This window comes from Manacus vitellinus, unplaced genomic scaffold (genome assembly GCF_001715985.3).
Source record: "Manacus vitellinus isolate BGI_N305 unplaced genomic scaffold, ASM171598v3 scaffold_0_pilon, whole genome shotgun sequence".
Taxonomy (NCBI): domain Eukaryota; kingdom Metazoa; phylum Chordata; class Aves; order Passeriformes; family Pipridae; genus Manacus; species Manacus vitellinus.
In genome coordinates this window covers 35,912,168-36,187,185 of record NW_021938789.1, presented here as the reverse complement: position 1 = coordinate 36,187,185, position 275,018 = coordinate 35,912,168, and the positions used below count along the sequence as shown (strand labels likewise).

Genomic DNA, 275,018 nt, shown 5'->3' with positions numbered 1-275,018 from the left:
CTGGCTCTTATCCTGCCTTTCTCTCCCCTATGCATTTTTCTCCTCCCCAGAAAGGTTATGACAGCACCCAAAAGTGTTAGTTTACCTATTGATTATGACAGCACCCAAAAATGTTAACCTATCTGTTGATATGAAACTATTAAAATAAATCTTATTAACTTACCTGTTGATACAAAACTGTTAAAATAAATCTTATATATTTTCATACACCGATTATTTAGTGTCGCTTCGCTTTAATCCACCCCAAAGGAATTTTTGATAAAACCTGGGTTACCCCCCCCCTCTCTTTTCCTGGGGCGGGTCGTAACAACAACACACTACTGTAATAACCAAAATAAGCTGATAATGACTTCCTACTCCCAGCACATGAGGAAGCATACCCGTGCCATAGTTTAGAGAGCGATTATAGCTTTTGAAGACCAGCTGGCCCATCTGTTCCTGGTATGCTGCTACTACTGGCAAGGTGGAGTTCAGCTTGGAGGAGCTGCTTAGGCTTTTTCATGGGTCTGTCTGTTGCACCCAGTTGAACCCCTGACACCTGTGGCACCAGTGCTGCTGCTTCAGGGTGTACAAACAGGCAACGGGGGAAAAAGGAACTTCTTAATATGCTGTGAGAGCTTCTTGTACTATGGATCACTGTGAAGGGAAGCAGTGTCCTGAGGGCAGCAGCTCCTGTTCACAGCATTCAGAAGTGAGAACAAAGGGGAGGGAGGAAGAGGCTGAGCAGAGCTGTGTCTGTGTGTCTGTGTGCACGGCCTTGCCCTCTGCCACAGCACATCTGAGGCAATGCAGAGATGTGGTTACATCTGCGGAGCAAGAACAGGACAGCTTTCCACAGTCTTGGGAGCAGGCAGGCATGTTTGGATACCTGCTGTGATGATGGAGGCACTTCAGTCATCACCTGCTGCTTCCCAGGCAAGTTCTAGGGATTTTGGGCATTTCTCATTTTTCACTGGGGGTCACTACCTTGCATACATTAATATACTGTATTTCCCAGTGGTTATTTTTGGAGAAAGGTGAGAAGATACAATGAAACTCCTTGGGCAGTCCTTCTCCGTAAATGCCCTTAGTTCTTTTCACAGCTCTTTGTTTTACCTAGATTAGGAATGCCTTAGCAGTCAGAGCTCCTGATTGTGGTGAACCTTGTATATTCTGGCATGGTGTAAGTTCTTTTCACATGCATGGTTTGGTGGGAGAGCTCTGCCAGTCTCATAAGGCCTTTTTCTAATGTCACACTCCAATTTCCGTAATGCATTCCTAGCTGCAGATGATTATTGCTTTATAAACCTGAGATTTCTTTCAAGATGATTAATAAAAATAACTCAAAAAATTAATTCTAACTAAAAAAAAGGAAATGGGTTCTGTGAAACAGGGCTCTCTCTTCAAAAGGGATTAAATATTCCCTAGAGAGCTCTTTTAGCTGCTTGAAATGTATTGTAGTTTAGGTCTGGAACACTCCTATGCATTTATGACAAAATATTAGCTAAATACTCTATTCTCAATGGTTTTCTGCGGCAGTGGGTACCAGGCTTTCATTAGATCTGTTGAACTTCAAAGTCAAGTATGCCAATAATATGCCTATTCCAGGAATTCTCAGAGAAATTCCTCATAGGGCACTGATTAGACCAAATTTTAAAAAAATAGTAAGTGGTTACCATGAACTTTGGCACCAGCATGTGCCAACCTGGAAGATTTAGGTGGAGATATGACAATGAAACTAGAGAACGTGAAAAATAACCATGACTACTTGCTTCCACATTGTACAAGGGTTGCAGAGACAGCGGGCTTGCTTGACTTGCTTGATTGACTCATTTAAAATTTTGAAAAAAGCCAATGAAGAGTCACTTAGAGAAGAATTTTTAAGGAGAGGAAGAGTAGTTGAAAAGGTAAGGGATTATTTAAAATGCATCTAAAGGTCACAAGTGGAAAACAGAAAAGGGATAAGACCCAAAGTCCATGACAGACTGTATCTCTGAGATCATGGGACACAAATACAGCCAGGATAGCAAATATCATTGCAAATAAGTCAAGGTTCAATCTTCAGTAATAAGCTTTTTTCAAACTTAACTCACTTGAGTGAGATAACCATGTGTATTACTTTTGTCTTGGAGAGAGAAGCAGCAGCACCCCAAGTAGTCTTTATTTGAATTCCTGTCATGCTTATCTACAGGCAGGACTTGAGCCACATGTTGGTAAAAGAACTGGTACAAATAGCTGAATCAGAGCTCCTTTGAGGCTCCTTTGAGGCTCAACAGAACAGAGTGGCTTAATTGTCCTCCCTGAGTTCTCTGCTTCTTCATCTTACTTGCTCAGTGTAATTGTTCAGGTCCTGTGCAATCAAACATCATATCAGATATAGATTAAGCAGTGACAATTGCTTAGGCAATTTCTTTTTACTGTGCCCACAGAACTCAAGTAGCTCATGAGTTCTACTTAGACCAGTAGCTGGACAAAGGCTTTGAACTAGCCCATGTTTATCTCCCAGTTTATCTCCCCATTCACAGCTGTCCTTCCCTTCATTCCTGCTACTCTGTTCTCCTCTTTTTCTACATTTTCCTTAGGACTGTACTAAAACAATCGTGTATGTCTGGTGGAGTCTTTCTGCTGTGCCTTTTGCAATCGGACATGCCTGTCTCATATTGGCCTTTTTAGCCACCAGTGCGCTTGTGACAAACGTGAGTAGAGCCTTTCCCAAATCTTCATTTGTGAAGCCCAGCCATGATGTCTGGTGGGCTGTTTCAACAGCAGAATAATTTAGACATGCACTTGAAAAACTAAGCAACCCTGTTCCCAGGTAAAGTCTAAAACAGGATCCCACTTCACATGTGGATCAGTGCAGTACTAGCAAGTCTAAGCATTGGGGAAAAACTGCTTTGAGGGAAAATTGAATTTCCCTCTTGCAGGTGTCATAGCCCAGTTAGAAACATTATGAGTAGACAACTGGCAGACATTGATGCTTGGATTCAGGCACACAGATGGAGACGCTCACTCAGATGGAGAGGGACTTGCCAGCACTCCTGTGGCTCTCACAGCACCCCACAGCACAGAAGGGGACACAGACCTTTCTTCCTGCCCTGGATGCTGAAGGCTGAGTCCTCCACAGCAGCCTCCTGAGCTGCCTGGCTAACGTCCTTAGGGACAGTAAGGCAGCTGGCACTTGGACATCAATCACAGCAGTCAGTAGGAGTTACATTTTGGTTTAGTTTGGTTTGATTTTGTTTGTTTGTTTGTTTTGTTTTGTTGGGTTTTTTTTCCCCCTGATAAGGCATCTTGAGAGATAAGAAGACCATAGAGCAGCTCTGTTTCTCAGATATGTCAGAGAAAATAAGTTTTTCTGTGGTTTTCTCTGGTAGATATGAGCAATTCACTATAAAAATGCTAGTAAAAGGAACAACAGCAAATTACTCTTAAAAATTTAATTAGGTTTGATTCCACTATGCCATCTGCACAAAAGGGAGATGATTCCTGATTTGGGGAGGTTTAAGCTCCTACATTAATTCTGCCTATTCAGCTAAAAGTACAGCTCCAGTGATCTTATCTACCCCCTTTGTACCAGCTGTGTATGTTCAGGCTCAAGTTCACACAATCAAGTGCCTCAAATCAGTTGAATCCGTATTGCCTTCAGGGTCAGAAGCTCAGGTCCCTAATACCACCTATTCTGTGCTTGCTTTTCCTTGTCTGGACAGGCAGACTATTTCTAGGAAGTGCAAACAACACCAAGGACTGGGGCATTTGGGCCAAGCATGAGGTCAAAGCTGACATGATGGAGCAATTAGATAATCAGCTTCTGAAATCAGTGGCTATTAAGCATATGCAGCCCAGACAGCATGGTGATTGGCATGTAGCAGTGTTGATGCTGAGGGTCTATTAGCTGAACCAGCAGCTCCTTGCTCCAAATACAGGCAGTATTTGGGAAGGGCAGATGATCTGCTTTCAGCCCCTCTGCCCCTGCCATGGCCATTAGGTGTGGCAGGGCAGGTGAAGTGGTCCTCTGGGTTGGATTCAGACCATGGGTCACAGTGCAGAGCTTTCTGTGTCAGGACAGGGCTTATCAGCATGTTTAGATTGTTATCATTTGATAAAAGCTTAATCAAATCGGTATTTTAAAGAGTTTTGTTTGTTTGGCCCTAGCTGTCATGGAAACTAGCTCAATTAAAAAAGAATAAACTAGAATAAAAGCCAAAAAAAAAAAAAAGAAGAGGCAAAACAACTGTTTTGATCAGTAACTTAGGGAACACTGCTTCTTGGGTCTAATGCAGAGTTTGTCAGGACTAGGGGTGGGGAAGACAACTGGGGAAGACACAGCAAATAAACTCCATACACATTGCTGACCAGCAGACCTTGTAAGACCCACACTGCACAGCCTGTGCAGGCTTAAATACACTCAGGCAAGAGATACAAACTTTGTGTTAAAGTCCGTTCTTGTATTAAAATTAGATCAAAATATGACTTCTGCTACCATCTATAATTTTCCTCGCTCTCAATAAGCACTTAGGCAGACCTACAAACATGCATGGCACTTCACTGACCAGGGAAATTGCTTCCCTGCAGCATTTGCTCAACATGGGGAGGGGGGTGAGGGCAAGGGCTTCTTGTAGTAAGACTGCATAGCATGAAAGGCAGTTTGCTTTGGTGGTGGGAGTGCATAGCCCTTCTGCACTGCATTGATTTTCACTCTCCAGCTATTTTGGAATAGGGCTGAGTGGTTATTTTTGTATTTATTTTAAACAGCTCATGCTATTTATGAATTCGAGTTCAATTTTGCAAAACTTTCAAATAACAGGTTCTTTCATCCTTGTTTGTGCAGACAAAGAGACTGTCCTCTCTGGCTCTCCTTTTAACCAAGGAATTTTCTTTGCATTTATTCAAACTGATTATAGCCTGAAAAGGTACTGTAGTCTTTATTGTGAAAAATTCACTGCACTACAAAATAATATTTATGTCTCAACAAAGACATTATTTAAAGCATCATCTAGAGAAATGATCCTTAAGAAACAAAAAGCATTTGTCTATAAAGAGAGCGCGTTTGTTTGGTGCAATCAAGGAGACATAAATAAGGGTTGCAAAGTGTCATCTCTATGGTGACAGCATTAAGGCCCTTCTTCAGCATGCAATGTGCTTTCACTTTCAAAAATTTGAGAGTATTAACACTGGCAGAAGCCTTGTGAGTTAAGAATTACCACTTAGTACAATATGCTTGAAAGCATTATAAGTCTGGGTATCTTAAACATGCTTGGTTAGAATATCTCAACATTGTATCTGTGGTGCAAAGGAGAGTAAATATAAGCACTGTGTTTTATACTGAAATTTGTTAAAAATCATATGATAAATCATGAGCTAAAAGCTTTATTTTTCTAATAAATTGTTCTAAAAGCTATTTAATTTCACTAAGCAACTTAAATTGTTTTTATTTTAATCTCTGTTGAGAGCAGTATCTGCAGATCAAAAATGAGAGTAGTCAAATTGTTGATGCTTAGATATTTGGGAGAAGAACATGGAATCTATGTCTGCTATTGATTTTACATGAAGAAAATGGTTCAGATCCATTTTAGTACTAGAAAATACCCACTTAGAAGTACAAAGTAGACTATAAAATCTATAGATTGTAAAAAAAAACCCCCATTGAACCGATAGTTCATTCTCTATTGGAGAGTTCATTTATGAATACATAGCCGATAATGGAAAAAACCCTGTAGTCGTAGGCTGAGTTTAACTGCCCTTTGCTGCAGTCCTTTGGGACGAGGGGCCAAGGCAGGAGGACCTCTAGTCAGCTATGCATTGCTCAGCCTTTGCTGGCTTCTCTCATGGCCAGGGCTGCAGAATGTGTCAGGCAGAATGGTAACATGCTTAATGCAGCAGTTTCTCCTATGATTGAGAAAGACCTTACATCTCCCTTCTCTAGTCCTGAAATCTGGACTGTCGGCAGTGTCCCTGGGTTGTACTTACATTGGACAAGTCTTTCCCAAATGACTACTGCTTCCTAAGCAAGTACACACAGCTATGCACAGGGATACCAAATTGCCACTTACTACATTCTATGTTGGCAATTTTTTGGTAAGAACAAAAAGAGTTCAGGTGCACATTGTTAAATTCAGAGAAGCAATATCACAAATCTATTAAACACATACACCTATACATGGAGGTTATTCGTATGTGCAATATATACATGCAAACCCTTATTTGTGTTTTCATAAGTTTGGACTCACACCAAATTCATTACAGCAGGAAATGTTTTTGGATTCATTGCAGGAGATAGTATTCAATAAAGCTTGGACCATACCTCTATTCAGACTTTGCAGGGAAATTATCAATGAAGATTCAGAATTTTACCTAGAAAGGTCATTCATGGCTGGGCTTCGCAAACGAAGATTTGGGAAGGGCTCTACCCACGTTTGTTGCAAGTGTGTTGGTGGCTAAACAGGCCAATACGAGACAGGCATGTCCGGTTGCAAAAGGCACAACAGAAAGACTCCTTAGATGGTAAATTCTGCAAGGCACGATTCTTTCTGCGTTGCCTTTTCTCCTCAAGGGCGATCCTGTGTGCTTTCTCAAAAGCATCAGCAGCGTTATAGATGGTGTGTCTCCAGGTCTCCCGATTGGAGGCCAGAGTAAACCAGTTATGCTGATCAATATGACCAGGACTGAGATGTTGTTTCAGGGAGTCCTTGTATCTTTTCTTCGGGGCTCCTCTCTTGCGGCATCCAGAGGCAAGTTCACCATAAAGCAAGATCTTAGGGAGGCGGTGGTCCTTCATCCTTGAGATGTGCCCTGCCCGACGCAGCTGTGTTCTCAGCAACATGGCCTCAATACTTTATTGCTGCTTGTTCTAGAACAGATGTATTGGTCACATAATCTGACCAGTGGATGTTTAGGACTGTACAAAGGCAGCATTGATGGAAGCGTTCTAGGAGCTGCAGGTGGTGGCGGTAGATGACCCATGATTCAGATCCATATAAGAGAGTAGACAGCACTATGGCTCTGTAAACACTGATCTTTGTACTTTTCTTCAGGTGTTTGTTTCGCCAAACTCTTTTATGAAGCTTTCCAAAAGCACTATATGCCTTTGCTAACCTGTTGTCTATCTCCCCGTCAATCTTACCATCCGAGGAGATGAGGCTACCTAGGTAATTAAACTGCTGGACTGATTTGAGTTCTGATTGGCCAATGGTGATATGGGGATGATGGAAGACTTCCTGAGGTGCAGGTTGATGGAGAACTTCTGTTTTCTTTAAACTGACTTCCAGCCCAAAGAGCTCAGCAGCATCTGCAAAGCAGGATGTTAAACGCTGCAGAGCTGCTTCTGTGTGGGCAACAAGGGCAGCGTCACCAGCATAAAGCAGCTCCCGGACAAGATGGTTTAAGGTCTTGGTGTGGGCCTTCAGTCACCTTAGGTTGAATAGACTTCCATCAGTACGATATCAAATGTAGATACTGTCCTGATCATTGAGGTCTGCTGTGGCCCTTTGGAGCATCATGCTGAAAAAGACTATGAATAGGGTAGGAGCGAGAACGCAACCTTGTTTCACACCATTCTTTATTAGAAAGGGCTCAGAAGTGTGTTGCCATATCTGACTTGGCCGTGCTGATCCTCGTGGAGTGAGATGATCATTTTAAAGAACTTGGGGGGACAACCTAAACGTTCCAAAATCTGCCATAGACCTCTTCTGCTCACAGTATCGAAAGCCTTGGTGAGGTCGACAAAGGTTACATAGAGACTTTTGTTCTGTTCCCTACACTTCTCTTGCAGTTGTCTGAGAACAAATACCATGTCTGTGGTACTCCTGTTGGCTCTGAAACCACACTGACTTTCAGGTAGAATTTCTTCAGAATTTCACCTAGAAAGGTGGTATACAGTAAAAAAGGTGTGCTCAGGGAGCAAACAAGGCTTGCAGAGGGTCTGAATGCTGCTGACTTTTGTCTCCCTGCCATTACATTACATCACATCACAAATGATCAGCCCCTAGAAATTAAAGATTTATCAGTTTTGTACCAAAGACCGGTTCCTTTCAGAGAGGTCTGATACAGTTAGGCTTCATATTTTCAATGGCTAGTTAACTTAGTCAAGCAGCTCCATCAGCTTATTACGCCCACAGCTACTTTCTTACTGCCTACTGAATATATTCCTTTGGTTGTGAATAGTTGTGAGCAGGGGAAAACAAATACGGAGACTTTCTTCTCTTCCTCTCCTCTGCATCCAGGTGGAAAGATCAAATAGGAAAGTCTACCCTTCTGTCTTGCACATCCTCCCCCTGGGAAGGGTGGGGAAGAGTGAGTGTTTTTTGTGTGTTTGGGAAGAGACCACCAGATCACCAAGAGAACCAAAAAGGGCAGCTGTTTAGAGTTGATCACCCAGCAGCTGGTCTTTCTGTTTAAGGGGATTCCCAGTCAGCTACAAATTCAGTTTATCCCTACAACTTCCCTTCAAAGGTCCTCAAGAAGCATGAAAGACACCTTAAGCTCAAAAGCTGGTTTCATGTGAGCAAGGCAAATTTTATAACTGTAGAACTGAAACCAGGCTCTGAAAGGTTTGTACACACACCTAACCCTGCTCACTTTCTCCATGGGTCCTCACTTCCAAATTCCTCCTGGTTTTTCACCAACTTCCTGGGTTACACCAAATGCTACACACTGTCCTTTAGCTCCCTAAAATTATTTTTCTTTCCTTCATTTCAGGAACCTGTGCATCTCATGTTCCAAGCATTTTTCTAATCCCAACTGTACCACAGTTTTCCAAAATTTCTCATTTCTACTTGCTTTTCCTAGTGGTCTTGCTCTGTCCTTGGGAAGATTCCTCTCTCACAGGCAGGCTCATTTGCTCCCAGACAAAACCCATGAATAACTGTCCTAGTTAGGACAGCTGAGATCAGTTCATCATGGTGGGTGTAACCCAAAACTGTATTCTATAGCCTTCCATGTCATTTCCCAGAAACTAGACTATTGTTGTCAATAGACTATTCGCACCTTCTGCCCATAGAGCCTGACTCCTCAGGCTATAAACTAGGTGTTAAGAGGCCTGTGAGATAGGAGGATGTTTCTGTCCTCACACCCTTTGTGGAACTCCCCGCCCTGAGGGGAGCACTGAACATTCCTGCCTGAACTGGAGGATATATAATCTTGGAGTTTTGGAACATTTTTCAACCCACTCGTGGGATCCAGAGGACGGCTGCATCTCATCGCTCTCAACCAGACTGAGACCACCACTGGACTGCGATCACCAGTTCTGGCCAGACTGCAGCAGCTCTCCCACCAGCAGGTTCTTCCCCTCTCCCTTTACTTTGGACTCAAACAGGGCCCAAGGAACACCACTTTGTTCAGGCCCCAGGGTACTGGGTCATACATTTGGGTTTTTGTGGGTTGAGACCAGTTGTTTGTTTGTATTATTGTACTTACTGTATTATTTTAATAAATTGTTATTCTGACTTATAATCTCTCCTTTGAGTTGGGTTCATTCCCCCTGCTGGTTAACTTTTAAACCAGGACAATAACGTATATACTTCCTCTATGTTTGGTGTTTTAATAAGGGTTGGGGGGATACAGAGTGTTCAATGTAGACATGCTGCAGCGTGGTGCAAGAGCACCTTAAGTATTGAAAATCTTTTTTAGGAAAAAAAGTGGTATAAATTCATATGGCTCTAAATAAAACAAAACCCTAGCCTATTTTGGGCTTCTAAAACTACTATGCAATAAACATAATAATATAAAATATAGCCATAGCAATGTTAAATATAACCATGTCATCACATGTGAATTTGCATGCATATGTATAAGAACAAATCTGATGTATATCATATCTACATTTATAAATACAAATTGTTTCAGGAATCAAGCTGTAGGACTTTTTATTATAACCTATCACAAGCATGAATTCATCTGTAACTAGATGTGTAAGAGGTTCAAAATGACTAGAACAAGTGGAAAAAAATTGGATGTCTGAAGCATGTTATCTACTTCTGTACCCCATGCCCTGCATGAGGCTGAGTAACATGCAGGTTTGCAGAATTACCAGGGTTCTGTAAGCATCTGTGAGCATACAAACCCTGTGGGAGGCTGAAAACCTGATGCTTTAGGTGTCTCTGCAGTGTTTGGGAATCAGCCAGGACAGATCACTTGATGGCTCGTGTCACGTTAGACCTCGCTCCCTCAAACAGCTCCTCCCACATCTCTGTCTACTCCAGTCATGTGGGAAAATGCAGCCCACAGCCACTCAGCCCTTAAATGCAAACATTATATTGTGCTGGATAGGTTGCTTTAGTCAGGCAGCCTCATGAACCTGGGAACCTTACTTCAGGCAAAATGTTAGAAAAATATGTCTTGAAGCCTCTGTAAGCCTAGGTTGATGTTTTGCTCATACAGTTTTTATCGGTTGTACTCTCTCTTGTTCCTTCCTTAGTCCATTAATAATCTTGGCCCTAATGATAATTCAGAATGAAACTGCAAAGCAGAGCACAACCTTTTTCTGCCTTCTGCAACTCAAGTAATTTCATAGACAAAGTCTTTCTCCACTCTGGAGATGTTTCCTGGTGAAATGGCTGAGTTCCCTCACATGACACCCAATTTTGCCAGGGTAGTGATGTCTGTGAGGTGATACATATGAAAGATGGGGGAGCCAGGCACCACAAATGGTTGGCATTACTGGTGCTGTCTATCACTGCAGATGTAGGGAGTAAGTTCAGTAATCATGTATAGCATCTGGGCCTATAGACAGAAAAGTCAGAGAAACACACTATTTAAATTGTTTTTCCTACTAACCTATTTCAGTATACTTTATTGTCTTTTATCTTACTTATAAAGCAAGAACATTACACAGCTGTTCCACTTTGCAAGAACATTGTACTTGTTGTATCTTTTGTTAGAATGTCTCCAGCTGTGGGGGTCACATAATCCTTTTTCCTGCTCTAAAAATCTGGCTGTTGAAAAAGCAGCATGACGTGAAACAAAATCAGTCTCCTTCTACTAAAGAACAACTTTTTGTCATTTTGATTGGGTGCTTACCTTTTAAAATGGTGCTTTCAGTTTTATTTATATAAACATGTTCAGGAAATGAGTATGCATTGGCGAAAAATATGAATTTAAAGTGGCTTTGGTTTACTGAATTAGATTCTATGATTTTATTCTAATCCAGAATTAAGGTGGCTTTAATTCAATTCAATATATCTCAATGTCAATTTAAAATATTGACTACAAAGTTATTTTGAATAACAAACCCCAGTGATTTTAAGAGACTTTCTATGTCATCCAGAGATGTATCTGAAAGGAACTTTAGTGCAGAATTATGAAGGGTCTGAATTTATGGAAGGAGATGCTGTTCCAGCTGTTGAGGTGCATGACCAGAAGGCATGGTATAAGAAAAGCAAAATGAAGCCGTACTCTCCGTTGCTGATGAAACATCTGGCTGGAAAACCTCATAAGTCCCACCCAGTGTGAGGACCTGAGTTTTCTTTGGTAGCAACATAGGAGGCTGGAGAGTAAGGCACAGAGCTAACCTCAGAGTTTTACTCATGCTCAGGTTCACCAGTAGCTTCCACATCACTGCTTCATAGTCAATGGTGCAATGGTGCTCTTTTCAGGGAGCCCTGTGCTCTTATGGACTAGATACAAATAAGCAAATCAAATCTTTAGAAAGCTGCTTTAGTAATACAGAGAGGTAGAGATTTAACCTAAGGGCTGGTCATTGCAAGCTGTGTCTCTGCCCTCTGTGCAAACAGGGCAAGAGTGTTATGGGAACTCATAAATCACCAAAGTCTCTGTAGCATCAATTTGCAGCCTGAGATTAATATTGATATTTTTACTGTCAAAGCTGAGAGTTGTTAGAGCTTCATATGAAGGCAGATTTTTGCCTTAATGGTTATTACAAAGCACTTGGATAATAGCTTCAAAAGAGAAATTCCAAATTTAGTATGACTAAGTTGTTGAGATCGTGATTGTCTGAGAGGCACCATTGCCATCATCACCTCTATAACTGGGATGTTATAATGATTCAGCTTTCAAATATCATTTAGCCAGACAAACCCCACACAGATTTCCAGATGAGAAGGAAATATTTGTCATCCATGTTTTTGACAAAAATGTAAAGTCCTAGAAATATTGCATTATTACAGTGGAAGACAGGTCTTCCTTTGGGCAACAACCAGAGTTCCTTCTGTACCACTCAGAAGTTTTGTCACACAGAGATTGTAAAGCACAGTGTGGCTTTACCCTGAAAAAGCCCTGAAAAAGCCACAAGCCATGTTTTTAGTTAAAAGGATGAACCATTAGAAGCATGCTGACAAAGTCTTCTACTGGAGAAGCATCTGATGATGTTAGATGACTTCATTGCTGGTATAGATTTAAATCAATTCCCTGCTGGTCTGCTGATAGTTATGCAACTGCTTTAGGTAGTAGAGCTGTATTGATCCAGACTGAGGCTGAAAAAAACCACATCCTCCACACTACTGTAGTTATCACAAAATAAAACCAAAAATGCAAAAGAGCAGGGTGAGTTTTCACATGAAGCTGCTCTTGAAAATGGGTGAAGCAAAACAGGAACAGATAGGAACTTTTTTTTGTGAAACACTTTGGGAGTTACTCTGGAACAGTTTCTATACTTAAAGTTAATCATACTGAATTTTCAACTATAGATAATACTTGACTCCTGTTCCTAGGCAAGGGCTTAATTTCCAAACCATATGTTTTCTCAGGATGCATATTAAACTGAAAATAGATCACTATGTGCAGAGACAATTGAAACAAACGTCACTCCAGTACAGTTCAAAGTCAGATCAGCCTCTCAGTAAAGGTTGGCAATTTTGTTTTGACTGTGTTGCATTAACAGCGAAGGACACCTTTTAAAACCAGATTCAGTCCTATTCAGCATGGGGCTAACATTTAAGTATGAGTACTCCATGCAATGCTTCCTTTAACATCGTATCCAAATTTCCAGCATCCTCTAATAAGCAGTTGAGCTCTAAGGAGCAGATACTACCTGAGCTCACCTCTCTGAGTTAATAGCTGATGCACAGTATGGTTCCAAGGCCTCTGCATTAAGCAGTCCTGCTAATTTATAGCATTTTTCACTGTTATTTAGAGATTGTGGGGAAATCTTCCTAAGGTTGTTTCACTAATCCAGTTTACAGCACAGCCTCTGAACAGTTGCCATTAGCACAAGTGCAAAGGCAGTGAACTGTGCCATAGGTGAAATAATAAAAAGCAGGAACCTCTAAAACCAACTTTGCTCCCAGAGCTTGGATTTTTGTCCTGATTTTTCCATCAGGTTTCTCACTTTTTGACTCCACAGTCTGAACTGTCCTTTAAGTGTACATTTCCCTTTTCAAAGAATCCTCACTAATTACATGTATTATTGGTCTGTTTGGACTTCAGAATAATTGCTAGAAATTGAATTGTAATTTAATAGCAAACCAAGAGTCTCTCAATACTTCCCACTTTGTGATTAACATTCTGTAAGGAATGCCGTCATGTTTGTCGTACAGAAAGCAAAGTTTAGACTTTTGTTTCTCCTTGTAGAAGCAAGGGAAAGGTTAAACAAAGGAAATCAATTATAAATGTTCCATTAGTAAGGATGAAGATAGAATATATCTGTCGCTGGGAAAAACCCTGGCTTGATTCCCAAGGGACTGCCTCTCGACAGTTTTGGCTTAGCAAAGGCGTTTGAGCAGGCTATTCTTGGTCAGATAAAGAGAGGCAATGCTGGCAGCTCACACACTGTGCAGTCTTGAAATCTCTGCAGTATGCTCCCTAGCTTGTCCAGATGCACTGATTCTCTAGGCTCGGTGAAGGACATATTTATTTGATCAAGCTTTTGGAGAAGGCTGTGGGTATATTCCCAGAATGCTGAATGAGGGAAGAGATGATAGTAAGAATGACAGTTATTTCAATAACACTGAGACTGGTTTTCCTTTTGTTTCACTGTTACTCCACGTATATTAAATATAAGCTAGGGCAATAAATTTTATTTATACTAATGTAAATAAATAATCATATAAATCCTAGCAGTTTTATTCATCCCAGCAAACACATATGCTAGTGGGGCATATTTAAAAGCACAGAACTAAACCACTTCTGTATTTAAGCAATACAGAACCATTGCTTAAATTTACAACACCCTGTAAGGAACTAGTGTCCTCCCACTCCCTCAACAACAACAGAAACAGTTCATTCTACTGACCAAACAGTAACTTCCAGATGGCGTTAATCTGACCAGCTGAAGCTGGTAGTAGGGATTACTAGTCGTGGTGGATATGGTTATGCATATTTTGTGTAATTTTTCAGAGAATAAAGGGCAAAATTGCCCTTGTCACCCTGTGATGAACATCTTTAACCTGACTTAAACCATATAAACATATAGCAAATACCACAAGTTGAGCTTGGCATTCCTCTGATTAACTCTTTTCAAATTAATTCCATGTGTGGACTTCTCTTTTTCTGGAGTTCTGGAGTTCCTGGTTGCAGTTTAAGTGGAACATCCCAATTGCTTTCCAGTATAAAATGGCCACAGCTATCTAGCAATAGCTATTTCATGAAGGCTTAATGAAAAGTATAAGCAGGCCCTAGACTTGTGCTTACAACAGAACCTACTGATTTCTGTATGAGCTGAAGGTACTCTGCAGTCTTGCAGGAAAAGTGAGTTGCTCAGAAAACAGAGCCCCAGGGCTTGTGATTCTAAATCAGTGATGAGGTTTTCTATTCTGTTTTAAACTTCTAAGTCAAGCCAGACAAAGCACTAAACATTAATTTTTGAACAAAAAATTGAGAAAAAATGAAAAGCTCTTTCTCTGTTACAGACCATAATTTCAAACATTACTCCAAATACAAATACATCTCTCCAGCTTATTTTACTTCCATTATTTTCTTCAAAAGATGTAGGCAAAATTTCAGCATCATAAACTGCTTTTCATGTTTCATTTGTTAAATGTATCTCCTCTTGAAAAACACCAAATGACAATCAGTAAACAGAGGTAACCATTCATCAGAGACACCATAGACTTCAACATTTTCCTGCATCTCTCTGCTCTTTTTTTTGCATTTTTCTCTTCTGGCTATTTTTATAGAAAAAATATACCTAGGGTATCTCAGTGCCCTGAATATAGCCATGCAAATGTCAGTCACGACATTCAGCTGCTTGGTGTAGGAATCCACCCTTTGAGAACTACCTTGAGGTCATCATCTAATAAGAGGCACCAGCGCTGGATGGGATGCCATGTGCCATTTCTTTGCAACATTGCCAGTTTCAACCCCTCTACCTGCCTACCCAGGGATGCCCAGGGCAGCGAAACAACTGCTTCTCAACCACATGGTAAAATGCTTTGGGTTTTTTTTTTTTTTTTTGGTTTATTTTTAACACATTAGTTCACTGATCTCATTTTCTGTGTGGCCTCAGGGGGTGGCTTGGGAAGAAACAGTTGTGCCAAAACAAACAGTGTGAGATGGGAACAAGTGGTTGAAGGTCAGGACTGCTGAGCTGGCATAGTCCCGAGGAGTGCTGCAACAAGAGCAGTGTTCCCACCCTGGCATGCACAGAGATGTGAATGCCTTTCATCCCTGGGGGGACTGCATGCAAACCAGGGGCTACAGCAATCACCAGATGAAGGCTGGTACAGAAGGATGGTTTGAGTCTCAGAATATAGCCTCCTGGAGGCTCTGAAAACACAACCCATCACTTGTGGCACTTGCATAGAGCATGGTAGCTCAGACTCTTCCACAGTCACAGTATTTCTTTAGCACTTTCCTTTTTTACATATATGTTATGAAGACAGAGATAATGGGACCCTTAAACACAAGAAGTGTCCTTTTAATACCTCAGTTAGATATTTTCAGAAGGTAATATGTATCACCTGCACTGTATGGCAAGTAGTATTTAACTCTGCTTTTATTAGCTTATCTTTATTTTCCTAGATTTGATTAAGAGCCTGAGGCTGGAAAAGCGCAGAAGAAATAAAAGCAAGCTCTACCCTCCTGTTGCCTGCTAACAGTCTTTCAAGCAGATAATCAGGATCCTCCATGAGAATAACTGAAATGATATAGTGAAGAAGTCCTGCTTGGTCAGGTTTATTATTTAGTTAATAATTTTTGCTTCCTTGAGAAGATGGGTTCTGAAACTATATGAGAAGGTCAAGCCCCTTTTGACCTTAAGGATGCCAGTTGGAGCAGGATCTAGGACACATCTGCGGAGGTATGTGAGTGCATTACTTTTTAAAAATTGGATCATGACAAGAGAATCATATATTTTGTTGAAATCTGAACCAGGAAGCTTACAGATACTATTACATAAATAAATCCCATTTTATTTTTAAGGAATTATTTAAGGGATTAAAAAAATAATCTTCTTATCTTTAAACCACCAGAAACAGAACAGTAATCATAGGCCTATCTGAAATACTAGGAACTTTGAACATAGATACTTGGCTCTTTGTCTAAAGAGTCCTACAATGCATATGAATAATACACTAATTATGAACCCATCTGCTAACTTGTAAATCTGCAAAAACACACTTGCTCCATTATGTGCAATAAAACTCTATAAATAATCAGGTGAATTTTACTTTTCCCTTTACAAGATAACAGTGTCACTAATAGCAAGCTGTGCATTCTCAAATAGTGATTATGTTCCTGCGATTAAGTTACTTCTGCTGCTTTAAAAATAACCTTGACTATTCCTCTTGTCTCAGAATTGCCTGGCACAAATCTTTCACAGGAGCGATGCCTGTGTCACACAATACTGTAGTGACATTATTGGATTAATGACAGTCAGCAAGAAGAGCCAAAGCACTTTCCAAGATAAGTTTCTCAGGAAAAGTGCTTTCTCCAGAAAACCCATGCTCCTAAAAGAGTGTAATCCACCATCTACTGAGAGTAACAGCAGTCTTACCATGATATTAGATAGAAAGGAAAAAAGAGTAGAAAAACTTTTAGGTAGAAAAACTTCTTAGGACAGAATTGTAGCACAATAGTTGAATAGAAATACCTTTATCCAACTTGACATTTTTCTAAAACTTGCTCAATTTTTTTAATGATATTAACAATGCTTCAGAAGGGTTGAGTAGGTAAACTGACAGGCTGGTTTTGTCACTGGGTGCTATTTATACAACTTATACCATGCAATTTTACCACTGTGTGCTCTTTCTGACAAGAGTGGAGATGGTATCATGTTGGCTTTTAGTGAACAGGCAATTCAGCATGACCTCCAGATAATATGCCACTGAATATATTGGTGCTGCACCTATATCTTGAATACTGTGTGAAGTTCTGATTCCCCACTCTTACCAGTCTCATGAAATGACCTGTTAAAATGAGAAAAAGTATGGAAAGGTGTTGATGTGGATGTACTGTGCCATTCTGTTAATCTTAATAACTGAAAACTAGCAGTAATCTAGAATCAAAACCATTGACTTTGTTTCTTTTCAGGAAGTCAACAGAAATTTTATGTCATCTCTCTCTCTCGGAAATTACTGAAAAGGCTGTGGTAGAGAGCTGTTAAATAATGACCTTTCTGAAGAAGATGAATAAGGAGCAGTTGCAACATTTCATAAGCCAAAACCTAGAATTAAATTGCTAGAAACATATTTAAACATCAAAGGAAATTCTTTTTTCACTCAGTTCATGGCCAAATTGGCTCACCTTTTGTCGCAAAGAAGTTGCAAGGCAAAACTTTTGAATGAGATTTAAGAGCAATTCTGTCAAGGATATTAGATGATATGAATTCTTAATCTGACCCAAAACTGCAGGTTTTATGTTCCAGTGACTTGTACCTCAAGAGCAGAAGCTACTGCTGTGTATAACTTGAAGAGTAGGTACTCATATATGAACTGCTACTGGAGCACATATACTGTATTACAACTCAATTCATACTATCCAGATATTGTTTCTAGTAATTTGGCATTTAAGGAAAAAATGGAATATTGAAGTACAATTTGTACAATTCTTGCTTAATTACTACAAGATACAAGTGCATTGAAATGTATCAGTCTCTAAATAAAATCGTTATTAGTGTGAATCTATATGCAGATCATCACTATAATTTAAAAGCAGTCTCTGAAACGAATGCAAATTCTTTTCATAAAAGCCCATTATTTTTATTCTGGAGTATTTCCTTTTAAACTGGTACATTTGAAATTCAAATGGAACTGTAGCTAGAAACACTGAGAAATCCTTGCTGGTGCTCAGCAGGAGGTTTTCATTTAGTCCCTGGACCAGAACCTCATTCTCCCTTCAAACACTGCCAGGGCTTTTTCTTCAATATGGAGGTGCAGGTTGCACTTTTAAAGTAATGAATGAGAATTGCTGAGCAGGGCATAAAAGCTTCCACACTGAAAAAGCATCCAGTTCATTTTACTGTCTCTAGGTGTGCATGCCTTTTTAAGCCTAGCACACAATAAATAATCCCTTGAGGCTGAAAAATACCCAGATACTTACTTGATACAAAAAATGTAAACATCAAAAGGAAGGAGTTTTTCTGTTTAGGCATCAAACTCTCCAATGAAACAAAAACTATGGTACTATCTAACATCAATTTTTTGTCACTGCTTAATCCTTTTTAACCGTGCTGCTCGTGCTTTGATCACCAATCTATCATGTTTAACCGAGGTTCACCAGACAAATGCTGGCAGTGAAGATACACAGTAATGCTGCCCTTTCCCTGCCCACAAAGGACCTGCAGTCCTGTTCTAGGCTGAAGCAGTACCCCTGCTGTTTGAGGGGCTCCGAGACCCCAGCACCATCACATACTCCATGAGTGTCTCCCCACCAAAGCCCTGTGGTGGGAGGGTGGCATGGTGTGGTCTCTCCTTGCCTGGGAGTGGTCCAGCCCCTGCTGCACCAGGGCTCCTGTGCCCATCATCACAGTGGCTGCAGGCTTTTCCACCCAGGCAGGTGCTGAGGACTGGTGCACTATTACATATCATTCCCTTGCCTGCACAAGTGTTCCTGGTCTTGGCCTGGCCCAGTCCCCCCACTGGCAGGATGGCAGCCCTGGGGAAACAGCCGCTGCAGGTGTCCTTGGAGAGCTGACTCCAAGTGAGGCCCACATGTGTTTCACTGCATTCAGTAAGTCTGCTGGAGATTGCCCATTGACAAGTAAAATTATTTGTCTTCAGGAAACTGGAGTTTTAGAGACCCTGACTTCCTGGGTTTCAGCTGCTATTTGCTACTTTGGGGATCAAAAAGGTGAATCCTGGGCAGCTCCTGTGGGTCTTCAGAGTTTTCCACTCCATGAAAGTGATCTGAGTGAGGACATGCAGGTTTTTCTCAAGAGTTACTTTTTTTCTGGTTCATCCAGTAATTTCATTGAGCTTTGAGTTTTTTTGATGCTGGCAAAAGATATGGAATAAGAGAGCCCCAGACAAAAGTCTGGCTGATATGCCTGTCAGAGCTGCCTTGATTTCTGCCGATCCTCCAGCTGCTGGTTCCATCTGTTGTCTCCCACTTTCTTTATTCGCTTGTAAACACCTTAGGGCACAAGCCATTTCTAAGTGAGCAAATCCAAAGGACTGGTATGGTGCAATACGAATCCTTGGTGCTTCAACAATGCATACAATATTAAAAATGCTCAGCAAGGGGTTTCCAGTGTATTTCTAACCACATCTGAAACAAACTTCTAATTAATGAATAATCAAGGATATCATGGTGTTCCTTGCACTCTAGTTAAACATATGTGGCAGCTCTGATTTGTGTACTGAAGCATCTTTAGTGTCACTCTAATAGTTTTCCTTTTCCTAACCATGCCTAAAGGGCAGTATTGGAGCATTTGATTGACAATGCATATCTATGCACACCCATTGGCACGTGCTGATCTTCTGAATAAGAACTGAGCTGATGGACACTGGCTTTGAATCACTAAGTGTTACTTGTTCAACAACATTTTGCTGCTGTCTTCTCTTGGCCCTTCAGCTGCTCCTCTCAGTGTGACTTGTCTCAGTCTCTCCTATTTTTCCTGGTCTGGTTTCCATTGTTCACTCCTTCTCCTTTTACTTTCTCAATAGCCTCTTCCCCAAGCCAGATTGTTTTGTGCTCTGTCATGCCGGGGGAGAGTACACCCAGCCTCTGCCAGGCACCTCCAGGGCCTGGGTACATCTGTCATCTGCAATGGTCATCTGCAATGTTGTGCTATGCACAACAGGCAGGCTCAAAGGCTGGCATCATCCTCAAGCCCTCATCTCCATGGAAAAGTACAGTCATTGAAAAAAACAGTGCAGTTAAAGAGGTGTTATACTTACACAAGCAATGCCATGTTTGTTAAGCATGCTTATGCTGGTATTGATTTTCCTACAGGAGGGGGATAACCTTTATTTTTGTTGTCTGAATTTACGCTATCCAAACTTTTTCTGCAATTAATGGTGCATGTCTCATTCTGAAAGTAAAAGACCACCTTTCTAACTGGCATGCTTTTATTTAGTATAGAAAAGGTCTAATAAGTCACAGAAAGAGAGAAGATGGGAAAATATGACAGCTGTGTCATTGGACTGCAGATTAAATTGCATGATTTCAAAATTTTCAGCAGCAACGCCACCAGCAATGTCAGTAAAAAACTTTGCAAAGGTACATGCAGTTTTGAAGCAACCACATGATGGACATCAGGGCTTCCTCAGGCCTTACAAGTAAGCTGTCTTGCTGGACAGGTCTGTTTCAGAGATGGAGGGAGATATGAGGCGCTACTGCAGCTGTGGCACATAGTCTGCTTTTTCTACCAGCTTAGGCTTGGTAGTTTGTTTTATTTTAAAAGAGTTTCAAAATGTACAACATATATTCCTACCTACCTGAATATTATTTTTTTCAGTCTACTGTGTGGCATCTCAGTTTCAGGTGCAAAGACTTTGACTTAAGAAGCTAGGCCTTGGATTAGAAGAGCTGAGATATGGACATGTGCTCTTCTGGCATCCCTGCTGTGGAGAGGGGGAGGTCAGGAAATCAAATGCTGAGATTAGTAACACAATACACCACAAAAGGAAAATTCACCAAAAAGGGCTCATCTGTCGGATCCTGAACACTTCTGAGAGCATATTCAAAGTCTTTTGCTTTGGTGTGGGGTTTGGGGTTTTTTTTGGTTGGTTTAGTTGTTTGTTTGGGTTTTTTAACTTGTTTCAGTGGACTTAGCTCCTCTATGAATTTCACTCCAGGGAGCCATGGTAGAGCTGTCCTGTTCTCCCTGGGCTTATGGAGCAAACTGCGGGAAGAAATTAAGAGGACTGACAGAACTCTGAAGTAGATGATCTGCAGCCGCATTAATTATTGATCATGTTAGCAGTTGATGAGTTGTGCTAAATTGATCTGTGGCAAGATAACGTGAATTAAAAGCTGCTTAAATATTTAGTTTTGGGCTCTTTATATATGGCAGGAATTTGAATGAAAGGCTACGCGTGAGTCATGACTGGAATCAGCTTTTCAGTAAAGACAAGATATCAGAATAAAAGGTACTATCTAAATGTAAATCATGATTTATTAGAGAAGAAATCTCTTGCAGGTAAACATTTTAATGGAAGACTGGAAATCTTTCCTTACAAAATTTTCTCAATATAGGATGATAGATGAAGATTTTCTTATTATTAGTGTAATTCTTGCATATTTTACTTTAATTAAACCTTGCTGCATCTGAAATAGTGCACAAAATGCTGTGGGGAGAGAGAGACTAAAGTGCTGTAGGAAGTGAAGGAAGACTTGGCTGAAACTCCATATGTTTGCTGCAGCATTGCAATGCTGTACAGCTGGAGCACAGCTTGAGTGAAACGAATACGTAGATGACTGGTGAGAGGAAGTAAGGGGGCTAATTCTGACATTGGATATATGTGTGTGTGTGTGTATATATATATCAGGCAAAAGAATTTGCTGACGATTCTGCACAGGGGCTGGTAATAGAAGGGAGCCAGTGCATGTCAGCAGCACAAGCTAAAGTGCCTTTGCCAGCGAGATAAGTCCCATTGAATAAAAAGGTCGGCATCATTCCGTCTGAAGAAGAGCTTCTCGGATCTCCTCAGCAAGCTCGGATCCTACTGCATTGTCTCACAAACCTTTTTGAAAGACTTTGCGATATCATTAATAGAGTTTTGGAGGTTGACATGTATTCTTAGCTGATCTAGGTGCCGCAGTTCCAAATAAATCCTTCGCTGGCTTCTCCCAGCCTCTCTACAGAGAAACATCCTTAATGTAAAGCAGGCTTGGTCCTGAAGTAGAAATGTTGGCAGTTTAGTGCAAACAGGCTAGAGTCATCTTTAGTGAGAAGAGGAGGCTCCTGCCTACTGTAGTTTCTTCCTTACAGTTTGTCTCACCTCTTTCCTCCATGTATCAGAGAGCACTTTGGCATTTGAGGGTATTTGTCTTGCTTTTTCCCACCCTTCACAAAGGCTGTCCTCTGCTTAACATGCACATTCTTTCCTTCGGAGCCATTTTCCTCTGTGGGCTCTCTGGGCTGGCAAGCTGCCAAACAGTGAGCTGCATGAAAAAGCCTTGATCATTGACAGGCTGTCTTACAATTTCATTCTTGTATTCAAGATGCAGATGGATGTTATTAGAAAGGTTTTTACTTCGAATGTGCGCGGCTTGTCCACATGGCTGAGATTAGTGCTCAACAGTCATATAATGCTTTTCATCCTCAAAAGGTCTTTACAAGCCCCAGCTCTCAGAACGCCCTTGTGAGGTAGGTGCAGGCATTTTGTTATATGGTTTATAACAAGGAGTTACTAACACATGTTAGTAACTTGTTCAAAGATGTATTGCACAGCAAGCATTATAAAGGAAGGAATTATTTACACTTTCCTAATGGTCTTCTGTGATGTTTTCCTATAAAGAAAAAAAAGTAAGATTTCACCATGGCAACATATTTTCCCATATGAAAGAAGTGATTAGTGACATCAAGAATTAAAATGTATTTCAGGTTACAGTACTACCAGATAAATATGCACTTCTAAAATTTATGAGGCCGAATTTCCTACTGCACTCAGCTTCAATTAATACAGCGGAACCGGAGCCTACAGGGATCGTCAAAGAGACCCAAATTTGATAGAAGATTTGGAGCACTTGCCTCTAACCATACTTCAAAACAGAGGGAAATGATTTTAGGAGAAATGATGAAAAACGCCTGTCTTCTCGGTTGAAAGGATAGTGCAGGATTATTTTTTTTCCCTGCTTTAACTGCAGGATTATAATTAAAGCCCCAACAGTCCCAGTAGGAACTCCCTTCCACTGAAAGTTCTTGTAATATTGTATCTCATCTGAGTGAGGGGGCTGAAATAAGCTGTAGCTATAAATTACTTCTTTATAATTATATATTTGCACTGAGCTTTTACTGGCATGACCACATTGACATGCTTTACCTTGCACAGACAAGCCAGTGGAAGTTTCAAGTGTTGAGCAGCACACATGATCTGGCTAGGGCCAAGATCACTCTGTGAAATGTGGTTTCTAAACTAGGTTGGCAAGACCTTGAAAGCTGTGTAAAAATCAGTTTTAAAGGTCTTTGTAAACCTTGGTGACCCTTAGGGCCCACATAGGTAGCTGGAAAACTTGGCTTGGAAAACAGTAGCCAACTTGGCCCCATAAAGAATAGTTAATAGTGCTGTGAGATGGTGAGGCACTTCTGAATAAACCAGCAGGGGCTGACTGGTGGGAGACTACAGACATGAGGGTTTGCTTCATAGACATACACCTACTTTATGCTTTCTGGGTAAACAGATTGAGAATAGCCTGTCTAGCTCAAGTCGTGAGAAGGGTAAAGCTTGATAGGCTAAAGCAAGTGTATATTATAATTGCATTCCATCTTCCCTATTTTTGAGTTAGCTTTGCTTTCTTTCAGATTATTTTTTTCATTGAGTTAATAATTGGATAGTTATGTCCATTGAATGAAGGACTATGCAGCATCTCAGGAAAGAGGTTAAAAGTTAGTAACTGAACTCTCTGGTGCGTCAGAAAGAATCACACACTTGTGCTGCATAGAGGAGACTGAAAGAGTGGAATGGTATAAACTAGTCATGCTTTTTTAACCCCAGAAAGGGTTTCTTACTTGTTTTTCAGAATAATTCTACATGCGATATTATCTCTCTCTTGTTTTTCTGGTAAAGGTATCTGGCCCCACAAATTTCTTTGGAGGAAAGGGAAATGTGAGTTATTTTCTAGTTTTATGATCTCTATACAGTGTTTCAGGTAAATTCAGGGAAATGATGGGCAGATAAATTAATCAAAGTTATTTTATGGGGAATTACAACTGGAACAAGTTATCACAGCCTGCAGTGTCAGCTATCCTATTTCACTTTATAATTGTGCAAGTGACTATATCTAGACAAATTAAGCATTTTCAGTTGCGTACAAAAGAGTTGCAAATGTCTGCTAGAGGATGGAGATATGATATAATTTAACTTTAAACATTTGGGTTTAAGGTTAAGAGATGCTTTTGGAGGGCTATGACATACCTGCATGGTTTTGAAGATAAGACATACATACGCACATTGCAAAACCATGAGGTATTTAAGTTAATAGCTCAAACCTATGTCATGCTTTGAATATCTTCAGTACTTTTATTTCTCTTTAAAATTTACAAAAACAAAGATCTGCAAGCACTGCACAATGGTTTCAGGCCACTTGTGGTCCAGTTTTTGTCAAATGCCATCACATCTCCTTCCACCTACAAACCCCTTTTTATTTCCCACAAGATTACCCTTGGAACCATTGTGTTTGAGGCTCCCACAAAGCAAAGTGCAACTTGATTCCCATGTGCACAGATCTTTTAAAATCTAACCGCAGTAGGAAAATACTTTGCCTAAGCTTTAGTGTTGGTCTCCTACTTGAAATTAACTGAATATCTGTACCATTATTGATGGTTTCAAAAAAAATATGTGGTATTTTTGCTTGAAAGGCCCCTCTTTGCACTTTGAAAATATGCTGATGTGTGTTTTTAATCAATTGTACTTACATTGCCCAGGAGTATCAATCCAGTATCTCACTCAGAGATTTACGTATCAGGTGAGCAGGACCCTCACTGAAAGTGTATTCATGATGAGTATGGGTTAAAGAATACAGGTACTTCAAACAAAACTTTGGAAAATCTATTTGAAAATAAAAAATATCCATGCAAATACTTAACTTCTGGACCATTGGTAGTATTTTTGGAACACAAGGGACCCAGAAAAATTAATTAAAGATAAAATTTTCTCTTGTACTCTTCTGCTCGATAGCAAGAACAATCTAACTTCATACCCGAATGTAATAGTAATGTGAAGGCTTGAGGCAAAATTGTTAGCTACTCACATCAATGGAATGAAGTTATACAGCTCACTTCCACCTGAGAGAAGAACTATTTTAACAGTTTGTGCTTCACTAACAAGACACAGATGTCACCATCGGGCAAACAGGGGCAAGATTGTTTTGTGGTTCGTCATGCACCTCTTCCCAAGGGCACAGCTGAGTGCAAGTTAGAGCCGTCTCTCTTTCTGGGAGTTTCAAACAGTGCATCATTTTTTTTTGCTAGAGACCATCCTTTGCTGCAGCACTCTTAGAACTCCCTGCAAGCCCATCAAGGATCAGAGACAAGGAGAGGGTCTTTAGCAGTTTTAAACTAGCAGGACTTTTTTGGTTTCATTGAAATACAGGGACTTTAATCAGATGAGGACCTGGACTGTAAAATGAAGGTATGCTGAAGCAGGAGAAATGATCTACCCTAGATTTTCTCCCGCTGCAGAATCTGCTTCCTCATGTGAATACTACTCGTGCACAAACAAGAGCATGTGGATGCCAATCTCCACCCTCCAGTTTATTTGCAGGAGGGTACTTCTGAAGTATTTCAAGACTTCCTTATCGCAAGGACTAAATACACAGAGCTGTCTCCATGCCAGATAGCTTGAACTGAAGGAAGAAAAAATTAAGTATGGATAGCAGGAGTGTGTTTACTGTGGCAGTGCACAGGGCTCTCATCATGCCAGCCAGGTGCCAGCATATGTCAGCAGACCTCTAGGTGGCTAATAGCACACACACACAAAAATATTCCTGGCAAAGAGCTTCTCCTGACAAAATCCTTAAATGTTCATGTGTTTTTCGAAAGTTTACATCTTCCAGAGGGTCACTTGATTTGCCACAAATCATTAATCTCAACTACCTCTTTTTTACAATTACTTCCCACATTTCAGTTTCTCTTCCTGACCTAGAAAACACATTTACAAGATATACTTGGTTGGTTACAGATCTTCATCAGCCACTTCCCTCTGCTAGTTGCTCTGCTAAGCACAGCAACAACGACAAAGGCTTTTTCTTTTTCTTTTAAAAATATGTTTTAGAAAGGAAAAGTGAACCAGACATTGTGTTCTTATGTTTTTCCAGCAGTGATACAAGAAGGCAATGGTGGATGTTCTCAGCACGAATCAGTTGTTACAGGAGTAGGAAGATAATGTTTATCACAGCTAGCTGCTGAATGTTTGAAGAGTATTATGAGTATCTATTGCATAAATGAAACAAATAGCAAAATTAACACAAAAACCCTGAGGAAAAGTGATAATTTGTTGCTCTGTGTCTTAGATCCAGGTAATACAAGGAATATATTGTGTAAACTTCTACCTCAGACTGCTTATGAGCGCAGTAATGCTTATTTTTGTCTATTCCTTCATGTCTCTATTTTTGTATTACTGGAGGATTTCTTGCTCCAACTGAATTTAATGCTTTAATTTATCATTATGTATTTGTACAGAAGCTGAAGTTTATAGAGGAAATAGGGATCTCTTTGTATTAAGTTCATTACAAAAATAAAGAAATAGTCTTAATTTTCACTACTGACATTAACAGTGATTGTAGAGTCTATGTGAAAAAAAAATTGGTCATTACAGTGTTTTGAACCTGAACTATTTATTTTTTCCTATGATCTGTTTATTAAGAGTATTCTTTGACTACAGGTGCAGTGCAGAGCTCTGCACATACAAGGTCAGGCATATTGTTATTAAATTGTCCAGAATTATCAGGAAAATTCCATGATAAGCTTAGATCACCTTGGCAGCTTAACTCAGTGTCCATCTACATGGAATACGCTTTCTTTGGATAGGGTAAAATTAGATTTTAAAGCTCTTTTATTCCAGATACTGGATGATTTCTTCTTGGAAGAATAGATGGAACATAAATCAATGGAGTGTGGTATTAGTGATTTGTAAGTAAAAAACTATCAACTTTTATAGAATTCACTGAACTTAAAGCTGATCCTAACCATTTAAATTGGTACCTAGTACTTGTCACATTATGATATAGGTGTGAATATGCTTTGCCAGGATATGTATGTACAGCAGAGGAACATTCAGTTAAGCACACACCCACACATCCCCATATGCTTTGAACAGATCTAAACGGTGACTGAAAGATGAAGAAGGCTGAGCCACATAAACATTATACACAATGACTATTAATTTCAAAGCAAGGCAGTAATTTATGGAGGTTGTTAGGAAGCAATGTAAATACAAATGCTCTTCTAATAAGCATCAGTAGCATCATGTTGGAACATATTTGTGATTCATTATATTGTGTTAAAGCAAGCAGGGAAGAGTATGGATGATCTCCATGGAAGATGGTGACAAGACTAAAGAGGAGAAAGCTGACAGGAATGCAGCATTCAGGGACTCAGTCCAAGGAATAGTTCTAGCATGGGCTGACTTAGCAGTGCAGTAAGCAGTGCTTGGTAGTTGAGCGAGGACAGGCAATATCTGGAATAATTAATCAATAATTCATTATGGAAAAATGCTACCAGCTGTAAACTTAATTTGTAGAATAATGCCCTGCAGTAATGCCAAAAGTTATAAATATATTCATATTTTTTGAAACAGCTAGTATGAACTGAAGCCAAATGCTTTAATCATATATAATATATAATAAAGCTGACCTAAAAAAAAAAATAATAGCTTTCTGATGGCAGTCAGTGAAAACTAGGCAGTTAGTATAGAATCCTAATACTGAAAATAGCGCATTTGGAGTAAAAGGTCTTAATAACAATCTTAACAATTTTGTCTCTTATAAATATTTGATATCTTTGTGCAGGAATAAAATTCCTACCTCCTATGTGTTTCATTTTCCTTGCAGAGTTTTACATATTTTATTTATTATTCTGCATGATCTATTAGATAACTTTATCATCTAGTGTTTTATGAGAAGCATAATGATCATCTAGCTATATGTCGTTAATATGTATGAGTCAAATTCTTTTAAAGACTTGACCAGCTTTGAATAAATAGTAGTTCTGTATAGATTTGACTTTTAGACAACTTCTCCTTTTGATAGTTTGGCACAATCATGTAATGTTTGGGTTGAAGAAACTTCAAAAGATTATTTTAAACGAGTCAAGTGCAGCCATTTCAGGAAGAGTTAGTTTGTATTTTCTTTTAGGAAATATATTGGTTTAAAAGCAAAACACTGAAATGTAAGCTTTGGCTTTAATTTGTTTAGTAATGAAAATTTCAAAGACAATGAATAAGAATGAAATATTTTTTCCTTATTTGGGATGCTATTTACTGAAATATACTATATTGTGACATATATGTGACACCAAATATTTAGATCATGAAACTCTTATGATATACATTCAACAGCTGAAATTGTTCCTATGTATATCCTGCCTATACTAGGTCATGGATGACTATTTGGAAAGGAGTAGAGTGCATTTTTTAACCCATACATAATTCAGAAAGTGTCATCTATCTAATATGACACTGAGCTTAGTCTCTCTGATACCTTTGCCACTGTGTAGCAGCTGCAATTCGAGAACTCCCACAAGGCACCTTTCCATGCTGGCAGCCTGTTTCAGAGCACACCAGCACCTATGTGCCAACTTCCTGCTGTGTGCTTTGCATCTTCCCACTGAACCAGCCTCTCTCACCACACGTCCCGATAATGACAAAAGATGCTATTTGACTATTTCTGTGTCTGTAGTTAATTTTCTGTTTAAAAAAAAAAAAAATCAAAATGCTGCTACTGTTATTAGTAACAGCACTTTGCAGCGCTTTCTCTGTCTCAGAATACTTTACCTGAGAAGTTTAGTTGCTACTTTTGTGTCTCTTTTCACAGAAGGAGAAGCTGGAGATGTTGACATGAGGCCTGGAGCCTAGCTTCCCAGTGGAGGTACCAGCATAGAAGACTCACAACCATCTCCTATCATCACTTTCACTCCTGAGAGACGAGGGCCAGACCTGTAGCATGGTCGCAAACACAAATGAAGCTTGTGTAGATGTACCCGAGCTTCAGAAATACAGGCTCAACCTTCAGGAGTTCCTGTTAATTTGCTCAGTGTTCACACAGGGTGTAGCATAGGGGCTACCATCAATTGCTATGCCTCCTGGGTGCTGCTGCAATACAGATATCAGCCACCTTTCTTTTTCTCAGGGTACCTTTATCAGTACAGCTGAAGAGAACACTGTGTGGGCTGTGAATTCCTCTCCAAGATCATGTAAATACTTGGATGGTTCGTGCTGGTCCCTGAGCTGTTGATGCTAGTATTAAACTAACTAGCTAAAGCCGGTTTGCATACATTTGCAGCTACAGCAGAAGTTAAATGATAAATATTCCCAAATGTAGCTATGCAAATAGTGGCACATTCTGAATAAATACATGAAATGTATTATAGTAGTAAAAAAATCCTTCTCTTTTTCCTTTAAGAAAAAACAAAGGATGATTTTTCCTTTATGGCACAGGCCAAGTTCTCTTTTATAAACTTTAGAATTTCATACATCTTAAAGTACAAAAGGACTGTAAAACTATGTTAAACATTCAAGGATTATTTTAGTATGGACCGTGTTAAGCTACTGATATCTTTCTATTCTACCCTCTGATTCAGGGGCACATAATGGTAGTTGTAAATAGAGGATATTGTGTAAAAAATTAACAGACAAAACCACCCACCCAAACAAACAAAGCCACATGACCTTCATCATACTGTAAAAGATGCTAAAAACTGGAATTGCAAATGGTAACAATCCCATCCATGTATAAATCCCAAAAAGGAGAGAGAGAGCATTCTTGGAAATGGTGCCACCCCTAAAGACACAGCGTAGGAAATTGTCTCCTCTTGGTAGTGGCCTTACTTGTGCCTAAAATAATTCATCTCTGACTTAAAAGCCAATAAAATCAGCTTCAGCCCAGGCTGAAGGGAATGGCTGCTGTTCTGGTCAGCTCCAGAGGGGTTCACTGGGCTGATACCTCCATTCCTCTATAACAGTCTACCTCCATGAATGGTTATGGAAGTATTTTTTTATGGTTGCTGAGAACAGAGAGAGCTGGGAAGGAGACATGCAGCTCTGAGGGCTGGAGTTTGGTGGCATGAATCTGCTTCAGCTGCCATGCCATCTCAAGAAGATAGATGAAAATGAGTACTTATCCAAAGAAGGGGGAGAAAAGGACATCCTGGGGCTTATAACCATGCTGACTGTATATGATTTACTAAACTCTCTCAAAGAGGCAATGTTTTGTTTCCCTACCAGAGCAGACAGGCCTGTCCTGAGAAAACCAAGTATTTAATTGTGGGTGACTAATAACTGGTGTAATGAATTAAAACCTGTATGACTAAGTCAAGTGCAAGCCTTTCAAAGTGTGAGTATCTTCTTAAAAATGAGGTTTAGCAAATGAACAAAGAACTCCCAGAAATACTGAATTTGTTTCCTTGGCATTTCAGTAATTGTTTGACCTGACCATTTCAAATTACCACTTGAAAGAAACAGAGATATTCAGGAAGGCAGGTACTCTGTATTTCCAAGAAAAAATACTTTTCTAAAATAACATAGTGCTTAGTTATAGCTATCCAAAAGGATATTATGCTGAGCTGTCATATTTTGAGTTGCAGCCTTTTCATACTGCTGAAATATCAGTACTATATGTACTGCATGTATATATAGTTAACTCTTGGTTTCCTTGTGTGATATGGAGTCGAAAACCTGTATAATGTACTAACATGACCAGAAAAACACTGTCACATACCCCTACCCCTCGAAAAAAATTCATTGTTAATAAGGCTAGATATGTAGACTGAGGAATAACCAAAAAGAAAAATGAATGGTATGGCAGGTCATGGTATATATATGTATTTTAAAACATACTGATTTATTGTTAAAGTTGGAAAACAGGAGGACAGTGAGACTATGAGAATATTGAATTTGCAAAAACATTTGACACTGTAAATTATATTTTTTTGAGTATTTGCATGAAAAATAGGGTTTCCAGTGATAATTGGATATTTTCTCTAACATTTACTGTCCTTACTCTGTATCTTGATGATTATTTACTGATTTGTTTATTTTTTTTCTATTCTGAAAAAACTAGACTAATTTCAGCTAGGAAAAAAGTCAGCATAAAGGACAGACTAGTATTCACCATGGAGGATATGAATAATCAGAAGCATTTTCATTATACAAATTTGTTGCTTACAGACACTAAAAAGGTGCTAACGCAATGGATCTTTAAATATTATTAAGAAGTCGTTGAGTGTATTTGTACATAGTCCTCTAGCTTTCATTCATTTCCATTTATAACAATTCATGTACCATGTGATAAGCCTTTGACATACATCTATAACCATTGAGATTTGTCACACTGAGCTGAGTACTATCAGAACTCCCAGATCCCATTGGCTGAAGTTAAACATCCCTATGAATCACAGCTATTGTGTTACCAGACAGCACGGCAAAAAATTAACCAGAGCAAAACACTTCACTTGATGCTGTTACAGCTAATAGGTCTGAAATGAAAGATAATTGCATATTAAAATAGAGTGGGTAGCTCTGTTTTGATGTAGAGATATAAAGATGTCAGGCAAGCTAGTCTGTAGCAGGAGGGAATGGGTGCCCTGGAGTGATTGAGGATTGAAGCCCAGGAGAGCATTCCTCACATTCCTGTGGCACTCGCCCTATGCATATGCCCCACAAAAAAAGGGAACTTCAGCACTCCGTGTTGGTAAACTCAGCTTTGGAAAAGCTGACACTTTTCTATAGCTGCAGGCTTGATTAATTTGAAGAAATTATACCCTCTGAATGATGAACACGAGGCATATTTAAACTGTTATTTTTTAGGGCAAAGGACATTACATTATCAATCTGTTAGTTAGGAAAAAAATCCCCCCAAAGGACTACTAATAAACTCCAACAAGCAAGATGTAGAGAATGTGGAGCCCTCCTTAGTATTTTGCCATAATCTGCTCAGAATGATTGGTATTACTGCAAAAATATTTTGCTGACACATATGAGTGGGATTAGCCCGAAAAGCTATCTTTGTTAATGAGCCATATCTAGAAATTCAGTAGGTTTAGAAGATTAGTCTGAAGACAGAGCATTTTTGAGAGCCATGTATGTCTAAAAGTGTAAGATTTTGTCTCCTGAGACCAGCAGTGTATGTTTTATAAGGAAAAGATTGTTATCCCTGGGACTTTTCACAAATAAAAAAATCAAATAAAGATGACACTACCTTACTTGGGATTGAAATGTGACTGCTAGTGACTGGGAGTTAAACAGATTTATTAGTGTTGACATTATTTACATTGTGTGATCTGTATCAGTGAAGGGTACACATCGCTTGTGAAGGCAAATACATTAATAGTATTACCCTGCTGCTAATGGCACGTTAATAATACTTCCATGATTCGCGTTTGTCAAGCTGCTGCTGGGACGTGCTCAGTATCATGGTAAACAAAGAAAATCAGCCATGTTGCGAGACCCCTTATTCTTTAAAAACTTAAGTTCAAGTGAGAAGAATCCACTGCTAGATAATCCCCAGAAAATTGATAAAATAAAGATTTCACATCCCTTCCTCGTTTTTATCCCATATAACAATGACAGAGGGGACAGCCGGCTGGTATGGACTACTTTTGAGAAGTGTGATAACAGGTGGGCTCCCAAAAGTCACTAGATCCAGCAGATCGAGTCTTTATTTATAGTTTTTTTTCAGTGTCCAGCTTGCTCAGCACCAGGATCCATCTACAGGATGCACGGCCAAAGCTATGGTGATGCGCGTGTCTTAGGACGATGGCGGCAGCAGCCGGTCAGACCGTGTCTTATTTTTTTTTTTTTGTTTTTCCGGTTGTTAAAACCCAAGGAAAGGATGTTTCCAGGGGAGGATGCTGAACCACTGCCGCAGCAGGAGTACCCCGCCGGCCCGAACCCCCAGCACCCGCCCCACCGCTCCTGCCTCCCGTCCCGCCTCCACCCGCCCCCGCCGCTCCAGCTCCCCGAAGCCAGCCAATTCCCCGCCGCCCGAGGCGGCGCGGAGCCCCATCAGCCCGATGGGAGGAGGAGGAAGAGGAGGGAGCGGCGAGGACGGTGACCCAGGGGGATTGCGGCGGAGCGGGCCGGCGGAGGCGTAGAGCCGGGTCGAAGATGGGAGCGCGACCCTTGTCGCCGGCCGCTGCCCACCGTGCGTGGGCTCGCCGGCCGCCTCCAACTCCGGGCGGCGGCGCTGACTTGAGCCCCGCGGTGCCTCCGCGCCGCCTCCAGGCTCCTCGCCCAGCGCCCGGCCGCGCAGGCCAGCCCGGCCGCCCTCCCCCATCGCCTCCCGGGCGCGGCGGCGGACGGCGGGGCAGAAGGGGAGCGCGATGGCGTCTACGTGGGATAACAAGCGTTCCGCCCAGGACGGTGATGAACAAGACCCGGCCGAGCGCAGCCCGCCACCCGTATGGGGGCAGAGGGGGCGGGGGGCGCCCTTCCCCGCAGAACCCCGCGGAACAACCGCGCATCGGGGCGGTGGTGGCGCGCCGCACTCCGCCGCCCCGCGCAGCCCCGGCCCGGGCAGCACCGGGAGCGCCGCGGCGCCCCGCGCGCTCCCCCGGGAGCGCAGCTGCTCCCGAGAGGGGTGCCCCCCCGCCAGCCCCACTGAGCTCCCCAGCGCTGAATTCCCGGCCGGCAGCTCCCGGGAAGGGAAGACGCGCGTTAGCGCGACAACTTTCCTTCTACTCACTAATTTTGGGGGAAGAAGAGGGATAAACGCCAACTGGGTTTGTTTTGAAGGTTGCTTCCGGTAAAAAGAAAAATGCACTTAGAGTATAATTTTTCGTTTGGCTTTTTCTTTTCGTGCGTGTTTTGTTATTGCCCCGGAGTACGCTGTGGCTCCGGATTTGAATTCAATCCCTACTTTTACATAGCTGGCTAGAGCTGGCAGCGCTGTTTCATAATGTAAGGGCTGAGGTCAGTGGTATTCTTGGCAAGTCCTTGCTCTCCAAAGTAGGGTGAAATCCTTACACAATGGCACCAGGCAGGAATTTTTTAGATACCTGCGCCGGGCTCCTGGAGCCCTCTTTGTCAGAGGAGTGTGTGAGTTTAAGCTGTTTGTAAGCGTAGTTGCACTTAAAGAGGCTGAGAAAGGTTAAGCTGGGGACCGGCGTGCGTACAGAAACATTTTGACTTAACATGACCTGAAAAACAAGTAAACTGAATGAGTTCCTTCTGCTCCCGAACGCTTGCTGCAGTGGCTGTTGCTGCCAACTGTCTAAAGACTAATAAGCTTTACACTGATCCCCACATCAAGCTGCGGTTCAATAGCTAATGATACAAGGAGTTACTTTGCTTGGAGTTGTAATGCCATCTGTCCTATTTTCTAAAGGCTTGTCCTGCTGTCTGAGCAGTCCCTGTATTCGGGTTTTGGGGAAGAAATGTTACTGATTGTTTTGGCAGGCGTCTCACTGGCTGGGGATGATTTAAAATTGGGGTCAAAGAGAAAACCTTGACTTTCGGTCACCACCCATAAGTCATTCCTCCTACTATAGATACGTCATTGTGGTAATGTTATTTTTATCCTCATGCTCGTGGAATATGTGTGAGAAAATAAAACTTCTCATGGAAAAACATACTGACTGCATAGGCATTGTATGTAGCGTGTCTTTGGCAAATCTTTTTTTTTTAAATTCTATTTTACAGGAAAAAAGAAAGCTGCTTCTGGAACTTGCTTTTGTGGTGCTAAAGTTGTTTCTCTGTCCTTGTTTGACCTTTCCAAAAATGTCTGTTTGCCTTCTGTGCTGGACCCAGCCCTTCAGTGTGTTGTGAAAGCTGAAGGAGGCCAAGTGTGCTCTACTGGGGAAGACAGTCTCTGCAAACTTGTAGCGAGGTCACTTGTGTTGGTAGAGGTGTAAATTCCAGCTGGGGGAGCCTACCAGCAATGTCCATCCTCAGGAGATGGTTATCAAAGGATGATTGGGTGTTCAGGAGTAGTGAGGCTGGCAGATGCTCAGAAACTAGTTGATCAGGTTGTGGGGCCACCAGCCTGGGCTGGGGGGACAATGCTTTCCCTGTGGCGTGGTCTGTGCCATGTGAACTGTTAAACTTTCTCATTCCCTTACCAGTTGGCCTTGCTGTCTAGAAGGGATAATAAACAAACAAAAAAGGCAGAAAGTAAGAAATGACGCAGTGAAGAATCCAGCCTGAATGAAGGGATAAAGCCTATGTGAAGGGCACAGGGCAGAGAGCTAAATCGGGAACACCAGGGCTGCGTTAATGCTGTAAAACTTCCCGAATCAGCAGACTGGCAGCCTGCTGTGGCAATCACGGCAGGAAAAGAAGCCCACCCTTAAATCCATGAAACTGACACTGACCCAAAATAATCCACAAATAATACCAAATTTGTGGGAAACATGATGTGTTTTCAGCACTGGAAATACTTGAAACTGGTAGTCAGGCGTGCCTCCCTGTTGCTGCTGGGGAGAGCAAGGCTTGCAGCAGAAAACTTGGTTGATATTTTTATGAATAACTCATGTTGAATTGTGTATGTTGGTTCTCTGTTCTGGAAGTTTGATTTTATTTTACAGTAGTATTGGAATTTGAAAGAAATATGCTTATGTATATCATCTTTCATTGTTAAGTAAATGGAAAAAAAATACAGAAAGGTACCAAGACCTTGCTTCTCCTTCCTCCCTTAAAGTAACTTTTTATTGTCTCTTTACTTGTATTTTCCTGTCCTTGCAATGCTATCTCATAAAGATAGTTATTTAATTTTGGCTTTTGGGAAGTCATGAGGTCTCTTTAAAGTTGAGAGAGAGTTGGAAAGAAAAAATATATTTATCATATTCATGTCAGTACAGGAAATAGCAAGAGAAGTATGTTAGTAGCATATTTGCTGCTTACTTGCATTAACAAACTCTTTGGGGCTCAGCTTCTCCCAAATCACGATGAACTAAATATCTGTTTGACATTACTATTCACCCTGGATTGTCAGGGTGCAAATTTGGCACAATGCCTTCACTGCAGGCTCAGAGGAAAGGAGTGACAGTACGATAGCCACTGTGTATGGCTTTGAGAACTACTAAGTCTGATACACGTTGTTGGAGAAAGCAAACTTAACTTGGTATGAACTTCTGTAGTGCAAAAATCTCTTGGTAATTTTGGACTGGACTGATTTTTTTTTTTTTTTCAAATAGGTAAACAGTGTATTCTGCACTTGCTTTAGTAAATTCTTAACTTTGTATCTCTTTGGTGTATCCTCCTTTACAGAGTTTTCCTGAATTTTGTGAATTACAACTCAATATTCTGTTGGCTAAAGAAACTAATAAATGATTAAAAAAAAGAATGTGTATGACCTGCTCTTTAACATGCCTGTTGTGTAACAGAGCTCTCCTCTTTAATTGCTGTATTAAACTATTCATTTTCTCTTTGAAGACGTGAACTAGGAAGTTAATTTAACTACTTTGGGGAATCTAACTTTTAAATGTTCATAAATTACAAATGGTTTTCTGCCCTTAAGCTGTGAGTAATAGCAATCTATTTTTTTTTCTCCGAATGTTGTCTTACGTGGACTGTTATAGCTTTAAGTCTTTTCAAAACAAATTCTTATTGGCATCATAGGCCAATTTAGTAAGCATGCAGTTTTATACTGGTGTAACTTAATCTGAAAAAATAGGGCTGCTTTTGTTTTCAAACAAGAGAAACCGAGCCCTAATCTTTCTTTATGCTAACAACTCATTTGCATGGCATGGTATGTGAACAACTAGTTACTTCAGAAACTCTGCATACTAGTTCACTGTTTTTATGCCATGTAGTGACGTCTGCAGGAAGAAAATTTTTTAATGTGTGACTTCATATATGTTAGATGCCTAAGGTTTTCCTCAGGAAACTGCCAGTGTGGTACATTGAGGCAATTCAGTACAGCAGTAACGAGTAGCAGAGATATAACAGCATCAGACCACATCTTGAGGGCAGACGGGAGAACTGTACAGTAGCCCTTAGTTTGATACTAGTGCGTCATTTAATGTCAGAAGACATCTAAACAGGATGCTGTTGTTAAGCAGATACTCCCTTCTTGAACACTTGAGAGGAACAATGGTTTAATTATAGGATGTACCTATGCGTTTTCCAAATAAACTTTCAGCTTGTTCCCCAGTTGTGTTATTTTTATACTTGTAACCAGTCATAGCATGATTGTGTGCAATCTTCAGATAAGCCAGAAATGAACATTTCCTTCTTGCTATAGTGATCTCTTAGCAAATAAATACAAGGCTTTGTAGTTTAATGGGATCATAGAAACTAAGCGTTTTATGTATGAGTCTAGCAAAAGAATTTAGTCTTTAAATTCAGGCTGATCATGGTCTTTATACCAAATACACCAGAAGACTAAAATGATCTTTTTCAGAAGAGCTTGTTTGGGATTTCTTTCTTTTGGAAAACAAAAATATTTTGGAGCTTGAGCATTACTTTCAGATTTTCTTCACTGTCAGCATGCTAGCATGTTACCATCTTTTTGAGGCTAGCATTTGAAGAGGAGGGTAACCCCTGTTATCACACTGCTAACAGCAGTATAATGCTGAGAACTGATTCCGTTGCTAAATTCTCCTGCTGGTTCTTGGAAGCCCTGAAGAGCGAAGGACTGTGACAGCTGATGCCTGGTATTTGGCTGCATTGCATTGTTATAATGTCTTTCCATAATACATCTCAGAGCTTTGTAATGTGGTTTTTCAGGGGTAGCCTTAGCTTGCAAGGCTTGATATTCTGTTTCTTTGATGGGAGCCCATTTGACCAACAGAATTAGATTTCTGACTGCACTTCCTGTGGTAATGTTCAGGCTTTCTGCTGTCTGCAGTGACTAGTTCTGAAGTGGGGGCATGAGCCTGTTACGTTTTGTGTTAACGTTGGGAGCAATGTTAGTAATACAGCTTAATGAAGAAATGTTGCTAGTTCTTGGTCCAGGCTTCTCTCTTGCTTGGCAGTCAGCGGGCTTGAAGTAAAATTGCCGTTATAAAGTCATCTGTAAGGGTAGTTGACCTGACCAAAAAAACACACCAACCCTTTAGATGCTGCAGGGTTTTGGAAACTTGTTCAAAATAGCTAACATCCCCTGAATGTTCTGATGAACTTCAAGCTAAGTGATGTCTCTTGGGGTGTAAGTAGGGCAGGAGGATACTTGTGTCTGAAAAAGAAGTTATAACAGACACAAGTATCTAGAGACCTTTATCCATAGGGGTTTTTCTTGTTGTGTTTCAGCACTAAACTGGGAACATAAAACCCAAAGTAACTACTGGGAAAAAGTGATACCTTTCCCTGACAAAGCAAATAATGTATTTGTTTGGTACAGAAATAATATCACAGAATGTATTTTTGAAGTAAGTGTACTTTTTTTTCCTCTTAATGTTTTTTTTCTCAAGCTAGTATTGCTATGCAGCATAATTTCATATGCAACAAACTTAATTGTGTGAATATATCTTTTTGTGGCTGATAACGAAAACTGAAACCCTTTGCATAGCTCAGATTTTCTTGTGACCTCTCTAATCTCAGTCTGTTAAAACAGTCCTGGAATGTTTGATTCTGAACTTCCACTGTCAGTTTTCATGTCCTTCCCAAAAGTAAGGGTATGTGCTGCAATGGGCTGCTCAGTATCCTGTTTGTTTTGAAAGAAACTATGTTTATTTCCCAGTCTTTCTGATGGGAGGTGTGTGTGTGCATTTTCCCATAGCCATTCATATGTTTGTTGCCAAGAGCTTTGAGAAGGGCAAGAGTATTGAATTTTAATTTCTTTTGCAATAGTTCTTCCCTGTCATAGGGCTAGTACTTTCTGCATTTGTAGATTCTGTAGTGCTGTATCTTTTGCCAACACATGCAAAGACCTTGGTATGATCAGGAAGCCTTCACCTATAGCATAGAAATAGCCAATTTGAAGTCTTATCCTAAACACTTGTCTGCTTTCTCATTACATCATAAGATTGCAGCTCAGTTAGCTGTACGTATCTCAGCAGGTTTGAAACTTGGAAAGTGAGCGTTTAACTGGAGCACTGATAAGCTCTATGTAATTTCCTACTTGATAAATTATCTGCTTCATAGAGTTTGCTTATGATTTCTGCCCTGCTGTGGCTGCAGAAGTGTTTGCACTGGGTTTGGGCTGGGTATGTTCCTGTGAGCATGTTTTTGACAGCCTTTGGGGACAGAGTTACCTTCCTGCACTTAAAAATTGGGAGGCTCTCGTTTCCTAGGGAAGTTACTGAAGTGAGCAGTGCTGGGCCCAAAGCCCGGGGATCTTCTACTCAGCCCAGGCTTTTTTTTGTCCACTTGCCTCTTAACGTGCTGTTCAGACATAAGAGCACGTGTCTGTACCCTCTGTTATGCCAAAAGGCCAGTTCCCTCCCACCCATCCTCACCCACCCCTCTGGTGAGTCGGGCCCAGTGGTGCTGTTGGGGAGCCTACGGTGGAGGATGATTATTGTAAAGCGATATTGATTGGCATGGATAGGCTTGCCCTTCTGCCAAAACTAGTAATAAGCAAAATCATCTATTGAACTTCCAAAACCAAAAAGGCTAATATATCTTTCTTGGGTGTAAAAGTGTAGGTCAGCAAAGGTAAAGAACACACAAGCATTTTCCCCAAATCGTGTTTTTCTTTAGTAGGAGGATAGAGTATTCTGTGGGTTATCAGGTTATTCACAAAGAACCATTAGGAAAAAAAAAGGTAATTTAAATGTAATCTCCAAAGATGATTAATTTATTTTATACTTATTACAATAGAGCTTAGCTAAGGTTTTTTTAAGAAGTTATTGTTTCTTGAACTCCATTGTTTTAAAAAAATCTGTATGTTTAGAAGTTTTTAAAGGTCTATGCTTATGCAAATTACTAGTAGCTATTAATTAATTCTGTTGAATAACTGATGTGATTTTAATAATTTTTTTAATCGGAATGTTACTACTTAATCTGTTAGCATGTTTCAAGAATAACTATATGTACACTGAACAGTCATTGTAAGAACTTCGACTTCCTCGTTGAGGGTTTTTTTGTATCCTCATGAGAAAATGTATTTTGGCTTGTGTTTTGGGAACTTTCCCACAGTAGGAGATCTAATTTTTGTGAGGTATTGTTTGGGGATTCAAAAGGAGCGCTGGCAGAAAGATAGCTCCACAAAGATGCTTTGTGGAGGGCAGCTGAGCCTGCACGCCTTGTTTGCTGCAGCCAGTGTTGCAGATTTAATTTGCTGGATATATTTTGCGTGAAGGAGCATATTTGAATAAGTCTCAAAATGGAAGTGGTTCTCTGCTTCCCTTTTCCTGAAGCTGGTGAAGTTAACCACTCTTCTTGAAAAGGGAGAGAGAAGAGCCCTACTGCAGTGCTTTCCTTACAGCTTTGTTTTGCAGTTAAAATCAGCTATTTCTTCTCTCTGGGTATCTCTGTTACGCCCATATAGCTGTAGATGTGTTTCTCTGTGTGTCTCTGTCTTCTCTGACCTGAGTAAGAGTGATTCAATATTTGATTTAGAACAGTTCTAAAGAATTCTAGTCAACAATAATGAGCAGCATGTATATAATTACCTGAGCAAAACACTGAAGGCATAAGAAAAGGTTGAAATATTTAAATTGGGGGGAGGGAGAGTGGAGAGTGGGAGGCACAAGTTTACTTTTCAGGATTGATAAAGGTTGAAGGAATATTCTTATATTAATATTTCTGTGGAAAGCATAACTTACCTATTTTTCTCTTATTTGTATGTATTCTGATAAACACCAACACAATGAAAATGCATTTGGTATCAGTGTAAATTACCTGGGAATGGGTAGTAAGTTTCATGAAAGACGCATTTCTGGAGATGCCTGTTGTTGACTGTCTTTACCAGGCTGTTTGTTTGCTTGCTTTTTGTATGTCTTAAAATAAACTTGTCTTAATAAATAAAAACTTTTATTACATAGTTGTTTTTGTTTGTTTGTTTGTTTTTTTTCCAGTTTGCATTTGCAGTTCTGTATTTTTAAGGATACTCTTGTATCCCATCCTTATTTTACTTTTATGGTCATTGGGGAAAAACTAAAAATAACTGAAAACTTATAGGGTGAGATAAAAAGCTGCACAAATGTGGTTTGTAAGCTGTTGATGGGCTATACAAGGCTAAACCACCAATACAGGTGGAAGAAGCTTCTGCTTGAGATTTGGCTTGCTGAAACCAAAGGCTAAATCTTTCGTGGTACATCATACTTCTTTAGCAGAAAAGTTTGTTTAAGAGCTTTGTTTCCCATGCTGATGTTGTCAGCTGCCTCATTTGTGCCAATCCAACTGTTTCTGAGGCTACAATATACACCAAATCAGTGGTACAATCTTGTTAACTGAACAAAAGAGATGGTGTGTGAGAGTTTTTGCTTTCTAAAATCTACATGACTCAGTCTGGTTTAGATTATGGCTTCAAATGTTTCTGTTGGTGCAGCTGAAGGTGTGAAGACTTATGCTATAAGACTGAGAATAAATGCTTATGGCTGTGTGTAGGAACCTCTGAAATAGCTTAACCTTCTCCAGAGAGTATATGGTGCTCCATTTTCAAACGCTGTCTAGAAGTATAAAAAAAAATTAACCTGGATGGAATATTATGACATTATTTATTCTTGATGCATTTACTAAAATGAGAATGTTTTTTTAACTTATTAGGCATATGGGCAAGATGCTTCTTGAGAGAGGTTTTTCCCTTTTTGTTTGTTATGAGGATTAACGTAAAAGGAAACTTCTGTAAAATGTAAGGGCTTTTTCTCTATTAGAATGTAGCAATGGTAAGAAATCTGGGTAGTAATGCTACCCTTGCATGCACCGAATTGGGTGGATGAATTGCTAAGGTAAGGCCTGATATATTTTTTTTTTTGTATTGCTAATACTGAATCTTGGCTGTATTTACATTGCTTTGTTGTACGGTACCTGAAAATTGGATGCCGGTGGGCTCTCTTCCCATGCTGGGGGCAAAAAAAGTGACAATTTTATTGGCATGCAAGTTAAGAGACATACACATTTTTCCATTTGGTATGTGAAATCTTTTGGGACATACTTAAAATATGTACTCTCTATTGTTTTTGTTTTGACTTTGAGGTAAGTGCTTAATCTTGAGAGGAAACCATTCCCTCGCCTGCACAAAACAGTTTCTCAAAATACATAACCTTGCTGAAATCAGTTACATATTGCATGGGAGTAGCCAGTGCTCATTTGAATGGTTGTGTGGACTTTTGCTATTTGTCAAAAGACACATCAGAATACACAGCATATATGTATGTGGCAGTAAATATTTAGATACATTTTGAGCTGAGAGAAAGAGGCTTGTCTGTGCAATGTTACATCTTCTTTGTGTCCCTTGTCAGTGTTGCTGTGGGTGTTCCAAGTGTCTTCCTTCGTCAGTGCTGCAGGACAAGCAGGCTGGCACTGCCAGAACACAGGACCCCATTGCTTACTCATACAGTTTTTGAAGGTGCCATAGGTATAGTAACAAAAAAAATGGACTTTTATTTAAATAGTGATGTCAATATTTGTAAGTTGTGGCATTTTACTGTGTTTATGTGTGATGGTACTTAGTGTTGAAATAGCTTTGAACTTTATAAGCTACAACTGCAAAATGATAATGTAGTTGTTCTTATCTCAACCTGTGATCTTTACCTTTTGTGTCTCCAATTCCCCTTCCAGTCCTGCCACAGTGGAAGGGGCAGTGAGCGAGTAGCATGTGGTGGTTCGGAGTGTTTCACTGGGAACACTAAATGGGAAAATACTTTTGCTAAACCACGACAGGAGCTCTGCCTGCGGAATCATTCCTCAACTCTAGAGGAACCACAGTCTCCAAAAAGAGTCAAAAACTGGAAGAGAAAAGCAAGTGCTGGGTGCTGCTGAAGCAGAATGTGAGGCAAAGGTGTTTTACGTGGTTGGGGTTTTTATCCCAGTTGCTAAATTGATAACAAGATGCTGACAGCTGAAGTGATGTAGTTGATCTCGACACACATTGTGATTTCTAATGACCAGCAGCTTCTCCAATGGAGGCAGTAAGTGGCCCATCGATTGAAATGATATTATCTTAAGAAAGACAATAAATGGGGGTGTAGTTCATGGAGGATGCTCTGTCTGAGTGTGAAGCAAGAAATAAGATTTTGCACTGGTTAATGATGAGTGCTGTTCAGGTGGTGTCCCTCTCTAAACTCTATTAGTGCAGTAGCTAAGTAACTTGAATGTATTTGCTGCTAGGGAGGTAGTGAGCCGATGGTGAACACTCCCAGTGAGGCAGTTTTCACTCTGAGTTACGGGGAGGTGGTTGTGAGGGTTTCAGTCTGAGTTGCATTTCATGTTCTCCATTGATCCTATGGCACACATTGCTAGATAGTGCATCAAATTTGTTATGGGTCTTCAATGAATTTGTTATACAAAACACAAAAGATCAGACCCCATGTGAATAGCGCACAGTGGTCTGATTTGAAGACTGAAGTATTTCACATGTGCCATAGATACAGAAACACAAGTGGCTCTGCCATCTACATGCTTACCAGGAACAGGCGCCTGCTGGAATGAGGGTAATTGAGTTTCCGTCCTTGTCACAGCTTCTCCGTTACTGCTGAAAGCTGCTAATTAGCACCAATGACTTGTTTTAATTCCTGATGATTTAGTTGGAAAATGCCAACTCCTTGGTTGTAGGCCACTGAACAACTATCAGATGGCGACACAATTCCAGCTCAGCTGTTGAAAATGGTTTGAGGTAACAACGGCAGGGGAAGGATGATAGTTGTTGCAGTGTTGTGAGTATTTGTGGAGGTGGAAGAGAGGAGTATATTCCATTATTGCTGTATTTTAGACAGCCATCTATTTTAATGCTAGTAACTTATATTTTACCAGACTGAGTATTGATGGATAGCTGATCTCCACTGTTCCTAAATCCTCTTTAAGAAGCTTGTACGACTCTTTAATTTAAGATGACTTTTAGAGGAATATTGCTTTAGTAGTTGAAAACTTGTGGACTACTGAGTATTGCTGGAAAATATGATTGACATGATGCACAACATGATGGTATAGAAATGCTTTGTTAGCTCTGTAAAGTAGTTCTAAGGACCCAGAGCAAAGAAAATTGAGTTCTGGGGTAGGATACTTCTTTTTGATCTGTGCGAGAAGATGGTATGTTTCTATATGTCCAGGCAAATTAGAGATCCTTTTTTAATTTCTCCCTTCTTGTACTCATTCTTTGTACCTAGTCTTGTGCTATGATTTAACCTGTCTTATTAATTTGATGTCTTGTAGTTTTTCCCTTTCTAAACCCCCATTAGTAGTGCTTTGTTGAATTTTGTGCCTTAAAGTCATCACTTGGGGTACTTTTCTTCCAAGGAGAGCACTTAGGAAGAGCTGTGTGATTTTGGCTAACACTTTCTGTCACATGTATTTATTTCTGAGTGGGAAAGAAACTCCTTTTTATTTATGAATTGCAATACAGTGTACTTTATGCAAGTTATTTTTCACTTTTAAAACAAAACGTACAAATACTCCAAGTATGTCATCATCAGAATTGGCGTATGCCTAACTTCTACTTTTCTTAGGTTGATAAACTAGCATTGCTGTTTAAGGTCTAATATTCTTATGTAAATGAATATGCTGTGTGAATTCACAACTAAAGAGAAAATAATGGCACTTTCTTACGGTCTATCTTGGCTTGATATTAAATGAACATTTAGTCATGACGAAAGTAACACAGTTTATAGTGACACAACCTCTATAAATCCAGTTGGATTTGCTGTTGACATTGGCCCACGTTCCAGTATGTGAGTTACCTTACATTTCTTTTGAACAAAGGGGGTTTGTTCGAAACAGGTGCTCTAATGGTTACCCTGGCCTTTATAAATAGCTTTTAGGTGAAGTATTACTTCTGCTAACCATGGGTAACTTCACAAGGCATCTTGGTTTATTGTGTGAGGTTTCCATTTTATAAAAAAACCCTAAAACCCACAGCTACAGCTTTGTGATGTTTGCTGCCTCATATGTTGCTGTTTATTTTTAGAGCACGCTTATCACAATTTGTCAGCCAAATATTGGCCTGTCACCTCTGCAGTTAGATAGCTGCTGAAATGCCATTCTCAGGATGACTTTACCTACTCTGGTTGTTCCAGTGTAATCTTAGGTTCAGTAGGAAATAATGTATCTAGAACTTGACAACTTTGCAAAACACATAAAACAGTAGAAGACACGTTATGTTAAGTTTTGCAACCATACCATAATGTGTTAAACTCACTGTTATAAAATGGTTTGGAGAGTCTATAATAAGTTGCCTGAGTCTGTCAAAAGGTTTGAGTGTTATTTATGAACACTAGAGAAGAGTATTTCTAAATCGTTTGTAAAATGAGCCAGGAGATAACAAAGAAATAGCAGGGCCAGTATCTAGGCTGCTAAGACATAGCTACTTGCACACTGTGCATTGCTTTAGGAAAACTGTGTCACAATTTCTTTTAAGGAAAAAGGAAAGTTCTGCTTTATACAAGTGACATTTGATATCTTACTTGATTTCTTTTCCTGTTTCTTCTATTTATAGATGTCTTCAGTTTAGGATTTATCTGAAAGCTAAGGTCAGGAAGTGCCTTCCTCCAAAAATGCTACTTGTTGTGGTTTTCTGGCATGTCCTCTCTCCTCTCCTTCCCAAAAGGAACTGTACAGAAAGTATTCTTCCACAATGAAACACAGATCCTTAGCTCTGCAGTATCATGCTGTGACTGTGGCATATGCTGGTTCACCTCCAAAAATGAAACTATTTAAAATAATTTCTTGGTGTCCACATCAGTTATATGACTGATTAAAATGCAAAAGACAGTTTCAATTATTTCTTCTTTTAATAGAGTCTACACCTGGGTTGGAATGTGGAGGCAGAGGCACTTAGGCTGTATCCTATTTGGTAGGACTTACTTCCCACGTAGATTTTTTTTTTTTACATAAGGATACATATATACTTGGGGGAGATGCTTATCTGTTTCATGCTTCTACCAACCATGTAAGGTCATGGAGGATCTTAAATGTGAAAGGTCTCTCCCACCTTGGAGGTGATGAGAATAACAAGCAAATGGTCATTAAATGCATAATAATTTTTGCTAGTTCTAGTGTATGGAAGAGGTTCTCCCCAATTTACAAACAAAAGGCTGAACCACTTAAACTAGTCCTCAGGGAATACAACAATCCTGAGGGCAGCAAAGATGTGGGAATGCAATGAAGGCTTTTGACTAAATAACTGGTTTTGTCTTAGTCAGGGTTCAGTGGAAGGTCTTAAATCTAGGATTGATTTCTCACAAACAGCCCTGTTTAGTCATTAAAGTTCGTGCTGTTGTTTATGCAGCAGTACAACTGAACTTGTATGCTTGTGGTATGACCACTTAGCAAGCACGTACCGTACAGTATTTGAGGAATAACTATTGCTATAAAGAATTCAAAATGAAGTTTTATGTGAAGACATGGTTAAAATGTATAACTTAACGACTCTAAAACATCAGAATGGACATTTGTCTTTCAAGATGGATATGTGGGTTTGTATTTTTTTTTAAGAAGAAAATGACAAAATAGTGTCTGTAAGTGGTTAAAAGGGACAAAGTAGTGTCTGTAAAAGAAAGACCTTGTTGTTCTGTAGATGATCTATGATTGCCTGCAGTGACAGACCATCAAATGTGGTGATCTGCAGGCAGCACAGCGGTGTTCAGCAGTGGCTTCTTGATGTTGAGTCATTTCAGCCAATTCCAGCTCTAAGGATAGCGTGGCCCTGCAATACCTGCATTGCAGCTGCTCTGGAAGGATAACCTGCGCAGAGTATACTTACAAAACTTGGAGATGCTGCAATCATGAGTCATTTAGAAAATTTTAGTTAGGAGCCTGCTGCTTAGGGACAACCCTGCTGCTTAGGGACAACCCTGCTGCTTAGGGACAACCCTGCTGCTTAGGGACAAGCCTGCTGCTTAGGGACAAGCCTGCTGCTTAGGGACAAGCCTGCTGCTTAGCTTTTCAAATAGATTCCAACTTAATTAAGTTAAAAATTCTTGACTTTGATAATATTAAAAGGAAATTATTCTTAGGGAATTAATTCGCTGTTTCAGTTAATTTTCTCAGGAGAAGATAATCTTCTGTGAAGATCTTGTGTGTGTGTTTTTTTTGTTTGTTTGTTTTGTTTGGTTTGGTTTGGTTTTTTGTTTGTTTTTGGTTTATTCTTTTGGGGGGGGTTTGTAATTAAACTGAACCCAAACTAACAAACCAACAAACAAACAAAAAAGGAAAAAAAAAGAAAACCCACAAACCCACAAAAGGGATCTGTGTGTGTAAATAGGTGATGTGTGAAACAAGCTGGTAACCAGAAGATTGTCTTCAGATCTGAGACAGATAAAGAACATAATGAGAAGCTTCCAGGTATGTGTAAGATAGTGACCTGATAAAAAGCCAGATAGAGAAAAAATGTTGCACTAGTTAATACAGCATCCCCCACATAGCGGGTTGTCTTTTGTGTGTTTCAGCTTGCATATTATACTACCATCACCTGATTGTGTTTCTTGAATGAGCAGAAGGCTTTCTTTCCTTTCTCCAACTGAGAATCTCCCAGTTACTGTCAACTGTAAATTTTTAAATTTTTTCCCCCTTGGTTACTCTTCTCATTCTACTGTTTATTCACTCTGCTCTTCTCATTCTCTTCACAGTCGCAGGCTTTCTGTGTGCGGAACTTTGTTTCTGATTGGTTTGTGCTGCTAGGATTCAGCTTTCTAAAATTCCAAAATTATTCACTTTGGTGTTGAACAATGCAAGAAAAATGCTTTAAGGGGTAAAAGGAATTCAGTGTGTCATAATCACTAAAGCATACTTGCTGCTTGTGGACAGATTCCTTCTCCAGCCTAAAAAAACCACTTCTTTTATAAATCTCATGTAGCGACAAAATCTGAAGGATGAGTTAGCAATTGCAGTGACATCTCGTAGTATGGTGAAACTGAAAAAAACCCCTAGGATTAATTTTTTCTTGGCTTGTTACTTATGACATTTCTATTTAATCAATATGCTTTCTGTTTAATCAATGTGGTTTACATTTGCTTTTTATTAAAAAATAAAGTTCCTGGTAACAACAACATGATACTGAAATGACACACTTTAGAAATGTTTTCTGACTGTGTTTATGCTAAAAAATATTCTATTCAAACATCTGCTTACACTCGGATAAAATTAAGAAAATGACCTTTCTCTCCCATGGGGTGCATGTGGTTTGTTTGGTTTTGTCTTATTTTGTGTTATGAATAAATGCATTAAGGCAACTGAAACTAATATGGCTACACTGAAATGGTATCACTTGATAGCATGGAATGCTTGAAACAGCGGGAATATGCTTTATGTGTTCAGTTGTGGAGGGTCTTCTGTTATTTAGTTCTCACGATGCTGTCTTTAGTTAGTGTGAGTTATAGTTACTGTTAACATGGATCTAACATTTCATAGTCATTCTCAGTTTCAACAAATAAAGTATGGCTTTAAGAAAGGAAACAAAACTTCTCCACTTTGCGTAGGATAAATGACTGTAAGAATGAGGATGTACTTTCCAAATCAGTATTTCATATTTGGAGTTGTGGGTAGCAGTTTGTCAGTCTTTCCCCATGTTTGTTAAAGAGATAGTTTGGAAAATCAGTGGGCAAGTAAATTATTCAAATGCTATGCCAGCTTTAAAAATATAGATGGCATGCAGAATTAAGTATTAATTAATATCTTTTAATGGAACCCTGAAGATATTTAGTTGGATTTCTAAGTAGTTCTAAGAAATAAAGCTTTATCTTTGCATTTTCTGTGAGCTGCTGCTTGTTTGGCATTTGACAGAGTAGCAGTGGGAAAAATTGTGGATCTGGATACTAAGAAATGCTTTTATAGTCAATGTAAACATAGAATGTGAGTTAAAGATATATTTTTACACGAGTAAGCAAATATTCTAATGCCAGACTGCTTTGCTGTCTGCTGTCATTAGAACTGGGACAGCAAGCAGAAGACTTGAGTGCTTTTTTCCAGATAATTTGGCTTTTTATAAAAAAACTCTGGTGTGGATTTTTGTGTCCAGCTCCTTTGAGTATCTCTGGAAGTTACAGTACTTCCAGTAATAGCAGTGTTGAGAAAAAAACTTTTTTGATGTTTCTGCATTATGACTTCTGTAATTGCTATCCTGTGGACCGCTGAAAGATATTACCTGTTTCATAAGGAAGATCTTAAGGCTTTTTAGGTGATGGGACTGCAGGTAGGCTGCTGTTTGTAGGAACCTTAGAGCCATTTATATTAACTGAGTCATTAAAAAATTAATTTTAAAGTACTTCAGTAGCTTTATCTAACCCTGTCTCTCTGCCAGCTATGTGCACTTACTTTTAACACTCTGGAGAAAATTACTTTTGCAGATCTTATAGCTCCTTAAGGGTGACAAAAGATGTTTCCGATGCCCTGCAGTTTGACTTGGTAGGTGAATGTGTAAGGATCACAGTCTTCAGGAGCTAATTCAGTTACAATGTATGTTTACATAGGTTATTGGGTCTCCATGGTTAGCCTATAAAAATATACAAAATTGTGAGGATGAGATAAAAACTTTCACCAGTCAACCTTTATAGTAAAGAAAATGATTACTGGTGAAACTGTCTTTGCAATCTGGAAGACTTAAGCAGACTTTCATTAGAGAGTATACAGTTTCAGGTAATTTTGACCCTTTTTGCAGGTAGAGGAGGGGAGAGAGTGTTTTGTCATAGTTATGCTGGTTGTTATCAAGGTGTACATGTAGACATGGGTATTCCTAATGGAAGTGGATGTTTTTCTCTTGCCTAGATGATGTGCTCTGCACTGACCTGAGCACCACTGTGCTGCTGTCTATGGAAGGCTTTTATTGAAAGAACCATCTATAATTTCCCCCCCCCTTCAGAATGAAGAGAGCATCCTGTAACTCTGTAAAATGTATTTTGTATACAATTACTGTTTTTTCATGTTAACGTGACCTTTTCTTCCTCCATTATCCAAACCCAAGAAAGATAATTTGGTATCAATATTTTGTGCCGTTTCTCTTAAGAGGAGGTTAGTGTAGCTTATTTGGGGGGGAAAAGTCTTTGTATGCAAAATTAATATAATGTCCAGCTTGAAAGTGTGTGTTGGATTCTATAATATGAACAAGTGCTAATATTTAACAATAATATGGGCAGTAATTACTCTCTTGGATAACTTGGAAATATTAGCTGCAGGCATTTTAAAATGTTAATGACCTTCAGCCCACCAGTCCAGACAGTTTCTGAAGGCTGAGGAAGTTGTTGAATAATGAAGTGCAGTGATGTTCGCCAGAAGCAACCTAGCAGCCAACAGAGTAGGTACTACTTTATGTGACATTTTAACATGTAGTAGATGAATATTAACCACTTTACCAGAACAATGTCTTTTTAAGAGGTTAGTGGTTTTTAAAGGCTAAGCCCCAGGTGAGTAGTACAGGAAAAGGAATGAAATAGAAGAGGGTAGAAGGTCAGAGTATTTGGGTGCATGTTTCCAGGTAGCTTCTTTTTCTCCCTCTGTTAACTGTCCCCTCCAGCACTTGGCACTTGATCTGTGGTTCTTTAAAAAGTCATATTGTTTCATTTACCGTAGTGGCAGAAGAAACTAACTTTCAGAGGAAGGTTATGTAAGGAGAAGTAGTGGACTTGAGTTTATAGTGACTCAGCCCATATTTTTGCTTAAATACAACTGAGATAAGTTTTAAGGTAACTTCATTAATTTTAATTTACAGAAGCAAGTATGTGAATATCTTTTATTGAAAAAAAATATGTGAAGGGCTTCTTCAGTGTGACCAGGCTTTTAGCTTATTTCTATTTTGTTGTTTGGTTTTTTTTTTCTCCACTCTTCATTCAGATTGAGGTAGAAATGTGCCTTAACTCTAATCAGATTTGAGCATCTCCTTGATTTAAATGAACTGTATTGGCAAGGCTTTTCATACACTGATTTAATAGGCTCTAATGTCATATATAGATTGCATACTGTAGTTTGTGGGAGTTTTTCATATCTGGACTGGGATCTCAGAAGGAAGAGGAATGTCAGTGATGCTCTCCTGTACAGTGGTACCAGTCTAACTTATACTCTGATCAGTTTTTATACTAGCAAAAATGCTTTTGGTCGTGTCATGTCACCAAATACTCATTTTGTTCTGAGAAGTGACATAAACTGTACTGGCAAAGCAGCTTTTGTAGATGTCTCTGCTCGTGTCAACTAGGTTTGACTGCTTTGCAGGCTGTTATTTTTGTAGACCTGTCTGGAGACAGAGAGGGTGTAGGTGTGATAATAACAGCTTTCATTTTAATAAAATTTAGTAAATTTTTTGTAGTCTCCTTGCTCTCTTTCCGTACAAGTACTACTTCACCAATGAATTAAATAACTCTTAAGCTAACTGATCTGCAGGTGTTTCTAAATTTTTGGATGCTGTGATGTCAATAGATGTTTCATCTCGCTGCTGCTGCTCATAAGGGAAACGGACACAATTCTCTAACTTTTTCCAGTAGATTACAAACACACGGTGCGACTCACTACAAACACTGTACAGAGAGAAAAAAGTGTGAGAGAAGTGTGCTAAGATGACAAAAATTGCTGTATGAAACTACTAGGCAGGCTGACTTTAAAGTACAGGTTGGACTAATGACTCTTTCAGGAGTATGAGCAGGAACGTGGGTTGACTGGGTCTTCTGTAGTATTATTTCTGATTTTACTAACCTGGCATATCTTTTAAAAATAAGTGCTCCTGTTGTAAGGGGAGGGAGGGGAACCCATAGATCTGTGATTGTATGGTTGAGGAGGATAAAATTTTCCTATGGGGATACCAGATACACTTTTAGTAAACTAATAAGGTAAGCAACCTTTCTGTACTTTTATGCTTGGCTACCAAACAGTTCTTGCAGAGAGAAAATTGGGGGCTAGTTAACCTTTTTGTCCCTGTTTCATTGACAATATAGTATCTGTAAATACAGGTTTAAAGTATTTAAATACTTTAATTTTTTTGTTGTTTAAAACCTGGTTGTACTATTTTGAAATTAAAAACAACACTTGTAATGTTAAATTAAAGAAGCAAGAGCTTCCAATTTCAGTGAAGTGTCCTTACATGGATTGCCTACATTCTTTTTTTCTTGACTTAAAACTGGGCAAACCAAAAGAAAACTGAAGGAAATGATTGGTGCTGGCATTGGTGGATACACTGCTAGCACAGCTTCAAAACAGAGGCAACATTCAAAATTAATACATGAAATAAGACTTTTAAGTTCAAAGTAGGAAGAAAGTAAATAACACTTGAAGATCTCCATTATCTCCAGTTTGTTCTTTTACAGTAAAGCTTATAGCTCTCTTATTTCTGCACAGAAACATTCTAAAACCTGACAAAGACTCGACCTTTTGTTGCTATTGGAAATGAAATATATTTACTCCTTGGTATTTAAGACAGCCAAGCATTTATTTGACTTTAAATGATCCTGAAGTGTTAGAAGTAGCATCTGTATTTGTGTTTGGGGTGCTCTTGTTCTCTCAAAGGCTATATTGTATGCAAGAAACTGAAATAAAAATCATGGCACAATGTTGTTAAACACATAAATACCTTAAATAAACTTTTCTTTCTTAGTTCTTGGTTCGACACTGTACTGGAGAGAGAGGTTTTATTTTGGTAATCTGAAAACAGATCCGTTTCCATCATAGCTAAATGGTAATTTGAGAGACAATACTGCCTGTGTAAACTATGGAGGCAAAAAATAGACTTCCAGTAGTCGTAAGACTTGCTTGTTTTTCACAGCTGCGTTGTTGCTCATAGGAAGGTTTGCAGTTTGTTTAATTAAAGCTTGCTCCGTAAACAGTGGAAAAAAAAAAAACTTTTTTTAACCTGATGGTGCTTTTTATGTGCTTTGAAAACTGACATGCCAAATTTTACAGGAAAAACATTTGCCTGTTTTCTACACCTGCAGTTAAGAAGCAACTCCTTCAAGTAGTCATAATCTAGATTTACCAGATTTAAAAGTGAATCATTTTAGCACTTTTGACAGCATGCATTTAACAGCACGTGTTGTGCGTAGCAAAGAGAGCAGCAAGTAGATGGAGTGGCCCATCAGCAGCTGCCAAAACTGTACATTGGATTTAAGCCATAGCTATTAATCATTTCTTCTATGAAAAGGAAAAAAATGCATCAAAAGCCTTCAGGGCATTGGGAGGGGACATTCCTCCCCTCTGCTAAGCAGAGAAATATACTTTATTTAGTCATACAGCAGCTGCTTAAGTAGTCTGAGCTAGTGGAGTTGACTTTGTGTTTCACTTCTGTGAATTTCATTTTTTGCAAATGTGCTTATAAAATGTTTTTTGGAAAATGCAACCGAGACCATCAGGATTAATTTATTGTCTTTTAAACAAAGCTGCAAAGATATCATCTATTAAATTTTCTTTCTGTGTTTCCACAGAACAGAAAGGGAGGACATGAACCCACGAACCAAAATTGCTTCTACTGATTCTTTTTTTCTTTAGGACCCAAAAAAATCATAGGATTTGGAAGGGACCTTTAAAGGTCATCTAGTCCAGCCCCACTGCAGTGAGCAGGGACATCTTCAATTAGATCAGGTTGCTCAGAGCCCCGTCCAACCTGACCTGGAACGTTTCCAGGAATGGGGCATCCACTACTTCTCTGGGCAACCTGTGCAGTGATTCACCTACCTCATAATAAAAAAAATTCTTTTTGTATCCACAAGATAATGCTGTAGTATTTCTAAGTTATAAATTTTGCAACACTAGGACAACATCCTTTACTCATGTGCTGTTGCTAACAAAGCATAAGTTGTACTGGACTGAAAGTAGAAACTCTAGAAATGGGCACGTTGGTGGAATCTGAAGAAAATGTTTTTGTTCAGATTTATGTCAGCTACCCATACCGCCTGACTTGCTCAGATTTAAAGGGATGTATCTTGCAAAACCCCCGCAGTGAGTCACAAACATTTTTATCTTAGGAAACTTTGAATTTCCATTTCAGGAAGTGGAATATAAATAATCTTCCGTAAGAAGACCAAAAATTCTTTAGATAATATAGAATTTTAATAGTAGATATTAGATGGCTGATATTTTCAAGACCAAGACCAGGCCAGTCTGAGTCAATGGTATTTATGCAGTTTTCAAAATAATTTAAAAAAAAAAAATTAAATGTTTTTCTAGATCACTGATGCTAAAATAATTGCAAAGCCTGAAGATGGATATAGCTATAGACAGTCTTTGCTTCGATTTTCTTCTTTAAAATTTTGAATTAGGGATTTTGAAAAGGGGCTAACATTATTAAAAAAAATAATAAATGCCTTAATATGTACCAGTACTTCTCATTTATACTTGCATCGGTAGAAGCTGTACTTTCAGTCTGCATAGACTGAAAATTAAAGCTACTTTTGGGTCCAGTAAGGAATGGCTGCCTCTCAGTAGTCAAAAATGTCACATCTGTTGCATCATGATTTAAAGAATCTCTACATCTTCTGATACGGATCACAACTCCAGAAGAATTCCTGCTCTGCTGTAGTGTGTAGCTCTTAAATCACTTTTATGAACTTACATATTTGCTGGAGTGCTACAAGGGGTGGTATTTCACACGAGACAAGACACCTTAAAATTTTTCAAATAAATTTTACAGATAGAATACTGATTTGGCAGCAGCAAAATGAGTAGAGAGATGCCATTCCTTCAATGAGATGTAGTTTTGTTGGGCATCCACAGATGAAAACATGCACATATATTCAGACTGAGGGAGGGGAGCGTCGACCAGATAAGAAGCTGGAAAATGCAATCTTGGAGCTGGTGGCAGAGACAAACCTACTTCTGAGAGATCAGGCATCTGTTGGTAAATGATGCTACAGCTTGTTTTTGAAATGAGTAGGAGTGGTACAAACCCATTTTATTTGGCAGTGCTGGCTTTCAAGGCCTTTTCAGCCTTCTACAGATTCCTTGTTTTGCTTTAACAGTGGCTGGAGAGGAATCTTAATAAGGAAGAATCCTAAATTAGTACTAAAGTGTGCAAGGAGGAATGTTGCTGGTATCTCTTTTGGTCCCAACCCTCCTCATGTTTTTTGTGTTCTGAACTGTTCAGCAATTATGTTGTCAGGGATGCTAACAGATTGACAGCTATGCTTTGCATATTGGACAAGTGAATGACGGAAAAAACTGGTCTTTGTGGCTTCAGGAGAGGCCTGATTTGTGTTGGGTGGAATATATGCAATTTTATGCTGTTACTTAAAATGCAGAATTTAATTGAAAGAAATAATGTCAGCTCACTTGTGTAGCAAATAGGAAGGAAGTAAACACTGTAAAATAAGTATTCTTGTGTTCTAGGCTTATAAACTTCCTATAATATATTAATACTATTACCTCATAATAGCAATCTCACTGAGGTAGATTTTTTGTGATACTTCCATTGTCTCAACTCTTAAAGAAGCTAGAGTGTAATATTGTGGGAGAAAAATTTGTAAAACTTTAAGATTATACTATAATTGAACATCAAGTTAACACGTCTCCACAGAAGACAAAGTTCTTTTTGCCTGCTAGAGTGAAAGACTTAGCACTGTCCTTGTTGATACTGACCTGATGATAAAGCCTTTCTTATCGCACCTTCCTGATATTTGAGAATTTTAGAAGGTTTACCTGAAATTTCTGTAGTATTGAAATGGTTTTTTTGTATGTGTTTCATACTTCTGTCATTCTCCCAGATGCAAGAATTTCCAAGGGGAACCATCTGGGTAAACAGAGCTCTTGAAATGCCAGTGTCTCTTTGCACTGGAAAGTCTGTGCTACATCCTAAAAGTGCATTTTTGATGTGCACAACCTTGATACTCCATGTACATATGTTCAGAAATATTTTAAATACATTGAAGTACATAGACTCCCTTGCAATTTCTATGTATGTAAGCTTCAGGTTGACTAAAAACCTTTACTGGCTAATTAATTTGGAAGAATACTGAAGGATTTCTTCTAAGTACTTGTAAAAATGATTCTTAAGCTCTATGGTATAATTAGGCCACTGTGTTATAACAGTGTTGTTAGGAAAAAGGATTTGTATACGATTTTTGTGGGGTAATTAAATGAGGCATAAAAATATAGCCCTCTCCAGTCCTGACCTTGTGAATTCATTTAGCTTGCAGTCTTGTTATTTTAGTTGAGATGTTGTAATGCTTAAACTTGGTGATATGAACTATATACTTTGCTCAGATGCTTTCCACCAGTAAAATAGTGGTTCCTGAGTATATAAATTTTATATGTATTTGTTGGTATCTGCAATCTATCACCTTAATCTCTGAACTCCTTTTTCCTAAAAGCTGTCTTTTAAGGAGTGTGTTTTCCCTCTGCTTTTGTAGTCCATTGTGGATTTTGTGGGCAATGACCTACAGGGATTTATAATAAGGTGCCTTAAGTCTGTAGTTTGATTTCATGGCCTTGCTTTATACAAAATATTGTAAAAATAAATTCTTGATTTGAACTGAATGAGGAAGTAAGTTTTTTACCCCAGATAAAACATGTATGTAATGCATACTGTCCAAGGGAACTTAAGAGTTCATTAAAGGTCAGTAGTCAGATATCTTCACTTCTTGTCTTTCCTTGTCATGAAAAATATTTCCGTGTTTCTGTGGCATGTCTAAAAATAGTGACTACATCCCCATATTTTTGTGCAATTCCAAACAAAAATGCATCCTGTTGATGATATAAAAAATATCCAGTGGAGATGTTTGCAAATGGGAACTCTTCCGTCTTTTAGTGATAAAGACCTGTCTTTCAAGAAGGATGAATTCTTTTACTCTGTTCTTTCAGTTTAATTCTTTAAGCCTCAGAATGCTGTATAATCCAAATGCCAAATGAAGAATAATATAATGGAAGACATTTTTCTGAATTGCTTCCTGTGGGAAAACAAATAATAATGATGCATGAGGAAGACTGGGGTGGTATGAATGTTGGCGAAAGATGTAATCCTGAAACACTGGAAAGCTGACTGTAACATCAGGATGGGCACAAGTTTGTTATGAGGTATTAGGATTGCCCTGGAATCTTAGTGTTGCAAAACTGTTGATGTGTGTTGTAGTGTAGTAAGGAGGGTGAAACATCCTTCTAACAGCAACATTTCAGTATATCAGACCGTATCTGTTATAGATATATAGATCTAACACGTATCTGTTACAGTATACGTGTTTCCGGCATGCCTGTTGGAACAGCGTGGATGGAGAAAAATTAATTTTTATGGAGTAAACCGAAAATGATCACTGATTCCTGTTCTCACTGGAATGAGTTGCTGTCAAACACAGTTGTGCTAGTCTGTAACCCTTCCTGAAGGCAGCCTTCAACCCTAATGAGGGGAGTGGTGGAAGAAGGTGTTTAGAGAATTAATGAAAATGGGGAAGGAAGACAAATGGAATCAGAATATCCAGAAACCATATTTCTAATGAGATATTGCACAGAGAATGTTTCCTGCAGGAGGACATATTAAACCATGGTGACTCACTAGTGGCTTGGTTGCACAAGGTGGCCAAGGCTGTGCTTGTACATGTGCTTGTGGAGGATGTGCCAGTTGATGCAGTGGGTAATTTCTCTGATTCAGTTTTACAGCACAGCTGCTGTGTGGGACCAACTCCTGTGTGCAATTATTGCTATATTTTTGAAGTGCAAATGCATGGGATTCATCTTTGATTGTGGCAAGGAAGGTTAGAGATAATAAATGGTATTTGTTTGGTAATGAGAGAAGTGTTGTTTCCCAAATCAATTTAAGCTTTTCTTTTAAGCAATTGTAATCTTTTGTTTGTTACAGCAAATGACAACTTTTACATAACAGAAAAAGATAGTGTACAGAAATTATCCTAACACTAAATAAATATGTTCAAGTATGATCTCATTCAGTTTCCTAAATGCATTTTGTCCTTACCTAAAGGAGCAGCTGGTGGAGCTGGGGAGTGTGATACCACTGAGCATTAACCTCCCAGAAAGTGCAACAGGGCAGGTTTCTCCCTGCCTGCACCTCTTGAAGCTTTTTTGCCTGTAGCAGGAGTTACTGTTAAATGAAAAAAAAATTTGGGATTTTTCAGATCATAGTGAAACTTGGGGAAAAAGTGGCGGTAATATGTTTATTTTAGAAGCGCTAATTCCGGGTAATGGGACTCATCTTGCAGTAGCTATGCAAAGGATAAGCAATATGCTCTTAATGTCAATATTTTTAAAGCTGGATTCACTGTGCACATGATTTAATGCTGAAAAATGAGTTTAATACAGGAAATCTTGTTTGGGTGACACTGGAAGGATAGCAAAGGAATGTATGTTTGGCAGAGCTCTTTTTGAGCCTCCTTGTCAGATATGGATAGCTCTGACTGTCAGGATTTGCTTTTTTTTTTCTTGAAAGTGTTGTGACTGCTGTTTTCCCATTATGTTTTTTGTATTGACTTTCTTCTTTTTGAATACCATTTTTAATTGGTACTCCATGTCATAATTATGGAGTGCCCCTTTATATTCTAGATTCATAGATTCTTAGAATAATGTCATTGGAGAATTTTGAGTCAGCATTTTCCTTTCTGTACTCATACCAGGGTACAATTGTTTGGTGTATTAATTGGGCATATGAAGAAAACATATGGAGAAGGCTGAAGTTCTGTTGAAATGATGCTGGAGTATACTGCATGCCTGATATGTAGGTCTAACAATGACTACTCAGAAGGCATTCAGGGGTGCCACCTGAATGATTTGAACCCTGTTAGAGACTTGGATTTTGCTGTTTTTTTCCCCTAGCGCTTACTTTGAGGGGGAGATCCCTAATTAGCATAAAAACACATACAAAGTGTTCTTTGTAGCACTGAACATGGGAAGACCACAAGTTAAACTGGAGAAATTTGTAATCTGAATAACTAGGAAAATGTTAGTTGTCAGTAAGTGCTTGAGGCAGAGGATTGTTGGTGTTCGAGCAGATTCCCTTGCTTGAAATCATAGTTCTGTGCTATTCTAGTGGACGTAGAAGTTCTAAGTATGCTCCTGTACGTGGTGGTACGTGATCTGCTGCCTATGGGAGCCTGGGCTGGTGGTTCTGCATTTAAAACTGATGAATGGCACACTGCGAATGCTAGCTATTACTCTTTCTGGAATGTGTTGAGGTATTTGGCATGATTCAGTTGCAGTCCAGCATTTTGCCATTAAAACGTTTAATGAAGATGAGAAACTGTGCTTGGTGTAGGTTATCTTTATGTTCTCTGGTTAAAAAAAAAATCTCATAAACTAGGAAGGTCTCTATGCTTGCCTGGATAAGCTGGTGTCTGGACTTAGTGACTGACTCTGAGTTATATTTCTTCTGCATTTCTCACTTTGGATCAATAGACTCAGTGCTTTTAACAAATCAGGGCCTTTATTAGCAGCTTTATTTTAAATGTGACTTTATCTATACTAGGTTTTCTAAGTTTTAAATTATGTGTGTAGTCTCATTTGTAGGCCCAGAACTTTGAATTTACAGCTTCCTGTTCTCCCTTCTTTCAAAGGAGCCTGTTTATAATTCAACAAAGCAAACATCTCACCAATGTTTTTTGAGCTGTATAACTGCTGTAGAGCATGAGAACTAAAGAGCTGAGGAAATAAAGTTACTATTCTCCTAACTCTATTTCGTTTTTCCCTTCACTCGTTTCTTATGAATGAGAGAACTAAATTGAAGGTTTAATTGACAGCAAATATATTCAATAGGAAAAAAAAATTAAAGGATACATTGGAGAAGTAATATTTTCATCTTTAAAGAAAATACTGAGGATTTTCCTCTCTTGTTGGTTGCTGAATGCTGAATGGTGCCAAAGTTACTTGTAAGGCAACCCTGCTTCCCCCGTGATCTCAGGTGCTTATCAAAAAGGATGCAGCTGAGTATATAACTTGGTTTTGCTTTAGTTGTGTTTAACTAAATGTTTCTAAGTAATGATTTAACCCAAGTTTATGAACAAATTGATACCTCTGTGCCTCTGTTCAGAAAGCTAGTTGTTATGTGGGCAGCTTAATTTTTTCTCAGTAGTGGAGGCCTGTGCAATACTTTTCCTGATCCATTCCTCTCTTTTTCATCTTTTTAACATAGCTTGATGCAAGCTGGAGATGCTCAGCTAGGAAACAGGAGTTTAACACAACTTTGACCATTTTAAGTTGTTCTGAGTCACCTTGAATAGCCCAGAGCTGGTGGGAGGAGGAGGGAAAGTGGGAGAAATAATACTTTGTACCACCCAAATTGTGCAATGAGTTATCGCTGCATGTGGTTTCTGAGAAATTCAAAGTTGTTGGTCTCCAGAAGATGAAGCTTTAATTATACCCTCTGAAATGTTGCTTGCCCTTATTCTTTTCAGAATTCTGGTCAAGGTTTTCTGTCCAGTATTATTCCAACTTTAGAACTCTTTTCACAATTGCAAATGAACTTTTATATGAAATGTCTTACAAAGTTGGTGTCAGTTAGAATTGCAGGAGAAGGAGAATAATATGCTTGGCACATAGAGTGAATCTTGACTCTGGCAGCTGATGAATAATGGGGAAAAAAAGGGCATTTTAACCTTGAAATATGCTTGTCGGAAGAGTCTTGTAATAGGAATTATTAAGTGGAAGTGGAAAAAAACCACTTACAGGTAACAGATTCAGTCAAGATAGCTCTACTGCATGCAGTGAAGTTTTTGCTTCTCTTTCAACTGTTTTAATTCAGTAATCTGTGCAGTCTGTGTAACTCTTTTCTTGCTGACAAACATCAGGTAGGCATGTTTATTATAATGCGGCATTTTGAAAACTTTAATGGCAAGAAGAGTTCATTCACCTATTTGTAACTCATGGTATTCAGAATGTAGGTGAAGGCTGAAAAGGAACTCTGGCTCAGAGGTATGCAAGAACTACAATTTTTCTGGTTCAGCTCATGGAAGAAAATGATCTACGGTTAATCTTGTCACCTTCCTCCTCTTCCTCATTATGGTGCCAAAAGATAGGAAGGATAATAGGGAAAGGATGTGTGCCAGACCTGAGATGAGTATCAAAGATAGATTCAAGGGAACTCAACTTACTGGTTTGAGAGTCCTGAAACCAATTACCGTGCCTGGGCTGGTACTAAAGAATGAGGAACTGGAGATACCACTCTCCTTAGTAGTATGAACTTCATAAGTGTCAAATTGACACCTCAGTGTAATCCCAGGTGTCTGTCACTTATTCATCTGCATGCCTTGTTTCTTAAGGTGAAAACAAGTGGCTCATCTTGGGACAGATACTGGGCAGGGACTTGAGAGAAGTGAGTGATACCACTCACCAGTACCAGTATTACCCTTGGTGAGTTACACAAACTTCCTAGCTAATCTGTTGAGTTATGTTTACTATTCCAAACAGCAAAGTATGCAACTACAACTCCCCTGTGCAAGGCAGGGCACCAGTCTGCCTCCTAATAGTAGGAAATTAATGACTTAATTTCCCCCCCCTCCCCCAAATTGCTCTTCTAAAGCAGGCTGGGATACTGAGCTTGAATGAAAAAACCCTTGTTAGTATTTCAGTCATGGTGTTTTTTGTGGGTGGTTGGTTTTTTTTTTTAAGCTTTTAAATAACTCCCCATACTACAAATAGTTGAATAACACTTCTTGGTAACCATAAAAGTTGAACTCTTTGACTTGGTAAACTGGGCACATACTCTCTTTATTCCTTTTTATTTTATGGCAAGGATAATCATCATCTTAAAAGCCTAACATCCTAATTATCAAGGTAATAAATGGTTGAAGTAGCTGTAACCCAATGATGCAAGCCATTGTATTGTCTCCTACAGGTGTTTTCTCATAAAGGGCAGATGGCTGATATGTTATTGACTCCTCAGGGACAGCAAATTAGGAGAAGGCAAATACAGTTTACTGCTTCTAGAAAATAAATTTAACTCCATGTAATTTCGTTCTTTTCAAGATTTCTCCTTGTTTTTGTCCTTGACTTTTAAAAGGTTTGTGTAGCCTTCATTAAAGGCAAAATTAAAAAAGAATACAGAACTTTGGTCTTTCCTATTAAAATTATGGTTATTCTTAAAGAAATTGAATGTTCAAGTACTTCATGTTGAAGATAGTGAACCAATTTTCATTTAATAAAATGCATGTAATGTATCTGTAATTTTTAGGGTTTTAGGTTGAGTGCAAAACTTTGAATTAGTTGAGCAGTCAACTTTCCTTTTTATGGAGGACGTTGAACATCTTTTTCAAATCACCATTTCTTAGAGTATACTCCTACAAAATAAGGCTACGTAAACATTTGTGTAGTGAGTGTTTGGGGGTTGGAAGTCATGAAGAGGAGAGGTGGAAGGAAAGCTGTGGCTCCTTTAATTTACTGGTATTGTGATACCTTTGGGATATAAAAAGTCAGGAGAACAGTATAGTTCATGATCTTTGCTATCTTTGCTGTGGCGGAAATGCTCAGATGGGTTGTACCACTATAGCTATTCTCCTGAAGAGTTTGTTTTGCTGTCAGGAAGGTGATATTTCCTTATACAGTAAGGAAGATGCTTCCTTTTATCACCATTGATTTGTGTTTGTGCTGCAGCTGACTTGCTCCAATTATTCTCTCTGTTTTAAGTAGGTGTTTGTTTTTTGGTTTGGTTTGTTTTGTTTTGGTTTGTTTTTTTTTTTGTTATTATGATGATGCTTTCATCATCAGTAGCTTATACATAACAAGGCAACCTCAGTAGGTATGATAGATGATTTTGCTTATTTTATGGAGATAGTGTTGGAGTATGAAAAAAAATCAAAACTGGAGGAGGAGGAGTTGCTTTGTACTGGAACACAAGAAATACCTATATTAAAAACTATCCAGAAGTCACCTGGCAGCTATAGATTTGGACAGCTTGAAATATTTCTTTCTAATGAGAATGTTGTGCATGGCCTTGTTACAGAAAACAGTCTTACAGAAAGATTTCTAGATACTCAGTCCAGTCATGTTATGTATGCTACCTCATACAGATTATAAATGTAGTGTTGCTATGGCTTCTCTGGTATTCAGTTAAAATAGACTCAATATACTCTTGCCGTGCTTTGAGCATATGCTAAAGCAATAATGTTTTTTTCTTTAGTCTAATGCAACTTCTGTCAACTTGATCTGAAACTAGACAAATACCTCTTTGTTGTTTATGGTATATGAAGCTTCATAAACATTGTAGTGTTCTCTTTTTACTATGGCATCTTTTTTTAATTGGTGAAATTTGTGCAGTGGGCAATTGGGAAAACAAACTAAATTATGAAAGAATGCACTTTTGAAATTTTGTCCAGGATTTTTTCCAAAAATAATAATACAGTTTTTCAGGAAAAAGATAAGTGTCGAATAAATATTAAGATAACTTTCTAATATCAAGACTCTTAACACATTGCTGTAAAAGTTAATGTGTTTGACTACAAGCTATCTGATGAGCTTGTATAGCTACTGCATGCTTTTGATACGTCTGCAGCTATTTCATCATTGAAATCCTTTAATTGATTGATACTCCAATGTTATCTTTTTCAAGAAGAATTGGAAAAATACACTTATTGCTTAAAAATGGCTTGAACTTAAATAAACCTATGTTGTATCATGTACGTGTGTATAGCATGTCCTCTTGAAAGCCAGTAAGTGACTTAGCCTGGTTTCAAATGAGATTTTTTATTATAGTTTGAGATGTGTGTAGATTGTGATTCAACACAAAAATGATTTTTCCAAGGGTTTTGGCCACGACTAAAAGACCACTAGATCATCAGTAGTCTGGGGTTTTGTGAATTGCTGCAGAGTTTGATTTTGAATCTAGGCTTGTTCTTGTGTTTGAATTTTGTGGTAGGGATGAGTGTGTGTGGAGCCAGCACAATTTGCTGTTAACAGTCTCTAATGCTTTTCTTTAATAGAAATATGCAAGTTAGTTATCTGAAGAATAGTTTAAAGCGCTTGGTAAATACTGAGTTTCACTTTGTTACTGTTGATGGAACAGCAGTAAGTCACTAATTGATGATAGACAGAAAGAGTCTCTAATTGATGCTGGAAGCTTGTGGCACTATTGAGTGTAACAATAGGGGTTTCCTGATAGCAAGTACAAAAGAGAAAGTTTCCTCCAAAATAACTCATGGAAACTTTTGAGATTAAAAAACCAAACAGAGTTGTGTTCAGAGCTGTTGTTCCTTTATTTATAATGACTTCACTAAATTATAAGTACATTCAGGGTCTGTTGGATTGTGCTTTTACTCAGTCAGAACTCCTTACTGTTTTCATTCTGACTGCAACATGTTTCTTCCTCAAGTGGTTCTGACAATTCTTCTCCTTGCCCCTAGTTTTAGTTCCACAGTCCCCCCCACCCTGCCGCCCCCATGTTTCTGAGGGCTTAAGTGTCTTTCAAATCCATGAAGAAAACCCAAAACTTAATTCAAATTTGCCTCAGTGATATGAAGCTTAGTATAGAAAAACCACTAAAGACTGTATATGGCTCAAAGTACCTGCAGATTGGATTGGAGTGTGATATATGGTAAACCCGTCCTAAGCTCATGCTCCTAATAAAATGTACTCCCATCTTGGTTGACTGGTAACACAGGCTTTTACACTATGCTTCTTCTACATCCTCCTTGAAAATTTGAGGTATGACTAAAATACAAGTCAATATGTACACATAGGCCTTCCAGCTACAAGAATCTTAATGAAAACTCAGATTTACATCTTCCCGCAGATGTTTTTAAAGTATTGCTGGATGTACAGTATATGAAAGATCTGTAATCTGATAAATGAATGTTAAAACACTAAGCCAGTTCCACTGTTCAGTGGTTTCTGTCATTACATTTCGGGTTTGTCTTTTGTCAGTAAGCTGGAGTGTATGGGAGGTGACTTGTATAAACTATTGTGTTTCTTTTCTGTTCGTCTTTTTGGTCCTTTATTTTTTTTTAAGATAGTGGTCCTCTCAATTCAAAGAAAGGAAAAAAAATACACCTTGACCCTTGCTTCTAATCTTCTCATGTAACCGATGGACTGCTGAAACAATAGCAGTTACATCTGATACTACAACATCTTATTTATAGATGGAAGCAGCTGCATCCTCTGCCTTTGCATGCAAGAAGACCTATTGTTTTCAAGTCGCCAGGTTAATGAGACTGTGGGAAAATGGAGGCCTACCATAAAAGCATTATTAAAGATAATTAGATAACAAAAAAGGAAGGGAAGATGTGGCTGGTGCGACTTGCTCTTAAACTTGAGTTAGGTGTGATGTAAACACAGGAGTTGTCAGTGCTGACAACATAAGCTGTAGTATAGCCTTGAGTTTACTCATGATTCTTATATTGTACTTGGCTCATTAAAAATACCAATTTCCCCAGGCCTGAAATTTCTGGTGACTGACATTAAATAAGTTCAAATAAGTTCAGTTTGTAGGGAAAAGCCCATGCCCTGTTATACTTCTTTAGCACCACTGAAACCTTTCTACTTTCATGCTCCCCCTGGTGGCTTGTCTGCTTGGGAGTGCCCTGGTGCACCGTGTCATTTATCTGCAGGTACCTCTGTACAATCCTCGCTGGGTCACTGGGGCAGGGAATTGCTAAGGATGCAGCAGGGAGTGGGTGACACTGTCTGGTGGTACAGTTTTCATCTAGGAAATGTTCCTCTGAGATCTGTGACCAGCTGGCTGACCTCTGAATCTGGATTTTGGGAGCTCTAATAGGTTGTTAATCCCTCTGTTGTCATCCTTGTTTTTCCCCTCTGTTGGATGCCCTAAGTGGAAGGAATGACTTCCATCTTCATGGTAGAGCTCTCCCAGGCTGAGGAAAGCATCTGAGCTTCATTATAGGTCCCTGGAAGTCTGTGGATGAGCAGCCAAGGTCCTCTTTTTCTGTCATGTTTCTACCAGGTGTTCAGTGATGTCAGTTTAAAGGCTGCAACCTGTGAAGCACAGAATACAGCTCAGGGCAGTGCTTTCTCCCCTCGTGCAGAGCATGCTTTTAGAGGCTTTAAGGTGTTTCCCATCTAGTTCATGATGTGTGAATAATAAAAATATAAATTGCTAAATATAAAATATAGGATGATAGTAGCATTAGGGTTGAGCATTTTTCAGTGCAAACTAAAGAGTGTTAGGTTGGTTTAAAGTATTTAGTGTGAAATATTCTTTTTCTAAAGCACATACCTTTAAAATCTGTGCAAGTGGCAGTCTCTGACTAAATAATGAAGTATGTGTTAAGTCCAATCAACATCCAGGAACTCTGGTGTCTTCTGTAGTATACTTGTAATGTATAGCTTTCGTCTTTCGAAAGCTATCTGGTTCTGGTGTAAGTGATAAGAGTTGCTGAATTCTCTGGTAAGCAAACTGAATGTTTGTTTTTTTACCAATCTATAAGAAAACCAATAGCCCCTGAAATTTCCAGTTTGAATTGTCTTATTTCAGGTTCTGGGTTATTGAATTTCACTCTACCACCTTCTGTTGAACTGGGATTTGAAGACTGACATGTGATGCTTGCTTGCAGGCGATCATCCAGTCTGGGTACCTCAAAGCCTTCTCTCAGTTCAGCTAACTTGATCTCATCAGCTTTTTTTTTTTTTTTAGCTTAGTAAGTTTGTGTTCTAGAGTTGACACTAGTTGGTTTTCTTTTCCTATAAAGTGGTTATAAATTTTATTTATAATATCATTCAGTTTTGGCTTTAGTTTACTGATTGGTTATGCTGTGTACTGATATTATGCTGTTTATGTACTGATTAGTTATGCTGTTACAAGAGAGAGGATTTTTTGTGGGGAGGGGGTGGGAGTTGGGTAAGACTTCTTTTTCTTTTGTCATCCATTCTTGAACTTTAAAGGTAGTTAAAAGCAAAGGACTTGTTTTACTGGTCAGCTTGTTACTTGGCTTATATTGTAATGAGTTTATAGTAATTTTTGCTCTTGATTTAAATCATCTGGAGAGCTTAGTTTGTTAAATGAGAGTTTTATTTTAAAAGTCAGCAAGGTAATATCTCTTTCCTCTGGAACATATTTTTATAACAAATCATTATTAGGGAGATGTTTTGCAGTGTTTAGGTCTCTTGACCCTTCTTATCTTGTTGAAAATCTAGCTTCAGTAATCTTTTAGTATTAGACTGCTTTGTTGCACAGATTCTTTGGTAAATAGATTAATCTCTGGGTCTTGTGACTGTATTAATCTTGCTCTGCTGCTTAAGTTTGTTGAGGGATTTCTAGTAATTAGGACATCTTTGTGCTTGGTCTCAAAACAGTTACTGTTTTTTTTTCGGGGATTCTAATGGTGAAGTAGGAAACAGTGGAGACAACCAGATGTATTAGCAGTTAAGAGATTATTTGGTTACTTTTGCTTTTCATGTTGCATAAAAAGCTTATAAATATTTAAGTAGTTTTTGCAAGACACTGACCTGAAACAGAACCTTCTAAAACCGTATTAACTGTGGGATTCAGCGTTGGTATGTTCATGTAGGAGACATTAAAAGAATAAAATCACTTCTTTAAAGAAGTGCAGGCACTTTATTGCCTCTTCTGATACTTCATTATGGTTGCTTGTAAACTGTGAACTACAGCAAGGCTAAATCAAGAATATTAATGTCAAAATGCATTTCTACAGTAATGTAATTCTTGTCGAATAGCGCCTAGGACTTCAGACAATCACATGGTCCCTTCTTGCTGGAAGTTCGTGCTTATCAATAGAGCTTTTTTGATTTACTTCCTCATAGCTTTCATTAATAAAACATTCTGGAGAAAAATGTTGACACCGGGGCGGTGGAATACTTCTTGTGAAAAAATCTTGTGTATATTTTGTTGCAAGACTAATTTCAGTATATTGATTCCAGTTATTTAATTTTCAACATTTTACTGTTGATTCAGGCTATTTTGGGGTGCTTTTCAGTATTAAGTGAATAGAGAATACAGAAAAGTTGCGCATGATGTTGCTTATATGTTGTTCAGGATATTTGTGTTCTTTGTGTAAATGCTCTACCCATAACCCTTTTTCCATATGTGATGCCTGTTGTTTTCAGTAAAGCATGCACTCAGCAACAAAGCACTTTCCGGGAGTTAAGCTGGACATATGTGAGCCATCTCAGCGTTACAAGTGCATTCTGAGGCTTTCCTCTTCTGGCTTGAGGTCAGAAATAAAACTTACTCTTGGTAATAGTCATATTAAGGACTCAAACAGCAGGCTGTTAAAGTGAATGGAATGAAATGAACCAGAAGGGCAATAAGAGCTTTTTTGTTATTTTAATTTGCTTAAGAGAATGAGATTACAACCAGAAAATCGTCTTGTCAGACAGCCAGATATTACTTCTTGGTCTTCTGTTGCCAAATGCTCCAGCTTCCCCCTCCCTGAACCCTCTGCCAGCTCACCATGAGAGCCAACAGTGAAATCCTGGGCTAGTCCTTTTTGTTGTTTGTTGGGCAAAATGTCACCTAAGCATTAAAAACTAGCAAAGCTCCATTTTTCTTGAGGTCACCTTTTGCTTGTAGCATACGAGAGTATATTTATAACTTGAAAGTGAGGAGGATGCTCTGATTTGCTAACATAGAAGTCACTTTTAGTTACTGAACTAAGGGAAACCTGGTATTAAATATTAACTTTAATTTAGGAAGCCTGGAAAAGCTGATGTTTCAGGTCACTTGTGTTGGTATGAAGTACTTGACAGGTTTTTTTTTTTAATTACATTTTTAAAGAGTTATTCTGTGAGTGTAAGAATCTGTGTAAATATTTGTTTCCAAGTGTTTGTTTGTTCCCAACTTGTGCCTTCCTTGTGCTTCTCAGCCCTTAATCGTGTTGCTTCCAGTTAATTTGCATTTCTTTGTTATTTCTCTCTGTTGTAAACCTTTCCAGCTATCAAGTAAGTTTAAAACTAGCCAATGGGCTTGTAAGTGATGAAAATTGAGATATATACAGGTTGTGTACAAAGGCAGTATTTGTTTCTCTTACCCTGACCCTTGAGAATTCTAAATCACAGCAAAAATAAGACCAGTTGGCCTTAGATAAATTCCCATAGTTATGAAGTGAGGGCATACCAATGCCAAAAGCTATTGCCAAAGTCTCAAAAGGAGAAATGTTTAAGGATCTATTATACAACATTGCTACTCAGAAAATCCTTTATTCCAATGTTTAAAATATAAAAATGATGTAATTAATTCCCAAAGCACTTCAAAGTAACTCCAGAAAACCAGTTCCAGAAAGCACAGAGCAAAGTTAACCTGGCTTTCTTGCAGTAGCCTGAGTGTAGCATTGTCCTGTCACCTCCCTGCACCCTCACTGTTGTGACCATTCTCCCAAATGCCAAAGGAACACCTTGCCTGACACCCCCAGCATCCTCATGATACAGTTAAGGATATGTTGTTGACCCTAAACTGCCTGGAATTATCAGCTGGTTCACTGAAGGGCAAATGGTCTTTTCACATATTTTGTGGCTAACTGTGCTCCATGTGTCCTGTGTGTGACTGTAATCTTAACCTAGTAAATAGCTAATCTCAAGTAGCCACCCTCTTACTTCTTACTCAGCTTGTACCTTCTGTAAGTTCACAGTGCAAATTAATAATTTCAGAGAGTATGTGTTCTTGCATTAAATCTTGAGGTTAGAGTCTTTTCATGTGCCATTGGAAAGAAAATTAAGATATCCTTGGAAGGAAAGTGCTCTGTAATTTCAGGTTATTTGGGTAGAAATTTATGATTTTGCGATACTCTGAAATGAAAATGGAGTTTTAAATGCTTAAACCCTTGCCCTAAACCAAAAGCATCAAAACACAAACCAAGGAATTTGCTGTTCTTGACTTTTAAATTACCTTGTAAGTCTTAAAAAAAAGAAGGGGGAGGGCAGCACAAAGGGAAAAGGGAAGTGCAAGTCATTGGCACAAAAGTGCAGAACTTGACCCCTGGGTGAGACAACCGTTCAGAGCCAGCTAAATCATCACTGTAACATTGGGAAATCTCCTCTGGCAAAACTCGGTGTGGAAACTTGAGGAGCAACTGTCTTTGTCTGTCAGCGTGGTCTTTCATCTGTACAGTTACCCACCCGAGCAGAGCTGGCGGAAGGGAGCACACAGTACATGTGCTGCGTCAGTAAATAGCTTGCAATTGTAAAACAGTCTCTGGGAGCTTGCGAAAAGGTCTTCCCAATCCTCTGGGGCAGAATTTCAGTTTAGCAGGGCACTTGTGAGTGTAGGTTTCCCCAAGCTGCATGCAAGACAAGTTTAGTGCCAGTGCATGTAAGTGACCAATTAGTATTTGGCCATGGTGGAATCAAATTACAGATAGCTGAAATCTGTTGCTTGTGACAGTGACCCACAGCCAAATCTTGCCTTATTTTTAGTCTGTTCAATTGAGGGAGGATAAATATAAAACACAAGCAGTGCAGTCTTGGTGTTCTGCACTCAAAGAAGGAAAGGAAGTTGCAAGGTCCCCTATTTGAGAACAGACTTAAAGTATTTACAAAATTTTCAAGAAGATTATTGCGTTGCTGACTGTTTTCATGTATGCAGCCAGCTTATGCTCTTGTTCTAGAGTGCTTGGCTGCTTCTTGTAACTTCACAAGTGCCAAAAAGCTTTAGTTAAAAGTGCAGCTGGAAACTACGTAGAACTTTTACCAGATTTTGCAGGATTTGGCTCACCATTAAATGTGTGGGGTCTTGGAGCGGCTGCTGCATTCATTCAGACTTTTTCTAGTATCTGAGACTGCCAAGGGAGGTGACAAGTTCTTTCCTCCCCTGGTAGGTTCTTTTAGGGCTGTTTTTCCTCTAGCAACTGCTTCGAGACCTCTGATTCATTTCTCTGCTGACCAGCAATCCTGTGTCTCCCAGCCGGGGCTAAATGCTGGTATTAGTGAAACTGTAGAAGGGAATGCAGTAGAAATGTAATGAATTAATTTCTTTGAACTAAGAATGAAGAAAAAAGCATATGTATTTGCCAGTCTACAGCAATTGATAGGTTCACAAAGGAGCAAAAACCCTCAGATCTTTTTGAAAAAGTCAAACTTTTGAAATGGGTTAAAAATACTGCTGAGAGAGGTAAGATGGAGGGGTTAATGTGACAAGGTAGAACCTGATGTTGTCAGAAACCCTCAGCTGTAATGCATGGGTCTTGTATGTAGAAACAATGACTTTATAATCTGAAAACACTTTAGTTGTATTGTGTTGTGGATGAAAAGTTTACAGTCTGATTACTGTTTTTCGAACTGGACAATTTACTGAGACTACTGACCACTTGTAGATTAAATAGATAAAATCTGACACACAAGCCACTCTTTGTGTTGGACACTAGAAATAATAATCATGATCTGTGTTAAATGTAACTTAGAATGTTGTTTTAAAAGGAAAAAGTCTCAACCCTTACAGGCTTCCCTGTTGGTTGTTATCTGGATCACCCTCGCTGTGATGATCTTTCAAAGAGAGGTCAGGTCCTGCAGGCACACTCTGAGGAAACCTAGGGATGATGCAGGGATAGTGTAACTACTGGGCTTTATTTCTAGACCTGAGGGCAGTGAGCAGGATGCAGAGACACCTTGGATTTCCACAGAGCTAGTTTTGATCCAGTTCTGTTGCTCCTGAGACAATTTCCTGGGGATCTACCTTCTGCATCTCACTCTCCAGAGTTACTGTGGGTTATTTCACCAGCAGAGAAATGCCGTCTAAATGTAGTGGAGACTGTTGTGGGTATTGCCTGACTCCTGACTTAATGAGCCCTTCCCAGTGGCGTTGGAGAGCAGAAACAGTGATTAGCCCTATTGGTACCAGCAGACAGCCACTGGAGACCAGAGCTAATAGCAAGCCTGCCTGTTCCTTGTGCTGAACAGCACAGGTGTGGTGTCCTGGTGCCTCACCCTCCCAGCCCTCTGCAGCTCAGGAGCCAGTTGACCTCAGTCACCATTACCAGCTTTTCTAGGAGTCTTCTTGTTTTAGTCATACTGTCATTAATGATCCCTCTACCTCTTTGCGTAAAGCTTAGGAGCACTGATACGTGTAGTGTGCATCCACATGTCCCAACAGATGCTGCTGGAAGCTCCTGGCTACCACCTGGCTGGCTCCTGGAGGAGGTGGCAGTGCTTCTGCATGGGTCTCCCTTTTTTTTTTTTCATCAAACATCACTATAGGCCATTGTATCTTTAAGAAACATCCACTGCTGTTTAAAATCATGTTTGTTGCTCCTATATTCTTGTGTCATACTAGGAAAAAGAAGTGGAAAGGTGTTGTCTCTTCCATGTTCTAGGACATTTGAGGACTGTGCAAGCAACTGATTAACAGTGGTCATATTAGTACAATCTTAGGAATGCTTAGATACTGGTGTGGTGTTTAAACCTGCTTAGAGTTGGGTTTCTAATTGCAAGGGCTTCTGTGGGACACTGAAAGTGACACTCTGATGGCAGGGATTGCACCTATTGTCCACCTGGGTGCTTTTGTGAGGGATGTGATATTTCACTGCCATTCTTTACCTGAGTTCTTTTTGGAGTTGCTTTTAATGTTAAAAGTGAGTTGTCAGACTCAGCAGGAAGTTACTAACTCAGAAGATAAGCAGTAATCTCTGATGAGAAATGTGCATACTTTTCGTGTCTGAATTTGGAGACAACACATGATTTTAAGCTGCTGTGAAGGTATGCATTCAGTGTTTAAGAAAAAATGTTTGCTCATGAGTTGATAATCAGTATCTTGTTAAGGTTTGGTAAATTGATGGCTGTCATATGCTTAGTTTAAATTAGTTTGCACATCAACTGGTAGGTTTTCCCATATTAAGAATTGCTTTAAAAGTTTATCAACAGTGATGCTTAAGATCTAGGCAAAAATACTCTCTTATGAAACCAATGGTATGTATTTTATTATACATGAGGAATGCAATGTTATATCTCTAACTCTTTCTTAACTTGCACTGAGCAAAGCATGTGACATATGGTCCTACTCTGGAAAGACTATAGAAAAACCTGTTTCTCTTTAATACAGGTTGGATTAAGATTCTGAGAGACTGCCTGACATTGTCCTGTGGACGGGTTTTTCATGTGTTGATGTGTTTGGTTTCTCAATCTCCCAACACTTGCTGTTGGTCCTCTGGCAACTGTACCACCTGCTAACTTGTAAATGTCCGTCCTTGTTGGGGCTGGTAGCAGGGAGGAACCAGGATAACAAATGGAGGGACATTCTTGAATATCAGTAAAAAAAAAAGTAGAAGTCAGTTGTGACATGACAGCCAGATATCTCACTCCTAGTTATTAGAAATTAAACTCTAGTTCAGTAGACAGTTTGTAGGCCAGCTGTGAGCTGTCACTGCTATTGTGATGCCTTGTGTTCTTAACTAGCAAGCCCCTGGTCACAAAGAAATAACTGGCAGTATCTCTATCTCTTTATGGTTATTGGTAAAGTTACTGAACAAAAAATACAGAACCAGCCAAGTAGGAAATGGAGTCAGTGTCAGATCAGTTTTATTCACAGCTTCTAGCCTCAACTTCACATGCTCGTGTGTGTGATACTGAGTGAAAATCATGTCCGTATGACCAACTCTGTAACTTGTGATACAAATGCAGTGTTTTAAGGTATGCAGTTGGCAATTTGACAAACAATATAGGTGTTGGGTCTTGGTGTTGAGCTGTCTGATGCGTGGAACTGGAATTAGATCTGATGGATGGCTTCAGCAGGTGTGATGAGATAAAAAGGATTTCAGAGTGCTGAGAAGGAGCTATCCAGAGCTGCTAATGACAAATAGTAGAGAAGGGTGTTTCCAGATTTACTCCTATGGTTTAACAGTACAGCCAAACCAGTTGAATGGCTTGTTCCCTCCTGAAGGGATTTTCAGGGGCTGGCAGAGCATTCCAGCAAAGTTTCGCCGTGTGACTTCTCTTGTATTCTTTAAACTTGTGTGCTCTTCCTGGTGGTTTTCCTTTGTGGATGTACTGCCAGGTAAGACTGAATCAAGACACTCAAGTCCTTTCTTGTAAGGGCAGTGGTCTGTTACTTAAGTTGAAGCTGCTCTGTGTCACTTCACCTTAATAGGCAGAGCAGATGGGCTGAACCCAGCTCATCTGTCTGCTTTGCCACCCAGCCAGGGTGGTCCCACATGCCCTTCGTCATGTGGGCTGGCTGTGGGTGTGTACATGACTTCTGCTTGTTGGACTTGGACCATTAAAGAGTCAGAGCATTAGCCTGAGCCACAGAGGAGGCAGCTTTGGCAGGTGGGGTTTGCCCACTAAGGTGTCAGATGCTCCCCCAGTGCCCAAGAGAAAGGCCAACCCATTCAGTAATGGAAGGACTTGCTTGTTTTTTCCCTCCAGTTTTATGGTCCTCAGAGCTACATTTAGGTTGCAGGGTGGTAACCTGAGAAGGGCTGTGTTTTGCTACCACCATGATCCTACAGAAGCTTGAACTCTGGATGTTTGCCCATTTGATGTGCAAATTTCTTAGGTGGTTGCTGTTCTGCTTCTTAGAGTGCAAAAAACTGAAGTCAGATCAGAGCAGCGTCCCCAATAAGCCCATCTGAAATATGGAAATTGATTCATCCTCAAGTAGTATTTAAAAAAACAAATCCCAAACTTTTGTGTTGCCTTCAGAATCCTACCATTGCTCATAGCAAGTAAAAAAAAAACCCACTACAACAAAACCTAAACAAACAAAAAAACAAACTCAAAAGATATTAATTTGGAGTTATTAAATGCACTCTGTTTCAGGAAATACTGGAGCTAATAAATAAATTCAGGCTTGGAGATTTTTCTGTTTGACTCCTTTTTGAAAGAGAAGTAATCCCAGCACTAGGAGCATGTGACCACCAGCAGCGTTTGAGATGAATTTTTGGGTGAGGAATGATTTGACATGCAAATACGTTCTTCTGTATGATCATTTGCCTGATAGTCTGGGAATAATTTTCATGTGACCTACTGTTGTTGTTTCAAATAAAATTAATATCTGTTGGAAGAAATGCTCAGAAATATGCTAGAAATTCAGCTGCTCAAAAAAATCATCTTGTGTGTTTAACTGTTGGGAAAATTGTATCTACCTAAATGAATCTTAATGCTTTCTTTAAGCACATGAATATAAAATATATATATTGGGGTATTAACCTTTGGAATTAGTTATGGTATAATATTTTCTCTCCCTTCCTTATGGTTTTATTGTATCTACCTTTATTCATAAATATGAAGAAACTGAGCAACATTATTCCTCCTAACCCCCCCTCCAAAACTGTTGAAAGCAAAAAGAAGTGGTGCAGTTTTACTTCAGCAAATACGGGCTGTTGCCTTGGTGGTTGGAAAGATGAACTTTATTTTTTTGTTTTGTGTTTTTGCTTTGGTTGGTTATAAGCCAGCAGTATAAAATGATTGTAAGCCAGCCACAGAAAACAAGTCACTGTATTTTCTGTTGATTATAGTACTACTGAGATATTTCTGTAGTAAGATCTGGCAGAGCTCAGCTTCCAACGCGTGCTGGTTCCTTTTGTTTCTGGATGTGAGTTGTCATGGTAATAAGCCAGGAGCTGCAATGTGGAGCTCCTCATCTGCTCAACCCTGGCTCAGTGGTGACTGTTTGTGACAAGTAACCTCTGGAGGGATGGTCAGGGACTCCTCTGGCATCAGGGGCTTCTAGAAAATCCCAGTTTACAAAAGTGGAGACGTCTCTGATACCTCCACGTGGTTCTGTAAATCAGGGTATTGCTAGCTAGGTTGGGATTGAATTGTGTCTGGGAACTGATTTTTTTTTGACCAGAAAGTGGGGTCAAACATTCTGGGTAGTTTTGGGGTTTAGTTTTGGTTGACAAAGGGAAAAAGTGCATAAAGCAGAGGGTGGAGCATGATGACATTCAGCACTTGGGACAGTGCTGAAATGCCCAATTCATTGCTGGGCTGCACCCTCCCAACAGCACAAGGATGTCTGTTTCAAGGTCTTGCTTTAAAAGCAAGGTATAATACAATTATATCCGAGAAGTTAGATGAAATACAAGCAGTCAGAACTGTTAGAGCTTCAGATGCAGACAGATGATCACAGATGATTTGTGCAGAGGTGGCTTACTGGGTTACCCCTTCATTACCTCAGGAACATTGATGCCTTATCCTGTTACTGAATTTATGGTTTGTTTGCTTTGAAATCTGTAGACTAATTAAACATTCTAAAAAAAAACAAAAACAAAACAAAACAGGAAAACTATCTGAGAATTGTCATACCTTAATCTTGCCCTCACAGCTCTCGAGGAATCCTCTAGGCACAGCTAACTACTCACCCTATTTTTGGAAGGCAACCTTACCTGATATACTGTGGTCTCCTTTTCCTGGCCACCTTGTTTACTCTTTCTGATGTTACTCTCTAGGCTGAGGTCCTGTAAAATGCTTCTGCCATCACAACTTGGTACCGAGTAAGAATTTTTCGCTGTTTGCTCCAGGACATTTGTGTATCACTTTCATTTTCCCCTGTTTTATTCTTTGTTCCTTATTTTGTCTGCTACAAGTAGTTGTTTAAAAATAAGCACCACTGTATTAGTAGCTGATACATTTGTTAGTGCAAGATTGATTTTCTTTTAGTAGGATATTTGGTCTTATGTCATAAAGCTAATGAAAAATGTGGGAAAAATAACCCTGGCTCAAAAGAATTAGAGACTCTTCTTAGCATTAAAAAAAAAATAAAGGAAACCTCTGTAGGAACTGGCATAACTCTCCAACAAAAGATATGAATATTTGTACAATGAATGTGCAAATGAACAGATATGATACAAGCCTCCAGCTGTTGGCTGTAAATATTGAAAAGGTGCAAAAAGGCAATTACCTATATTTTTAATGGTAAATAACTGAAGTGCCTTTCATAATTGTGAAATGTGCAGCCAGTAGGAGATTTTTTTTGTAGTGAAACCATTTTGTTTGCATTTGGACATGCAGCCAGCATTTGGATTTTTGACTACAGAATATCAGTTTTTGTGTTAAGCATTCAATTGTCTGACTTCTGAGAGTCTGGAAAGCAGAAAAGAAAGGCATTGCACTACCTTGTAATTTCATATGCTCATTAGTTTGTTTGTGGACTTCTATGACATGGCAGGCTTTAATTTCCCATCTACCCTTTCCACGTTCATCCCCTTCTTATGGGATGATTATAATAATGAGTGTCTTAATTTTTTTTTGCTTTGTTCTGCTAAAAACTTATGAACAGCAGAATAGGTTGACTCAAGTGTACTACTCTTGAGACAGTGTTAAAAGTCAGGTAGTGTGGATGGGTCATTGCACCTTCCAACTCATTGTTGTTCACTTCCAATTAGGAAAAATTCTAAAATGCAAAAATGAATATATGTAATGAAATTATATTTTGAGGGAAGCTCTTTAAAAAGAAAATAATTCACAAAAGAATTTGAAAGTATATTTGAAAGACAGGAAGGCTGATTTCAAGACTCCATTGAAACAACTTATTTCTCTGCAACTATTTTACTATGATCCTATGGTGTTTCTCCAATCTCTGACATTGAAGCAGTAATGCAGTTAACTCTTTGGAGAAGCATATTTTTGTTCTGTACTTGGACAACTCCCAGTTGAGACAAACCAGGAAAATGGGATTTCTCCTTTTTCTCTATGAGGTTTTGGAGTTGCTCCTGATTAGCTTAATGTGTGGGTGCTGCAGTTTCAGATTAAAATTGCCTGTTCATCCTGTTTCTAGTTCAGTTTAAAATCCCACCCACAACCCATAACAAATGTCCCCACCCTCCCCATGGTGGAGCTAAAAATAGCAATTTTTGTGTGCCAGCGAGTCTTAACAAGATGACTACAATATTCCTTTCCTACTGCCTAGAGGAAGTGAAGACTTGGGTAGGCTTGATGGCCTGTAAGCTGCTCTTCTGATGAAGGCCAATTCTCAAGCTTAATCATGCCTGATTGCTGTGGAGTGATGTTCTGTCATGAATTTCCTGAAATATAATGCATGAGACAAATGCATACAGGTTCAACATGGTAACATTTTTCAGAACTTGATCGGCCACTAACGCGTTTGGCTGCGGTTCAGATAACTAATTTGGCATTTGATGACTCTAACAGACCTCTAAATTTCAAAGTTGTTTTGAAATCCCAGTCAGCTGTTTGGGGCATGAGTAAGAAGGTATTTGTTTTTAGACGCTCTTCAGTTTCAAATTGTCTAATAATTGTCTTGGAGAGCTGTGGTTTTGAGGTAAATCAGGCTGTTGCCTGAAATGGGCAGTTATGGAAAGGTGGACTAGGCTACCTGCGGTGGCTGACAAACTGGGGACAGCAGAGCTACTCTACTACAATAGGTTGTCTTCTTACCCGTGTACCTGGCTTTGCACCTGTGTACAATGCATCTCGTTTTTGCTTCTCATCCCTCCACTACATTTTTCATATGCCAAGCAAAAGAAAAGGAAGAAATTATAATGGCAGTGTGATGTGGTGGATGGTACTTGTCAGAGCAGTTCTGCTGAGCTGAGTGCCCTGTGTCTGTGTTGTGAACAATGAGTTTCCATTCTTGCAGCTGGTCTGGGAGCTAATGGTGCTGCTCCTTGGTAAGGGGAGGGCTGTACTATGCTGAATGGTGACTGGATAGGTCTGGTTTGCTCTTGGCAGGAAAACAGAAGCTCCACAGGTGTAGATAAGGACAAATAGGATTTGAAAGTGTGCTTAAAACTGGTTGATAAAAAGGGTAGGAACTTCTTCAACCCTACTGTGAGATCATTGAAAAGGTAGCATCACCCACTTCTGTAGGTTTTCTGTTTGAAGAATCAGCCTGCAGTATTAAAAATGTCAAGTTTGACAAAAGGGAGTGCTAATTGACTGTTATACGAAACTGATAGACCAAACTTTGCACTCTAGATTATGCTTAAACACTGAATGTATTAAGAAGGCACTCTTTTTTCCTACATTTGGGAGTTTCATTAGTCTTGATAGCTTGCAGTTTCAGAATAGGCTCCTATAAAGGAAAGTGGTTGTTTCAGGTAGATTTTTCAAAAGTAAAGTACATAACCTGTATTTATCCTTAAAATGTGGCCCATGGGATTTCATTCACGGAAGTACCGATTTGGGCCATTAAACATATATAATTTCACTTAAATATTTCTTTTCTTTCTGTGTAGCTGCCAAGTCAGTATCAAGTTAAAAAGTTGTTTCCAGTAACTTTGGCTTTAGCGTTTTTCTAAGCCACAGATCTCTATGTACAATAGTAAGAATGGCTTGCAGAGATATGTTGTTGTACCTTACAGTGAAATTAAAAAGAACAATTTATCTTAAATTGGTAGTGTAATAGGTTGTATCCTGGCAGGCTTCCTGTGTGGCAGCTCCCACTCCCACCTGTATTTGAAGGTCCTGATGTAAGAAAAAGAATGTAAAAAATTTGTAGCATGTGACAAACACTTCATTTTAATCTCTTCAGCAAATTTGTCTTGGTATGGCTCAGTGATAAGTGCATATGTACCTGGGCATGCTCCTGCACAGCAGTTAGGAATCTGTTCAGGTTTTTCCCACTGCTGGGACATTGGAGGTGAAGATGAAGTTTTCATCTTGATGTGTGTATGGCAATGATTTTGATATCATCCATACTGGACTTTTGTGTCACAGTGTAGGTCAGTTATTGTGGTTTTGTTCCTGTCTTTTGGCAGGTTAGTGTTTGCAAATGTGATCTCACCCTTAGGTAACCATTTAGTCACCCTTAGGTCTTGCCTTCAGAGAGGGTTTTGGCTGGGGTAACTGACATACTCCCCCAACACTGCCCTGCCTTGCCTGCAGGGCTTGCTGACTCTGGAGGCAGTAACTTGTGTCATCTTCTGAGCTGCTGTTAGTGAGAGCCTGGCATTTTAGTGTGAACCAGATGTGAACAAACATACTTGGGAGTGGCCATGTCTCTTCTGTGGACATGGAAATTTTTGTTTAAGCTAGATGGGGTTGATGCTGCTGTAGTCCAGTCTTATTTTGGTGATGCTGGCACTGCTTTGGCCTCAGTGAGCCAGTATAGGCAGGCAGACAGACCAGTGCTAAATCAATGCTAGAAGAAAAAAAGAAAATATAAGTGCTTGGTATAGCTACCTGAGTGGCTGAGAGTCAAATGGTTTCAGGTGCTGGGTGTGTGAAGAAAAGGGAAAAAGACAGGATCCTATCACTGCAAGGAAAGATAGACAGGACTTCAGCAACTTGGGTTTGGATTGTGGCTTCATTGCTCAAGAAGAAGGAAAAAACTTGGCATTGCTGCCTTGTTAGGACATCACAATTTGGGGAGTTCCCACTTTGAGCTAAAATAAGTGTTTAGTCAACCATATAGAAATGACAAATGCCTCTCTTTTTGTGAGCAGTTTCATGGTCTGTTTAAACCCATCGAAGACTTTGAGGTCCTACCTTTTCCCTGCTGCATGAGCGGTTGCCTTCAAGACAATGAATTAAGGAATTAGCTTGCGTTTTATTTTTGCCCTTTGATATAAAAAGAAACCAAACTATTAAAAGATGAAAGCTGCTGTCTTATTTGCCACTTCACAGAAATGAGTGGATTTCTTACTCACAGAGCAATGAATTTCTCAGCATTTTGCTTAACTGTGGCAAGGATGAATAATTGAGTTGGGCCTGTAGGTTCACACCTTCATGCAAACCAAGACTGAAGCCAGTGTAAGCTTACTATTTTTAGAGAGGTTTTAAGTTTTTCAGTCCAAAATAGAAATTTTTCACATCTCTATTATCTTACTAAAGTAAAAATTTCTTCCTTTAGCTAGTATGAATTTGGGCCTGGCATTCTGTTTTTTTTGCCAAATAGGTTTGAAGCACAAATCAAATGAATAGAAATGACTGGGCATAAACATATGCAGACTTTTATTAGAATGGAGAGGAGAGGTAAGGTTGCAGACCAATATGTTTCTACCGATCTAATTGAAGTTGAGCTGTGTTAAAACTTGAGTCTCTGTTTTGTTTCAAAGTACAGTCAGAACTTTAAAGTGAGCCATCTGACACCACGGAAACAAGCAAATTAAGAAATGACACTGAATTAAGCAAATTTTGTGCTACTCCACGCACAGCAACCAAAGCATGTGACTTTGGCTGCAGTACAGATTTAAGTGGAGGTTATATTTCATGAAGTCTTTTATCTTTCATTTAAATAAAACCTTGCTTTAAAAGCTGTACTAATTTGTGCTATTCGTTTTGGTTTTGGAGTTTGCATTGAGTTGTTTTTTCAAACTGTTGCCTCAATCTTTGTATAGAACTTGATTCTTGTAGCAAGATCAGCTGAACCCTTGCATGGCTTTTGCTGGTTTATTTTTTCCTTTCAATTCTGCTGGCTGGATAGAACTAGAAAGCAGAATGTTGGTAGATCCTGTGTGCTTTTGTGTAAGTAGTCTTTACTGTAGCAGAATATTCAGCCAGTTGTAGTGGAGATGATTATCTTTGCTCCTCTTGGCATTTTAAAACTCTTATAAAGTTATATTTTAAAAAAATGAGGGGAGAAACTGTAGAGAATGACTTTCTCTGAGGTTCGGTCTGCCACCTTGTGGTCATTTGAGTACGTGGCTTGTAAAAGCGGCATCCAAAACAGTATCAGCCTGCTGCTGTCACCTGCCTGTTTTTATATATCCTGCTAGAGGCAGGTTTCAGGGACACTGTGAGCTAGCAGGAATGTTTGTCTAAGTCACAGTGGGGCTGAATTTAGCTGCTGCTTTAAGGGTTTTGCTCAACTAGCCGGCATAAATCACATAGGCAGGTTACATCCTTGAAAGACAAAGTTCTTTGCCTGAGAGTTTTAGACGTTTAGCTTTTGTCAAGTGTCTAGGATATAAAAATCAAAAACTTTCATAGCTTACGTGCCGAATTTTATGTATGTGTGTTTTTTTGTGAAATGACCTTCAGGCATTTAGAATCTACTTAGGACATTACAACACTTGGCACAAATATTTTTGAAGGACTCTTGAATTCTGTCAGTTCACTTTTAATTAAGAAGTTAAAGCAGCTGTCTGTGTTTGATGTTGAGTATTTTTGCTAAGTAAACAAAGCATATTTTTTTCTGAGATAAATGGAAAACCGAGGTGTCCTAATGACAATAACTCGATATTCTGATTTTATTTTTTCTTAAATTGCTTTCCTGCTCTTTAATGCTGCAGACTGATTGGAAGCATGCAGTGCCTTCTGACGATATATGGATATATATTTGCTGTTTTGACTCTACTGCAGTTTTCCCTACCTTGCACTGTTATGGAGAAGTTGATTGAAAGGAGTGTTCCTGGTTATTTTTTACTTCAATTTCAATGCCAAACCTTTGGTGCTAGAGGGAGCTGTTACCTGACAGACACCCTCTGGAAAGATACAGCTTAATGAATGGGCAGCAGCTCGCTTTGCCATTTTTCGGAAACAGCCGGTGCATGTCAGCTGAGATGTTATAATGACTATTTACTTTGATACGACCCAACTGCTGAAGCTACTGGACTGTTTTCTTGCTACTTTTTTTGCAAATTGAAAAAAAAAGCCTCTCACCTTAGTTCTCTCAGTGATGAGATATCTCTAGCCAGCAACCAAGATTTTTTTAGTCGTGGTTTCCCCTGCCCCCCTTGCCCCTCCTATTTATTAAAGATCTTTAAATGTTTAGATCTTTAATGTCCCTTTCAACCCAAATCATTCTATGGTTCTCTGACTCCCTTCAATGATTTAATTAGTTCCCTCTGCATTGAGTCGCTTCAGCTGCATTTCTCTAGGAACATAACCTGCATTCATTAGTGCTTTATATATTTGTAGGGTCACTAGGTTTGTGTCATCCATCAGTTTTGGAAACCAAATGTCTTTTAGGTCTGTGGATCCCTGTAAGCTACATCTGTTCTAGGAATACTTTACAGCAGATAAAATTTCTGCCACTTCTGAGAAACCTCAGTGCAAGCTGGTGGCAGAAAGGTTACTCTCCTGTCTCATCTTGTTATTAGACAGACTCGCAGGAAATTAGTTAAAGTAGCACCTTCTGGCCAGACTCTTTTCCATCTAATGTGCTGCTACGAGCATCTAATCCTCAGTGCTCCACTCCCAACTTGCCATGGTAGCTGGTGCCTTGTGCTGCACAGTCTGGATGAGCAGCAGTGGTGCCATGGAGACTGTCTGGCTTGCATCTTGCCCTGCTGCCTGCACAGGGCTCCTGGGAGCTTCTACTCACCTTCAGCCTGTCTAGCAAGTGAGCAGGTCACTGACTACAGCACACATGTCTTTTCACACACTTTTATTAATGATAAAAAAAAAAAAAGGCAAGCAATGACTGTATTTTCTTTTCAAAGCCTTCTTTGTGCAAGGTCCCTCCATCCCAAACCATGCATAATTACTTGTGTCTTTTTTGTGCCCTTTGCTCCTCACAGGACCAAGGCCTCTAGAGAGCAAGGGAACAGAAGGACCAGAATAGAAGTGAAATTGCAGTATTTTGGCTTGTGTGTTTCTTCTTCTTTTTCAAACTGAACATTTGCCTTTTCATTGTGAGAAAAAATGTTTGATACCGAATGAGAGACATCTATTTAGCCTTAACCATTGAGTGTAACTCCTGGTATCCTTTCTGAAATGTTACCATGGTTTTAACAAGTACAGCAACATTTTTACACTTACTGTGTTTAAATGGATTTTATTTTTATTTTTCTTTCTTAAATTCAAGTTCTCTGTGTGACTTCAGTCCTAACATCTTGGCTCAAATACCACATCTAGCATTCTGTCATTGTATCTGAAAACAAGTATTTCTTGTACTTTGTGGTCAGTTTTAAATGCACAAATATTTCACAGTGATCAAATCTTTCATAAATTTCTAGCTTAGTTATATTCTATTACTTGAGAACATCTTCTTAGAGTAAATTATGAGAGTTGTATTGGTGTTAGTTTATTCTGAACTTCATCAACCTCAACTAGTGGTTGTGAACCATTACTCTTGATTTTCAGTGAGTAATGGATAATACTTTGTCTCTCAACTAGCAAATTTAAGAAAAGAAAAAGGATGATGAAACAGTATGAAATCCGTGATCTAAAGTTAAATCACCCTAGAGATTGTGGGCTGTACTGAAGTTTTCTCATAAGTCCTGTAGTCATTTTAAATATAAATTGAGCAAAGCCTCTAGCCTGACACTGGTGTTTCCCTTGTTGCATCTTAGGAAGTTTTAGTCTTCGATGCTCTTTTTATCTCTTTGTTAATGTTTTGTGAGCTGTGTATTGGAGGTCCACAACGGTGAAAGTAACATTTTACCATGTAACTAGGATTGCATTTTTTATTTTTTTTTTTTACTATTATCTCATGCCAATAATTTTCTGCTCATGCCAGTTTTTTTCATGTCTAAGATTATGACACATCTTCCATTTGAAGAAGATACAATTTTAAAATATCTCTGTACAATGGAGTATTTTGTTAGGCTGTTTTGTACTTTTTTCTTTTCCCCTGAACAGGAAAAGACCTATTTCTTATGACCTTGCTTTATGAAATAAATGAAGGGTTTTGGGTATATTGGCCTTGGAAAGCAGAACAGTGGTAGTTGCAAAGTAGCTCTCTTGTAATTCTGGATTAGGCTTGTTTTCTAGACAATGAATAATGACAGCAGAAGCAGAAAGGTTTCTGTATTTGATGTGAATGTGGTATGATTCTCCCCCATGTCAGGTTCCAACATGTAATCAAAGGTTTTCCTGCAATTTGCCTTTAGCCTCCTGAAAATGTTCCTACTACCCCAACAGGAGAGCTTTGGATGTTTTCAAAAAATTTTGAAGAGGTATTTTAATAGCTTGTACCGAACTGAGAATCCTAATAATGTTTTCCTTATGTTTGTAGGACTTGGAGATTGTTTATTCGTATTTACATGGAATGGAAGCTTTGTCGAATCTGAGAGAGCATCAGCTAAGGTATGATACTTTGTCATTAAAAAACACATATGTTAATGCACTAACAAAGCAAAGGAACAGTAATTTTGCTAACTGTATATTACCTCTTATACGCCCTACCTCAAACTGAAAAGCTGACTTTCACTGCATCCATTTCTTCCCCTCTTTATTGTCCTAACACTTTCCCCTTGTATGTGTGCATATACATCTCTATTTGTTCCTTCCTATTTATGTCTATTGTGGATGCATTTGTTTTCTTTTCAAATTTTCAGACTAGAAGTAAATGCTTTACGTACAGAGTATAAGGTCCAGTCCTGATTGAAAGCTTATATAGAGACGAAATCATTTATGTAATATAATAATCATGAGAGTGGAGTCTGTTATTCATCTTCTGTTTCAGTGTGTGCTTGCTTTTGCATGGAAGTTTTAGACAAATTGGGTACAGCGTGTGCTGTACCCAATGATACTTAGTAAAAATATCTAATAAAGGTCATGCACATTTTTTTTACTAAAATGCTTCATGAAGCAAATGACCTCAAGTAAAAACTTTCACAGGAACTCCTGTTTTTTTTTTTTTTTTTTTTTTTTGTAAAGACTTGAGTTTGTTTGATTTTTATGTAATTGTTTCAGTTGTCCTCGCATAAGCATCTTACAGCAGAGGTTTCTAAGAGTATTTAGGCATTGATGTGAAGCTGACAGAATGCAGAAGGAGGCCAGCACATCTTCTGTATGCTCTGTGGGGTGAGAGGGTGAATAACTGCTGTTTTGCATCCTGGTGTATGCCAACGTTTGCCACATCTGAAGATGCTGATGCAGCTTTGACTTGATTAATGCTGGTTTAGGTTCTAATTTCTGGCCTTTTGCTTTGTCATTCTGTGAGCCCACGTTCCCAAGCCAATATTCTGTAATTTGGAAAAAATAGAAGGCGGGGTTTTCTTTCTTCCAAAATGATCAAGACACATTTTGCAATATGAATGTTGACTTCAAAGAAGTCTCTGTAATTACTTTGCTTTGGAAGGAGTCCGTGGTCATATTCAGCTAAAGTATTTTGTGTTATGTTATTATGTGCAAGACTTTTAGCACATGAAGTTTAGCATAGCTGGAGTTGAACCGATGTTGTTTACAAAGATCAAAGTGTGCACATATGGTTGCGTGGTATGTTGGTATGTACTTCTTGGCTTCCTGTGCAGAATGAGGTTCCTGCTGAGGAATGTGTGGAACTCGCTCTCCCAGCATAGTGAATTCCTCAGAGAGAGCTTCTGTTTACAGTACCATACATGGAAAAGGCTGGGCTCCTGGCAGATGTTGAACTGAAAGCTTTTATAGTATCCTTTAGGATACAACTCTTCTTTTGGCAGTGGAATGCCATAAAAACCTCTGAGATTCTTTAAAACCTAGTGTGTTAAATGTGGCCTCTAGTAGTAAATAACTTACCACATGGCTTGCTGGTGATCTCATATTGAATTTATTATATTTGTTTAGGAAGCGGACAAAGATCACATTTGAGCGATTGAGCAAGAATTGGGCACCAGTATTGACCAGAACTAATTCAATTTTTCAAATAGTTGAGGAAGCAATCTAGTCTGTGCCACTTGGTGACTGTAATTTCTCGCTGTACCACTGTAACACAAGAATTGAAACGCTTGGCTACCTTCTGTAAGAGGCATTTTTTTCCTCTATTACTGTCCTAATAATGGGACTAAAATGCTGTAATACTCAGTGGCAGTGGTGAACTTGCGTGACTTTATCAAGAATGTGCTTCCTTCTATCCCAATTCAGAGGGGAACAAAACTTGCTTGTTAAAGTGATTGTTTCCTCTAACTCCTACTCTTAGATGGCCCATTGCCTTGCATCATTTCAGACCAGTAGGACACGGACTATCCTTGAGCAGTATTTTAATTTTTAAATCTGACTCCTAGCAATGACTCTTTTTTTGGTATCTTCTCACCAGTAACTTCATGTCCGTACTCCCCTTCCCTCTTAAAACAGAGGATCAGAGAGAAGATGAGGGCTCAGGAGGTAGAAGCAGACAGTAGCTTTTCAGTGTCTGTAAAAGATTTTGACAAGATCCAATTTTTTGGTGGAGAGCAGTGTCTGAAAAGAGGTGGTTCTGTGGTTCAAAAAGTTTTTTGCTGTACCAGGAAGCAGGAAGATTTTTCATTAGCTGAAATTGATACGCAATACATAATACTTAATTATATACAGTACAGACATTGCCTGGAAGAAAAGTTCTCAAAGATGGCCCAAAGAGTAGATCTAAAATAATGGGGTTGGAAGAAAGGCTGTGGTAATAAAACTTGATGCCTAATTTGTATCTATACCTATATAGATATTTTATTAGAAAACAGAATTACAATCTCAATTTTCTGTTAACAATTTATGAATAGTCAGGATACCACTATAAGCCTACCAGTTCTGGACAGAAAAAGCATTATTTCTTTGTGGGCTGAATTAATATATAAAAATCCTGCAAGAGGTAAGTGCTAAGGTGGCTTTTGTAGCAGTCTGCTGGCTATTGAAATAAATGATCTAGGAAGTGGCAAAGAAATGCCTTTTCTAAATGTTACATCAAGCCCAGACTAACTCTTCCAGGCCTCAAATCAACTTTTTTGAGAGTTTTTGCCTTAGCAGCAATTCTTGAGTGCTTTTGTCTGCTTACGACATCATTGCTGGCAGCTGGTCATTGGTACACTGAGATTCTGAGGATGAATTGTGTGAGGAAAGAAAATTTACTTCCAAAATTTAAATATAGTTACTCGTTTGAATGTTCACATGAGCCTCTTAGGCAAATCTCTGTCTGTCTGTCAAATAGCCTTGGGGTTTGCAGTCTGCTTCAGAGCCATAGAAAGACCAAGGGAGGCAGAGGGATTTGTTTCCTTCCCCTTCCCCCCCTATCTCCCAAGTAATTTGTAGGGCTGTTTCCTTAAGACGATAGACAGAAATGGCATATTGATTTATTTTTTTTTACACCAAATTAACATTAGATTTCCTAATATGTGGTAAGTTCTATTATAGTTTCCCTCTATTATGCCACATTTGTCAGGGAGACAGTGAATGCAAAAGTACTTTAATCCTCCCCTCTAGACAGAGGATTTCTCTGCAGGAAATTCTCTCTACTTTGAGCCCTCTGGGATTTCAGCATTAAAATCTCATGGTAATTTTCAAGTTGCTCAATTTTAGCAAAATGAGAAGCATTGATTTACCATGCAACATAATTTCTTGTTTTATCTATTGAACCTGTCTTGAAAATGGGAGCAGTTTTTATATTGTTTTATTTCTGATGAGTGTTGCATATAATATATTTCCATCCACTTCTAAAATTCAGAATTGTTTTTTATAAAACAACTTTATCACATCGCTTTATAAAATGAGATCAGTATAATTTTATCCATTTTTATAGAATTTTTTTTATAGAACAGTTACATCTAATGTCCTAAATCAAATCTGATCTTGGATGAACTAATAACTTTAATGCTTCTATTTAACAATTTGTTTTCTTAAATTATGAATCAGCTTAGCTTATAATTGATAGTTAGTTTCTGCTAGTGGTGGAGGCACATGGAAATGCTGAGTAACTTCAGAAAGTGAAGTCTTTGTGACATTGATATAAATTGTAACTACAAGTGACTTCTTCTCTTTCAGAATGATGTGCGAAACTGTTAGATATGAAAGGCATGAAGCGAATGAAGTTCTGTACTAGTAAGTATTTCTGCTTCCTTTTGTAGAATATTTAAAGAATTAATTAATTTTAAAGTGAGTTGAGGACAGCGATTGATGCCAAATCCCTTGCCCAGTGCACAGTGTGTAAATATAAATGATCCACTTCATTTTCATCATCAAACAGTGGAGAAATTTGCTGGTGCCAGGGAGAGAGCTAACAGTGGCTCTTGCTCAGTGGTGCATGTTGTATTAAATTTATATAAAATTAGAGGGTGTGGGATGTCTTCTCATTAGTTGTCATTTTGTTTTACTTCAGTTTTGTGAAAGTAGTAGTGATTGGCTTTTCGTGCTAGAGGTGCCAAATTGACACATATAATGTGGTTTATAATTAGCAGGGATGTGTTCTAATGTCAACTCAGATTTGCTGTAGAGATCTGAGAATTGCGATTGCTTCATTTATGCAAACAATTTATTGAAACAAAATGTTTATCGTATTTTTACTTACTGCCCTCTAAACCAGACTCTAAATGCATATTGTTTCTGGGTTATCTGGTGTTATTTGAATATTTAAGCATACAAAAAACCTGTATGGTTTCTTTAATATATGTGTAATTTTTCCTGTATTGACCATCATGAAGATGATGTGATTGAACAAACTCTAATGCTAAGCCTTGACAATTCAGCAAAGTTAAATTAAGGTCTAATGAAACCCAGTAATGTTATGTATGGGAAATGAACAAGGTAAAAATCCATAGGTGGATAGATAAAATCTATAGGTGGATAGATAAGTTTAATTAGACCAGTACAATCTTTATTCATTTTACAGACTAATTTGCTAGAGACCGTTGTGCTGGTGATTTGTCCTTTTCTAGGCAGTTGGTTTGTGTCTCTTAGTTTCTGTTTAGACCCAGTATATTTTGGCTCATTCTAACCACTGACTTAAATTTAAATTATATGCTGAATTAATCAATATTGCAAGTTAACCATATACTTAATACAAGCAAAAGTTACAGGAAATATGTGCCTGAAAAAAGAAAATTCACAAACAGAACTAACTGTGAAATCTAGGTTAACTCGAAGTGCTTTTTGCACTTCTTTTGGACTGATTTCCTTTGTCACTCCTTTCATGTGACTTCATCTTCACTTTGGTTGTTTGCCTGTCATTCATATTTACTTGCTTCTTGACATTTTTTCCCCATGACTTATTCAGTAGATTTAATAGGCAGTTTGGCAGTTTCTGGATAGAGATGCTAATGTAAAATGTGCTTACACTAGTGTTTTACATTTCTCATTTAATCTTTAATGGGCTAAACCTGAAAGTTAACACTGAATATTTTGTATTTAAAAAAAATTAAAAATTCAATATTTTGAAACCAGAAATATACAATTTTTTTTTAATAAACTATTTGAGATATACCTGGTAAGAAAATCCCATAGAACCTGCAGTCTTTTTTCAGTGTTCTATTTTTAGAATAATAAACTTGGAGGAATCCTTTTATTGTTTCTCAAACTCAGCCTATGTGTTGAAGATGTATTCTTCTAAAAAACAAAATTCCAATTTTTACAGTGTACATGTTTGGCAAAATTCTTTGAGTACTGTGGGAGATAAGCAAACTGATAGCCAGGCCAGAACCAACCCACTCTGTTATGAGCTATACGAAATGAGTTTGAAACATGGAACCTGGTCACTTTTTGTTGAACATACCAGAATTTATTACTTGAAGCTCTTATTTTGATCATGAAGGCTGAGGTTTTAAAAAAGCATTATATTTGGACTTTTTAGATTGTTTGTTAAATTACAGCCTTATTTTTCTTGCAGTGATGGTATGTTTGCAGTGAAATCTGAATTGGTTGCTACATCTATTAAAATAGCTGTGACTGTTGGAGTTGTTAATTGACCTGTGTGTGTGACCTCCCTGAGGCACAACTAAATGTCTCAATGCAGAAAAGCTAAATCTTTATCCCTAAGTGCTAACATGCAAACTAATACTGTTGCTTTGTTTATTTGATCAAAACTTTCTCATTGTGAAAATTGTTTTTGTCTGCATTGTTAGCTGTACGTATAAAGTGGTAAGTTTCTATTGCGTGTATGCAATGCTGAAAATAATTATCTGCATTCCTTACAAACAAAGTAATTATTTTATCCTACATTAAAAAAAAAGTAGTTAATTTTCATGGTATCTCTATAGATTTTTTTTTTTGACCAAAGGGGTAAAATAGGGTATGTTGTTTAAAATTGGCTCATCTCATCTGCATTTACTTTACTATCAGCGGGTATACATGGTAGTGACAAATTCTCAAACCCTACGGCCATCTCACTGTTTAAATGGAAACTGGGTTATTAGAAGTGGCAGTTCAGCTTGAGTTATTCTTCATTTGCCAGTCATCCTACTACTTGCATTTGATGGGAAGTTAATGATAAAAGGGCTCAAAAACCTGCAAAGCAAAATTTCAGAGTTGGGGTTTGCTTGACACGCATGTTTGTTCTGTTTTTTTTTTTTTTTTATCTACTTCTCATTAAAAAAATATTTATTCTGGTCATTTGATACATATTTTCTCAGTAGTTCAAAAGAAAAAAAGTTCTATTTTCATGTCTGCAGGATAGTAATTGTAGATGTCTCCAACAGTAAGTTTCCAATTAACTTTTTCTTTGGGAAGCAAAGTTTTAGCAGATTTGTAGAGGGTGTTTATACCTCTTGACAGTTGAACAAAATTTTTCAGATCAAAATTTAAATGTTTGCTATGATGGCAGAGAGCAATCTTTGGCAGTAGATGCTTTGCCCTTAAGGAATTGAATGGGTCTCTAATAAATGCAGTACCTCTTTTTCCTCCTCATTTTTCATGCAAGGGCTGTATGTGTTTTTCAGCCCTGCTCTTTGATATTTGTCTGTATGCATCAGTGGTGTTTGGCTTACTCTTTCCATAAGGAAGTAGTATATGTCTTTAGACTTTACTTATTTTCTTCCCTAAGGATATTGAATTAGCAGAAAATATTTCAAGGTTTGATGACCTGCAGTCCAAAGTCATTCAATAATAAAACCTCATGTGTTTCTGAATTTCCAGGCTGTAGTACATGTTTTTGTGCTCTCATTGCCTGTAATTTCTGAGCAATTGACCGTGGAACTAACTTAGGTACTGCTTGTATTGCTTTTAAAAATACAAAGGAAACTCCAACCCCAGGTTATTGTAAAGTTGTCCTAATTTAAGAAATCCTTCAAAGGAAAGCCTGATAGAATATATGCTCCTTCCTCCCGCATGTCCCCAGTGAGAAAATGTGTATTTTGGATTTAAGCTCTGATCAGTAAAAACTTTCTCAGTCTGCAGCATTTTAGTAGTAGGCTATTGGTTTTGATTGTGTTGATTCTTAGAAAAGGACAAGCGTTTAAAGAAGAGTAGTTATCTCTTGGATATCTTGAACTGAATTTCAGTGTTAATTTCTATGGCTGAAAAAAGCTCTTGTCTAATGCCAACATGTTTGTGTGCTTTTATGTCATTCAGTTGTGCAACCTTTAATGAAATTCAGTGTGGGGAATAAAAAAGTAGAAGTTGTACATGTAAACTGGAGATTGGAGAGAAAAAATCTTCTGTAAAACTGAGTTATTACTACAGAGAGTGTCCACAGCTGAAACGAGAAATAACAAGTTTGTTAATTTCTAAATTACTAACAATGGTAGGCAAGTGTGTGGCAAAAAGCTGTATTTGTATAATTCTGTTTTGTCTTGCTTTTTTCCCCATTCTTCACTTGTCACATGATCTGGGATGAAAAACATCCACTTCTGTTAAGGCTGTAGTGCATATATGGGAGGTGGAGTGCGGAGACAAAAGGGGATGAGAATTAGAGAATGCTCATCTTTTTTGGTATTTCCATGATTAGAACTAAATTCTCAGGCCCAGTAGCAGTAATATCACCATCCAGTCTTAGCCAAGTTTTCTGAATTACATCACCATGGCAAATCACAAGACCCAAACACATTGGGTTTGGGTTAGCCAAGCTTGACCCAGCTATCAAAACCTGAAACAAATGAAATATGGAAAGGAAATAAAAGAGCACAACTTTTTAGTAGCTGCTCAAATGCCTATTGTTTTTTTAGATGAAAATGTTAGTCTCTTTCATGAGGTAGAGCATGAAAATGCTGGAGGGCATTAACTTTGTGTAGCTTCGGGACAGGTTGTGTTAGATCATCTCCCCGAGGGCACGTGGGTGAGATGGACTCAGGGCAGTGACTGGCAGGGAACTTGCAGAGCTTGCTCAGGAGGATGCTCTTCCCAGGGAAGAGACATGCTGTCATCCATCCAGGTATCATGCATTACACAGAAAGTCGTGGGGATTTTGGACATATCTATAAAATATCTGTGTGTGCTTTAGCTAAGCAACTGTAGGTCTGTGTAATCAACGTAGAGTAGTTCTGTTCAAGGACAGCTGAGAAATAGATCTATGAGTAGTCTTTAAGAGTGTGAATCTAGGAGTCAGACTTTAAGTCCGACAATAAAAGTGACATTTATTGAATTCATAGTTCTTTCATAGTAGCATATTGTCCTGAAGACCCTCAAGAGGATAGAAACAGTGCATATAAACCAACAGAAAGTTATGCCAATGTTACTGTACATTTCTGCGTAGCCCGACTTAATTGTACAACGACATGTGACAAAAATGAGTTTAAAGCACCTTCTTTAGCTATTACTGCATGATTTTTAAACAGAACAACTTTACTGAGACCACCTTACTGAAATTGTATTGAGTGCTTTTATGTTCTGTAGGTGTTCAAGAAATTTTATGATCATAAAAACTAGTTATTCTATACAGATATAATGTATGTGGTCTATAGCTATATATATATATATCTTTTATATATATATATCTATATCTTACAGATATAAAGCTTAAGTCCTAAAAGACTGCAGAAAGTAATTGCTAGAGAAATGTATGAGGATTAATCTGGTGTTTCCACTAGTGGTATTCCAAATTGTCAGTAAAATTAATACCTTGTATTCCTTAATACTTTAACCAGAATTTCTGAGTTTTGGACAGAATGCACCTTTTTGTGGGGGCTTGTGTCATATTTCTGCAGTTGCTGTCCTTGTTTACTGAATATTCTTGACTTCAGAGAACCCCTATGAAAGATTTCTTCCTTGGTCTTATTTAAAATGCAATGAATATATGTAGTAAACTCAGAGTATGTCTTCTTCAGAGAAACAGAAATAAAACAGAGGTGAGCGTGTGGAGTCTGTTTGGTCATAGATTGGACTCAGTCTCAGAGGTCTTTTCCAGCCTGAATGATTTCTGTGATACAGGTGCCAAAGAAGGCACCAATGTCATCCTGGCTTGGATCAGCAATAGTGTGGCTGGAAGGACCAGGGCAGTGATGGCCCCCCTGTACTCAGCACTGGTTAGGCCACACCTTGAATCCTGTGTTCAGTTTTGGCCCCCTCACTGCAGGAAAGACACCGAGGTGCTGAAGCATGTCCAGAGAAGGGCAACGTTGGTGGTGAAGGGTCTGGAGTGCGAGTCTTATGAGGAGCAGCTGAGGAATCTGGGGTTGTTTAGCCTGGAGAAAAGGAGGGTCAAGTAGATCTTATTGTTCCCTACAGCTACCTGAAAGGATGTTGTAGCAGAGTGGAGATCGGTCTCTTCCATGTAAGAAGTGATAGGACAAGAGGAAATGGCCTCAATTTGTGCTGGAGAGGTTTACATTGGCTATCAGGAAAGATTTCTTTACAGAAATGGTTGTCAAGCACTCACGCAGTCTGCCCAGGGAAGTGGTTGGGTCACCATCTGTGAAGGCATTTAAAAGACATTGTAGATGTGGTGCTTGGTGACACGATTTAACGGTGAATATAACAGTACTGGGTTAATGGTTGGACTTCATCATTGTAAAGGTCTTTTCCAACCTAAATGATTCTAGGATTGCTGGGTCAGTATCTGAATTTTCAGGTATATATATGTATAAAATATATTCATATATTCATGCTGCTTGTACATCCATAGGTTTCTGTGAAAATCCTGCAGCACTATATTTAATAATACAAAGAACTGCTGCAGCAGGGCTGGTCTCTTCTTCCCTTTTTTTTTCCTTCTTTGTCCTGAAAGTAATCCTAAAGGTGTATTGCACCTTCTGCTAGTTGGACAGTTGCCAAAATAGCATTGGGATACTGCCAGTTCTGCACTGCAGTAAATCAGGAACCTGAATTCATATGTTGTATTGTGAATGCATTTTCTGTGGGAAATTTCTTAGGCAATGTGTATCATTAAAACAAACACATTCAAGGACCTGACAGTTGTCTCTGTATAAACAGACACTGAATCAAGGTTTCTTAGTAGTGTCAGTGATCAATGCTAATCTGTTGGCTTTGCATAGCCAGTTCCAAATTTCTGTTACTGTTTGACCTGATTTTGAGACTTCTTTGAATGACACCTGAAGTAATGTTTTTGCACCTTCTTCACTGTAAATGCTTCACTAAAACCTATTGTATTTTTGTTGTTGCTGCAATTCTGAGAATAAAAGCTTTGATTTTGGAGAAATACTAGGAGGCGGTTAGATATAAGAACAGATTTGTCTGTCTTGACCACAGAATATTTTAGATCCAAGATCATTTTATTTTACTACTTCCGTAATTTTTTTTTCTTATAATTTAGGAGACTATAATTTTGTTTTCAATTTCTCTTCTGCTATCAAGGGATAATTCACTGTACAAGTTTAGGATCAAGATTTCAGTGACAGTAGGTCAATTAGCTTGTGTGTGTTTGTTTGCATAATATATTTATTGATTGCCTGTTTAATCACCTGTCTTAGACTGACAGGCATTACTGACACTGCAATAATCTTTAATTTGACTGATTTTTCTGTTTTATTTTTATTGATTTTATAAGTGGAAAAGAATACAAATAAATTTAATATTCTAAAGAAAAATATACTTCTGATTATTTGTTTTCAGAATACTGAGTAATTACTTTCCGTGGTTCATTCTTTTTCATTTCCCATTCTTTCTACCAGGAGACGAGACACCAATTTTCATCTTGTGTCCATTAATAAAAGATAATCATGGACATCAGTTGAAATATACACTTTAAGATGCTTGTTTAGTGAAAATCAGAAGTTCTAAATTCTTAGTTAGCAGTTTTATTACTGAATATATTTTAACTTTGTCTTATATTTATTCTAGTAATATTGTCATCTTCACTCTAATTATGACTTCAATGTGTTCATATAACAAAAAAGTATTTGAAAATTGTGGCTGATGCATCAAGTACCAATCTCTTTTATTTCTGTGTTTGGGATATACCTGCTAATGTCATCAAGAGCATCTAAAATGCTCTGGCAGATGTCAGGTAACTGCTTAACTGGCTTAATAAGGAGGATTATAAGGATTACAGACAGTGCTGACAATGTTAATAAATGGTTCTCTGGCTATTATGAGTGTTAAAATACTACAGTGCTAGTGGGCAGGATCTTCAGGCAATGAGAAATCTACCTGAAAGAATTGCTCAACTTAGGCATGTTTGACGTTCCGAGGCACTTCAGGGCTAATGTTTAATTGTGGCAATGGTTATTCAATTAAAATGATAAACTACCTGTAGCTTTCAGCAGACAGAAGTTAACCAAAATGAGCTAAGAGAAACAGACAGATTAATCTGCTGGAATAATATCCTGTGGAACATAAGCTTGCAGAGCAATGTTCTTTGTGATTTCTTCTTGTGTTGTGCTTAAATACCTGAAAGAGGTCCCAGTTCTGACATGTCAAGTTTTCATTGTTTCTCCCTCTCACAGGTGGAGATCTGGGAGCATGACTAATGTCTTCGGAATTACTCTGTGCTTACTTTCTGAAATTTATTCAACTTTGAACAGCATTGAGTATGATTACATGACAATGTAATCTTCTTGGTACATCTTGGTTTGTAATATATGTTCTTTTGTCAGAACAGTACAAATGTTGTAGTTTGTAGCATGACGTTACTAAATCTTGAATGAATCCTTTAGTGGTTGGAATTTTAAAGAATTATTGTCTCCATAAATCAAACCAGCTCTTTCACAACCAAGAAATTGTTCTTGCTGATTTCATGACCTTTTTATGAAGTAGCTTGAAAAATAGCTCTGAATGGAAAGTAATTCTGGATGCTGATGTTCAACTTATGTTAGGGGTCCTTCCAGCATCTGGTGTTGCTGGACCATTCAGTCCAGCGTTGGAGGGAGAATGGCACCTCCATTGTTTAAGTCTCAGGATAGACACAACTCCTGTAAAAGGAATATTAAGCAGTAATTTTATGGAAGTAATTTCCATGCTTGTTTCCATTGAGACCTGCATGCTGCTTAGCTTTTTTCAAGTGCTGTTTTAAAGGAGTTGGCTGAAAAACCAATGAACAGAAGGTGGTCAGAGCAGCAAAGACTTCTGTTCAGCATATGCTTTTAAGTCCAGGTACTGAATTTTGCACTGAGGAGAGGTCTTATTTTACAGAATTAAAGCATGCCTGACAACAGTCATCACAAAGACCTGCAAATTCTTGCCACTGTGCTTACTTACGATGTTCATTATCTAGTTGAAGCAAAGGCACATGATAATCATGTGCTGAATGATTCATTATTCCAGAGGTTTTAGTAGTTCTGCGTCTCATTTTGGTGGAGAATGAGAATTAAATGGATTGCATTTGTTAAAATCTAACTACTTCTAAAGAAATTTTAAAGGAAAGCGATGCTTTAGGACTTGTTAGGGTAGAGTAAGACACTAGAGATGGTGTAGATATTTGAGATTTATTTGACCTTTCAACAGGTTGACTTAAATCTTTACTGTAGCTGACTATTTCGGAGGGTTTTTCCGCATCTTACGGGATCAGGAAATCTGGAAGCTAAAACTGGAACATCTGTCCTACTGTAGAGAGATGCCTTATAGAATCCATAGGTGTAAGGGACACGTGTTGAAACAAGTTATTTCATATGCATAATTTCTTTGATATGCTGTTAATATTTAATTCAGATACATAGTTTAAAATTTATAGTTACAAATGTGCAAGCGCTGCTGATTGCTTTATATTGAAATAAAATAATTAGAATTAGAAAATAAAGCTTTGGTTTTAAGTAGTATATATGTACCTAATTGGGGATCTGGGAATAAGAAGCTACCCCTTCTAGTGGAATGAATAGATCATAGCATAAAGAGTTTGATACAAGTGCTGAAGACTTTGAGAAAGCCTGCAAGCTTTGTGGGTCTTGGAAGTCTGGAGGTTTATAACTGCCTCCTGATTTTTGAACTTTGAGTGCCTCTGAGGTCTCACAGAACAGTCATGTGCTAGAAAATGTGAAGACCTAAGTCTAAAAAGACTGTCTAACCTTATCAGTGGTGACAACCTAGTGATGTCATCAGCTGTTGCATAATTATGTAATTGATGTTTCCAGACAGAACAGTTAGTGACAGCTATGAAATTACTTTGCTTAGTTCTGTCTTCAGGTTTTTGTGTCATTTTCAAAGCCCAGAGGTGTGCTGTCTGGCTGGAGGCTGTAGTTTCATTAAAGGACTACGTCAAGGAAGCTGGGGAGGGAAACACAATGGGAAGACATTGCAATCCGGTTTATGGGTTTCTGTTTCTAGCTCCTGAATTACTGTAAATCAAATTCTCTGACATTCTGGGAAATTATATATAGATTTCCCAGGAAATCCACTGCTCTCAAAAGTGCTATAATACAAGAGTCAAGATTTCAGGTCAAGCTTTATTCAGATTTCATACACCTGAAGTGCACATTATGAATAAAGCCTGCATATTGGTGAGTATTTTGGTATTGGCTTTCAGTTTTGCATCACTTTAAAGTTGCTACTAGAACCTGAGTATTCTGAAAACTTTATCAGTAGGTAGCTCTATCATATTACTTAGAAGAATATTCTTGGTACTCGAGTACTTTTTTTGTTGTCTTCACAGAGCACGGATCTTATTTTCAGGACAGAATGACTACATGTATTGATTTAATTCTTCTTACTGCCCCTTAATGTGTGACTTTTGGGTTAACTTCATTCTGATTCTCTGCAGGATAAATTACCTGTGTCATCTTACTTTCTTGGTAATAAATCTTGTTTTCTGTAACTTGGGAAAGTGGATAGCTTTGCTGCATTCAGTAGGGAACTTTTAACAATCCTAGGTTTCATCCCGATGAATATCCAGAACAGTAGTTGAGCTGAAACCCCCCCAGAACAAACAACAAAAACCAAACAACCCAATCCCCTCTGCCCCCCAAAGAGCAACCCCCCCACCCCCACAGTCTTAGGTACTTGAAGGAATGTATTCTGTCACTTAAGCCCAAGAGGTGAAGTAAAATCTTGCCTGCAAAGAAGAACTCTGATTGCCTGCTCGGAAATGTACATGTGTCAGTAATTCCTGATTTCAGTTATTTCCACTCCAACTGTACATGTAGCTCTACAAGACTGGAGGGAGGATGGGGAGACAAATTCAAAGCTAGGTAGAGGTGCTACTTATCTGGGTTGGATGAGCTTTGCTTTCAGCCTGATGTGAATCACAGAATCATTTAGATTGGAAAAGAACTCTTAGATCGTTGAGTCCAACCATTAACCCAACACTGCACGGTCTACCACTAAATTACATCCACATCTGTGTGTTTTTCAAATACCTCCAGGGGTGACAACTCAACTACTTCACTGGGAAGCTTGTTCCAGTGCTTGAGAACCCTTTCAATATCCAATCTAAACCTTTCCTAGCACAACTTAAAGCTGACTCTTGTCCTGTGGCTTGTTGCCTGGGAGAAGAGGTCAACCCACACCTTGCTACAGCCTCCCTTCAGATAGTTGTAGAGAGTGATAAGGTCCCAGGTAGTTGTAGAGAGTGATAAGGTCCCAGGTAGTTGTAGAGAGTGATAAGGTCCCAGGTAGTTGTAGAGAGTGATAAGGTCCCTTTTGAGCCTCCTTTTCTCCAGGCTGAACGACCCCAGCTCTCTCAACCACTCTTCATAAGACTTGTGTTCCAGACCCCTCACCAGCTTTGTTGCTTTGTGGAGCTTTGACTACTCTTCCAGGGACAGCTACTGCTTCAGTGGTTGCGGTGATGATGGACAGCAGTGGCGTCCTTACTAAACTAGTCATTGGAAAGATCTTACCTGATCACATGTCTTTCCTTTCTACCTCAGCCTGACTGATAGATGCTACTAGACCCTCCCCTCAACTGTACTAGGCTGAAAAAAACCCAGTGTCCCTATAAGGATGCCTTTGGGGGAAAGTCATCAGCATCTATCCTGCTTCAGCTAATTCTGGATCAAATGAAGTTAATACCATCTTGCAAATCCAGTCAGGGATGTGTCCTGTCCACAGTAAAAGCCTTTTAAGCGCAATTTGCTGTTTTCTCTATGACAGAAGAAGTATCTATAGGACAAAAATAGTTTCTAAATTCTTCTGTGGGCTGCCATGGGTAGGCACTATTCTGGCACTGGAAGAAAACTTGATAGTTGGGCTTATTCTCTAGAGTTTTGATGTTTAAAACAAAATGTGAAATGTGATTCCAAAGAAAACTTTTCAAATGTGAGTGTTCTCTGTTGGGTAAAATGATATTTGCATGAGTCCTCAGGTGGATTGAAGAAGTGCTTTTGTAATTCAGCATCCCCTTCTATAGTTTCTTCTGTCTTTCATTACAGGCACAAAAGTCTTGTAGAATGCAAATGCATTGTTAATGAACAAATGTCAAGCATAGTACAGAAAACATAGAAGCTTGATTGAAAGCTACACGATATTTGAATAAGATTGTAGAAAGCCCAGAATCCTTAAAATGAAAGAACTGCATGTGTTTCTTGTAACAGTACTGTCTAGCGAAAGCTGGCTGCCAAATGGCTTTTTTGAGGCTTAATTGTAATCAACTGCGAGTGTAGCAAGTGTTGAAAAGTGCAGGAGTTATATATTGTTTTCATATGAAAGGAATAGATCAGTGTTTAATTTGCCTTTTTTTTCTTTTTTTTTTTGAGGGAAGCATGTGTGTTCTGGAGGAAGGAAAGTGTTTGCTATACGTGTGCGATTTTTTCAGATGTTTTGCTCAAGACTATATAAAGACACTACTGGTTGTAAAAATGAAGGGAATTAAAACCCTCTCAGTGTTCTTTGCTCTTAAAGACTGTCTTGGAAATATTTATGATGTTTTGGCTGGCAGTGAAAGTTTTAAAAGAATACAGTGTATTTCAGGGAAGATACCTTGAATATAGACACTTTATGTACTAATCTTCCACAATTGTGACACAGCAATATTGAAGATTGCTTTTTCTGTTTAGATAATTAAAGGGTTGAGTTCAGGAGATATGCATGATGCAAATTCCTTAGAGCTTATAAGTTCTCAAATGTCACTGTAAAAATAAAAACATTTTTGAAGCACATATAAAACAAAGGGAAAATAAATTCCATCAGATGGTATTCCTAAAGTTTTATTTATTGTTTTAGTCAGTACTTTCAGCTGTCAAATGAGCAGATGCTTCTTTTGGTTCTGTATAAAGTAGATAAAGTATGATGCTTATGATAGATAAGTGAGAAGGAGCAAAAACTGTTGAAGAGCCAGCTTGCAGAGAAAGAAAATTAACCTGTGAACTGAGAAAAAAAAATAAAACTGAGTTGAATGATTAACTGAATGAAATGTCATGCTGTGTGTGATCAAATAAGAAAAAATTAAACCACTTCAGTTAAATGTATAATAATTTTGGCTGTTTGTTAAATGATTCAAAGGTAGGTTCAAAAGTAGCATTAAGAATTTGAATATTGAACATATTGCCTGGTGCTTGTGAAAGCCAGTAGCTTTGAAGTAAAAAGATTTCCTATGAGAAGAGATAACTAAAGCCCCTTACATGTAGGTGTTTATTATTACAAATAATAAAAAGTTAATCAACTCTTAAAAGGAGGGAAATAAAAGATTATATATTAGTAGATTTCTACAAAAGTGAAAATATTTTCTATTGGCTTAATTTTTTTTTTTCTGCTTCAGTTCTTTTATAATTGGAAATGGCTTTCTGGAAGTATAAACAAATCTTCTAGATGACTTTTGCTTTAGAGTTATAAAGCCTGTGACCCCAGGTTCTTATCTATCAGACTATGCTTTTATACTTGGTCCTACTGATAATTTTTAGAAAAAGGGAAAAAACTGCCACCCCAAAACACAAAACTTAGTGTGTGAAAATGTAATGTACTGTAATCCACATGGAAAAATTATTATTGACATTCTAATACAGTTACTTCCAAACTCTTTAGGAAATCACTCTCTACAGCCATTGCTGAAAATGTCTATTTCAACTGTGCTAATTAGTCCAGATTATTTGTATTTAGAATGACATCTATTGAAAAACATAACAAAAAACCCAACAGGCTTGCAGTTCAGCAGCAGTGTTGTTATATGCCTGTCAGCGTAGGACTTGTGAGGGAAGGAATGTTTAAAGACATGTAACTTAACTCAGGTTCATGTTTATCCTTTTGAGAATGATATTTTCAGTTGAAGTGCTGGTTTTCTTGAGTTTGTCTGCTTTAACCTGGTTCTCTGTACTTATGTACAATGCTCATTTTTCTAGACCAACAAGTTTGAGGATGATACAGGTCCATGTGAGAAGCAAGCATGTGGGGCATACTTCAGAAAAGGCAGCTTGGAGCACTTCAACTATATGGAACAAAATGTTATTTCAGCTGTGGGACTATGATATTGCTTGATTTTCTGTTGTCTGTCGGTATGAAGAAGTATTCCTGAAATCTTCATTTTAAAGATGTTAAGTTTTCACTGATCTGGTGTGTGTAGCTGACCAGTGTGGCTTCACTGGTCAGGTTATCGTCTGGTAGAAAAGAAATATGAGCTCCATCATCTTATTTAGCTCTTTTGTTCTTGGCCATAGATCGTGTCCTTAATTTCCTCTGTTAATTAATTCTATGTGTTTCTGATGTTTGTCCTTTCTCTCATGCTTTTATTATACAGTGCAAGATGAAAATGGAGCACATTTTTAGATTGGATGGTTTGCTGGTTTGCTGTCAGCTGTTTTAGGCTGACTTCCTCCCTCTCTTGTTTTGAGGACTGCTTTATATATGCTTCTTAAATTGAAGTTCTTCAACTGAAAAGCACGCTGCTAACATGTACCTTGCGTACTTAGATTTAAGATTAGGTTTAATACTAGGCTGTCATCATCATTACAAGATGTGGGCTGTTCTTTCTTGAAGTTAGGCCTAATTGTTTCTAAAGACTTGAGACATGTAATTTAAAAAAAATGAAGGTATTACAAATTAATTAAGTAATCTGCATCTCTTAGTGGCACTAGGGTGGTTTTCAGATAAGAATGCTCACGTAGTTCATAATGATGTACTTGAATTCAATTAATGAGTTTCTCTGGAAGAAGCAGGAGTGTTAAAAACTGAAGTAAAGTAGAGAGATTCTCAGTATTGACTATTAAAATGGACCAAGACTTCTACTGCAGCTATTTCTAGTAACCTTAATCTATTTTATTTTCCTGTCCAAACATTATTTGAACTTATGCAAGAAGAGTCTAAGCATATAAAAAGGGTTTTGTATTACTCAAGGAGCAAGATCTGAATCTACAGTAGAATGAACTGACCTGGATGATGAAGTTCTCGTCCAGTTCTTCTATGTCATGAAGAGAGGGGAAAAGAAATTTTTTGTCCCTTTAATTGGGAATTTAGTCTTGTGCCAGGAAGAGACATGAAAGGGACAGTGCATAGTAGTAGCAGATAATGATGACTAACAAATCTAATACAGGTTTATCATCTGTGAATGTTTCCAATGGTCTCTTATATTGTGGGAAGGTAAGCTGATGTCAAAAGGCAAATTTCTGTCTTGAAGAAAGGTTTTAGAGGAGATGGCTAGGATTGGGAAAGGAAGTCTTATTTACAGAGGGAAAGAGGCTACAGTTCTCTTCGGCAAGAGAAAAGTAATACATTCAACAGAATACAGTACAATATGTTTACTGTAGCTTGACTTAATTTTAAACACTTTGTTATATTTAATTGGATTTCTGCTGTTATCAAATGGATAGATATATGCTTTTAGAAAAGTGAAGTAAATGAAATGGGACGTTCTTATAATGTATATATTTGCAGATGGAAATTAGAATAATTTCACGGAATTGTTTTATAAATGATTGAACTGGGGCTTCCATAGTTTTGAGCATTTTTGCCTCTTAGTTCTTTGTAGTGCAAATTTGGTACTGCTTGCTGTGAGTAATTTAAATCAAGTGTTTTGAACTGTGTCCTTTTTTTTTCCTTTTTATTCCAGCCCTGATGATATTGGTAGCTGTTGGTATATCCTGCTGTCTGGTTCAGTCTTCATTAAAGAATCTATGTTTCTTCCAAGGAGCAGGTATGTCAACTATGAATATACTGCATTCTATATTTTAAACATAAATCATGAGATGTGGAAAATTTTTAGAATTAAAAGGCAGTATCTTATTCTTAATAACACACAGAAGAACACACATAAGCACATTTTTCCTGCCTTTACTGACTGTGGTAACTGTTTTTGCCCATATGCAAAATGTTGTACAGATGCTGTCAATTTAAAAAGTAAAACAACTGTTTTTAAAAAGTAAAAAAATAATAAAATGGAGAGAAGTACTGAGGAGTCTGTTCCTGTTAGTAGTCAAAGTAATCATAGGATGCACTAGAACTTGTAATGTTTTCCTGAGGCTTTACTTACTGTGCACAAGTCTTTGGTGCCTGTTTTAGTATATGCTTAGATCACGTTACTGCAGCTTTGTTGCTTCTTTTTAAGACTGTGCTTCATGCAAATGGATTTGCCATGAAGAGTGGTATTTTACATGGAAAAAAAAGTTTGAGTGTCAGACACTCAAATGTATATTGCTTCAGTAAAAAAAATTAATTATTTTTAGCTATGGGAAAGATGCAAGTGATTGCAAGGCTTTTACACGAACGAAGCTGAACTTGATCATTTTAGCAGAAGCAGAGCAGAATCACTTTAAGATCCTGGTTATGTACATATTCATTTAGACTACTCTAAAAGGCTTCTTTGAAGCAAGTGGCATGTAGTAAAATTTGTGAAAGGCAGAATGAAAGAATGACCTGTCTCTGTATGGTACCATGATAATGAAAGTACTGGAAACTTTTTAACCATTTTAAACAGTGGAAAACCACTTTAGAGCTAGTATTGGTTGGCACATGAAAAATTAGATCTTGGTATCTGCCTTTCAGTGGATGAGCAGTGCTAGTCTTGGGACTTCCATTTGGTAATGGTAGTTCTTGGTGCAGTCAAGTGTCTTGCGTTTGTAAAAGCAGAGCAGCACTGCTGATAAAATGGTATATTTGATGATGTTAAATATACATCATCTAAAAATAGATGATGTTAAAATTGCAAAACTGGTTATTATAAAAAGTATCACAACAACAGATTAGAGGATCCCTGCTGCTAGCAGAGTGAAAGTGTCATCCATAAACAGACACTGCCAGAAACAAAGCTGGCAGAAAGTGCTACCTTTAGGTATCAGGAGAAAGGATATATAATACCTGAATTAAGGTAGGGTGATTGTATATGGTCTGTGGCAAGAATCTTCCTTTGAAATACAGCAATGTTTGTGCCTTCGCACACTTCTGGACACTTGAAGAGAGGTGAGATGAACAATGAGCTTAAGATTCTTCCTGGAAGAATGAACGGAAAATTTCAGATCCTCTGACACTAAGCAGAGCATTTAAGGGCTGTTCACAGAGAGAAATTCAGAAATTACATCTGGTGGAACAGTGTCTGAGATCTTTGTGAAGTACAAACATGGAATTTGACATTAGGATAAGTTTCTTAGTTGTGGACGAAGTCAAGTAGATGTCAAAGTTAGTGTCTTGGGAGGTGAATGCAAGAGAGACAATTTGTTAATTAAGCAAGCTAACATAAATCTCTGAAAGCAAAATTAAGTAACTTTAATTACAAAGATAGAAAGTATTTCTGGAGAGTAAAATCAGAGTTATTCTAGTGAGGGGCTTTGTGCTCAGAAGCTTTAGTCATCAAAGGGTAGGTGAGGGGCTTTAAATTTAGGACAAGGTCAATCAGGATTTTTTCTTTGTAAATGAATAAATTGGAATATCAGGGCCTTAGGCTAATCCATTAATAAGAAATGTGGGAGAAGTGAGAGGGCACTTAGATTAAATTTCTGATTTGGAATACTGGTTGGTAATAAGTGATTTATTGATTTATTTGTTAATAAAACAAAGCTTGAGAAGGAAACTAAGTTTTTCAGTTTTACTTATGCTACCAGTGAATTGCTCAGACAGAAATAGTAAACTGCTCAGATATACATACTTGGCAGAAGAGACAGATTAGCAGGAATGCTAAAGTAAAATTTTCTGTGCTCTAGAAAAAAGGGAGAGACCTACTGAAAAGGTTGCTGTCCAGAAGGAATTGATAGAATGGTATTTTGAAATCTGAAGAGTAGTGTTAAAAGTGGGCAAAAGACAATTACTGGATAACTTCTTAAACTGACTGTTTACATATACAAGGAGTAACAATTTCAAGAGCCTTTTTGAGCATTGCATAATTTGTGAGTCTTGCTGTCGTCTTGTTACAACGAACTGGCAATGCTTTAGCAAATGGAGCACATCCTCATTCATCACTGACATCAAGTTATAGGAAGAGACTTAAACATTGCAAAGTAGAGATCATCTAATTTTGATCTTGTTTGGCTAAAACATTGTCATTTGAGTAAACTAAATTTGCAATAGTAAATTCATATGTGCACTATTTTAGTGTGTTTTTTTGCAGATTAATCCATTTTATCTTTGCCCATCTAAAAAACCACTAGGAAATTATTTTGCAACATATGAAGCTTGTGAGATATTAGGATGGAGCTGAGCTGTCTGTGTAGGAGCAAGGAAATATGTAGAAAGCAAAAAATGTATTCCTATCTCCAGATCTGATTGACACAGAAAATTCTTATTTCCCGAACTTTTCTTTTCCCTGAGCTAAGAGTTCATGCCTAAGCATCACCATCTGAAACTCATAATTTTTTTCCCCGTTTTAAAAATATTCTCCTTTTTTTGACAGCCTGCCCCACGCACCTGTAGTAAATCCCTTTGGACAAGTTCTCTGGGCTGCATCCTGCCAATCCTGCTCAGTTTGTGAGCTTCTCCTTGCCTGTCCTCCTGACTCAAACTTGACTTCATTAAATGGTGGCTGGGCAGTAGCTGACCAGATTTAAAACAAGATACATGTTGTCGTCCCCCCGTCCCAGCCCCCGAAGCTGTCTAAAAGCATAAGAAATGACAGCCCCCCTGCTTTCCCAGTGTCATGGTTTAGGAATACCCACTCCCTAATTTGATGCCTCTCCCCCCTGAGACTCTCCCAAACCAGACACTGCTAATTCCCCTCCCCTTCTGGTGGGAGACACAAAGGGTAGAGATTCTGAGATGAGATAAGAACAATTTACTGGAAACAGCAATGAGATACCCCCCCCCCCAGCAGTAACAGCAACAATACTAATAATAGTGTGTAAAAGAGAGAGGGTGATTTACATGCAAAATGCTCACCAAGCATTGAACAATGGCAGGGGGACCCCATGCCCACCATGTTTTTTAGGACTGTAGGAGAGAGTCCCTTCCCCCACCCATGAAGTAAGATGGTATTGAATACCACAATGTCTTGACCATACCCACACAGCTCCAGGCTCTGCCCCCTCACAACTAATGTGAAAAGTTCACCCTGTCCTTGGCCAAAACTAGGACACCCACTCAAACCAGAAATAAAAAATAGTATAGCAATCCAAAATTAAGCAGTTTTGTAATGTATGATGTATGGTCAAATGGCTGCTAGTTGAAATAGTTTGAAATCAGTGTCAGAGCTGCCAATTTTTGCCAAAATTTTGTAATGTACTAGGTGACTTGTAAAATTACTTGCAACTGGCTACTTGACAAGTCTTTAATTTCAAATAATAAAAAAAAAGAGGTTCAAAATGGAATATTGGAATACCCAAAGTCCTAATTTGAGTAACTTGCTTTGGAAACTTTAGCATCTGAACCATGTCTGTTTTTTGAAAATAACATGAGTTGAATTTTATTTCTCTGTTGCCATATAGCTTAACTTGTATTTGTTCAAATGCCAAGCCATCTGTTAGCAAATAGTGTTCATAAGATAAGGCTGGATTTTATTATCTTAACTTATTATTTTGGGAAAATATACAATCTACAGTTTTCAAGAATTTTGACCTGAACAATTAAAGCTGTCATATTTTTGGTGACATAAAGTAAAGCTTAATCTTGCTCTCCTGTTTAATTTCTGTAAATTGCAACAATGAAATTTATTTGGACAGGGAAGATTATCCTTCTCCCCTCCCCCAATTTTACTATTAACATTTTTCAGACTTATTCCTTTACTTTAACATATCAGACACATTATGGTTAAACTAAACATTCTATAATGCTTCCCTCCCACCATGACCACCAAACTAGCACACATTAACACTCAGTCCCCTCAGCATTTCCCCATAGCATCTGTACCCTGAAGCAGTTCACGTGGTAGAATGAGGTTTGTGTATAAAGTCCAGAAAATAAATGAACAGAAAATACCATTCACTGAGGGTTGTCCTGACTCTTATGTGTTTTCACATGGCCACTGACAGCAACAATGTGACAGTCCCTCAAAATATCTTTTTGAATGGCCTCCCGCATCCCTTGGCCTGCTCCATGCTCTCTCCACATTTGGTCATCTGCTTGGATTTTCTGTGTGGTTTTTGTACCAGAACTTTGCTTCTAATGTAAATTCTACTGGTTTTTTTTATATTACTTAAATGGGACCTGCAGTACAAAAAGGTCTCCTAGATCTCCCACAGCTAACCTCATGCTTGCCCTTGGCCTCCATGACCAGAGGATGCAACTAACTCTTTGCAGCAGCAAAATACAGAATTGCTGGGCATTTTTCCTCAAACCAATAGGCTCTGGTACTTGGTTTTTTCTGCTTTTCTCTTAAAATGGTTCTGAGACCATCTGGGTAGTGTGTGCTGTGCTGCTGAGGCATACTGCAATGCTGACTTGACCTGTGCAAACCTGACTTTACACTTGTCTTTAACGACTCGCTCATCTACACTGTTCCCTTGCTGTAGCCTCTTCTTTTTCTTCTTTACCGCCATATCCAGTCAGTTCTTCCCTCACCGCTTCATATGGCAATTGAGAACTGCTTTCCTTTCGGCAAGTTCAAAAATTTTATGTACAAGAGCAATTATTTAAGCTTTTTTTCTCTAATTAAAAGATTAAGTTTTGAAGGTGAGAGAACATCTGGTTTTTACTGTTCTCAAAATTAAAAGGGAGGTATCTGTATAATTATTGATTATTTAGCCCTCTGGTCTTTCCTATACTAAAACAACTTATAAAATGGATTGGAATATTTAATTGTATTGGAGACTCATTGAAGAAATTATGGACTTGTTCTGAATGTGTGTAAAGCAATATCAAAACTCAGTTTGTGCAGAAATTTTTTGTCTTCATCCAAGTGTATCCTGATTAACTTATGAAAGTAACCTTTCAGAAGAAATTTTGTTGGGGATTTTGGCAGGTTTTTTTTATTTTGACAGGTGATGAATGTGAGTGTAATGGTACTGGAGCAGAGCCCTTGATTATCTACATACATTTTTATGGCTTTATGTATCTGGAACCTACTTCCTAATTTTTGTGATGTCTGGGTCATACTGTTTTGTGTGGTTTACGTATATCTGATGGGGTGTTTATATTTTGAATACACAACTGCCTTTGATCAGTCTTTTCAGTGAATAAAATTACACTGGTAGCTTTAATCATTGCGATAAAATCCTTCCCTTGGTATAGGATTAATCTATTTGAAACTTAGTGTTTTTTAAAAATGGCTGTTGCTGATGGAAACCTATGAGATAGCAGAATGACTGGGACTTTAACTGAAAGAGGGTGATGAATGTACACAAATATTTAAACCATAATAAAATCCCATAAAAAGGGATTTCTTTTTTCTTTTTTTTTTCATCTGAGAGTTGTAGAACAACAGATTTGGGGGAGGCTCAGAATTGTACTTTTGGGAACTGCTGGTTTAGTTGTTTAAGCTGCAGAGGGAGTTGATCAAGAACTATGCTGAGCTTATTTAGCTTTTGCCAGGTTCTGAGTTTTGCTTATGGCTCAGGATTTACAGCATCATGATGGAAGCATGAAGACCATATATTGGAGCTTTGTAGAGAAAAATAACTCCCCAGGTTATAGTTTCAAGTCTATTTAAGAAATTACTTGAAAATGTGTGAAAATGGATTTAGTTTGCCCTCAGAACTCTCTCTCTCTTTAGTATAAAACTTCTATTTTTTTTTGTTTCTGCTGCTAGCTGCTGCTGCTGGATGTCCCTGTAACCTGTTTGTTGTTTTGATATGTCTGTATCCAGCTAGTGATGTTCTGAAGCCACTGACCATAGGGGGCAGGTATAGAGTAAGGTATTGTTGTGGGCTGACCCCTTGTGCTGCCTTGTCCTCTGTCTAGTTTGAGTGCCTTGATTGAACATTTCAGTCCATCAACTGAAACTGAAGCATGAAGGAGTGTGATCTTATGGTTTAGTCTAGGAAAGACTGAGATCATAGGCTGGAGAAAGAAGTTGGAAGAAGTAGTGATGTCAGTCCATTTATGACTGAGTGCATGGCTGCCATGAATTACAATGGATTTTAAATAGATCTTGAGAAATTAACACGGATTGCTTTGTACTGTCTGCATCTACCCAAAAGACTGCATCTGTCCTTTTGGATGGAGATGCTTACTGTTAGTTGCAAGCAGAAAATTACACTTATCACAGTGCGTGTGACTGTGTTTGCTTATTGAGACTAAAACTCCTAGAGAATATAGAAGCTTGCTTCCAAGAGGTAGCATTTTATTGGGAGTGTCTGATCTGGCCATCCACCTTGAATTTGTTGATCTCCTGTTGGTATCGTGGTCGTTGTTATCAGTGAAGCACAGCGCTCGCTCATGTGTGTCACTGTAGCCTTCCTCATGAGCAGCTGGAGCTGCCATGGTTCTGTCCTTGAACTAAGCTCCCTGAGGGCTGGCCAGAAGGGAGGGCATGCAGGGAGTATTTCAAACTCTCTGAATCTGATTTCATCACTTAAAACACAGTCAGCTCTGACTGTAGCTGAATTAGCTGAGCCATAAATTGATGGACCTTTGTCTTGTGATGTCACCTGCTATTTCAGCGATGTTTGTGATGCAGTGCACAGGCTACTTGTACCAGTCATGTCACCTGAAATTGTCCTTACAGTTTTTAAAAAAAAAGTACACAAATTTTTTCAAATATGAATACTTAAAATTATTTTTACAGTTAATTTTTCTTTTATCCCATCCATCTTCTGTTCTACTGAGTTATTGAAGAGCTCATTGAGATTTGAAACTGGTTATTTTCCAAGTGTGTTGCCAGTATCTGAAGTGCTGGGAAATAGGAGACAGTTCCTAAATTATGAGATTGCCTGGTATCTGGCATTGTTCCTGTCATATTTCAGTGCTACTGGAATTTTGGTTTTGCAGAGCTGATAAAATACTGAGAGACTTAATCTATTACGCTGGCAACTTTTGAAAATAAAAATAGAAATTTAGTGTAGTGTGTCTAGCGCTACCAGGCTTTCTTCCAAGTTTGTAATGAGGAGATGAGAAGGTAACAATGAAGCAGAAAGTGTCAAATGACCCGAATAAGTTTTAAGTGAGCCTGAGTAATTCTGATTCCTCTTAAAGTGAGGGAGGCTTATAGGAAGGGAAATGCTCATGGTAGGAGAAAAGCCAGTTTCAGAAGCTCTCACAAATGCAAACCTTATACTAGTTTCTAGATGTATATACTAGAGCTACAGACTTCTATCTCTTTCCACACAAAAGACATTATGATGGACTCGCGATGGCCTGGATCACCTGCTGGTGCTCAGGTGCATTTGTGGAATGTTCAGTACAATTTCTTAGGTTTTCTATAGGAGAGACACTGTGAATTGATAGTGCAGAGCTTGTAGATTCAAGAATTCTTTTTCTGGTTGGTTTTTCATTGTTTTGCACATGGTAATTGTAAACTCAGTCAAGATGGCATTTCTTACCACTGTTGCCACTTTTAAAATAAGTAAATAAGGTAGACTTTTCTTATGTTGTGCTTTATTCTTATCAATGGAATTTATCTTTCCCATTGAAACTGAGGTTGTGTAAAAGTACTTAGTTAAAGGTATCTACTTTAATGACAAAATTACACTTATGAATTTGTGATATGGAGCATAAAAACAAAGTATGTTACATTGTAAATCCAGACCACTGCTTTTATGGAGAGTTTTGCCTGTGAACCAATTTAGGTTATTTTTGCATTTGCTACACAGAATAAGTATAATGAAAATTTTTCGGTGGGGTATAGCCAATGCCAGCGAAAAGCAAAATCTGAGATAGATTTTTTTTCTGTGTAAGCATGAATGTATCTTAATAGCTCAGAGTAACTGAAAAGAACCTTAAGGAAAAATTAAGGAGAAGGGTTTAACAAACTAGATTTATGGGGGATATAGTCTTTGAGCAGAAAGAAAGCAGAGGAAAGGAGAGAATCCTTTAAGGTAGCTGATAGAGGAAATACAAAGTTTGTCATCTATGAATGATAGCAACTCTCACATCCCATTTCTTTAAATGTTAGAAAGTTGACTAATTATGGCTAAAAATTGAGAGCTCTTTTTGAGAAACTAAGGAGGGGGAAATTCTCTGTGTAATAAAGTAAGTGGTTATTAAATTGAGACCTGTTATACTGGGATATTCACTACTGCTTACATTGCTAATTAAAGGTATCTATCAGAAGAAAGTTGTTGCTTTCAGAATTGATATGGCAGCTGGTAAGATGACCTGTTATGTAATCTGTTCCTTCTGATTTAAGGTTACCTCTGATTCAATTTAATAATATTTAAGGTTTTGAATTTTAGTACAAACCTGCAAAACATCCACTCCCTCCTCAGTTACTTGAGAAAACTGCATTATAAGGTTCTTGCTGAGGTCAAAAGGAAGTCCATGTTAGTTTTATGTGCTCTCGGAGTCTCTGGACAAGTTTTATAAGTGTAATGAACTGAAATAATCTGGTCATTGCTTACCTCAAAATAACAAAATTAACAGTGTGCAAAAATAGCATAAAGAATACCAAAAAGGGAGAAGTACCACCATGTGGAGAAAGGGGACAGAGAGCATTGCTTTTTCTTTACCTCATGTGAAACTCAGATGATTTTCGGTGAAGGACAATCTTGGTAAGCTGAAGTAATGACTTTTACTTATGTACTTGGAGGACTGTGGAAAAGGTGGAAGGAATCAGAAGTATTGTTTTGGTTATTAGGTTGATTCCGCTACAAATGATCTTTTCTACAGTATTGAATAACATTTTATTAAAGACTTGAAAATGTCTCAGTTTCAAGTGATGCTAAAATTTTCAAATGTTTCTGAAAAACAAATTCAGGGATACAAGACAGAAAGTCAAGTGAGGGAGAATTTATTTGCAAATTATAATATAAATAGCTAAAACAAAATTGTCAGTATTACTCCACTGTTTTACTTTGTTTATTCATTTACAAACTTACAAATTTATCTTTAATATATCTGTTTTGTTCTAATAGATTTATATAAACTACTAATTGAGGTCATGTGTTTAGCTCTCCATGTGAGTGAATTGGTTGTATTGACTGAGTTCAGCATATAAATGCATGTGGAAAATGTCAATATATATGGTCTTATTTCACTACTAAAAATCTAGATGACATGCCAGGTTGTTTTATTTTATTTATGTAAAGAAGCTAAAAATTTGTAATATCTTAGTTATGAAGGTCTATAGGGGGACTTAAAAATGCCTATTCTATATTTTTCAGTGTAAAAAACCCCTCATTTAGAATCTAACATCTGAAGTCTTTGTATGACATTGGAAAAATACTTCTCTGTTTTAGTGAATTTCATGAATGTTAATAAGCCAAACTGTGTTCACACGAGGTCTTGCCTCTTAAGTAATGTTTTCCAACAACTTCTTATTCTTTGAGACCGTTATGTAGCTCTTGTGATGTCACAGTAATCTCCATGGCAACACAGACGTCATTAGCAAGAAGCATAAGCAAAGCTGTCTTTATTCAAACCATTTATTTATTTATTTTTTTAAGGAACAACAAAAAAAAGTAGGTTAGGAAAAAACCTTTCATCTTTGAATGTTTTCTGAGATAAAATAATACGAGAACTTCTAATTTAAAAATAAAATAAGTATAATTTTTCCCAAAGAAAGACCTTTTGTCAGCTGTTCTGATGAAGTACCTGCCTTCTAGCTTTCTGTGCTAGAGATGAAGCAAAACAGAACTGCTGCAACAAGCTAAATTTTGTTATTGCCTCTACTAGGAGGTTCCAGTTGTCCAGTTTTGTTTCTTTATTTTGTATATATAGTTTATGAATACAGATCTTGAATTCAACAGGAGAATGTCATCAACTCATTTATTTTTTTTATATATGAAGATTTCATATGTCTAAATGAAAGGGTCCTAGAAGAATTTTAAGTGGTAGTCCGAAAAGTATTCAGGATCACCTCTTGATATAAAGACTCTGAGCATCTCCCTTTGTTACAGTAAATTTGCAAAACAATTTTTTATTCTTAACAGTACTTTTTCAGATTGGGTTTTTAACCGTGTTTCAGCTTAATGTTTTAGTTTTAATGTAGCATTATGAGAAGATAAAGTGAGAAGGAACAAATGTGAATCTTTACACAATTATTTTAATTTTTTTTAACCTAAACTGGTCAAACTTGCTACCATACTCAGTCTTATAACCAGGTAAAATTTTAAAATTAACCACACTTCTCAAAACTTTCTCTTTTCTAAAAGGAAAACTGTATGAAGATCATAAGGCATATGTTTCAGGGGTTGAATGAAGGGATTTTCTGGAGGTTTACTTCCAGAGAATCTCGCTAATTTCAAATTATTCACTGTGGGTTTTCAGGAACTTCTTTTGAAGTGCTCGGAGTAGTCAGCTATAAATTAACAGATTAATGCAACCTCTGATCTGTGTTGCATTTGCATAAGAAATAAATCCCTATGAGTATTAGGTAGATACAGCACTACAGTCGGTCATCTCTAAGGATGCTAACTAAATGTGTTCAAAATACTAAAGAAGTTTACTAAAGCTTTCAGCTGGAGTTCAGATTAACTTTCACACATTTAGTGTTTTTTTCACACACAAAATTTAAAACATTAATTTACTATAAATGTGCTTATTCTATGATTTTAGTATGGTCCGGTTAGTCATCAGGCATTCTCTCTGTCTGGCTTGCTGGGTTCTTCCCACCTGTACACCCTCCTGCTGCAGCACCAGGGTTATTGCCCTATGAGAGATTCCTCTTCTCCCAGAGGCAGCGGGCGGTTTGGGTCCCACGTCAGGCAAGGATCTGCAGTGATGTTTGAGGCTTTTGTCTCTTGTGAAACACTCCTCCCAAAGTATTATTAAGTGGTGTGTACTTAGCTGTGATGTCGCAAGTGAGTCCCTTCGCTGACACATGAGCTGTTGTATCTGAGACTGTAAACATCTATGCTATCATATGACACTGGATAAGTCTAATCATCCTTATCCGTGGTATGCAGTGAGCTCATGTCTCCAGGATTTGCAAGTAGTGACAGGTCTGAAAATGCCTCTTCAACTTATATTCCACTTACCAGCATCTCAGTTTTCCTTTTAACTGAAAAGCATTTCTGTAAAGCAGCTTTTTGCTCTTGTTGGAAAAACCTACTATAAATAATATGTAGAAAAATAATATGTAGAAAAATCATATGTAGAAAAATAATATGTAGAAAAATAATATGGAGAAAAATAATATGGAGAAAAATAATATGGAGAAAAATAATACGGAGAAAAATAATACGGAGAAAAATAATACGGAGAAAAATAATACGGAGAAAAATAATACGGAGAAAAATAATACGGAGAAAAATAATACGGAGAAAAATATGTAGATTAAATAAAATAACATTGAGAATCTAGTGATTATTGTGATATGAAGATGACCACCACATTTTAATTAAGAATGTTAGTTATTACAAATCAAAAGCAGTTTGGGTTTCACTTGCATCTTTACTTGCTTTTTCTAAAAGACAGACACTAGTTCACATGAGAATTGGAGAAGTCAGCCTATGTTATCAGCTAATTTCATGTTCCGTATAATGATCTCCTGTCTTTTAGTTGACAAACTCTTGATTTCATAGTTTCCAGTGTGCAGCTCTAAGTGTGGGGAAACCCGCTGCTGCCTTCCCTCCTCGCATCATCCCCAGTGGAGAGCTGTTTGCATTGGAGTGGCTCTGCATGCATGAAAGGCTCTGCCTTTTTTTCTGAGGGGTCAGGAAATGGCCATGCCAAATTTAGTTTTTGTCAGAACACTTAAGCATTCCTCTGGGAATGGCTTATGCATGTACACGAGCTTTTAAATTGTTACTTTCTTCTTTCTCTTCCCTGGCAAGGATGAGTTGGGTGGAGGTCAGCACGTTGATGTGAAACCCAGCTAAACCCAGCTTGGCTAGAAAAAGCCATACTGAGGTACTCATGTTTTTCATTCTAATCTAGACATACCAAAGTGAAATGTGATGTTTTTTATTAAAAAAACATACATGAGAAGGAACTTGACCGAATCCCCTATTATCTCCCTAAATGGCAAATAGAAAATAGTCCCCATTTTTTTCCCCATCCAGACATCTACTAAATACTGCTCTATATTTCATCCAAGAATTCGCTGTGACTAGTTTGCTTTAGAACTAAATCTAACACATTTTGATGTTGTTCTAAGTTAAATGTTGATTATTACATTAGACTTGATTTTGGGATTTGTCAGAGACCAGACATTCTGCTCATGTTTGCTTCTCTGTCATCAGAAAATGCAGTGATGGAAAGCAAGTGCCTGTCATGACTGAGGTCATGGCACTGCTGTGACAAGTGACGTGTGCAGGTGGGACATGCAGCAAATGATCCATCTGAAGGAACGGAGACTCCTCTCTGCTCTGAGATTGAGAAGTGGAGGGTAGAGGGAAGATGGGAAATGCAGTAGAGAGTACTTGTATGTTAACGGTGATGGTAGTAATAGCATTTTTAGGATGAGGGCTACCTAAAAGCAAATGAAGACACTTCAGCTTACATAACTTCAAATTCTAAATATGCTTCATGCAATACCTCTGTATTTCACTTTAGTAGTTTTCTATGATTCTCTTAAATGTAGATGTCAACTGAAGCAATGTCATTTTCACAAAAAGAGCTTGGAAGTATTGGGTTTATATAACTTAAGATTTGGTTTTATCATGAATTTATTAAAAGCTTGAGAAAGTAAACTCAACTGTGCACAGACTTGTGCTTACAGATTTATTTATCTATAGTCTTGAAGAGATAAGGATTGATTTTAGAGAAGATGGGAGAGGGATAATGTTTACTTTAATCTCCATGTATGTTTAGATGTTCTGCATTGACAAATATTGCACAGCAGTAATCTTAAACCCATTGGACATACCATTTGAAAACTTCAGAACAAAGAAAGTTTTTGAATATCTGTTTTCTAGGGGTTTTGCATAAATCATTGCAATATTCATGCATTACATTTTTACTTTAATTAGATTGTAAATTTTTTTATCAAAAAAATCAAAATCTCTATAGAACTTATTTCCTTGCATACATGTACTCTAGAAAATTCTAAGAACTTGAGAAACAAGAAAATATGTTACTTGTATTTTTCCTTTTGTTAGAACATGTCTAAATAGAACATGCTTTTTGATTGAGAGGAACTGCCAATTAAATAGGTTTTATTTTCAACCAGCAACTTTGTTCAAAATATTGCATTTACATGGACATGAAACTATAACAATATTTTGCACTTAAAAATGTGTTGAAGTATGTGTGTGATAGAGATGACCGTACTTTGTGGAACTTTCTTTCTGGGACTTAAATGTGGTTTTACTAAAACTTTAAGCTAATGCAACGTGGTGAATATCAAAAGAAATCAAAGTGAAGACTACATTATAGAGGAAACCCTAAATTTTTGTACGTCATTTTTGCAAAATAGTTGTCACTAGTGAAATTAAGTTTTCTCTGAGTGATCTTTGATTTTTAAGAGGAAGGTGGAAAAGGACTTCACACGGAAAACCTGTTCCTTGGTGTTCATTGTCAGTGGAGTTTTCTTCAGATTTTGCATCACTTTTGGTGAATATGTTTGCATTCTAGTGCTGAGAAATAACTTTCCATTTGGGAGCTGGGTTGATGTGAAAGCAGGAAAGTGGAGGCCCAGGTTGAGGGGACAGGGCAGAATGCTGATAAGGAAATGTTCCCTCTTCAGTAGCTGCTACCTTCCCTGTGAGCTTTGAAAAGAGCATCTGTATGTGCGTGTACAAGTATGTCTGGGGACCTGGGGGAATGGATGGGTCGTGTCTGGAGAAAACTGCCTTGTCCTCCAGTATCATGATGATAATAGAAAGAATAGAACAAGTTGCCCTCAGTACCTGCAAGTTTCTGGCTGTCTCTATGTGCTTATAAAAATTCGTGTGTTGCCTGTGACCGTAGATGTTTAATTTAATTGAAGTACTTCATTGTTTTGTTTTATTAGTAAATTTATTAAATTTGAAGGGGAATAAATGCAGACGGTGATCCTAAATTATTCTCAAGTTTTTTGTTAGCCACTGATATATTTGTACTATTGTATTTTTATAATAGTAAAGTGTTTTTTTTTAATGAAAACTGAAAGTGTAAACTTGTAAACATGGAAACCCTTAACTTTCACTTAAAACTCATCTTCTGTTAACAAGCATGTTGAAAACTGTAATGCATCTGTTCTTTAGCTAGCTGTGTATGGTTTGAGTATAATGAGTTATAAGCTGAGATACAGATGTAGTAAAGTATACTTATGGAGAAGGGAACTGTCATCTATGGTCAATGTAAATTCAATTTAAAAATGCTTTAGAATTGAAATTGTAAATGACTGATATGAATTAAAATATCTGCTTTTAATACACAGAGTGAGAAAAAGGTTTTTTTTAGTATTAATGAACTTGTTTGGAAATAATGCTTTTGAATAGTCAAGTGGAAAATTAGACTTGTCAATTGTTTAAGGGAATAGTGTAGTTAGAGAGCAGTTACTTGGGGAAAACACCTGTCTACTGTAAAATGGATTCCTGTAAATAACATTGTTTTGTATATCATTGTTAGGGTTTTTTTTGTTGTTGCTGTTTGTTTTTGTTTTATTTGCAGTAGATTTATAGTCACATCATACATTCAATATGTAATACAAGTACTGTGATAGAAAAGGACTCCAGAAGTGAATTTACCTCTAGGACAGGTACTGAGGAGAGCATCTGTGAAGTTTAATACTTGGGGAACCTCAAGTCAGAGCTTATGTGGTAGAAGGGAAGAAAAGTGTTAGAAAAGCTGCTGCAAAACAAGGTTCTTTGGGAAATTTAGGTGAGGCAGCAATGTCCTGACCAGGGAACCCTTCTGACTTTCTGAATTACTGTTATAACCTGTGCATCCCATATTGACAGCTACAATTGGAAAGATAACTTTAAACTGCTTTAACCTCCTTTGGTGAAATTCTCTTATGCACATCACTGATCTAGAGAAAATAGTTGCAAATCTAGGATTCTTTCAGGTATATCACTGACTTAGTTGAAACAAGCTATATTTAGGAGTTGAAATTAATAAGGTTTAGGTAGGAAGATGTATTAAGACAATTCTGACTTAAGTGACACAACTAAATGTGAAGTATATATTATTTAAAATTCTTTACTGCATTTTAAAAACAAAAATGGGGTTTAAGCTTAAGCTCCAGAGTGGGGTCGTATATCCACAAGCTTATCTCACTCTACAGTAAGGGAAGGAGTAAATTTGTCAAATCCCTGGTCCATTGAAACTTGCTAATAAAGGCTTTCTACACTGTATTTTGGCTAGCCAGTACTCATGTAGACTATGTGTTTTGTGAGAAATCTGGGTAGTCATACAGTCAAAATTTTGTAAAGAACATTGTCTATTCAAAGTTACTGAAATAGAGCTGATATTATGAAGATAATGTCAACCCTTCCACTGAAACTTTATTTGGTGCTACTGTTCCTGTGTGATACCTAACATCCCTCAAGCCAGCTTGCGTGGTGGCTTGTGGTCCCTTGAATGAAGTTCTTCTCCTGGTATTTCAAGGAATCACAGAATGATTTGGGTTGGAAGGGACCTTAAAGATCAGCTGGTTCTAAATCCCTTGCCATGGACAGGGACATCTTCTACTAGACCAGGCTTCTCAGAGCCCCATCCAACCTGGTCTGGAACACTTCAAGGAACGGGAGTCCACAACTTCTGTGGGCAACCTGTTCCAGTGCCTCAGTGTTCTGATCATGAAGAATTTTATAAAAGGCTTTTCAACTTGGGCTTTTTTATCGGCTCAGTAAACAGACTGTATTAGGTGTTGGGTATTTGCTTCTTCTTACTGCTTGCTGATATGTTAAATAACCTGTTTTCAATAAAATCAAGTTTGTTTAGTGGCTTCCTCTGCTGAGTGGCTAGTTACCACAGCTGGGGATTTCAGGTAGAATGCCACTGAAGTTCTTTTTTGTTGGTCTTTTATTTTTGCTCATGTGAAACTCTGACAAATTAATTCAGTTATGATGTTTGTCGTCAGTCTTATGAATTGAAACGGCAGGATTGGCAATGCTCTGAGATCCCAGTAGTTTCTCAGGGTTTCTCAGAGTTGTGTGTCACACAAAAACCTGTATTGAAGTGTGATTCTGCAGCAGATGGCATGCAATACTGTGATGGATGTTCTACCACAGTCAGAGATGGACACTTCCGAAGTTTCCAGGTGTAGTGGACAATGACAAGAGAGTTCCCTGATTTTCACTGATTAGGTGAATTCCTCACTGGTGATGAATTTTCAACAGAGATTGGAAATCAGGAGGTTTAGCTGGTGTGGCAGTCTGAGAACTGCAACACTTGAAAGGTCATTTAACTTTCTTATGTCTTGATTTACTTGTCTTCTTTCCTACAATACTTCACAAAGATTAGAGAGTTTATTTGCAGCCTGAAGTGCCTTGTGATCTTTGGTCAAAGATAATATATACATGTGATGCACTGTCTGCTCTGATAAATTTCATGCTGTCATAGGAATCTGAGCAGTACAACAATGACATGGTTATTTGCTGTGAGAACCACTGTGTTACTGGGAACAGAAATCGAGAATTTTTTTTATACTAACTGAATGCATGCCTTCTATCTTAATATGTTGACTGCCTGTTCCCTGGTGCTGAAGAGTAAAATCCAAACAAGTTATTCAAGAATAGAGAAACACATCCAAAACACAGCTTTTTGTTTTTACTGTGTTTTCTAAAGCTTGAAACTTTTGCATGTCAGCAGTGATTAGCAACAAACAGAAGTTTTAAAGTTGATACTTACAGTCAGCAATAGAGGAAGAAGAAATGGTGGAGTGTTTATATGTTTTTTTGTTGAAATGAGTACTTGCTGTGAGACTAGAAAAATGGGTCGGCAAAAAAAAATACAGCAATAGGTGTTTTCTAAGTGGTAAGAATATTTGTGTTATTTTCCAATTAGAATATCAAATAAGTTGACTTCCTAATCACCATTTTTTGCATTGCTGTTTTTCAGTAAATGAGTTGACTTACTTTCTGCTTTCTCTCCTTTTCCTTTCTGTTTTTAAGGAAAAAACTATGTGTATGGATCCAGTTATTGACCAAAATATAAGTTTGCCACTTTTGCAAGAGTCTAATGAATCAATATAATGGTTTCATTTTCTCATGCCCTTAAGAGGAGTTGAAATTGTATAAAATTCAAGATGATATTGTAGAGTAAAGAACCCTGTGTTTTGTTGCTGGACTATAGGAGGAAGCATGTGTTTGCCTCTAGGAAAATAAGCATTTTGTCCAGAGACTTCTTTATTGAATGTTTCTTTTCAAGAAGCTTAGTATTCTGGAAAATTTTTTCTATTGTAGAAGTCCCATGTACCATTAAATGCGATTATTATTTTGATGAATAAGCACAGCTGGCATTTCTTTTCAATATCTGACTGCCTTCTTTTTGAGCCTATAAATGTGCTGTTGTCAAGAGATTAGCCTTTGGGGTAGTGAGTTAAGTTGTTCATTTCTACTAATGGCCAGGCGGGGCAGGAGCACAGATATGAACTGGCTACATATACTGTTCCGAATGGGATATGAAATAAAGCTTAAAAAAGTTACCTCTCACAAACATTGTTGCTTCATTGTGTTACCATGACTGTGCATTACAGGATTGGTTAAAATTCAGATTTTACCATTTCATTGAGTCTGGTTTGTTTTTCAAGCTGTTGCCCTGTGGGCTTCAGATAGGAAGGTTTCCCATGTCTGTTGCACGGTGCCAATTGAAGAAAGGGAGAGGCTAAATAGTTATATTGGCTCTTTGCAAAGTGTAGCGTAGGTTGGTTACAGCAAACTACAAGCTGGGTCCTGAAGTTCCACTCATTTTGTTGTCTATCCTGCCCTCCAGTCTACGATGGGAAAGGTCTGGCATTGACCTGACATTCCTACCCAGAGGAGGAATCACATATCCCATAAACAAACTTTAACTGGCTGCCTTTCTTTTACTCCGATGGTGTAGGATTAAGGATCTAACTCTAAAGGTTCTGTATTTCACTGAATTATGTACTGGTTCTCTGCACTTCACCTTTACATCTGCATTTTGAGGATTCTTTGCAGTGAAACCTGCAGTTGCACACATTCATTAATACCAGCAGGGCACTCCAGAAACTAAAATTAAAAAACGTTTCTGTTTTATCCTGCAGGAAACAAAATAGTATCATGTTTAATTATTGCATTGCAGTGGGAATGTGTCATGAAAGGGCAAAACAACCTTTTGTCCTCATCTATTCAGTTTGGGAATACACTCATGTTCCTTATTTTATTATTTTAAGTGGAAAAGAGTTAATTGAAGTTGATCAGCCTTTTAATTATTTTCTTGGTCTTCCAGCTAGCTTTCGTTATAGAAATGCAGATAGCTTAGGTAACTTAATACTGTAATGTCAGAAGATACGAGATCAAACTCTGTAATGTAGTTCAGAATCAACTATGCCTCTTCAGTAGACAGCTCTTGATTGACACTTGTTTTAGTGTTAATAGACTTATTTAGCAAATACTCTTAGGGAACTATGTAAATACAAAATAGTTCTTAATTAACTAATTAAGAACCCAAAGACACTGTTGAAGGACATACGCATGAAACTTGTATTGTACAGAGGTATGTACATTTTTTCTCTGCTTTGCAATATCTGGATAAGATGTAAATATGTTTATGAATTGTGCTATAGCTCAGATCTCTTTTATAATTGAAATATTTATGTTCTTCAGTTTTGGCAAGCGTTCTGCTGGGAGCATGAGGCGTGGATGTGAATGCATTGTTCTAGAGCCCTCTGAAATGATTGTGGTAAGAACATTTTCACTCAGTTACTTTCAAAGTGTACAGACCAGCTTTAGTAACACTTCAGTTTCCAGTACAACTTAGAGTTTTCTCTTTTACATGTGATCATTTAATAAATATAAGATTTTATACATAACTTTCTTGCCATTCTTTGCTTACATACTTACATTGTTTGAGTGATAAAAGCAGCCATTCACACAACTACAACCAACTAAATTGTATACTTTTAGAGAACAAAACTGGGACAACAGACTGTTCCCTGTACTTGTGAGTTACACAAACTGGTAACAAACAAGTAACCTAATCCCTTCTACAGCCCTCAAGTTATACCACATTTCCTGACCTTCTGCAAGTTTTACAGAAACTGTCACTTTTTAGGAAAAAATGTTTAATATCACAGTCTATATTTAAGCCATCTCTATAAGGCTTAGATAATTGTCATGCCTGTATTATGAACTGATCTGTTAATAAAAAATTTAGCCTGTTGATTCTGTATTTGTTCAGATACAAATACAGATGAGGCATCCTGAGCTGGCAGGAGCCTCAAAGACGATGCTGTTCTACCACTGGACTACAACAGATGTTGCTAGCAAAATAACCTTCCCTTTACCCAGTAAAGTTGACAGAATTTAAAAATGTTCAAATTTAGTCTTAAAAACCTCAGATGACTGAGAATATATTTAATTCAATCAAACATTAATTACTTAAGCTAATGTGTGATTAATACTTTAAAGCATCTCTGCTTATCTACAATAATAAAGCAGCGCAAAAAAACCCTGACAAACCTACAAACTCTTCTGGTATTTTGCTAGCACAAGAAAACTATAGTTTTACAAGAAATCTGTAAAAGTAAATATAACAACAATATTAATGGTGTACCAGTTTTCTTTCTGCAATATATGGAGTGGTGAAATGTTTGTATTTGTGCAAGTGTAAGAAGAGGGTGAGAAAGGGAGAATTTTTCTTCTACCCTTTTAGAAAAGTGTTCATACTCAGTGATGCTGTTCATACTCATGTTGATATATTTATTTTTTTTTAGTAGTGGTTTCACTCTTAGTGCTGAAAATGCAGGAAATTCAAAGCTAGCTGCTGTTTTTTGGAAGTAGGATTTGTTGTTTCAAACAAGAAACATTTTTATTTTTTGTGGAAAATGACACCCTCTCTTGCATCTATTGTAGGTTGATTATATGGAAGAAAGCGAGGCATATTTTCAGCGTCAAGCATCTCACAGGCAGTCTCGAAGAAGGTTTAGGAAAATCAACCAGAAAGGGGAACGACAAACAATTATTGATACTGTTGACCCTTATCCTGTGGGGAAGCCACCTCTACCTAGAGGTTACCATACGGTAAGCTATCTGTATTTATTGTTCACAAAAGAACAGAAACATGAAAATTACTGAAAATAACACAATCAAAATGGCTAAACTTGCTGGTATCTTTAAAGTGTGCTTCTGTAGGGAGCTTTCCCCTTAAAATGATGTGAGTTTGGCTCCATCAGTAATGAACATGTGTGCAGCTTGCATCTTAGAGGTGAACGTGTGTTTCTGACTGTGAATGTCATGTATTGTTTTTTCCAGTCATTATGGGAAACTGTGAAAGCAATTCTGTTCTCATTTCCTTTTTCTCTTAAGTTACAGTAGCATTAGTTTAATGTACTATGTTAAAAGGTCAGTTAGTGAAGCACTCATTGTATATGATAACAGGTGTTGCCTGAAAAGGGCTGTGCTGCATTGCAGTACACCAAATTCTTTGATTAGATCTCTCATTTCTTTTTGGTATCCAGAATTACATGTTAAATTTAAATTAACTTATGCTGGTGTCAACCCTTTATACTTGGGTTTTAGTGAGCTACAGAGTTGGCCTGTCATCAAAGAAATAATTTGGTCATTTTACTTGATTGCTTTTTTTTGAGGGGGGAAATCTGTACATGTTGAAAGTTTCCAGACTTTCTTTTGAGATGAAAATAAACTAATAATTAAAACTTATTCTATAAAATTTTTTATATGGGTTTTAAACTGAGAAAAGCTCTATTAGATTAATATGTTTGCTTGGTATTGATTTCAACTGTGAGGAAAATACTGGAAAAGCTGTTTGTCTTTGGCTATTATTTATTTCTTTAAGGCTCTAAATCTGCTAGAACCGTAAAGGCATGGGCATAAATAAATTTGTGCATATTTAATCTCATTAAGTTCATTGGGCTGAATTTTTCACAATGTAACCATATACATATAAATTTGTAGCATTAGAGCTTTAGTTTTTAAATACTTCAGTTTTTAAAATACTGTCTTTGATACAGGGCAGTTGTAGGCGTTTTCAATTTTTCCTTCATCCTTATTCCTTGACTTGTTTGCCAGTTCACTGTATATTCAATGTGTGTCTGTAAGCGTGTAGATGTTTGATTACATCTGCTAATTATACAGGCTTTTCTTCATGAGTTGAATAATTACATTTTATACCAACAATTTGGTTTTGTTTATACAACAGCTTTTAATGGTTTAATTTTCAGTGCAGTTTTAATTGCCTCCAAATTTAATATGGATTAAGCCAGTTCATTTGGTTTGAAGATAAAACATTTTACTGACCTGTTTTTGCAAAAAAAAAAATAAATAATTGTGGTATTATACTTTATAGGAGTTACAGGAAGAATTGCTTTTGTCCATATTATTTAGATGTGTACATTGTGCTTAGCAAGCAGTTGTAGTGTGATCTGTACCTACTTCTAGAAGGGCAATGTTTAGATTACACAGTGCCATTTGCATTCACAGGAGCTTGCCTGTTGTATAAATTTCACTTTAGGTACGCCTGATGAGTTTTTGTAAGCTTAACTGGTACTAAGAGCAAAAGTCCATCATGTGCCGTTCTATTGTGCAAGTTCATAATGGCTTCGTGTATGTGTTTGGAAATTCATTGCGAGCAAGATTTCATGTTGAGTTGGAAGAGATTGCCAAATAAACTCTAAAATTTTCAGCAGTTACAGTCAAATGTTGCTTTTCAAAGTGTTATATGATGCATATGACCGAGCTTATTATTTTTTTTCAAAGCAAATTGAGTCAAATAAACTCAAATGAGTTTTAAAATGTAGTCAAGACTCTTCACACTGGTCCATTTCCTCCTATTTTTACAGTATTTGGTGATCTTGCAGACGTTATTCTCTCATTCACTTCTACTAGCAATGTTATTTCTGTTGTTTTATCCATACATTTACAGGCTACATTGTTTTTTCTCCATTCCTATTTTATGTCCCTTGACCTTGTTTTTTTTTTTGGTCTTAATTTCTTGAAAAATTGACTGAGAAAAGCAGGATTTTTTTCGAAACACATAGTAATTTGAAACATAGCACATATCCTGTGGACTTATTGCCTATACATTCTTTCACCAACATCTGTCAGGGTGTCATCTTTGTTACTACTTCTTAATTTTGGATAAATAAAGAAAGAAATATTTAAAAAAAAACAGAGGTTCAGATATTGTAGTAAATAATGTGTTAAAGTCAAATTGAAAGAGGCTTAATATGATGCATTTGTTTTCAGGTTTGCTCTTCCATGTGAGTGTGTTCTAGTTTAGGTGTTATGTACATAAGATTCAAAGTAATAAAGCCATTTTGATAGCATCCTCAAAGTCTTCACAATGTATAATTTTCCTATATTTTGTTTTACCCTAAATCCATAGTTAGCATGTGGAATTATTATTTTTATTGTTGATAAATTATTATACTTTATTTGCAGTAATCTCTGAATGCTTTTCTTCAGAAATTTCAAACAGTATTTTCTGAAGAAAGTTTTCTATATCTTCATGAAAAGATAGAGCAAAATGTAGATCTTAAATGCAGATGCATGGCTGTGCTTTCCAAGAATTAAAAATGAAATGCAGTGCTCTCAGTTGTGGCATGGCTTTCTGCAATAGAAACAACTTGTGGAGGATGGTGGACCCTCTTTAACAGAATTTTAACATTATCTTCATAGTGGTGGAATGTACTATGGCATGTCTGATAATGTTCATCTTTTCCTTTCCTCCTATATGGCATTCATTTCATTTTGGCTCACAGGAATGCACTAAACCTCAGGTATTGTAACTTACTGTGTATGGTCCACTAACAATTTACTTGTGGGTTTGCAGTGTGGTATCATAATACTGATGCTACATTATGACTAAAATTGCCTCATAGCCTTTGCTTTGTTAGTTCAGCAATCTCACTATCATATAAAAATACAAATGTAAACACGAAATTTACTGACAGCACAATGTCTCTTGCCCAGCTTGATCGACCTTCCTTGCTTTGATGTCCTGTGATTTGTAGGAAATGAGAAGTATAAGCAAAGAGTATATATAAAATATTTAGTGTTTGAGAGACATTTTACTTAAGTATCTCTTTCATGACACAGAGGACTTAAAAAATTGGCCCCCATAACACTTTAGTATGTCAGTAGAGGGAAATGGAGTGTGACAAGATGAGCACTAAAGAAGCAACAAAAAGGATTTGTCATGGTTTTTCTTGCTTGTCTTCCATTCTGATGTGTACTGACTCAGTAAGAAGAGGCTGGATTTTGTAGACTCCTAGCAAAGTATGCATAAATGGCTATTATTTGTAAGACGGCCTTGCCAAGCTAGGGAGAAGAATGTGCCTGAATAAATCAAGCATCTTGGAATGGTACCAAACCAAACAAAATACAGAAACTTTTCCTGATATCAGACCTCAAGTACACTCAAAGTAATATGAAGATCTGAGTGGCATCTTTTAAACTTAACTGGCATTTGCAGTTGCCTTTGTCAATGCCAAAGTGAATAAATAGTGAGCATCCATTAAACACAATGTTTGATAAGAATGTGTCTTGTCAAACTGTTAAATGTCCTCACTGTTATGCTTGAGAAATCTCTTGTGATAGAGCTGAAAGCAAATTAAAACTACTTTTTAGCTTAAAAATTCTCCCTTTCCTCAAACATTGCTTTGGTCAATTCTTCTGCTATTTTGTCAGGAAACGTGTTTAATTTAAAAGGTCCTCCTGTGTCACATTGTCAAATTCCTTTATCTAAAACACTTAAGAGGGTTCAAATTTCAATGTTTCCAGTATCATAGATGAGTGATTTCTAGGCTGAAATTTGCTCTTTCTTCAATATGTATATTGAAGAAACATGTATATTGAAACATCAGTGCTCCCCAGTTTTTCAGTGGCACGATCTGAAGTAACCTATGGTTAGTGAAATACTGTGTTTAGGAGTGATATTGTACTACGTAGATTATGATAGGCATTTGAAATACTTCATAGTGTTTTAATAACTTACTGTAATGTTTGAAGGATCATTTGAAGTGAAATCTGATGTTGAATATCATATTTAGGCATGTTACTTTTGGAACAAGCATTGCTGATTTCTAGGGTAAGGAAAATAGAAACTTCATAGTATATGGAAATAAAAATGTGTTTTATCAGCCTGATAAAATTGCATCCTTTTTACCACCTTTTGTAGTTGGTAAAATTTATCAGTTCTTTTTCAGGAAAGAAAAAAATACTGACAAGTTTGAGTTGCTCTCATTTGAATCTAGAAAATTTTTCCTTGTGCTTCTCAAGTGTGAGAAATTGTCTTTAACTAGATTAGTATTAACACCTCCTTACTTAATAGTAGAAATTGGATTTTAATTTCTGAGTGTGGATTTTATTTCTGTGTGTATCTTTACTTCAGGCTACTTCATTTTTTCGTACAAAGCCCTTGTTTAAAGCAACTTAACTGAATCGAGTGTGGACCCATTCTCCTGAGGACCTACATGGCTTTTTTTCTGCCTTTAGACTGTTTGTTGTTTGTTTTGTTTTGATTTTAAAACTTTAAAATTAAATAGTCATCTTAGGAGTGAATTTAAAAAAGGACAGATTTCCTTGTAATATCTTACTGCCAGTAAACTTTGTGGCTGCTTCGGTACATCTGTGAAAAATTAGTCATGCTCGGTCTGAGTGTTGCTAAGCTGCTTATTCTGTATATAATGCATGACATACTCAGTGTAAATAATACAAGTTCATAAAGGAAAAATAACTTTGTCCAAAATAAGATGCTGTTCTTCAGTGGTATAGAGTAGTAATTTGTAACTCCCTGGTTTGTGATAGTCTATGTCTGTCTAAACTTGGTATGTAAACTGTGATGTGGGCTTTAGTCTGTACTGTAGCCTTTACTTTGCTAAAGGCAAAGTATCAAAGCTTACTGGTGTATAGTTAAAGATATGCAGGTAGACCTACAAGTATAATGCTGAAGCACCTGCAGCGAGCGCTGAACAGTAGGACTATGTGTGGTGTTTTACTCTGTGATAGTCTATCTAGATTTGAATTAGTTAACAGGCTTATGAAATTTGCTACTAGTGCATTCTCAACCAGGCTTGCTAAAGCCAGCTGCTGAAATCCCTGCAAAAGGGATCTCTGCCTTTAGTAGCCTTTCTTATCCCATTCAGCTTGAGATTCACGTGAGGTGACAATCCGTTTATCCGGTGTCGGAAAGAAAAGAGTGGTAGGCATGGAGCCATCAATAACCCTGGCTTCCACTCCAGTTACAAGGATGTAACAATTTTATCCTCATGCACTGTTTTGAGACAGCTGTCGTGAGATGAGTTTAGGGCAGACAAGTCTTCCTTCTGGATTTTATTTGAAGGAGTTGACTGAAAATGTAAATGAGAAGAGGTCTGGAAATGAAACCATGTCTAATGTTACTGAGTCAAGTCTTGTCTGCAGCCATGACTCCCTGAAAAAATAAGTGTAAGGGTTTTCCTAGCTTTTTTTTTTGATGTGTGTTATTTTAAAAAAATATTAGAGCCTGCTCATTTAGTAGCAAATTGCAGAAAACTTCCTGCCCCTATCTTCTTTTAAAATTAATAGTGCAAAGCATTGACAAAGTAACCTTTTTTCCTGATACCATTTGCATTCCTATTGTCTGCCAAGAGTCTAAAGTTCCTGGGTTGAAAATTTATGTTCAGATTGTTCTATGAAACAAATTTACCTTTTCCTTTGTCTACAGAATTACATTACAAAGCTACTGTGTATCATGTCACATTTAGGAAGGATTTAAAAACTCATGAATTTTAAGTTTTTCTGCCTGAATTTGATGCAAAACTGTGTTTCCCTTTCTTCACTGTGTCTGGCTGCTGAAGTCATGTGGAAGTTTCCAAAATGACAAGCAGTGTTTTTTGGTGGTTAACATAGTAGATGAGAATTCAAAAAAGCTGATTCAATTTTACCCCTTGGTTACAGATGTCCAGTATAATTTGGGATGAGGCTTAATGTTAAAAAATAGCCTAATACCATTGCTTCTCTGCATGGGTTTTTTATGTTGCATGTTGTAATACATACTGCTGGATGTCTTTCCATGGTCCACACTACCTATGATCATGAAATACCTTGTATGTGCTTGCTTCTCAAGAGTATGGTCTTTGCAGTAGTTTGATATAGTGTCTTCTTGTTCAGGCATTATAAATTGATAATAAGTTCAATAGTACATTGATGCCAATGTAATAGTGTACTTAGTCATATTTATTACATGTAGAATTTCAGTTGTTTTAGTTTGAATCAGTAGGAACAGTTGTCAGATACCCAGTCACAAGAAATCAGTTTAAAGGAACACTGTCAGTCTTTTAAGCCTCTAAATAGCTGCAGCTTTTAATGTTCCTCATGATTTTTGAGGTCATCTAGAACTTTCATTCTAATACAAGATCACTTAATAAAACAAAAAGCAAAGAACAGACTCAGTCATGAGTATTCACATTAACAAGAAGAAGAGCTTTCTTTTAGTAAAAAAAAATCAAACCACATCTAAGAAAATTATTTGATAGGGCAGTGAACAAGAAGGTGTGGACACATTGAAAGCTTGACTTTGTAAAAAGGTATAAAGGATATGGAAAGGTTGGAGGGAAAAACAATTTTCTAAGCATCCTTGACCTTGGAAGTATTACATTTACCAAGTCTGTTTACAAAGGCAAAAAAATGCACAGAGAAACAAACTACTGAGGTCAGGTACGCTTGGTCGTCAGAAATGTTTGGAGCACAGGATATTTGAAGGTTTTGGCTTTAGAGGCTCATATGAGTTATGGCAACTGAATCAATTTAAATAGATTCAATTTTTGAACTTGCTGGTAACTGAGTTTCCTCAAGATAGAGGAAGAATGTGAAGAGCAAGGAGGAAGGAAGTTGAGTAGATTCTGCTGTGTGCCTTATGCAAAATGAAAGCAAAAAGGTTACCTGACTTAAATAGAAATCAAACTGAACTCATTCTGTTCTTTGTTATAAAACAAATTAATTTAAGTAATGTCAAGAGAAAAATGGTAATTCAAAACATAATTGTATGCATACCTAAATTTGCAGTGTACTGCTGATGGGAAGTAGCATGGTATGCAAAGGTGTTTTAAACATGTTAGCATCATTAAAGTGTGCTTGTTTGCTCAAACAAATTTGTCTCTATTAGTAACAAAATAGTATAAAATAATTTATTTAATATTTCTAATGTTTATTGTGAAAATAAAATATACTGTATTGATTGTTCCATTAATGAAAGAAAGGGCCTAGTTCTTAACATTGCCAAGTGCAAGTGTCCTTTTACCAGACAGATATTTGTTTAGTTGCTTTTCATCTACAAAATTCAGTGTGCAATTTCAAAAACACACAAATTATTCTGCGATGGTGATAATCTACTCCTGATTTGGAGTGAAGTCAATGTGTACATCATACTAGGAAGTAATACAAAATTACTGTATTTGTAGTATTTGAACACATCTAGTACCATTAATTCCTGAAGTGTGTGACTGTGTTATATATGTAGGTGTATTTTGAAGTGAGACACTACAAAAATTGTGGGGTAATTTTATCTGAAATGTGAAATGTCTGAGATGATTTGGATGGTTCCCATTAACCATTTTTTTGTATGGAAGTTGGATGTTTCTTTATGGGAACATCCACTGGTAATGCTATAAGGGCAATAAGTAATTCCCATCCCTGTGTTCTGTGTCTTGTGGCAAAGCACAACTTTTTTAGCTGCACAGCTTCCTTCCTTCATCCATGCTCTAAGGGACTATTACTGTTTCAAATTATATGTTAAGTTGTGTATTATTGTTAATAGATGAGCAATGCTATAGTTTTATTTTGTGTAGCACCTGAAGCAAAACAAAATTGTTAGTTCATCATCCTTCTAGTAATGACTACTGGCAAGCTAATGCAAAATTAATGACATGCAGTGTGTTATTTACTCAACTTGCAGCTTCTATCAGAGTTGTCTATTTTTATATATTACATCATCCTTGCTGCAGAACTCTTAGATCCATTGGGATTTACTGTTCTTCCATTCCCTTTGGAAGGGCTCACATTGATGTCATAACTGGATTTGTAATTGTAATTAGATTTGAAAACTCAGAGAAACATTGAAGCTATGCAGTATTTTCTGCAACTGAAGTGTCAGTAATATTTCTTTCTTTTTTTTAGACACATTAATGACACTAGGTCCTATTTACAGCTTGTAGAGTTGCCAGTACTTTATGACCACACACACGTGAAATTTTGGTTAATAATAGCATAGGTTTCCCAGAGTAGCATGCTTTTATTGCTGTTACTGACTTTATATTATATAAAAGGTTATTTGTCTGAGATGTAGATTATAAAATTAAATATGAGGTTTGTTGTCAAAGCAGAAAGTTGTTCATGCAGCACAAAAATTGATTTTTCATAGCTTTTCTAAACTGATCATTGCATAATGTAACTAAATACAATTGTTGATTTTTCCTCCACTTAAACTTGATTAGAGCTGAGGAAAGTTATAAAAACTAACATATATGTGTGTTCTTAAATATTTTTAAAAGGAATATTCTCCTTAGGATAAGGTTGTTCAGGTAGGAACAATGTCTGCATATAAAGTACATATGGGGAAATGGGATCTACCTATGCATTATATTTGTAGAATACCAAATACAGATCCTTTCAAGTCTGGTATTTTTATACAGACAAACTATCATGAGTGATAGTCCTAATGTGGATATTTGCCCACTAAAGGATGGAAAGAAGCTGTCAAGCAATTTCTTTTCCCAAGCATCTGAGCCACTGCTATGTGAGCTGAGCTTTACATAGTGATTTCAAGATAAAATTATTAGTATTAGGTGTCAGTCTTTCCAGAAAAGGTTCTGTTTCTGAGTACTTTTAATAATGCCTTGTATTTGACTTGACTAATTTCAAATTATCAGTTTGCTGAGTGACTTTCAAAGCTCTAAAAAGCTAAAAAATTTAGTAGTTAAAATATCCTGAGCAACTAACAAAGTATGTGTAGAATTGAAACATGGGAAAAATAAAATGTCCAAGTTTCAATAAGGCCAGTGGCATCCTGGCTTGTATCAGAAATAGTGTTACCAGCAGGACCAGGGCAGTGATCATCCCCCTGTACTGGGCACTGGTGAGGCCACACCTCAAATTCTGTGTTCTGTTTTGTGTCTCTCGCTAAAAAGAGGACATTGAGGTGCTGGAGCACATCCAGTGTGTGATGTGTAAACCCTTTTTTACTGAATTGGGTAGATGTGTGTATTACAGTGCCCTGGCTACATCCTGCTGAGTGTAAATGCTATTATCCATGCTTACATCTTTTGTTAGGTGACAGTTCAGTTCAGGAGAACTAACAAGTCCTAAGTAAAGCAGAGTACACACAAGGTTTTGTGTGTAAGTTCTTTACCTCTCCTTCACCTTTTTTTGTTTGTTTGTTTGTTTTTGTTGTTGTCGGGGAGTTTTTTGTTGTTTTTTTTTGTTTTGTATGATGAAAAAAAACTTCTCTTGTTTTATGTTAAGTGTAGTTAAAGTCTTAGTATTCTGTTGTGTGAGTAATGGTGTCGTGGTTTGAGACCCCCAAAAATCCAATTTCTGAGTCCAAGCCCCCCCCTCCCACAACTCACTCCAGTGTGAGGGGGTTTTCCAGACACAACACAAGACTCACTATGGGGGAAAGGGAATTATATTACAATTATTACACAAAAAAATATTATAATACATTTATATACATAATCCTAACTATCTCTCCTATGATAAAGCAATTTTTACATTGGATCAAATCTCCTCTCCCTCCAAGAAAAGCCCAGAAGGGAAGAAGGAAAGATCCTTTCCACTTTCAGGGCAGCAGTGTCTCTCCTCTCCAATGCAAAAGTCGTAGCTGGAGTTGTAGCTGGATCTCTCTCTCCATTAATCACAAAGGGGTCTCCTCTCACCCCTCTCAGCCTTTTGACTGCAAGCGAAGGTCTCTCTCCCCCGTGGACTGTGATAACCGGGACAAGGGTTCACTTCACCACGTCATATCATGAAGTGCAGGATTCTTCGTGACAGTCCCTTCCTCAGGGGATTTAAGCTCCCCCTGAGTCAGAACGTTTAGGGCAGCTTTCAGTTCAGTCCTTGCCCTGAGTGTTCTATCAGAGCTCCTCTGCTCTGTCTCGAAACTGCCAGCGTGGCAGCAGCGGGAGCGCGGAACAAGGCCACTTCCCCCGCATTCCGTCCAGACGTCCTGGTCCAGCTTCCAGGGTGTCTTGAGCTTCTCAGCTCCTCTCTCTGGTGCTGCTGCATTGCAAGACTCCCCTCAAGTAGGAGTCCAACCCCTCCCCCTAGGAGGAGTCTCAAAGGGGTTTTGATTCTTACCCCAAAACTGTCTCTGTTGAGCTTTCTTTCTCTCTCTCTCTCTCTCCATCAGACATCTCTGTGTCTCTGCTTAGCTGCATACCATCTTTGCTCCTTGTTTCTTATCTTCTTGGCCTTCTGCCACAGCTCTCCATTCACTGCTGCTCCACCACTGCTTTCAGTATTTCTGGCTGTCCACTCACAGCAAGGAAACTTCCCCCAGCTCTTAGTTACAGAGCTCAGTCCAGTTTAACACTGTTTCCGAGTTTCTGCAACCCCAGTCAGGGGGCTGGGGGGCCGTGGCCCCCAGCGGGACTCCTAGGCCCCTCTCTCTCTCCTCATGGCTTCAGAACATGGCTACTTCTCCTCCAACTACATCATCATCCTTCTTTTCCGACCTGGTGTGATATGTTTAAATTTTGCAGGGGCGCTGATTGGGTCAACATCAAGACACCACCGCCTCGGGGGTTACCATTTTTTTAACTCCAGGGGGAAAACCATTTTTTTTCCCCACCACAAATGAGTATTGGGAGCTGGACTTTGGGTTTGAGTGGTTAGTCTTAATTCTGAATTTTCAGACAGTAAAGTTTTGACATGTATTTGGAACAGCTGGCAGGTGTTACATGTACTGTTGATGTGGCTGACATAAAAACTACCCAGTTGTGCTCTCACTCTGTTTTGAATTATTTTATGTGTGTGTGCATATGCTAAAATGTAAAATATTTTGCTTTTCCTTCCTTTCACTTCTAAATTACGTTCTCTATATTACTCTTGACCACTGTAATTTGATGAATGTAAAGGCCTGCAGCTAACTAATTTTAAAGTCTTCAAATGATCTGTGGTGCACAAAAGACCATCTTAATAGTAAGCATTCTGACACCAATCTTGGAATATAAAACAGTGTAGAACCAAATTGTCAGGGAGAGTCAATCTGGTAGGTGCACTTCTATCTATTTTTATTTAGCACTTCTGTATCTAGGTAACTGATCTTGTAATTGCAAGGAAAAAGTGTAAAACATTTGCAAAATGGAATGTCCCATCAGGTGGTGGTAGTTGGCTTCCTGATTGATTTGGGAAGAGGAGAGAGAAAGGCATTTCTTAGAACTTTATGTTAGGTTCTCTTTATTTTAAGGATATAATATCATGGTTTGACTTTTTTTCCTATATAAAAGCAAATTGGCTCATTTTGCTTGATAATTATTTTTAAAATAAAGGGCAACTGAAATTACATGGGGTTTGTTACTTATAAAAGTGAAAAGTCTGGATAAATTATTTCTGTACAGTTACCAGAGGCCCTACACAAAGCTTTCAGGATACGTTAGTGTATTGTGCATTACACAAGAGAGGATATGCAGGGGCACGAGAAGAGAGTTCTCCCAAAAGAAAATGATCTTTCGCTGGTAAACTGTCTTCAGTGTTGATTTTAATTGGAAACCCCTGGAGTAGGCTCTTTGGAGAGTCTCCTTGCATACAACTGTGACTGGAGACAAAAGCACAAGTTATTTCCTTCCAACAGATAATTGAAGTGAATGAAAATTTTCTGTAACAACTACCAGCCCTTTCGAAATTAAACTTCCTCATAACACGAGAGATAAATAATAAGTTGCTCTAGGGGATGTCCAAGTAAACATTAAAGCAGATGGCAGAAAGGACTTAACAACAGATAAGGTATAAAAAAGACACATAATGTCCACCATTATGTGGGGCACTGAGAAACCTATGGTGGCTTTCTGCTGGTCCCATCTATGTCTGCACCTTGAACACAGTGATGAGAATTTCAGATTCTCCCTTAAAGCTTCTAAGTGAGTTCAGGGATAACTCTTAGAAACCATATCATGTTAGCTTAGAACAGAAATATTGCCCCTCCACTAACACTGAAGTCATCCAATGAATAAACAACAAAACCCAACAGAAGACCAGCTAGCATTTATAGAAGATTGAAAAAGATGTTTGTTTTTAATTCATTAATATTTCACATTGAAACATTAAATAATTATTTCCCTGCCTGGGCTGGTCTCAGGTATGTTCAGTTCTGTACCAGAACTATCATCCTTGTGATTCAAACATGTCAGCATATTTCAGGAACAGTGGTTTCAGTGGTGGTACTAATGACCATAACAATGTAGAATTTGTATGGTTGATTAACCTCAGAAAAGTCCCTGAGTTTTATTCTTACATTTTAACAGTGCAGTAGTAGGACACACATGAAAGAGGTATACGTTTATCCAGCTTCCATGAAGTTTTCCTACACTATTACACAGCAAAGAATGTGAAATCTTAGGGTTGCCTCACATGAGTGAAGAACTTGTGTCCCTGGATTCCTGCTGTGGAATTGGTATGGGCACAATGATATGTGAGGTTTTTTGTGGGCAATTTTTCTGTTTGTTTTTCCTCCAAGATAGTTGGCTGATTTGTATCTCAGTAGTAAACCTTGTCCCCAGCAGGTATGGATGACAAAGTGTTGTTTGGATGTGATAAAGAGAACTTGCTTGTCCTGAATGCCTGATATCATGATTCTTGACCTTACAAATGTGTTTGCTTTTTTGTTTTCTTGTGTTTTTTTCACAGTTTAAAAACAGAAAGCACTTCTGCATGTTCTCCAATTTAATTAACACACACATTAAATCTTGTCCTTACACCAAAGTGAGAAGATTTTGTGAGTGTTGGGAAAAACTTCCATCTATCCTCACAGAATGCATTTTTTCCACTGCTGAAGTACTGAAACTATTAAGACAATGAAACTAATCTGTGACCATTCTGCAAATTGAAATAATGAATACCTCAAATTTCAATGTCTAATTTTTAACATTTAATAATGATAATTTATAGTTTTAAAACCATGTTAATATGCATTAAACTTTGTGTAAGTAAAAATGCTTTGCTTTGTGTAAAAACCATATCACATAAAATGACTTCACAAACATACATATTATATATGATTTTGATCTAGGCTGTAAAATATGCTATGCAAGACCTTATAAGTGTTGCAGGAACACTTATACAGTTATCTTTCTTTTTTCGTTTTTTCTTCCTAAAAACATTGTTAGATTTAAAGCATAAATAAATATGGAGTCCAGAGAAGAGTTTGTGCTCTGGTACTGTGATGAGCCTTTGCTCAAGTCAGTTTTGTAAGCTAATTTAGATATTCTGGAAATGAGACATCTTGTCACATTTGGGATGAGTATCTATCAGTTATAGGTTTTCTTCATGTCTGTTTCAACATAATTGTCGTACATAGGAGAATTCAATGGCAACTATTTTAGATGAATGCTACAACTTCCTCCCAGTTTAAGATGGATGGCATGCAAACAGTTTGCTGTACTGAAAGCAGAGCTAGGCACAGAAGGTGACAGATGAGTCTGCTGTCAAAGGGATGATTGGCAGTCTATGGCACATTCACCCAGCTGAGGCACCAGCCTGACTGCTCTGGGCTTGTCATTATTTTAAAGATCGGGATTATAGATTCATCTACAGCAGCAGCAGCTCGACAGAAGAGCATTTGTTCAAATGGTCTGTAACATTAGTAAATGTGTTACCAAAGCAGCACACACTACTGCATTGTAACTGTTGCTTTGGTGTTGCCTGTTGTGCAGTGAACATCGCTAGAATGATGTTAATGCCGCAGCTTTATGAATGAAGAAAATAACTTGGTGAATACTATTACTTTATCTGGGTGTTTTGGCCAAAGTGGTGTTTTAGTACCTTGGAGAACATATTTAGTAATTTTCTTTTATTCAACAGTTTTATTTAAAGTTCTCAAAGTTCTTGAGAAAATACCGATAGGACAGGTGTGCCTAGACCATCCCATGTCTGCATTATGCTGATAAATATGAACTTGCTTGCATGAAATTGGGTCATGTGGGCAGAAATTTAAACTGTTGGCAGTAAATTTGTCTGAATACATTAGAATAAGACTTATATATTGTACGGGGCATTTAAATGTATCATGGCATTTTGAATGAATTATTATTCTGGGTTTTTAGTGGTTTCAGTTGGTGTTTCTAAATCTGATGGGAGCATGAGATTGCTAAATAACAATCTCTCTCATAAGGTTGATGGGAGGGAGAGAACATCAGGATTATAAAATTCAGAACATGCCCCTGGGAGCTTAACAGTTTTGTGTCTAATAGCCTTGAGCTTAAATTTAAGTTTTAAACTTCCACTTCTTTCCAAGTGAGGAGGGTGGGGGAAAGAGAAGATAGTTCTACCTTATTTTCCTAAAATTATGTACTCCATTCTTGCACTCTTCAATTTAGCTGTCTGTTAGTCCACCTACACAGCTGTGTAATATCTGTGTAATTGTCCCTTCACTGTAAGTGTTTTTTCTAGCTACTGGAGTCATGGACTGGCAGTAAATTTGGTGACCTTAGAGTGCACTGTTGGTGTTTGCCCAAGTTTTTTAACATGAAGGAAATGATACTTTACATTGTGTTTAAGGGGAAGGGGAAAATGTGCTGATAATTACTGGTTTTGAGGTACTTCAGGAAAAGAATGGAGGATGGTTTCTGTGTATGTAATCTGTATTAAAAATTAAGTACTCCTGTAAATAGTTGTGAGTTAAGATGACTGCCCGAAACTGAAGAATTGAGGTAATCTGTTATTGCAGCATTTGTCATTAACCTAAAAAGGTTTAATACTCCAAGCATTGTTGACACTGTTTAGGAGAATAATATCCATTTGAGATTATGTCCCAGGATGTAAAATATTTGAGAGCCATTACAGTCAGATGATACATGCTGTTGAGATCTCTACCAATTTTTACCTTGAATTCAGAACTACTGTTTATGAATCCCAAAACCTATGGGTAGTCCAAGGATGTCCAAACATCTGTAGCTACCTTTGAAAGGTTTTTCAATGTTCTTATCTGGAACTCCTAAAGAGATACTAGGTTTCTTTATATAAATACAGTATTTTGAAAGCAGCAGGGACTTGTGCAATTTTTCCACATCAGGTTTATTAACATCTCACTTTAATAGTGTAGAAGTGTTTGCAAAAATGTCTTGCTTTTTTTCAAACTTTTAAGTCTAAGCAAGGAGTTCTTACATGGGTTTTGAAAAACACATGAACCCAAAGTTGCACATAGGTTTTTTATGAAGTGTGGGATCCATCCTAAGGTGATGAGGGAGCTGGCGAAAGAACTCGCCAAGCCACTTTCCATCATTTACCAACAGTCCTGGTTCACTGGGAAGGTCCCAGATGATTGGAAGTTGGTGAATGTCACGCCAATCCACAAAAAGGAGGACCTGGGAAACTACAGGCTTGTCAGCCTGACCTCAGTGCCTGGCAAGGTTATGAAGCAGATCATCCAAAGTGCAATCACACAACATCTGCAGGATGGACAAGGGATCAGAGCCAGTCAGCACAGGTTTAGGAAGGGCAGGTCCTGTCTGACCAACCTGATCTCCTTTTATGACCAGGTGACCCACCTGGTGGATGAGGGGAAGGCTGGGGATGTGTCTATCTGGACTTCAGCAAAACCTTTGACACCGTCTCCCACAGCATACTCCTGGAAAAGCTGGCAGCCCACGGCTTGGACAGGGGCACTCTGTGCTCGGTCAGGAACCGACTGGAGGGCCGGGCCCAGAGAGTGGTGGTGAACGGTGCTGCATCCAGTTGGTGGTCAGTCACTAGTGGTGTCCCCCAGGGACCAGTGTTGGACTAGTCCTGTTTAATATCTTTGTTGATGATCTGGATAAGGGGATTGAGTGTACCACTAGCAAATTTGCAGATGACGCCCAAGTTGGGGGGGCATGTTGATCTGCTGGAAGGCAAGAGGGCTCTTCAGAGGGACCTGGACAAGCTGGAGAGATGGTCTGATTCCAATGGGATGAGGTTCAACAAGGCCAAGTGCTGGGTCCTGCACTTTGGCCACAACAACCCTGTGGGGACAGAGTGGCTGGAGAGCAACCAGGCAGAAAGGGATCTGGGAGTCTGGATTAACAGCAGCTGAACATGAGCCAGCAGTGTGCCCAGGTGGCCAAGAGGGCCAATGGCATCCTGGCCTTTATCATTAACAGTGTGGCCAGCAGGACCAGGGAAGTGATTCTTCCCCTGTGCTCAGTACTGGTGAGGCCACACCTGGAGTGCTGTGTCCAGTTCTGGGCCCCTCAGTTCAGGAAGGATATTGAGGTGCTGGAGCAGGTCCAGAGAAGAGCAACAAGGCTGCTGAATGGACTGGAACACAAGTCCTATGAGGAGAGGCTGAGGGAGCTGGGGTTGTTTAGCCTGGAGAAGAGGAGTCTCAGGAGAGACCTCATCACTCTCTACAACTCCCTGAAAGGATGTTGTAGCCAGGTGGGGGTTGGTCTCTTCTCCCAGACAACCAGCAGTAGGACAAGAGGGCACAGTCTTAAGCTCTGCCAGGGGAGGTTTAGGTTGGATATTAGGAAAAAATTTTTTACAGAGAGAGTAATCAGACATTGAAATGGGCTGCCCAGGGAGGTGTTGGATTCACCGTCCCTGGAGGTTTTTAAGCTGAGATTGGATGTGGCACTTAGTGCCATGGTCTAGTAACCATGGTGGTGTTGGATCAAGGGTTGAACTTGATGATCTCGGAGGTCTTTTCCAACCCAGTCGATTCTATGAGTGTGATTTATACTTGTTTGTGAAATTTTCCAGGATATATTGTTGTGGTGTTTTACACTGATTTAAATACCATTCATTCTTCCCTGTAACCTATAACAATTCACTGTACTTCTGCTTTAATTATTTTTTATGAAATTTAATTTGTATCTAATTATTTTGTGAACTGATAATGGACAGTACATATGATTACACTGCACCACTCTACCTGGAAATGGTGGTATTGAGGAGGAAGGAGTAGGGAAATGGAATTGACCATTAATTTATTGAAATGGTTTTGACTTACAAATTGTTTGTGAGTGGTGTTTACTTCACCGAATTACATAAATGTCACTTTTCACATTTCGAATGTAAAGTAGCTTTTCTTCTATTTTGGAAACCACAAAGTTTTTGTCAGTCTTGATGCATGTGAACATCAATTAGACTTTGTCAAGTTGATAAAAATTTTTGCAATCATGTACAAAGTACTGACTTGATTTACTAACAGATGAGTAAGGGTGTATAGTATTGACCAGCATAAGTAGTAAGAAAGTGTTTCATATGAAATGGATTCAGTCGTGTTTTCATGTTACTCTTGAAGGCTTATGCCACAGAAACCTGGACTAGATTCTGGTTGGAAATATCAACTGATAGAGTGGGATGCATGTTGATAGTTATGTGTGTGATGAAGTTCAGAAAGTGGTATGCTGCTTTCCTGTGCTGGGAAGACATTTCACTTTTGGCAGAACATAATTTTTTTTCCTGACATGAGTATGAAATACCACACTCAAATTCTGCTCATGGTGTTAACTGCAAGGCCACTGAATCAGACTCAAGAGGTTTTTAATTACTTTGTCAACAAGTAGTATTTTTTAATTTTGTACTAGAGAGGGTTTGCCATAGCTTCCTAGAATGCATAACTTCTATTACTTCTGATCAACGCTTTATCAGAAAATTGATTGTACTCACCAGTAAACTGTTTTACAAGGCTTAAGCATAATTTAGCAATTTAAAATCATCTGTTAGTTGCAGTGGCACATTGCAAAGATTTTTTAAAATCCTAAACTAATTGTTATAATTGAATAACTTAAAGAATAACTTATCTTTTAGACTATACTACAAGACCAAGGGTACAAGTGTCATAAAACTCTCATAAATGTAAATATATTCAATTTAAAATATGTGCTGTGTATGAAACAATTTTCATAGAATAACTGCAAAAAATAGATTAGAATATTTCAGGGTGTTTTCTGGCTTTACTAAAATTAATTTCCACTAATTTTTATAACTTCATTTACTAGCAGTCATTGTCAGGAGTGAAAGAAATCAATGTGTAATCAACTAAACTCATTATTAGTGGACATGTAATTTGATGGAAGGCAGCTGCAGATTTTATGACATAGTATTCTGTAGTATCCATTTTTTTCCACTGTGTATTTATACCTGTGTAACAACTGTTAAGTCTTTTTTCTTCTGTTGTCCTTGTTAAAAAAAGACAACAACAACTTTGAAGTTATTTTTAGGTCAGGTGGTCTCTGCTTTTAAAGAATGTGTTGTGAAGGTGTTATAGAGAACTTTACTAAAGATGAAGCCTGATGGAAGAGTACCATGTTCCTGGCTTGGTCAGTCCTCTGTCAAGTGGTACAAACTCATGACTCTCAAGAGGTACATTGTATAGTGCTAACTGTTTATTGCTTGAGCATGGTCCCTGATTGCATTTCATTTTGACTCCTCTGCAGTGTGATTTTGCTTGTATAATATGAGAAGTGGTGTAGTGTAAATGGGAGTGACTGGGGAAATTTCTAAGTTTAAGACATAGTTACAGTCTGAGTGGAGAATTATAAACGCCATATGTGTGTCAATCTCTTCCACAACCTGTATCCCCATGTGTTTTCAGTGGAAACTTTATATTCACTGTGCAAGGAGAAGCAGGCGCTGTATTCAGAAAGGCATGAAACGGTGTGTTAAAAGGTTCTGGATATTTACCTCCCACAGCCCGTGAATGGATGTCTGTGGCCTGTGTAGCAGCGAAGCTGCTGAAAATCTGAGAGAGCTCATCAAGTGCACTGTTTATAAATACGTGATAACAATGTTTACACCTCTGCAGGAGCATTCTTTTGCAGGGGGTGGAAAGGGAGGTGATATCTCTGCTTTAGCATTGTCTTCTTGAAAAGTCGTGTTCAGTTCAGGATTTGGCGAGGTAAACGTGGGTCCTCATTCCCACCCTGACTTCAGTGATATTCTTAGGAGCCAGCAGCAAACGGATCCCTCCCCTCTGGGGATGCCTTGATCTTCCGAGGCTGATACCAGACACAGGCAGGAGCTTGCTGTTTTATCTGCATTGTCCATCTCTACCTTAATGAGTGAAACAGTTAAGTATCGGAGGGGGCGAGCCTCAAGGAATGTGTCTTCCATTTAACTCGAATATTTCGGTGGATAAAAGGAGAGGGAGGGAGAGTTGAGAGAGAGAGAGAGAGAGAGAGAAATGCACTTACATCACTCGAACTGCATTGAGTGTGTGCCTGTGTGCAGGTTAAGAGACAGACTTCAGTGTCTTTGCTTTCTGCAGGAAGCAGCAATGCCGTTTGTATCCTAAGAGGAATTTTTTATTTAGAAAAGGAAGCATTCTTTCTACCCAGGAAATGGCTTTCCTTGTGCGTTGCTATGCCAACTGCCTGCAGCCATGGTCTTCCAAAGTAAGCACAATAACGTAATTATATTGGCGTATTGCATTCAGACTCATGATTCTCTGGGTTTTTGTGTGTAATTGTGTTGTATTTTAGTTGCTGACTCTTTGGGCGGTAGAAGTGCTTGTCTTGATTGCGAGGAACAGGCATCATAAAATTAAATGTCCATCAATGTCATGCTGCTGAGATTAATTGTGCAAACTTGGTTAGCTGAGTGAACAGAGATCACTGGTCACTACTCTGTCAGCATCATTAGCAGTCAGGGGAGGAGGTCCCTATTCGTGTGCGCTGCCCTGATTTTGGGGGAGTGGAGGGTAGTGGTGGTGGGGAGGGGGGAGGCTGCATGTGTGAGTGTGTGTGATTGCAAATGAAACAGGAGTATTAACAATGCTTGGCTGAGTGCTGGAGGCTGATTCCTGCACCCTGACTAATATAATACTGTATTAAGCCTTTTTGAGGGAGCCTCTGTGCAGTCAGCCATTTTAGCTTTTTTTCCTCCTTTTTTTTTTTAGCTTCCCTTTCCTCAGGCTCAGGGAATGATTTTCTTCCTCTGAATGGATGCTGGATATGTAGGGTTTCATCAGGCTCTGTACATCCTGACATGCTTAGACTTTCAGTGTTACAAAAATGGAGACTAACGCTGTCATTCGGGTTGCTGCTCTGCACTACAAGTGCGAGGAGGGGTTTGAGCTTACCAGTGGTGACACTTTTAGCTCCAGCTTGGCTTCACCCCCTCCGCTGCTTTTTAATTTAATGCTGTAGAGGGTGACTTGCCATCCATAAGAAATTGGTACATGATGTGTAAATTCAGTTCAGCTTATGTTTCTTCATTATGAAACCACTTGCAATCCCAGCTAACCATGGAGTTATGGGCCAGCAGGAGAAACACTCAGTAAGTATTGCAAATTCTGTTTGTTCTATCAATAACCTGTCACAGGCAAACTGCATGGAGATTGAAACTGCTTGTCGTCCTGCTCATGGGCTTTCTTGCTTGTGAATTTAACAGCGGGTTTGGAGGGAAAGCTGTACCTGTGGCATTAGGGTCGGTGGCTGTATTTAAAATTGTTTTTAGCTTAGAAAAGACAACTCTGTAGGTTCTTTTTGAATGTTAAATGTACTGAAAAAATGCTGACATACTTTCATTGGGCAGGAAGCTGTGAGCATTCAGTTAAAATCCCTATGCATTTGTTAAAACTTTAAAGAAATATGTAAGCTGTATAGTGATATAATTGTAGGTGTTGATAAGAATAGATTTATTCTGTCTAGTGTATGGTACTAGTGGACTGTTGCCTTGTAGCATGGCGTTTAACATCTGTGATACACTTATGCTGAAATTGCAGAAACTGTTAGTAAAACATGGAATGAACAAAAGGCATAAGTACTGATGCTTTCTAATTGATCCCATGAGTCAGCTACACCTTTGTCATGCTTTAATCCCATAGGCTGCCTGTGTTTATTGTTTGGGAAAAATGCATTCATAAGCAGAAGAGCAAACATTATTTAACAAGGCCTCAGGTGTCAGGAATTAGAAATTTAGGTTTTGCATGACAAAAAGGTTCTGTAAGTTTTATAAGAATCTGTAGATTCTTATTGCTCAGTTAAAATGTTTAAATCTTCATGCTGTATTTTATATGGCTCACTATAATTTTAATCTTACAATTTGTTTCTTGAAAATATATTTATATATATATATGTTCTGTGCATACTCTATGTTAGAATGTGCATGGGCATGTGTACAGTGTGTTCTGAATATACAGCTAAGAATTGGAAATATTAGGAAGAGATGATAGCAGAAACTTTTTGAAGGAGGAACGTTTTTTCCAAGAATTCAGTTCTAATGGTGTAGAAATACAGAAAGTAATCTAGCTATGTTTCAGAATGTGTCCAGTGGATTTTTCTTATGCAAGTATCAAACGTATCACAGTTTCTTGTTGTAGACTGTTTTGTTCCTTTCCCTTTTTAATTGCATTCTAAGGGAGTTCATGTTACCAAACCATTTGGTGTTCATGAAATATTTAGAACTGAATCTAAAAAAAAGAAAAAAAAAATCTCCTTCTGAAACTCAAGTACCGAAAAAGGTGAAATAGAATAGTATATCTTGAATTTGCAAATAGGAATAAAATGAGAAAGCTGCATGTGTATTGGTTTTTCCTGATCTTTCTACTCTCGAAAGAGTGTTGATGAAAAGTTCTAGATTGACTAGGGTAACACAGCAAGTCTAAGTGATATGAAATAACTGCTTATATACAAAGGAAAAAATTAAATTAGCACAAGCTGTCATATTTTAGTTGTATTACTTTGAATTACTTAAATCACAGAGATGGACTAAAATGTAGGAGTAGTAAAATGGAAAAGGTCAAGGTATTGCTTTACAAAAAGTTAGTTTACCTTAAGAAATGTCCCCATCTATGCAAGAGAAAGAAATCATACTTTGACGTAGGGCTGGCACGCAGTTGCAGATTTTGCAATAAGCAAAAAACATAGTTTAGAGATTATACAGAAGTTTAAACTGTTAGTACACAATGTAGCTCAACAAACCCCACCATTTTGGCAATGAAACTTTTCATGCTTGTTCATCAGGTAGATGTTATTTCCCTTGGAAAGTGGAACTGAAATTGTTGGTAGAGAGGGAAGGGAAGCTTGGAGTTTCAAGGTATACAGACTTTGTCTTGCTTTGCCTAAATGGAAAACTTACTGAATTCATTATTTCTGGTAACTAGTTATTTTCATGTTATTATGTTCCCAGAATCCTAAATATTTTATTGATATCTGACTCAATCTTTTTACAAGGAAAGAGGCTTAATTACTTCTCTGACATCCCCACGGTTTGATTTGCTGGGACAATATAAAACTGAATGCAAAAATCTCCTGTGCAAGGTTTCACAAAGTTCTGTGAATTAGTTTTAGTTGATGCTGTTATATCTTAATTTCACAGTATTTTAGTCAGGGAATGAGGTATAAGGTTTAAATCTACTGTTCTGTGAAAATGGTATGCAACCTGACCATTATGTTAATCATGGTGAAAATTGAGAGAGGAGGAGTAAAAAAACTCTTGCATTTCCTATGTTGTTTAATATAAAAAATAAAATTAGTGGCATCAATCAATTGTACTGGTCTTACATGCCTCATATTTTGTAAATTGAAAGAGTTTGAAGCAGTTTGAAGCTACAGATACCTATCTGAAAGTGAAGTGGATCTGTGGGTGATGTTCCTTGATACACAACTGTTGTCATCTGTTTAATAGGGAGGAAAGGTATGCTCTGGGTGAAAGATGGCAGAGAAATGAAAGCTAGATTGTTGCAAAAATAGTTGTGCTTAGTTCTTTTATTTAATGTGCTTAACCAGATTTCATGTAATTCATGGAATCTTAGAATGGTTTGGGTTGGAAGGGATGTTAAAGATCATCTAATTCCAACTCCCCTGCCATGTGGGCAGGGACACCTTCCACTAGACCAGGTTGCTGAAAGCCCCATCCAACCTGTCCTTGAACACTTCAAGGGATGGGGCATCCAACACCTCTCTGGGCTTCTTCAGTAGGTTCATTCTGTTTGGCTGTGTCCTTGTTGGTTGTAAGAGTCCTCTCAACTCGTTTTGTAGTGCTTTTGTTATAATTTTCCTAATCTTAAATTTTAGGAAGATGAATGATGTATCAATAAATGTTACTTTGTGGATGTTGAAACAACAATCTCTTGAAAAGCTTTACACATTGCATCTTATATCTACTTTATTATGTGAAAACAATCACATGAAGGTCTAGAGCATAAAGGTTCCTGTGGTAGGCTTGGACCTTTTAAAGTGTTAGCTTTCTATCTAATTTCTCCTTTTCATCTTTGTATATGTTGTTTGTAGGAACTTTTCTCAAGGTCAACTAAAAACAAAATTAAAAAATTGACAGGTATAATGGCTTTTAAAAATGTGACTTGAGATACATAGTTCTTTTATGACTGTGTAATGATTAACAACTCATGAATTGCAGAGTACATTGGAATGACTTATGGACAATCTGTAAGAAAGTGTAAGTTCTATTTTTACTTTGGGTGTAAAAGAAATAAAGTCTGCTAATAAAGGATAAGTTTCACTTCCAGCCCAGTGACTCTTCTTTAGTGATCATGAAGGTACTGCAGTCTTTTGATGTGCTTGACCTGTCTTGAATTACTGAAAAATATTGAAAGCAATATCTCAAATTTTTGGGTCGTTCTTACCATATTTTAGTTCACAAAAATTTGTGACTCTCACTCCTAGAAAAGAGAGGGGAATAAGTGGTATTTTGAGGAAAAGTCTTGAGTGAGAATTGTTCAAATATGGTTATTTTAGTTTCATGTATAGTAAGTGTACTGGTTGGCATACTTTCCTAAGAAGTGTAGACCTATACAAAATAAATATAATTTTCTATTACTGGAAGAGATCATTGGTATTTTTTTGTAAAAAATGTAACCTGATATAGTTATTTGTCCTTTGAGTGAGCATCACACATCACTAATAAGACATGGGAAGGAGACGTGGTATTGTGATCAGATGGCTACAGTTGGTAAGCTTTTATAAATTTGTATAAATATATCTGGAAAAAATAGATGTATGAAAAAACTCTGGCTAGGTAGTAGTAACCTATTAGCTGCTGTAGCTGCTGGTGGGTTGTGATTTTGTTCATCTTAATGGATTATGTTGCACTGGGACTTGATACAGACTTTCTTCTTTTGTTGTTAGGCACCTTTATTTTTAGCAGAAACCAGATTTCTAATTTGGCCCTTTCTGATTATTCCTTTCCTTTTAATTAGTGTATTTTGAAGAAAAGTTATCTTCTCTGAAGACCAATAAGGGGGTTGTAGGTTTTTTCATGTGACTAGAAATAGTATTTCAGCCCTTTATAGGTGCGTTACGAAAGTCTTTAATTATGTGACTGCAAGATTCATCTCAAGATGGATAGCTCTAATCTAATGAGCAGCTGTTTGATATTTTGGGCTAGTTTCATTGCTCAAAAGGCTAGTTTGTGTTTATGGTGTAGTATTCAAGTTTTACTTAGAAAACAAAGGCATAAATATTTTTCTTTTCTGTGATTTTTTAAGATGCTCGTAACTACAGTGTTCTTGCAATTCATTAAAGATTGTGGGGGAGGCATCTTAATTTTTCAGGTAGGTCTGCTGAAGGAAATCTTTGGCAAAACATAAGGACAGAATTTTGAGAACTTAAGATGCTTATTTCTCAGCATAGGTAGATCTTAGTAAGCATTCAAAGAATGGATTTTGTTACTTGAATTTTTGTGTATTGTCGCAGTTCAGGCACCCGCACCCTAATGATCATATAAAACATTGGTTTTAAGTGACTTGTCTGGCATACTACCAGAGATCTGTGGTATACCCTGGCTAAATTCCTATTCTCCAGGATAACATTTAACTGCAAATTTTTCCAAAAGCTTATAAATGGCAGAATTTAGGTCATTTCATAGGAGTGACAGTGTGACTGCATTTAGAGACCTGGAGAGATGGCAATGAAAGTATCCTTGGCAAATAGAAGATGTCCTGCTATCTTTCTGTTATGGTTTCAAGGCCTGGGGATTGCACAACATATTTAAAGGTGAGAAAGAAAAGAAAAAAAAAAAAAGAAAACCCACTAAACCACAACCAAAAAGGCTGCCACCTATATGTATATTCTGTGTGTGTGCAAAATATTGCCTTCTCTACCTTCTCAAGAAGTAGCTAAAATTTCTTCAGGTCAGCATGGACAGTTGGTAAAGATTGCACAGTAGGGCATTTTTAGCAAGTTTATGGGGTAGGAGAGTTTCAGACCTCACAATGAGAACTGGGAGATTACCATGATCAGTATTATGGTTCTGGTTTGTGTTCTGAAGTGGCCAAATCTGTTGGAGTGTTTGCAGAGTGCTATTTATGATGGTACATACTGAAATGTGGTATTTATAGTCACAATGCAGATGTGAACCTGAAAAGGAAAGTCAGCTTCTTCCAAAATGCTATTTCGAGACCGACAGACTGAAGCTATTTATTATTCCTGAGTTGTTGGCACTCCTGCCTGATCTTCAGATGTACTGAAATCTAGCTGAAATTGAGTGCTGCTGATACGCAACAATTGAAAAAAAAGAGAAAATCATCCAAGCAACCAAAAATCCCAAACATCAAAAGAAGCAAAAAATCCTAAATCCCTTAAGTTACAGTTGGTTTGCTCCCAATTCTATGAGTTAATAAAAAACATAGGAATAAGAGAAACTTTAAAAAGCAGAAGATAATGTGTTGTTGTTCAGTAGCATAAATTAAAAATACCATGGAATTCATATGCATGTTGAGTAGCATGAAGTTCATTGTAACTAGAAGCAAGCACTAAGGGAATCCTATGCCTCAGTATCTCAGGTTGATTATTTCACCTGCAAAATAATTGCACTCCCTTGCTGAATACTGGCTCAAGGGTTTTATATACTTATGCTGGTACTTAAACAATTTCCAAGTGATGTAAACTTAACAATTTACCAAATGAAACTGTAAAAATATTCCAGTGAGATGAAGTAAATTAGGTTTTTGGAAACTTCATTTTTAATTATCTAAGGCAAGGGATCTCAGATAGTGATATGTAAAGAAATACGTAATTTATAAGAGGATTAGAAAACGCTGTCAGCTGTGCTGATTGTTTTTACAGTCATGATTGTCGCTGCTGCTGGTACTACCAGTATGCAAAAGTGAGGGGAAGTGTCTCAAGTTCTGTATCTGCTGCTGAGATGACCTGAAGCTCATCTGCAAAATACTTGATAACTTCACAGGTGGTCTGTAAAATCAATGAAATATCAAGAGATAACCAAAATGATTTAAGAATATGAGCATTAGGAACATGATTTCTAAATTTTAAACTAGAATTTTATAAACATTTAGGCTATATTCAGACCATCAGCAACCTGGAATAATGATGCTGATGCTGAAAACTCTTAAATATAATTTTTTTTAAGGTTATTTAAAGTTTGTTTTTCTTCAACTATCTTACATATTTTTTATTTCTTGTTGGATTCTAGGCTTTAAATTGTTACAAATTAGCCCTTAACAGCATCCTTGATGTTTGAAACACTGAACTAATTTTACTAACCCCCTTCAGGAATACACAGTAGTGTGATTTTTGTTTGACTAAAAAAGAGATAAGATTTTCAGGTTCTCAGGATTATTTTATTAAAATCTGATTTTTATTTTTGATATCTTAGTTGCAACAGCAGATCTATTACCAGACTAGTAATTCTTTTCACTTACTATTACTGATGAATTCTTGTTAGCAATTTCTAAACTTTAAAATTAATAGAAGTAATACTACTAGAAAGAAAAAACCCAAACCCTTTGATAGGGTATTTCCGGAGTTTGTGCAGGTGAGTGTAATACTAAACCATTTTTTCCCAATATTCTTTATTGCCAATGGATGAGAAATAGAGTTAATATTAAGTATTTGAGAAACATGAAATATTAATGTCTTGAGATTTACCCTTGACCAAAGAACCTTGTACATGTCACATTTCATTTTCAATATTGTATTTAAGAATCTGGTAGCTGTAGTGCAACAGAGGTGTGGGATAACCCCTGCAGGTCTGCAGTGTTTTTAGGATTCTAACCTCTGCATCCTTAACCTATCAATCTGTTACTGAAATGTTACTGGCACTTGTATGGTATCCCAGAATTGAATGGTTGGTGGTTATTCCAGTTTTGTCAGCTTGCCAGTAGTCTTTGCTGTTCATTTTGAGGTGGTGATGATTCAACTGAAAGCCATGGGATGCATAAACTGTGCTGAAGGGGTCTCTGCTCAGTGGGTTACTTGTGAAAGCTGATCCTGTGCCCAGAAGCTGGAATTTATAGGAGTGTTTATCATTCCTTCCAAACCCCTTGTTTGTATGGGGATATGAGAAGGGCGGATCAAGGACAACAGATTGCAATGCTTTTACGTGAGTGATATCGAAGGTAAATAGCTTTACATTATAATAGCACCTGACACAAATAGTGCTGCTACTTAGTCCCTAATACATCTGAGATGTACAGGTAGAGCTATTGCCTCATTTTATATTATTTTTTGCTTGGGAAGGATTGAGGATCACAACATTTGGTGAAATAACTGGAAGACAGGAAATTTTGTGTATATGTTGGTTCTAATTTACTCTTGTGATGCTGGACTTGGTTATTAGACTAGCAAGATTCTGGTAATTCTGGTAGCAAGAGTGTGGTCCTTTTGGGCAAAAGGCTGAATCTGTCTTTTTGGGTTGCTCTCACTGCAAATGTGAAGCTTGCTACCATGAACCAGTGTTACAGTGTTTAGCTAACCTGGCATTCTCTACTTGACCTAAACCTTAAGCTGCTCAAAAGCTAAAAATAAGGGCATCAGTCTTTTTTTGATCACTGGTCTCCATTGCAAATGTTGGAACAGAAAATCCTGGCATATTTAGTTCCCTTTTCGTGAAAAGTGAAAAAGGATTTTCCTGAATGGGGAGTAACCTGCTAAACCTCCCAGCTTTGGGGTGGGTAGTTTTCTAGCCTGTGTTACAGGCAGTCAAGTTGATGTTTCCTGTAATGTGCTGTTCCTACCGACACCTGTCTGGAACACCTTAAAAAGGCATCAAATAATTTGATCTGCTACAAATTTCAATAGTTCCAGTCCTTTATAGTGTATGCAGTGTGACTACCCTTCCTTAAATTCATATGGGCTTTCTAATTTTCCTTATATTTCTTCTGAGTTCCAGTTTAGTGACTACTGTAATTGACAGCAGAAAGCTCTGAACCATTTGACAAAACGTGAAGATTTTTACTTTGAATGTGAAGATGGTTGTGACTCCCTACACTCAAATGTATCCATATCTCCATGGCATTTGCAGCTCTTAAACAGAGGTGACAATTCTCCTTTGGTCTGGGAATATGCAAACTGGTTTAACACCAGCCTTCTCTTTCAGTCCCAGTTTCTCAGTTGGATCAAGAGCCAGTTACTTTTCAAAGCAGAGGAAAAGGAGGCTTGTGAGTTAGAATACAAAGAAGTGCAAAGTATTACATTATAGCTATGTTTAGTATCTGTTAATAAGCTAACAAATGCTGTGGCAATCATAAAATGTAGCTTCATGTAGCCCATGTAACTTTCTACGTGTAGGTTACTTATTTCAACTGTCCCAGGTTTGGTGACTAAATGCCAACTTTTAGTAACTGTAATGCATCCTCTTGGTAACTGCAGTTACCTGATCTTCAGAGGTATAGGGACAGCCAGCAATGGTGTTGTAAACCCAGACAATAACACGGTGGTCAAATTCCTCAACCTGTGATTTCTTTAACTCAGTCTATAAATATTGCCTTGTTTTATCTGACTGTAGCCTGTCAGCTTGCTTGCTTACAGCAATAGATGCTGTCTGCTGGGTCATTTGGACAAACAGACCAGGTAGGATTTATTAGTTTATGGCTTGACTCCAAACTATGACCTTGCAAGTAAGAAAAATGGATTCAAGCTTTCTTCTTTTCTTCCTCTTCTGAAGAATGATTTTATAAAAATGATGTTTTGCTATTTTGTAGGTCTCCCTTTGTGTGTGTAGTCATGTTGGCTTGTTTTATAGTTAAAAATAGGCTTTTACTGTTCTGTGCTGCCGTTATTCCTGCAGAGGCAAGAGAATGGGAGCTGGGTTGTGCTCTTAGGACTCCATCCATAGCATTGTTTCCTCAATGCCCTTCTGCTGCTGTGTGCCTGCCAGCCTGCTGAATGCTGTAGGAGTCGCATGAGTGTCAGGAAGGTCTAACGTGGGATGATTTGAAAGAGAATAGGAATGCCTGAAAAAGACAATATGGCTGCAGAACTGGACTATAAATTTAATATTGGTAGTGGGATCAATGGCTTGAAAATGAGGTGATGAAGGACATTGTACCTGAATGTATTTGGTCGTGGTTGGGAAAAAAAATATTTTGGGAAATCTAAACTGATTTTGGGAATTATTTCTTAGTTAGCTTTATCCTAGGTTTGCTGAACCATCAGCCCTGTTCTCATCTTAACCCAATTGGATTTTTTGGGTTCTGGATTTGTTGGGGTTTTTTTGGTTTGTTTTTCTTACATGTAAGGAGCTAAAGGTTCTTCAAAACATGCACTGTACACTCTTTATCTTTGCTGCTTCACTGATCAAGGTACAGCTTGACCTCTAAATCTTAATGTATTCCTGATAACAAGCTAGGAAAAAAAAAGCAGCCCATATTTTCCAAATAGTTGGCAGGCAGTAGCTCTTTACTCTTCTAGATTGCTCAGGAAAGAACCAGATGTTAGATTTGGATGTGCCTCCCTGGCGTCTTTGCATTTCAGTCTTGACCCACATCACCAGTGGATTTTCAGCTAGGTTTTTTGACCTTTGAATAAGAAGCTGACTGTAGAGGGGTTTTGTTTGAAATACACATAAATAATGTAGAAGGATCTTTTTTATATTGTCCTTGCTTTTAACAAACCAAGAGGAAAATGAAAATGCATGGATTTATGGATTTTGAAGCCTTTGTAAAATGTGGTACTTAAATAATTAACTCTGTCTGGAAATGGTGGTTCCCTGGATTTTTTCCTTTTTAAGGCAACAGAGAAGACTCATACTAATTCCTTTAAAAGTGAAGCTGTTCACAGCTGTATGTGCAGACTAAAAACCAAACTAAAATGAAAACAGTTTCTTTTAATAACTGTGAAAGTCTGTATGCTAGTGTACCTCTCTTTGCCTGCTGATGTTTGACTTCTGCAGACATTTTCTGTTGTCTGACTCCAGGAGTTTCTGTCCTGTTCAGTCTTGCTTGTTTTTAAATTAGTAGGTTCTTACAGTTGATAAAATTGTTGTTGGTGGTGGGATTTTTTCCAGTTTTATGAGAAGATTAGAGACTTCTTGCATTTCAGGGCAAAGGATTTTGGAAATTTCCATTTAGCAGAGATTTTCCAAGGTCCCTGAATACAGCTACTTTTCCTATAAATGGGTACTAAAGTGTAATTTCACAAACAGTGACATGCATCTCAGCAGCAGGATACAGAAAATCTAGTTATTTACTTCTTTCCTGTTAAAGGAAGAGGTTGTTTAGACACTTAAATGTCACTCCTACACCTGCAACTTCCAGTAGTATTGTACATTACTATTATTTCTGTGATGATGGTACCCAGGGAGAACTAAATTTAGAAATGCCTGAATTAGAGTAATATGATTTTTTTTTTTTTAAGTGGAGGCTCAATGTTCCAATTGGGATTTTATTCAGTTAAGCATCCAGAGATAACATGTTTAATGCAGTAATGACTAAAATGTCTACCACTTTTATGAAAGAAAGTAACTTTCTAAATCTCTTGCACCATGTGTTATAGCAAAGTCCATTGCAGTGCTGCCATGAATCTGTGGTTGACTTGACTCTCAGATTATCTGGTTATTGCAAGGTGACCTAATGCAGTAGGTGATGTAAATGCACACATCCTGAGTCTCTAAAGCTTATCTTCTGGTAGGTGGGAGAAAAAAGATGAATGTCACTAATTGTATCTATAGAATCAGCTTCAGTTATTGGCCCTAGTATTTCAAGCTGATTTCTGTATTGCTTACTTTTCTGCAGCTTGTCAATCTGTAATGTAAAATCTTTTCCTAAATAAACACCACTGAAATATTTCATGGTGTCAGTAGAATATATAAGTTGCTGCATGGATTGTGTTTTTAGTATGCTGTTGACTCAAGGCAGGAATATAAGGGATGCTTTAAACTCTGTTTGCACAGACACAAATAGATAAATTTCTGGAAGTGACATCTGAATGTCAGCATCTTGAGCAGAATAACATGGGGCTTCAATTGAAAATGCCTCCTTACTCTAAAGCAACCCTGATTTTAGCAGGATCCATATGGAACCTTCTTGTTTTGCTTGTCTTGTATGTTGTTGTGGACATTTGTAAAAATTAGGTGATTTAAAAAAAAAAAAGGGTGAGAGGCTAGTGGAACTTGACATTAGATGTTATAGTTTTGAGTAAGTGCCACTGGGACTACAAAGAAAAGGTCTACAGGTTGTTTCAAAATTCAGTGGAGATACTATTAATATAAAAGATTCTTCTATGTTGATATTTGTAAATAATTTTAAATGGCTTTGCACAGTGGTTGCTGCACTGTGCTCCAGAATTCAGAGAACAGCTTAGCTTTTCCTAAAAGGTCCTTGACAAAAAAGAAGAAAATGGTCCTTTACTTTTTCCCTTCCTATGATCACAGTGAGCACAACTAGTAGGTCTTTTGCCCCAACTAGTAAATATTTATACTAGTTCAAAGAAGTTGGGATCTTGTTCTGTGTGACAGAATAGAAACTCTGAAGGTATTAGAAATGCATGATGGCACATACAGTTTTAAAAGCTTGTGTCAGTGTGAAAAAATTTCATTAGTTTTCTTTGACTGCCATGTGAGGAAAAGTGTAAAATAATGTAGCAAGCAAAGCCGGGGCTGTTACAGCAACATTCACTGCTGCTGTATTGCCATCGCATGAGTACAGTTGCACTTTCAAAACTCATAAAGTACTAAAGCTGTTTGACTAGTAGTCATGTTAGTATAGTGCTAAAATATCATAGATATGGTAAAATCATACTATTTGAAGATTTTGCGACATTATCATGTATAAAGGGAAATGCTTGTCATTTAAAAATATTTTGAGTTCTTGTTGCTGTGCTATTTTTACATTATCCAGAAAATTAGCAAGACTTACCTGTATTACTCTGTAGTGCAAATATGAAACCTTTTTACTCTCTCTGTGAAGTATTATCTATAAAGATCTTTTTAAGTAATATTTTTTTAAATTCACCTTACTTTGAAATTTACATCATCCCCATTTTTAAGCAAAATCAATTGCTTCTTATTTGCCCAACTTTTTTATTAATTTTGTGTCGTTGTTTTAAAATACTCATTATTGTGCAATTAGCGATCTCAAAACATTGATTATGGTGATACATTTTTGCTTTATATTAAAGAATGCTACAATCAGATTATTCTTGAAAACAAGATTTAGCAAGTGCTTTGATGTCCACTTGTGTGTTGAGATATTCATCTTGTAATGTTGCAGTTCTTTTTTGGTTGTTGTTTTTTGTTTGGTTGTTTTGTTTTGCGGTTTCTTTTTTTGGTTTGTTTGAGGTGAAGTAAAATGTGCATCTTTCATTGTTAGACAGGGAAAATAGAGGAAACTTGCACCCACTTTTCTCCTGAACTACTCCTTGATGCTATAAAGCAAAGATAATGCTTTAGTTAAAACTCCAAGGGTGGCATTGACACGACTGCAGCCATCAGACTTCAAACAAAATTTTCATTTAATTGCTTGTGAATAGTCCTGTCTCTCTTTAAATTTTCATAACATTTTCCTTCAGTTAATCTGGTATTTTATAGAGGCAAGAATCAGTCTACAAATGGAAATCTCCAATTTTTGCATCTGTACACAGTAGCTCCCTATATATCTATATCTTTAAAAAATTTACCTTGGAAGTGTACAGAATACTTAGGTGTCTACAAAGAAGCAACCGAGAAGAAAATGTTATCATGTTGATTTTTGTCTTTTTTCCTCCTTTAGTTAGTCTGCTTCTGAATGTTAAGTATATAAAAGAACAGGCACACTTCAGATTCTTTTGCTTGAAGGAGTGACATGGATCTGGAAGGGAGTTTCTGGGTCACTGCTGTTACACACTGTTGTGCAGCACACTCATAACTTGGCTCGGCTTCAGTTTGAAAGCCGCCTCTGCCACAGATCCTGTGGAGTCTGGTTTCTAGAATCTCTGTGGTTCATTAGAAAGCAGCCTTTTTTCAGCTTCCTGCTTATTAGGCTTCACACCTGTATTGCCTTTTACTGGAGATATTTCTTTTCCCTCCTTTCTATTTCTGGATAGTGCTCATACCCGCTCTCAGTGGGGGCTGAAAAAACCCTGCTCTTCCTGCACTTTCTCAAATGTTGTTTTTTCTTCTTATAGTCCTGATAGTTCTTCTCTCACTCTCTGTGAGAGAAGCCCATCTTTATTTAAAACATACAGCTGGGACTGTGTGCAACTTTTCCAAATAAGGTCCCTGCTGGGGTCATGGAGAAGAGCCCAGAACTGTATTTCTGAAGGATTCATGCTGTGATCTCATTGGGTTCTCCTTCTGCTGCATCACCTGAACAATTCAGTCACCTTCTAATCAGCTGATACATGGAAACCTTTTCACAGTCATTTCTGACAGGGAAGTTCCCAGGCTCTTTGTTTTTGTCTTAAAGTGCATGCTTTCATATCATCATCTACTGCATTGTGTTTCTTTTACTCCAAGTAGGAGTCATCATATGCTCACAGAAGTGTCCTGCTTATCTCTTCTATCAACAGTGTCTTATTGCACTGTGACACCAGCAGGTTTTATCAGCACCTTTGGTTTTTTCCCTCCACTTGGAAAGAGGGGAGTTCTAAGATATTTTCTGTATCCATAATTTTTCATATCCCATCTTTAAAAAAATAACACTTACTTGAGTAGCCCTTAAATTAATTTATTCTAGAATCAGTTCACTTTGGTTTCTTTTACTTTCACTTTTCTTTCACTTTTGGTTTCTTTTGTAAGTTAGTTCAGTGCAGTAAAATTCAGTGCTGTAGTTCAGTAGTGAACTGCAGTAATTCACATTGACTGGCTACAGTTCAAAATTGAGCTATCACCTCGTGAATGTTTGAAAAACTTAATCAAGTTTTGGTAGATTGGCTAGAATGCTGTAATCATGAAGTATTCTGTGATCAGGTATAAAAAAAACACCCAACAGCAACACATGGTGTAAGAATGCTCTACTGATGGGAGAGCTTCAACGGTTGGAATTGTAGACATATCATAGATCTTTGCTTTAAACCATCTAAGATGTGCCCAGAATATATGTTTTCACCTTTGGGTTAAACTCTCTACTTCTTTGTAGTGGTTTCCAATTCTGAGTGCTACCTTAAAGCTGGAAATAAAATCTGTCTGCAGGTGCCATCAGTTTTACCCCTGCTGGTGTAATTGCTTTTTATCATCCCTTGTGTCCACTTGTGAGACTGCTACGTGAGAAACACCAAATGAGTCTATGTGTGAGGTATACATGAGAATTCTGTTATTTATTTAAAATATTCTGTAGGATTTAGAACATCTTGCTTGAAAATGTTTGAATTAACATTTCCTGTAAACATATGTGCCTACATAAAATGTTCTTGAACTTTTTTTGCTTTTACATCCTTAGGCGTAAATCTTTTGTCTGGTTTCCTGTGGAAACAAAGTTTGTTACAAAGTTCTCTGTTCCTTCCTCTCCCACAGTTACTTGTAACAGGCCAAAGAGTTCAAAATGTAACCTTACAAGCCTCCAGAAGCCCTGAAAACGGGCCATTTCGTTTCAACCCAGCAGCAGTTCTCAGCATATTAAGCACCCAAACAACCACAAGAGGAAGTATTTAGAAATATTTAACTGTGGGAAAAACATCAACTGGAGCATGCATTTTGTTAGTATGAAAATCAGTTATTCCCAGGAGAGAGATCTCTGCAAAGCCAGACTCTATTATTTTTTTCGTCCATGTCTATTGCTATTAAATAATATGGAACTTTACTGAAGTTCAGTGATCAAACTGTGTTTTCTACCCTCCTACCCTAGAGATATTGAAATGCCTCAGAACAGTCTTTCCTTCGTTCCAAACAGCAGTCATCACTGAGTGCCTGTCCCTACTTGTCAGTTTTAATTATGTAGATTTCCACAGGATGAATTCCCTTCCCAGCCTTATTCAGTGTTTTTGGGAAGCTATTAGTTTGTGTGAGGGTGTGGGCTGTGCAGGCTCTGTTGGGGCTCTTCAATGCAAGTGCTTGGTGAGACAGTGGGATGCTACCAAGAGTGGTAGGGTATGTCTTTGGACATGTGCAGACATAATACACCAGAATAGAGATTCTGCTATTCACAGTAGTTCAAAGAATGGGATCTGATCTAAATCTGGAATAAATCTATTTATTTATGAAATAAAATAATACAAAATACCAGATACTTAATGAAAAAAGAGGAAGCAAATCTGAGAATCCTACATAATCCCTTCTGCAAAGTGTCACCATGTTTCTCCATGTGATTGAGGTTGTCAAAGAGTTGTTGGTATTTAAATGTATATCTGCAGTCAAAAGTTGTAGAGATCTTTCTAGCTTGATCCCTGTAGCAGAGCTGCTGTGACTTTAAAACCACCACAATTTAAAATTACTGAATTATCTATCCTTTGTTGCCCAGTTAAGAAGTTATATTTTTACAAAGCATTTTTTTGACTGACATAGACTTCTGAGTAAAGTTCTAAATAAAAATATTTTGATCATGCAGATTTGTTCCATTCATTGTAAATGTGTTATAATAGTTTGAGTTCAGAATTTCAGAAACCTGAGAAAAACTTTGGAAAATCGTTCAGTATGATTTAGTTCCATCCTGCAGTTTTTTCCTTTGTATTCCTGGCACTGTAAATACCTGGATGATACAATTTTTCTTTTTTTATTTTCCCCACATGTTGTCAATAAATTGACATTTGTGTTTGCTGAAGGAATAATGTTTGTCAGATTCCCTGAAGTAAGACACTTGAATATAAAATGCTACATTAAATCTCCAATTCAAACACTGTCAAAAGAAAGAACAAATACTAACATATTTGGTCATACAACAGAGAAGGTAGTTAAATTAGGTAAGAATGGGTGCGTTTCACTGATGCATTTCTTTTCCTTTAAAAAGTGTTGTCCCTGGGAACTTTTTCATTCCCCAGGTACCCATTTAAATTTCACCACCTCTGTCCCTCTGCAGAAGTCAATAATCCTTCAAGCAAAGGATTCAATGCATTAAATGCTCATAGGATTAGCTGCTGAGAGCTATGAGTAAGTGGCAGTCGGTGTGTGTTTTGTAAGGGGAAACAAAATGAAGTTCCTGTGCCTTCACTCTGTCTTGCTCTCTCCCTGGGACCAGCAGCTCACGTTGCATTAGCTTGAACCTCTGAATAATTTTCTTTTTTTGGGGTGGGGGGAGGGTGGCTAGCTGTAGCAAAGTATCAGTGGAGGAAAGTGTTAAGAAATTGCCAGAAAAGATCCTTATAATACCTTCTTTTATTACTTTTAGAGGTGTTCTGCTTGGGCTTTGTATTTAAACAACTGCTAAACAGCAATAGTATCAAAATGCAATATTTTCAGAACGCGGGTTGTGCCTTGTGTTGTACTCAAGATGAAGAAAATATTTAAGAGTAGATCTTCATGAAGTTTGAGCCACAGCTTCACAGAAAGATGTCTGAGGAAAATTTAGAGATTTAAAATACAAGGTATTATTGTCTAAAGTGAACAGTTATGCAGAAGACATAATTCAAGTCAGTAGGTTTTTATTTAAGTCTTACGGAAATTTTTGTAGAATATATATAGAAACTTCTTAATCTTTTACACCCTTAGGTACAAGGAAATCCTTCTTCTGTGTGAATTGCATCCTAATTTGAACTGTATATAGTTTACACTTTTATTTTAAATTTAATTCTCCACTGGACACGTCAGCCTGCATCATGTCTGCAGACAGAATTGATAAAAATCACTTTATTATTCAGTAATTACTTACATTGACTGCTGTGTTTAAAATCACTCAACCTTAAAAATGTTTTCCTTGATGTCTCCCTTGGTTAGTGAAAGAATTACGTTTAAATGGTATGTTGGTGAATAGCCACCATAATTAGAAATATTTCTTCTTTCAATCATTAAATACCATAAAAAATATATATGTATATATATAAGCGTGTATAGCTTTAAAATACAGACAACAGACTTACAAACATTTAATATATAAATGTACATCTATATAAAACAGTGAAATGTTAATAATTTGATAGGATACTGAAGAATACTGCCTTGGTGATCTACACTTTTGTAGTGCAATAAAAATTTTAGAATTTCTGTCTTGGTGGGGGGAAAAAAATGAGAAAGACTAAGACACAGTATTGATTTTATTTGTCTGCTGTTCTTCTTCCTTCACAAAAAGATACAGAATCCCAAAATAACTTCGTTGTAGTTTACTTAGTTATATTTAGGGGACTAAGTGTGTCATCTGTAGAATGAAAATACTTTTTTATTATAGTGGCTTTTGTTTTATTAGTAAAGAGTTACTACAAAATAAGTGCTCATGTGCTTAGAGGTTAAAGAATCAGTGTTTGCTTGTGTTTCTTTAATTTCAGAAGGTGGAAATAGAGGCTATAAAGGTGATATTTTGTGTTGTATTATGTCTACTGTACTTGCTTAGCCTGTCTCAGTGGCACTTAATTACCTATAAGAGCATTCATTGGGAATTGCATAACAGAATGTTACACCTTTGCTCTCTTTAATCTCGTCTTTTTGCAGATCTACTTCAGTCACTTTGCAGGCTTTATAAATTTTTCATGAAGTGCTGAGCAGCCTTCAGTAGAGGACCTTGTTTATAAAATGGTTACTGATATGTTTACTGTAAAAGGAGTAGTATATTGAAGCTCTCTAACCAGAATTCTTCTGGTAATTGAAAATTACATTCTTGTGTCTGTCTCTCACATTGTTGCATTTATACTTGTTTTCACTGCATTTAAAAAACAAAACACCAAATGAAAAAAAAAAAACCAAGCAAAACTCAAAACCACAAACCCCAAAACAAAACACAAACCCCCAAGAAGTAGGAATACTATTTAAATAAAGAAAGGGGTTTGGTATAGTTTCACTTAATTTTTGTCTGTTCTCATTACTTTTTATGCTATATCCAAGGATTTTGATTTCTTGTCCAGTAAATATTCTGAAAATGTATTTAATTTTTTTAAAATACTGTATCATTAGGATAAGCCCAGTGATTTCTGAGTAGAAGGTGCGATAGAGGTTGCCTTTTGTTATACAGAAAGGCATGCTGTAGGGTAGGAGAAAATCATGACCTTCTTAAAATAGAAGGAACATATTCAGAGCAAAGTAATTGTTAGTTTTGCATGCATAAAGTGATGACTCACTTTGAGGGTGGAAGTAATAAAATGCTACTTTTAAGATAGGAAGATGTGATAGGGTTTATGGTATTGTAGAGTTCAAAAGTGATATATGTCTTTGTCCTTAAGATAGTTTCACATAATTGTTCAAGTTTTCATTTGTTTTAGGGTTTTCAAGAAGTAAAAACATGGAGTTCCCAGAGGTACTGTTTTTCCTCTGGTTTCTGTCCATGTGTGTGAACTGTATGGATGTGCGTATGTACACGCTTATGCTTGCTTTTATGTTTATAAAATACTGTTTTGACTACTCTCAATTAAGATTAGTGCTTTGGTGGAAACTATTTTATCGGTTCTTGTTTTGTATTAACAACTTTTGTCCCCTGTTACGCTTGATTAGATCTACGTATATCACCTTAATGTTTGTCACTTATGAAGGTTGTCCTGAGAGTAGGTCATCAGGACAGTTTTCTGACCCTTTTAATGACTATTAATTATTTAATGTAGGGTACATTTAATGTATTTTGAAACTATATTTACTGAAAAATAATCATGCCCTAATTTTTCTAAACTACCCTGTTGTGTTTTTACTCTATCTACTAGTTCCTTCTGATGCTGTGACTCCGAGTGTTCAGTAATGAAGTTAAATATTGTATGTGTTGGCTTCAGCAAAGCTGTAGTTTAGTGTGGTCACAGAAAAATAAGCGCTTGTTATGTAAAATAGACAAGTTGCTTTTGATCCTTGTTACTTTGAATGACTCCTTAAATCTAGCCATCATTTAATGAAAATGGAAGACAAGATAAAAAAGTATTCAGTTTTGATGACATTTGTGGTGTTGTCAGTCTGTAATAGGTGATGTTTCTGAGGCGAAGGGTGTGTCATGCTTCCTCATATTGCTCATGGTCTGGTTGATAAAGCCTGTGCTAGATCTAGCCAGTATGTGCTTCAAAACATTGCAAGAAAACCTTTAGCTTTCTTGTTATACTAAATACTAAATGGTAGAATAGAGTGATAGCTGAATACAAGGACAGGAGTGACAAGTGCAGCTGGTATTGGGTTAATGTGGTTGGGTTTTGGATTTCAGGGGGCTACAGGGGTGACTTCTGTGAGAAGCTGCCAGAAGCTTCCCCTATTTCTGAAGGAGTCAATGCCAACCGGCTCCAAGTTGGACTTGTCACTGGCCACGGCTGAGCTCATCAGCAACAGTGGTAGTTCCTCTGGGATAACATAGTTCCAAAGAGTAGGAAAAGAAAAACTGCAATTGCAACCAGAGAAGGCAGGAGTGAGAATGTGTGATAGAAACCCCCTGCAGACACCAAGGCCAGTGCAGAAGGAGAAAGAGGAGGTGTGCCAGGTACCTCAACAGAGATTTCCCTACAGCCCATGGTGCAGACCAGGGTGAGGCAGCTGTGCCCCTGCAGCCCACAGAGGTCCTGCAGACATTCACCTGCACCCCATGAAGGAGCCCCATGCCAAAGCTGGTGGATGGCTGAAGGAGGCTGTGACCCTGTGGGAAACATGTATTGAAGCAGGCTCCTGGCAGGACTTGTGACCCCACAGGGGACCCATGCTGGGGCAGTTTATTCCTGAAGGACTGCACTCCATGGAAGGGACCCACGATGAAGCAGTCCATAAAGAACTGCAGCCTGTGGGAAGGGCTCACCTTGGAGAAGTTCATGGAGGACTGCCTCCTTTGGAAGGGGAAGAGAGTGAGGAGTCCTCCCCATAAGGAGGAAGGAGCAGCAGAGACAACTTTTGATGGTAACCTGATGTTACCAGGGACTGTAACCCCATTCTCTGTTCCTTTGCACCACTGTGGGGGGAGGATGTAGAGAATTTGTGAGTGAAGTTGAGCCCAGGAAGAAGGGTAGGGTGAGGGGAAGGTGTTAAGATTTGGTTTTATTTCTCATTATCCTGCTGTGATTTGATTACTAATAAATTCAATTAATTTGTCCCCAGATTGAGTTTGTTTTGCCCGTGACAGTAACTGGTGGGTGATCTCTTCCTTCCTTATCTAGACCCATGAGCCTTTTGTTGTATTTTCTCTCCCCTGTCCAGCTGAGGAGGGGAGTGACAGAGCAACTTTGGTGGGAACCCAGTGTCCAACCAGGGTCAACCCCCCACACTTTAGTAGAAGACTTAAGCACATGTGGGTTTTCATTGTCATCAGTGCTTTACTTTTTCCCCCCATTGTGTTCAATGCAAGTATTAAATATTTTAAATAGCAGTATGTCAATAAGATAGAAATGCATGTATTTCTCACGCCATTTCTCATTGAGTTTACAGTTTAAATGTATCAGCTTATTTAATTTTTGTATTTACTTTTTTCCTCATTCAGCCTTTTGCCTTAACTTTGGGGGTAGGGCAGTCAAAGTGGATGCCGCTTTCGGGCACGTAGCACAGAGATGTAGTATTCTGCAAAGATGTGAGCATGTGCTTTCTGCTTGTAAGTAGTCCTATTTGATTAGGATCAAAGTGACGAGTTAGGTTGCCTAAAGTAAAATGCCTGCTTCTGATCTTCTGTCACCACTTGGCAAGTCCAGCTCGTGCAGCATGGCTTTGACTTGAGGAGTTACTCTGAAACCAGTAATCACCAAGCTTTCGGCTGATTGTCTACAGCCAAAAAAATTCTGAAGGCTTGCTTTTATTTGCAACATATTCCATCAGTTATTGTGCAATCCCTGCTTCTTCCTTTTGCCTGTGCAGTAACAAAACATAAATTCTTGCTGTTCATTTAAAACACTAAGTGCAGTCATTATATTAAACATAGCTTGATTTTATTTTTTAACATACTAAGTGGATTTGCTTTGATGCGAGGTTCTTTTAAAATTTTTAGTGCATTGATAAAAAATAAATGTCATTGTTAATGACATGGAGATATTTGCAGGGCACAATGAAAAATTGAATGAGTTTGGCTGGATGTAAGACTATTCATATACAGCTCTCTATGGAGTTAATATTTATTTGGGACTGAACTAGTTTGCTATAAAAAGTAAAACTCTCAAAATATTATATCTTTTTAAGTTATTAAATGTGTGAATTTGAGATAATTGGTGCATGTATCTTAAAATAATGTGTAGGATTTCTACTTGGAAATAAACCTAGACTGCTTTAATTATGAGAGATTGTACTTTTGAAGTAGACATCGACACATGGCAGAAGCTATGACAGTTCATTTCCTATGCATTCTACCTATGGAATGTATAGTTATTTGTAGAATGGCTCAAATAATGAGAAAAAAAAGTTGCATAGTGGCCTGAGTATCAATATATATGGTTCAGTTTTGTGATAATGCAAACTTACAGATTGAGAAGTGAAGTAGCAAAGACAACAGATACTATAATGCACTTCCTTAGTGCCCTGTTTTCTCCTTCTGGTACATCATCAAAAGTGGTGAGCATAACTAGATTTTTCTGGAGGCAGCATCCACGGCTGTATGTATTAGGGTATTGCTTTTGTTAATTGCCCTCTCTTTGTTGATGAAGATCAACTCTAGCTCTGGGCTTACTGAAGCATTTTAGTATTATTAGTGTCTGGTTTCTGGTTTTAACCCCTCTTTCAGGTAAAATACTAAGAAAGAATGTTTAAAATGTAGCCATTTTTATTATCATTGATACAGTCATGCCGTGATAAGGAAGAAATCCTTTTCAGATATATTAGAGTAGGAAATACCAGTCAGTCTAAATAAGACTAAGGTTTTCAGTTGTCTGTGCTTTTCATCTTAAAGCCAGGGTTCTTTCAGGTCATGCTCCATGAACAAACTTAAGGCAAATAGCAGTATCTTTGGCTGTCATGCTCCATGAACAAACTTAAGGCAAATCATTCAGTACCTTTGGCTGTACAGAGCTAATAATTTTCTCAAGCACGCTCTCTTGTGACTTGGAGATGACTTTTTTTATAACCTTTTATCCTGATCGTCTTATTCTGCCTTAACACTGAATGAACTCTTATTTCCATTTCCATCCAGGAAGAACGGTAATAGCACCAAGGTAGCATTCATAATTGACATGGATGGACATACTGCATATGACATTTGTCATACAAACACAACTCCTTAAGATGAAAGTATCTGCCTTGTCTGAGTTGAAACAAATTAATGAGCAAAGCTGTTTTTTTAATTATTGAAGAATTTATTGCACAGCAAAACCGATACATTAACATATTTTTATTAACTAGCTCTGGGATGCAGGCTTCTTGGGGAGAGGAGTGATTTGCCCCTGAAATAGCATTTAAATATTTCTTCAGACAGCAGATATTTTCCTTTGTCATTTCTACAATCTGGCAGTGTTTGCAGTTCTTAAAGATCTTCATGGGAGCTGTGTGCATAAAGCAATAGTGAAAATACACATCACAAATCTTGATGGATGATTGTTCAGTGATCAAATACACAGTCTTGATTCATTCTTCAGCACTGCATGTGAACAAACTCACTTCAGGATTGTAGCTCTTTATAATTGTATCAGTCTTCCCGCATTTCCTATTTGCTGTCATATTATTTGGCTCAAAGTATAATGGATAGCTCAGTGACTTGGATTTTACTTGTCTCTAATGTACTTTGTCAACATAAGAAACAAAATATACCAAATCCAGAGCAGTGCTTTTTGGTTTTTTATAGTATGTGACTTAACTGTTAATTTTAATTCTACAGGAAACTATTGATATTTTAAGTTGCACAATATTCATATTCATTTTAATTCTACTCAAACCCTATAGCAAGATACTGAAGAGTTTTGGCATATTGCTTCACTAGTGTTTGTCCTCAGATACATTTTTCTTAAATCTCTTATATTTGCAACAATTTGCTGACCTCTGCATGAGTTTAAAAAGCTGCAAACCTCAAAATTTTTATGCTACATTCTCAAGCCCCAGTGTTTTTCTTAATACACTTGGTACTGGCAGAGAGTAAAGTGATATATATGATTTGAATTAATTTTGCTGTGTATCTCCTTCAAATTGTAATGATGCTTTTTTTACTCCACCTGTAGCTTCCTGCAGATTTCACAAAGCTGCACCTTACTGACAGTCTCCACCCACAGGTGACCCACGTTTCATCTAGTCACTCAGGATGTAGCATCACTAGTGATTCAGGAAGCAGCAGCCTTTCTGATATCTACCAGGTAAGACTGAAATGGATGCTGATCAGAGGTGCAATTACCAACAGTTTTGCTGTTAATAGCTAAATGCCCATGCTGTTTCCTATCGTCAGTTTTTGTCTGAAGAAGTACTTGGTAGACTTCAAAAAACTAACTTTTGTTTGAATTGTAATAATTTCAGGGGGTTATCCACCATGTATTAGTCTGATGTTTGAAAACTCCTCGAGTAATCTGCAGCACAGCAACATGACATGTCACTTTAGATTGTTAGGATCTGAGTCAGCCACATAGAGATTTAGTGTTTTGCATATCAGGATTGTGCTTCATGAATTTTGTTACTAATTTGAGGGGAGGAAATCTTCCTGAACTTCAGCATGGAGAGCCAGTATGGCTTCTCCAGCAGATGTCCATAAAGGGACCTAAAAAGGGACCTAAAAGGCAAAGGAATTCTGTTCCTGACTCCAGCACTTCATCTCCTCTTTCTGTCTGTCTGATTGGCTAAATGTTTAACAGCAGCTGTGATGTCTACAGATCAAAACTGTAGATGTAGGACCTTGTAAAGTGAGTGATTTTCTTCTTGATCCTGTATTTTGTATTTCTTAGATGTGTTGGCTTCATAGTGTAGAACTATTCAGTGATGGGGAAAAATAAACACACAGTGAGCAGCCTGTGCTGGCCTGACTTTAGGGGCATATTTCAGTTTCTCCACCTTGTAGAAACCTGATGGCAACATCTTAGCAGTGCATTCCCTCCTGGCCATCCTCAGAAAGATGGGTAGGTTGAACTGGTGACACTTTATTTAAAGTTACACTTCTGAGAGGGCTTCACACTGTGAAGCTCTGTGCTATTTTTTTGGAACAGCTTGATTTTGAAGAGATTTTCTGTGAAACTGATCCAGAGTTTAAATTTAAATTGGAAAACAAAATCTAAAGTGAAATAAAATGAGGAAGTCTGCATTTTTCACTTGATGTTTACTGTTCTTGAAATTTTATAGCAGGATCTGTCTTGATAAGGAGAGTATACCAATTTGTTATTCTGAAAAAAAGGCATCAAATCCAATTAAAATATATTTATATCAAAATAATAATAAATTAATGAGACCACTTCTACATGAAGTACTGTTTACTAGAAGAGGAATAATGATTGTTTGGGATGCTTCTATAATTGCAAGTATAGTCATTTAAATGATGGGAAATGCATCTATACAAATACATACAAATTCAGTTGTGATCATAGTTGTAGGATGTAGTCTGCTTCAGGTGAATAAGCTTATAGGGTTTTTTTGTGGAAGAAGATAAGCTATAAAAAGGTCCCAGTTCAATTTAGACTGTTAATTGCAATAGTGCAATGGTTTATTTTTGTGAAGAGTGTCAAATTAACTGCACTTCAGGCATAGCATATGTCAGTCAAGTAGGTTTGTCAGAATTTCTTCTGAAGACAGGATTACTTAGAGACAGGATTTATGTTTATACTGTGAGAGTGAAGATGATGTAAAATCAGCTTTTTTCTTCCAGTCTTTTATAGAGTTTCATCCCTTTCATTGCAAAGATTTTCACTAACATAAAAATAACAAGTACCTCTAGAGACACAGTCGTAGGTGGCATGTAGTTACAGCCATACTTTAGATAAGTTGGAAGTAAATTTTTTGCAAAGACTTTCAGCGAAACTTTCATAACTGTGAAAAGGATCATTGAATTTCTGTGCAATTAAAGAACCCCAACCAAACAATATAACAAACAACTATAGAAACTTCAGAGAAATACTGGTCAATGACTCCTGTAAGTTTTATTGGCAATAATGGAATCAACAGAATGGTTGATGTTTGGAGGGAGTTAATGATTTACTGAAATATTTACACAGAGAAAATTTACTTCTTAAACATTCTTTTAAACTTAATTTACAAACATAATCCATTCTTGGTGATCTTCAAAATATTATCCAGTTTCTTCAATTAATTACAATTAATACCTCATTTAAAGGTGTCTTGGCACAGATGTGTTGAGAACCATGTAATTGCACAGTGTCAAAGTAAGTTTTAAAATAACCTATGTCCATATCATCATCAAGAAATATGACCATACATTGTAGAATGTAACCCCATGTTTTTGTCTTAATACACATACTTGAGGAAACGTTTATTAAGAAAATGGTAAATTCAGGTATGGAAAGTGATAAGGTTCTTAAATTCTTGAATTTAACTTAATAGTACCACGTATTGTTTGACTTGATTTCTCAAATTGTGGTAAATCATTAATTTCTGGCCTCGATTTCAGTCATAATGAATGTAATGTAGAAATGTTAAGGTATGTTTAAGTATTGCCAAAAAAACCCCAATCCCAAAACAAAATAAAATGGCTGTAATTTGAGTTCTCTAGGTCAGGTTAAGGATTAAATAAGCAGAAATTTTTTTTTTTTGAACTAAGAGATTGGATCAGTCATTCTCTCTTAGTTGTTTGCCTTTTAATTCTCTCCCAAGTGTTTATTCAAAAAGAGTAAACCATAACCAAGTCATCAACGTGGTTTTTTTTTTGCTTCAAATTTAGTAGATCTTAGGCAAAGCTCATGATCATTGTTTCTCTGATTCTTATGTTCTGTATCTAATGGCATTTTTCTGTTCAGTGGAGTGGACTTCTGTTCATTATGGCTAAGTAGAAGCAATGATTTAGAAAGATTTCCGTCTTGCCTTCCAACTGATAAATAAATGTGGGGTTCTTTAAAATTTACTGTTATTTAGATCTTTACTGTTGAAATCCGAGGTAATGATATGTCATGTTTTGCATCCTAGTAAGTTTTAATTCTGTAGCCTTAAGAGCAACTGCTTGCAGTGAAAACACGTTCATGGCCTCTTAAGATTTTTTTTTAATAAATCATGACGCTGAATCTTCAGATGCTTTCAACATTGAACTGAGAATACTTCCTTTTAAATATTAATGCGGTATCTAAATTTGTTTGTCAAACGTTGCACATGAAAGAACTTCTTTTAGGATAAGAAACACTTACCAAAATAAAATAAACCTTTATGTTTACCCCACCCAAGTCTCAAAAACATTTCAGGTGCCAACTAATAAGGTCCTTAAATATTGTTACTTTTATTTTAGGAAATAAGTTCATCAAGTGACAAACTCTATAGGGTGACTTGAGAGGAAGGGGATACTGAATGTTTGTAGATTGTGTGCTGGCTTGTACTTGCCAAGAGCAATACTTTGATTCTGTCTTGTATTGACTTGGCAAAGTGAATCATTCACTGCTGCTTCTCAGGTATGGCTGCTCCCTCTTGACTATATGAAAGCATATACCTGTTCCTATATGCTCCTAAATGGTTCCTATACCTGTTCCTATGTTCCTGGTTGGAGAGGGAGGAGATTTAAGCTCATGAACTTGTGTTATTCCCCCCACCCTGTTTTGGAAAGGCGTTGCTGTGTTGGCTCAGCTCTTTGCCAGCCTTTCTTTGCCTTATCCTGTCCTCAGACCAGTGGCTTCCTGCCACCTCTGTGTGCCCTCTGGAGTCTGCTTAGATACCACTGGCAGTACAGGAAACTAGGAACATCCTTTCTGAGACCCTCCCAGGATATGTGTATTGCTTAGAAATTTTCAAGATGTCAGCTTTGTTTTCTCATGAGTCTGATAAGGTAGCTCCTAGAAGAAAGGTCCACTCTCTAGAAAGTCTTCCTGAGGGAGCCCAGACTTTTTTCTCTCTCAAACCAGAGTGTCCATGGAGCCTGCCCCTGAGTCACTGTATGCAAAATAAAGAGATTCTACCTTAAGATAAAGTCAGTCTTTCTGACTGTATCAACCTCTGAAATGCAGCTTGGGTAAACTATGTCCTGTGAGCTGCCTCCTCCTGCCCCCACAGTTTCAACTAAGTCCTTTCCAGTACCTTATTGCTCCTGGTAAATTTAGGTCCTCTTAATCTATCCTGCAGCTCATAGCCCAGGAGTACCTTTCAGAGTCCTTGTTCTGTATGCCTGTGGTCTTGGCGAACAATGCCCCATTCTGAGAAAGCAGCAATTAGTTGGTGATAGGGTAGGATGCTGTTCCTGGTGTGCATTGTCTGGATTGTTACACCTTTTCATCTTTAGCGAGGAAAACTGCTCAGGCTGACTTCTATGACAGATATGGGCTGCTGTGTTGTAATTTTTTGGTAAACATTGAAAGAACATAGATGGAGAGTGCTGTAAAAATCTTGGACTAAAGGAGTTTTAAGGTATTTCATGGCCATTTGCACTCATGTCAACGGAGTATGAAAAAGTCATTACCTTAGATTTATGTATGATTTGTGTATATGTAATAATTATAGTTGACTGTAGTACATATAAGTATTTAATAAATACATTTTATAATTACATGGATTGAATTCCATCTTAATTTATTGATATTTTAAACTTTTACTCAGCCTTCTGAAAAGTAATTTAAAACAAAACCCCAGCCATGGTTTCTCTCTGTGTAGAAGCTGGATCCAATGTGTCTTTGTGACAGGAGAGAATGTTTCAAGCTAACAAGACTTTTACAAGTGATTTCATGAGACAGACAGAGACAGTGTTCTTGGTGTTTTGTATCAGTACAGGCTTAAAAATTAGAAAATAAAAAATGAATGTTTTTCCTAATAAACATTCTTAATTTCATTTTTTAGTTTATTTTTTAGCCCCTAAACTACAATGGTTAAAAAGTAATGAAGAAGTGGATTTTTTGAGCTAAGCATGGCTGCTTTCTCTGTTAGCTTCATGAGACTGAAGTACTGCACCAGGCAATGAACATATTTCTGGTTTGTGCAAGAAGTTTTTTCTATTCTTGCTTTTTAAATTTTTAATTTTTTTTAGGTCTCTGGTGTTTTGCGTAGTTGGAGATTTTGGATTGTTGATTTAGGTGGTAACAGTAGTCACAAAGGGAATTTATTCTTCAAAGTGATGCAATGTTTCCTAAAGAAAGTAGTTAAAATAAAAATAAAAAAGTAAAGGTTGAAGTAGTCTGTTTAAAATACTAAGAAATCAGTAGTTAGTTATTTTACTTGTTTTCTAGATTTTTATCTTTATATTATTATCATCTAGAAGCTTTTTCCCCAAAGTGAAAAGAAAACTATGAAGGCCGCCTAAAACAGAGCCAGTCATCTTGTAAGCACTTCTCCAAGTCTCCTCACTTTCTTTCCCATACTGAGGGTGATGTGTGTGTGCTAAAGCAGTTGTTACACCGGGATGAGAGTTCCTTAATTGTGTAAAGGTATGGATCCCCCTTGACCTCTTCTAATCTATTTTCTCAAGAAACCCAAAAATTCATTGGAGAAAGAAACGAGCAGTAAATTAGGTCATCTTCTTTAGCTGCTCATAGTCCATCACCTCTCTCATTATGCCCATCTTCATGATGCCTCTGGAAAATGAAAGACCAGCAGAGTTGGGATTAATCAGTTTCCTCTCATGCCAGTCTAAAGGGACCAGCAGAGTCCCTATTTCCCCCGTCTGCCCAGTTTGACCGAGGAGAAATGAATAATAGTTCTCTTTTTTTTTTTTTTTTTTAATCCTCCTCCCCTCCGCCCCAGTCAGTTAAGGAACCAAAGGCTAACCGAGAACTTATACAGGGCTCCTTTATTTTACATCTTTTCCCAGTTTTTTCACAGTATCTGTTTAATTAATTATCACTCAAATCTGGAGGTGTGTTTGGACTTCAGGAGCCTTAGCAGTTAGAGCAACCATTTTTTTATTGTTGCAATATTAGCCTTTATAGACACTACTTAATATTGGGCAGATTGTCCTTGGGTATCAAATGTGAAATAGCCCTTCAACTCAGGCTTGAAAATGTCTGTCTTAATCTCTTGATCTCTCGTTGGTGATGTGACAAATAAAATATTAGGCTGTCACTATTGTGAGATTCCTTTGAAGCTTCAGAAATTTTCTTCACAGTTGGAAAGATGACGTGAGAAATTTACTATCACAGTTGGTATTCAGACTTTGGAGAAACACTGTTTTGTACTTCAAGCTGCAACCAGCATTTTTCTTGCATGCTATCTCTTTAGATTTATTAAAGTGAAGCTAATTTCTCTTATTACCCAAGAAACAAAGTACAACATGCATCCAGGAAAGGAAATTCTGAGGTGTACTTCATCCATGATTAAATGCTCTGAAAAGCTCTAAGTCTCATGATTGACTGTAGTACAAATTCTGTTGGATGTTCATCTCGTGTTCTGGTTTTCGGCTGCTGAGCTAATAAGGAGCTAATTGAGGTTTCCCCTTTAGTCTTAGATAGATGCAAGGCTATTGCTTCTTAACTAAGGGTTCCTGTGCAGACATACTTGATTTTTCTTACATATGAGGGAGTGCAGAAATACTCAGAGCAGGCCGGTTGTGAAGTTTCACGTGTCAGCAAGAGGACCTTGAATACTTAATGTCATATGTGATGCTACTAAGCAAAAAAAAAAAAACTGTGATGGTTTTGTAACAAAACTGATACAAAACTTTTTGCATGTATAAACACAAGGAGTCCTTGTGGAATGAGGGTTTTTGTTTTGGGTTGGTTTGGGGGTTTTTTACTGCTGTGAAAACATATTACCTATGAGAAAAGGCTAAGTTTATCTTCCTTTGCTAACTTTTGGGTAATCATAGCATTTTCAGAAAGGTGCTTGAAAAAAGGTTTGTTTTTTTTTCAAAAGATATTTATAAAGGTGTCTTAAATTAATAAACTTCATTACTTTGTAGATTGTTGCATTCAATGCTGAGCTGCTTTGTTGGAATGGTTTGTATTTTTTGATAGCTAGCAGGTTAGAAATAGTTGCTTCTCATTCACCAATAGCTTTAGTTGTCAAAAAAAGAAAAAAAAGCTCAGTAAAAGGTGATCATCTTCGGGAAATGCTTGTAGCCTTTAGTACTATTTTTAATATTATTTCTGAGTACAAAGTTACATTTAATTTGGTGTGAGAATTTGTTTTAAATAGCATCAACTTTTCTTGATAAAAGAGCTTCAACTTTTTTTTTTTTTGTTGCTCCAAGACAGTGAAATAACTTGTCTTTTAATTATCAAATTTTGTACAATATGTGGAAATTTCTCATGTATGTTAGCATTGTGTGACTAAATTGAGTTCTGCATTCATTTTACTAATGTGCTTTTGAGAGAGCTTAACCTCGGCAGGTAGGAGGGGCACTTATTAGTAATGGGAAGGTTTGCAAAATTGACTGTGAATCAGTCCCACTGTCACTGGAATTTTCACTATTGGAAACTTCACATTCTGACAGATTGGTGTCATAAGCTGTGTATCTACTGACTCATCACCACTAACTTTTCCACCCGTCACTTTTGATGAAGGCTATTTTGAAAGAGTAGTTACAGCAACTGTTTCAAATGTATCATAGGGAACATGCATGTTAAACAGAGTAAGACTGCTAATGAAAATACTGCTATTGGTGCTATCATTTTGCTGATTTGTTTGTATGCCAGTAGTATCTTTCCTTATTCTGCTTAAAAAATGAGCATTTTTCTTAACAACAGCAAAAAAAAAAAAAAAGCTAAACCAAAAAAGCCACAAAAAAATCCCAAACCACCACCAACAAAAGAAACCAAACCCGAAACCACAAAGTGAGAATAATTTGAATATTGTGTAGATATTGTTATCATGCTTGTTACATTAACAAGGCCCCGTTACAAAGCCGGTGTTGTGCTGTAGGACAGAAGCATTTAAGACTCTCAGTAGCAGCCCTGATCCATCTCCAGCCATATGTTACCATTCATAAGGTGGCTGTTTTAGTGGCATTAAAGTAACAGATGTCAGCCACAGCTAGTGAGACAGGGATAGGGAAGATGATTCTACGAAATTACCAATGCAATTTGTCTTACCTTCTCTGTATTTGAGAGTGACCTAGTTTTGTGGGTTGTCTTTTTTACAAGAGTGAGAGACAGATCGATCAAACAAGCTTCAGTAACCGTGTTTGTCCCATGTATTATTTTTAAAGCAGTCGTGAATGCATCGTGTGTCTCAGAAACAAACCATCCCTTCAAGGCCTGTGAAAATGGATTTCTCAAACCTTGGTTTAAAACTTGCTCATTAGAAGCTTGCATTTCCTTAAAAATTGTGATAGCTGAGCCTCGGCAGCTGCCATGGTATTAAATCAGGTTCTGAGAAAAAGCAGCTTTATCAACTGTGACAGACAAATGTTTGTGGGATTTATTAAGTGTTTGGTCTTCAAACTGAGTCATTAAAGTATATTTACCTTTAGGTGCTATACTAACGACCTCAGGCTATATCTGGACTATGTTTTCATTCATTTTAATACAATATGAAGGAGGTTAAATCTGTGTAGTCCATCTGTGGTGTTTAAGCAATGATTTTGCATTTTTTTCTGCATCTGTAAATTCTTAGGCAGTTTATCAGCAAGTGAAAGCCATATTTAACTATGTTCAACTGGAATTGTAAAAGAAAAATACGTTCCTACATTACTGGGAGGTAACAAAATTTCTGTAGCATTTTGATGCTGTACTTATTTCCCAAAGCTGTCTGTTTAAAATTACCTCGTGTTGGGGTGGGGATAGAAAATGTCTAATGAACTGTTTATTGAAAAAATTATGTTCAACTAATATTTCAAAAAATTGTTGGTTGAAATATGTCATCCATCCCCCCCAAGTCCTCCTGATTAAATAACGTCTGTTGAATTCTTTTTATGTGTGACTGAAACGAATGTTAAAAGCTCTGTTTAAACACAGTGAGTTTGGTAGATTAATCTTTAGTTGTTCTAAAAAGATATGTGAAGAAAAAAGTAATATAAAAAATATTGGATGAATTTGAGTGATCTGTTGGATGGCAGATTTCTGTACATTTAACTATAAATCTGTAACAGAACACATTTGAATTTTTTTTGGTGTTTGTTTTTTTTTTAATTGTTTATACATGTATTAGGCTACAGAAAGTGAAGCAGGTGATATGGATCTCAGTGGATTGCCAGAGACAGCAGTGGATTCTGAAGATGATGATGATGAAGAAGACATTGAAAGGGCATCGGATCCTTTGATGAGTAGGGATATTGTTAGAGACTGCTTGGAGAAAGACCCAATAGACAGGACAGATGATGATATTGGTAAGTATTGCAATGTGTGAAATACTGTTAAACATATTCTCCTTCACCCCCAAAGGAATTAGTTTTTGAGCTTGAGGCTTTATTTTTATGATTGGCTTTTGTAGTTCGTAAGTTTAGTGTTTATTATTATTAAATATTATTACAGTTATTATCTGTAAGGAGATTCATAAATACCATAATTTCAACTAGTGAACAAGTATAGCCAAAGAAGAAGAGGAAAATGCACATAATATGGGTGAAGCCTATTACTTGCTTGCCCTTTTGATCTCAAACATCAGCTTCTAATTGATATCAGCACAGGTTTATGAAGTAAACATCATTGTGAACTGGAAAATAGTTAGACAGAACCTTGGCAAAGTCAACATTAACATCAACACTGCTTATCAGGGTGTATTTTGTAACTGTAAGTTGTGGTGATGTGATTGGACATTTGTGATAAACATTGGAGCTGTTAAGACTTGAGCATAAATGTGCCTCTAATCAAACTAATTTGCTATGTTAGCATACAGGTAAATACATTGAAAGCAAAGCAGAACTAGAATTTAAATTCTAATCTAATCTGTTTCACTGGGGAGATTTGATTTTTTTCTTTTATTGAAGTATGACTAAATGATGATTAAGGTTGATTATCAGATGATTAAGGGACTAGAGCGTCTTTTATATGAGGAAGATCTAAGAGAGCTGGGACTGTTCAGCTTGGAGAAGACTCAGGGATCTCATTAATGCATACAAATACTTGGAGTGAGGGTGTAAATATGACAGCCAGACTCTTCTCAGTGGTGCCTAGTGAGAAGACAAGAGGCACAAACGGGAACACAGGAGGCTCTATCTGAACACAAGGAAATGCTTTTTTTTAGCTGTGACTGAGCACTGGCAGAGGTTGCCTGGAGAGGTGTTAGTGTTCCTCCTTGAAGACATTCAAAAGATATTCGGACACGTTCCTGTGCAAGTGGCTGTAGGTGGCTCTGCTTGAGCAGGCAGGTTTGACCAGATGATCTTCAGAGATCCCTTCTAACTGCAAACTTTCTGTGATTTAGGAAAAAGATGGGGTCCTATTGAACCCTTTTAGTAGATGTTTTAGATCAAACTGGATGCAAAAACGTTCTTAGGGCATATACTCATTCAGCAGGACTGCTAAGTAAAATTGAGTACTGTAGTTATGAACAATATAAAAAATGAAAATGCAAGAAGTATGTTGTTGAATACAAGTGCAACTCAATGGCACGCAGAAGTCAGAGCAGCAGTAGTCACCTTTAAGACAGTAATCCTACCTGGTCCGTCTGAGAGGAACTTTGTGAAACCACCAGATAATGATCAAGTACAATTTACTCCTAGGTCTAGCCTAGGAGGGGATGGCTTTACCAAACAACTTGCTCAGTTTGTCTTGCTGTGTTTTATATAGTCCTGTCCTAGTCTTAAGGGAGTTATTATGCTGACTGGAGTATTACAAATATCATTGGTTGTATTCAGAGCTCTTGGTTACATTACAATTCTTCCATTATGCTTTTACTTTGCAGGGCTTCTATTGATGATATGACCAGCCAGTCTGTGTCTACAAAATACCCAGTAATTAAAACAGGGCACTGTACATGATTTATTAGGATACAGAAACGATTGTGCAGCATTTTAGCTTAAGTAGCCTCGGGCATCTTGCTGAAGAACTATCTTTACAGTGCTTTGCTGTTTTGACATGCACGACTCAGTGGGCTTTTTCTCCTTCAGAACAACTACTGGAATTCATGCATCAATTGCCTGCTTTTGCCAACATGACAATGTCAGTGAGAAGAGAGCTCTGTGCTGTAATGGTGTTTGCAGTTGTGGAGAGAGCAGGAACTATTGTACTAAACGATGGAGAAGAGGTCAGTAGAAGTTGCTTTTGACTCTCCTTTTATACCAAACATTCCAGATTCCACAGGGTTAAAGTCCTCCTTTGTTGCTTAAAAAAAAAAAAAAGGTAACGTTTATCAGGTGAATCAAGCCTCTTTTTGTTGTGGATTAGTCTGAAAGCTTTTGTTTAAGCACTCACACATTTCTTATGCAATAAAAACATAATAAAACATTCTCAATACTGTACAAAATGCTTCCTGCCTATTTGAGCTGATCTGGGAAGTTTATTTCAGTGTTTAAGTGGTGTTTTAAAACCTTCTTTCTTTTTTCCCCCACAGTCTTACATTACTTCTTAATATTAAAGATAAACTTAAGACCTCAGGTTTCTTGAGCTTGAAATACTGTACATTTAAGGCAAACTAGCTTATAATTTTTTCAGTAGGTGCTAAAAATAACTTTTGCTTTAGAAAAGTTGTGAATCTTGTATTTATACAGTATGATATTACAATATTAAGTGATTTGGTCTTCATGTATCCTGCAATGTTTGATTTGTAGCTGGATTCCTGGTCAGTCATTTTGAATGGCTCTGTGGAGGTTACGTATCCTGATGGAAGAACAGAGATACTGTGCATGGGGAACAGTTTTGGTGTTTCCCCTACCATGGAAAAGGAATATATGAAAGGAGTGATGAGAACCAAAGTGGATGACTGCCAGGTAGAGTGTCGGACTGTAATACATGCAAATTCACAAACATTTGGGTGTGATGCAACTCAGTAAAGAGGCACAGTTTTATTTTAAAATGAATATATGTAAAATCTCCAGTGAGTAACCCTGGACACTAGTTGGGTGATATGGCTCCTGCATTTCCCCACCGTCTGGGAAATTGAGTTATCTTCTTCTGGATAGGGATCATTTTGGGTGAGGAGGTTTGCCTACATGCTTTCTTCAGAACTTGAGGCCCATCAGCCCGTTCCACCCATTGCTTCCAGTGTTCCCATAGTAGGATCTTAAGGTCTGTTAGTCATTACAGGCTCTTTTACTTCTACAGCTAATAGCTCTTCCTTACTCGACTCAGCTACTGAATATTAGGTAATACAAATTCTCCTATGGTTTGAGTGAAAAATCTACTTTCAGCTAATCTGGCCTTTCAAGGAAAAAGCCTTGATGTTTGCTATAATAGTAGCAGTCAGATGTAAGGAATACTTCTCATGGCATACTGGCCTAATCTGGGTATGTGGTTGCTATTTGCTTATTCCCATCCAGAAAATAATAGCTGAGCCTTGGCCAAGTTAAGCATTCTGCTTGGTCCTGATGGCTAATTAACTTCAAGAAGATGACCTTTGAAATGGGTGCAAATGTATTAATGAAGTCACTTGGTTTGGTTTACCCATCTAACTTGCAAAATGTGCGTAAATGGTTTCTTGTTAGGATAATGTTTTCAAAAAATCCAAACCATGGGACTTGTTTCAGCTACTACTAGCTGCTGGAAAAAAGAAATGTTGTGTAAATGAGTTTAAAGAATGCAGGAGAAAATACTGTCTCTGATTCTCATGCTTTTGTCTTAAGTACATGCATGATGATTTAACAACTTTTTAATCAGAAGAAACGCTTATTTCCTCTCAGTTAAGATACCCAACTTCATATACGAAGACAGTTTAATCTTGCCTCCAGAAAGAGACAAAGGCATAAAAATTTTAACAAGTTATAGAAGGTAATTCATAGTGTGTACAAGTATTGTCTTTCTAAGTTTTGTAGTTGTTCTTAATTATATTTGCACAGTGTAGGAATATTCTTAAGATAGTTATTCTTGCACATATTCTTGAACAGATGATTGTAGAAAATAATTTTCCTGCTGTATGCTTTAATCCAGAAGTAATTTGTTTCTGTGTGCCTGCACTCATTAATTGAATAAACGTTTGTTTTCTTAAGGATAGACCTTAATAGTAAGAATAGCTATGAAAAATGAAAATAATTTACCATAGCAATAGGAACAAAAAATAAAAGCTAAGTTTTCACTTCACTCTTTTAACCCTTCTAAACATAAAACCTTTCATGGGAGAAAAAAATACTGACTAGGGTACTGAAGTATATCTCCAGCAGTGAGGAGGTCAAAGCAAAAATGGCTGATAATGCTAAATCATGTTGCTCTAATGGATCTTGGTCTCCTCTAACTGCAAGATTGTAGTGGAAGTACTGTGCTTATGTATTCATCTGCTTACTACAGCTGAACTGCTGGAAAGACAAATTTGACTCACTGCAGGTTGAGAAACTTCTTTATCTTTTCTATTAATAGAGTACTTGCAGCTTAAGTCTACATGCTTTTCTGAAGATTTTACCTTTTAATACTGGTGCGTGATGATTCTTTCCAGTTTGTTTGTATAGCCCAGCAAGATTATTGCCGCATCCTCAATCAAGTGGAAAAGAACATGCAGAAGGTGGAAGAGGAAGGGGAGATTGTGATGGTGAAGGAGCACAGAGAGCTTGATCGCACTGGGACAAGAAAAGGTCACATTGTCATCAAGGTAAAAGCAAAAGAAAGAGTCTCTTGCAAAAGTCTATGTTCTATAAATTTCTTAACTTTGCAAGTTAAATCCAGGATTAGTTGAGAACATTAAAAATATATGTTTGAAAATAGACTGTTACTATTTCTAGATTTTCTTTATAAATATGCACATTGACAACGAGGTGATTTCTGTAGAAATTAATTACATAAATTTTTTACATTTCTTATCACAGTGTTTAAGGCATTATGTTTGCTTAGTTTATCAGTTAATGGATGGCAGTATTCTTTCTAGTGTAATGCATCTTCATTAAGAAAACACATTTGCATGTGTTGAAAATTTATTTTAATAACTAAGATTTCTTTTCATTGTTTTGGTTTTTAATAGGGAACAGCTGAAAGGTTAACAATGCATTTGGTGGAAGAGCACTCTGTGGTAGACCCAACATTTATAGAAGACTTCCTGTTGACGTATCGGACCTTTCTTTCCAGCCCAATGGAAGTGGGCAAGAAGTTGTTGGAGTGGTTCAATGACCCCAGCCTCAGGGATAAGGTTAAAATCTCCTGAATTATGCACCTGTTACCATTTGAATTGAAACATAAGCCGTTAAATAAAATATGTTTTAGAGAGAATGATTAAACTGAATAAGACACGAATAGCTAGGGACATATTTTAATGGTAGAATATATGGCTAAACCTAAGAACATGTTATCCTCGTTTTATTTAAATATTAATGTGTTCGGGAAAGGTAAATTAGCCATGTTTCTACCTTGCTGTGTTTTTACAACATAACTTAGTTGTTTGCAAGTATACAGAAAGGTTTTTTCCAATAATCAGTATTTTTATTTCATGTGATTGAATAGAATTTTATTGTGTCTCCAGATTTGAGTATATAACTGAGTTCTGTTTTTCTGTACACAACTTGGCAAACTTTCTTGTTTTTTGTTGTTTGTTTTTTTTTTTTTGTGAAGAGACTAGAAAACGCATGCATTAAGAATCTGTTGAGCTTTATGTGGCATTAAAAAAAAACACTAAACCCAACCCAAACACAAGAAAGCAATCAAATATCCTCTTCCCTAAATAAAATTTCCATGGTGGAAGAATAAGGTTTATGGACTTTTGGCACACTGTCTATTGAGGATATATTGTACTTCACACTATATTGCTTTATTTTCACTTGTATGCAACTTTTTCATATGTAAAATAAGTAGTAAAAATTTCCAGATTTTTTTTTTTTAAATTTGAAACCAAGAGAATTTTATTATTAAGGCTAAAGAGAAATTTGGTTTTCAACTTTTATTTAAATCTAGGTATTTCTTCTAGAAATGCTAGTATAGCTATGCCTCGGAGGAAGGATCATACATCCAGCAGAGGATAGGCTTTGCAGCTAATACTGTTACAACTTCAGAGCTATAATATTGGAGTTCGTCTTTAAACTCACTTTGCTTGTCCTCCAGTGGATGATCCCCTCAGCCTCTGTAAAAGCATGAGCCAACACAGTTGCTGATATCAGGTCTGAACACAGAGCAGCTCTTTGTTCTGCTACCTCAATGTCCAACCTTTTCTGACATCCAGTAGCACTGACAGAAAGGCAAGAGGCAGAGAACAGCTTAAGACAAGTGGAGATAAGCAAGTAGGGAATAAGGAATCTGCAAGATTTTGGCCCTTTCATACTGGGGGCTGATAGTCTGTGAGGAGAGTGAAAGGAGTGAGTAAAATTTCCTGGGCATGACTAGTACTCAGGAGTAATCATACTGGGACACTTGAGATCCAGCCTTACTGATGATTTTGCTGAGCAGCAGGGTACTTGATTTTACAGCTTTAATTGTCTTTTAATGATGTTCCTGATTGTGACACGAGTAGTGGCATTCCTTTGGAAGTCACCATTCAAATCTTCCCAGCATGGTGTCCTTTGGGTATAGATTAGTAAGTCCTAACTTGGAAAGCAGCATTGACAGTGAGGCTGTTACTGTAGAAGTTTATAGTATGTTCTGTGGTATGGTTTGCAACTTCCCAGCCAATTTAGAAAATCTGCAATTAGCCTAAATTTATCCAGACATTGTCTGGATCTTCCAGTGTCAACCACAGTATTGAAAAATATCAGAGCTGTTTACCAGGAATGAAGTTCATCTTCAATTTCAAAGGTGGAAAAATCTCAAGTATGTCCCTGTGGCTGGGAGCTGCAGCACATAGTGCTGTGCTGTTGCCTTCTGTTAGAACTCTTGAGGACTTCTGAAGTACCTTATTAGTTTGGTCATTAATTTCAGCAATTCTTCTGAATTCATTTGCTTTTCTGAGGTAAAAGGAAAATTACTTAGAAACTGTATGTGAAGGTGGCAGTGGTTGGTTTTACATGCCTGGTGTCAGTCCTTTAGCATATGAGGCTGCAGATGTTTAGATTTTGTGCAGACACAAAGAATGGACAGAGATTAGCACTAGGTGATTAAAATTTTTATGAGACTTTGTTCTTAAGCTCTAGGTTTTGAAATTTTTGGAGATTTATCCCTACTAATTTACTTTCCCAGCATAAAAGAAGAAATACAGCTGTATTTTTAGAAGTAGTGTTGAGTGGCACAACTATTTTGGATTAAACAACTTTTTTAAAAAGTGTGAATAAATATTAATTCAAGACATCAAAACTCTTTATTTCATCATCAGTGCTGCTGATGTTCCAAATCAAATCACATGCTAAAAGAGAGAATATTATAGTGGAAGCATATAGTTTTAAAAAATGAAGCTCTTATTTTGTGGTGTTACCTTCATTAATATTAATTAGTAGTATTCCTTTAGGGTTTTTTTTTCTAACAAACTGTAAAATACCAGCTAAGATTCTTCTAAACTTGAAGAATTGTAGTTGCTTCTGGGGAGTGGTGGTGGAGAGAAAGAAGGAGGAGTAAACAGAAAGATTGACTCTAAGGAAAGAAATTGTAGGATTTTGCTGTTAAAACTTTTTTTCTACATCGTGCAAGAGCTCCTTTTTCCTGCCTCTCTAAACATACAATAACTCTTTTACACAGGTAAGTGCCAAATGAAGTTAATGGTGGCACATCCAAAGACATGAGATTCAAGAACCAATATAAAGCTGTCTCGTAAGCTTTATGATCATGTGCTTGAAGAATTAAGCAGATTTGGAAATGTACATGAACAGGAAATTGTTGTTATAGGTCAGAAATGGATCTATGTCGTTGGCTTTTTCCTGTGTGCACTGTTCCCTACTTAGTCAAATTTCATACAGCCAGTGTTAATTTTCTGACTCTTAGTATTTGTTATGCAATACAGCATACAGTTGCTTATACAAGTGAAAACAATTTTAATACTTAATTTGTTCTATCCTCCTGATAAATGATCACATATTAGTAAAGTTTGCTTTGGAGATATATATATATATGTATGTATAATATTTAGGATTCCAGTGGTAATTTACAGAGCCTTTAAGGAACAGGATTTTTAAAGGATTTAGCAATAGTGTTGGTCTGAGTATTCCTAGAAAATATTTATATCCCTCATTAATTTTCAGGTTACACGGGTAGTACTGTTGTGGGTGAACAATCACTTCAATGATTTTGAAGGAGATCCTGCTATGACTCGATTTCTGGAAGAATTTGAGAACAATTTGGAGAGGGAGGTAAGAGTGAGTGTTTTTTTTTTCTGGCAATTTGGGATGACAGGGAGTAACCAGGCTGTTATGTATAACTTATGCTTTTCTCTTGTAGAAAATGGGTGGACATTTGAGGCTGTTAAATATTGCTTGTGCTGCTAAAGCTAAACGAAGATTGATAACCTTAACAAAGCCATCTCGAGAAGCCCCTTTGCCTTTTATCTTACTTGGAGGGTCTGAAAAGGGATTTGGAATCTTTGTTGACAGTGTAGATTTTGGTAGCAAAGCTACGGAAGCAGGCTTGAAACGTGGAGACCAGGTATCTAATTTTAAAATGTGTTCCCCATTCCCCCCTCCCTTTTTTTTGTTTCCTTTCTCTTTACTACATGAAAATAACATCTTTGAATTTTTAGATACTGGAAGTGAATGGTCAAAATTTTGAAAACATTCAGCTGACAAAAGCCATGGAAATCCTTAGAAATAACACTCATTTGTCTATCACTGTGAAAACCAATTTGTTTGGTAAGTTTGCATGCACTGTTGGTTCAAATTTCTGTTCTAATTTTGATGGAGACTTAAATTATTTTTTTAACAGTTTAAAACAGTTTTGTTCGAATCTCTTTTGTACTAGAGAAAATAAAAAAAGGAAGCTTGCAGGTCCTAAAATACCGTAGTTCATAATTGCAAACAAAAATTTATTAATAGTCTGTTACAAAGTGATTTCACTCTCAGAATTAAGAGGAACTGTATTAAGAGGAACTATCGTGACCACGTAGCTCAAACTTATAAAATGTGTTTGTATGTACAATATTTAATTCTTTCTCAAGAAAAAACCTCTTTTGGCATTTCAGTTGATCTGTGGTCTTTTTCTGTGTGCTGAATTTGATTGTAGTTTTTCAACCCACTATGAGTGTAACAAGCACAAGGCTAATACAAACTTTCTTGCCAGCTAGGTGAAAAGAATTTTGCTAGCCTCTGTATTTATTCTCTACATTTTTCCCTCTAACAAGTACTTAAGTAGGCATGAAGGAATCTTTAAGCAGCTCGGGGCCTTGGTTAGCATAAAAAATAATTAATAGCTTGGAGGTTTGGTTTGATTTTTACCACTGGATACTTGGATTACTTATACAATTTAGTGGTGTGTTTCCTGGATGTCTCTTTCAGGATCAAGTTCTTCATCACAAACAGGGCAGAATATTATCATAGCATGTCACTGCATTAACTGATAATTAAATATGCCTAGGTTGTCTCCAAAAGTTATTCATCAAATCTGTTTCCTGGGGATTTTTTTGCTTTGCAGTAAAGATTCTACTATTTCAAATGTTTCTAATAATTAAGATATTTCTTACATTTCTTAAGATATTTCTTTCAGCACTATGTACTTGTAACTCCAAGTGTAAGTTCTGTGTAACCATTCTTCACGTGTTTGAATCTCATGTTGCTTTAGTATATTAAAGATTAAACCTGATTTCTTCTTTTCTTCAGAAATTGTGTTTTTTTCCTATCTTGTTACTCCTGTGCAAATACTGAAATCAGATTACAGTAGAGTCTCAGAGCAGTTACTTTCTGTGTATTGCATGCACAATTCCTTCTCCACAAATCCCAGAGGGATTTCTTTTTTCAACACCATCTTCTTATCTGTATCTAATTTTTCTCTCCAGCCTCCAATCCCTATTCAACAGTACAGTTATTGGCTGGGATTACTTTCCTTCAATTTTATTTGTGTGTCTTATTTGAAGCTTTTGAAGTCTCTTGGTGATTTTTTATGTATCTCTGTAGATAAAGATGAACATTAAGGACAAAATTAAGAAATAACAGTAAAACCTAACCCCTAATACTTATTCTGAGCTGGTTGCCCTTGTTCCCATGTTTTCCTACAAGTCCTTAATTTTAATTATCAGTTTTCATTTACTATTACAAATTAATTCATCAGATGATTTTTTCATTTATGTATGGGGAGTTCCTGTCATACTGAGAATATGTGACTTGGTCTCCACATCAGTTTTGTTTGATTTTTTAAATATATCAGCATTGTTGTGAGGCTGAAAATGGCAGTAGAAGAACTAATTTACAAATCTATCAGGTATTTCAGCCTTAGAGATGACTCTTTGCTAGGGACCTGAGGGAGAATGAGAGGTTTTATGTTATCTCTGGCAGATGGATGCAACAGCCCTGTCGAACATCCAAAGTGTCTCAGTAATCTACGTTGTTATATTTTCTTTCTGACTTTGTTGCAGTTTCCCCTGTGATTTTTTTTGGTCCTGTTGCTAGTAATTTCTTGTCCATCTGACAGCTTTTGTTGCTGCCTGTCTATTTAAACCTTCCCTCTCATTTGCATTTTTCAATCTCAGTTTTGTCTAGTGTACTCTTTTTATGCACATTACTATTCTGCGGGAGCCTTTGTCCTTAGGCTGAAAAGTCAAATTCCTTCTGTTGAATCTGTGCAACCATGTGGTCACGAGTGGATTTCTATTCTAGGCTGGGCCAATTTATGTTTTTTCTGATTCTTACTACGGAAAATGAATGCCCTTTTTAAAATAGAAAATGTTTTTAAAGTCTTATATCTAAATTCATTTAATACTGGAATTGACAGAATATGCTAATCACTTTTTAATAATGATTAATATTAAACTGGTCTGGTGCACTGAGTTTTCTTTTACATTTTTGTTTTTTTTCTTTTCCTTCCTTTTCCTGTCTTGCGCAGTTTTTAAAGAACTCTTAACACGGTTGTCAGAGGAAAAAAGAAATGGTGCTCCCCACCTGCCTAAAATTGGTGATATTAAAAAGGCGAGTCGTTATTCCATCCCTGACCTTGCTGTTGATGTGGAGCAGGTAATAGGATTAGAAAAAGTAAATAAGAAAAGTAAAGCCAACACAGTTGGGGGAAGAAATAAGTTAAAGAAGATACTTGACAAGACTCGAATCAGTATTCTGCCTCAGAAACCATACAAGTGAGTTTATTTCCTCTTAAATATTTGCCTTGTGTTAAATTTTTATAATTCCTAAGAAACTTATATTTTATGATGATACTTTTTTATTTATTAATACAAATCGTGCTTATATCTGAAAAAATATACTAAAAAATACTACTCTTAACAATGCAGCTTGGATGTATTTTGCTTCTTGTAGATGAAGTGATGACACAAATACTTCTTTGTCATTTACTGTTTTCTTTTAAGAGGACTTTTAACTGAAAGCATCCCAGGCAATTAATTTCAGAATAACTGCAGGCAAGTTTGCTTGCAGAGAGTTGATATGAGCGATGATTTCAATGTATCCACATTCCAGTGGTCTATAAAAATTTCTGTGTACTGCTATAAGGGAGACTGAGATTAAACTTTTAACTTGTCCTTGAAAGAATTGTGTATTTTTTTAAATAAAGCTAAATACGCTATCTAGTAGCTTTTATTCCATGAACACATTTTAGAAATACAGTTCTGAGAAGAATTGTTGGAAACAATAGAAGAGTGAGTTTTATATGATATTATGGGAATCTGGTTCTTGACCAAGGCAGATGATATCGATGGGGGGGAAAATGAATTTAGAGGGCAGTTGATGTGTGATCAGTGTTTTCTCTTGCACTTTTCTTTCCTGTGACCCACTAAAGAAGAAACTATTCCATACAAATTTGTAAAAAAGACACTTGTGCTGAAAATCTAGGAATTTTTTCCTGCTGTTACTTAAAAAAAAATGTTTGCTTAACTAATGTTAGGTATTCTCTACTAAATGAAAACTGTTCTGAAACATATATAGAATGTTAGTAATAGAAAGACTAAATTAATGCAAATTATTATATCCAAATACTGGATGTTTCTTAAGTTGATGACAATACATTTCAGTAGAGGAGAATCAGTAAATCCTCTTTTTTATGTTGTTTGTCTTTAGAATGTTTTCCTTTATTTCACTAGTCTTGCATGTTTGTTCCTCTGATGACCTCTGCGTACTGTTAGGCCTGATTTTCTGCACTGTTCACTATTGTTCATAGTATTTGCATAAAATTTTCATGTTTCTTTTCCTTCTTTTTCATTTTTTTTTTTTTATTTTTACACTTTTTCTGTGCAGGGACCTCTTTGGGTAAGATTCAGAAAAACAATACATTTGACTTATTTTCTTTTTGCTAGCTTTACTTTGTGTGTTATATATAGCAATTGGTCTGCAAAGCCTGTGGACATTCAGTTGTTTGTGTCTGCACAGTTCCTGCATAGGCATCTGTAGCTGTAGACTATTATTTGTGCTTTTCTTTTCCCTACTGCATCAAAGGATCTATATTGTTCTTCCTAATAATTGCATATATTCAGGGAATTTACCTAATCTCACGTATTTTTACATACCAAAAATCAAGAGGGATGAAAAAACTGATTTACTCATTAATTAAAATAGACATTTAAAGACTTTATGAGTCAGCTAGCTTGCGAGGTTAAACTGTCCACCTTTTTTTGAATATGAAGACTGCAGAAGTCTGCAGTGCCTCCAGGATATATCCAGACAAAAGCAATCTTTAAGCTAGAACGAGGTCACTCTTAGAGGGAGCTTGTCTGCTTCATGAGACATTAAATCAGCATCAAAGATGAATCAGTTTGAGCAGGAGATAATGCCTTCCTTCAGTCTTGCAGTTTAGTCCAATAATGTCAAGTAACTTCCCAAACTGAGCAAACAGCACCATTTCCTCTGCTCCTACTGGGAAATCTTCACTGGCTATAAGGCATCTCTTGTAGTTTGCTTCTGGCTACAGCCTCCACTCGAGCTCTTTGTTTACTTGTCTAATGCAGGGTGGTTTTGTGGTCTGTAGGCTTAGTTGCTCCAAATAAGGGTTAAATACCATCCCTACCTCCCTCTCTAGTAAAGTTCTGCCTGGTCCACAGTGCAGCATCCCAGACAAAGAAACAGCCTCCAACTCTCTTCTCTGCAGCCGTGCAGTACCATGCAGAGGATGATGTGTTTTGAAGGAGGAAGCATTCAGACAGCTCTGCCATTCCATTGTCGCCTCTACCCTGTTTGTTGTTCAGCAGGAAAGTTATTTCTTAGTTAATGTGCTGTCTCCCTGCATGGCAAACGCATACAGAAAGCAATAGAAATGCCATTTCCTTAAAACGACAATCTCATCTCATCAGCATAATAAAATATTTTATATAGCAGTAGGACAGTTGATCTTCTGCCACCTGGATTTTTTAGCTCTTTGTGTCTGGAGTTTCTGGCATTCATTTCTTTTTTGCATAAGGTAGAACTCACTCAGATTCTGATTTAAGTTTTAAAAATAGACAAAACTGAGTGTAAAGTAAGTGCTTTCCAATTTTTTATATGACTGCTTAAAACTGAGCAGAATTTTAGATGCTTCCTTTTTTCTTTTAAACGTAACATTTGTCAGTTGATCCACTTTACTGAAGCCGCTTTGGTCATGACGCACAGGATTGGTATAAGAATACATGAAACCGACAAACTGCAAAAGGAATGCATAATTAAAATGAAACTATTAGTATAAATGTGAGTCACATTGTCTTCATTTGATTTGAATTTAGAGAAAATACTGGTGTTGGGAGACTTATAGTAGTTTAGAACCATCAGAAAGCATTGTGAGGTTCAAGGGCTTTGAGTTTTTTTGTTTAGTGAAGGTTTTTTTTATGTGAAGTCATTCCTACTTGAAAGAGAAGACATTGATGGCTGGCAATTTTTTTTAGTTGTACTGAAAGGCTTATTTGCTTGTGGCTTAGCATAAAAATGTTGTGTGCTGAATTGAGCGTCACTGCTTGTCACAGTATTTTGTGCTTGATATGGAAGTACAAAAATACAAATGTTCAGATTTCAACTTAACTTCTGACTGGGAGAGAATCCAATAACTTTTAGTTAGCTTGTTTTTTAAAAACAAAACAATGAGGAAACCCAAACACATCATACAGAAGTATCCCTCCAAACTTTTTCGACTTGCATTGCATTCTAAAAAACAATTGCTGTGTCCATGTAATTAAAATTTTCTTAATTGCCCAGAGGTACTGTTCCAGCTTTCCAGAGTACTGTTTTATTCATAGCACTTAAAGAAGTGGTACAAGAGTGTACTGGGTAAACTAATTCATTGGTAAGCACAAAAGGATATTGGTGCTGTAACAGTATTGGAGATAATTATCTGGCCCTATATTACTTCTGTTTAGGTTTTCTGAGGAAAACTGGAACACTAGTCACAGGCTTAAGTGCCCAACATTAGGGTACAAGTGGTCATTTGTGTTGCATCATTTAATTTACTAGACTGACTTTTCAGAGTTGTAGCAGTTTGCAATGAAGTGTAAGTTCTGGCTTATGCTTTATTTACACATGTAGATACAGATTTAGATGTGCTTGGCTTTTAGAAGGGCTTTGCCTACGTTTGCTACATTTTTAGTTGTTTTCACTTTCTATAATGACTGCTATTCAACATTTTATACCCTCTGAGTATATTAATAAAGATTTTAATCGATGTATTTAGAGAAAAGTTCAATGCCTGTCTCCAGCTCTGCATCCTGTAGCAGTTGTTCTGCTTCACTTGATAATTATGAACTCAAAAGCAATAAACAAGTCAGTGCCTACTATAATGTGATGATAACTCTGATCCATCTAGCACTACTGACCTCCTTTGGGACCCTGCCTTACACAATTTAACAGACAAAACCCTTCACCTTTATCCAGAATACTTTATTTACAGCTGTCTGGCACTTTGGAGGGTATACCAGTAACACACAAGTCCAGCTGTTTAGCTTACCCTTCCAAGTTAACTGGCATCACTTCAGTCACATTGAATGAAAAGAAACTCAGAGAGGGGATATAGGGTAGGAAAATGAATGATCTCAATGATCCTCTCGTCTGTCTGTTGAAAGATATATGGCTATAACATGTCACAAAGTATAGTTGCAAATCCGATCTCTGGTGGGGTGAAAAATCTGTGAAATTCAAGTCTTGTAATAAAACAGTGCTGAGGGGACAGCAGTATTAGACAAAGTTTGAGTGATGGGATGGTGCAGGAGTGATGAGGTATTCAAAGGTACCACCTTTTGAATGAAGATCTTGGCCATTGTGAAAAAATGAGCCTAGCAGCTTCTCAGAGCTTAGTGGTGAACATGAGGATCTTCTGGCAGTGTGAGCAGGCATATCTAATCACTCTGAGTGGACATTTCGGTGCTGTTGACAAAGCTAGACATCAAATACTGTTTTCTGGAGAACTTTGACTACTAAATAGCAATTGCCGTACTAACAATAGAAAGTGTGAAAAGGTAATGATAGGGACATCTCTGAATCTCCCTAGTATAGCCCCAGCTCTGAATGTCTGTAAGCCCTGATTTCATTTCTCTCTGGATGCAGTGACATTGGAATTGGCCAGTCTCAGGATGACAGCATTGTGGGACTGAGGCAAACAAAGCACATTCCTCCTGCTTTACCTGTCAGCGGAACCCTGTCATCCAGTAATCCTGATCTACTGCAGTCTCATCACCGCATCTTAGACTTTAATACTACTCCAGGTAAGGATCCTTTTTTGTTGTTGTTCTTGACCTTTTAATTTCCTTTAATAGATCAATTTATTTGTCTGCACCTGGAGAGACTGAACAAGGCATGTGAGTTTTTATTAACTATATGGTGTTACACACAGATTACCCACATATAAACGCGTTAGGATTTATTACATTTGCTCCAATATACTTCACCCTAATATAATAGATGTCTGTTTTTTCAGGTGTACTGTATATAGAGTACCTCTTACTGATGGAATATTCTTGGTCAGGAAAAACCTATTTTGCTTGGTACTTTGTAATTTGCTCCAATGGATCATTATTTACAGGACTGCAGTGTTTTGAAATAGCACAGTAGGTCATTAGCTTATAGTAAAGGGAAAGGGTGTTGGACTGGGTCCAGGACATGCTTTTCAGTCTTTTTCTGAACAGAGTTATATAATCTTGTACTACATCTGTAAGGGACAGTGTTAGTCACCCTGCCCTACAGCTGTATGCCAAATTCTTTGAATATAAAATCCCTTTCTGAGATAGATAAAAAATGAACACATTTAGAGAGGATCAAAGCACAGGGGTGAGTGAGGGAGAAATAGGGGGAGAATAAGAGAAACTTGAGAGCCTTATCTTATGAGAAGGGTTTAGCTGGAGCTCCTGGTGAGGCTGGGATTTGGGCTTTTATCTGGCTGCAAGAAGATTCTTAGTGGGAAACCTTCACTGAGTTAAGTATCCAAATCTTTGCTATTAAAATATAGCTGCTGGAGGAGGATATGGTGGTGGTAGCTGTGCAGACACTTGGTTATTTTAGTCTAATCTTTAGAGTATTTCTCAAAAGTAGAACTGAAAATTCAGTGCCCTCCTAAACCTGAGGGATTCAGACATTACCTAAAGGGATGGGGCTTAAATATCAGCCTACACATTGGCCATATGGGTGCAATCATTGCACTTGAAACTGTGATACTGAGCTTAACTTACTTCAGCGGGGGCTTTTTAGGGCTAGAGAAGACTGCAAGAAGGTGCTTTGTGATTTTTATCCCAGTGTCTGAGATTGATCCTGAGAGAGTTGGAAGATAGATTATTTTTTTTTTGCATTTTATCTGATGACTAGTGTCTGACACCTTAAAGATGTACTTTATCAATAAGAGTCGAACTTTTCATCAGCACTTTTTCTATAAATGGCGGAAGATTCCATTCTCTAGCTTCTTGCTTACCCAGACCAGTCAGTTCTAGGTAATTAATGTGCCCCTATTGCCAAGCACAGCAACTGGCTAACTTCCAGAGCTGTGGGCATTGCTGACTTACACAGCTCCAACAAACCCCATGAATCGAGAAGGGCAACCGTTGCAGGCCTGACAACCCTTCCATCACAGATGGAGTTCAGAGAAGCTTAATAAACAAATAAGATTCTACTGTTTGCATTTTACTTTGAGGAAAGGACATAAATATGATGTAATGCCATTGCTCCAATGTTTTAGCAGCTTTTCCATTATCTTTGTAGAAAGTGTGGTTTTTTATCATTTAAAAAAAAAAAGTTGGGTTTTTCCTTTGCTTAAAATTTGCCCAAATGTCCACACACTGAATATACTTAAAGTAATTCACAGGTAAAATTTTTTTCCTGTATAGGAAAGAAGGGAAAGAGGGATTGAAATAAAAAACATATACCTTAAGGACTTCAGAGATGGTTGCACTGTAGATAGAAGAGGTGAATTATTCCTCTATATATTTTAAGACTTGGACAAAATTAAACCCTGCAGTTTTAATTCCTTTTACTACCTTGGTCTAAATTAAAGATGGAAACAGAGGCAGACTGCAAGAAATTGAATGCACTGGAGAAGAAAGAGAAAAGTCGTAGAGCAGCTGTCCTTTGAGGCTTTGGTGTATATCCCTTAGGACAGAAAATAAAACAACTTACTGTTTTGGAAGGGTAGTCTTTGAGGAGAAAGTGTGAACAGCTTGAAATCTGCAAGAAGTCATTGTAGTTTCTGTTCTGATTGACTCAGGTTGTTTCAAATATACTTTAAAAGGTTTATTTTTAAATGTTCAATAGCACTTTGATTTCTCTTTTCTTGTGCTGTCTTTGTTATATGATTGGAAGTCAAAATAACATAGTAATGATGAGCTACCAGTCACCAGTACATTTTTTGTCCCCTCAAAATCTTTCTAAGGGCCTAGATTCCTATCGTACACCATTGCATTCTTCAGCCTGCCACTCCAGTTTCCTTTATGAAAAAGAGGGAAGTGGGGTGATTACGATTCTCTTCAAGCGGTGTTTTATTTCAAAATTATTGGGCTGAATTACTTGCTACCATTGTTATAGCTGTAATAATTTCACCTGCTGGCAGACATTTCTGTATTCTGGGTTAGAGCTTTTGCTACCAGCTCTGACAGGTAAGCAGCCTGAGAAATTGAGTGGTAAAATGCAGCACTAAAATGGGACTTTCCTATTTGCTGATCTCTGCATTTCTTCCTATTGGCTTCAGTGATCCAACAGTGCAGATTATTTTCTCCTTGCATAAAATACTTATTTCTTGGGAGTCTTAAACAATTTCTAACCTTTGTATTGTCTACAGTAGCTTCCCAACTTTGTAGCATTTCTTCGAGTGGCAAGTATTTCTTTAATAGCAAGAGGCAACAAGATCTAGGGCATGGTCTGTTTTTCAATAACATCTCTGAAAGGCTGTGTCTTTGGCATCTGCCTTCCTCAAGATGTCAAAAAATGTAGAAAATATTTCAGGCACTCCTCTGTATCCCTCTTCAACTAATTACTGAAGGAAGATTGGTCAATATAGAGTTGGTGATAAAAGGCAAAATCTGCTTGCTAGTTATAAAATATTTGTAGATTTGACTCAAGTGCTTAGGAAGGGCTGAAAAATGGCCTGTAATATTCTATAGGTGTAATTGATGATGTAATTACTCAGTTCTAGTGTGTTTTGGTATTAGTGCTTCTGAAGCTACGAAAAAACTATTGTGAACTTGAAAGTTATGGGCTTAGTTGCATGAAATTTGTAAACTGATACATTTAAGCCTAAACAGCCTTTGTGGCATGTAAATCAACTCATATCAGACAGATTTATCTTTATGCTTTCCCAGTCACTATTATGGAAACGTGCAGCAGCAGTGGGGAGATTTAATTTCTGTTCTTTTGTCACAAGATTTCTGCTGCTGAATAGATCTTTCTGTAGTAACTTTGGTATGTGTTATGCACATTCAGGACTTGTCAGAAAAGATTGTGGTTGTATCAAAGTGAATGTTTTCATCTAGCAGCTGTTTTTTCAGTATTTTTTTTAATGATGATCATTTTGTGGCTGCAGATTCAGAAGGCTTTCTATTATTAAATATTTTCTTGCTTGTATGACCTCTGGGATCTAAAAAAATTAAATTATTTTTAAAACCCCTGTATTAATTAAAGAAAGAAAAATTACTAGATGTCATTTCTCACAAAACTAGAAAAGCTTATTTATACCAGAGGGAAGAAGTTAAATTAATTGAAAGTACTTGCCAGTTAAAAATACCTGATGTTAAAAAACCCATGGTGGATAGCTGTACAATTTCATCTTTTTTTTTTTTCTTTTTATAATACAGCGATAACAACCAAATGTCAGTTCATTAATGGGTCTGGATTTCAATCCATTCATCAAAATATGAAAATATGCATGGATTTGGTATCTCCATATAGCTTATGGAAATCCCAAATCCAACATTAGGCGGGTAGTTTTCCATATTTCCTAAAAATCAGTCACCTTGTAGGTGTTCACTGTAAGTTTTGTGTCACCAGTCACTTGAAACAGTAATATATTTAGAACTTGAATATTTTTGATGGTTTGTTTTATGTCTGGCTGCCGTAGTTCTTAGTTACTAAAACATTGGCACAGAGAACTAAAGAGCAAAGTTTTCAGTCTGTTACTCACACATTTATTATTATGATCTAAATGTATAAAGGATAGAGTATTTTTGATAATTGAGTACTTGGGTGCATTAATACTACTGCACTTTTATTGTGTACACATGCATGCTGGGCACTATACGAGCATCTTCCTAATCACTTATATGTATACATCTTCCCTTTGTGTGTGGCACTATAGTTGAGTGTCAGAGTTAAGTAAATGTGTCTATTTTCTTTAAGACATCCTTAGGAAGATTGACACTCCTATCACCAAATTGTTTAAGCTTCTTATATGTCATTGTATAGAATAGCGTAGCTTATGTCCTGGGTTTTTCTCAGACTTAAACAGAATTTTCCAACACCTGTGAAAATCAGACTGCTCATTAGTTTGTCTGTCCAAACTTTGAAAATGTTAACGTATTTTTGTGGCTTGCTCCATCTATAGCCTAACTAACTTCTTTTCCTGGGTGTTATTAGAACTAGTCTTTATGGAAGTAAAAACTCAGTACTAGTAGTTAAACTCAATGTCACTTGCTTATTCTTATACCATTAAATTTTTATTTTTTATTGCTTACTAAAGTGCGTAACTTGCATGTAATTTTTTTCCAGACTTGCCAGATCAAGTTCTGCGGGTTTTCAAGGCAGACCAGCAAAGTCGCTACATAATGATCAGTAAGGACACAACAGCAAAAGAAGTGGTCATCCAGGCCATCAGGGAGTTTGCTCTCACTGCGACCCCTGATGCATATTCACTATGCGAAGTATCTGTCACACCCGAGGGTGTAATCAAGCAAAGGAGGCTTCCTGATCAGCTATCCAAGCTTGCTGACAGGATACAGCTGAGTGGCAGGTAAGACTGGAGACTGAGCTAAAGCTGATGATGCCAGTTTATTAAGTCAAAATCCTGTTAAAGGAGTGTTATTTAATTATTAATGTTCTGTTTCTTTGCAACAACTTGCTGCTTATGCAGCTTTTCATTAATACCTACGTGTGGTAAAATTAGTTTTATTGTAAGATTCCAACTGGATCATTGCTGTAACTTTCAGCATTAATCAAGTATATTGTATCTAGTATCTTTTTGAATTTTGTTTTTACAGGTATTACCTGAAGAACAACATGGAAACAGAAACTCTTTGTTCGGATGAAGATGCTCAAGAGTTACTAAGGGAAAGTCAAATTTCCCTACTACAGCTCAGTACTGTTGAGGTGGCTACCCAACTCTCCATGAGAAACTTTGAGCTGTTCTGTAATATTGAACCCACGGAATACATAGATGACTTGTTTAAACTCAAATCAAAAACAGGTTGCACTAATCTAAAAAGGTTTGAAGAGGTGATAAATCAAGAAACATTCTGGGTGGCTTCTGAGATTCTAAGAGAAACCAACCAGCTGAAAAGGATGAAGATCATTAAGCATTTCATTAAGATAGCACTACACTGCAGAGAATGCAAGAACTTCAACTCGATGTTTGCCATCATTAGGTATGGCCAGTAATAATTTTACTTCTAAGTAAAAAGCAAAGTCTTCCTTATGTTAGTTAAAAAAAAAAAGTAATTAACAGAGTAAACCTAACATCAGCACTTGGCAATCCAATAAGGACGGCATTTTCCAGTAATCTGAACTTGCCATTGAAATGTTTGCTGAAATATTATTTGGAATGTTGCTATTATGTACTTACTGCTTAAGACAGCATGGCAAGAGTCGTTGGTGAACATGGCACTAGAGAAACTACTGCACTTACTTAAAAACAGACCAAGAGAAACAGTAGTTATAAATAGAAAAATTAAAGCATTGTCATAAATGAATGTGTTAATTTCCTAAAGGCAGCTTATTTTATATGTAGTTCTCAGTATCTTGAATTCATTCAGCCTTTGTTTTTCTTTGTATCAGCAGTTTCTTGCATGGATCTCTGCTAACAGTCAATACCAGACTGTGATATTATACCATATTGTAGGCTGTAGATAAAGGTCTTTCAATAAGAATTTTAAAAAGTACTGAAAATCTCAGACAGAAAACCATTCTTACTTTTGGAATGAAAAGGAAGAGAGGAAACTCTAATGTGTGTGTTTATACAGATTTTTTAAAAACCAACAAACAAAAACCCCCAAATATTTTCTGTTATGAAAAAACTTGAATAAGTTGCATTATAATGACAGTTTTATCACCGTCTCTAACAAAAACTCTTGTCACATTCAGTCAACAGATTGAATGTAACACTTTTTCTGGTTTTGAATGTCATTCGATCAAATGTGGCAAGTTCTAAAGTCAAGGATCCACGCTGATAATCGGTCAACATCTCTGAGACCTAAAAATATTGAGATTTTGTTCAGCTATTTCAGCTGATCTCAATGAGAAATAAAAGCAGCCTTCCTGCTAGGAAAAACTTGAGTGAAGGAAAGATTCCAGATGCCAAACTTTCCCAGATGCCAAACTGCGAGACAGGCAGTGCCATTACAGGGGGCAAAAACAGTGTTTTTACCAGGTACAGCTTCCATATAACCTCAAATATAGAAAGTGTTACAAAATTTGATCTAGACAGAAAAAAGTCAGATCGATTATTGCAGAAAGAAGGCATGTCACTTTGCTATCACCACCTGAACATCATCATGTGGGTGAAAGATGTTTTTTCCTCCAGTTTGATAATCTAGAAATAAGGGGTGATCCTGAGGTACTCTTAGATTAAAATATTATTATCAAATTCAGACACTGTTCCACAGCAGCAAGTACATAGTCTGTATAAAGTTTAATTACTCATCCAAGTGTAATTTTATCTGTTTATAGTTACATCGTTCACATATCTCCAGTTTTTATGGCTTTTATAAAAATGACCTGAATTATTCTGTAATAATAGTTATTAGTGTAATAATTCTGTGCTGGTGAAAAAAAATTTTCACTTTCTGCTATTTTATTGACATTGTTGTGCTATACTATTCTGGCTATATGGTATTTCTCCCATACAAGATTTAACATGGTTTTTTACAGGATTTTTTGTTTCTTTCTCTTGTTCTTGAACTTTTTTGCACTTTTTTTTGTTTCAAGTGGCCTGAATTTGGCACCAGTTGCAAGGCTCCGAACTACTTGGGAAAAGCTTCCAAGCAAGTATGAAAAACTGTTTCAAGATCTACAGGACTTGTTTGATCCATCTAGGAATATGGCAAAATATCGTAATGTCCTTAACAGCCAAAACCTACAGCCCCCTATTATCCCCCTGTTTCCTGTTATCAAAAAAGACCTTACATTCCTTCATGAAGGTAAAAGCAGAAGTACATCATCTTTTACCAGCTAAGAAAAGCTAACTTTCCTACCTAATTACTGATATTGTTGATTGTAGGAAATGATTCTAAAGTGGAGGGCTTGGTCAATTTTGAGAAGCTGAGAATGATTGCAAAGGAGATACGCCATGTCGGTCGCATGGCGTCTGTGAACATGGATCCTTCTTTAATGTTTAGAACAAGGTAAGTGTGTTGTATCAGGCAAAGCTTTTCCCGGCTGAGAGAAGCCTAGGTGTCAGCAAGAGGGGCTTTGGAGTGGGATGAGCTTCTTGTTGGTAACAATTTGCCAAAATAACGTGGTGGTCTAAAGCTGGAGAAACCATTACATTTTGTGCTTACTGATACATACTAAAAATGTTTCTTATTATTCTTTAGCTGACAGTTACTTCATAAAAATGAGATTCTATCAGTGGGAGGGAGGGGGAAAAATTGTCTCGAAAACATATGTATTGGTCTGTTTGAAACATTGACATATGCCAGCTTATAATTTTGTAGACATAGTGATGTATCTGAAGCAGTGTCAGCTAGTAGTCTTAGAAAACATGGAGTGAATGCTCTCTGGCTTCATGTTACACCAGCTTATTGCATACTCTTTTTCTTAATTTGAGGTAGAAGAGTTTGTAATATCTGACTGTGTGTTCAAGTCAAGGCTCTTTTTAATATTTGTGAGCTTCCAGAACTGCTTGTTGTGAGGTCTGGTCTTTTTCTTTCTGAGCTTGTGATCTTTCTCTGTCTCTTCTTAAACCCGTGCTTTACTCTTCCTGACTCTCACTTGCAGGAAGAAGAAATGGAGGAGTTTGGGGTAAGTGGTTGGACACAACACACACAGACATTCATTCTTCCTTTACCATTTGCATTGTTTCCTACTTGCTATCTTTAATTTTCTGGTGTTTTGACATTTTTTTTCTTTCGTTAACCCTTTTTACTGACTATACATTTACATTTTCATCTAGGAGTGCTTTTGCTTTTGAGGTTATAACACAAAAATTTTAAATTATTTTTAAGTGGTTGTAGATAGAAAAGTGATGTTCTCCTCCCACCTCCAATTTAAATCGCTAAAGGAAGTGACTTTGAGTCAAAGAGAATTATAAAATGACAAGGTTGCAACAGCTGAAAATAGCTGTTAACTTTGTTATACCTATTAAACAATTATCACAATCAAATACAAAAGTTAAAATTTAAAGTATCTGCTAGACTAACTGATTTTCATATTACAATTCAGCCATCATTTTTGCCTTAACAATTCAAGACCAATGCATAGCTTTCATATAGATACACATACATTGAAATGTGCATGACACTTTTTATTTCATCATGAACAAGCTGATCATTTTATTTAACAAAAAGCTGTCTTCAACCTCACAAGTTACAAAGAAGTTCTATTCTGTAAAACTGAGCTGTACATTTTGTATACAGTCTGATTTAAAACATAGAGGACTTTCAAAATGCCTTCTGTATATGTATTTGAATTTGAACCTCAACTGTAGTCTTCTGTCAGCATTCCCTTATTGCATGAGCTTTTCCTAATGCTCCAATCTTCTCAGTAGTTGGCTTATGTGAGAGAGCTACCATGAATGCTTTCTAGATGTGTGAAGTGATGTTGCCTAGTTGGAGCAGAATAGGTTAAAATATTTGTGTAATTAAAATAGTGCCTGTAACCAAGTAAAAAGATTTCCTGGCCCTCATCTTTCTGTCTGTTACAGCTGTTTGATTTACTGGAATGAGGCATGTAAGCTTTGACTGTAGACTGACATTCATGCAATATTTTGCATGTTTCATGTTTATCAGGTGATACTGTGTTGGACTAAGTCATACCTTTCCCCTCTTTCCTCTTCCTCCTGCCCCCCTTCACTTCAGGTCTCTCAGCCAGGGCAGTACCAATGCAGCTGTGCTGGATGTGGCGCAAACAGGGGGCCATAAAAAGCGGGTCCGTCGCAGCTCCTTTCTTAACGCTAAAAAACTGTACGAAGATGCTCAGATGGCACGGAAGGTAAAGCAGTACCTCTCAAACTTGGATCTGGAAATGGATGAAGAGAGCCTCCAGACACTGTCTCTGCAGTGTGAGCCAGCCACTAACACATGTGAGCATTGTCATTTGCTATGGATTTCAAGGAAGCAGTTAAATATACCTCTGTTTCTAGTCCAGACTTGAAACTACTGTTCCAGGCAATTTGGAACAGTAACTAGGCAGTGAGGTGGAAAATTAGGTGTGTGGTCATTTTCAAGTACTGAATGTCTATGAATCTTAAGAAAATAATCCTGTAGGTTAACAGGATAGAGACATAGTATTTATACAGGTGATAAGGCTTTAAGATGATGTCACACTGAAGTGTACAAGGGCTTTTTAGCTTTGTCTGTGCAAAGGATCTGGAGGATCAGAAGTTTTTCTATGTGCTCAGGTTACTGGTGTGAATAGGGATATGGTTATTCTGAGAGAATAGGGGTTTTCCTTATGTCCAGGTGTTTCAGAGATACTTGGAGGGCTGTATCTGGGGGCAGCAGAGGAGGACCTTATCCTGGATATATCAGTTTCATTTTGATTTGAGAGAATGCTATATGTTGTGCCCTTCCCTTGCTTTAGGGTAGCAAGAAATAATAATTATATATCCATTCTGAATCAGTTTGTAGTCCTTAATTGTACAAGTATTTGAGCACCTTTTAGTTATTAATTGGAGGGCTTCGTACTGCTAAGACTAAAACACCCACCAAGTTTTTAGCTAGTAGTCATTCAGTATTTTCTCCCCTTTCTTGCAAAGTACCGAAGAATACAGGAGACAAGCGACCTGGAAAATCTGAAACATCACCAGTGGCTCCCCGGGCAGGCATCCAGCAGAAAGTGCAGCAGCAGCAGCAACATAAAGTAAACCAAGCGTTGCAGGTCCCTGCCGTATCTCTTTATCCCTCTCGCAAGAAAGTGCCAGTCAAAGACCTCCCACCATTTGGTAAGTGAAACAAGGAAGCATTTGGTTTAATACTCTGAAGTTTGTTCACTCATGTCAGGGAGATATTTTGAATCATATAAGGTTCAGGCATTTATTTCTGGTAGTATGATATGCAGGTTATGCCAATTCATGCGGTATCTATCCATAATTTTATTCTCTAAAAAAGGAAAGAAAGAAATCTAGGAAAGCATCCTGTCAATTTAATCAGTACAAGTATTTACTTGTTACTAGCAGCGGGAAAGAAGAAATGGTTCTGATCGTTTGCCCTGGGATCTTGGCTTAACTTTTCTAAAGGGCTCAGGGACATGGAGTTCTTGAATGATCCATCTGAGATGTCTCCAAAGCTTTGGTGTCTCTTCAGAAGTTGAACTTTTAATGTGAAATTCAGGCCCACTCAGGTTGGTGGTCCTGTTAGAAATGTAGGTCTGGAGTTTCACGTTGACAATTGTCCCTTTGGCTTCTGCTCCCTTCTGCTTTTTTATCGTTGTTATTCAGTTGTTGCTGCCTCCACATTGCTCAGAAAGGCACCAGACTATAGCAATTTCTACTACTCTGATTTCCGAATCTGTGTCCCAGAATGTATACATAACATGTATGCATTATTAAAGAACTTCTTAAATCACTTGAAGTGTGGTAATTATCCTAATAAGTATATGTAGCATAACTGGCCCTTCCTATTGCACGATGGTAATTTCACAAGAGCTTAATTCTGATTTCACTTTTTATCAGTTTTTCTCATGCACTGCTTAGGCTGCAATAAAGCATTAGAAGCAGCAAAATGAGCAAGAAACAATTCATTATTTATCTATATCTTGTTGATTTTACCATTAATTTTAAATCTTAAAAGGACTTTGAAGCTCCATAGACTGCATTTTTGCTCAATGGTGGCAAAGTTTCTGAAAACTGAGTAGATTATGCTGATGGAGCAGCTATAAATTATTGATAGCAGGATTGTGATCCAACAGATCAAAGATACATTCTGTGAATGCTTGAAAATAACCTCTATCAAAAGCATTGGCAAAACTGTCAGAGAAGCTCTGATTTCACTGTCCTAGAGTGGATTTTTGAGGGGAAGGGAAGAGAAAAAAGGATAAATGTGACCTGGGAAAAGCAATTCGTGGTGCCCTAGATCTTTACATCATACATCATCTTCAGGATGTTTTTACTCTTTAGTTTCCCAAAATAAACGGGTGCAGAGATAGTTCTCAAAAATGAAAGGGAGAAAGGCAGCTGCAGGATGACCTTGTTTCATAAGCCTAATCTTATTAATGTTCTTTCCGGCTTTCTTTGACCTTCTAGGCTACTCTGAATAGAAAAAAAAACAGAACAGTTTCAATTCTTACTATATAAATCTTCACTAACCAGTGAGATTGGTTTGTGTCTGTATTCAACATAATTTTAGTTCTAGTTTTTCAGTAGCCATTCCTATGCATATCCTCAATTTAAGTATTGTATAGGCAGTATTCTACAACATCAAATCTTCATTGTGTTTTCTGTGGCAAAGTATTTATTTTAAGTGGCCAGAATGAAAGACCATCTGCACTAATATGTGGAAATAAAGCTCTACATTTTAAACAGGAATAGGTTTAAACATTTTGCTTAATTTAAACTGGTATCAGAAAAGTTAGGGGTTTTTTCTGTATGGTGTCTGCTCTATAAATGCATTGTGAAGCATGAAGATGTATTTATATTGGACTTTACATCTACATTAATTCTTACTTAAAGGCATTAACTCCCCACAAGCTTTAAAGAAAATTCTTTCATTATCGGAAGAAGGAAGTTTGGATCGTCACAAGAAACAATCTGAAGACACAGTCTCAAGTGCATCTTCACAGCTGTCTTCTCCTCCTACTTCACCACAGAGCTCTCCAAGGAAAGGTATTAGATGTTCAATATTTCTCATCCTGTTTCCTGAAACTCATGGACTTAGGAAGCTTCTAAGAAAGAATTTGGACAGTTGATAAACTACTGCTGCTCTTATTTTTGTCACATACGGTCGGTCAGCAAGAGGGCAGGAAATGTAGCACAGTGTGGGATACCTAAAAGGATAACTGTGAATCTGATTTCTAGGGTACTTGAAAGCCCTGTGGTTATCAAAAGCCAGAAAAAATAGCCTGGTATGATACAGGATTTGATGCAGTAGGTCGCTCTCACTGCAGCTGCTTTTGACAAAAAAACGGTGTGTGGTTGAAAACTTAAAATCTTTGTACAGCATTGACCACACTGGCCTATTAGAGGAATTTATTTGCTGTGTCATGTATGTGGATGGGATGTGTCTAATGTATGACAGAAAGGCTTAAGATATTTAGGATTCAGATCACTACTACAGAATATTTTAATAGGAGCCTGATTATTCAAGCCATGTGTATGACTATTTGAGGAATGGTATTACACATTGGAGCTTCCTTGACCAGGGTCTTTTTAAGTGATTTCATAGAGCTATTTTTTAAAGTGAATTTAGGACTTTAAAGGGATTTTTTTAAAGCCTGTTTTTTTTTTTCCTGGTAGTTGTTCTACTTATGAATTGACAAAACAGAAGATGGAGGCACTGTGCTGTAGTTTAAACAGAAAAAAAGCCCCTTTGAAAGTATGATAGCCTAGATGTATTGCAGGCAAAGTTATTCTCTTTTCAGAATATCATAAAAGTTCAGTTTAACAGTTACATAATGTTATGGTAAAATATACGTTGGGGTTGAAGTGACTTCTATTGAAGTATTATTTACTAAAGTCAGATGGAGGAGGATATTATGTAGAGAATATATCATCTCAAGTCCTTGTAAGCTGTCATCATTACTTCTCCCAAATACTACATTAGCAAACAGTGAATTTATATAAATATCGGCAGGCCTATGCATTTCTTGAAAACGGACTTGGAATTCTGTACTTGACTCATAGTGGGAAAAGCACTTTATTTTTGCAAAAAACAAATCAAACATGATTTTTAAAAAAAAGCCTTGGTTTGATGGTGACATGAAGCTAATGGTAGATTCTTTCAGACAAAAATGACAACATTAATTTCATGTTCTCAGCAAGTGAATTGGGATAGATCGGTTGAAGTAATTTTGACACTTATGTGTAGACTGAAAGCAAAAAATGAAAACGGCAGTTACTTGTGGATTTACGTTGTTTAATGATCTTTAACTTAGCTGGCAAGAACATTCAGCACAACTTTGTTTAATACTAAAGCAAAAACTGAATTTACTTCTGTGACATGGTATGCAGATTTTATCTCAGTCTGGCTGTGTCAATGCTGCCTCCAAGTTTCATTATAATTCTGGTAATATATACTATTTGGTATAACAAAGAAAGCTTGAAAACCTGGCCCTCTCTCAGCCAAGATATGTAGTAAGCAGTCAGCCCAGACATCTGGGCTTCATGTTGTATCTGCTGTTCATCTGTGAAGCGTAGCTTTGCAAACAGAAAAGTTGTATGGGAAGGTCTCTTGGAGTACTTTAAGCAGTAGACTCATCCTGAACATCTCTTTCATTCCAGTCTTGGAGACAGTGTTTATGCATAGGCAGTTTGTTGTGAAGTAAGATTTCATAATGTGAGGATATGAGTATGATGATGAATTTGAAAAGAATTTGAGGTAGGAGGGCAGTTGGTTTGTAAATGAGTAGTGTGTGTTCCCACAATCTTAGACCTCTGATTAAGAGACCAAATACACAGTGTTACGCAGTTTTGCTGTGTATCTTTGTCTTTTGTAATGCTGTGTAAATGTAATCGTAGCTTTGCTCTACTATGGTAGCAGTATGGCCAACTGCCTGACAATAACTGAGCAGGTGTCTTGGAGAGTCCTATTAACATGATGTTCCCTTTGCAGGCTATACTTTGGCTCCTAGCAGCACGGTGGATAACTTTTCAGATTCTGGTCACAGTGAAATTTCTTCTAGATCTAGTATTGTCAGCAATTCATCTTTTGACTCTATGCCAGTCTCCCTGCATGACGAGAGGAGACAGAGGCATTCTGTCAGCATCGTGGAGACAAATCTTGGTGTGGGAAGGATTGATAGAAGAATCATGATTGAACCAGATCAATACAGCTTAGGGTAGGAATTTTATTTGTGCTTGCTTACATTATACTTTCATATAGTGTGTATGTGGCATGTGTATTTGTCCATGTAACTTTCTCTGTATCTCTCAAGTATTTTTTTCTCCCCCGCTCTTAAAAATGACTCTTTCAATGCTGCGTATTGTGATAATGCTCAATTTCTGACAGGAAAAGGTTTTGCACTCCTGAGTGCATGATGAGGTCTACAGCAGTAAGAGTTTACCTCAGAAGACTTACCATCTGAGCATTTCAGTGATACTGTAGATTATCCTCTTTGTGGCAGACTAGTATCCTAGCCTGCTTCCTACGTGGGGAATTAACTGAATTAGATGAAATATTATTCGCACAATTATTCAGTGATCAAACTGAGAACAGAAATAGCTAGTGATTTTCCAGTCTGTTTCATGGAAAAGTGCATATTTGTCTAACTCCAAAATATTTTGCCCCAAATATCTCTTCTATTCAACAATAATTGGAAGCTAAAATTCACATTATGCAGCTGGTTTTCTAGGTAATTAACTTCTGTAATGGTGGGGAAGCTAGTGCTGTGAGGAGTTCTCTAAATCTCTAGTAGTGAGCCTTGGTGTGAAAGTAATTGGAGCTCTGGCTCCTATTGTCTCCACTTACTTTTTTTTTTTTGAGCTGTTATTCGGATGCTTCAGTCCTCTGAATAGTTTCAAGGGTTTTAATCCTGCAGTGTCTGCAAATAGCAGACCTGTTCCAAAACTGATGTACTTCAGCTCTGGGAATCCCAGGCTATGCAAACTCTTTAATCAGATGTCTTAATATTTGGAAGAACAGGATTTCAGTCTGCATAGCAAGCTGCCCTGGAAGAACAAATCCCAGGAGCCTGGATAGCTGCTAAGCAAAAGTGACACTTTGTCGGTTTTCTCTGCTGCTATGTAAGTGATAGTGTCAGGCTCACTTAATTGCTGAGGGGCTACAGAGAACATGTTTGCTCTAGGAAGTAGCACATGTTTCCAAAATTAAGGTTGAAATACATTTCCATTTGCAGGAAATGTTGAAAATTGAGCTTTCAGAGTTTCCTTGGCAAAAAAAAAATAATCTGAAAAGTGAAACCTAAATCTGAATATCAACCACTTCCTTCTAAAACTCTGCCTTTGGACCTTTGCTTTGCATGACTGGAAAAGCAGTAGGATAACCCTGGCTATCAATCTGTTCACCTTTATGTGTGTCAGTGTGGTTTGCCTGTCTTAAAAGGCTGCTGCAAAGTTAAGATTTTATCTTTTGAAATAACTCTCTGAAGTGTAAAGTTTTATCAGGTTTTTGTTGTTTTTCCTTTATTGAGGATGAGCTTGAAAGCAAAGTGTCCTGTTCTCAAAATTGAATTAGTCATTATTGCAAGCAAAAGATACTATAAAGCGCATCAAACCTTCAATCATAGAATCATAGAATGTTTTTGGTGGAAAGGGACCTTTTAAATGTTATAAAGGTCATCTAGTCCAACCCCCAAATATGTTTGTTTTTCTCTTGATTGTTGAATTGTGTGTCTTGTACATGATTTCCAATTCCAACACTGGATTTTATTTTTTTTCCCCATCATCACTGTGCATCTAGCTCATATGCACCACTCTCAGAGACCAGAGGCCTGTATGCTGGAGCAACTGTGCTTTCTTCTCCTAGTACAGAAGAACTGTCACAGGATCAGGGGGACAGAGCTTCGCTTGATGCAGCTGACAGTGGCCGTGGTAGCTGGACTTCTTGTTCGAGTGGTTCTCATGATAACATACAAACAATACAGCACCAGAGGAGCTGGGAGACTCTGCCTTTTGGACATGCTCATTTTGATAGTTCAGGCGATGGGGCAGGACTGTGGGCCTCAGGCAGCCATATGGACCAGCTGATGTTCCCCGATCATGGCACAAAATATGGCAGGCAAAGTCAAGGCAGGGAGGGCCTTGATCAAGCACAGTCCAGAGCAAGCTGGGCATCCTCAACGGGATACTGGGGAGAGGACTCAGAAGGTGATACAGGTACCATAAAGCGGAGGGGTGGGAAGGATGTTTCAACTGAAGCTGAAACCATTAGCATAACATCTGTACCAGCAGAGGAGACTAAACCGACTCCTGTGCCCACTCATACAGCAATGTCATCAAGTAGTTCAAAGGGGCATGTTGGTAAGTTAAGTTTTGTTTACCATGAAGTATTTTAATTCATTTGCTTATAGGTTTTTGTATTGTTCTAAAACGGCATTTCTTTTGTCTAGTTTGATTTTTTTATTTTATTTTTTATTTTTTTAGGTTTTAAAGCAAAACTGAATATTTTGCAGTCTCTCTTAAATTTTTCCCTTTAACCATGCAAGGGAAAATAGCATTTATTGTTGATTCTCAGTTCTGGCAGTGCCTTTGTGTCTCTAGAGAGCCTACCATACATCAAAAAACTAGCTCAGCTGCTGGACAGTGTTTTGAGAGGTTGATGTATTTAGATGTCTGTTCTGAAATGTGAATTTCTCATCACAGTAAGGCTCCATATCCTATATTTAGAAGTCTTAATAAATGTGACCTGATTTTTGTAGAAGTGTTTTACTTTATACCTCTATGACTTGTCTGATAATTGTGAATATTCTTTACTTCTGAAAATGGGATCACTTTGTGCTTAAATACCAACTGTAAAATATTTCTTTGGCCTGCTGAAACTGAGGAGGTTTCTAAGAAGCTAGAGGTGAAATATATTTATATGCATTCAAAAATAGAAAGATCGTATAATCTGTAAATTAGTATGAAGGTGTCTTTGGCAGAACTTAACATTTTTCTCGTACTGTTCCTTCTGTGCATCCCAATTTTTAGGCCATCCAAAACCTCTGCATTTTTGCCACTTTTCTTCCTTTCATTCCCCTTCACTTTGCCTTTTGTCAGGTTAATATGAAGAACTATCTAAGAGCCATTTTTTGCTGACACAGCTGAAAGTCTGCCAGATTGAGGTCATGCTGAGACCACTGTGATAAAATGACTTTTCCATTTTCTGCTCAAGTATATTGCTTAGCAGTGGTGCATTGCTTCAAAGCTTGGGTGCAGATCTGAATCCCTGGCCTATGAAGAGGAGGAACCTGTTCAGTTCAGGACTTGAGGTTCATGGTTCAGATTCATGCCCCTCTCTAATTTTTTTCTTTGATATGCTTGCTTTCCTCCAGAATGTGTAACAAGTGTACTTCCAAATATGCCTCTCAAGGCAGTGGTTGCCACTATGTTTTTAGGGACTTGAAAGAACATGAAAGAGACCTGAAAATTCAAACCAACACACTTCCACGAAATTCACTACTATTAACTAATTATCCTGCAAATATAACTCTATGTATCACTGTCCAGCAGAACCCACTGTTTTGCGTAGTACTTCTGCACTGAATAGACATTGATCTCTTGCAGTATTTCAAGAGGATTTTTCTACAGAATTTCTTCTCCTTTTCAGAAATATTTGAATAAAATTTCTCAGAAACCTCTTCATGCTGCTTTGCTTAGTTAAAACAGTTTGTCCAAGAAAAATACTTAGAATCTATTGGAAACTATTTCGTTTGGTTATAATACCAAGGATTTATTTTTAGTCTATAAAAACTTGTATCTGAATAGCACCGGTCCATTTTGAGCTTGTACTGCCCTTTCATTCAAATCATGCTGCCTAGTGCAGGGTGGTGTTGTCGTCATCACCACTTGTGCAAGAATAGACAGTGTATGACAAGCTGTGGAGACTAAATTGTCTGTGTCAGTGGTTTTCCCTGCTTTATTTGTAAGGTTTGTCAGTGAAGTGGTCATGTGTTAAAGGGCTAGATCCTCAACAAGTGTTCAGTATCAAAGACGCAAGTGACTTTTCTAACTACATAACAACATACATACCTATCTGTTGTGTGTCTCTGCAGATGCTTAGAATTCTTAACTGCTGTTTTCTCCCTCAAAGTTCTCTCCAAGAGAGAGCTTCTCAGTATGCCCAGAGTTAAGTCTTGTTCAGGTAAACAGTTACGTCTCAGTGAGATCCACAACCTAGGTGGTGGTCTCTTGATCTCCTATATAAAATCATATTCAATCATTGCTCTTATGGGCATACTTTCAGTTTTGCAGAGAATACAACCATGGGGCAGTGGACAGTTGTGCATTCAAAATATATGGAGATGAAGCCCACTTCCTTACCTTTTGGAATTGTTTGCTGCTTCTGTAGACTCTTGTGTGTTCCACGTTACTTTGATCACTGTACGTTTTATTCTATACAATTGATGGAACAGCTTCAGTTGTGAAGTTTGAACAAATTCCCCATGTAATTTGATGAATTTTGTTAGACTAATGCTTCACTACTGGAAGAATAGCTGCATCCTGTGTTTGTTGTATATTCTGTACTTTCTTGATTGATATATTTTTCGCAAGCTCATATACTCATAGCATATGATGGTTAACTTTTGTCCTTCAGATTATTTCTTCCTGGGCTGTTGAGTTGGTTGATGTTTACTTAATAACTGTCTGTTTTCCTTTCAGCAATGTTTCTTTTCCAATCTCTTAAAATCATCTGTTGTTTTCCCTGCAGCACGAAAAGAAGGTCGATATCGGGAACCACCTCCAACTCCGCCTGGTTATGTAGGAATACCTATTGCTGAGTTCGGAGAAGGTGGCTCCCATCCAACCAGAAAGCCTCCAGATTACAACATAGCACTTCAGAGGTCTAGAATGGTGGCACGGACATGTGAGACTCACGGAACATCAACTCCACAGCAGCAGTCTCACGGCCATTCAACCAGCAGGCCCGCGAACAAACCTCAGTGGCATAAACCAAATGAGTCAGATCCACGTCTTGCTCACTATCCGTCTCAAGGGTTTTCCACAGAGGAAGATGGTAAATTTCTAATTGGTAGATTTTGAGTGGGCTGCATGCAAAACTGGTCAATGCTTTCACAGACACAAAGCAAATTACACAAATGTATTCTGCCATAGAAATTCTTGCCATAATTTGAACTCTATTTCATTTTCAAAACTTGCTATTTGTTGACTTTTTGTAAGGGAAGGAATTCAGTTCATCCTAAATATGGTTTAAAATTTGGAACGTAGGTCCATGTGAGTCTTAGACAGCCAAGTAGTTGGCTTAGACAACTTCTCTGGAGGTGCCTGTGTTCACCATGTACCTCCCCTAATTTTTTTGCACTAACCATGTATTTAATGATCAAAAAGTAGCCCGGTCTATAGAATACCTGCCCATCCACCCCACAGAGCGTCATTGATCAGGTTTATTTGGACAGTCACTCACATTCTACCTGAAACTCTTATGCTGTGGACACTGGATTTTCCACTCCAGCTGTTTCACATAATGAGCCCACTGCTGTCTTGCTTTCTCGCTGACCCAATTGTGTCTGCATCTTTGTGCTTTAACTCAACTATAATGCTTTTCTGTGGAGTGTAGGTGTGGCTGGATTGAAGCTCTAGGCCTAGGTGCTCAATATTTAGGCAGGATGGTGCCCAAATCACACATTCGAACTCTTTGTTTTGCCTAATGATAGAAAGACTAACATTCCCCTTCTCCCTCTAACTGCTTAGTTGCTAAGGTTTTATGTGCAGGAAGAACTCTGCAGTTAAATATGATGAGATTAAAAAAATTAAGTCTGCCTTAACTGAATTGCCTCAAACTTTAAGAGTTACCGTGACAGAGAATGTTAATTGTTTCTACCAATGATGACTAAATTGAAGGTGTATTCAGGGAAAAATATAAGATGCCTTTCTGAAGCTTCTGGCCATCTAGGAGTAGCTGTTGTGTTCCTTGGGCTGAGGAACTGCACCTAGCTCAGTTAGGCAATTGTCTTATTTTCTTCAAGAGCAAAATTACAAAGAAGTTCTTCCCATGAGATCTGAAATGCACTGAAATTTAGATCGTTTTAAAGTATATACCTAATAGAATGAAATGGAAAACACGTGAGCACAGTACACAGTACTTGTTGTATACACAGGTTTGTTTCATTCAGTAGCAGTCTTGTTCTATATGAACTAAATTGTATTTTTCCCTTATCCTATTGTATTTGCAGAAGATGAACAAGTCTCTGCTGTCTAAGATTTGGACTTTTCTGGATCCAGAGTGAGCCACCTTAAAGGAGAGCACAAGAAGACGTCCCTAGAATAGGAGCCTTGGAACTACGATTAAAGGATGGTGGACCTATTTGCCTCCTTCCCTGCCTTAAAGCAGCATGGGGCTTCTTCCTCTGCCCCTCCCCCTTCTGTCCCCTCTTCCCTTGCATGTGAAATACTGTGAAGAAATCGCCCTGGCACTTTTCAAACTGTGTTGCTTGAAATGCACAGTGCAGCAATCTCCAAGCTACCACTGTCGCTGTCTGCCACATCACACAGTATCATTCCAAATTCCAAGATCATCACATCAGGATGATTAACTCTGGCTGCACTTCCCAATGCCTGGAAGGGTTTTTTTTTAAATCTTCCTTTTAGATTTTAATCACAATCCTAACACTTAGTCTCATTGGGATAATGAGATAAGTTAGTTGTCAAATTACATTTGGCCTTTAACCTATGAAGAGAAAAATGCTTTGAGATCCTTCAAGGAGGCAGTGCTTATTTGCTTGTTTACAATGCCTTTGTTACAATTTTGTATGTTTGCATTTGGAAGATCAAATACTGCATCTGCATAGTAATTACAGTATTATTTCACACCTCTAAGTAGGGTTGCCAGCCTGAACTCCTGGAGAGAATATTGCTATCATGTGGCTGAGCAGGGCAGAAGGGAAGGCAGAGGCTATGGTATGCAGCCTTTCCTTGACCATCTAGCTTCGCTCTTAATGTGCCCCACCCTGGAATCTTCACAAGTTTGTAAATGTTAGTGCTAATGCCATTCTCATCCGGGTCTGGTGTAAATGCAGAAACACAGTGCTTGCAACTGGTCGATGATGGAAGAGGACACTGTGTGTCTCATACCTGTGCCTTGTGGAATACAGGATGGCATACTAAAAAAGTGTCCCGTTCTAATAAGACAGATGGCAACCCCACCTTTAAGTTATGTCCTTTTTTTTTTTTTTGCTATATAGTAGTTTATATTAAAATAAAAATTAACTGGATAACATTGCAGTGAAGCCAAGTTGGGATGTCACAGCTCGTGTTAGCTGTTAACACTAATATAATAACCTCCATCTATTGACTTTGACATTAGGGGATAAACGAGCCTTTAAGTAAAAAAAATAACATGATTAGATTTGCCAGCCTTTGCAATGCAGAAATAGTCACAAGTGTTAATGGCTTCATGGAACACTGCATGTATAGAGAAGGCCAATGTGTAGCAACCACTTGCTCACAGCTGCTATTAACCCTAGAATGACTGAAATGACCCTCCCCTCTATTTTTGTGTTGTTTTTGCACAGACTCCGGAGAAGTGAAGGCTGCCAATCCGAGTAGTACTCAAATGTGAGGAACTGCTGGTCTTGGATTTTTTTTTTTTCCATTGAACTCAGCTGATCATATTGATCAGTAGATACACGTAAATAGCTTCAACTTTTAAAGATCAAATTGCAGTGTTTTTTCACTGTATCAAACAAATGTCAGTGCTTTATTTAATTCTCTCCTGTAATCATAGCTTTTGTCTATTTGCTTATATATCACATTGTCAATTATGCATCTGTAATTTTACCTGTTATATGCATTATTTGCCAGTTTTATTCTGAAGGCTATGGACCTCATGTGCATATAGAAATACAAAATCTTAGCTCTATCACAAGTTGCACAAATGTTATATAAGCATTAAGTAATTGTAGACCATAGGACTGCTAATCTCAGTTCGCTCTGTGATGTCAAGTGCAGAATGTACAATTAACTGGTGATTTCCTCATACTTTTGATACTACTTGTACCTGTATGTCTTTTAGAAAGACATTGGTGGAGTCTGTATCCTTTTGTATTTTTAATACAATAATTGTACATATTGGTTATATTTTTGTTGAAAATGGTAGAAATGTACTATGTTTATGCTTCTACATCCAGTTTGTATGAAGCTGGAAAATAAATAAATATAACATTAATGAAGTCCATATTGATTCTTATGCATTTTACATGTTCCACATACTTGAACAAATTTATGAAAAAAATTTACTTCTCTGTGTATTAATATTAAAGGGACATTGCCAAGTGATGTGGGCAAACCATTGGTGTGGAGTTTTTCTTAATATACAGTTGTGCTGCTGATAATTTTTGAAAACTTTGGTGTGTGTACTGCTGAATGAGAATGACTGATATGTTGTGTGTTCCCAGCAGAAACATTTGAGATGCCAAAAAACGTATAGTCTTTGGTGTGTATAGAATGTAAACAGTTTTAAAGGTAAAATTGTGTTGATTTTATATTCTTAATGCTGTAAAAGTAAGAAATACATGTTTTAACATTTAGATAGGGAGAAGTATGGAAAGCAATCCATTTGAGTTTTTACTGGACAAGGCATTTCAAGTAATAAAAATCACCCAATAGCATTCCCAGTAATAAAAGCTGATGTTAATTCAATGTTAAATCTGTAGATTTTATTTTCTTCCCCCAGAGGTTAAATTCGTTATTTTCAATGGTATGCAGAAGACTGGGTTAAAATGGCACTGCTAAAGCCATTAACCCCTGTATCCTATTTAGTTTTTAAATGCCTGGCAGATGATGTTTCCAAATCTAAAATTAATTCATTGCGAAGAAAAGCAACAAAATGCTGTCGAGATTTAAGTCTTCCTAACACAACTCTAGAAATGATCTACATTCATAAGAACGTTAAAAATCACTGAAAATATAGGATTTGTAAACATAGTCTTTTAATTGCTGTAATCTCTAGCACTGTAGGGAAGGAAATTATGGAGAATGTTAGATTTATGTGGTGTGAGTGTCAGTCTGTGGCTAATACTTCTTGGGTACATTTCAACAAACTAAAGACTACCATTGGTTTTGACATTAGTAGAATGAACATACATTTTTACGGGTCTTGCCTGCAAGTTTGTCCTTCAGTAACACTAAAGGTATGTTGATAGGGAAGTTATTCCTCTAACCAACTTGTGAGGTATTTGAACTGTTTGCACACTTGTCAGGTTTTTTCCATGTGCTTGATATAGTGTTGAATTGGGCAGCATTCCTTATCCTCCCATTTATGCTTCCGTTCTGTAATTAATGTTTTTAGAACACATTATGTAGAGATGTCCTCAACACTCTGCATCCAAGAACACTTCACACAGCAACTGATCCAATAGAAATAAAGACCTTGATGTGACTTCTTATGAAGTGAATTCTTATGTTGTTTTAATATAAGTAATACAAATTTTGTACTTATTGTGTGGATGCAGAAAGATGCAGACAAAGACCAGTTGCTGGTATTTGGTGTTGCATTCACCAAAATCACATAGAACACTGAGATCTAAGGAAATTTTCTTTTTTGTTTGAAGAAATGTCATTCAGTTATCTGTGCTTTTTTATGACTTTGTTTTTTTACTGAAACTTACTGAGGCAGAGGCTACACCTTTATGCAGTGTGTTGCACGTTGGAGTCACCACGAATTTGTGAAAGCTCGAGTATTGAGAGTGCTGCTTAAGTGGATTAACCTTAGTATCTGGAGAAGCATGCAAGTTTTGCATCTGTAAATCTGACTCAAATATTTAGGCCACCTAAGGTGAGGAACGGGTTTTGTTTTAAAATAACAATAAAAAACCCCCACCTCTATTTGCTTCAAGATAGGTAGGAAATGTATGGATTGTAGCATACTTGAAACAAAATCAACTCTGGAGAATCTGAGTAATGATTTAATTGCAAGTATTAATATTCATGTATTACTTGGTATGTGCTGAAACATTACATCTGTGAACAAAGGTAATGTAGCAGCAACAGCCTTTCTAACATATGTTAAATAACACAGATCTATTGAAGAAGATATGAACATTGTTAAAACTACTCTGAAAACTGACCCCCTCTGGAGACAGCAGCCATCTGAGATGATTAGTATAATATGATCAGCTATCCCTAGATTCCTTTAAGTAAGCTTTAAAGTCTTGTGTCTAAAAATTGCATGCTTTGAGAGAAGCCTGGAAGTGAAAGTAGGTTTATTACTGATGTAAGGTGGAATCTGTTACTTTCTCTTTTCCATTGGAAATGTGATAAATAAATTTTTTTTAGTTTTTACTAGAATATGAAAATCTTTAAAGCTCTGTCTTGCTTATATGTAGTGAGCATTTAGGAATGAGTTGAAGGTATTCAACTACTAGCAATCATCAACTGCATAATCTTAAACTATTCTCATTTGATTTTCATGGGATTAAATTTATACAGTAACACTCCACACATCTACACACACACTGCATTCCTTGTGGGACAGGTGAGAAATGAGTCTTGGCTCTCTGTGTTGAAACTCAAGTTTGTGTTAAGTAGAAGTGCTGGTTTCTCCTTAAGCACAGACTTGTCTCCCTCTGCCTTTTATTTGGTGGCACTCTCTCATGGCTTGACATGCTCAGTCTTCTCTATCAGTTTGGAGAATTTGCTTGGCTTTTATTTCTTTATTTGGTGGATCTTTAAAGGTGTAGTTTTGTCCTCAGTAGTGTAACCTGTGAAAGGAGGATCATTTTCTTTGCAGCATTGTTGCCCTTGCAGGCAATGAAATCCTTTGTATGTGTATATCAAAACGTGATATATATATAAACACTGTATATGTGTGTATATATAGGAAAAAACTCCCATTATATACCACTGCAGCACCTGCATTTTTAGCTAGGATGTCTGCACTGGCATTTGAGGGGTGAAGTTTGACAATCTTTTTTTCAGTGAAACTTACACTGGTGATTTTTCAAATGCTTTCTCAATGACCGCCAAACTGTTTGAACATGCAGTTGTTATCTTCTGATACAGTTTAAGAAAAAAATTGTCACTTTCCCCAGGGTCAGTAGCTGTGGCAGAGAGAAATTGCCTAGGTGGTGTGTTCAGTCTGTTTTGAGGCTTTTTTCATACCTAGAGAAATATGAGGGGTTTTTAACTAGTTTCTATTCCATTTTGTGTAACAAGTAAAATGATCTGAACTGTTGCTTTCTAACAGAAGTTAGTCTATGTGGATCAGGATGGCTTTTCTTCCTTGGTGTCTTTGGTCAGAGTCCAAGTAAAACACAGGAATTTGCACTGAAAAAAAAGCAACCTTCCACACTGAGGCTTTGCTTTCAACACTGTAGAACTGGAAGGTTGTTCTGATTTGATGGTCCAGAGAACCCTCATACAACCTTGACACGTTTTGCTCTTAAGAAGAGATAGCCTTTGTTGCTGCATTTCATAACTGTAAGACTGATCCATTGCCCTGGTAGTCAAAAGATAACAAGCCTCCATGTACTGGTTTATGTGTGTATGAGATTTTTGCATTAAACATTCTTTAAGCTGAGTAGCTCTCTTCCTTTCTCTTTTCTTGTTCCTATACCTTACAGTGTCCGTATGTTGTTCCTGTCTGTCCTGGACAGACAGGAATAAGCCAGACTTCAGTGGGACAGGTAGAGTAGAAACTTCTGTAGACACTCTGCACCTTGTGCAGTTTGGTATTTTTGGCTTTGTTTTTTAACATAAATGTTCAAAACTACTGCTTGAAATGAAGCATGATCTGCATCTTGATCTGAATTTTATCCTACTTTTGTCACTGTGATTATCATGTCATCATATCCTCCTCATACAGTATTCTGATCTATCTGTTGTCAGTGCCTTCCAACACTGTATTCCCAGCTAGTTGTGCTGTATTATTCGTAGTTATTAAATTAATAATCTGATCATTGAGAACTCCAACAGTAGTCCTTCTCCAAACTGATGCTTCTATGTCTTACAGCACAGTTTAAGTATAATTTATTCTCATCTCCCAGTTGCGAGTAGGTGATTTATTTTACTAGATATTGTGTCTATCTTGCGTTTTATTCCGTTATGTATTTTATCCAGGATCTATAAACAATCTTCTGTTTTGAGATATGTTCTCAAGGTTTTAATAGGCCAGACTGGTGACTTGTTTGTTCCCTCTTTCTCATATGTTTATAATTCTTCAGTATATATTCAGTATATATGTAGTCTATTCTTCAGGGGTAGCTCCTCATGTGATCGCTTGATCAGGTCTTGTTACTCAGTCTGTGATATCAAATACTAACTCTTTAAAAACTAGTAAGTATAGTAGGTAGCTATAGTTGGATTATTCCTGAACTCTGTTCTTTCTTGGTCATATAGTGGCCCTGAAGACTTATTTTTGGTTTTGAGGCATTTAAAAAAAGTTGAAGAATCTTTTACTTTTTATGTCAATGGAAAAGTCTAATTCAAATTGATTTCTGTCCATTTTGATTTTTGTCTTCATCCTCCAATATACTAGTTTATCAGTCTTTGTTTGCTTTACTTGCTTTAGTTTGGGTTAGAGGATAGGTTTTCCTGGTTACTCTAAAAATTTGGTTTGGTTTCATTTTATTTCTTCCTCTTGCTGATGATACACATTCTGGACAGCTTTTGTGTCTTGGGTAACCTTTGAAATAAGTCAAGCTTTCATTCTATGTAATGTTAGCAGAGAACTTGGCTGAAGAATTTTATTCAGGTTTTGGTACTGTGCTTTGAGAATGTCTGTGCCTTCTTGAAAGAGGAGAACAAGAAAACTTAAAGGTCTGTGAAATGCAACTTCCAGGGAAAATTGGAGTCCTATTTACTATAGCTCCCTGAGTGGAGATACTAGCACAGTGAAATATTTAGGCTGAACAAACTTGAAACTGATGGAAGTCTTTCTGTGATTAAGGCTGAACATAAAAGTTTCTAAAGAATGTTGAGTTTTATGTTCAAATAATGTTGGCAAAATCACCAAGCTTCCTGAAATTTTGCATGCTGTGCCTTGGTCCCTACGAAGTTCATTTGACAAGTCAGTCATCGTATTTATGAAAAGCTCATAGCAAGGACTTCACTGAAATTCATGTTCATATGTATTATGTATTTATTGCTCTTGAATATGATTCAACAAATCATTCATGTTTAAGTGCTTTGTTGATTAAGAAAGGGTGCACTTAGCTGCTTCTCCTCTTCCCAGCACATACATGGTTTTCCTTTCTTATGCCTCCTTTGTTGTTCTTTAGATTCATAATTCTTCCTCCCTGTTAACCTCTTCCTGTTGCTTATATTAGCAGCTTTCTCATGCAGCTTCTCTTTGCTCCTTTGTAGAACACAGCACCACCCATTTCCTTCCTCCCAAAGGGTGTTTTGTATGCAGTCCTCAGAAACAAAAGAAGGAGGCAGCACTTTAGTGCTCAGAAAACTTGAAAGGAGTGTACCCAGGCAGGGCAAATTCAGACTTCAGTCCTTTGTCTGCATGTACATAGCCCTTTTCTCAATTGTTGCCTGAAAGCTGGTTTACTCATGTTTCTTTGTAGTGCCCATATATATTCATAGCATAACTCTTACTTTGTGATCTGATGAATACAAAGCTTTTGGGTTTTTACTGCTAAAGCCTTTGTCAGATAGAAATGGGTGTGGCTTAGTACCAATGGAAGGAATTGGGGAGGAGGGGAACCAAGGGAGGGGTTGTGGTTCTGGTCAGACTTCTGAAATGCAAACAGTAATCTTACAAGAGGGGTCTGTTATGTAATTAAAAGGGTTTAGACTGTCTGACTAATTTTTAAAATCACTGCTTTTAATCATGCTTGACCAAGATGCATTCTCTATATAAACATGTTTCTTTACAAAATATTGTTGAAGACCTGTACAGAACTGAACTACCTCCATTGTGTATTAATGCTTCCCAGGGAAGTGGTTACAGCACTTGGGCGATACTCTCAGGCACGTGGTGTCATTCTTGGGGCTGTTCTGTGCAGGGCCAAGAGCTGGACTTTGATGATCACAGTGTGTCCATTCCAGCTCAATAGTCTTGTGATTCTGTGATTACATTTGGTTGGTTGGGATGTCTCCAGTCTGGCACTTGCACTTCAAGCAGCTGGCTTTTCAGAGTGGCATGCATTGGCACTCTTTTTCTGGTGTAGTTTTGTGTTTTGATGTTTTAATTTTCTTTATGGAAACTGATATGTCACAGGTTTATTTAATGTCTTTGAAGTCTCCCTGGATCTTCTGTAATTCACTGAATATTGTTTGCAGTTCTTGGTTGCTTATGCTACAAAGCTACCTGTGTTAAGGAGTGAATTGGGTACATCCTACTTCTTTTCTTGTAACATGTAAGTGGGATGTAACATTGCAATTTCAGTTAGAATACAGTAGTTTGCAAATTCTGATAGCTTCTGAATAGCTGAAGTAATGTCTTTAGGCAGTTAGTATCATCCTTTTCCCTTAGGGGATTGTACTAAGGCTTGCAGAGGTAAGCAAGTGTCCTGTAGGTACTATTGACAATTTTAATTACACTTCTCCAGATATTTCTGGCAGGTATTTGAAGGTTATGGCTATACCTTCCTTCATGTTATCTTTGCGTTATGGACATAAAAATGCCATCCCTTGTGGGCAAAGCACCCTTAAAGGCCTATTTGCATATCTGGTGGAGTCACTGTGCACAAATACAATTTTCAAAATATCAATCCACTTGCAGAGAGCAAGTTACTCTATTCAGTCAAGTTATACTGTCTGTAACTATCACGAAGAGTATGAGTTGGTTTAGTGTTTGTTTAAATCACTTGGATCTGATGCAGACATAATTTTGGTGTCCTTGCAACTACTGGTCTGGAGTTTAAGTGTCTAATTTCAGCCTTTGTTTTGCAGAATTTGTTTTTTCTTTGAGTTCAGTGAGTTCTTCCTGAGGTAGGTGTGGCACACTACATCTTTTTAAATCTTTGCTGACCTCTAAGCTGCTCGGATGTCACACTACATTGTTTGTTCTTAGTTCTTTCCTGGTTTGTTTTTTACTCACCTAAGTATTGCTTGAATTTTTTGTTTCAGCTTTAGGGTCACTGAGGTTTCTGAATTTGTTTTTTAACCGAAATCAGGAGCATGAGGTGTTTACGTAGCATCTGCAACGTCAACCTTTATTCCTTTCATAGATGTAAACTTGTCCTTGGTTTTAGTGTTGTCCTGATGTCCTCGTAATTTTAATAGCTTTGGCTGAAATTTCACTTTCTACTTCTGCATACTGCTAAAGAAATCTTTGCAACTGAATGTATTTGCTGCCTGCTGATGTGCTGATACTGTTCCTCTTTGCGTTTGGTGCTAGTCCAAGAGTCACAAATGATTTCTTTTCCTTGTGTTGAAGTGCACTAATGCTATATGCACAAGCTACACTTGACACTTAAGATGGACTTTTCTTGGGCGTAGTTTCATTTGCAGCAGCTAGTGAAATGTCAGTTTTTCTTGTATCCTGTCCTAGCTTGTAATGTTAGAATTCTTAATTCCTCATACAATTCACAGGTGCCTGAAGAACCTTCTCATTGCAGTCTATACTGTAATGTTGTCTTTGCCGATTATTTTCTTAAAACAAGCTGCCATATTGTGTATTGGTTGTCCTGATAAGATGTTCCTAAAGGAATCATTTTTGTGGCTGGAAAACTGAGTAACCCAGGTTTGCCACTGTTTCTGCTGCAGATAGGTGCTAGGGCTTCCTTAGTCCATTTGGCAAAGACTGGAAGTAAGAAGTGCATAACTATCTAGATACATAGTTCGAATTCTCAACACTTTATACTGTGGAGTGAATAACCATGCTTATTTCTAATTAGTAGAAAAACAATAATGCTGTGGTTTTTTAACAAGATTTCTAAAAGCAAAAGATATACTCCTTTGTATTAAAATAATCCACCTTTAATTTCCTGCTCCCACTCCCTGATATTGCAACTATATTATCCAGTGTTTGTTCTAACACTGTTTGATTATGATTTAGACCTCTATCATATTTTCTTCTAGTGAGTCATCCCAATGGCTACATGGCTTGCTATGTAATTTCATCACAGCAGAAGTCCCAGTTCAGTTCACTCTGGAGTAACTGGTGCTCTGTAGCTGAGAGGGTCCTGCCTTCAGTCCTGATGAATATTCATGGGGGTTGCCATTTGGCATGGGTCACTACAAAATGGCATTGTGGTTGAAGCATGAACTTCTGCAGATTTCTGATGCTCTGAAAATGTGCATAAATAAAAAGCACACGTGAATGAATGGGAAGAATGCAAATTGCTGGCCTGCTGAAAGCGGTCATGTCCCCCATTCATCCAAATGAGCTGCTTGACAGTAGTTCAAGTTCCTGTGGCATGATGAGCTGAAGGCTTTCTTGTGGGCTGTCCCACTTTCAGTGCTTTGTTGAATCCCTGCCTGACTTGTGTCCTTGTGGAGACAACAGCATAAAGCTGACTTAGCTGAGTGATCAGTGGTGTTCTTTTGATTATTCACCTCGGATAGTCAAATAAATTGCTGTTGCTGCTGTTTGGAAATTTGGGGGTTGTAGGTTAATGTTTTATACATTATTTTATTTCTCTCTTCAGCTATATATCTTCCAGTCTTTGTCAGTTTAGTCTATACCAATATTTGTTTCATATACAAGATTTCACTGCATTGTATGAGCACAATCTGCCCTTCATTCCAGTCCCTCCCCACTGTTTACCTTCACTTACTACATCCAATTTGTTTGCTTAATTTAGACTGGAGACCCTTTGAGAAAGGCAGTATGCATTTATAAAATATTACCATTGGATAACTTTTGGATTTTTTTTTTCTCGAAGCATGCTCTGCATTGCCAAGGTTATGAAAAAAAAAAAAACACCCAGTTGTCTGCAGATTTCTTAAATTATAGATGCACATTTAAATAGTTTAAAAAACTCTGCTTGCTCTGTGAAGGTCACCTTCTTTCTGAAATATTATTTTATAAATGAAATGTGCTGGGATTTTAGAAACATGGAATTGGCCAGATGTACCAAATCAATACCTTTCACAAAACTGCTAAAAATATGTACTTAAAGAATACTACATGTTGATGACATAGCATTTATTCTTATTACAATAAATGGGATTTTTCAAAGATGAGAGTTCAGTTAAACTTATTGACATTTTCATACACACTTAAGGAAGAAAAATAGTGATAGAATGACTAAGACTGCTATTGTTATAATGGTCTGGAGAATTTGAACAAATTTAATACTTATTTCAATCTTCAAATTTTGCTCAGCACAAAAAATTACCTTAGCACTTCCAAGTTTTTGTTACAAAACGGTTTATTTAATTCCAAGGAGAAAAATGTATAAGGAAGGTAATTACTCCAAACCACAGAATAGACATCATGCTAGTCTGACCTTCATACATCTTTATGTATACTTACATTCTGGGCAAACCACAAGCATGCAGAGCATGCATAATACACTTTAAAAAGTCTTGAATGCACTTAGTTTTGCAAGACAGGGTGGCAGCAATTCTTCTATTGGCCATCAGTCAGGTGAGATTAGATCTCTTTAGTTTACAGATCTCATTTCTTCTTCTCATATCACTCATAAATGAGTGATAAAGGTAATCCAGACTAATATTAAGAACAAAGTACAATTCAGAGAATAGGGCATAAAATAATATGAGAAAATTACTACTCAAAATTATGCCATGAGAATTAATACTCAAAGAAAACAATTCTGAAATTTTAGGCTTTAAAATCCAATGGTCTATATTCATAATGATAACTTATATTTTTAGGTTGACAGGCTGATTCTGCCTGCAGATCATTACTTTGAACTCTTTTTGAGTCTCCCTTTCATCTAAGATATGGTAAGTAATAAGCTGTCTACACATGTTTACATATGAGTAGGGTGCTGGGGCAAACAAGGCTTGAGGCAAACACAGTATGTTTGGCATGTTTATAGTCTCCTTTGACAATAGTCTACAGTAGAGGTATTGCCAGGGTCAGAAAGGCCTACCCACCCCAGGACCTGGGTTAGGGACATCACCCGGAAACTTCCCAGCTGATATGGCCCTTGGGCTGCTACCTGTTACTGCTGTTCCGTGTGGGTCGTGATGAAGTTGCAGTGTGTAGTCCAAGGGCAATCAAAAGAGGCTGCAGGGCCTTGGGTTGGTAATGGAATCCAGAGCACAGGCTGTATTTAACTCTAACCTTCCACTTGCAGGCAGCGACATCAGATGAAACAGACAGGCCCAGATCCTTAAAACATCGTTCCACAGTTGGTGTCACTGATACAATTTTGGGGTTTTTGATAATGGGATGGCCTACACTGCACCCAGCCATCCCAGTGTCAGATGGAATTCACATTTCTCAAAGGAGGAAGAGGGTCTTTCCTCACAAGCTAGTGGAGCTCAGTGACAGAGCTTTAAATTAGATTTGAAGGAGGAAGGGGATAATACCAGGCTGCCATGACAAGTTGTGGGATGACACACCAAAGTTAGAGGGACAGGGTGCTGCTGAGGGCCCTCAGCCTGTTGCTCTGAGATGTGCTGGCTACACTGAAGCACACTTGAAATCTTACAGAGATGAGCCATGTATAGGATGAACCAGAAAAGGAAGGTCAAAGAAATCATACTCCTCGTGATAAGCAAAACTGGTAACAAGGGACAAGGAGAAGGATGAGGTTCTCAACAATTATTTTGCCTCAGTATTCACTGGCAGTCTCTCTTCCCATACTTCTTGAATGGATGGATTGCAAGACAGGGACTGCAGAAGCAAATTACATCCCTCTGTAAGGGAAGACCAGGTTTGTGACCACCTGAGGAACCTCAATATACATAAGTCTATGAGACCTGACAAGACACATCCCAGAGTCGAGTCCTGAGGGAATTGGCTGATGTAGTTACCAAGTCACTCTTCATGATATTCAAAAAGTCATGACAGTCATGTGAAGTCCCTGGTGACTGGAATATGGGAAACGTTACACCCATTTTTAAAAAATGTAGAAAGGAGGACTCTGGGAACTACTGACCTGTCAGCATCACCTCTGTGCCTGGCAAGATCATGGAACAGATCCTCCTAGAAGCTATGCTAAGGCACATGGAGGGCACAGAGGTGATTTGAGACAGCCAGCATGGCTTCACCAAGTGCAAGTCTTGCTTGACCCACCTGATGGAGAGACCAAAGGAGGTGATTCTGCCCCTCTGCTCTGCTCTCATGAGACCCCAGCAGCAGAGTCCTTGGTTTGGTTCTGGAGCCCTCAACACAGGGAAGACATGGACCTGTTGGAGCAGGTCCAGACGAGGGCCACAAAAATGTTCATAAGGATGGAACACGTCTCCTATAAGGAAACACGTCTCCAGAGAGCTGGAGTGGTTCAGACCAAAGAAGAGAAGTCTCTGAGGAGACCTTATTATGGCCTTTCAGTACGAAAACTTTTTAACAGGGCCTATAGTGCTAGGACTAGAGGTAATGGTTTTAAACTAAAAAAAGGTGGATTTAGACCAGAAATGAGAAAGAAAGTTCTTACAATGAGGGTGATGAAACCCTGGAACAAGTTACCCAGAGAGGTGGTAGGTGCCTCATCCCTGAAAACATTAAACTCAGGCTGGATGGTGCAACCTGATCTAGTTCTTGTACCTGCTCATTGCAGGGGGGTTGGACTAGATGAACTTTAGAGGTCCCTTCCAACCCAGACTAGTCTATGATAGTTTCTATGTCAACAGAAGATCAGGATTTTACCTGCATCCAAAATATATGCTAGGTTTTTAAGACACATGGAAAACATCTGGAGAATAATACGGATGGGATAAAAAAGCATAGAGATATTGTGTTTAAAAAAGTTACAAAGAGGAAGGGGGAAATCACAGCTGTATTCTTAAAATTCCTGATACCAGTTTGTGCCTGAACATTGCAGTGGGCTTCAACAGGAGCATATAGATATTATAAATAGATTATGTAATTGCATACAGCCAGAGTAGCAATTAAGGGAAGGAAAGGCAGGATGAAGAGGAGGGCAGCTGAAGAACTATAACCAATGAGAGCAGGACTACCCTGAGGATATATCCCTGTGTGCCTGCAGATGAAGTGCAGCAGAGCTTCCTGCATCTGTTTTGTCAGCTTTCCTTTTCTTTTCTGCAAGATTTGCAAATTAAGAGCTTGGTACCTTGCACATCTGGGCCTAGCTGTTTCGGGGAGAGGTCTCAGACTGACAAGCTAACCTGAAAATGCTGTATGAGCATTATATATGTATGTATTATGTATCATTCCTCATGTATGAGGCAAGGCTGAGAGATGAGTCTCGGTGTGTGCTGGAGACCTCATGTGCTGGCTGTGCGGTACTGCACTGCTTCTGGGAAGGTCTGGAAAGCTTATTTGGGCTTCTCTGCAAAAGTGCAAAAATATCCTGAGATGATTACTTAGTTGTGAGAGAAGGTTGGTTTGTTTGTGTGTTTTGGGTTTTTTTTCTGTTTTGGTTGGTTGGTTTGTTTTTTTCTTTCTCCTAAAGATGGTGCTGCAAAATTCTTCAATTTTGAAGTCCTAGCTCTGTAAAGAATATTGACTCTCCTCCGAAGGTAGGAACAAGACTAGAAAAAGCAGCTGTATTTTAGAAAATGGTATGGTATCCACACATGGTAACTACATGTATATTGAAGAGATATGTTTACTCTAGAGTAAATTTCAGAGATCCTGAAATTGCAGGGTATTTTTTTCCCTTGTTTTTGTGTTTTTTTGTTTGGTTTTTGGGTTTGTTTGTTTGTTGTTGTTTGAGGGTGTTGTTTTTGTTTTTTTTTCTTTGTTCTTGGTCATTTGGTTTTTTGGATTTTTTTTTTTAAAGTGCATCGTGATCATGAGCCAGCCCTGAGTTCTTGGAAATGGTTAGCATGTCCAAGGAGAATGGAAGAGTTGAGAATGTGGTGCTCTAAACTGCCTAATCCTACTTAAAGTGTTAAAAATAATTGAATTTCAGTATCTTTATTATTCAGTTTTGAGTAGTCTGCCTTCAAGCCCAAGTTCTGGGAGCACATGTGTCCTGTTTACATTTGGAGATTGTTACTCTGAAGACAAAACATGTGAGATGAGATTAGTGAGTGAAACTGCTCTTTTCAGGATTTTACAGGAACCTCTGCATGTATGTCCAAACCTCATTGCATCAAAAACATAATGAATGGAATGAAATATCTGTCTCTCCAAACTTATTTCTGTTATATTGACTCTCCGTTATAACTTCATTAATGTGCAACTTTTGATGTTTAAATGTTAACTTTTTGGTCACAGTAGGGATCTATGTCAGGTGCTGTTACTGCACCAGTATCAAAAGGCAACCTAAAAATGGGACAACAACTGAAGAGTGTGAAACAAAATAAGGGTTGTTTGTTTGTTTGTGTTTTAATCCTTGTTTCCTGCATGGATTTTCTGATATTCGAAACCCAATAACCTTTCTCCTACAACTTTTTATAGATCAACAGAACACTAAGTATACATCCTGTGTATACTGTCACATTTCAAAGAGATGGAAACTGTATGTGAGTACAATATAGTGTAGAAAAGTTTTGTTATTCAGGAATAAAGAGTAATTTCTTAAGCACATTATTAGAGTTATCAAAATTTATGGATTTTCTTTAGTAGTGACTAAATCCTTGGGGGAGTGCTTGCCTTCTGCAAAACATGCTGTTAAGAAGCATGTTTCAAGCTGCTTTATTATATTAGAACTGGGAAGGAAAAGTCTGGGCACTGAAGCTTTTTGGAAAAAACATGCACCAAATGCTGTGAGCCTTGTTATAAAAAACAAAATCATGCGAGCTGACAGCAGGTGGCTATTTTCAACTTGATCTAATGGCAACAAGTGTGTCACTGAATGTTTCTTGGCGGTCAGCAGGCCATCTTGGATGGGGACTGGTACACAGACACTTGGCAAACAGGCAAATATTCCCACTAGCTTTGCTCCCAAGCTGGTGTTCTACTTGGTTATTGGAAGAAAAAACTTAATTTGCAAATATGTTTTGGTAGTGGAAGACACATAGGAAAAGTGATGTGTTAAGTGTTGCCAATAGCAAGACAAAAATCTTTGCTCTGGAAGGTAAAAACAGCTAGGGCTAAACAGACAACTTCAAAATCTGTCAAAAAACTATAACTGCTCTGAATATCTCAAAATTCATGGTAAATGCTACTCAGCAGAATGACTTTTGGAAAGCCTGAAGAGGAAACAAATTCAGTTCATGAGAGATTTTAACAAAAATTTCCTTGTCCAATAATTTAAACTGTTTGCATTTACATTCATTGCTGAACATAGTAAGTAGCCTTTAAGCTACTTGACATTTGAAATGGTTTTCTGTGGCTCTGCCTGCCAACTCTTCCTGCATGACGTTTAGCTTTGCCTGTGTGCGTGTTCTTGCCAGCTAGAAGTATGTAGCATTTGCAAGGCATAGCTTGTGTAAGTTTCACAGAATCACAGAATGGATGAGGTTGGAAGGGACCTTCAGGGGTCATCTGGTCAAACCTGCCTGCTCAAGCGTGGTCACCTACAGCCAGTTACCCAGAACCATGTCCAGATGGCTTTTGAGTATCTCCACAGAGGAAGACTAACACCTCTTCTGGGCAACCTCTGCCAGTGCTCAGTCACCCTCACAGTTAAAAAGCATTTCCTTGTGTTCAGATGGAGCCTCCTTGTGTTCCAGTTTGTGCCCATTGCCTCTGGGCCTCTCACTGGGCATCACTGAAAAAAGCCTGGCTATGTCATATTTATGCTATCCCTTTAGATATTTGTACACATATATAAGATCCATCTTGAACCTTCTCTTCTCCAGGCTGACCATAGAATCATAGAAAAAAACAGCAAAAGTGCTCTCAACCTTTCCTCATAGGAAAGATGCCCAGTCCCTTATTTATTTTAGTGGCCCTTCACTGTACTTTGTCTGGTATGTTCATCTCTTTCTTGCACTGGGAAGCCCAGAATTCAGTGTTGCCTCACAAGTGCTGAGGAGAGGGGAAGAATTGGCTCCCTCAGCCTGCTGGCACTATTCCTTCTAAAGCAGCGCAGGAGTCCATTACCCTTCTTTGCTGCAAGTGCACATTGCTGGTTCATGGTCAACTCGATGTCCACCAGGAGGACCCCGAGGTCCTTTTTCTCAAAGCTGCTTCCCACATGAGTAGCTGTTAGTGTATATTTGTGTCTGGGATTGTTGCTTCCAGATGCAGGACTTTACACTTACCCCTACTGAACTTCCTGAGGTTCTTGGCAGCCCATTTCTCCAGACTGTCAAAGTTCCGCTGGATGGCAGCACAACCCTCTAGCACGTTAACTACTCCTTCCAGTTCTGTATCAACAGCAAATCTGCTGAGAGTACACTCTCTACCCCATCATCCAAACCATTAATGAAAATGTTGCACAGGACTGGACTTAGTGTTGATCCCTATGATACACTGCTTATTACTGATCTTCAACTAGACTTCCATCAGTTTCCAAGCCCTGGGCCAGGATGTTCAGCAAGTTTTCAATCCATCTCACTGCTTATGCAGCCCATGCTTTAACAGCTTCTCTATGAGGTCCTAGTGTGAAAGAGTGTCAAAAGCCTTACTGAAGTCCAGGTAAACAATATCCACTGCTCTTCCATCATCTATCAAACTAGTCATTTTATTGTAGAAGTTTATCACATATCCCAAGCGTTATTTCCCCTGAGTGGAGCCATGTGGACCACCCCTTTAATATTCTTTTGTATGCCTGGAAATAGTTTCTGAGATTAGCTGCTTCACCACCTTCCCAGGGACTGAGGTGAGCTGACTGAATTGTAGTTCCCTGAGTCCTCCTTGAAGACTGGAGAGACATTTGCTTTCCTCCAGTCTTCTAGTACTTTTCCCAATTGCCTTGATCAATCAAAGATTATCAAAAATGGCCTCGTGATGACATTGCCCTGCTTCTTTGTGGGTGTATCTTGTCAGGGCCCGTGGACTTATGTAAATCCAGGTTGCAGTATCCCCTGACCTGATTTTTTTCTACCAATCTCCTTGCTAGAGAATTTCCTCTTGATCTCTGGGAACTAGAGGTTCTGAAGCCCAGACTTGCTAGAATAGACTGAGGTGTAGAAGGCATTTGGTACATCAGCCTTTTCCAATACCCTATGTCCCCAGGGGCCCTGCTTCATTCAGCAGTGGGCCCATATTTGCATGTAAGTGCATGTGTAATCAAGCTCCTAAAAATGTTCATGGGCAATATTTTTGGAGAATTCACCAATGAAATAATTTAGTACATTAGCATAAAGGCCTTGCTAGAAGCATTGTGTACTATCAAAACTCTCTTTTCTGTTACTGTATTAACATGAGGCCTTATTACCAGAGAAACCATCTCTTCTGTTTCACAATCTGTTACATTATAATCATGTTCTAAATACTGTTACTGCTGTTGGGGATGAATCCAGCTGGTACTTATTATCTCAACAGATTCATTGTATGATAGGAAACTCCATGTAGTTGTATCAGTTGACTATAACCTACATTAGGGGTAGAAAAATACAGTCTATTTTAGTGGGAAGATATCCACTAAGATAAAAGAATAAAAGATGTTCTGAGAAAATTAGGTGAGTTTTCTGGATTTCCCTTTTTTTTTTTTTTTCTTATCTAGGTTTTTCTCCTCATTGGTGTTCTGAGGATTTATTCAGGAATTTTATTATCATGCATTTTCTTTGAATTGTGAACTGGTAATTTTTCAGACATATATTTAAGGAATAGGTTTGTGGAATAATGTCAACCAAATTTCAAATGCCTTCCGTACACTGTATGTCTCTTTGTATGCACAGCTTCTGATGTACACATGGAAGCTAAGAATGTTTGTAGTTGCAAAACTGTCATATGTAGGTTTAGAAATGCTGCAGTTATGTTTCAAAGTAATATTTATTAGCAGATCCATTCACAGGCCTGAGAAATTCCTGCCTTCAAACAACGTACTTCCTATAGTCATTATCTTAATGTTGAATAGCCTAATAATAAATTTTCAACCCTAAAATATGAGGGTATTAAATAACTGAATAGAAATCGGTCTATTTTAAGAAGAAAGGACTTCTTAGGTGATAAGTTTTACACATCCAAAATAGGACTTAAGCAGTGCTCCCTTTCTGCAGAATTATTAGATTTTTTTAAAGGAAAATATTTGAGTTTGAGTTTCTTTTTCATTAGCAAAATTAACTTTTTCTGCTTGTTCCTTTCTTCATGCTCCTTCTCACCCCTTAATATCCAGTGTTACTTAAGCCAATCCAAGCATAAGCTGCCTATGAAATAGGCAACTCCATCTTGGGCAAGCTCCCCTCGCTTTGTGTTAGCACAGACATTTGATATGCCAGATACAGAAACTGATATGACTGGAAACAACTTCAGGGAAAAAAAGGTGTAGCTGGATCAGTTTCCTATAGTGAGTGGTGACACAGAAGAGGAAAAAGCAATGTGTCCAGAAAGGGAAATAATCCCATTTTAGCAACTTCAGCCTTCACTCACCTTGTAATTCCTTATCACCCAGCTTCTGTTATCTTTGTGTGATGCTGGCTGACTCAATGTATGGAAATGTGCAGCACTTGGCTGGTCCTGCCACCTCATGCAGTTTTCTGCCCTGTCCCCAGTCCCAGACAGGCAGTGCAGCCAGGTGTGCAGGGGAATGTAGGGGTTCTGCCTATATTGCAGAGTCTGCTTGCTTCTCAATCTTGTAAAATGCTGCTTTAGATGATGCCACATTCCCATTGCAGCTAAGCTGTTTGTTACAACAGCTTTTTCTAGAAATGATGAGATGCTGCAAGTGAAGCTTCAAAGAAGAGTGACAGAGGGAGAGGATAAGCTGGTACTGGATTAAACATGGTGTTTACTTTCTCCATTTAGACATTACATGCAAATGCAGGTGATATATGATAATATTAGTCTTGCTACTTTCCTTGTATTTTACATGTGCTATTTCCTTGCATTTTACTTAAGCTGCCTGCACGTACATATGGCAACATATTTGTACTCTGTATATGTATTTAGCAAGAGAGCCTCAGTGAATTTGTGATTCCATCCATGGTGTTCGTTGTAGACATAAATTGAAGTTATGTTGTTGATACAAAGGCAAATGACTCATCTTGCTTTCAGCAGAGAGGAATTCCTGATACCACTTACATAAGAATCTGAAGGGAGTGAGCAAATGGCTTTTAAAAGTGACTCTCAACTCATTAAAATAAGATACAATCCCAACACAGATTGTGTGATGAAAGTAATGCTAAATTTAATTCAACTCCCCTAACCTACCACAAAAAATCAAACCAACAACAACAAAAAAAACCCCAACGAAAAACCCAACAAAACTCAACAGCCTCAAACTCAAGTTATGTCTTGGTCTATAAAAAAAAAATCTGCTAAATAAGTTTGTGATCTGTGTATTAGAATGATCAAGTTCATTTCTAACAGAGGAAACATTGTAAAATACTCCTGTTTCCCCCCTTGATTTAGAGATACTAAAGTATGCTCTTAGGAGAGTTTAAAGATTTCTTTGAACTTTGAACAGCGCAATTCGGTTCTCAGCTCCAGGTAATTGGTTTTATACTGGTTAACTTCACTGTACTTTCTCAGAAGTTAAAAGCTAAACTCTGGTTTCCAAGAAAGTAGAGGAATGTAGGCAATCATAGGATTTAATATCATGTCAAAACTTTGAGGTTTTGTTTGCAGTGTTATGAGGAAATGAAAGGAAATGTAGTCTAAGGAAATGGGTGTCTGTGATGAACATGCAGGCTATCTTTAGTAAAAACCCTCAAATGTGAAAGAGGATGTTGGCATTCAAACTCATTCACTGCTCTATAACAGACTTTCTAAGCTTCTTGATACTGCAAGAAGTTCACTCAGGTGAAACTACATTTGTTGCCAGACTGGGCATAGTAACCTAATATGTCAGTGCTCTTTATCTTTACAGAATAGTTTACAGAGAGGGTGCACCTAAGGTCTGCAATGCTCAGTGCTATACAACAGCTGTGACACTTGCTTTTTGGCCCTAACATAGCAGATCTGTACTGGGACAGAGTTAGCAGGTAATGTTCTGCAGGTACTTGGCAACTGAACCAACAGGGTCATCGCAGTGCCTGTCTTAAAGTGAATATTTCTTGAGATAATTTAAAATGCAGGTTCATACCTTCTGAGGCCATGTGGGGTTTTTTGTGCGCGTGTGTGTTATCAAAGGTATTATTGACATTTCTGTCAGCAGGTTGAATACAATTGAAATAATTCTTGGTAACCATCGAACCCTGTAGAGAGAACTGCAGTGACAAGAGCCACCTATGTGCCTTTAAGTCCCGAGTCGGGGATCTATGTTTTCTTTGGTTGGACCTAAAAAGATTCAGGTGGAGGATGTTTTTGCAGTCACACTACAGACAGGTAGATGATGACTAGACTTAGTTTTTTACGGAAGTGCTATGGACAGAATAGGCTGCTTTCCTAACATGTAACATAATGGTTGTTTGAACCGGGAAAGGAGAAGAAGAATTTAACACTTTTGAGCTGGTTTTCTCTACAGTTGAAATTTATTCCACTTCTCTAAGGCCTTTGAGTTTTCAGAAGGTGAAGTAGCAATTGCTATTTTTGGGTCTCCGTGTACATACACGTATGTATGCAAACATACCTGTATGAGTTCCCAGTTTGATCTGAATTATGTCTCTTCTAATGTTACAGGTAATTCCATTCGGCCCTAAGATACCTGGGGTTTTTATCTTTATATAAATATATATATATTTTTTAGGCAGAATGAGGCGCGTTTTTTCCTTTTTTTTTTTTTTTTTTTTTTTTTTTTTACTGCAACACAAATGAGTTTCAAACTCACAAACTCACTTTTAAGACCACTTAATACAGTGTTAACAATTCTTCTTGGAAGATGAAGCTTCGTAATGTTTGTAGAATAAACGTAGAGCTAGAATTCAAGTCTGAAAATAATTTTATTTGGCAACAGTTCTGGCCCATCGTTTTCTATTGTTTTTACTATCCCAAGGAGCGAGGGAAGGGTCCGCTTTTTCTTTCAGAATTTGAAACATAATGACCCGTTATAGGAACGCGACGATGATTTAGAAAGCTGGTTTATTTTTGTTTCGATTTCCCTGAGGCTTTCGTGGTTTTCTCCCCCGTAGCTGCTCTCACTGCCCAGCAGCCGCCTTGCCCGGCGTGTCGCGGGGAGCAGGCGCCCCACCGCGGCGGCTGGCGGAACTGCAGAGCAGCTGCTCCAGGCGGGCGGGGAGAACACGTGAGGAATTCACCTCAAGAGGACGCTGCGATCCAAGGAGAGTTTAAGAATATGTGTTCAAGGAGTCCACTGTTTTATATACTAATACTTATGCAATCTAAACTTTTCTTCTTTCCATACACCTTCAAATGTACAATCTGTAGATAATTCACATATTATTAACTTAGCGCTGTAAAGTGGTGTAGAGAACATGAAGCATATGGTCCAGGGGTACCTTCCCTAGTTCCTTCTGTACTTAATTTAAAAAAAAAACCAACAAACCAGAACACTCAACCTCGTATAATTCTGAACTACTTGTGATCTCTATTATCTAGTAGGGTAATAATATCACAGGCTCATAGGTTCACATCCTGCATAGCGGTGGTTTCTACGTATTGTGCAGTTTTACTATAGAACACTGATATAGCTAAACTCCAAATAATTAGCCAGGGAGATTAAGTTATTAAATATTAATATTATTGTTTACCGAGTAATTGTCTGTGTCTGATTTCCATTTAGATTGTTGATTCAAGCCCCAGTTTTCTATGATGTAAGGTTAGGCTGCTTTTAGATACCTACATTCAGGATCTCTGTCTGGAAGAGATCTCACTCTTGGAGCTAAGTTCGGTTGTTCCCACATCAGTATTTATTGGAGGTGACACAGGGTATCCCATCTGTTCTCTGAGAGGGCATGGAGAAGTGTCTGGCAGTGAATATGTGTATACTATCCTTGGACAGGAGCTAGGGGCAACTAAACTGAGTTCCAAAATTTTTACCATCCAAAATAGCTACCTCAAATACCAACTGTTCTGTGAAATGAACCAGTTTCTTTCTTTTCCCCTTTTCTTAAGTTCTTCATAGCAGCCAAGAAACATTTTCTGACTGCTTCTTTGTTATGTCTGATATTCTAAATCAAGTTTTGATTTTGGAATATCAAAATACCGAATGCTGCATTAGCTGAGCTTTGTTGCTATGATATTGCAACAACCCAAGTTCCATTGTTTTCACAAACTTTATGGCTTAAATGTGTCCAAGGTGACCTAGAAGACTCTGATAACTGAGCTAACTAACTGATTTGAACAGCCTAGGCCTTGCTGTGTTGGAGTAATGATTGATTGCAGGGATCCAGTGTTTCTGCAGACAGAGTTGACTGCATATGTAGACAATTATTATAAGGATATATTTTCCTGAGTTATGTAAGCATAACATTCTGTTGGAAAATGTATTTACAATGAAAATGGCGTAAGTATCCTTATGCTGTCATGAATCAGCATGGACTGGCAGGGATTTAACTTAGATTTCCCTTTTGAAAAAGGGTCTGTAGTGTGAGACTGCTAAATGTTTATTATCTAGTATTTTTCTGTAGCAGCTTCCAAAAGATCCAATTCAGAACAGACTCTTTTGTAGCTTGAATGGTTATAAAAATATCTACATAAAAAAAGAATGCCTGGCTGAAAAGAAATCCGATATTAAGGTCTGGATTTAAACAAAAGTTAATGATCAGAAGCGCAAATGCATCTGAGTAGAAGGGACTTTGGTGTTCCAGGTTGAGCTGATGTCAGTGTGCTAGTGCAGATGGGGTGTGCCTTTTAAGTCTACTGACTATCCCCACCTAGTGTACTTCACTTTGCATCCTGGAGCAGTTAGAGACATGGATTCCTCTTGGATGAAACACTGGCAGCAATGCTCCAGGAACCACCTAATGTTCTCCAGCCACAGATGGGTGTTCTGTTCACAAGGAAAAGTCCAAAATGAATAGACAGACAGACAAACCCTAACCATGTCTGGTGTGGATGTCGGGTCCTCAGGACTAAGTAGTTTTCATTATAAATTTTCTCCTATTTTTCCACAGTGCCTCCTGGTAGTCTACAATGTCGTGTTGCCGCATGCTGTCATGCTCCATTGGTTAATTGTGACTCCACAAAACGTTGTCATGACTGACAGGGAGTTACAGCAGTGCTTGGTAAGATGTGAACGCACCTGGAACTAGTTTTGGGTAAGTAGCCTGAAGCTTAAAGTTGGAATGAAAAGTCAAGGAGTTATGGTGAATGGGACAGAAAACCCTTTTCAAACACTCTTTTCTAATTCACCCGTGCCTCCCTGTCCCAAATGAAAGCAATGTTATGGATTCAAAGTAACGTGTACAAGTTGGACAGAACTTTTCCCTCAGGAACTCATGTCAGGTAAAAGAAGCTTATAAATAATTGAAATAGAGCCTCCAAGAAAAAGAAAGATTTCTTCCTCCTGAGCTAGAGCAATATATTTTCAGTAATATGTCTGCAGTTAATCAGCCTCTGCTCTTTCCACAAACAAATTAGCTATTGATTTTTTTGGGGAAAAGGTCTTGTGTATACATTCAACCTTACATTAGTGATGTTTCAATCCTAAATGTTTTTTTACTGGATTCAAGCAAATTGATTTGCACATGAATCATGTTCTGTGACACAATTACAATGCATTAATAGTATCTTCTGTGTTACTAGCAACAATGTCATTAGTGTAATAGGAAATTGTAGTTAGGACTGAAGGCATATATCTACCATGGGTTTAGTTATTATATGAAAAATGAACTGAGAGATGTGTTACACTCCTTTTATTAAAGTTTACTATTGTATCAAAAATAACTAATGTTACAGGAGAACTTCATGGTCTTGCACTGTAAATTTTCTGCTCACAATTATCGAAAGGAAGATGATTATTCTTTTTTGTTTCTTCTTGGCTAATAGTCTTTAACGACATAAAATAACAATGTTAAGGACACATGTTTCTACAGTATGGTAAAGTTTTCTGCAGTGTTTCAGTATAGTATACAATACTTATTTCCACAGGTGCCTAAAATGGAGGATCAATATGCTGTAATTCTAGAAAAATAAGAATTAAAGCTTACAAGAGTGGTTGCTGTCGAATTCTGTTGTAACAGTGAAAATGAGATCAGATGTTAGATACCTGTATTTACATGAAATCTAGCTCTCAGACCTTAGAGAGATGACAGGGAGGAGAAGTACTCTGTTGGTATTTGCATAGGCAAGTCACTGTACCTAAATGTTGCTGCTATTCTGTCATCCCTGGACCTACCTGGAACACACACAGAGTCATTCTCAAACTTTCAGTGCTTGCAAAATCATGAGAGGCCAGCCATATGCATTTGGGTTCTTCGACGTGATGTAAAAATACAGCAGTGGTAGGGACAATTCCCTGTATGTGTTACCAATGAGGCTGGTGGTGTAGAGCAATCTGTACTTTACAGACATGTTCATGAGGAATTCTTTTAAATGCCCAGTAGCATCACCTCAAGCATCCTTAATCTGCAATTCTTGTTCCACCACTGAATTCCACAATCCTCCTCCTCTTCAGTATGTATCCTTACAGTTGAAGCAAAGGTTGTCTCACCACTAGCAGCTGTTGACAGCTAAATTAACCAGCTAGTAACACCATTCTCTCTGACTTCACTGAACAGAAAAAGGCTATTTGGAGGTGATTTTTGGTGTCTCGCTTAAATGCCCTTAATTGCACAAGGAAAGACCTTTACTACTCTTTACTACAGAAAGTCTTTAGATTAACTAAATTAAGTTATTCACTTAGGTGAATATGAACTATTTTCTGTGGTGATAATGCTGCATTTCTGATACCTACTAATTAATTTCATATTTTCACATTGTTAATTTTTTTTGTCTTTATTTCCAGTAGCTCCCTCCCCTACATGGAAAGATTGTTTTTCTAGCCTCACCAGAGAAAGCTGATCTCCACTGACTGAGCACTGAGTGACACTGGAACATGAAAGGAATAAACAAGGAAAGTCCAAAGATGAGAAAATGGAGCAAATAGAACTTCTGCTGTTGTGGAGATTCACTAGAACCTGGTGGGGAACAAAAGAATGATGAGTTGTAAGTAGTTGTGGAAAATTTTTTTCCGGTTACAGGATGTGATCTGTAAGGGGAATGAGCCCTAGAGAGAATAGGTGGTTGCAAGGAGTTAACAGAAGGCCACTGGAACAAGATTCAGAGCTAGATTAGGTACCTGTGAATCTGACAAGAAAAAAACCCAACAAAACAAAACAACCCAACACACAAGGTGGCCTGTGATTGATAAGGTAATAGCTGAGGAATTACATGAAATGATTAAGAGAAACACAAGATAAGGTTTGTATTTACAGAAAATGGAACTGTGGTTTTACCATCAAACAATGCTGAATGCAAGTGTTCCAGCTTGCTTGGTTGGTTGAAGGCAGCCATATATCTGTACAGGCTGTCTGTCTGCCAAGCATAGCGTTGTGAGTGGTATAGAAGTTTGGGGATTGGAAAATCTAGTTGAAAGGCCAGAATTATGCTAAGATCTAGATAATTATGCATTGCAAAAATTCTTAAGACTTTCACACAAGCCAAAAATACCGACTAAATCTAACAATAAACGTTTGTTTCTACAGGAAAAAATTGCTGCCAGCAATAAGGTAGACAGAGATTTTTTTCTTATGTGGAAGGTAATAAAGATCACAAATAACTTACTTGTTATGATAGTGGGTTTATTTCCTTGAGATAAACTCATCAGAGACTCTTACAACTACATAAGTCGTCATGCATAATAATTTTTTTTCTTGCCATATGTTACTTATTTTTCAGATGCAACAATCTTTGACAATGGGACAAAATTTGCTGAGGCTGAATGCCTTAAATTGGTGGAAGAGTGAGGATTTAGATATGAAGTTGCTAGAGCCAATTATCTCCAGTATAACAGGGTATGGGAATTGGTATCAGTGTAATTAAGGTCATGCTAGCTGGAAAATACAAGAGAATCACTCTGATCCATATTTAACATTGTTAAATTATGGAGTAATGTTATTGATGCATAAGTTGTTATGTGCTAATAATTTGGTTGCTATTTAGAAAGATGTCTATTGGGGCATGCAGGCGTATGAAGGCCCAGATAAGGAAATCATCCCCAAACACCTCTACCCTGTAAACCTAACAAAGCTCGACATGATTTAGTGTGCAGGGAGTTCTCCCTATGTCATGAAAAGAATGATGTGAATGAATCTACATTGTGCAATGAAGCACTGTGCAATTGCCAGGACAGTTATAGAGACACGAGCTCGCGCAATTATGAAAATTTTCATCCCCAGGCTAGAAATATCAAGTGCATTTACTGACCCTCACAGAAGGAGGTAAGAATAAAAGGTTATGAGTCTTCTGTTTATCTCAGACAGGAGCAGTTACTACAGAGGCTATATCTTTAACCTAGTCTTCTCTGCAGCCAGACAGGATCGGGAAAGACAAACTTACTCTGAGTAAAATGGTGTCTACCTGACACTGTGAAGATACTCACTTGATTTCTGGAAGCATTGTACATGCATTTTGGTGGCTATTCCTGTGCTACTTAGCCATCAAGACAAAGCTAGTTAGTGTGGGAGCATGCTGTGAGGATGTTACTGCATTGCTCTTGATGACGGGGCTGGCTCAGGGATGCATGCACAGCTATCTTTTGCGCAGTGTAGGCATGTCTTGTGTATAACTGCTGGGAAAGAAAGGCCAGGGCTGCCACAAGAAATAACCTTTAAAGTCATGTGACTTTGACATCCAAAATACTACATGCTTTGCAGAAATAAGCAATGCTTATTGAACTTGAGATAGGAGGGAGCAAAGCAGGTCAGATTTGAACATTTTGCCCCAGAGGGCACACCCTTTGTCTGTGCAGTATTGACAGAGACAGATTAGAGCCAGTTCAGTTACTGAACCAGAGAATGCTGCAGCCAATGTCTGGGGGAATTGTCCTGCTGAGACAGCCAAGTCTACCGTATTTCAAAGTGATATGGAAAAAGCACTCACCGTTCTTGGATAATTCAAAAACTCACAAGGTAAGGATTGCGGAATGAAGGCTCACATTCTGCAATCTCAATGCTATAGCTGTGATGTAGTTTTGGACCAGTGATGTTTGTCAGCACTGCTATGTTGTAGATTTGCAGATGTGTTTAGCCTCACAGTCATTTAGCATTCTTCTAATGGTGTCTTTGGAATAGCTGCATATATCCATCCATTTGTTTATTCTTCTGTATATGGACATGCAATTAGCTCAACCCTATTCATATATTTGACTCTAGCTTTCTGGGGCATATATTTAAAGGAGTGTGAAGTGGTACTGAAACGTGAGATAGCATCATAAAGAGAAACTCCAAACTATTACCTGCAATGAGTTTGTGTGTGGTATGAAATAATTTTCTCTACAGTTGGAAGGGATGACTTTACTGTACCTACAGTTTTGGTGCAAGGACACAGCTATAATTTGAAGGTATTTTATTCTTAGCTGAGTGTCACACTTTCTAGAAATGTGTTGGGAAAAGGTCAATAGAGCCACTGTTCAATTTCAAAGAGAGGTTCTTTTTACAATGCATTTCTAAAGAGACACTGAAATAAATATTTGCAATCCAGCTTGGTAATTCTAAGCACCACTGTGTCATTCAACAAAATCTTCAGTTGTGTAAGGCGTTTGTAACAGAGTGCATGTTACTGAAGGTTACTTATAGACCAAACAATAGCAGTGTCAATATACAGCTGCTGTCAATGACAGCTGCTTTTGACTTCAGGATTGCTTGTGTTCACAAAAGAATTTGTTCACTTCAGTCTCAGCAGTCCACTGTGAGACGTTAACTTTCTGGTGAAAGCATTCTCATTTCTTTGTTCTAGGACCTGTATGTGACTTGCTGACAGAGGATGCTATTGATTAAAATAATTGCATTTTTTTTCTTTGTTTTGCTTTCTCTCTTCTTGTCAAGCATTGTAGGGGTCCATTACCGAGCTGGTGTCCTCACTGAAAGCCTTCAAATAATTCCAGTCTGCTGTATGAAGAAATACAGTTGATTTGACATAGTGTACCCTGTTCCTTTATCTAATATTTTTTATAACGAGAAAGTACACTATTACTGATGAAAATAATTGTTTGGTTTTGAAAAGTTGTAGCACGTTTTATCAGGATAAAGTTAAACTCAAGTTACCTTGGGCAATACCAAATTTGGTACTGATGTCCCCAAAAGGCCATATTCCCTCTTAAAAAGTAATAGTGTGAAATGTGGGGGGAAAAAACCCTTGGAAGATAGAAATAAAGAAAAGTAACTTGGATAGCAAAGCTCCATACTTTTTGCCTTGGAAATGCATGAAGAATATTCCTACTCCCACTCCATCAGTACCTACTGGAAACATGCAGAATGCCATACAAACACCCGAACTCCTTCCCTCCTGCCCTGCAGGTGGGTGCGAGACGAGTGTCTCTGAAGCCATATCCTGACACCCTTCTGCTGTAGGGAGTGACTGGCTGATGTCAGGAGATGTGGTGACAAGCAGATCAATGCAGGAGGGTGTCACACTCTGAGGTGCACAAGGAAATAATCAGAGGAATTTTGAATTAATGACATTCGTCCGGGGTACTGGTGCTTGGATGGCTCATTTTAAAAAGCCCATCTTTTGGCGGCTGTGCTGGTGTGCTGCAGAGGACCGCTGCCGTGGCTAGGTGGCAATGTGCCCTCAGGAACGGCGGGCAGCGCTGGGGCTGGAAGCAGCCTCAGTACGGCTCCCCCGCCGCCCTCGGAGATCGGCCCCGCAGGTCCTGTCTCTGGTGGTGCTGGGCGGCATCTGCATCAAACCATACACACGGATGTATAAAAATATATACTATTATTTGTACATATTTTTATTTAAACTGATCAAACTAAATGACAGTAGGTTTAGATTAGATATTAGGAGAAAGGTCTCTGCTGTGAGGGTGGTGAGGCACTGGAACAGGCTGCCCAGAGAACTCGTGGATGCCTCATCCCTGGAATTGTTCAAGGCCAGGTTGGATGTAGTTTTGAACAACCTGGTCTAGTGAAAGGTGTCCCTGCCCATGGCAGGAGGGCTGGAATTAGATGGTCTTTAAGGTCCCTTCTCACCTAAACCATTCTATGATTCTATGAAACCCTTTTTTATTATATAATTAATTGATGCAGTGAGGTGAACAGAACACAAACCCCTGTTCTGCCTTAAGTTAACACGCAGAGCACAATATAACTATGTATACCTCTGAAGCCAAGGTGCTGCCAAGCCACCCAATCCTGCCCCAGCCCGGGGCTGATCAGTGCCAGCCTCTCTGTGCAGGTGGTGCCACATGTCATTGTTTGGGAGCTGGCAGGAAGGGGCTTGAGGACAAACTTTGATGTTAAACTTTTTATGGCTTAAAACAACTATTGGCAGGGATAGGCTACTACTTTAAAGGCTGATGAGTATTCCTGTGTTTTGTGTGTTGCCTTTGGTTTTGTGCTTTTGGGTTTTTTTGTTGTTGTTGTTTTTTGTTTTTTTGTTTTTTTTTTTTTTTAAATTGAAATAGGATCATGCTGCAAGATGTAAACCAAAGATATCTCCATATCTGCCTGCAACTTTTGCACGTCAACGAGTGAGTTACTTGCATAGTACCTTTCAGTCTGGCTATCCTTTTTGTGACAAACCTTAAGTTACTTGGCCGAACGTAAATTACCCTGTGCTAATTAGTGTGCTGGAAATAGCTTTTCTTCAAGAACGAGACAGAGTCCTGGTTCAGAAAGCTTTGCTCTGTATAAACAAATGCTGTTTGTTATAGATGGTAAAATGCGTTCCAACTTTTTGTTCTGAGCAAGATGTGCCAAGGCTACATTCAATATTTTTTTTACACTGGTAATTGGGGGTGGAAGGGAAAATTCTTTTCATCCATCTGATCCTGATTGTTATTTACTCAGAAATAACAATTACTTTAAAGAGAATTAATTATGAGCCAGTCACAGAACTCTAGCTCAGTGCAGCTGGCTGGCAATGACTGATTCAAAAGCAGTAATTATTACAGGTTTGAGAAGAGAGCTGAAATGACCCAGATGGTTAGCCCGATTAAACTGATCCAAAAGTCATCAGAAGTAGTGCTAATCTTCTATTTCTACTGCGTGTAGCAGTGCACAAGTACCTGTGATAGCAGGGGGCAGGTGCTAGTGAATCAGGTTGAGGTAACAGAGCTGCACCATAGACATCCTACTGTAAGCCAGCTGGGTACACTTTTGAAGCACAGAGGCCCTGGTGGTGAAAAGTTGAGAGGTTAACACACAGACACTGAATGAAATAGATCCCCTCTCCCAATCTCTGGCTGAGTGGTTATTGGCCCATACACAGTAAAGGGATAAAACAAACTAAGAAAATAATCTGCGAAGAAGAATGAGGGCAAGAAGAGCCTCATTCAGAGCTGAAGCTCTCTGGAAAATAATCAGGATAGAGTTTAAGCAGTGTTTCGTTTTCTATCGTGTCTGCAAGCATTATATCCCAGCAAGCACCAAGATTGTCTGGCAGTAGTCTTATATGTGACTAGTTTTGGAGCACTTAATGTACTCTGGCAGTAGTAGCTGTACAAATGTGTTAGTGGAAACTGCTTCTCTATGATAAAAAGAAACACGTGACAGAAACGTTTAAAAGAAGTGAGGAAAAAAGTGTGTTGATGTGAAAATGTATTCATGACTGCTAAATCTGGTAATGCTGAGGTGCAAAAGAATGCAGAGAGGACCCTTAAGACTGAAAAAAATATGACTGAGTTGTCATAGATGCTGTAACCTTTCTTCAGCTAAAAAATAACATTAAAGAAGATTTTAAAGTTTGCCAAGTTGTTTCCAAAAAACTGGGCCTGTCACGGGAGAGAGCTTTAGTAGTATCAAAGAATGCATCACTCAGGAGGGTATGAGGTGTCAAGGAAGTAGTGGTGCAGCATGTGTAATCTACAAGTTCATACATAATAATTTGGTGGAAAAGGACATCAAAATATTTGAGTGCCTACGGAAGAAGTATGTAGGTTCAACCTATGATCTCCTCTTAGCTCTGCTAAATTACATGATGGATACAGTGAAGTGTGGTTTATCATCTTTAACATTTGTTCAAATAGAAATTGAAAACAAAATGTGGCTCCATAATAAAAATAAAAAATCCCACCCAAACCCCAAAACAACGAATGTCTGGGTCAGTAGGGAATTGCAGGTGTATATTGAGGTAACTAAGGCAGATCAAACCAAACCCTGGTATGCTTTGGGATCCTGGTTGTTACTGTTAATTCATACAAAGAGGCTGGAAGTACCTGGAATAGAAAAGAAAGGCTATGAACAGCAGGAGTGTCCTGAGAGGTCTCCATTGGATTGAGTGAGGTTGTCATTCCAGACAGTTCCATATTCTAAAGTAACAGTTTCTGCACATTCCAGAAGGAAACAAGATAGGGAATTTGAACTAGCTGGCCTGACCAAGGAATAAGCAACAGACAAAGCAGTGTTAATTTGTGGAACTAATTATCTTAGTATCACTTGATAACTGTGACACCTTTGTGACAGGGAGATCACAAGAAAATGGAAGGATCCACAAAGACACCTTAAACATTGCTTTTGAGCTTACATACATATATGTATATTTCTGGTGTTCTGAAATACACATGGTATATACTGGTGAGTATTCATTGTTACATTTGCATGGGAAGGTAGGACATAGGCAACTGCTCCCCTAGGAGTTTCTGGAACAAGCTACTGATTGTTGTGTGACTACTTATGTTGAGCAGAGTTGTGTTGGAAATCTGACACCAAACGAGGCAGATCTCTCCTTGAATTAGATTTCTAAATTCTACAGTGTGCACAAAACAGACACATATGTGACTGATAAAGGTATCTTACCAATCTGTCCTCTTTCAGGAAGACTAAAAAAACCGCTTGATGTGATTTAGATGAGGCTGTCCAGTAAATTGCAATATACTTAAACAATGACATTGGACAGTCTTTCTTCAAATAAACTAATCTCATCCTTGTCCTCTACATTCATTGCTTTAGAGCTTAAAAAATGAGCAATTACACTATGCTGTTAATTCCATTTATTTCTCTGTATACTTTGCATTACAAATATTAAAAAAGCATAATTACCTCAAAAGTCAAAGTGAACAGGTCTTTTTCGACAGTCTATAATGACTTAAATTAGCATCTTGTCTGCAGCATTATCCTTGAAATGAAAGCAGTTACAAAAGCATAATTTTGCCTAACCATTGTACAAATATTTTAGAAAATAAGCTCTTTACACCAAGAAATATCTGTTAAACAGATACTGGGCCAGCAAAGACACCAAATCAAATGGAAGAGATAGGGAAGGCAGTTAAGAGAAAGGATTAAGTTATTCATCTCTGAATGGCGTTTCCATTACTGTGAAACTACTTGGAATGAAATGGGCAAATAGCTTTGTCTGAAGAAAAAATAGCTGCAGTCTGGTGGTATCATTTGCTGAGGTTATTATGAGATGACTTTGATTTGGAGGAAGGGTGAAGAAGAGTTGGAAAGGAATTTTAATCAGTGCTAGCAGCAGAAGAGAAAGGACAGAATGTGATTCATGCAGAGGAGCATACCCTGGGCAACAAGCACTTAGATAGCTGAGCAGACTGAAGTATTTTCCTTGAGCGTTTCTTTCTTTTTCCTCTTTCCAGCCAGGCTGTGGATATAACAGTCATTGTTTGCATGGTGCCACACACAGCCTTTCAAAACCTCCCTCTCTACTACTCAGTGAGATAGCCTGTGCACTGCTCTTTCTGAACTGAGCATGGGGGAAAGAGGAAAAGAGGAAGGAGTTCATAGAAGTGCAAAGGAGGGCTGTCTGAGGCAAGACTGCTTTTGATCAGATTATCACTGATGATTTAAGCATGGAGCCTGGATTTGCACAGGATGGTTCCAAGATTATAATGAGTGTTATGGGTAGTGGGAGAACAAAACATCAGTGAAGGGAACTAGATTGGAGTTATGCCAGGGATAATACAGTTATTGGTGCTAAGTTCGTTTCTCTTTCCTGAGGCATTGTAAAAAAAACTAGTTTGACTTCAATTATCACAATGAGTTTTTCATACAAACAATGCAGGCTGTGGTTTTGGAAACACCTGGAAGCTTCTTAGCCCAAAAAAGGTGTACCCTCCTATGTTCTGCTGTTGTGAGGAAGAATGGTATTCTGTGGAGACCAAGGGAGGCATTACTTTGAAATGCTAGATTCTCGGAAACTCCACTGTTGTTGATCTCATTGCTCTTTTCACTGTTCAGGGAAATTGGGAGGGCTTGTTTTTGGTTTACTTGTGGGGTTTTTTTGTTTGTTTGTTCAAAAAAAATGATACAGATCTAGTTACATGGGGGATGAAGATGTGTTTGATTTCCATTTCCTGGCTTTTGGATGCCTCCCATACTTTTACCCTATTCAAGTGCACATACCTGTCAATCAGGTTGAGATAGAAACATATCAATTTTTCACTGGAAAGCAAGTATACTGGTAAAAAAATAGGCATGATTGTTTCAGGATTCCATGGAATTAGCTTTGAGACAGAGGTGCAGTTTCTGTGTTTTTTTTTTTTCCCCCTGACATTAGCAGTGTCACAGGAAATTGCTCAGTCAAAAAGTATTGTTAAAAATTGCACCTCTGTGGTATTTCTAGTTTGGTTTACTATATAAGAACCCTTCAATGCTGTGGTGTTCTGTTACATGCAACAGTACTTCTGTCTTGAGTAAAATACATTTGTATTTTTTAAGAATAAATAGTGTAAATTGAGTCTAATGGTCAAGTAAAGCAGTCAGCAAGTCTTGCTGTCTCTGTGAGCAGAGTGGGAGAGCCAGGCCACAACATATGACAGAGAGTAAAGGAGTAAAGGGTGATAGATGGTTGTTTGCTGCATGAATTGGAGAGGACAGAAGGATGGTGAATTTCAGGGATAATATACAGTATTCTCAGCCTAGAAAAAAATGGAGAAAAGGAATAAATCTAGGTCATATTCCAGATATGCTTGTCATCAAAAAACATCTGCATGACTCCATTCTGGAATTTAGGGAGAGCTTGTGTTAAGCACTTATTGCTGCCTTAGGACTTAGACCCAGAATGCTCTGGTAGCTCACAATTATACTTGCTATTATAGTATAAGTTGTTGGACTCTCACAATTATACTTGCTATTATAGTATAAGTTGTTGGACTTTTTGATTTTCTTACTTTTTTTTTTTATCTAGCTGCTACCTTTCCATTATAAATTTCTTTATCATCTGAACAGCCTGTTTTATTAAGTTCAAAATAGTTTCATAGCATCTTGTGATTTTGTATATTTTTAGTAAACAGAAACCATATTGAAAGAAGCATGCAATAAAATGGTAAAATGAATGCAGTAATGTATGTTGTCATTAGTAAATTCTATGTGCTACCATGAAGCACTGCTGTTGAACAGTATAATATTTTATCTATAAATATAGACATACAGTTCAAGTTGCCCAAAACTAGCCAAACAGAAATACAAATGTACTTTCATTTCTATGGTTGTGCTATACTGATAGTCCCTTGGAGTTTGTTTCCATTCTACAAGTCGGTAATTTCTTTCGTATTATGATTCAAACTACTCTTTTTGTGCAGCAAATGTTCTGGTCTGTAATACTGTCTTTACTAATGCTTGTCTAAATTGTAATCCAAACATTGCAGCACAACAGATTCATACCCCAGACATATAAAAATGTGTTTCAGTATTGTCTTCAGTATCAGCTTAGAATATCATTAAGGTACTTCAACCAGGTAACCGTATATTGGATTAGATTTTGATCCAATAGAGAATAAATGTAAAATATGTATGATGGAAAGAAACACTATATTAATAGTCATACTGTTGGGGAAGGATCAGAGCACTTTACTTATTACTAAGCCAATTTTATGATAGGTCTTCAAAGCATGCATCTCTGTGTAGTGTGATGAAGCTGAAAGATGTCTTTGTAGTTTATATAGCCTTGTTCACCTTCAGATGGGACAGATAACTGTTTTATGTTTTATACTTGTGGGCTTGGTTTATGAGACCTAGTTAATGTAGGTTGAATTATTTCAAAGACAATACCAATCTCACCATCTGCAGAAGTACCAAACTTCCGTCATCTCAGTCCTAAAAGGCAAGTTGTCAAGAATATAAGCATCTCTTTGCACTGCGGGCAAAACTGTGACTGGAAGCAGAGAATGTCGAGCTCCTGCTCAGTTTCTCCAGGGCTCCGCTGTCTTCCTTCTTTTAAAGAGCTTCTGTTCAAAATCTTTCTTGCTCTCCAGTAGTTCTACCAAAGTGTGCACACACTTGATCAAGCAGGATACCAGTGTTTAGTCTTCTAGCATGACTTTCATTTTGATGATGACCATGATTTTCATTTCAGTTACTGCTAAAAGAATGAATCACTCCAAATTTCCCATTAAAAGTATTTACATTGAGTTACAACATGTTGCTCTGGAAGTCCAGTTTAACTAGGTGCTACTAAAGATGCATTAACATTAAAGCTTGAAAATCTCTCCTTTTCCTTCCTATTCTTGCCTGCTTTGGAGGTTCTTTATCTATACATAGGAGTGATACATCTGTGCAGTGTTTGCTCCCATTTTCAAGCAAATTCAGGACTCCAGTATTTTCATGATTTCAATATACATTACTTATGTATATCTGAGGTAAAGCCTTTTCAACTCCTGTGTTCCTGCTGAACTGTAGTCAGTTTGTTATTATTTTTTTACTGTGTTGTGACACCACAACAGAATATTAGATTATAGTGGTGTAACGTTATACATAATAACATGAAAGCATGCAAAACATGGAGCTTTACATAGCCAATGTACTCATATCTTTAAACTCAAACTTGATTTCTTTTCAGAAGGCTGCTTCAATGATTAAAACATTTTAAGTTCTTCCATAAGAAAATGCAAATAACTTTTTAAAAAACAGGCTTTTCAGAAGTTTCACACCTTTATGAATCAAACATTGTGCACTCTGGAGCAGTGTATGAATAGATTAGATTCTTACTAGAAATGATTTAGTAAGTTGGACTAGCAAGCACTGAATCAGACAGCATTTAAAAATCTGAAGTCAGTATAGTGTTCCCTAAGTCAGTCCTTGAGTTTTTCTTCTTCTACCTTTTCTCCATTCCTAGTTCAAATCTCCAGAACCACTAAAGCTCAGACATGTGGAATAATTTTAGTGAGACAGTGGATCTCAAGAGTGAAACTAGAGCAGAGCCTAAATGAATCCTGCAATTGGATAACAGTTTTTTGCCTTTCTCACAGGGTTTGGTCTCCTAATAAATCAATCATTGAATTGTGGAAAAAACATAGGCATAAAAATACGTGTGTATGTGAAAAAGAAGACAATGACAATCTTATAGTTAGGGGTTTGTTTGAAAGCTGTCGTTTCCAGGCTTAGATATCCAAAAGAATCCCTATTACCTACCATAGATTCAAAATAGCTATTCTTAATCTTTCAAAGTTCTCTCAGAACTAGATTTATGTTGTATGGAGTCCTCTTGCAGACCCTACAAAAATAATCACTATATCTTCCTTCTGGTGTAGGTTTTATCCATTTACAGTCATTCTGTGACAGCAGTTATAGGTTCCCAGAGATTCATTCTTGGATTTCACTATATTTTTGCTTTGTTATCACTAACCACTACTTATCACTATCACTACTTGCTTCTGACATTTATTCCAAGCAGTGGAAAATTTGGATTACCTTTATATGGGCAGAAAAACCTGGCAGATCACTGTAAAGAATGTCCAGTGTGACACTCCCTTAAATACACGTATATATTTATGTACATATAATATACATATTTAAGTGCATAACCAAATTTTAAAGCTAGGCAATCCTAACCCCAATGATACATATTTATGATAAACAAACCTGATAAAAAGACTAGAGAGAAGGTGCTGGGGAAAAGACATACCCACAACAAAAACTGACCTTGTTTAACATTGTTGTCTAAGAGAAGAAGTATTGCATGAGTCTATGTGGTAAATAAGCCCTCTGAAAAGATACAAGGAACTCAAAAGTTGTAGGGGATGGCAAAACATCTTTACTCATGCAGGCAAGAGTAAAGCATGACACAGCAGGTGAAAGCAGGCCTGTCCACTTTGAGGTCATTCAGAAGCATCTTGTCAGGTTAGAGAGGTGGGCAGAGAAGAAACAACTGAAATTCAACAAAGGCAAGTGCAGGGTCCAGCACCTGGGGAGGAATAACCCCAGTACAGGCTGGGGGCTGACCTTCTGGAAAACAGCTCTGCAGAGGACCTGATGGACAACAAGCTGTCCATGAGCCAGCAGTGTGCCCTTGTGGCCAAGAGGGCCAGTGGTATCCTGGGGATAGGAAGAGCATTGCCAGCAGGTCGAGGGAGGTGATCCTGTCTCTCTACTTAGCCCTGCTGAGGCCACATTTGGAGTGCTGTGTCCCCTTTACAGACAGACATGCCCATACATGCTCCAGACACGGAGCTCCTGGAGTAGGTCCAGTGGAGGGCAATAGCAGCGATTAAGGGACTGAAGCATCTCTCTTATGAGGAAAGGCTGAGCGAGTTGGACCTGCTCAGCCTTGAGAAGAGACAAATGAGAGAGGATCTCTTTGATGTCTATCAGTATCTGAAGGTGTCAAGAGAATGGAGCCAGGCTTTGCTCGGTAGTGCCAAGCAATAAGACAAGAGGCAACAGGGAGAAACTGAAGTACAGGAAGTTCCACCTGAATACAAGAACTTTTTGACCAAGCTCTGGAAGAGATCGCCCAGAGAGGTTGTGGAGCCTCCTCACTGGAGATATTCAAGAACTGTCTGGACACAACCCTGTGCTATGTGCTCTAGGATGATCCTGCTTGAGCAGGGAGGTTGGAACAAACAACCCACTGTGGTCCCTTCCAACCTTACCCATTCTGTGATTCAGGCTTTTACTTGTTCCTTGTGTAGGAATGGTGTGACTCTTGGGAAAGAGCCCCTGTAATGGTTAAATGATCCAGAGAATAAAGCTAGCAGTTTGGGGTTGAGACAGCCGGGTTTTTTTGTTCAGTAAGTGAAGTGAGGAAAAAAAAAGTAAGACAGGTACTATCTCAAAACAGCTTTTTTCCCCTTGGTGAAAAAAGGCAAAACCCCAAGAATAATTAACATCCTCTTAGAAAATGGTTCTGACTGTTTTGAATAAACGTAACCAACTTTGAAAGGGCAAACTTTCTCATTTTTTTCCCAGTCTTATACCAAATTTTTTTGAGGTATTACATATTTATTGGCTATAAAGATATATCAAGCTTGACTTGAATTCTCAAGAGCAAAATTTGAAACTCCTCTCAATTTTGTTCTGGAAATGCAGAATTATCAAGTTTCAATTGCTGCTTTTCAAGGCACTAAGAACATACAAGATGTCAGTCGAAGAAGCTGGAAGAAATTCAAGCATCTGGAAATGACTATTTAAAAACTACCTGTCTGGCCTGCCTATTGCTGTCATTGAAAATCCTCTGTTGCTTCAGTGAACTCCACTTGGATGGCTGTGTGCACTTATGTTGAAATACCCATTAAAATCAAGGGAACGTCTGCAGAGGCTCATGAGTTTGCAAGTGTAGAATTTACTGCTGCATTTTTATTGACTAAAATATCCTTCTAAAGTACGTGTGGCTAAAAGATAGATCAATTTCTGAAAGCACCAGATGCAAAAGGTCTCAATTCATGCCTTCACCTTATTAAGTAAGGAATGTAATCCAGAAAGAAAGATGTCAGAAAAAATAGTCACGATGGAAAGGTAAAATGTTGTGATATGCTTACTCCTAGTGTGAGTTAGCTCTTTTTAGAAATTCAGGTTTACTCTTAATTTCTGAGACAGCCTTTTTGTGCATTAAACAAGAAGAGATGCCAAATCTTTAGTTGGTATGAGGATGACAATGATTGATGTCCCTTGATATGCACAAGATGGTGAATTTTAATGCTGTAAAAGTAACACAGAAGCGTGTACTCTTCTGACAGGCGAGATGATGTGTTCATTCAGCAGCAAAAAGAGGGTGACCTAATGCTTAGCATTAGGGAAAGCTATGCATCTAACCTGTCTGTACAAAATGGCTGCCTGCAGCCTTAACTGTTAATTAGTTCCAATACTGGTTCAGCAATCACAGCCATGTTTTGTGTGACCTCACTGGTGTGGCATCTGGGCAATTATCTTTGGGATAATGAGCCCCTTCATCCATAGCAGAACAACAACATGTCCACTTGGCTTGCAAAAAGATCAGAGCCAGTCTGCTGCTCATCAGGGTGCCTGCCATCCCCTTTGAATCACACCTTATTTCAAACCTAACCTTTCACATCCTACATTAATTGTTTTTTAGACTAAAAATTAATGAATCAATTTTAACAGCACTGGGCAGAGGTGTGTGTGTGTTGGGGGGGGTGTTAATAAGCACAAAGTATCATCTATGAGGTGATTTGGATCTTAAATGTTCCTGTCTGAGTTTTGAAAAGAAAGAGAAACAGCATTCCAGATCACTGGTTACAAATTATTGTAATCTTTTTCATCTGTGAGGAACTGCAATTAGCAGAAAGTATGGTCCTTCCTTAACAGTAGAGTTTTATTGAAAATAATATCCTAACTGTTCACGTAATGTACAAAAATTATAGAAACAACCACAAAAAGACTACTATTGTGTAATCTTTTTGTATTCCAAACCATGGTGTAGAGAAAAGCTTTTAAACCATTTGACCCTTTGCAGAGGTTTTTATCTTATTTCAGTTCATTCTTAAAGGGTTATGTGAAGACTTGCTTGATTCCACTGAAATAATTAAACATATTGTGGCTAAATTTCTGTAAAACTCTTTCATGTTTATTGATGAGCTGTGAAGCTTTTCCCTGCTTTGAAGAGTACTTATGAAGATATGTTGCAATTTCACAAGGTGTGGCAATAAGAGCAGGAACATGACATGAAATGCTAATGATTTAGACTGCTTTGTGTCAACAAAGCATAAAGAGGAAATACTAACAAAAGCTCGAATTCTGTCTCCAACCCCTAGGTTTTACAGACTTCGTGGTTATACCTGTTCTCCCTCACTTGCACATTGCAGTCAAGCTTCTCCTGCAGACTTTGGTTAAGCTGAAGGAGAGCTGTGATTTCATTTTCCTCATGATCTGAGGCAAAAGTGCGTCTTCTGGCTAAGAGTAGTTACTTGGTTTCCTTGAAATGGCAGCTTGAAAGTTACCCAGTGCCTAATATAAAGCAGAAACATCAAAATTTGATCTGTTGTTTTCTTTATTTTTTATATGAGCTAACACTTATAAATCATCATGTTGTCAGACCTGCAGAATTATCTCTGAAAATATCTTCCTTGTTTTTATTCACATAGCTGTCTCGAATTTGCTTTTATTTTCATTGAGCTGTAACTCTCTACTTATGGTTTTCCATGTCTTCGAACTATTAGTTTCATAACTCTAGTTTTTATTTCCTCTGGATCAAAATACTCAAATACTAGTAACTAATTTACATTGTAACCTACAGATTTCTCATTATCACATTGGGAAGATGAGAGACAAAAAGAGATTAACACATATAGGATATGTACTTAAGAAAGTCCGAAGGAGATTTTTATGTTTTCATATATAAACTATTTAAAATTCTAAGTTGCCCTGATCATCCTTCTGGATGGCTTTAAGATTACTTGGAATTTCAGCTAGTCAACCTTCGTAAATGCAATAAGTTGAAAAATCTGCTATGGAGTTTAAATTATACGGATAATTTAAAGGCAAGGTATGTAACCTCAAAAATTACCTATGTTGGAGTCATTCCACAACGCAACTTCCTGACTTGTTTGCATGGCATGTTGTGAGGGATGACAGCAATGTTTTGGAAAAGGCATATGTCACACTTGGTTCTCTATACCTCGTCAGCTCTTACTGATGCCACCTAAAAGCTTTCTCTCAGAATATGTTGCCTTTTATTTTGGATACCCGGTGAATGCAGCTTCTGTTGCTGTGCTTAAATAGCCATTTCCCTACGTTAATTATCATCTGTGCTGTTCCTCTATTCCTGTGTTCAGTTTGCCCTTTTAAGTGCTGCCACTGCTCTGATGAGGGAAAAAGAAAAAAAGTCTACTGTTACTTACAAACACTCTTCCTTTTTGGTGGATAGGCAATTTAGTATACAGGCTCTTTTGCCATTAAAATCCCCCTTATGAATCTTTATGAGACATCACAAATGTGCAGAGTACAAATACAGAGCACAGTTCAATCAGCAAAGGTTAATGAAGACAGCCTATTAGTATCCTGCTGGGTTTGTTGCTGAATGCATAGTAGTAATGCTTGAAGGCTTTGCTCTCAAGGGAACCTCAGTACAGTAAGGCAGGGAATGCACCATATGTGGACAGAGAAATAGAGAATACTTGTAAGTTCATCGACAAGGCTAAAAAAAGGGTTCTAATTAGATGACTGAATCAAAAATAAAATTTAAATAGCATGCAAGGACCATTCATAAGAGTTCCAGTCTCTTACTTTGCTAAGGTGGATATAGAAATAGGAAAGTTCTTAAGCACACGGTACAGGCAGAAGTACTTCTCCTGTGTTTATCAGGGGCAAGTGCTCTTCTTAGTGGCCAGGCCAAAGTCAAGAGCTTAGGTGTTGGTCAACTAGTTTGAAGGTCATTAAGACCCAGGGTCTAGCTGCTCTGTTACCAGTCTAGTAAGAGACACTAGAGAACACAGCATGCAAGCTGAAGTTACTGAGAGTATTCCAGCCATTGCTGATGGGCAAAACCTGCTTTAGATTCTAGAGACTGTTTTGGTACTGAAGGTATTTCTGAGGGGTGAGCTAAAGAATAAGTCGCTTGCTTGATAACAAATGACATCTGCATGCCAGGAACAGGTCTGTCATGGCTCTTTTTGGACCTGACTGGCAACCAGTGCTATTTTAAACAAGTCTTTTGCTTCTCTGAGTGTTGTGATAGGCAGGGCTAAATGTTGGCATTTTATAACATTGCCAACTCAGGACTCCAAACTTATAATCTAAACACCAAAATTATGAAGTGCGACTATTAAGTTTGTTACATTTTCATTGTTGTTGAAACTTGAAGAGTTCTATTTTTGAGGTCTCTCTGTGTTTTGACGAGAAGGGCTTGAAACACACTGCTGAAAACCCCAAGGAAAATCAAGTCCTTCACTAGCTGATTCATTTCAGCTGGAGAATAATAAACCCACCAAATATGGCATGGCTTGTTGACTCTGAAGATACCATATCTTTCTGCAGGAGAGAGGTGTTTGAGAGAAATCTTTTTTATTATGGTGCCAGTATTCTGGAGTCTGCAGATATCATTCTCATGTTAGAGTCATGTCCTGCCAAAATGTGCTAAATGGACAGTTTGTGCCACATGGCTTAAATGTGGGGCATTACCAAATGCTGTTGCAGAATGACTGATTGGAAAAGTGATAGCAGAGCTAAAAGGAGCAGTTTGAGAAATGTGTTTAATGTAGCAAGAAATCCTATAATTTGCAATATCTCTTTCTATGATATAGCATGCCAACAATGATTTTAAATGCTTGTGGCTGTGCATGCTTTAATAAGAGATTAGTGTTCCACTCTTGTTCTATATTCCAGTTATATGAGGATATGCTTAAAGTATGTTAAAAACAACATAAGTCTTTCCTGTGAACGACTTTAAGCATAGAGAGTTCTGACATTTGAAAGGTAACGAATACATTTATAAAGAAACTACTCAAGTTAATGGTTTGTGAAGGATGTTAACATAAGTTAATGCCATCTGGAAAACAACAATTAGATGAAGATGGAGAAAATAAAAGTTGGTGTTGCGTAACTTTATTAGATGTTATTTGTCCATGACTAGAAGTTCAAGCTCTACCCTGAGTTTACTGAAAAGTCACCTTTATTTGAATTTCAAGAAAATGAACATTTACTGAATATTGTAAAATTCGGTAAATAATTTTTTGCTTAAGAGGTCACATGCAACTTCATGAGCTTAGCAGGCTTGAAAGTTGTTCTCTCTTGAGGCAGGTTACAGCTATGTGTGGAACAACAAATGTAATGATGACTTAGTTTTTCAGATTAGTTCCTTCTGTATCCTCTTCTTTGATCTTCAGTGTCAAAGAAGGTTGAATGGCTTTTCACCACTCCTTTACCCTCCAGTGGATATCTGCAGTTCTTTAGTTTTTATGGCATAACATGTAGAAATTTAAGAACTTACTTTTCCCTACCTTGTCTACTGACTACTACTGTCCAGCTGAAGCACTTCAAACCACAGGAGTTCTTTGTTTATGTGGAGTGCTGATCCTTGCTGAATATTTTGATAGTTAGGTCTGATGCCATTTACAGCATAGTCAAGATCCAGCAAAAGACCACTAGGTTTTACATGTAATTTGCTTGTTTGCAGAGACCAGACAGGCTTGTGGCTGTGTAACACACTGCTGAATGTTTCTTGTATGCCTTCATATTTTCTAGTTCAAAATTTCAAATTAATACTTGAAAAAACTACTATAACTTGCCTGAATGGTTGCTAGAAATTTAACAGGGTGTAATACAAAATAAAGCATGCAAAAGCGTGAGTTTATGACACCTATAGGAACCATAAATTTGCATTTCCTGACTTTTGAGTGTTAAAGAGGGGGATAAATTCCTAGTTGTGCTAGCATTAATATAGTTTAGTGCATCAAATACCTTTCCTGGCCCTCACCCATTTTTCTTCCAGACCCAACCACCAATTTCACTGTTTTTTGGGGGAAAATAAACAAAACCCAGTATATAATTAGGATCAGTTGATTCTTGCTCTACCTGAGTTAACAAATCAAGGTCATACTTTGGATAAAATAACCCTCAGTATTTTAGCTTGCACAGCAGGAGTAAAAGAGAAGGTGAGAGCATTATTCAGCTGTGGGTGCTTGTTAAACAGTGGGGAATGCAGAAACTTCTAAATAAAACAAATCATGCTTGTAGGTATAAAAACTTGAAAAAAATGAGTTTAACTAAAGCACTACTGCTTCTGTTTGGAAGGGATGAAAGGGATTTTACAGTGCTATAATAGCAACTGAAAGGTTAATGGAGACCTGAAAATGAGGTGTTGTTTCAAACAATATGGTTTCCTCTCTGTGAATATATTAATGGCAATTCTGAAAAGTAATTGTGTCAGCAGTAAGAAAGCTGTGTTGTTCTCAAAGGCATAACTGAAATATATTACAAAGTAAGACATCTGATGAGATGATGGTGGGCCTACACTAGAATACTGCTTCTGGAAGAGTCTGGAGTTTTGATCTTGATAATGATGAACTTTTTCTTGTTTACTCCCTTGAGTTAAAATTAAAAAAAATACTTGAAACCATGGTAATGGAGAACAATATCTTGAGTCTTCATGAAGCCTTTAACTGCCTCTAAACCATTGGCATAATGATATAAAAGAGAGACTTAAAAAATGTCTGACAAATTTCCTTTCTGAAATACTGGCAGAGATGGCTGTAGAAATCCCCATTTATATTATCATTCTGGAAATGTACCAAAAGAGTATAAAAATATTCAGCCTTCTTAATAATTCTAAGGGCATTCAAATTTCTGATTGATTTTGTTGTTGTTGTACATCATGCTACCAGTTTCAAGGAAGAAAGATTGTATTTTGTTTTGCCCTGTAAATATTTATATTTGGCAATCTTGATGGTATCATAGTGGTTAGAGGCAAAAATTTTAGCCCAAAGTCCGAAATTATGTCCCCAGTTCAGAAAAATTTTTAATATGGAGAGAGAATTGTAGCTAAAGAAAGATAGTGCACTACAGAGTACTCTGTGGTAGTATTTTTTATGTTGAAGAACAGGTTCAGTAAGCTTGGTAACCATTTATTCTGTTAAGTCTATTTAATTTTATTGCATCTTCCTAATTTTGCTGCTTCTAGCACTTGTGCTTAGTGGACTGGTGCAGAATTGACAAAATGCCTATCATTCTGGAAGCTGATAATCACATTTGTTGGAATCCATGATCAGACAGTGCAGACACGCAATTACACAAGAGATAACACCTTCATTCTATGTACTTTCATTTTATTATGAAGTTACTGGTGCTACTCCAGTGGTTAACATTAAGCTCCATTTTTCACTTTAATTTTATTAGTTCTGTGCAACTAAAGCAGCATATTTTACCTAGGTTCATAGCACTCCTTCTGTATAGATTCAATGTGTTTCATAGAATCATAGTATGTTTTGGGTTGGAAGGGATCTTAACAATTATGGCAGGGACACCTTCTACTAACCCGGTTTGTTCAACACCCCATCCAGCTTGGCCTTGAACACTTCCAGGCATAGGGCATCACAGTTTTTTTTGCTGATGAAAAACTGAATGCACAGGTGTCAGCCTTATTTCTTAAGAAATTAGTCTTATGTGCTGTGTGCTGTACAGCTGTTGTTGTTGTTATTATTATTATTATTATTATTATTAACAACTAATATTTTTGAACTCATTGCCTGGCTTCAACCATATTGACAGAGGCTAGAGATCTCAAAGGTGTAAAAGGTCTAAAGTGTGGTGTAAATTGGTGGCTGGACAGAAGAGAGTGATCCTGTAGAAGAGGAGGCTCAGGGGAGACTTCATCACTCTCTACAACTACCTGAAAGGAGGTTGTAGCCAGGTGGAGGTCTATCTTTTCTCCCAGGCAACCAACAGTAGGAGAAGAGGGCATGGTCTTAAGCTCTGCCAGAGGAGGTTTAGGTTGGATATTAGGAAAAAATTTTTTACAGAGAGAGTAATTAGATATTGGAATGGGCTGCCCAGGGAGGTGTTGGATTCACTGTCCCTGGAGATTTTTAAGCTGAGACTGGATGTGGCACTGAGTGCCATGGTCTAGTAACCATGGTGGTGTTGAATCAAGGGTTGAACTTGATGATCTCAGAGGTCTTTTCCAGCCCAGTCGATTCTATGATTCTGTGATCCAAATCAGTGTCAACTACATGGTGTCAGTGGTACCAGACAGCTGAGATACAGCAGCCAGCTGGCAGGCTGTATGGCTGGATCAGTCAGGGCAGGCCATGTTCTGAACTGGCCTGTGTAAGAGGCAGGAGACTGAGCGAATAAAGGGGATGAGGAGAAAGAGTAAGAGAAGTGGTTAGAGTGTAGCGCTGCATACAGATCCATACAGAACTGGGTGCCAATTAAACAGCCTGTTATGGATATTATGTGGTAGCGTAGGTGAAAGATGAAGGATTGCTATACATACAAATGTAATTGCTTTGCTTGTATTAGGTCAGTAACTGCAGTTATTTTCAAATAAACCCAGGGTAGCAGCAAAGGTAGTTTAATCAGTCATCACATTGAGTGATTCTGTTGATAGAAATGGGTGAGGGAGGGACTGAACCAGGCTTGGTCTTACTGACAGGTTACTTCCTCTATAAAGACCCCCATATGGGTGCATGATGGATTCATATATTAATGAAAGTATTGCTTTAGGAAAATCAAATTTGTAATCGGATTTATGTCACCAGCTGTCTTCACTGAAGGGTTTAAGCAAGTGTGTCACTTGCTGTTCCTTTTATTGAAATGTTGCTGTGTCTTCCTCTTTGTCTGTCTTTGTAAGTTTTTTTCTTTCCATCTAGGAAAACTGATGATTTTTCAAAGGCCAGGTTTTTGTGATATTATTAATGTTATATCTTGTAACTCCTTATGATAAGAAATAGCAGAAGTAACATTTGTTATTTGTTATAACATTGTTGTGAATTCCAAATATGCTTTGTATGAAAAAATGTTAACTACTCTAATTTTAAGTTAACGTAGCTGTAAAACTGTGTAGCTGCTAAGATCATCTATGATTGTTGACAATGTTTATTATACTCTATATTTGATAGTACAATATGCTGTTATATTTTCCCTTCATGCATATGCGTGTGCCAGCATAGTATGTCAAATAATGTATTGTAGAATATTGAACAACCTGAGAAACTTTGGGGGTGAAGCTTGGTAGTAGCAGTTTTGAATTACACTGCATGAAGTTATCTACATAATTCTTAAGTGTGCTAAAATACTGTCACATGCTGAATTTGTACAGGGATTAAATAACTAGAGAGCTTATGTACTAGTGGGTAGTTTTGTACTCCAGTAGAAATGCTAGGGATATGGTACCTTGTAATGTATAAACCGTTCAGACAGCTAAATAGTGACTTTCCTTCTACTGGCATGGACTTGGCTAATTCCTGGGATAGCTGCAGTTATGAAGGGGTTGATACACTGCACTATATCAACCTAACTTGGTTGGCAGCTACCTTATGTTCTCTTCTACCTTGACAAGAATTGTAATGTGCAATCTTGCAGTATAGTCAAGTTGCCCAGTATCCAGGTTGCTCTGTGTCCTACTAATGGGATTTTCACCTTGCTGAACTGGGGAAATAGTTGTGGCAATAGTATCTGGCCATAAGTTTCTGTAATTGTAAATACCCCAGAGCAAAAAAGAAAAGGAATCCCATGGTGTTGCTAGTATACTTTTTGCAGTTTGGGACTGCTCACCAATATATTTTCGTATTTTTGTAGGGTGCAGATGGTGCTATACAGCCATATGGTCCATTCCTGACAATGGATTTTTAATGCTGTTTGCTTGCTAACAGAAACAGGAAATGGAAATATCTGCAGAGTCAATGTTTGAAGAAACGGTGTTTTCTGTGCGCTATGGTTCCTGTGGAAGCAGAAGAGAATGTATACCAGCATGTGTGCATCCTCAATAAGTAGGCATATTCACGTTTTGTATTTCATTGCTGAAGAAGTTGAGTCAACCAAGGTAGTTGATTTACTTACTTGTGTCTTATTCTGAGTCTGTGAGAAGGGATAAGAATTTTGCATATATGCAAGAATTTTAGTGGATAAGAATTTTGTAAAAATAAGATATGGTCTCCACCGCAAGGAGAACTTCAAGGGACAATTATGTAGACCTTTACTGAACTTCTTACACTGGATTAGTGTTTTGATTCAACTGCCTAAGGATGTTTTGATTTAAACTTAGCATTAAAATCAGATCAATCAGGTTTCTGACTATTGTGACATTCATGAAACACCATTTTGAACTCAGAAATTCTTACTTTATGCCTTGCTATGTGACTTCAAATTTATGTCCTTCTTGGGATTTATGAACTTGAATAACTTTAAAAATTGTAATTTTTTTTTTTTGGTAGTCAAAGGTGATAGCAATATTTTTCTCTACAGATTTCCTTGCCCTGGGTCTAAATTCTGTTATTCTGTAAGCAAATATGTTTCTCTGTAGATAGTAAGGTTAAGGAGAGTGTCACTAGGAAACAGGTAGTACTTCCCTGAGGCATCTAACACCTCCTAATAATTTCATTATACTGAAGAAAGCTGAGCTTGATTATAGTCTTAGAGAAATGTAATCTAGTTATTCAGAAATGTTTACTTCTTGTAAGATTTTTGGGTTAATGGACTTTTAAAGCCATTTATAAAAGCTTATCGCGGGTTTAATATTTTTTGGTAGTCACAGGAATTTAAAGAAAAAAATGAAAAGACATTTAAAAGCTGCTTTCAATTGCACTTTGATGTCATTTTCATATAGACTTTAAATTATTTTATTTAATTTTCTTCTGCTTTAAGTTAGGCTCATTTAGAGGGCATTATTGCAATACACATGGTAATGTCATCTCATAAAAACTGATCTTTCAACTCAGCCAAAATCTTCCCCTTTCCACCTCCAACAATTACTAGAGACATTTATGTAAAAGTTGTGGTTGCCTAATGTGTGTATTTTGAGCTAGGTGAGTGTAGTGGGTTGACTCTGGCTGGATGCCAGGAACCCATGAAAGTCACTCTATCACTCCCCTCCACAAGTGGAGAGGGGAGAGAAAATATAAGCAAAGGTTCATGAGTTAAGGGCTGGAAGAGATCATTCACCAAATACTGTCACGAGTAAAAGAGACTCAGCTTGGGGTTATGAATTGAATTTATTACTAGCAAAATCAGAGCAGGATAATGATAAGTAGAATAAATTTTAAAAAAGCCTTTCCCCCACCCTTCCTACATTCCCAAGCTCTGCTTCCTCCCCCTAAGAGGCACAGGGTAATGAGGAATGGGAGTTATGGTCAGTTTATCACATGTTGTTCCTGCTGCTGCTCAGGGAGAAGAGCGTTTCCCCTGCTCCAGTGTGGAGTCTCTCCCATAGGAGACAGTCCTCCGTGACCTTCTCTAATATGAGTCCATTCAATGGGCAACAGCTCTCCACAAACAGTTGCAATGTGGGTCACTTTTCCACGAGGTGCAGTCCATCATTCACAGCCTGCTCCAACGTGGGTCTCCCACAGGGTCATAAGTCCTACCAGGAAACCTGTTCCAGCATGGGTTCCTCTCTCCATGGGTCTGCAGATCCCTACCAGTAGCCTGCTCCAGTATGCATTTCCCACAAGTTCACAGCCCTCTTTTGGACATCCACCTGCTCCAGTGTGGGTCTCTGCCATGGGCTGCAGGGGCATAGCTGTCTCACCATGGTCTGCACCATGGGCTGCAGGGGAACAGCAGCTCCAGCACCTGGAGCACTTCCTCCCCCTCCCTCTCCACTGATCTTGGTGTCTGCAGAGTTGTTCCGCTCACGTATTCGCTCTTCTCTGGCCACAATTACATCTGAACAATAACTTTTTTTTCCCCCTTCTTTATTATGTTATCACAGAGGAATTGCCACCATTCCTGATTGGCTCGGCCTTGGCCAGCAATAGGAGCTCGGCCCTGGAACAGCCTAGCATTTGGCTCTGCAGGACATGGAGGAAGCTTCTGGGAGCTCCTCATAGAAGCCCAGTAGCTCCCCTGCTACCAAAACCTGGCCATGCAAACCCAACACAGTGAGTGCCTACAACTGCAAAACGATTTGAGAGAAAAATCTGCATTTAAATAAACTCATTATTGAAATAGGTGAGAAGTAATAAACTAGAATTTCCACAATGAAATTATGTATAGGGATTTAATACAGATATGAGAAACAGATAATGTCATAATATTATTGTCCATTTATCTATAACAAGGTTTTGCCTGTATTTCTGATATTACTTATCACTTTAGACTCAGTGTTTTGAGAATAGCTGCAGCACAAATATTCAATTAAAATTAATTTTGTGATATGGAATACTTATTTCCTTTAAAAAATAGCTACCTGGATTTTCATGTAGTGTGCTTTTTAGTTTATAAAGTAATCTCTGAATTCTCCATTTTTAGAAAAGGTTTGAATTTTAATTAAGGTGAATGCCAACAGTGAGGTGAGTGTTCTAAGAATCATAGAATCATTTAGGTTGGAAAAGATCCTTTAAGGTCATTGAGTCCAACTGTTAACCTAGCACTGGATTTCACACAACCATGGGGTCTGGATTAATTGACAATGAAGTGAAAATTATATTTGTTCTGAACTTAGTAGTCAGAATCACAGTAAGTGCTCTTTGACGATTGTAGAGATGGCCTGTAACTCAAATCTAATTGCTTGCAGGTATTGTTTAATTGCTGAAAACAGCATTTGTGAAGAAATAGAAAAGACTTGCAAATGTGGAGGGAATTTGACCAGTAGTTATTCCAAAGGAATAAAAAAGAATAGATTTGGAGAAAACTGAATTTTTCATTTCAGCATTTTTAAAGTCAGGGTTCTTCCTTTTTCATCGATGTGCATCTGTTCAGAAAATGTGGAAAGTTATGGTAAAAATAGAGTTGTGGAATAATCTTTTCTCTCAACTCTTCCCCTTTAATAAATTATCAGAATGCAGCAATCTTCTGAAGATGAAGAAAATTACAAAACATGTTTGTTATTCAATTCACATCGCTAAGAAAAAATGAATACAATAAATCCATTACCCATCTGGTTCTAATGCAATCACTGTTATACCATGTTCTGCTTAAATCTGTTGTTAATATTCATTGTATATTTGCACCCTCGTGACCAATTTCAGTCATCACATTAGTAGGCAGCAACATTCTGTGGAAAGAGAGAGTGAAAGGGAGATGAAAGATGAGTATAACTTGGGGTGATTAAAATGATGGAGGTCTCAGAGCATGCTCTCTCATTTTCCTGCTGTTCTTGGTGTGTTGGAACACAGCTGTCTTTCTTTGTTGCTGGTGATAATATTTCTTACTGAGGAAGTGAGCATGTTTTTAAAATGTAAAAGAATGTGCTTGAAAAATTCAAAACACTGAGGACAGATTAAGGATGTAACCCAGTGAAATATGTCACATAGGTTTCTTTGTGTACTCTGCTTTTGTCTCCTGCTGAATATCTCTCTTTTGTGAAACTCCTCAAAAAATTAGGATAAAAGGGGAAAAAAAAGAGGGCATAATTATTTGATATGTACTGGAGTACGGAGGAGTGGAGGATCCTGGGGCTTTGGGAATCTGTTGGATTTGCTAACACAGGAGAGAAGAATGAGCAGAATTCCAAAGAATATTGGGGCACACACTTAACTCTTGATGAAGGCTGGTAATGAAGAAGAAAGGAGAACTGGGATGGCAAAGGAGGGAAGATATTGACCAAATTACATGTAATGGCTTTTTAGCTGAAACCAAAGTAATCTCTTCATCTATGCAAAAGGCAACTAATATTTTTAAGACCATTAAAGCCAGTCTAGTTTGATTTAACACTGGGTTTTGCATTAATGCAAGTGGGATGCAGAGAGGTGAAGGTAAGGAGGGCAAGTTTTACATGACGACTCAATAGTGTTATTAGATTGTCATTTTCAATGACACGAGAACGGAGAATATACTGTTAAGGCAGTTTCTGAGGGGTTTTAAAATTTTATTTTCTTTATCTCAGCTTTATTTCTTTTTGTTTGTTTGTTTGTTTTGGGTTTTTTGCATTCATATCTTTCAAAGCAGCTCGTTCTTTTAATGAATGAACATAGATAATGTCATCATTAGGTTGGTGTTAAATAATAGAGGGAGAGAAAGGGAGGCATAACGTTTACCTGGATGTTTTTAGACTCCAGGACATTATTTGCAGGTATATATAATACCAAGTAGAGACCTAGCTCTGTCTATTGCCTGGTCTACTGGCTTATTTCTAGTACAGCAATTGTGGGGAAATGGGTTTCACATTCTTTAAAAAGCAGCCAAAAAACCAACCCTCCCCCCCAAAAATCCAGCACAGATTAACCCGCACAGGTCTGAAAATGTAGTTGGATTATGTGAGTGTTCAATAATGCTTTTCAAATGCTTACACTCTTCCAGGAATATTTGCAAAAGTGGAAGTATCAATTATCATCTACATAAATGTTCTGTGGGTCAAGGATCAGTGGAGAGCTATAGAAAATGAATCTCAAGAACTCAAGTTATACTATAATAGAAATGGATCATCCATCAAAAAATTTTTCTCTAACTGTGAACAAGGTATGTTGTCATTTAAACTTGACTTCAGGCAACTGTCAATTTTGGATCAAGGTTGGCATTATAAAGAGTACAAAACCAGAGGCATAGCAGATGAAAGTAACGGGCTACACAAGAACTAATATATCAGGGATAGGAAAACATATTGCCCTAAAGACAATATTATTCAGTGTTAGAAAGAAGTCCATACCTCTTGAATGTCCCCCAAGTCTAGAAAGTTTGTAACATGGAGATGAAATCAGTGGTTTAAGCTCATGGTCACTCATTATTCTATGGAAACGAAAGAACAGAATGTCAGAACTGTGGTATGTATTCGACTCAGGCATTAAACTTTTCTGTGAATTATAGCAGGATTTGTTTTTTGGAGTGGCTGCATACTTAGTGATCAAAGAAGCAAAGTACATCTCTACAGGAATAATTTGGTGCAATGTGATGCAGTTTACACATACATTAATTATTAGTTACCTTACTACCAGTGGAATAACATGTGCAGAACATTAGGACTTGGAAATGACAGTTTGGGTAACTACTTGCTCTTTGGGACATATTAGAAGTTGGCTATCTATTCAAATTACTCTGAATATTGATGAGCAACTAAATGGGTAAATTTTTATTTACTGGGAGCCAAAGGAATGCTGAGCTGCAAATACACTTAGGCTCCAGAGACTTTAAATAGGACTATAAAAAGAGATCTTTTTAAATTTGCAGTCAGAAAGAAGGCACAGGCTCCTCAAAATATTAAGCTGTTTAAGAATTATGTGTCACCTCAGTGTTTTCATAATTTAAACTAACAGAAACATTGTCTAATGGTCAGTAATCACAGGTGAAAACTAGGCCTTTTGGGAGTCAATAAGAATTCTGCCATCAGCATCAGAGGAGTCATGATTTGCATATTAATTTCTGCATTTGTGTGCAGTACATTCATGAATAGATAGAATGAAACACTGCCCATACCTGTAAATCTGCATTTCATGTTTCTACATACTAAATAGATATAAAATTGCATATCCTATCTGCTAGGGCCTTTAGCCTTGGATATGAAAAAAGTTGGTTCTAAATACGTCTATTGACAAATATACAAATTCCCAGAGAAAATCCTCAAGTGCAAAAATTTACTGCTGGCTGTATGTGGTATGCCTGCATATCAATTGCAATGACACAGTAAAGTTTGTTATAGATTTGCAGAGGTGTAGTGTGATATCAAATTTAAAGGATGCTTGAGGAATATAAACTACCAAGGAAAACTGTAGGAAACAAATAAACTGTGTCTCTATGCATTAGAATAATGGTGTTAAGAGCACTAAACCTTATGGAGCTATAAACTAGTTGCATTAAGGTATACTTTTTACAGTGTATATGACAGCACTACTTTTAGGAACAATGAATAGCCCACTGAAAATTTCTCAAGTTTTCCTGTAAGGGTATGAATTGGAATGGTCATTAATTTTTTTTTTTTCTGTGTGTTCCCCTTTTGCTCACTTTTCATGTACATTTATGTGATTAAGTTTTATTGTCATGACAGTTTGCAAAAAGTGAGTTTCAAAGTCATGTGCTTGATGATGAAAGCAAAATGGATTTTAAATTGACATGCATAAAGTGATCTCACCAGCAATATTTGCACATTCATCTACTTGGGAAACAGGTCTAATGGTGATGTTCACTTGTTCCTACTCACAATGAATAAAGTGCAAAATAACTTTTGATCTCTTTAAAATTACCCTGAGAAGTAAGGCATTTCTCAGAAGAAATAACTCAAAAGTTATGTTCTAGTTTTAGGTTTATTGCAAAGATCTTGTCATTTGGTACAAAATCATTAGAAGGCTCCCATAACCAGATAAGTTGGAACACATTTTGCTGTAACTTTAATGTAGATTTTATTTTCACTGACCTTTAAAAATACTTGTATTATTCTTTGTCACTTTTTGTCAGCTGCCTTCTCCCAGCTTTCCCCTATTCCAAACTTACTTGATACTATCTCAAAAGCATACAATTTATACCTAAGGGGATGCAAATTAAAAATCACTCAAAGTTTCTTAGAATAGCCAATATTTTATGTAAGTTATTTTCAAAAATTTTACTGCAGTTCCATAACGGTTTTGGAACCTATGCATAGTGATGTTGATTTGCAATATTCATAAACCTTTTTTATGAATTTGATGAACAGAATTTAATCCTGACATCAATTTAAAAGTCTTGATAAGTTCATGTTGAATTGGTTTATTGCATCAGGACCAGACAGAGAAAAATTCTTAATTTTGGATGATCTTGTATGTTCCTTTTTGAATGAAACTCTATTTCCTCTTATGTTGTGCTCTCTGAGGCTTTGTTCAGGCTGGTTTTTAAAAGACTGAGTGATGAGGCTTCCAATGGGAACCTACAGGATTTTTTACAAGGAGCCTCTACCACTACTCACATATGAGGGAATGAGATATAAATTAATGTATGTCTTTAATTGAAAGTTTTGGGATAGAGTCTGAGTTCTAATGACCAAATCATTTTATTTCTCAATGAAAAGAGAAACAACGCTGCCATTTACATATACAGCTTTTAAAAAAAGGAAACTGGCTGAGGTGTTTCTGAACTGAAGGTGTTTCTTCCATTAATTGCATTATAATTCCCTCTGTGACAATGAAATCCAAAATTAAACATATAAGTAACCTGATATAAATATTAAGATATAATCTCTTCTACATGCAGACATAATAAGCAACCTGCAGTTACACAAGTTAATTTTCTTGTATATATTTGCCCTCAAAATTAAATTTCAAAGTTGTTTTTCTAGTTTTCTCCATTATTGAGTGAAAACCATAAAAATATAGCAGTTCCGCTGGGCCAGTACACAAAGAGATTTCATTTTCAATCTTTAATTCCATATTTATATTATCTTTCTAGTTTGTGCTATTACTTCTTCCATGGTATCTGTATAGAAATTAAATGCTGTAGCACAAATTCATGTTGCAGAGAAAAGTTTTGACTACTGAAACTGGATTGTTTTCTTTTTGTTCGCAAGACTTTTATTTCTCTAATGAAAAAGTTGTTGTTGAAAATTACGGAGTTAAACTAGAACATGCAATTTCAAACTTTGTCTTTTATAGTGTACTAATCGAGCCTCTGTATCTCTATATTTTTGTTTTAACATATGGATGCATGATATTGTGCCTAAATGAAAATACAGTCAAGAATCAAAACATTTCACGCTTCTTTGGCTTGCAAATTAACTTTGTTTTTTGTTTGTTGGGTTAGTTTTTTTTTTTTTTGTTTATTTTTTTTTAGTCTCTACCAAACAAGGTATCAAAATCGTGGAAGAATTGTAGCCTAAAAGATTCTGGTAACATGCAACTATACTCAGCTTGAGCATGGTTTACAGCACAGCTATGCACTGCCTATGTCACTTTAGAAGATGGTGATTCCTGGAGAAATTCCTTTGTCCTTTGACAAGATGAGCATGCTAATAGAAGGTTTACACACACCTAAAATGTAATTGAACTTTACACATACTCTGGCAGACAAGTACATCCCACTTGCTATTCATTTTGCTCTCCTGCTGTATTTTGTCTTCTGCTGAGACAAGAACTTCTATGTTCATATTTCAAACAATGCTATGGAAATGATAGAGGTCTCAGACTCCTTCAGGACATTTTCCTCTAATTAAAGGTGTTCTAGAACAAATAGCTCTAATATTTCATCCATGTTTTTGTTTACCAACAAGAACCCTGTCTTATATTGTAGGCAGAATGATTTATAGTAGATAGACCACAGGTTACAGGGTCAGGAGAAACTGTATGAAGCTCTTCTTGGCCAAGGGCATGCTAAATACATACTGAGTTTTTTGCATCACTCTGTAACTAAAAGTGGTAAAATAGTGTTTTTTTCTTTGTGTTTATCTTCAGAAAGTTCTAACTCTTGTGATAGTTATCCTTTGTCTGATGGTGGAAGAGGTAGAAGTTCGAGGGCAGCGAGAATCTTATTTACATGGAATTTGGGTTCCTACACTGATTTGCAACCAGCTTGCAAGATCACTCAATGACAAAATTATGCATTCACGTCCATATCCTGGGTCCTCATATTTCTTTGGGGTTGATAAAACTCTTTTTTTATAGTACAGCATAGCAAAACATTACTACTATTAAGCACTTTCATTAAGTCTGACAAATAGAACTAATTTAACTTTAATTAAGTCCAAAGTGACTTAACTAGAAACATTACTGGCAGATGAAAAGCATGTAAGAAAACTGCTATCTTATCTTCCTTCAGTCAGACAGTTTTTGTTCTTCTTGAGTAGTTTTTTCTGTGATGTATTGAAAAGAAACATTTCTGGTACCCAAATAAGAGTATTTCACTAAACTCCCATTTCTTGTATAGAAGAAAGTGACAACGACAAGAAGACTAAGTCACAGCACGTTGTTTAAAGGGACATGCAAACTTTTTCCTTATTGGGTGTTGTATATTTTTTCCCCAAGTATATGTTTCTTCTACCCTTGTATGTGTAATTTAATTTATCATAAACTCTAATTTGCACTTTAGTAGCTCTTCCCAAAAAGTCAATTCAAGATATTTATGTGTACAGGTAAAATTTCACTGTATCCTTTTTGAAGGATCAATGTTTACCCACACTGTTTACATAGGATTTTTTTCTTTACTGGTGAATTACATATAGGGTCAGATATGAAAAAATTGAAGAGGTAGTTAAAAAAAAGCTAAGATAAGAAGGACTTCTTATTACCAGACTTCTCATGTATTGCGTCTCTCCAAATACATAATATTTGTTTTTGCTACACCCACAGCACAGCTTTTTGCAAAGCTTAACCCTTTTTTTAAAGCTTATGTTTTCATCAGAAAGTCAAATTTTTCCAGAACAAATAATTGACTTTGGGCTGAAATAAAGACATGAAATCGGATATATAGGACTTACCATATACCACTTCATGAATTCCCTTTTGATTTTTAACTTCTTAATCATGCTGGTTTTTAAGACAAGTGTTATGTATATGTTCAAAAAAAGTAGTTATCGGTGCTTTTCTATGATTTTTCTGGATATGAAACCTACTAAAAACATTATCCTATCTAAGATTAATAATTCTAATTTCAGGAATGTTTGATTAAAAAATGCTAATCTTCTGAGAAAGAGGTAAATTAGTTTTTAGTCATTGAAATCATGAAGTTCTCAAAATTTCTTTTTCTCGCATATTCTTTTGTAATCTTGGTTACAAATGAAGGCTCAGAATAATCTCTCATCTAATGAAACAAGGTCTTAGTCATCAAACCATGTACATAACTTTTGATAAGGCACACAATTCTGTGCAGACATAAGAAAATAAATGCAGAATAAAAATAATTTATGAATCTTTGGCAGCTTCAGTTAAAAAACAAAACCAAACCAGACCCAAAACCACCTGGCTTTCACTTATATTCTTCTTTGCTGGTTTCTATACTGGGAACCAGACTTCATCACAAGTTAGTGTAGTTCTGTGATTATTTTATTGATTGTCTGATTCAATCTTCCTCATTAGACAAGAGGATGAACTGAGAGAAAACCTTTGATGCAAATAAAGGTGAAAACCCCTGTTACTCTCAACACCAGTAGCATACATTTCTTTCAAAATCAAAGTTCTCAAAAACAACTCAGGTAAATTGCAATCTTTACTTCAGACTAAAGGAGACCAAATAAACTGCAGAGCTGATGCAAATGGAAGAATTTTCTTTTGCCTTTTAGTTATTGTTTAGTAAGTTGATATCTAACCACATGTTTGCAGTAAATCATATAATGAGCATCATGAGTATCTGCTTTGCTATTATATGTTCAACCATATCTTCCTTCAGATAACACAATGTGCTCCATCTGGAGAAGAGTAGACAAAGCATAGAATATAATTTCTGTCTTCAAATGCCTTGTGGGGGAGTCTTCTCTGACTTTGGGGTTGACTCTACTTAGACTATATGTGTGTGTTTGTAGGTTGGCTTATATGACCTCCAGTGATCCTTTCCAGCTTAAATTATTCTATAATTATATGATACAGCTGAACTGGGAAATTTGTAGCGAAGTTGTAATGCCAAATGATTTTAAATTTAGATTGCAATAATGAATATCCACACACAATCACCTGAATGCCAGATGTCCTACGGAGTTCCAGTGGGATAGTTTGCAAAGCAACAGTCATCACATTTTGAATAAGTGTGGCACAAAGAATGGATATTTACTTTGGAATCTTTCCAATGGGAGCAAAACAAGTAAAATCTGACTCTGGAAGTTGAGAGACTAGTATATAGCTGTGTAACCTTGGCCAAACAAAGATAGCATTTTTGAGCTGATACATATTTACCAACTCTGCAAGTAAATAAATTCATTCCAAAATTATGTGAAGTCTTTTTAAATGCTCTTCTGATAAGCAATCCAATTTTACAAACACCACTTATGTCTGCTGTGGACAATCTTTGCAAGAAGAAAAATCTTGGACGCAACGTGAGTCTGAAAGCTTCTTTAATACCTTTGATTTGTCTTGGAGCTTAAACTGAGGATACAGCTCTGCTAGCTCAATGGAATGTGTAGGGGATTAAAAGAATTCTTTAAGTGATTGCTTGGCATATATTATGATACAGAAGAATAGCAATACCTTTTCCTGTCCACTGTACACCTTTCTCTCCTACTGTTTCCTCCTTTCAACCATATTGTGCTTCCTTACCCACTTCATCAGGTTTTTTATTTTAGCTAGATATAAATTTCAGCTCTCATCGCGGAATTGCAATCCCTTCTTTTGGTTACAGCAGCCATGACTTTCACCAGAAGTGAGAATTATTTGTCCCTTGGTGTCCCTTTTGATCTCACTCAATGTTATGGCTCTTTTACAGGGTTTTATATAGCCAAAATGTTATAGTAAGCTTTTTTTATTTGAGTGTTCATCGAGTTTCCTTCAGCTTACTGCAAGATTGTGTTTTTTAGAATTATTTGAGATTTTTACATTATTTTTCATGAGAACAACAAGCAACACCTAAGGAAATTCAAGTATTATTCTACGTTAGCTTTCCAAACATAGTAACTCATTGTATGTTTGGTTACATATCAAATCCAGAAGGCCAAAAAGATTTTACGCGTGTATGTTCAGCAGAGTGATGGAAATAGGAAAGTTAAGTGAAGCCAGGTTCAGTCAATGCTTGTTTACAGCATAATGGTTAAAGCAGAGGGAATGGCATAAAAAGAAATTTTAGAATAAGAATGTGTTCAACTTAGCCATAGGACAGGAGGTCGAATGAATTAGTCCTCCAAACACTAGAAGGAACCTCAATTTTCAGGCAATTCAAATGTCTTGGAGTAGTTCTTATAGCTTGTAGCCTTAATCTTTTGTACAGATAAGAATTAAACTTTACTTTTTTTTTTTTAAAAAAGAACAGATTAAATACTAGTGACAAAAACCATTGACCTCCGGGATGAGTGAGTATATAAATGTACTATTAGAATGAGTAAGCTAGCAGACAAAAAAGGAAAGTGAAATCTATCCATGTTCATTTATTTGCTTACTTAAAACTTAGATATGAAATGCAGTCTGAAAATAAATTGATATTTTATTTTTGCATAATAAAATTGAATTGAAAGAAGCGATACTCCAGCTGAATTCTGCATGGTATGTTGATTTTTTCCAGTTCCAGAAGAAATTAGCAATCTAAGTTTGCTTTGGAAAAACTGCTTTCTAAACCACAAAGCTGTCTTAGTCACTTGCTCAACACAAAAATAAGTAATCATTCTTTAAAACAGGCCATTAGAGAGCTGAAGTGTAAATAACTATTTATTACAGTTCTCTGGAGGGAAATGCATCTAGTTTGTGAAAATTATTTGTAATTATAAAAGACATTCTGGAAGAAAAAAAAAGGAAAAGGGCAAAGAAGGCAGGCATTAATCTGATAGCCTAATAGGGATTTATGTTTATCAATGTCAATATGGTACAAACAAGTTAGAGGAGTTAACAAACTATAACTTGTCCTGAGGGAAATGAGGCTTTGACATGAAACATCTTTTGCTAATGTTAACATCCTAAAGAATGCTGTCTGCAAGAACCATGCAGGATGAAGAAGCATATCAACAAGTATACGAATATGACCAGGCCACCTGTCATCCAACTGTGCTACATAGAAATAGTGCTGGTGACAGCACCTTCTAACTGGCTTAGAAGGAGGAGAAGGAAAAGGGGGTTCTATCGATGTTTAGGATTTTAATTTCTTCTGTGAGAATGGATCTTGCTTGGAATTTCAGATATTAAAAATATATTTTCTGGAAAAAGCAGGGGGCAGGGAACTTGTGACTCCTACTTAAACCATCATGAAACGCATGGTTAGCAAAAACACAGAAGGACTATTGACACATGAATGTGTGCTGAACAAGGTTCAGCGCATGAATGTTTATACCTTTTGATCAGTGCAGTTATACATAGAAGAACCAAATTCATTTGCCTGAAGCCACAGCAGCAGTAAACAACACCCCACAACCCTTAACAGAGATTTACATACGGGTGGTCTCTGATAAACCCTGCCAAGGCCTTTAGGAGATTGGTGATCACGTCAGGCTCTGGTTGTGGTTTCACATACGACTGACACCATCACAGTTCCCAAAGGGAGCTGCCCTGTGCTTGGCTGCTGTGGGATCCTGTCTCGTGCAGTCCCCTCTTGGCCAGCTGAAAAAATTCACCTCCTCTTCTTCTCCCCTTCTGCACAGGAAATGGTGAAATGATGACTGGAGTCTCAAGGTGCCTTTAGGAATTGGACATTTACCTCCTTGTCTGAAACTAATCATTGCTGACACCTAGTTGTTGCAAAGAAAAGACCTACCTTTTTGCTCTTCTGCTGAAATCCCAAGTCACTTTTTCAGTATCAGCAGACTCAGAAGGAACAGGTTCAAGGTTTGTTTGTCTTAAATTTGTCTCAGGATTCACCTGTTCTTCCTCTTTTCTTTCCATATGTAAGCAATCATGTCTGTCTGGATAGTGTGTAAACATTATTCAACAGATCATAATTTATTCAGTAGTGCTTTGAATTTGTTTGTTTTTCCAGATGATCTGACAATGTTTGAATACAGTATTCTGTAAAACTAGCAGGAAGGCTGGCTTTTACCTTCTACTGAGCATTTATAACCTCCTTCTCTGTAAATAGACCTCACAAAAATGAAAAAAATGCTAATACTGGGTAAGAATGGCAGAATGGAGATTAAAAGCTGGATTCCTTTCTCAGTGCTGCTCCAGAAGTGCCGAATTACTGACCTTGTTATGTGACTGATCAGAATGCTGAAAGTCATATTAGTGCAGAAGAAATAGAGAATAGTTATATTTTCATTAGAAACATGTGTGTCTCTCATTATTGACTCATTTTTGTATTGTGATCTACTGAAGGAGTTAATTTGTTTTCTGGAACAAATTCTGAGTAACTGTGACAGGAGAAGGAATTACTTTGATGAATGTGCCTGTCTGTCACAGGTTATTCAGGGCTTCTGCTTGAACAGTTAGTATGAGTACTTGCATACATGTTTCAACTAAAATGAGCTGTGATCAAAAACTTGATCTTTGATAACTTGGCTTAGGTTTTTGTCTGTGGCCTTAGAGGTGAGGACAGTGACAGGGACAAGTTTGCTTCAAAGTGCTGTCAGAGTCATCTGACTGCAGATATACTAGAAGTGCAGCAGCAGGTTTTAC

General features: G+C 37.7%; 2 protein-coding genes across 3 annotated transcripts; both read left to right on the top strand.

The window, feature by feature from the left end:
- Positions 1 to 33,505: 33,505 nt before the first annotated feature.
- Positions 33,506 to 128,555, top strand: LOC115307424. The gene is made up of 7 exons (XM_029959464.1): positions 33,506 to 33,904; positions 84,751 to 84,821; positions 88,443 to 88,499; positions 103,687 to 103,770; positions 122,750 to 122,825; positions 123,998 to 124,165; positions 128,496 to 128,555. Exons 1-7 carry the CDS (start codon positions 33,506 to 33,508, stop codon positions 128,538 to 128,540), a joined length of 900 nt encoding a protein of 299 aa, XP_029815324.1. The 3' UTR covers positions 128,541 to 128,555.
- Positions 128,556 to 143,300: 14,745 nt separating this feature from the next.
- RAPGEF2 (Rap guanine nucleotide exchange factor 2) lies at positions 143,301 to 212,281 on the top strand. Of its 2 annotated transcripts, none has more exons than XM_018082567.1 (24): positions 143,301 to 143,673; positions 167,548 to 167,679; positions 176,528 to 176,705; positions 178,428 to 178,564; positions 179,088 to 179,246; positions 180,902 to 181,054; positions 181,421 to 181,585; positions 184,551 to 184,658; positions 184,747 to 184,950; positions 185,045 to 185,153; positions 187,336 to 187,582; positions 191,955 to 192,112; positions 196,590 to 196,830; positions 197,078 to 197,461; positions 199,020 to 199,231; positions 199,312 to 199,435; positions 200,031 to 200,054; positions 201,110 to 201,333; positions 202,009 to 202,194; positions 203,920 to 204,072; positions 206,018 to 206,243; positions 207,824 to 208,383; positions 210,773 to 211,078; positions 212,256 to 212,281. In XM_018082567.1, exons 1-24 carry the CDS (start codon positions 143,620 to 143,622, stop codon positions 212,279 to 212,281), a joined length of 4,470 nt encoding a protein of 1,489 aa, XP_017938056.1. In that variant the 5' UTR covers positions 143,301 to 143,619. The 2 variants fall into 2 exon arrangements, with proteins under 2 accessions (XP_017938056.1, XP_008931381.2); XM_008933133.2 differs by lacking the exon at positions 143,301 to 143,673 and adding an exon at positions 144,015 to 144,556.
- Positions 212,282 to 275,018: the final 62,737 nt, after the last annotated feature.

Coding starts and splice junctions, on each gene's coding strand:
- LOC115307424 (XM_029959464.1), top strand. CDS start 33,506: ATGGCGTCTACGTGGGATAACAAGCGTTCCGCCCAGGACGGTGATGAA. Junction 84,822..88,442: donor CTGAGAGAGCATCAGCTAAG/GTATGATACTTT, acceptor CTTCTCTTTCAG/AATGATGTGCGAAACTGTTA. Junction 124,166..128,495: donor TACCTAGAGGTTACCATACG/GTAAGCTATCTG, acceptor TCTTTACTTCAG/GCTACTTCATTTTTTCGTAC.
- RAPGEF2 (XM_008933133.2), top strand. CDS start 144,497: ATGAAACCACTTGCAATCCCAGCTAACCATGGAGTTATGGGCCAGCAG. Junction 204,073..206,017: donor ACAGAGCTCTCCAAGGAAAG/GTATTAGATGTT, acceptor TTCCCTTTGCAG/GCTATACTTTGGCTCCTAGC. Junction 211,079..212,255: donor GTTTTCCACAGAGGAAGATG/GTAAATTTCTAA, acceptor TTGTATTTGCAG/AAGATGAACAAGTCTCTGCT.